The sequence below is a fragment of the Rhinopithecus roxellana genome, chromosome 13 (genome assembly GCF_007565055.1).
Source record: "Rhinopithecus roxellana isolate Shanxi Qingling chromosome 13, ASM756505v1, whole genome shotgun sequence".
NCBI classification, from domain to species: domain Eukaryota; kingdom Metazoa; phylum Chordata; class Mammalia; order Primates; family Cercopithecidae; genus Rhinopithecus; species Rhinopithecus roxellana.
The window spans coordinates 9,039,192-9,251,749 of NC_044561.1; the positions used below are offsets into that span (position 1 = coordinate 9,039,192).

General features: G+C 54.6%; 4 protein-coding genes and 1 long non-coding RNA gene across 29 annotated transcripts; 2 read left to right on the plus strand and 3 right to left on the minus strand.

Moving 5' to 3' along the window:
• Positions 1 to 3,037: 3,037 nt before the first annotated feature.
• TXNRD2 (thioredoxin reductase 2) lies at positions 3,038 to 70,914 on the minus strand. Of its 4 annotated transcripts, none has more exons than XM_030915532.1 (18): positions 70,638 to 70,914; positions 59,735 to 59,803; positions 47,264 to 47,320; positions 45,697 to 45,841; positions 44,991 to 45,065; positions 42,304 to 42,382; positions 41,754 to 41,816; positions 37,618 to 37,688; positions 27,116 to 27,135; positions 26,111 to 26,202; positions 23,154 to 23,328; positions 10,844 to 10,980; positions 8,112 to 8,207; positions 7,670 to 7,762; positions 5,883 to 5,954; positions 5,607 to 5,704; positions 4,620 to 4,745; positions 3,038 to 3,322 (listed from the first exon to the last, which is right to left on the minus strand). In XM_030915532.1, the coding sequence occupies exons 1-17, from the start codon at positions 70,738 to 70,740 to the stop codon at positions 4,622 to 4,624; spliced, it is 1,569 nt and encodes a 522-aa protein (XP_030771392.1). In that variant the 5' UTR covers positions 70,741 to 70,914; the 3' UTR covers positions 3,038 to 3,322; positions 4,620 to 4,621. The 4 variants fall into 4 exon arrangements, with proteins under 4 accessions (XP_030771392.1, XP_030771391.1, XP_030771393.1 ...); XM_030915531.1 differs by having other exon boundaries at positions 4,551 to 4,745; XM_030915533.1 differs by having other exon boundaries at positions 4,551 to 4,745; positions 59,735 to 59,800; positions 70,638 to 70,776.
• COMT (catechol-O-methyltransferase) lies at positions 70,709 to 97,001 on the plus strand. Of its 6 annotated transcripts, none has more exons than XM_030915535.1 (10): positions 70,721 to 70,834; positions 73,896 to 74,009; positions 79,187 to 79,279; positions 79,814 to 79,965; positions 86,554 to 86,655; positions 88,418 to 88,511; positions 89,757 to 90,042; positions 90,789 to 90,982; positions 91,432 to 91,563; positions 96,498 to 97,001. In XM_030915535.1, the coding sequence occupies exons 5-10, from the start codon at positions 86,648 to 86,650 to the stop codon at positions 96,696 to 96,698; spliced, it is 915 nt and encodes a 304-aa protein (XP_030771395.1). In that variant the 5' UTR covers positions 70,721 to 70,834; positions 73,896 to 74,009; positions 79,187 to 79,279; positions 79,814 to 79,965; positions 86,554 to 86,647; the 3' UTR covers positions 96,699 to 97,001. The 6 variants fall into 6 exon arrangements, with proteins under 6 accessions (XP_010386754.1, XP_030771395.1, XP_030771397.1 ...); XM_030915537.1 differs by having other exon boundaries at positions 88,443 to 88,511; XM_030915536.1 differs by lacking the exon at positions 86,554 to 86,655.
• On the minus strand, positions 87,388 to 90,914 carry LOC115892895. Its single transcript, XR_004052814.1, has 3 exons — positions 90,780 to 90,914; positions 89,773 to 89,998; positions 87,388 to 87,787 (listed from the first exon to the last, which is right to left on the minus strand). It is a non-coding gene; the product is annotated as an uncharacterized LOC115892895 (long non-coding RNA).
• An 852-nt stretch (positions 97,002 to 97,853) lies between the features above and the next one.
• Positions 97,854 to 154,109, minus strand: ARVCF (ARVCF delta catenin family member). 6 transcript variants are annotated; one of them, XM_010388446.2, is made up of 20 exons: positions 153,864 to 154,109; positions 147,767 to 147,820; positions 118,409 to 118,636; positions 109,793 to 109,951; positions 109,072 to 109,598; positions 107,615 to 108,114; positions 106,780 to 106,963; positions 105,843 to 105,960; positions 105,303 to 105,474; positions 104,582 to 104,599; positions 103,565 to 103,636; positions 102,040 to 102,167; positions 101,572 to 101,722; positions 101,066 to 101,264; positions 100,872 to 100,983; positions 100,684 to 100,774; positions 100,325 to 100,378; positions 99,814 to 99,899; positions 99,153 to 99,272; positions 97,854 to 98,683 (listed from the first exon to the last, which is right to left on the minus strand). In XM_010388446.2, exons 3-19 carry the CDS (start codon positions 118,616 to 118,618, stop codon positions 99,165 to 99,167), a joined length of 2,889 nt encoding a protein of 962 aa, XP_010386748.2. In that variant the 5' UTR covers positions 118,619 to 118,636; positions 147,767 to 147,820; positions 153,864 to 154,109; the 3' UTR covers positions 97,854 to 98,683; positions 99,153 to 99,164. The 6 variants fall into 6 exon arrangements, with proteins under 6 accessions (XP_010386748.2, XP_010386749.2, XP_010386750.2 ...); XM_010388447.2 differs by lacking the exon at positions 104,582 to 104,599; XM_010388448.2 differs by lacking the exon at positions 99,153 to 99,272.
• A 4,257-nt stretch (positions 154,110 to 158,366) lies between these two features.
• Positions 158,367 to 207,311, plus strand: TANGO2 (transport and golgi organization 2 homolog). Of its 12 annotated transcripts, none has more exons than XM_010388440.2 (9): positions 158,387 to 158,429; positions 174,737 to 174,831; positions 182,324 to 182,412; positions 191,865 to 191,984; positions 192,837 to 192,951; positions 195,357 to 195,427; positions 201,659 to 201,812; positions 203,464 to 203,568; positions 204,681 to 207,311. In XM_010388440.2, the coding sequence occupies exons 2-9, from the start codon at positions 174,776 to 174,778 to the stop codon at positions 204,799 to 204,801; spliced, it is 831 nt and encodes a 276-aa protein (XP_010386742.2). In that variant the 5' UTR covers positions 158,387 to 158,429; positions 174,737 to 174,775; the 3' UTR covers positions 204,802 to 207,311. The 12 variants fall into 12 exon arrangements, 10 of the variants coding, with proteins under 10 accessions (XP_010386746.2, XP_010386744.2, XP_010386742.2 ...); XM_010388439.2 differs by having other exon boundaries at positions 158,406 to 158,534; positions 204,681 to 206,039; XM_010388441.2 differs by lacking the exon at positions 158,387 to 158,429 and adding an exon at positions 158,455 to 158,586.
• Positions 207,312 to 212,558: the final 5,247 nt, after the last annotated feature.

Here is a 212,558-nt window from a genome sequence, read left to right on the forward strand (position 1 = left end):
GACACGGGGTGGGGCAGCAGCCTGGGACCGGGACCAGGAGGCTCAGGCAGCTCTGAGCTCTGGGAGGCAGGAGTAGCCCCCACCCACCAGCCCAACGCAAACACCAACACGCCTCTCACGCCACCCACTGGAGCCAGGTGCCAACCTGTGCTCTCCTGGGGAGAGACATGAGCATGGGGTGGTGACGCCACTAGGATAGAGCCTCAACCCGAGGTGGCCCAGGCACCTGGAGCCTCAATAGGGCCTGCAGGAGTTAGTGTGGCCTCATGGCCCTGCCCCGGTGGGCACACTGCCCAGCCACCTCAAGGCATCCCTCATCACAAGTCTTGGGTCACCTCCAGTTCTTGCCCAGTGTGTGAGGGGTAGGTGGGGGCCCCAGGCCTGCCCCTGGGGCCTGCTTCAACCTGGGGAGTTGCTTCAACCCAGGGCCCAGGTACTGGCGGCACCTCTGAGCCGCTGCACTGGGGCTAGAGTGGCCGTGGGCCAGGTAAGGCAAGCAGGTGTCAGCCGAGGTGAGCTCATGTGCCAAGACCCTGTGGGAGGAGCCCAAACCTGAGGCCAGGAAACAGGTGCTCTCAACTGCAGCCCTGCCTGACGCTGCTGCTCGCACAGGGGCAGCTCTGCCCGAGGGCCCAGCCAGCTCTAAGGTCACCTCACGGCCAGGAGAGCAGGGCCAAGGCGCCTGATGGCTGTCAAGTGAGGCTAGGGCCAAGCGAGGCTGCAGCATGCTCAGGGAGAGGGGGCTGCAGTCTGAGCATCTCAATCACCCCTCCCCTTGAGCTGATGACCCCTGCTGTACCCCCTGTCCACTCCTCAGAGCCCTGCCAGGCCCTGTCCTCCCCTGCTGCCCTGCTCTGGCCCTGGAAGCCCTCCATAACTGTGTGTCCCCTCCCCTGCATGTGGATCACCCAGGGGGCCTGGGAACTGCCCAATGTCACTCGGGGGTGCTGGGGGCAGGAGAGGGTGACACTGCCCCATGTCAGAGTGGAGGGTGCAACACAGGGGGGCCACTCAGCCTGGCTGGGCAGCACCCCCTGCCCACTCCTCCCCCTCCCACGTCTTTGCGAAATCCGGTGCCACAGCAGAAGTGTGCAGGATGTCGCCGCGGGTAATTGCAGGTTACACAGAACAATCTGAGGAATTAAAATCATATTTTCATTGCACCATAAAAACATGTGAAGGCGGGAAGGCGGCCCCGGGGCCAGGTGGAGAACACCCTGCTCTGGCTCCACCCTGTACTCCCTGGGCCGTCCCCAGGGAAACACAGGATCGAAACCACTATTGGCCCAGGACACTGGTCCCACACTGGGCAAGGGAGCCTGGGAGAGCGGCCTCTTTGCCCACATTGCCCTGCTGGGCCTTGGTTCCTGTCCTGACTGTGCAGCTGCCTAGGTGGGAGCTCTGGGCCAGTGTCCCACCAGAGTAGTGAGGTGTGGGGATGGCCAGTGCCTGTGAGGTCCCCTGGGCCTGGTCTGCAGCCAGGTGCCTGCCAGTTCAGCACCAGCCCTGACAGGGCAGCTCTTTGTGGCACCCATTGCTTGTAAACTGGGCTGGACCCCTGCCTGCCACTTACCAGGAGGGTAAGAGCCCCTGTGTAGCAGGAGCCCAAGGACCCACGGCTGCCTGGGATGTGTGTGGTGGACGTTTTGCTCCCTCCTAGGGGATGTGCAGGCCGGCTCAATGGGCCACACAGCGCGGGAGAACTGAGGTCACAGAGAGCAGGTAGGTGGTGCACGGTGTGTTCCAGGAAGAAGGGGCACGCAGGGAAAACCACCTGGAGTGGCCAGTGGGGACATGGACGTGTGGGTGGCTCTCAGGCCCCCAGCAACAGGCACTCCTGGTTGGCTGGGCGGGCAGGGAGGCCAGAGGCCCTCCTGGCAGAGTGCCGCCCAGCGTGTACTGCGGGCTTCACACAGCTGCATCCTCTCCATCACCACAAAAGCACCAAGGCCATTTCAAGTTTTCCCTGTGCTCCCTGGAAGGGACTGATCCCAGAGCCAAGGAATCCACAGGCCCTCTGCCCGCTTCCTGGCTGCAGCCCAGAGCCACCCCCTAGAGCCCAGGCAGCAGGTGTAGGCCGACCTCCCAGCCTTGCGGTGCCCCCAAGGCAAAAAACTTGCAGGCCTACAGGCAAGCCCCACCCACAGGATCCAGCCCAGGCATGCCACCAGCCGTGCGTTAAATGGGACATGGCTGATCAGGAGCTGCACTTGTGGGAGGGCCTGGCCCAGTACTTGGCATCTTAAGTGGGCGTCTGAGAGCTCACGCGCACGCTTCACACAGCAAGTCGGGCTTCTGCAGGCCCATTAAGGCGCAAAGGCATTCATTCCTCTGTGCGCTGACAAGCAGGGTCCCATCCAGGGCTCGGGGCCGGCAGACTAAGTGATGTTTTCTTAAGGAAGACACGCGATTAGCCACCGCTAAAGCCCCAGCACAATGCAGGGCCTGGCCGTGGCTGTCAGCGCTGTCTCTTGGCAGTGACGGACAGGCGCTCCCCAGCCCATCAAGCCTCAATACACAGGATTAGCCTGACGCAGTCGACAAGCTGACTTGGAGGGCCACAGTGGAAACCCGGCAAAGTGACTGACATCCAGGGACAGAGAGCCCCACGCAGCCCTGCTACCTCCCATCATGGGCCCGCCCGCTGGCGGGCTCTTCCAGAACAAAGCCAGTGTTGCTGCCCCTCCCGAGAGCCTGCCTGGTGCTAGGCTGCCGTTCTTGCTTCAAGGTGCAGAGACCAGGCAGGGGGTCCCAGGAAAAACCCTCAGTGGGCGTCTTCAGGCCAGAGGCCAGACAGCTGTGGGGCAGGTGGGGTGGCTCTGCCTCCTGCCTAGGTGGGGTCCCCAGTACTGCAAGGCTGCTCCCCTCTGCCCAGGGCTGCTCGGAATTGTGCTCAGCGGTTCAAGGGGCCCCAGCAGACCCTGGGCTGCACTTGATGGAAGCTACTCACGATTTAAGAGGGGCCCGGTGGCCTGGCCAGACCCCACCCACCGGGGCAATCCTGGGGGCCTGTCAGGGACACCACAGGCAGAGCACATTTCAGAAAAAGCACCCTCTTTATTTGCATTGCAGAAATGCCAGGGGGCTCGGACATGGGTGCCCACAGGGTGGGTTTCCACCCAGGTCGTCATCATCTGGCAGCAGGAGCCTAGAAGGAGTGCCAGGCAGCAGAGGCTGAGAGGTGCAGGTGTGAGGTGGACAGTCCCCTGAGCCATCCCTGCGGGGCACACGGGCCACCTGTCCAGCACTTGTGCTCCACGCTGACCGTCTCACAGGCGCTCCAGGAGAGGGGTGAGGCCCTCCAAACCTGCCTGCAGCCATCCTGCCAACAACGGGAAGGTCAAGGCAGTCACCCACCCCTCCCATCAGCCTGGTCATGTCTCCCACTGCCACACCCAGGGACCCCCATGGGAGAGATGGGTGAGAAACAAACCCTGCAGAGAGTGGCCCTACCCCAGGGTGATGCATCACAGGGAGCACAGTGCTACAAAAATATTTTGAAATGATAAAAATTTATAGCAGGCTCCTAACAAAACAGCTCTGGGAGGTGTAATGTTCTGATAAGAGTTTCCTCAGGATGCCCTTTGTTTATTCCTATCAAGCGCGGCCCCGCTGGGGGGAGGTGGCCACAGCGAAGCAGGGGGCCCTGAGTACCCCCAGACAGGCCTCCCCAGAGCCCCTCGGCACCATGCGGACCCCAGAGCCTGTCCACAGGCATCTTGTGGGGAGCCCACTGCTCTGCCTGGTCTCCACCTCAGCCCCAGGGGAGAGATGGAGCCCAAACACCCCCAACCCCGGGAGAGGCTGACAGCTGTGGGGGTGCCCCAGGTGGGCTGGATGGCACAGGCTGAGGGCCCACCCTGCCCCAGCCCCCGTCCTCAGCCCTGGCCGGAGGATGCACTGTCAGACCACGAGGCGAGAGGGCTCTGGCACAGGCATCCCTGGGGCAGAGGCCAGGAGCCCTCGCCAGTTTCTTCCTCCTGGGAAGAGGTCACGATGAACAACACGCCCCCACCCAGCCTGGCTCTGCATAGCTGAAACAGAACCAGATGTGTGGGGCAGGCTGGGCAGGGCCGGCCATGACAGGGCAGCGTCTCCACCTTCCGGGAGGCAGGGAAACAAGCGAGCGCTGAACTCTGCAGGAGCCAGGCCTCGGTGGGAGACCTCAGTGGGAGGCCAGCTTCCCGACTGCAGCCGCCTGTGGTGCAGCAACTTGAGATGCCCAACTTCAGCCCACCCGGACACCCTCTACGCCAGCATCCACCTGGGCCAGGCTCCTACGGATGAGCCCTGTTTCTCTAGACCTCCTGTGTGTGGGGAGCAACTGTGGTCAGGCCGGGGTCTGGGGTCCCTCGGGGAGGTTTGGGCCCTTGGGGACTTCTCCTCCTGCCTGTCACCAATGTGGCCTGGTTACAGGACGGAGCATCCCTGTTCTGGGTGGTGTGGCAGGTACAGCCTTGCTGTACACCTGGAGGGAGCCCATGGCCAGGGCTCCTGCACCCCTGCCACGTGCCCTGTCCTGAAACACAGAGCCGGCCCCACCTGCATACCTGGGTCTGGCCTCCGAGGAGCTGGCGGCGGGTGCACCATGTGCCCTGGCCTGCAGGGATGGCGCTTACCCTCAGCAGCCTGTCACCGTGGGGTCCAGGCCTGAGCGTTTGGAGATGCGCAGCTTGACTACCTCCTCGGAGCATGTGGGATGGATACCCACGGTCCGCATCACCTGCGCGTAGGAAGCCCCACACCTGCACATATGGGGGATGGGGGAGGCAGGTGGGGGTCAGCACAGGAAGGGGGGTCCACAGCATCCCATCCCTGGGAAGAGGAGGGCCTCGGAGACTGCTGGTCTCCTCACTGTCCCCTAACCCCCAGCCAGAAGCCAGGACCCCTGCCCACACCCGTGGGAGCCGTCCACCTCCCTCCCAGCAGATGCCAAGTGCTCATCTAGCCCACCTCCCATCCAGCCACGCCCTGGCTTGCCCTGGCCTGGCTTCCTGCTGTTCCATCCCCTGCCCCCAGGCACAGTCCTGCCTTAGGCCTCTGCTCTCTGCTTTACCCACAGACAGTGAATCCTGATCTCACCACACCACCGCCCCCCAGGCCCCACATCCAGCCAGCCACGTCTCTCAGGCCATGCACAATGTCCCAAACTCCAACTACTCCTGTCAACCCACCCAGAGCCTTTGCCATGTCTTCCTTTGACCCCAGGACGCTGAAAACACACAGCCTGAGCCCAAGACTCAGGCAACGGCCCCATCTCCAGAAGACATGCAGCAGCCCTGGGGTGGCTCTCCAGGCACTGGTACACCTGCTCATGGTGGCATGAGTGCTTGGCCGGGTGGGCGAGGGCCCCAGCAGCGACCCGCGGCCACAGTGGACACCTCACCTGGCTCTGGCTGGCTCAACAGCATCTGGCTGGGGCAGAGCTGCCCCTTGTCTCCCTGAACCCACCCTGTCTGAGGAGGGCCTGAGGAATCTCTGCTGCAAACCCGCGAAGGCCACATAAATGCAGCAAGAGAGGCAGCAGCTCTCCACTGCCGCACTGCTGGCACTCGAGGGACACCCGGCTGCGCATCGCATCACGGCCCGCATTCCTCGGGACTTACTTGATCCCCAGAGCAAATCCCTGAGTAACTTCGCCTGCGTTGGGGCCAAGGAAGTGCAGGCCCAGCACCAGCTGCGGGGGCTCCCTCAGGCACACCATCTGAAAGCCGCACATCTCAGCTACCAGCCCAGGAGGGGGCTGGGTCACGTCCACCCTGCATCCACCCTGCACCCTGCCTGGGGGGCATGGCTGGGGACAGCCCTCAGGTGTTCGCCCTGCCGGGCTCTTTCCCACCCTCCCTCTCACCCTCAGCACCCTGGACCACAGGGATGCTCACCTTTACATAACACTGGGATGCATCCCGTCCAGCCACCGTGAACTCCAGCGGTTTATAATGGGCATGATAGACCTGGGGACAGGATACCACCCCTGGATCAGTGCTGGGACAAACAAACCTTGTGGCACCTGCAGCTCCCACAGGCTGCATGGGCAAGGCAGTGTCATGACGGGCAGGAACCATCCATCTGGCATGAAGATCTGGTCTGGGATGGGGAGGAGGGCTTGGCTGGCCACAGGGTGTGTGCAGGCAGCCAGTGGCTGGAGCCATGCTCTACAGGACAGACCCTCTCCCACCCAAGCCTGGACAGACCATAGCAGCAGAGCAGGCATCAGGCAACCCAAGCACCCAGGCTGGGCACAGCAAACCTGCGTGGATATAGCTCCCCCACAACCAACGGCGGAGGCAAGAATGGGTGAGCAGGCAACCACTCGGCTCCCTCGGTCACCCTGGTGCTTCCTTGGCCCTCACTGGAGCAAGGCCACTGTGGCCACACCGGAGCCGGAGCTGTTGGACAAAGGCTTTCAGCACCCTTGAACGGCTCGACAGCGTGTCCGGGGCTGCGGCCAAGTAAAAAATGAGCGGGGCCCTCACATGTGCTGCACAGCCATTATTAATTAATGGAACTTCAGAGAATATTGTTCTAACTAAGACAGAATTGAAAAGAAAACAAACAAAGAGTATTTGGCTATTCAACATCGTGAAACATAAAACAACATTATAAAATGCCAGGAACATATGTCCCAGCGCACTTGTGATGAATCAAACAAAAATAGCAAATAAAGTGCCTCGGGGAAGGCTGGCCTGTCAGGCCTGTCCTGTTGATGGAGAGGACTGGGGTGGAGGGGGAAGGAGCCAGCCCTGGAGCCCAGTGACTCATCCCCAAAGGCCCCAGGCCCCACCACCCAGGCCACAGGCTCCGGTTTCTCTGGGTGCCTGCAAGCTGCCGCAGCAGCAAGATGAAACCGCACCGAAGGCTTCCAGCTACCATGGCCCGGCAGGCTTCAGAGCCCCTACATTCTTCCAGGCCACCCCAGAGCCACAGCCACCTGCCAGAGCAGACTCCCAAAGCAGCCTTGCTTAATGAAAACCGCTTTCCTCCAGGGTGAGTGCCTGAGCCTGGAAGAAGCTGGAAGAGGATAGGTGTCAGGACGTGGTGGGGGGCGAGGGGCGGGGGGCTCTTGCCTGGGAGACACCCTGGGCAGTCCAGGAAGACGAGGTGTAGGGTGGTCGGGGGGTGGGGGTGGAAGCAGAGGTCGGAGGCCCCTGGGAGAAACCTTTCTGGGTCGAGTGAGATTCAAGTCCCTGCAAGGTGGGGACAGCACAGAGGCACCTTCGGGGCCCTGGTGCTTTCAGGGATAAGCAGCTGTGTGCTGGAGTGGGGCCGGCACTCAGCTGACCTCAGCAGGGGAGCGGGTGGCACCATGGTGATGACCCGGTTGGTGCTGGGCACCCCTGCAGCATGGCTGGGGTGGGGCTGGGGGCTTCTGGGCCACAGGGCTTCTTGCCCTCAGAACAAGGCAGCCAAGGGCCTTCCCCTCACTGCTGTGACACGTGGTGGCAGAGACCAAAGGCACCTAAGCCCAGTCACCCCAAGGCTGCCAAAGCCCAGGCACTCCCGTTTCTGGGGCTGCCCCCAACGTGTCCCTTCCTGCTACACACAGCCACCGCTCAGGGCCCCTGGAAAGGAGAGACCCTGGCGCCCTGCTCACAAGGCCTCCGCCCAGAGCATGGAGTGAGGTCGCGGAGTCGCCACTGTCCTCAACTGCGCTGCCCCCAGGCCTCACCTCAACATGCTCCTGCCCGTGGCGAGCCACTGCCTCCTCCTCGGACAGCCCCACACAGCCATACTCCAGCGGGGTGAAGACGGTCGTGGGAACCTGAAAGCAGATCTGGAGTCAGGGAGGGCCCTTGGGCCCCCAAAATCGAAGGTCCCCATTGCATATGACACAAAGAGCAGTGATCACAGACCAGGCCCAGATGTGCCTGGAGCAGGCTGCAAGTACAGCAGGCGACCCACCTGCCTGCACCTGCGCCACACTCTCAGAACTGAGCCCCCCACACATGCTTGCACACACGTGTGCACAACACACCCGCCTAAGCGCACACACACGCATGCCCACACCTACATGCACACACACAGCGCACAAAAGCCCCTCACCCCAGAAGAGCTAGCCTTGAACTTGGCCTCCCCCGGGCTGCACATGGCATCCACTAGATAGAACTCACATTGTCATAGTCCATCAGGTCTGAGGACCCGCCGAAGAGCCGCTGCACCAGGAGCCTCCCAGCCATGATAGCCGTGGGTGTCAGCTCAGGCCGCCCCTTGGGGAAGGCACAGTGGGGCCACATCAGCACCATGTCCAGGGTTATATGCAGCCCCCATGCCACCACCCTTTGCCCCCCAAGTGGGCATCTCCCTTTAGAAAATCCCCAACACTGGCACTGAGTACGGTGACGTAAAGCCTCCCCCTGGAGCTCATCCCCCTGCAGGGCATCCCAGGGACCTAGGTAGGTCACTCATTCTCCTGTTTGCTGCCCTCCACCCTGCCCTGGGAAAGGAGTCCGCTGCCGATGAGGCTGGCCGTGTCACCCTCACATGCTCAAGCCATCTCTGCAAACCCCTTCTGCACGTTGCTGACCTCGGAGGGCTGCCCGATGACCAGGCTCAAAAGAGCCCCTGCTACCGTTTGCATTCACTGGAATCCCCGGCTGAAAAGGGACCCCAAAGCGTTCCACACACTCCTGACGTGCAGCTCGACTTGCACATCACAGTCCACAACAAATTCCAAATCAGAATGTTGCTGTGCTGGAGATCACTCTGTCCCAGGGTGTGCCCGGCCTTGGGGGTTCCAGCACTGTCCTCTGGGATGGGCTGCCAATCACCTTGGCAGCAGGAAATGCAGATGTTGTTTGGCATTCCAGAAATGCATAGAGATCCGTGGAGATAAACTCAGAGCGCAGCCTGCGCATTCCAGCAGGCCTGACTAACTGCGGAAACGTCCCAGCGGCGGCGCACAGTGCACAACATCTCATTAAACAATAGCCTCCGCCCCGCCCATAGGCTCTTCCCAGCCGCTCAGGGGACCACTGGTTGGGTGTTAACTCTTTGGACTGTTCAGAATGACCTTTCTGACTGAGTGGATTTAATGTTTAAATAAATAATGCCTTTGTGTGTGCCATGCATTTCTGGCAAAACAGTTTGAAATGTTACAGTTTCCAACACAGGAGCCTGGGAGCTACACACTTGCAGAGGGAAAACTCAGATTCCCAGACAGAAGGGAGGCTTCCCGCTGTGCACAGAGATGCACGTGGCACTGTCTCAGGGTGCAGTGCTCACAGGATGCAACAGACCATGCAATCAGAGACCACTGCACCTACATGGTCCAAGGCAGAGGCTGCACTTGCAGAAATCACACTGAGCAGCTGAACCATCCAGCTAAGCAAGCTGGGGCTGCAGGGTGGCCGAGGCACGTGGAGTCAAGTGCTCTGTCCACACAATCGGGACGGCTAGATGGACCCTACAGGACCCTGCAGGGTCTGCCTGGAGCCTCAGAGTGTGACCTTATTTGGAAATAAGTTCTTTGCAGATATAATTAAAGTAAGGATGGAGATGAAGTCATCCTGGATTAGGGTGGACCCTAAATCCAATGACAGAGAAACTGTAAGAGGCAAATCAGAGCCCAGAGACACACCCAGAAGACTGTCACATGATGATGAGGCAGAGAGAGGAGTGATACAGCCACAACCCGAGGGACGTCTGAGGTTCCTACCCCAGAGGCTTCTGAGGGAGCCTGGCCCAGCTGACACTTTTTGAGATGGAGTCTCGCTGTCACCGAGGCTGGAGTGCAATGGCACGATCTTGGCTCATGGTAGCCTCCACCTTCCTCCTCCCGAGTTCAAATGATTCTCCTGCCTCAGCCTCCCGGGTAGCTGGGATTACAGATACGTGCCACCATGCCTGGCTAATTTTTGTATTTTTTTAGTAGAGACGGTTTCACCATGTTGGCTAGGCTGGTCTTGAACTCCTGACCTCAAGTAATCCGCCTGCCTTGGCGTCCCAAAGTGCTGGGATTATAAGCATGAGACACCGCACCCAGTCCCAGCTGACACTTTGATTTCAGACTACTGCCCCCAAACGTGACAGCTGACACTTTGATTTCAGACTACTGCCCCCAAACGTGAGAGAACCCATGTCTGCTGTTCTGGGCCACCCATGTGTGGTGATTTAGTACCGCAGCCCCAGGACGCTGACACCAGTAGGTCTCGCTACAAAGAAGCTCCCAGGGACACTCCAGAGCCACCCTCAGCAGCAGGCACTGGACACATGCAGGACAGGCCGAGCACTCCTGAGGCTGCCGGGGTGCAGCATCCCAAGACTGACCACCCAGGTCCCTTACTGGGGCCATGGGTAGGGAGGGCTCCAGAGCCCCCACCCGGGAAAGACTGGCGCTGATCTTCACAGCAACAGCTGAGAGCAAAGGACCTGTCCCGGTGTGACACCCAGAGAGGCAAGCCAGAGGATACTAAGGTGGGGAGGGCAGGGCCAGGTGGGCCCAAACTGGACCTGTCTCAACCCTGTGGGGACAGGATGGCCCCAGGGCCATGTCCAGTGGTGGCATTTCTAAGCCTATGCCTCCAGCCTACCTGCCGGGGGTTGGGGCCTGCGTGCAGAACTGACCCATGCCCAGTTCCCAGCAGGCGTCTGCTGCTGGTGCTTGCAGCTGTCTTTAGGCCTTCCACACTCCCACCACAGAAAGGAAAGGAAAGGCAGAGAGCTGAGGCCCAAGTCCAGGTGGCCCCAGAACTCCAGACAGGCTGGCCCTGGGGTTTGGCCCAGAGCCTCTGTGATCAGAGAAAGTGTTGTTTCTCTCCCACAGGACAGAAGCAGCCGGAGCCCAGCGAGCAGGGGTGGTGGCGCAGGCAGGGTCAGGGGCCTGGTCCCAGGACGCATGCCGTACCTCCACCACATCACCAATGGCGTAGATGTGGGGCACAGAGGTGCCTTCCCGGGAGTCCACCAGGATCTTCTGAGTGTCGGGGCTAGTATCTACCCCAGCCTTCTCCAAATTCAGACTTCTGGTGTCTGGTACTCGACCTGAAAGAAATAGAGAGGGGGCTGAAAGGTTATCTTCAGTGGCTTCGACCTAGAGCTGTTGTATTTAAACTATTTCTCAGAATGACCACTTACAGACCGGGTGCGGTGGCTCATGCCTGTAATCCCAGCACTGTGGGAGGACGAGGTGGGCGGATCACCTGAGGTCAGGAGTTCGAGACCAGCCTGGCCAACATGATGAAACCCTGTCTCAGCCGGGCGCCATGGCTCACGTCTGTAATCCCAACACTTTGGGAGGCCGAGGCAAGTGGATCACCTGAGGTCTGGAGTTCAAAACCAGCCTGGCCAACATGGTGAAACCCTATCTCTACAAAAAATACAAAATTACCTAGGCATAGTGGTGCACACCTATAGTCCCAGCTACTCGGGAGACTGAATCGCTTGAACCCAAGAGGCGGAGGCTGCAGTGAGCTGAGATTGCACCATTAGGCTCCAGCCTGGGCAACAAGAGCAAAACTCTGTCTCAAAACAAACAAACAAAAATAAAAACAGAAAAGAAAAGAAAAGAAAAGAAACCCTGTCTGTACTAAAAATACAAAAATTAGCTGGGTGTGGTGGTGTGTACCTGTAGTCCCAGCTACTTGGGAGGGTGAGGCATGGGAATTACTTGAACCCGGGAGGTGGAGGTTGCAGTGAGCCAAGATCACACCACTGCACTCCAGCCTGGGTGACAGAGTGAGACTCTGTCTCAAGAAAAAAGAATGTCCACTTAGAACTGGCCAAACGTGAAGCACCAGCAGCGTAGAGGGGCTCCTGGCCTCTGCAGGAGGTGGCAGGCAGGTCTGAAACAGACGCTGGTCAGATGACAGCCGGCACAGGAGACAAGGCGGGGTGCCACCCGCAGAAACGAGTCAGCCTTAGACTGGTTCCTGGCACACGGGAAAGGAAGAGGCACTTGCCAATGCTGGGGCTCCCTGACATCAAAGAGTGCTAAGTGTGGGATTCCAGAACCTTCCACATGCCCAGGCCTCAGGCCCTGCTGCAGGGCCACCAGCACAGTGCCAATGGCTCTGGTACCGACTTCATCCGGAGAAACCAGCCCTTCGTGGGGAGCTGCTGGCACCTGGCCTGCCTGGCCTCCCTGCATCTGTCTGCAGCACTGCAGCCTGATACCATCAGGCAGTGAGACCGAGAGTCCAGAGGGGCCTCCTTCAAGGACACCTGCAGGCTCCCGATGGCCTCCTATCTGGACAGGCTGAAGAGGAGCTGGCCACACTTTGGACTGTACCCCAACAATGTTCAAGTCCTGGGGTCTGGCCCTCTGCCCAGGTAGGGCCTGAAGGTCTCTCCCCATTAGGGGAAAGCAAGCCCCCCCAACCCACTAGCAGAGGGCCAAGTGAGCAGAGCTAGCAGCCAGGTCTCCCGCCTGCTCTGTGCTGCAGCCCCCCGTGGCTGCCTGGCACACAGCCCCAGCCTAGAGACCTCAGGGCCGAGGGGAGCTGAGCTAAGGGGCAGCGTCCTAACTACACCATGCCCATTCTAGGGGCAGCTGGCTCAGCTGATCCTGCTCTTGGGTGCAAAGGTCAAGAGGGGCAGGGGATGGCCAGTCCAGGGGGTCAGCACAGCTGCCCCCTGCCAGTCTCCACATAGCCTGGGGCCCGGAGAGAGGGTACCACATAGGCCTCTTCACAGCCCAACGGCCAGCAGAGGTCCCTTTCTCCCCTAACTCAGATGGGTGTGGCTTTGCCAGGCCGGCGGGCGGCCACAGCAGCTTTTCCCTCCCAATCCCAGCTGCTCTCGGCTCCCAGGGGCTCAGGATGATCCACGGATGGCAAAGGCGGTTTGGCGTCAAAGGCATAGGTCCCCTGCTCATTGTGGCTGCGACAAACCAGCTGCTGGCCGGCATGCGGGTGGCGCCCACCTAAGCATCTGGAAGCTGAAGCTGCCGTGAAAGGGAACCCTTAAGTCTCCAGCTGCCGTCCTGGGGCTGGAGTCAAAACATACAAACTTGGCTAAGCCGGCTTGCGGGAGGCTGGCTCCAGCCTCTGTGCTCTGCTCAGCCGCAGGAATTGGGTGCCGGGAGGGCTGGCACCGGCTGGGGATCAGCCCAGACACAGGGCATGCCAGCCCACATCAGAGGAAGGAGCTGGGCCCCATGGGCAGGGCTGGGGCACGAAGGAGGGGCTGAGGTCCCTGCAGGCAGGGGGCTCACGCCCAGCCCTCTGGTCCCTCCCCAACCTGGTGTCCAGCCCACCAGGCCCAGTACTTCCTGGTGCCTGCAGGAATAGAATATCTGACGCTGCACCCACACTCTCCTCTGCACACTTGCCTGGCTGGTCCCAAGAAGCCAAGGCACTCATCACGTTCCTCATGGTAACTATGGCAACTATAGACCTTGCAGGTGCTGACCAAACCCTGTCCCCAGGTCTGAAGGAAATAAAGATAAATTTAAAAGTAGTCACAAGAGATAAAAGAGGCATGGAATTAGGTGGCCCATTCAAAGCCAGGACTCTTCTGCACATGCTGTGTGGATCCCTCTGGGAAGTTGGTGGGAATGTGATGGAGCCACTAATGTGAAAAGCATGGCAGCTTTCACATTAGGACAGGCTGGATGGCCAGGGGAGACAGGGCTGCGTGGCACAGACACACCTGGCCCTGCAGGGACTCCATAGCCCATCAGGAAAGAACAGCAAAGGAAGAATGAGTGGCCTGTGGCAGGCATCAGGGCAGCCGAGGGCACAGTGGGGTTAGAAGCTGGGCCGGTGGGACGTGGCTGGGAGTGGGTGCAGGGAAGAGGCCCGTTCCACTTGGGTGGGGCCACGTCCCCAGCTGTGGCCAGCCCTGATGGCCAGACACCAAGCCCTGAGCCCCACTATGGGTCTTGCAAGCAAAGGACTGGGCAGTGGCCAGAGAAGGGCCAGATCTCCCTGCTGGTGCTGGACAGTCAGGTGTCCTAGGCCCCACTGGCTCAGGCCTGGAGCCCTGCAGGAGGGTGAACGACTCGTGCCGAGGTGGGGACCCAGTGGGGCCCGAATGGTGTGAGCAGCAGGATGCAGGCAGCTGTGCCCAGTCAGCTCCCCACCATTCCCCTCCTATGCCAGGATAAAGGCACACCGCTCAGGCCATTTGGGGAAAGAAGGGCGCCTGCACCGGTGTCTTTCACCCCTGCATGTTGTGCTCTAAGCTTTCCCAGCTGTGCCTGCGGCCCATTGCAGGCCTCCCCATGGGGGGGCTCTGTGTTCCCTGCAGCTCTGTCCTCGCAGCCTTGGCTCTTGAGCACCCAGTGCAGTGTTTGCCAAGTGCTGCTGAATGTCCCCTCCTGGGGTAGGACATTGGGTGGCTCTCGAGTCTCTGCTTCCTAGATACCACCAGGATGGAGACCTGGGGCACCAGCTTGCCATGTGTCAGCTGAGTTCCTGGGGCAGATCCTCAGAAGAAGGGCAGCTGAGTGGGGGCTTCCGGGCGCAGGACAGTTCTTAGACTCTGTTCCTTCCTGGGGCAGGCGGCGCACAGCGCTCTCTGTCATGCTGTTTTAATTTGCACTTCTTTGATGACTAGTAAGATGAAGTAATTTTTGGCCACGTGTTTATGAACCATATTTCCTCTTTTGTAAATTGCCAGTTTCTGCCTTTTCTCATGCATTTATAGGCATCTTCACCATGTTCCTGCTTTGTAAGAGCTTATTACGTAATGGATACATACCACTCTGTCATATTTTCTGCAAACAACAAGGGCATTAAAATTCCAGGTACAGCTCTTCAGACTGCACTCATGAGCAGTCGTGGGCCACAGGATTCGTGGGCAGAGGAAGGCGCCAGCTCTGTATTCCTTGTGCATGTGAAGCATGTGGGCTCATGGGCCTGCACGCTGTGGACTTAGCCAGGCAGCACAGCTACATCAAGGGCACCTTGAAGGACATCCCCCTGCTGAGATGGTCTCCAGGATCCACACCAGTTTCAGCAGCAGACAGAGCTGTCCATCACCACCAAGGGCCTCCACACGGGCCACTTTGTGTACTGCAGCAAGAGGGCCCAGCTGGGCGTCGGCAGTGTCCTCCCTGCAGGCACCACACCTGTACCATCAAGCGCTGCCTGGAGGAGAGGCTGGGACCGGGACTTACTGACCTGGGCCTTTGAGAACTACACCGCAGTCACCTCCCCTAGCCTGGAAACCAGGAACACTCACATGAAGCTGCCCTCCAAGGGGATCATCTCAGCCAGCAGAGCTGTGGTCAGCATGGGAGCCAGAGGTGGCCGAACGGACCCGCCATCCTGAAGGCAGGCCATGCCCACTGCATATAAGGCAAAGAGGAGCTGCTGACCGTGGTGCAGAGTATGGCCACAAGCCCCAAGGAACATCCCTTCAGAGATGGCAACCACTGGCACGTTGGCAAACCTGCCACTGCAGAGATGCCTCTGCCGGTAGCAAAGTGGGTCTCGTTGCTGCCCACTGGGCTTGGTTCAGACTTGGGGCTGATGGGCCCAACAGAGTTTGTCCTTCTGCCAAAAAAACAGTAATTCCAGGTACAAATGGACGTTCTCACTTCCTATGTATATGTGTGGCTGGCCCACAACACTGACACTCAGGAAGCACTGGGCTGAGCATCTCTGCAGCCTGGAGTTGCCTCCAGCCCCAGGCCCAGCAGTGCAGCACCCCTGACGCAGGACAGCCCATCTCCACACATGGCCCTGGGAGTGCTAGGAGCAGCCGGGCAGGACAGCCTTCCTCTGATCACAATGAGAGCCTCACCAGCTGCTGTCAATGGCCCGGGAGATGGAGGGCAGCCACCATGCTTGTCCAGCCAGCCTGGCCCCAAGGAGGGACCAGAGAAGGCTGAAGCCCAAAAACCACCCAGACAGTCACCATGGATCACTCCCACCTATTCTGATGGACACAGGGACAAGGGGACAGCCAGTCGCCTGCAGTATTACGCGCCGCTCTCATCTGTGATGGGAAGAACAGGCATGCCCTCTGATTTCACGCCCGCCTGGGACACATGTTCCCAACAGAGAAGAGCAAGGAGGCGGTGCCCTGGGTGAGAGGTAAGTGCCAGCGGGAGTACAGCAGGGTGAGTCAGTGGCTGTGATCCAGACAGAGGCAGCCGGGGCCAAGCACTGCGCCTGAGGACAAGGGTGTGGGAGTGGGAAGCTCCAGGGCCGGTGGGCAATGCGAGGCAGGCAGGGCTTCACACATAGGCCCTGTGGGCCACCTGGCAACTGTCTCACGAGGCATGTGGTCCCCAGAGCCAGCCACTCTCACAGGGCCTGGCCTGCCACCTGCCCCAACGAGGCACCTTGGAACCAGGCACAGAGGAGAGTATATATGCCTTTGGAAATGGAGTTAGATCCTTGAAGCTTATTTTTCTAAAATACTTATCTTCTTCTTCTTTTTTTTTTTTCCAGAATCGCCCCTTCTCAATGAGCCCCAGGCCCCTACCCGCAGCTCTGAGCCCAGGAAGGGGATGCACCTGCCCTCCTGGCCTTGGGTCCCCTCGAGATGCCATGTTAGTTGAATAATCAGTGAGCCCTGGGGCTTCAATGGGACCTGACTGGCCACTCGCTGTGACTGCCAGCAGCCACCAGGGACCCCCAGACTGTCCCGAGGTGTCTTATACCCAGGGAGGCTCCTTGGGGGATGGGGGTGAGCTTCCCCACAGGCAGCATAAGGACCTTTCCTACTCGAGCTGCCTGCGTGCATTATGATGTGTAAGACCCCACAGTCAGCCTTGGAGTATGGCGCAGCCTCCAGCTCAGGCCCAGAGGACCCCCAGGAAGGAGCGTGCTCTATGGTGAGTGGTCATTATTGCTTTAACAGTTATTATTAGACTGGGCGCAGTGGCTCATGCTTGTAATCCCAGCACCTTAGGAGGCCGAGGTGGGTGGATCATGACATCAGGGCTTCGATACCAGCCTGGCTAACACAGTGAAACCCCATCTCTACTAAAAATACAAAAATTAGCTGGATGTGGTGGTGGTTGCCTGTAGTCCCAGCTACTTGGGAGGCTGAGGCAGGAGAATCGCTTGAACCCGGGAGGCAGAGGTTGCAGTGAGCCGAAATCACGCCCCAGGACTCCAGCCTGGGCAACAGAGCTAGACACTGTCTCAAAAACAAACAAATAAAAAACAATTATTATTATTATTATTATATTATTAATTATTTGAAAAGAGGTTTTACTCTGTTGCTCAGGCTGGTCTTGAACTCTTGGACTCAAATGATCCTTCCACCTTGGCATTCCAAAGTGTTGGGATTATAGGCATGAGCCACCTCACTCAGCCCTTTAACGATTGTTAACATAATTGCAATTGTAACAGGTTGGCTGCCCTGGGACACCTGCAGACATTAGAGGGTACATGGTAATATGTATAAATGGTGCTGACCTATCTCTAGAAGACTTTTCACCATGTTGTTCTTTTTTTTTCTTAATTGTTTTCCACTCAGTTCTAACCATAAGTACTGAATATGACATGGTAACAAGACCCAGTTCGACATCCATGTATGCAGGTGCCGGCTGGCCTGTCAGATGGCTGTGGGCTCTGGACACAGGTGTAAACTGGCCCTCAAGCCAAGCATGGGGCACCAGGCTGTTGGGTAAGCACAGGGTGCTGCCTCCTGCTACTCTGGCCTGGCCTCTGTGAGATGTTAGCACCACCATGAGCTACGCCTGAGCCAACAGTGCTGTCTCAGGAGCAGCAGTGCATGCACAGGGCCACATGGTGTGGAGGGGAAGGCCGTAGCCACTGCTCATAGGAAGAGCTCCATGAATGTTCATCTTGGCTCCACTTCAAAAAATACCAAACTCACATGCAGACAGATTTGGGTCTCTCTTGATGTAATTAATTACAAACTAAATTTACACTAAAATAAAAAGGTGTTAGACTATCAAAGAGGGGTATCTGATCCGTATCACCTGCCCAGGAATGGCCACTCCACCCTGAGAGCGTGGAGGCGTGGGTGCCAGGGTCATGGCTGGGCCCATCCCCACCGGGAAGAGCATAGCCACAAATTTGGTTTCACGCAGCTGCAGCAAGGCACATCCCTGAGAGCAGTCCTGATGGGCCCACCGCAGCTCCCCCGCCCGGGCAACATCCACACCCACTGCGGCCCCTAAGCCCCGGCTGCACCCACACCAGCACGGAGGGCATCCAGGAGGAGCCATCCCTTCCCTCTCACCAGGCTCGGGATGCTCCCACCCATCCCCAGCCTAGGGGGCTTGGTTCTTGCTTTCTGCCCTTTCTTGCTGCCTGGCACTCAACAGAGGGACATTCCGCAGGGACTTGTGTAGCTGAGTCTGCAGTGTACGGGAGCCATCAGCCAAGCACAGCTGAGCAAAGACGGTTACCTGCCACATACATGCCAGCAAGCAGTGCCTGGGTGGAGAGAGGAGCCCCGGGCTGCAGCCCACCCTGGCAACAACTCCCCTCCTGGGCACCGCCAGCCCCCATCATCATCTCCTGGGCACCCCAGTCTCTCCACTGTGGTCCAGGCACACATGCCACATGGGCAGACTATACACAGGCAGCTTGTGGGGGTGGCCTCTGTGCGGTACCAGGAGGAAGCCGGGAAGCCAAGCTCCCACGCTCCATGTATGTTGTGTTTCAGGCTTTGATGCTGATTTACACACAGGTGGACATCTCTGAGTTATCTAAGAGAAAGCCCAAAGAGGAAATGGCTTCAGTGGCCAGGGTAAGATCCAGACGGATTCTTTCCCTGGGTCTCATCTCACCTGCCATACCACAAGGCCCCCGGGCAGACCCAGGGCCACCTTCCCTGGCACTCAGGCACAACAGCTGCCTGGCTGTGGGATCCTCAGGCTCAGCGAGTCCCCTCCTGTGTCTGCTGGCTCTTCTGACCATGGGCAGGACTCCCGTGGTGCAGGGAGGGATATGCCAGAGCCTTCAGCATCTTACCCTCAAGAGAGGGACAGAGAACCGTCCAGAGGGGATGGGGATGCCAAAGGGGCACATGACGATCTCAACTTCCAGTTTCTCAGGGCTGTAGTCCAGAGGCAGTCTGTCCTTTCTTTAAAACCAAATCTAAGCTCAACGAGCACTTAGAAGCTTTTGCACTGGGAGGCATTTGCTCAGGACGCCCCAGCCCCACCCTGCTCCCCTAGACAGCCAGGGATTCAGGCCACAACTGGTTAACTGAGTGGGCGAATTCGAGCCCGCAGCGGTGCTGGCTGACTGTCTTCACTCAGCGCTGTAATCGGCACATCTGCAGACAGGAAATCCTCCTCCCTGAAGTTCCCAGTCTATTATCTGAGACACCTGGTGTGGGCGGGTGATTCAGAGACAAACAATGAGCGGGGCCCCCTGCACAGCAATTAACTGCTTTAACTGCTAATATGTTTAATCCACCACGTGGAGATCAAGGCTGCATCGAGGAAGGGGCTCCGGTCCTCCTCGGCTTCCAGACTGCAGGGCCCACTTCGCGATGCCAATGTCCATGGTCCTTGCCAGCTGCGGTCAGGCGCCAGGCACACAGGCAATGGGCAGGGCCAGCATTCAGCCCCACGTGGGAGCTCTGTGCAGCACCTGGGCTCCTTCTGTGTGTGTGTGCGCTGGGCATGGGGGCATCCCCGCTTCCTGTCAGAGCCCAGCTTGTGCAGACGTAGTGCACACCCGGGACAGGAAGCGGAGTCGGGGATGTTGGCATTGCCAGCTGTGCCGCCCCTAGGGCGCTTCATTTTAACCTCCCAGAGTGGATCATCCTTTATTGCAAGTAGAAATAAAGCTTGGTTAAAGGCTTATCGTACAAACCGGCAGAAAACGCTTGCAGTTGCTGACCTGGGAAGTGGCTCCTGAATGTTTACAAAACCTGGCTCTGAGCAGCAGCGAAGTCAGCACATGCCCAAGCGGCCCCCAGCAGGCGTGCAGAAGCTGCGCCGCCCTCGGGAAGCAGGGTCAGAGGCCAAGGACTGTGAAAAGCTTCCACCCCCAGCATCAATCACGCCAGGCAGACTGTCTGGGGGATGCTCATTTTGCAAATACAAAAAAATAAAACAGACTCCCAGCAAAGGAGGATGGGCGTGCAGGCCATGGCAGCTCTGCTGAGTAGGGAGGGGGCCTTGCTTGTTGCCTGCCAGGCTGACGCCCGGGCTTTCCAGGGACACAGCCCTGGCCCATTGGTCTGCTACATCCCTGTGGGCTCAGTCGAGGGCTGCCCCTCAGCTCAATGGCAAGAGCTCCCTTATGCCGTGGGTGAACGGAGATGTCAGCAGACAGAGGAGGAGGGCTAGGGCGCGGTGGGAGGGAGAAACTCACCACCTCTCCTTTAGAGTGGAGTTTATTTGGGAATGATAGTAGGAGGATAAATTTTGAAAGAAAAATAAAGTGGAGTTTATGATGAGAACCATCAGTACACTTCAGAGTCCAAAATGTTACCTAATCCTTCAAAGTGTTTATCATAATAAATTTACTTAAAATCTACTTTTACAATGTGACTGAGAGCATTGCTCTTGCTGACTGGCCACCTCTGGGCAGAGAGCCCTGCATGCACTTGGGCGTCTCAGGTCCTCCCCAGCTGTCACCTCTGGCTGTGCCCACTGCACAAAAGTGAAGGCTCAGCCGCTTCAGGCTGGTTTCCTTTCTCGTTTCCCATTCCGAGTGACTGCTTCAGAAGTGCATCACCCTGTGACACAGCTTGTGCCTGCGGGAGCCCTCCCCCAGGGGACACTGACACCTGGCCAGCCCCATGTGAGCCCAGTGAGCTGATGGAGGTGGAGCCAGGGGATCTGAGAGGCACCCTGGCTCTGATGTTGGGCTCTTGCAGGGGACAACATACCAGGCTTAGCATGCAAAGGCCTCGGAGAACTAACAACACTGAGTAGGTTGCTTCTGCCTTCAACATGCAAGTTGACCGGGCAACTGGGAAAACTAGGAGCCTAAACTAGATGGCCAGGCACCGAGGCGGATAGGACATCTGAGCAGGCCCGCTGTGTGTGCCGCCACCCACCCTGACCAGGACCCGCAGCCCTCCTTGGGGTGGCCCATCTGCAATGGCCTCCACGCCTAGCTTTGTAGCAGGCCTGGGACAGGGCAGTGTCTGGGTGATCCCTGTTGGCTCCAGCTGCCCCTTGCCACTACCCTCGGACAGCCCCGGCCCAGGTCTGGGCACAGGTATCCCCTGGCTGTGTCCACACTCCCCATACCTGCTCAGCCTCTGCCCCATGCAAAACCGGACCCACACCTGACAGAGAGCAAGACTGTGAGACCAGACTGTGCCCAGCAAGTGGCAGCCAGCCCACACCTGGCCGGGAAATGCCCAGGCCTCTGCCCAGCACTGGAAGGGTGATGTCTTTGGAATCCTTCGAAATATGACTTCTGGAAAGTCCTGCAAGATGCCACTCCTGGCATGTGATGACTTGCCAGGCCCAAAGGGACCCACTGGGAAATACTGAAAGCCACGAGAAGGCTGGGCAGAACTTTAAAATGCCTGCATCATTTTTATGTGCTGAAAACAGGCAGCTTGTGCACACCCATGTTCACAGCAGCATGATCCACAACAGCCAAAAGACGGAAGCAACCTAGGTATCCACTGACAGATGATGGACACACATACAACTCAGCCTTACAGGAAGGAAATGCTGGCACGCGCTACACAAATGCTAACTCTAACAGATGCTACAACATGGACTCGCCCTGGAAAACACTGTGCTAAGAGAAATGAGCCAGTCACAAAAGGACAAACACTGCATGATTCTACTTACGTGAAATCCCTTGAGGAGTCAGATTCATGGAGTCAGACAGCGAAGGGTGAGTGCCAGGGGCCGCAGGGAGTGAGTGTTTAAGGGGGACAGAGCTCAGTTTGGAGATAATGGAAAAGTTCCAGAGATGGATGGTCATGCTGGTTGTACAATATGAATGTACTTAGCACCACTGAACTATATACTTTAAAATGCTTAAGATGATGAATTTGATGTTATGTGTATGTCACCACAAGTTTTAAAACTTTCAAATCTATCTCATTTTTATGTTAAAAACAACAAACTAGCTTGGCTGGGCATAGTAGCTCAAACCTGTAATCCCAGCACTTAGAAGGCTGAGATGGGAAGATTGATTGAGCCTGGGAGGTGCAGGCTGCAGTGAGCTATGATCACACCACTGCACTCCTCCTAGGCAATAGAGACAGACCCTGTTTCACACACAAAAAAGAAAAAAACCTAGCTGGAAAGCCTGAAGCAGCAAAACATTTAATATGCTAAAGAAAAACTACATACTGGCCAGGTGCGGTGGCTCACACCTGTAATCTCAGTACTTTGGGAGGCCAAGGCAGGCAGATCATGAGCTCAGGAGACCGAGACCATCCTGGCCTACACAGTGAAACCCCGTCTCTACTAAAAATACAAAAATTAGCCGGGCGTAGTGGTGAGTGCCTGTAGCCCCAGCTACTCAGGAGGCTGAGGCAGGAGAATCGCTTGAACACGGGAGGCGGAGGTTGCCACTGCACTCCAGCCTGGGTGACAGAACGAGACTCCGCTCAAAAACAAAACAAAACAAACCAAGACTTAAACCTGGAAGGTGACATGTAGGATTTATGTGCTGAAACCTTAATAAGCAATCCATCAAGGGCCAGGGAAGGTGAGGACGACTGCCTACTCGCTCCTTTTTTTTTTTTTTTTTGAGACAGCGTCTCGCTCTGTCGCCCAGGCTGGAGTGCAGTGGCACAATCTCGGCTCACTGCAAGCTCCGCCTCCTGGGTTCACACCATTCTCCTGCCTCAGCCTCCCGAGTAGCTGGGACTACAGGCGCCTGCCACCACGCCTGGCTAATTTTTTGTATTTTTAAGTAGAGACAGGGTTTCACCGTGTTAGCCAGGATGGTCTCGATCTCCTGACCTTGTGATCCGCCCACCTCAGCCTCCCAAACTGCTGGGATTACAGGCTTGAGCCACCGTGCCCGGCCCTAGTCGCTCCTTGATGAGGACACCTGGCTGATGCCGTCTTGGTCTCTTCTCTGGTTTTTCTAGCATGTCCCACAGTGGTGGGGAGACATGCAGAGATGCGAGGTGCTGGGGATGGCAAGATGGGCACAGCCTAGTGTGGGTGCCGCCCCACAGGCCTTCATTGTTGCTCTCGAGGTGTACTGGGGAGCAGCCAACCCGCCTGGCAGCCAGCAGGCTGGGGGAGCCCTGAGAGGTGACAGGAAGTGGGGCAAAGATTCTCCATGCGCCTTGGGGAGACCAGAGACAGAGTGTGTGACTCGACGCACCCTTACCTATGGCCCACAGGACGGTGTCGAAGGTGCCTGTGTCCTCCTTGCCAGTGGTGCGGTCCTCCCAGGTGACCTGCAGGTGGCCATCAGGGAGCCTCCTGACTCGGGAGGGGGCACAGCCCCTCAGGAACTGGGTGCCATGAGATGCCATGTGCTCTATGACCATGGAGGACATTTGCTGCAAAACACAAGAAGACAGGCCATGAAGACCAGGTGGCCGTGGGAGAGAGGCCCTGGCCTGCCCTGCTCTCAAAGGCCTCAGTGAGGGGCTGAGAGGGGTCTGTGTGGAAGACGGAGTGGACACCCAGCCCCTGCTCTACGTTCTCTTGCTCTCTGTAGAGTGTCTGGCCCCTGTCCAGGCTCCAAGTCCTCAACCCTGGGCCCTATGGTCAGGACTCACTCAGTCTGTGGGCTCCTCTCTAGATGCTAATTAACTAAGTCTTCATCGGCCAGATACAGCCACACCTGTAATCCCAACCCTTTGGGAGGCTGAGGTGGGAGAATCCCTCAAGCTCAGGAGTTTGAGGCTGCAATGAACTGTGATCACGCCACTGCACCCCAGCCTGGGAGACAGAGTGAGACCCTATCTCTAAAAGAAAAAATAAACAAGGCTGGGTGCGATGGCTCACGCCTATAATCCCAGCACTTTGGGAGGCTGAGGCAGGTGGATCACAAGGTCAGGAGATCAAGACCATCCTGGCCAACCCAGTGAAACCCTGTCTTTACTAAAAAACACAAAAAATTAGCCGGGTGTGGTGGCAGGCACCTGTAGTCCCAGCTAACTGGGAGGCTGAGTTAGGAGAATGGCATGAACCTGGGAGGCGGAGATTGCAGTGAGCCGAGATTGCACCACTGCACTCCAGCCTGGGTGACAGAGTGAGACTCTGTCTCAAAAAAAAAAAAAAAGAAAAAAGAAAAAAAAGGAAAAATGAACAAACAAATCCTGGTACACCTACATATTTCTTTTCTTTTCTTTTTTTTTTTTTTTTTTGAGACAGAGTCTCACTCTGTTGCCCAAGCTGGAGTGCATTGGTGCAATCTCGGCTCACTGCAAGCTCCGCCTCCTGGGTTCATGCCATTCTCCTGCCTCAGCCTCCCGAGTAGCTGGGACTACAGGTGCCTACCACCATGCCTGGCTAAGTTTTTTGTTTGTTTGTTTGTTTTTAGTAGAGATGGGGTTTCACCGTCTTAGACAGGATGGTCTCGATCTCTTGACCTTATGATCTGCCTGCCTGGGCCTCCCAAAGTGCTGGGATTACAGGCATGAGCCACCGCGCCCGGCCCATCTACATATTTCGTAAAAAAACAAAAACAAAAAACTTAGTCTTCACTAAAATCAATGGCAGAGAAGCATCCCTTCTCCCAGGAGATGTGCCCTGGTCCAACCAGATGGCCCCTGCTCCCAGCCCCCGCCTCCACATGTGGCCAACCTGCCCCTCTGCCATCCAGGAGCCAGGAGGGTAGGCAGGAGACTCTGTTCCCACCTAGAAATGTAGGCACAGTAGGCTTAGGTCCAGATCGGGGACAGAGAGAGTCCTGCTTCTCCCTCCCGGCTCAGGAGGCCTGTGCGCCCCCAGTCCAGCTACAGATGGGGGCCCTGTTCTCAGGACAATGGGCCCTTGCATGGACCAGCAGTGAAGTTGGCCATGGCTTCTAGTTTCAAGAGGAGATAAACAGTCACTGCTAACATCCTCTGACACCTGTGCGGGTGCGCCAGCTGGCTCTAGATGGCGTGTGTAGGAGTCCGGCCCACCGGGCAGGGCAGGCTGTGCTGCAGGGGGGCTGCCACACAGGCTGTTCATCGCTCCTGCACCCTCCAGAGGCCTGGCGGGCACGGCCAGCCCAGGCTCTGAGGGGAACCATGGGGCCTGTCCAGGACACAGGGTCCATCACCCCTCAGCCTGGCTGCCTAGACTGTGCATCCTCCTTGCCTGGGCACGGCCCCCATTCTGCAGACCCCTTTCCTCCTCTGTCCACTGCCAGCTCACCCTCCCCACATCTCAAGGCTCCGAGGCCTTCCTAGACACTGTGTCCCAACCACAGGGCTCCGTGGGTTTGCACTGAGGGACATGACGGAAGTGTGCCACAGCTTTAGGATGGAGCAACACATGGCCACACAAGTGGAGGGACATGTCTCTGAGTCGGCCTGGGGGTGGCACTGGGAGTCTGGAGATGACAGGCCTGGCTCCTCCCACCTCAGGTGCCCTCCTCAGGCTCTGTGAGCTGAGGGTTGGCCGAGGACCCATAGCAGGGCCCGCAGATCTGCACAGCTCACCCTGCATGGGGCCTCCTTCGTGGCAGTCATGTAGTGTTTGATGTCTCCACAATGACAACTCCAGACTTCTATTTTAACAGGAGACTTTCCCTTGTAGTTTTTAGCTAAAAAAAGAAAATCTCTATTGCTCCACTCTAGGAGTTCATCCTGCTGGCCACATGAGTGTGTGCACCCCAGACACAGATGAAGGCCGCTGTACACAGCACACCTGTCCAGACGCCAAGACCCCACAGGCTGTCTTGGGGCCAGCACTGCCCTGTGTCCCTCAGCCCAGCTCACACATTACAGCTATTTCACCCTCACTCCCTCAGAGAGGACAGGCAAGGGGAGAGCTGGGAGTCAGGGATCTCTGAGGTGGGGCTAACACTTCTGCAGCACACACCAGCCTCTAACTGATGGAGGGTGACCCTATCTGCCGGCATAAGGCTGGACAGAGCCTCCCTTCACTGTGCCTGCGCTCGGCTGGAGGCCTCTGTGCAGCTGTGTGCCCCACTGCCACCCTCCTCCCTTGCTCTGGTTGCGTGTTTGCATATTTCCTGGACAATCTCCTCATCCCATTCAAGGGTTATCTCTAAAGATTCAGGCATCACTCATGGCCCATGACTGCACTGCACCTGCCTGGGAGGGGCTGTGGGAGGAAGGGCCGCAGAGCCACAGGGGTGGGAGCTGGGGCCTCCGGCACTACCTGGTCGAAGCCGCGGAGGGGGATGCTGCGTATCATGACAGTGGCGTCCAGCCCGATCCCGGTGAGGAAGCCAGCACACTCCAGGGCCACGTCTGTCAGGTGCTGGCTAAGGAGCACTGGAGATTCTAACTTTGGAAGCGTTGAGACAACACCCCGGGGCCCTGTGCCGCGGCCCACGCCCCACCCATCCACGGCTGGCCCCGCAGGAGGCTCCCAACTCAAGACCCCCACCTCCACATCTCAAGTGCGCAGGCTAGGGTTAGCAAGGAGCCCCCAAGCAGCACCCATGGACTAGGCTGGCCTCTGGCCTCTGCTCCCATGGGCTGTCGGTCCCAGCTCTGGGGCAAGGCCTGCATCCTGGTGGATCCCAGTTGGGATGGAGAGAAGTGGCCAGTTCAGGGAGGACCTCAGCCATGGAAGATACCAAGTGGCTGCTTTCTTCCACCTGTGCTCTTAGCCAGCGGCTTGGGGCTTTTCTTTTTTTTTTTTTTCCTGTTGCCTAGGCTGGAGTGCAGTGGCATGGTCTCGACTCACTGCAACCTCCACCTCCCAGGTTCAAGCAGTTCCCCTGCCTCAGCTTCCCAAGTAGCTGGGACTATAGGTGTGAGCCACCGTGCCAGGCCAGGGGCTTTCATTTCCCTCAGATGTCCCCTTGACCCCAGGCCCTCCTGCAGCTCCTCTCCTGACCCTCCCTGTCTAACTGTTCCTTCTGAAGGAATGGGTACAGGCTGGGCTGCTCTCGAGGGAGAACAGCCCACCTGCCTCATAGCCATGTCCAGCTGTCCCAGCTGTCTCAGTACCCAGCTCAGGAAGAGCCTCCAGGAATCCCTGGCCAGAGGTCAGCCTCAAACTGTCCCCAGGCACAGGTCCTCCATGCCGAGAGGCCCAGTAAGTGCCTGATCTGAGGCAGCAAAGAGCCTGCCGGAAGGGCGGATGGCAAGGAGGGACTCAGGGGAAGGAGTGTCCAGTTCCCAGGACAGCCACCTGCATGCTAGCAAAGGATACAGCTGGCCCCGACCACCAACCTGTTACAGAAACAGACACAGAGAGAGAGCACGTGTAAAGCTGAGGCCCTTATTGACCAAGTGCGGTCAGAGAAGAACCCTGCAGCCTTCGTCCAGGCCCTCGGTCAGCTCGTGAGCTCCAAGGCTACTGTTCAAACAGCTTGCCCAGGGTGCAAAGCCCACTTTCCAAGTCTACACTGTCAAGCATGTTGTGAATCAGCAAATCACCTGGTGGTGAAGGGCGTGCGTGTCAGTGACAAGTGGTACCTGTCCCCTGGAAGGTACCTGGAGGCATGGAGAAACTTCCACCAGAGCAGCGCACGGCTTTCCTTCTTTCCCCTGGGGCCTCCTGGGCTAGGGTGGAAGCCCGGAGATGCTGAGCAGGACAGGGAGGCTACCAGACCGCAAGGGAAGACATCATCTGAGCAGGACACTCTCAAGATCACGGAAGGCCAGGTCAGAGGCACATCCAGCCCTATCACAGCTAGGTGCAGGGCCAGGAGGGCCAGCTCCCCAGAGAGGGGACTGAAGGATCCCAGGGACAGGGGAGGCAGCACAGGATGCTGTGACCAGCAGTCATTGGAAATATTCGCTCTTGTAGTGAAAACACCCTATTGTTCAACTCCACACTCCACATGTGTTTTGCATACACACGTACTCACACACACTTGTATGTGCACACATGCCACACACCTGCATGCACACATGTGCATGCACATACTCTTACATGGGCACACACAAATGTACACACACACACTCACATGGGTACACACATTCATTCACATATACATATGCACACACTCATGTAGACACATGCATGCACACACATGCACACAGGCACAGAACCTAACATGGAAGAAGAACTCCCAGTGGGGCAGCTGCACACGGGTGGGCTCCCACATTACCCTTCAGTCTTTGAACAAGAGGAGGTGATGTAAGGACGGATAAGTCCAACGTCAGTGCTAATCCCAGCAGGTACTAATGATATAATCCCATTTCAAAACATGGTGTATCCCTTGGAATCGTTCTGCAGGTGCCCTGCGGGAAGCATCTGGCGTGCAGCCTCCTCACAGTGGCTGGGGACAGAACCGCGCCACTGTCAGGATTAGGGTGAGCAGACAGAGCTCTGAGCACAAGGTGGTTACATGCCACACTCGGCATGTGAGGACAGTGAAGGGGGACCCTGAGACCCCCAGCCAAGCGGACTGCAGATACGCATTCCCGGCCCCACTCAGGGCCAGCAACACTTGGGAAACAGGCACCATGGTATGCATGCACTTCCACACGCGCACACACACGTAGGCACCACATACACATCTCGACACAGAGGTGCACTTCCAAAATGACAAAACCAAACTATTTTTGGACTTGCTATACACAGTGAAAGGTACAAACTTTTGTTTAAGGTATGAAGTTATGGCCAGGCGCGGTGGCTCACGCCTGTAATCCCAGCACTTTGGGAGGCCAAGGCGGGCAGATCACAGGGTCAGGAGATCGAGACCATCCTGGCTAACACAGTGAAACCTTGTCTCTACTAAAAATACAAAAAATTAGCCGAGTGTGGTGGAGGGCACCTGTGGTCCCAGCTACTCAGGAGGCTGAGGCAGGAGAATGGCGTGAACCCGGGAGGTGGAGCTTGTAGTGAGCCGAGATTGCGCCACTGCACTTCAGCCTGGGCGACAGAGCAGAGCCTCCGTCTCAAAAAAAAGAAAGAAAAAAGATATGAAGTTATGAGTTACTGCAAATATAAACAGAACTCTGCTGCTTTGCATATCGTGCCCTAAACGCAAGGGTGTAACTGGGCGAGAGCCCATCATGCAGTGCCCCTTGCCCCCTGCTCCCAGAGGTGGCTGTGCATGGGCTAGACGCTTCCTGCTGGGCTGTGCACGCACCAGGGGAGTGAGGCCAATGCATCGCCTCTGTGGGCAAGTGGGCCCTGCGCATCAGGGCCTTGCTGGCCCTGAAGGCCAACCCTTTTCCAGCAATGGGCCCTGCAGCCGCAGGACAGGGGCCAAGCTGTTCTCCGGGCCTCCTACCTCATTGCTAAGGATACAGCAACACACCCTCCTGATTTCGCCACAAATGTTTGCTGTCTCTGCCACCAATGTGTACATCCCCACCTCCTAGATGATGCTGACCCACCAGGACTGGATTGGGGTGGGGGCAAGTGACTCTCTAGGCCCTCCCTCGGAGAACCCCCAATGCCCAGGCCTCCTGTCCTGGCACCCACAGGGCACAGAAGAAGCTCCTGCCTCAAGGGCCACCTTCAAAATCACAGGTGCCCCCATCCCTCAGTTGCCAGCTCTGAATCAGCAACCGAGGGCACAGCTAGGAGGAGGTGGGCACAGTGGGCACATTCCCGAGTGGGCATCCTCGACCCTATGTGTTCGGCTGAAATCTCTCAACAGAAGCTCACGTCTCACTCACGTGGAGGGTCATTTTGGGCCTCTTCTTCTTGTCATGAGCAAGAATTATTGACAGCACTGGTTTTCACTGTATCCCTCCCCATACTGATCAAATTATGTGAATGTTTACCCTTTGAAGAATGCAGGATATGAGAACTCAAACAGAGAACTCCGTTCAGACCAGCTAAAGTAAGAAAATGCCCGAGCAAAATGAGACAGACACCAAAGCCTCCAGATCACAGGGACAGAGACTACCCAAAGACAGGGACCTGCAGACACCTTCTTCAGGCCACTCATGGCCCAGCAGGGGTGGGGACAGACAGGAACATGGTGCAGTGACCAACTCACGCCATGGCTGGCCACAGGAAGTCAGAGGTGCTGGCCATAGAAGTCAGGGGACCAGCTCACAGGACCTGCGGGTAGGGGGTTGGAACCACTCAACTTACCACTACATTAAAAGACCCAGAGGTTGGGTGTGGTGGGTCATGTGTGCAATCGTAGCACTTTGGAGGCCAAGATGGACAGACTGCTTGAGCCCAGGAGTTCAAGACCAGCCTGGGCAATATAGCTTGTCCCCATCTATACAAACTAAAAAAATTACTGGGACATGGTTGTATGCACCTGTAGTCCTGGCTACTCGGGAGGCTGAGGAAGGAGGATTGCGTGAGCCTAGGAGTTTGAGGCTGCAGTAAGCTGCACTCCAGCCTGGGAAACAGAGTGAGACCCTGTCTCTAAAACAAACAAAACAAAACAAACAAAAAATCCATTTTCCACGTGATCCCAGCAGCTCCACTCTCTGTGCTTTTTGGTGTGCAAACATTTTCCAAAGAGGCATAGTAACTACTGCAGGATTAGCCTAATCACAGGGCAGCTTTCTTGTTCAAAACTGGAGTGGGGGGAGGAAGCAGAAACAAAAGCATTAATTCAGGCCCACGAAGCCCCGGCTTAAAGAGCAATCCATCTGCCTCTTGAGCTTGAAGGCCTGCTCTCCAGAGGGAAGGCTCACACAAAGTGAGAGTCTCATGGGAGGCACCTGGCCCCTTGGAGGTCCTGCCAGCCCAGGAAATACCAGATGGGCTGCCAAGCTGCGGACGCCCCAGGGAGGCAGCACAGGGCTGGGGGTACTACAAAGTCCTCCTTCCCTGGCTTGCCTGGGACCCCGCCAGCCCCACCCAACCCCTCAGGGGCAGATGCTGGGCCGGAGCCTCTGTGTGCTGGCCTTGTAACAAATGCCACCAAAAGCCCTACCTTGTCATGTCTTAGCCACAGGGATGCACACAGCAGAGGTGGCAGGGGCTTTGCAGTCTGGTAACAAGCCCCAGGAGGACAGCTGGTCTCCCTATTGCTGAACACAAGGACATCCCGTCACACCAGCGGAATGTGCCACTTAAATTAAATTTTCTCCCAAATGGCCGTGGTTCTTCCCAAGATAAAATTTATCTTCTTCCCTCTTGAGCTTAGGAAGAGAGAAAAATGATCGCAGTACCTGGCTGGCTTCCGGACTTCCTAAGGGTCAAATGAAAGCTCTTTCCATGACACACTGACAGGCAGCCTTAAACCAGCCCAAGTTATAAAAACACTCTGGCTCTCAGAGCCCCAGGAGTGCGAGGACAGACAGCAGCAGGCTGGTGGAGCAGCCTCAGAGGGTGGACAGGCCTAGCTGGCTGCAGCCCCTCCCCTGGGGGCCAGTGTGTGGGCTGGGAAGCCCCTGAGCCAGCCTGGCAGCTGCAGGAGAGGCTGGCCCCATGCTCCGTAAACCCCCATGGGGACCTGGGCAGGGGCTACAGAGTCAGAAGCAGGAATAGGCAGCCCCTGGTTGTTTCCGGGAAGCAGTACCTCCGTTATCGGACCTGAGAGGAGGCTGTGGTCTCATTCACGCCCTCTGCCCCATCCCAGTGTTGCCAGCTCGGAGCCCTGCTTCGCGGAAAGCGGACCTACAGACACAGCAAGAGGGAGGACTAGAATAGAGTGACCACAATCCCTATATTGGGGTTAGGGCACCTGAGCTCCAAAGCCTAGCACTGAGGGAGAAGACGAAGCCCAAGGCCATGGGCGTGCAAGAGACAGAGACAAAGCACACTGTCGGGGCCCAAGTCCCTGCTGGATGCAGAGGCTTCCAGGTGGAGGCAGCCCTCCAAGTCAGGGAGTGGCAGGAAGATTGTACGGCTATGGGACTGGAGCTGGAGCTCAGGTCCTTGGCCCTGCTAGGTTGCCAGGCCCCTCTGGGCCTTGGGCTCCTCTTGGCTGCACTTGGATCCCAACCCCCAGTGCCTGCTTCTGTAAAGTGGGCTCACCGTCCTTGCCTTCCACATTCCTCCACCTGCCGGGGGCTTGCTCTGTGGAATGCAAGGTTTGGTTTGCAAGGTTGCACGCCCCCTCTGAGCCTTGTCATTTGGGGTCACGTGCCCCTCCACACCCCTGCCTCCCTGCAGTGGCCACTGTTCCCAAAGGGGCTCCACTGCCTGCCCAGGGGTCGCTGTACCTCCCCAGAACCCTCCTCTCTTCTTCAACGTGTCTTGCAGTTCCAGAGAAGGAAACACACGAGACCAGCAGAAAAGGCAAACAGGCTAGGCACAAGGCAGGCGTCTGCATGGCACAGAAAGAGCATGAACCGACCTGGAGTCCTTCCCAGGGTCCCCACCAAGACTGAGAGGACAGCCCCTTGCGCTGGGGCATGGCTCTGGGAGTGGGGCAGCCAGAATGTCCCCCGACCCACCCCAGTGCACTCAAAGACCCTGCTCACCCACCCACAAGCTCACATTGCTTTTTCAGGAGTTTTCTGCATGTATTCCTCACCCTCCTGGATTACAAACCAGGTGCTCAGCCCACTCTGCCCAACAGGTATGGCCCCATTTTGCCAGCATATGGCTGTTTAGTGAAGGGCGCTGTTTAATTCTGTCTCCCCTTGACTGAGTTTGGACACGATCCCTCTACCTCTGCCATCTGTCCAGCCCTGGGCTCCCCAAGACCTGGATGCAAACAAAGGAGGAAGGGGGCTCCCAACTTGGGGCCCGAGGTACAATGTGATGCCTGGGTGGCCTCTCTGGGGCAAAAGTGGCATGGTACAACCTTGCAGGCTGGGTCCCAGACCCCACTGTGGGCACCACTCGCCAGATCTGGAGCTCCCAGCAGTGGGCCCCACGCAGACGTGCGCTGAAAGGAGTTCCTGGCGGCAGCCTGTGCCTGTAGTGGAGATGGACGAAGGAGGCCTTGTGCACACTGCAGAGCCCACCGAGGGCCTAGGGCCGGGGGCCAAGGCACCTCCTTGGTGGAGAAGCCAACCAGGGGACACAGTGCCCAATGCAGGAGGGGCACTGGGATGCCAGGCACTCTGAGTTGCCCACCTGGCCTCCTGGACAGGACCAGGTAGAAATGTCCCACCCGACTATGGGAGGCACTCAGGGGCCAGGGGAGCAGCCCTGGGGTCCATATTAATTTCAGCTCCATTTTAAAGGCGAGTTAAAATAAACATGGGGAATATTTATAAGGCAAATAAATCTGGCAGAAACAGCCCCTCCAAGTGTGAGTGGAGGCCTCCCCTCAGCCCCAGCCCAAGCTGATAAAATACAGAAATGCTACTGTAGACCCTCCGGGCTTATTTTGACTGCGGCAGAGGAATGTAACATGTAAACACTGACTCCCATATTACACTGTTACAACTTGCATTAACAGCGCCGGACAAAAGCCGCATTTTCACAGAAGCATCGTACAGGGATATATCTCCAGCTTAATTTTTAAAAAAACCATTTCCTCACATAAATCATGCTCAGAATGAAACGGGTGACTGATACATTGCAAACACTTTTTTCTTAAACAATAACATACCTAGATTCCTTCTAAACGAAAGAGCTTTAAAAAAAATCTTCTAAATGTTTTTTTTCTGAAGAAAATAAACACTGCAGTTTCTTTCCCAAACAAAATATCTGGGGCCGCGTCTTCCCGGCCGAGCTGGCTGCTCCCAGCACAGGGTTGCAGAGGAGCGCTCCCCAAGCCCCAGCCACCTTGCTAGGGAGGCTGCAGGGCCAGGGCACCCAGAGTACCGGGCCCCCTCCCCAGCCCCAAGGGGCAGCCTCTGAGGGGGCCAGGCGTGACCAGGGTGGCAAAAGTGCTGGGCTGCAGTGACCGGCCCCGAAGACTCCAGTACATAGAGGGGCCTGGCAGACACCTTGGGGCTGCCAGATGTCCAAGGCCATTTCCCTGCAGGTCCAGCAGGCAAAGCATCCTGCAGGGGCTGGAGGTGCATCCAGACTCCACCCAGAGAAGCCAACACGAAAGACAACCAGAGCCACGGGCAGGACTCAGGACGCCGAGTGAGAACAGTGCCTCGAGATGGGCACCGGGGCCCGGGCAGCCCGTCTCCACCACACAGGCAGGACTCAGGACGCCGAGTGAGAACAGCGCCTCGAGATGGGCACCGGGGCCCGGGCAGCCCGTCTCCACCACACTGCGGAAGAAGAGCAGCCAGCCCAAGGAAGTAAAGAAAATCCGACTTGTGGATGCCCATAAGGAAAATACAGGGCTTTAAAAAAAAAAAAAAATCTTGGGGATGGGGCAGGCCTTTCTGAACATGCAATAAATCAAAAAGCCATTAAGTGTAAAAGATTTAAGTTACATTTAAAAAAAGTTAAACCATTTGTACATCACACAAGTTAAAAGACACTAGAAGCTGAGAAAATCTGCACCACAAGCGACAGAGGATCACATCCCTAATACGCAAACCAGCTGGAGGGTAAGAAGAGATAAGAGAAGAGAAAAGCCAGACGGGAAAGTGGGCAAGGACCATGCTGGCAATTATGAGGCTGTGAAACAAGGCTTTTCATGTAAATATGTGAAAAGACCACCGATCACAGCAAATGCAAACAGAGGCAGATCATGTGTAACCCAGCAGATAGTCAAAGATCAAACAACAGTCTGGGCACGGTAGCTCACGCCTGTAATCCCAGCACTTTGAGAGGCCAGGGTGATCACTTGAGCCCAGGAGTTCAAGACTAGCCTGGGCCACATAGCAAGTCCTTGCTCTAAAAAAAAAATCATTAGCTGGGCGTGGTGGCAGGCACCTGCAATCCCAGTTACTCAGGAGGCTGAGGCAGGTGAATTGCTTGAATCCAGGAGTTCGAGGCTACAGCGAGCCATGATTTCACCACTGCACTCCAGCCTGGGCAACAGAGCAAGACCCTGTCTCAAAGATAAAAAAAAAAAAAAAAAAAAAAACAAAGCAGATAACCCAGAAATTATGGCATAACAGGAAAAAGTGATCAGTGTGACAACAGAAAAACTTAAAATTTCTGCAGGAAATAATATCACCAAGTCCAAAGACAAAACACGATCAGGGGTCCAATGGAAGGCAGCAGGCAGTCAATGGAAACCAGCGCAAGCTTGGCACAGTCTCAGGAGAGTGTGGGTGCACCGTGGGCAGCAGTGACCGCTGGCCAGGCCAGGGGTATGGGAGAAGAGGCTCCTTTCTGTTTTGTGTCTTATCAAAAAGCTGATGCCTGAGTTATCAAGGACGGGAAGCGGGAAATGCACACACGAAACCAGCCCGTCAGCACAAAGTGTTAAGATGGAAGGGCAGCTCCCCTTGTACTGAGCTTTTCTACTTCCAGGAAAGATGTAAAGTATATAAGACCACCTCACAGCCACTAGGATGGCCACTGTCAAAAAAACAGAAAACATCAAGTCCAACAGAGCTTAAAGGAAAAAATAAAAATTAAAGAAAGAAAGAAAAACAGAAAACAACATGCACTGGCGAGGATGTGGGGACCCGGGAGACCTCCCGTACTGCTGCTGAGAATGTAAGATGGTGTGGGCGCTGTGGGAAACAGGATGGAGGTTGCTCAAGACCATATGATCCAGTAATCCCACTTCTGGGTTTGCACCCAAAAGAACTGAAAGGTCTCCAGGAGGTATCTGCACGTCTGTGTTCACTACTCACAGCACTATTCACAACAGCCAAGAAGCAGAGGCAACTTGGGTGTCCACTGACAGATGAATGGATAGACAGAAGGTGGCATGCCTGTGCAATGGAATATTACTCAGCCTTAAAAAGAAGGAAATTCAGATACAATATGGATGAAAAGAGTTCCAGATATGGATAGTGGTGATGGTTTCACAACATTATTAACATATTTAATACCATTGAACTGTATACTTAAACATGGTTACAGTGGGGCGGGCGTGGTGGCTCACGCCTGTAATCCCAGCACTTTGGAAGGCCAAGGCAGGTGGATCACCTGAGATCAGGAGTTTGAGAGCAGCCTGGCCAACAAGGTGAAACCCTGTCTCTACTAAAAATACAAAAAAATTAGCCAGGTGTGGAGGCAGACGCCTGTAGACCCTGCTACTCAGAGGGCTGAGACAGGAGAATCGCTTGAACCCGGGAGGCGGAGGTTGCAGTGAGCCGAGATTACGCCACTGCACTCCAGTCTGGACAACAAAGTGATACTCTGTTTCAAAAAAAAAAAAAAAAAAAAAGTTGAAGTGGTAAATTTTATACTATGTCTGTTTTATCACAATGAATAATTGGGAAAATGTGTCAGAAGCACTTCTGATGGTAAACAGATGCACCTTGAAGGTTTTCACTGCAGCATTGATAATGATGAAGAAGAGAAACTACTGAGATGCTCATTAACACGAGAAAGGTCGAAGGAACTACACCACATCCATTCAAGGGAATCCAGTCCTGACCCCACACAACGATGCCCTGCGAAGTGTGAAACAATGACAAGCAGAGCATGTGACACACCACTCACACACACACACACCACACACATCTGCATGCACACCATGCACATTCGGGCACATACAGAGGTGGGAACCCTTTTCCACTGGTATTTTCTCCTGGGGAAGGCTGGAGACTGCCATTGACCAAGCCTCTGCCGCCCTCTGGTGGCCTCTCTGGTCTCTGCCAGCATGAAGTCTCCACACACAGGCAGGAGCTGCCTGGACCTGGGACCTCGGGATGGCCCCCTCTGTGGGCATCGGAATGCACTTAGTGACTCTGCACATGCTCCCATGGGGAGTGAGAGCCACTCTCACACTGCTAGCCTCCCTTCCACAACCAAGATGTTATTTCTGAGGCCTTTGGAGTCTTTGCTAGATTTCAGGGAAACCCAATGTACAAACCGGAAGACAGTACAGGTGTTAGTTGAGGGCTGGGATAGGGATTGCTGGCTCTCCCCTCCTTAATGCTCTCCCTGATGTCCTTGATGGAACCCACTGGAACCCCAGGGCTCCTGGGAACCCCATTTGACAACCACTGACCTAGATAACAAACAGCTGACACCCTTTATACCGCATTCCTGTTATTACCTCCAAGGCAGCCACAGGACAGAGTACATCAACAGCCCTGCAGAGGGGCACAAGTCACAGGCATACTGTTTCGTTTTGAGACAAGGTCTCACTCTCCCAAGCTGAGTGCGGTGGTGCAATCACAGCTCACTACAGCCTGAACTTCCTGGGTTCAAGCAATCCTCCCACCTAGCCTCCCAAGTAGCTGGGACTACAGGTGCACAGTACTATGCTTGGTTAATATTTTCAGATTTTTGTAGGTTGGGCATGGTGGCTCATGCCTGTAATCCCAGCACTGTGGGAGGACGAGGTGGGCGGATCACCTGAGGTCAGGAGTTCGAGACCAGCCTGGCCAACATGGTGAAACCCCATCTCTACTAAAAATACAAAAATTAGCTGGGTGTGGTGGTAGGCGCCTGTAATTTCAGCTACTCTGGAGGCTGAGGCAGGAGAATCACTTGAGCCCGGGACGCAAGGATTGCAGTGAGCCGAGACTGCACCACTGCACTCCAGTCTGGGCGACAGAGCGAGACTCCGTCTAAAAAAAGAGTCAAGGTCTCACTATATTGCACAGGTTGATGCTGATCTCGAACTCCTGGCCTCGAGCAATCCTCCTGCCTTAGTCTCCCAAAGTGATAGGCTAACAAGCATGAGCCACCGTGCCTGGCCACAAACAACAGGCCTTTTTTCCTTCTTTTGGGTAAACCAGAAAGAAAGTTCCAGGAGCCAAGGACCAGCACAGGCTCTCAGGGCCCAGTGCTCACTCTGGTGAACAAAAAGAGGACCCCACCATGCATGCGGCAGTCCTTACGTTTTTCCAGGGGATTCCTTCAGCCAGAAGATGTCATCACTTGTGATTCCATATTCCAAAGCACCTTCAATCTGTCAAGACAGAAATGACCCCTGGGACAAGAGCTCCATTTGGCCTGTCCTGGGGCTTCCTTAAAGAGGATGCCAGCTTTGCAGAATCAACTAGAGCTGTCCCAGGGCACACATGCACAGGGCTTCCCTGCTGCCAGTCCTTGTCCGCAGGTTGTGGCCTCTCTGGGGCTGCAGGTGGCCTGTCTGTATCTAAGCTGCTGTGCTCCAGGGCCCACTGCCCCTCTGTTCCCCAGGACCCTCCCCTTGACCCTGGTTCAGAGCAAGATACAGAGTCTGAGGTGGGTACAGCAACTGCAGGGGTCATACAGGCAGACAACTGGGCCCCCTCAAGTCTGCCTGGGTTCTGGACAGACACACTAAACAGACAGGGGCATGCAGCCCCAGGGAGCAACACCTGGGTTCTGCGGGGTCCAAACTCAGAGAGGGGAAGTGGGGAGAGAACAGGTCAGCAAACCAGGGCCAGCAGAGCTCAGGTGTGTCTGCGCGGCAGGGGTAGCCTGCAGGGCCAGCCAGAGGAGAGGAGGCACGGGGGTAAGTGCCACAGGCTGAGGTGGGCAGGGCCTGAGAGGCAGCTCTGAGGGCACCTGGCTGAAGCCAGGACAGACTTCGCACTCTCAAGGGCTGGCCCAGGTGGGCTCTGAGCCCAGAAATCATACAGGTCACCTGAAGAGGGGCGGCCAAGCAGGTGGGAGGCCCAGGGTGAACATCCCCTTAGCAGCCATGAGAACAAGATGTGCTGGTGGAGGAAACGGATCTCAAACACTTTATGCTTCCAATTGGCAAAAAAAATAAAGTCACGAATTTCTCAGGTTTGCTCAAGGAAAACCGAAAGGTCTGGCAATCAAGGGGACTAAAACGCAAGCAAGCCTTGGCAGACACCCTGGGAGGGCGTGGCGGGGAGGGCGGACAGGCTCTGAGCTGCCTGCCTCCTAAGGACCAGGAGCGCCTGCTGGATCCCCTATGAGCCTAAAGAGCCGTCAGCAGCTGCCTGTGAGGTGCAGAGCAGGGCTGGGCCAGGCCAGGGCTCCTGTGCAGGGCTCCCTGGTGCGGATGCACGTGCAGATCTGCCTGGGGCCTCAGAGAAGCCCAATGACCGCTGGGCTGCTGGAAGCTGGCTGTGGCCTTCTTTAAGCACAACCACCATGAGCCCAGCTGCCAGGAGAGGGGATCACTTGGACCCTGTCTGCGGCAGTTGCCTTGAACAATCTCACAGTGTCATCCTACAGAGCCACGCAGCCCTGAGCCCCACCTCTGTGCATAAGCAACCTGCCCCCACTAGAGGCTGCTGTGGCTGCTTGGCGGCCAGAGAAGTCCCGTGACCTCTAAGGACTGGGAGTACTTGTGCTCCTTGGGGCCCCTCCTTTCCCTGTTCCCACAGTAGGCACAGGACGAAGTGGAGGCTGGGGTCACGTCCAAGAAGCGCCAGAACCTCCCCTTGCTCCGCCTCCACTGGACTGCCCCTGGGTCTAAGTCAGAGGTGGTGTGGCCTCTAGGCTGAGAGACCTGTGGTCTTCAAAAGCTTGGCTGCAGCCTACTTAGAGGCTTGGAGCAGGCGGCACACAGTTCCCTGGGAGGCCCATGAGGGCTGGTCTCAGCCAAACCTCTCTGCCTACCCCCAGCCCATTTGCTTTCCCTGCCACAGCTGCCCCCCAACCCCTCACCCTGGGGCCCCTTCCTCAACTCTGCCCCCACAACCCACAAGACTGGGCCAGGAGTTATTTGCCTCTCTGTTAAAGACAGTGATAAAACTGGCAAGAACTGTGAGATTCAGAATTATGGGAATTAACCACAGGCTTGCAGCAACACAGGGAACATTTAAAGTCAGGAAAAACAGCTGAAGCTGAGTCAGAATGGGAGCTCCAGGGTGTTTTAACTCACTCTGGTCCCACTCCCACCTCAGCGGCAGCCTGAACAGTGACGTGTCAGAGAAAGCAGAACCCAGCTGGGGTCTTTCTTTTTTTTTTTTTTTTTTTTGAGACGGAGTCTCGCTCTGTCGCCCAGGCTGGAGTGCAGTGGCCGGATCTCAGCTCACTGCAAGCTCCGCCTCCCGGGTTCACGCCATTCTCCTGCCTCAGCCTCCTGAGTAGCTGGGACTATAGGCACCCGCCACCTTGCCCGGCTAGTTTTTTGTATTTTTTTAGTAGAGACGGGGTTTCACCGTGTTAGCCAGGATGGTCTCGATCTCCTGACCTCGTGATCTGCCCGTCTCGGCCTCCCAAAGTGCTGGGATTACAGGCTTGAGCCACCGTGCCCGGCCCAGCTGGGGTCTTTCAAAGCCCCTCCCAAAGAAGAGTCAGAGTCAGCATCTGACCCTGACAGGGGTTCCCGAGAAGACCTCTCAAAAGGGTCATCTTTATCTGACTTCACTGGAGCTCAGCCAGGGTTAAAAGCCTCTCTCTGGGGGACATTCGTCTGAGGTTTTCATCTCACAGCTGCCTGAGGGGATAGCTAACAGTTGGAGCCAACAACAGACTGCCCAAAAAAGCTTCAAAGGAAAAGCCAAGGAATGACATGTCCACTGGAGCTTTGAAAGGTTCTAGCATATTCCTGGGAACCTAGGCCAGGCACACACATGGCACTGGGCACACATCAGGAAGGACCAAGGAGGACCTAAGCCCTCACCTCCAGCTGACCTTGATCTCTACACAGGCAGGAAGTGAGGGCTAGGGCAGAGCTGCCTGCTGTCTGCTGCGTGCGGAAGGCATCCCCTCCGAACGCTCACGGAGCCCTCAGCAAAGACCAGGAGAGTGATTAGTTCAGGGAAATCTCTATGCAGTTCTTAGCTGACCACTAAGCTAACCAAGTAGAGACTTCAGTGGCCTCATACAACAAAGAATAAGAGTCGACAAAGTCAGTTCTGAAAAGTCACCAAATAAGCAGCTGTAACAACAGAATCCTGGGGCAGAGGGAGAATCTGGTTTCCAAAGTTACCACATTAAATTATTTGAAATGCTCGGCTTTCAATAAAAAAAATTACAAGATACGTGAAGAAACAAGAAACCATGACCCTTACACACTGCTGGAAGGAACGTAAAATGCAGTCATTGTGGAAAACAGTCTGAGGTTCCTTGAAAGGTTCAACATAAAGCTACCAAATGGCCCGACAGTTCTGCTCCTAAGTGTAACCCAAGAGAAGTGAAAACTGAAGTCCACCAAAAAACTTCTTTGCAGATGTTCACAGCAGCACTATTCATAATAGCTAAAAAGTGGAAATAACACGTGTTCATCAACAAGCAAGTGGATTAACAAAATGTGGTCTATCTATACAATGGAATAGTATCCAGCCATAAAAAGGAATGATACTGACACACTACAGTGTAGGTGAACCTAGAGGTCGTTATGCTCAGTGAAGTAAGCCAGTCACTAAGGGACACACACGTACGATTCCAGTTACATGAGAAGGACTAACGTGTACGATTCCACTTACACGAGGTGCCTAGTGTTGTCAAATTCATAGACAGAAAGTAGGTGGTGGCTGCTAGGGGCTGGGGGAGGAGGCACTGGGGAGTTAGGTTTAATGGGAATAGAGTTTCAGTTCAGGGATGATGGAAGGAGTTCTGGCAATGGATGGTGGTGACTGATGGCCACACAGCTCTGTGAATGTACTAAAAACCACTGAATTGTACCCTATAAAAGGCTAAATTTTATAGCGTGTGAATTTTATTTCAAACTCTTTTTAAACTGGGGGAGGAGAAGGAGGAAGATGAAGAATGAGGCTTATATCCTGAATGTGCCAACATTCTGAGACTGAAGGGAAAAGGGGGAATCAGCAATGGAGACTTAGGAAGCAGGATGCTGGGGTGGAAGGGGACAGATCCAGCGGCGCAGAGGGAGAGCAGAACGAGAGCTGTCCTGAGGATCTGGCAGCATGGAGGCCACTGGGGACCCCATATTTCAGCTGTGTGTATTCAAGACCATTGGAAAGCAGAAAGTGATGACAGTAAGTATAGGGCGAAAGGGTGTGCAAGCCGCTGCTGTGGAAGCACACATGTAAAAGCACATCCCTCAAAGAGACCGGGGACCCGAGCCAGTGCAGCAGGGATGCTGTGCTCCGGGGACACTCACGTGTGTGGGGTACCTCGGCCGCCCTCCAGTAGCAATGATGATGTGGTCAGCTGATAGCAGAATCTGAGAAGAAAAAGAGAAAGCCATGGGTCAGACAGGTGCATGGTGGTCACCTACCGGAGGGCCTGAGCACTGCAGACATTGGCCAGCAGTTCCCACGGCCCCTGCCCTGCAGTGTGGACCCTCAGCCAGCAGTTCAGAGGCCCTATGGAGCTGGAATCCTATCAACGGTCAGCCAGGCAGGAGGGGGACAGGCAGAGAGGACAGGGAGATGTTCTAACACCAAGCACTTCAAGGCACCCTCAAATCCCCAAAAAATCCTGCAAAGAGGGTGTGGTCACCAACCCTGTTGCCATATCACTTGGAGCAGCAGGGCAGCAAACTATTTGATCATGTTAAAGACAAGTGCCCAGGCTCAAAAGAAGCCACCTTGTCAATTCCAGCAGCACGTGTTACTGAGAACAGCACCCAGGCCAAACACAGCTGCAGTTGGTGCCCAAGGTCTGCAGAAGAGTCCATAAGGAGCCACACAAGTAAGTCGGATGCTCACCTCTTTCCCACCTTTGGCAACGCCGCAAACCGTGTGCTCGTCAACAAAGCTGGCTTTGATGTTAAAGTACTTGACTTTTCTGAAAGATAAAGATAAGATTTTCTTTTTTTTTTTTTTTTTGAGACGGAGTCTGGCTCTGTCGCTCAGGCTGGAGTGCAGTGGCCGGATCTCAGCTCACTGCAAGCTCCGCCTCCCGGGTTTACGCCATTCTCCTGCCTCAGCCTCCCGAGTAGCTGGGACTACAGGCGCCCGCCACCTCGCCCGGCTAGATTTTTGTATTTTTTTTAGTAGAGACGGGGTTTTACCGTGTTAGCCAGGATGGTCTCGATCTCCTGACCTCGTGATCCGCCCGTCTCGGCCTCCCAAAGTGCTGGGATTACAGGCTTGAGCCACCGCGCCCGGCCAAAGATAAGATTTTCAAACATTTCCTCTGCAAATTAAAGCTCACCAATTGTATCAAATAGGAAGCACTGGTAAAAGGGAGTTCCAGCCCCCAGCAGGGCCTGGTGCTGTGGCTCAGGTGGACCAAGAGGTAAGCAGCAACCACACGGAGAAGCATGGAGGGGTTGTGTGGGCACCTCGCCTGTCCCCCAGGGATCCCAGAGACATGTTAACCACATGTGTCAAAGCAGGGACAGAAGCCAGCTCAGCACAGTCCTGAGAGGCCACCCACGTACAGCCCTGGTGTGCATCCGGACATGTTCCAGCAGGGAGCTGTGGTGTCCACCAGATGGTGTCACCTTCTGCCTTCAGGGGTGTGGTAACACCAAGAGAACAGGCATGACAAGCCTGGCAAAATGGTGGCTGGGAGCATGGTGCACAGAAACAAAACAACCCATGCTTTCTTCTTTTTTTTTTTCTGAGACAAAGTCTCACTCCGTCACCTAGGCTGGAGTGCAGTGGCACGATCTTGGCTCACTGCAACCTCCACCTCCCGGGTTCAAGTCATTCTCTTGCCTCAACTCTTGCCTCAGCCTCCCGAGAAGCTGGGATTACAGGCTTGCGCCACCACGCCTGGCTAATTTTTGTATTTTTAGCAGAGATGGGGTTTCGCCATGTTGGCCAGGCTGGTCTTGAATTCCTGACCTCAAGTGATCCACCCACCTCAGTCTCCCAAAGTGCTAGGATTACAGGCATGAGCCACCAAGCCCCACCCTTTTTTTTTTTTTTTTAAGAGACAGACTCTCACTCTGTCACCCAGGCTGGAGTGCAGTGGTACAATCATAGCTCACAGCAGCCTCGTCTCAAGTAACTGAAACTATAGGCATGGGCAACCACACCTGGCTAGTTCATTTTATTTTTTGTAGGGACATGTAGCAACAAAACTATGTTGCTCAGGCTGGTCTCCAACTCCTGGGCTCAAGTGATCCTCCCACCTCAGCCTCCCAAAATGCTAGGATTACAGGCATGAGCCACCACACCTGACCGACACTTTCTAATGACAAAAGGACCATGCAGCAGAAAGGGTTCTAGGAAGGCTCCGCCTCCTGCTTGAGCCTGCCTTCTCCCCACCAGCAAGCCTGTGCCTCCATGGGCTGTCTGAAGTGCACGAAGTTCCCATAGCAAGAGCCCTTCAATTACCTCAACAGCCAGGAAGCAGCCATGGGACACAGCCACGCAATGCTCATGGCAGCACTTTTCAGAAGAGTGAAAAAGCAGAAACAGCCCAGGTGCACCCAGGCCTCCTTCTGCTGGTGGCTCCGGAGCAGGCAGTGGGCTGGGCCTGTTTGGTGCCCGCCCAGGAGCTGCCCAGGGCAGGGAGGAAGGAGGGCAGAGCCTGCTGCCCCCAGGAAATTGCACCAGGGGATACAGAGCCCCACAGAGCAAAGCAGAAACTCCATAGCACAATGTAGCTTAGCTCCCTGGATAGCAGGAGAGCTCGTGACGCCCAGGTGGAGGGCAAGCAGTTGGCTTCCTGGCTTCTCTTTCCTGGATTTAGTGGGCACAAAATTGCTGCCTGCTGTGAAGCCCCAGGAAGACCTCGGCTGGGGCCAAGCAAATGGTGCATGAGGAGAGCCACTAAACCTCTGCAGGACCACTGTCCCCTCCACAGCCCATGGGGCACAGGCAGTGCCACAACCCCAAGAGAAAGGCTGGGCCTGAGGTGGTACCAGTTTCAGGCATCTGCTGTGCTGGCAGCTGAGCTCCGGGAGAAGGTGCAGGCCCAGGGAGCATCAGCCTCTGTGCTGGAGACCCCCAGGAGCTGACAGGAACAGTGACCAAGTAGGGACATTTGCTCCAGCGGAAAGCACCAGGCCCCTGCACCCACACCCAAGGAGCTGGAGGTGTGCAGTAAGACGGGGGTTCATGGGGTGGGGGCTTGCCACTGGGATGGCCCTCACCACTTATCAGTCCCAGGCCCAGTCGTGTCCACGCTCTCTGGCCTGAGGCCTCCCAGCCCCAAGCACTTCCTCCCTGTGCAGCCCTGGGCTCTGGCCATTCTGCCAATGTGGCCTCACTCATTCCTTGGCAGCACCTCCAGGCTGTGCTCAGCAGCAAAGGGCAGTCTCCCCTTCCCCTGCAGTCACTCCCATCTGCTCCTTGTCCTCATCCCCACCCATGAGCAGGACCTGAATCCTCAGAGCCTGCTAGGGCGTGCTCTGCACAGTAAGTAAGTGTGTGTCCAGGCACGAAACGCTTGAGAGAAGGCCTAGAGGGCGGCCCACTCCCCAAGAGAGCTTCAGTACCTGTCCTGCAGCTGGACACGGTGGCCCCAGTTCAAGGACTTCACGTGATTTTGAACAGCTTCTGCCATCTTCCTCCTGTGAAGACACAAAACAAAATGTCAAAGTCACAACACAGGTGTTAGCTGCAGGGTCTCACAGTGGACTATTAGATTCAAATGGTACATTCATAGAAATATCAAAAAACAAGAGTGCTTTGAAAGGTGGCAAAATGTGACATCCATCCCTACGTGCCACTGCCTGTCCCAGGCTTGGGGCTATGGACCTTTGGACTCTCAGAAAACAGGGGCTCTGACCCACGGCTATCCAGATGCAGCTGCTCTGTGCCCCAAAGGCTACTCACAGCAGGCAGAGCCTATTTGAGCCACTGTGGGTGTGGCTGGGCCACGTGGTCCCCTTCCCAAAAGAACTCAGCTGAAGCGGCCTCCCACCCCGCATTCCAGGCCTTGGAGATGGGCTGTTCTGTGCATGGCTGCAGCATCCCTGGGCTCCCCACAGAAGGGGATCAAACGCTTCCCCAGTGACAACCAAAACTGTCTCCAGATATCCCCAAATGTCTGCAGCAGACAGCGCAGAGTCGCCCTGGCTGAGAAACCCATCCTACGGCGCACTCACTCCCCGTGAGGGTTCATGGAGGATAAGGCCCCTCTTCCTCTTCTACCCAAGAGTAGAAGCAAAGCACCGGAATACCACGGCACCAGGTCCTTACCAGTCATGCGGCACGGGCTGGGCCACCTCCCAGCCATAGTGGGGGGCATCTCGGATCAGGCCTCCCAGCAGTGCCGCCTGGTGCATCAGCTTCTTGGGGATGCAGCCCACGTTGACGCAGGTGCCGCCGAGGCCCCACCGGGTGCCTGGGGCGTGGGAAGAGCACATTTGAGTTTATGTTCAGGTGACTGCTGAAGGCTTCCCTGTTCTTCTAGAGTGTTTGGAATTCCTTTAAGTTGCTTTGTAACTCTAACAGGGCCCAGCTGACATGCCACATGAACTGCTCTCTATAACTGTACTCAAAAATAAAAAGTTTTCTTTTTTTTTTTATTATTTGTTTATTTGAGATGGAGTTTCACACTTGTTGCCCAGGCTGGAGTGCAACGGCGTGATCACCGTTCACCCCAACCTCCGCCTCCCAGGTTCAAGCTATTCTCCTGCCTCAGCCTCCTGAGTAGCTGGGATTACAGGCATGCGCCACGACGCCCGGCTAATTTTGTATTTTTAGTAGAGATGGTGTTTCTCCCTGTTGGTCAGGCTGGTCTCGAACTCCCGACCTCAGGTGATCCACCCACCTCGGCTTCCGAAAGTGCTGGGATTACACATGTGAGCCACCGTGCCTGGCCTATTTCTATTTTTAATTAAAAAAAAAAATTTAGGCTGGTGTAGTGGCTCATGCCTGTAATCCCAGCACTTTGAGAGGCCGAGGCGGGCAGATCACCTGAGGTCAGGAGTTCAAAAACAGCCTGGCCAACTAAATTGAAACCCTATCTCTACTAAAAATACAAAAATTAGCTGGGTATGGTGGCATGCACCTGTAGTCCCAGCTATTCAGGAGGCTGAGGCACGAGAATCACTTGAACCCAGGTAACAGAGGTTGGCAGTGAACCGAGATTGCAACACTGCACTCCAGCCTGGGCAACAGAGCGAGACTCTGTCTCAATTAAAAAAAAAAAAAAAAAAGTCTGTAATCCCAGCACTTTGAGAGGCCGAGGCGAGTGGATCACAAGGTTAGGAGGTTGAGACCATCCTGGCTAACATGGTGAAACCCCATCTCTACTAAAAACACAAAAAATTAGCCGGGCGTGGTGCAGGGCGCCTGTAGTCCCAACTACTCGGGAGGCTGAGGCAGGAGAATGGCGTAAACCCAGGAGGCGGAGCTTGCAGTGAGCCGAGATCGCGCCACTGCACCCCAGCCTAGGTGACAGAGCGAGACTGTCTCAAAAAAAAAAAAAATTAGAGACAAGTTCTCACTCTGTTGCCCAGGCTGGAGTGCAGTGGTGCAATCAGAGGTCACTGCAGCCTCAAACTCCTGGGCTCAAGTGATCAAGGTCTGCCTTGGCCTCCGAAAGTGCTGTGAGTACAGGCATGAGCCACTGCACCTGGCCAGAATCATTCTTGATAATGATGAAGAACTTTAAAGTAATGTTGAGTGAAAAAGGACACTGTCCAGAGACCATGGACAGCAAGGCTGAAGGACTTTGGTGTCAGTTGCCCTCTGTACAGCTACTGGGCCCACCTCCTGCCTCCTTTCCCAGGATACCCAGCTCCCATAGGGTGCTGCCTACCTCGGGGAGAAGGTTCCACGTAGTCCACCACGGCCACCTTCCTTCCTAGCTGAGCAGCTGGAAGGATAAGGAGAGCAGCAGGTGAGCATGGGGAGCTGGCTCAGGACTTAAGAACAGGCACTCCGTGGGGCCTGTGAGGTCTAGAAGAGCGTGGGCAGGGCCTGGGCCTGTGGCTGCCCACACGGTGGCTAAGCTGCACGATGCTAGGGACCCCTGATCTGCCTCTGCACTCTGGCCCGCTGAGCTGCGCTGCCTGCTGGGTCTGCACTGAGCCTCTTGAAGCCACTGCCCACCCAGCTGCGCTGCCCACACACAGGGGCCCTCAGACCTCTCAGGGCATGCAGCCTTTGTACCATCCACGCCTCACAGTGCTGGCATCAACCCCACCTGCCCCTGCATGTTCACCATAAGCCCAGCGCCCACCCAAGCATCCCTGGGTGGCATCCCCCAGGTAGCCACCCCACCGGGAATGGCTCCTGACTCAGAGGCTCTCCCTTGCCCCTTCCCAGCCCAGCCAGAGCCCCCTAGGTGGGTATTTGCTGCCTCACTCTCAGGACCAGGACACCAAAGCTCAGGAGAAGTGACGCAGCATCCCCAGGGTAGGCCAGCCCCAGAGCAGGAGCCGAGTCCTGACTCCAAACCACACTTCCTGCGGCAGAGCCACCCAGCTACCCTCCCAGCCATCGGCGGGGCCATCCAGGGCCACATGTTCTGAGGCCAACACAGAAACCATTAGCCAGGACCGGGCACGGTGGCTCACACCTGTTATCCCAGCACTTTGGGAGGCTGAGACAGGTGTATAACTTGAGGTCAGGAGTTCAAGACCAGCCTGGCCAACATGGTGAAACCTGTCTCCACTAAAAATAAAAATTAAAAAATTGGCCGGGTGTGGTGGTGCAAGCCTGTAGTCCCAGCTACCTAGGAGGCTGAGGCAGGAGGATCGTTCGAGCCCAGGAGGCAGCAGCTGCAGTGAGCCGAGATCATGCCACTGCACTCTAGCCTGGGCGACAAAGCAAGACTCTGTCTCAAAAAAGAAAGAAAGAAAAGAAAACATTAGCCAGGGCTAATTTCAAGCTTCCATTTGGCCGGGCTTGGGCACTGCATCAGCAAACTTCAGGCCTTGGACTTGACTGCCTCCCAGGGCACACATAAATCTCATGAACCCTACAATGCCACGGGATGTGTTTGATTCATGGTTATTAGAAAGCAAGATTAGAACAAAGTTTTTTAAGAGTTCATTTTAAAAATCCATTTTGCTTGGCCAGTTGCGGTGGCTCACGCCTGTAATCCCAGCACTTTGGGAGGCTGAGGCAGGCAGATCACGAGGTCAGGAGATTGAGACCATCCTGGCTAACACGGTGAAACCCTGTCTCTACTAAAAAACACAAAAACAAAATTAGTCGGGCATGATGGCAGGTGCCTGTAGTCCCAGCTATTTGGGAGGCTGAGGTAGGAGAATGGCGTGAACCCGGGAGGCGGAGCTTGCAGTGAGCTGAGATCGTACCAGCCTGGGAGACAGAGAGAGACTCTGTCTCAAAAAAAAAAAATCCATTTTGCTCACTGAATGAATAACGGGATTCCCATGCTCAATTTAAAAGCTCAGGCCAAGGGGATGCTTCAAAAAGCTAATGTCACCTGGGCATGGTGGCTCATGCCTGTAATCCCAACCCTTTGGGAGGCCGAGTGGGGCAGATCACCTGAGGTCAGGAGCTCGAGACCAGCCTGGCCAACACGGTGAAGCCCCGCCTCTACTGAAAATACAAAAATTATCCGGGCATGGTGGCAGGCTCCTGCAGTCCCACTTACTCAAGAGGCTGAGGCAGGAAAATTGCTTGAACCCAGGAAGTGGAGGTTGCAGTGAGCTGAGATTGTGCCACTGTACTCCAGACTGGGTGACACAGTGAGACTCTGTATCAAAAAAAAAAAAAAAAAAAAAAAAGGTAATGTCCACAAGGCGCAGTGGCTCACACCTGTAATCTCAACACTTTGGGAGGCCATGGCAGGCAGACTGCTTGAGCCCAGGAGTCTGAGACCAGCCTGGGCAATATAGCAAAACCCTGTCTCTACAAAAAATACAAAAATTAGCCGGGCGTGGTGACATGCACTTGTGGTCCCAGCTGCTCAGGAGGCTAAGGTGGGAGGATGGCTTGAGCTTGGGAGGTGGAGGCTGCAGTGAGCTAAGATTGTGCCACTGCTCTCCAGCCTGGGTGACATAGCAAGACTCCATCCCAGAAAAAAAAAAAAAAAAAAAAAACCCCATGTGCAACTCCCACATCTGACCATGATGGAGCAGGGCCCAGATTTACCCTCCCCCTGAAGCCACCCAAAACCCAGGTAAAATGCATGAAACAGCGGGCTTTCAGGTACTTGATGTCAGGCAACAAAGGAACTGAGGGAGAGGAAACAAACATGGTAAGCCCTGGGGAGTCTCCAGGACCCAGCACTGCAGGCCAGGGGAGACCCAGGAGAGTCCAGCACAGGAGAGGGCTGACAGCTGGGGGAGACTGAGGCAGCCAGAGGTCATGCATAGGAGACAGTGAGGAGGGGGCTGCCTAGAGAATCTGGGAGACCTGATCGACGCATGTGTCTTGTGAAACTACCTGAAACCAGACAGAACCACCTGGAAGGACTGGAGGGGAGAGTGCCTGTTCCCAGAAGCTGGACTGGGAAAAGCAAGTAATTCCTGTGGCACTGGGTAATGCCTCAGTAGTTGAGAATCATTAGCCCTAGATTGGGCCCTGCTCCATACCCACCTAACAAATCTTTTGCAGAAGACCCAAAAGGATCAAACTGATTCTTAATAACTGCATCAGCAGAGCTCAATAATAATATTTCTAGAAATACAAAAAATGCCCCGAACATAACAAGGTAAATTCAAGTGTCTGGCATTCAACCAAAAATTATCAGTCACACAAAGAAGCAGGAAAATACGCCTATAAAGGGGGGGAAAAATCAGTCAATGGAGACTCACTAGGAACTGACACAGATGCCAGAATTAGCAGAAAAGATCAATGAAACAGGTATTCTAACTATTCCATATTTTTTTCTTTTCATTTCCTTGGTCGGACGCCTCACTTCTGTGCCCCATCTCCACCTTATCACATATGATAAACTATCTGTTCATGTGTCTGTCTCGGTAACTAAACTGCAGAACTCCCTGAGTCAGGGGCTTTTGTCCTAGTTTGTCTTTGCTGTTCCAGGTCCTGGCCCAGAGCTTGGACCACATTAAGTATTCAAATGGTCTGTTGAAGAAATTAGCATGTCAAAAACAAACCTTTCTCACAGAACACTTCCTCCTTGAGTGTTCAAGATCCCAGACCTCTGGGTCCCTTTTTCCCTATTTACTCCCTACCAAAAGTTCTCTCTCCTTCAACTCCGGGGTGGTTTTATAAACCTCTTATGCAACCCAACTTGCACTATACAGTAGTTACTTCTCATAGTCACAGACTTTTGGTGTGGGAAGGATCTTTTTTTCTTTTTCTTGAGATGGAGTCTCACTCTGTCTCCCGGACTAAAGTGCAATGGTGCGATCTCAGCTCACTGCAACCTCTGCCTCCCGGGTTCAAGCGATTCTCCTGCCTCAGCCTCCTGGGTAGCTGAGATTACAGGTGCGCACCACCATGCCCGGCCGATTTTTCTGTATTTTTAGTAGAGATGGGGTTTCACCATGTTGGTCAGGCTGGTCTTAAACTCCTGACCTCGTGATCCGCCCACCTCGGCCTCCTAAAGTGCTGGGATTACAGGTGTGAGCCAGCATGCCCGGCCAGGAAGGATATTATATGCAATTTGTTCTACCTACTTACCCGAAGTCTGAGTCTCCTTTATAACATCCTCATCAAGTGCTCACCTATGCCTGGTACCTTTGTCTGGGAATGTACTGCCTTCCCAAGCAGTCACTGAATTTTGGGAACTCTCCCAGCATAAAATTCCTCCTCATATTAATTGGAAATGTTTTCCTGTAACTCTTAACTACCTCCCCCTACCCGCCACATGCCCACTCTTCAAAATTTAAAACAATTTATATTTTTTCTTTCCCCTTAAGTTTTCTCTTTTTGAATTCCTTCAATGATGAGTTTCAAGGATAGATTCCTTTAACTAGGATAGTTTAGGTGACTTCTCTCCAAATGACCCACCTTCTCCAAAGTTCAGAAGGGACTTCGATGCTCCCAGTAGGAAGTCTGAGGCCCTAGAAATGGGCATCTCTAGACCTGCCCTGGCTCCAGGCTGTGTCAGCCTTGAACTCGGTCGCAATCAAACATCTGACCTATAGAAGTTAACAGCAGGCTGGGCGCGGTAACTCATGCCTGTAATCCCAGCACTTTGGGAGGCTGAGGCGGAGAGATCACCTGAGGTAAGGAGTTTGAGACCAGCCTGACCAACACAGTGAAAGTCATCTCTACTAAACATACAAAATTAGCTGGGTGTGGTGGTGGGTGCCTGTAATCCCAGCTACTCGGGAGGCTGAGGCAGGAGAATTGCTTGAACCCGGGAGGCAGAAGTTGCAGTGAGCCGAGATGGCACCACTGCACACTAGCCTGGGCAACAAGAGTGAAACTATGTCTCAAAAAAAAAAGTTAACACAGAATTCACTGAAATCCCTGAGGCTTTTTTTTTTCTTTCTCAAATCTTGTGGATTTCTGAGAGGTACAACTGCAGCTGCCTTGCCTGGTAACTTGGGTACCTGGTTTGTGGGTCCAAGTGTAGGCCATTCGGGTAGATTTGATTTTTTTTTTTAATTTAAAAAAAGGCTTTTTTTTTTCTTTTAAAGAGACAGGGTCTCACTTTGTCGCCCAGGCACTGGTGTGCAGCGGTGCGATCGCAGCTTGCTGACGCTTTGACCTCCTGGGCTCAAGCGATCCCCCCAGCTCAGCCTCCCAAAGTGCTGGGACCACAGGCACACACCACGCCCGGCCCTCAGTGGTTTTCATGGATGAGTGTATCCCCAGACCCTCTGAAGGGGAGGATAGTGCCTTCTCTCTCTCTTTCCACCAAGAGGGCCACACCTGGCCTTTCAACCTTTATCCAAGCGAGGTTGAAAAGCAAACAGGGCGTTCATCTTCACCCTTTATAGCCACATAGCCACATCTCCTGCCTACAAGCAGCTTCCACTACCCCCCGCACCCCAAGGCCCGGTCTCATCAGTCGCAGCATCTTCACCTGGCCTTTCACACGGAAGCAGAAGGAGTGACGGTTTACTTTCAGCTGCACGGTCTCCATCATACCTGTAGACCCAACAGCCGAGCTTCCCCTCCAACCCTTCTCCTCAGCTCACTGCCTCACTAGCCATTCTGTATGTTCAAACAGTGCAGGCACAACATGGAAGATATAACCAAAGGCTCAAGCTGGATTGTAGAGATGAAAACTACAATACAGGAGATGAAAAATACACTGGACGGGATTAACGGCAGGTCAGATGTTGCAGAATCTTTTATTGATGGGTTTGAAAACATAGGAATAGAAACTATCCAAAATGAAATGCGGAGCGAAAATTGGTTCTAATGAAAAGAGCATCAGTAGGTTGTGGGGAAGCTTCATGCAGCCTAATATACATGGAATTAAAAGTCCCCACATGTGAGGGGAAGAGGGAGGGACAGAACAATTATTTGATAAAATAATGGTCAAAAAATTTCACAACTTCATGAAAACTAAAACTTCATAGAACCAAGAAGTTCAACAAACTCCAGCAAAAAAAATAAAAATAACAGAATGACATCAAGGCACACCATAAGTAAAAACCGTTGCTCAAGACCAATAAAAAGAGAAAATCCTAAAAGCAACCAAGACACACCACAGAGAAACTAAGATAAAAACAGTAGCAGATTTCTCACTGGAAACAATGCAAACCAGAAGTCAGAGGGGCAAAATTTTTAAAGTACTGAAAAAAAAAGGGGAGCTGGGCACAGTGGCTCACACCTGTAATCCCAGCACTTTGGGAGGCCAAGGCGGGCAGGTCACGAGGTCAGGAGATCAAGACCACCCTGGCTAACACGGTGAAACCCCGTCTCTACTAAAATCACAAAAAATCAGCTGGGTGTGGAGGCGGGCACCTGTAGTCCCAGCTACTCAGGAGAATGGCGTGAACCCAGGAGGTGGAGCTTGCAGTGAGCCGAGATTGCGCCACTGCCCTCCAGCCTGGGCAACAGAGCAAGACTCCGTCTCAAAAAAAAGAAAAAGAGAAACAAAAACAAAACAACAACAACAACAAAAAAGAAGGCAAAATAAAGATGTTACCAGACATACAAAAGCTGAAAGAATTCATTACCCCCAGAGCCATATTACAAGAAATGCTAAAGGATGCCCTTAAGGTAGAAGAAAAATGCCAGATGGAAATGTGGATCCTCACAAAGGAATGAAAAGCACAGAAATACATGGGTGAGTATGTGAGATTTTCTCACATGTATATTTTAAACAAAAATAATAATGATGTATTGTGGATTTATAACATATAACAGTAAAATGCATGATATAATAACACAGAATGAAGGTTAGGAGGGGTGGAATAGACGTATGCTTTTTTTTTTTTTTTTTTTTTGAGACGGAGTCTCGCTCTGTCGCCCAGGCTGGAGTGCAGTGGCCAGATCTCGGCTCACTGCAAGCTCTGCCTCCCGGGTTTACGCCATTCTCCTGCCTCAGCCTCCCGAGTAGCTGGGACTACAGGCACCCGCCACCTCGCCCGGCTAGTTTTTTGTATTTTTTTAGTAGAGACGGGGTTTCACCGTGTTCGCCAGGATGGTCTTGATCTCCTGACCTCGTGATCCACCCGTCTCGGCCTCCCAAAGTGCTGGGATTACAGGCTTGAGCCACCGCGCCCGGCCCAAGATGTATGTTTTTTTTTTTTTTTTTGGAGACGGAGTCTCGCTCTGTCACCCAGGCTGGAGTGCAGTGGCCGGATCTCAGCTCACTACAAGCTCCGCCTCCCGGGTTTACGCCATTCTCCTGCCTCAGCCTCCCAAGTAGCTGGGACTACAGGTGCCCGCCACATCGCCCGGCTAGTTTTTTGTATTTTTTTAGTAGAGACGGGGTTTCACCATGTTTGCCAGGATGGTCTCGATCTCCTGACCTCGTGATACACCCGTCTCGGCCTCCCAAAGTGCTGGGATTACAGGCTTGAGCCACCGCGCCCGGCCCAAGATGTATGCTTTTTTTTTTTTTTTTTTTTGAGACGGAGTCTCGCTCTGTCACCCAGGCTGGAGTGCAGTGGCCGGATCTCAGCTCACTGCAAGCTCCGTCCCCCGGGTTTACGCCATTCTCCGGCCTCAGCCTCCGGAGTAGCTGGGACTACAGGCGCCCGCCACCTCGCCCGGCTCGTTTTTTTTTTGTATTTTTTAGTAGAGACGGGGTTTCACCGTGTTAGCCAGGATGGTCTCGATCTCCTGACCTTGTGATCCGCCCGTCTCGGCCTCCCAAAGTGCTGGGATTACAGGCTTGAGCCACCGCGCCCGGCCGATGTATGCTTTTTTAAGAGTAGATTGACAAGTTAAGGTACATGCCATAATCCCTAAAGCAACTCAAAATAAATCAAAGACCTAACCGTAAGAGCTTGAACTATAAAACGCTTAGAAGAAAACACAGGTGTAAATCTTTGTGACCTTGGATTTCTTAGCTATGATACCAAAATCATAAGCAACAAAGGAAAAAAACAGATAAATTGGACTTCATCAAAATTTAAAACTTTTGTGGCACGAAGGATACCATCAAGAAAGTGAAAAGAGGCCAGGCACGGTGGCTCATGCCTCTGGGAGGCCAAGGTAGAAGCATCACCTGAGGTCAGGAGTTCAAGACCAGCCTGGCTAACATGGTGAAACCCCATCTCTACTAAAAGTACAAAAAATAGTCGGATATAGTGGTGTGTGCCTGTGGTCCCAGCTACTTGGGAGGCTGAGGCAGGAGAATCACTTGAGCCTGGGAGGCAGAGGTTGCAGTGAGCCGAGATCATGCCACTGCACTCCAGCCAGGGTGACAGATCGAGACTCCATCTCAAAAAACAAAACAACGGTGGCCCACGCCTGTTAATCCCAACACTTTGGGAGGCCAAGGTGGGTGGATCACTTGAGGTCAAGAGTTCGAGACCAGCCTGGCCAGTATGGTGAAACCCTGTCTCTACTAAAAATACAGGTGGTGGTGCACACCTGTAATCCCAGCTACTCGGGAGGCTGAGGTGGGAGAATTGCTTGAGCCCGAGAGGTAGAGAATTGCAGTGAGCCGAGATGGCGCCACTGAACTCCAGCCTGGGCAACACAGTAAGACCCTGTTTCAAACACACACACACACAAACAGCTGAAATGTCCAGAACAGACTCATCCATGGATATAGGAAGTAGATTAATGGTTGCCGGGGTAGGGAGGGGGGGAAGAGAGTGACTGCTAATGGGTATAGGGTATTTTGGGGAGAAACTAAAATGTTCTTGAATAACACAAGTTTGAACTGTGCAGGTCCATTCATACATGGATTTTTTTCAATAAATATAATCCTTGACCGGGCCCAGTGGCTCCCACCTATAATCCCAGCACTTTGGAAGGCCAAGGTGGGCGGATCACCTGAGGTCAGGAGTTCAAGACCAGCCTGGCCAACATGGTGAAACCCCATCTCTACTAAAAATATAAAAATTAGCTGGGTGTGGTGGCAGGCACCTGTAATCCCAGCTACTCGGGGGGCTGAGGCAAGAGAATTGCTTGAATCTGGGAGGTGGAGGTTGCAGTGAGCTGAGATTGTGCCATTGCATTCCAGCCTGGGTGACAAGAGCAAAACTCCATCTCAAAAAAACATATATATTGTCTCTCCATATCAGCAAGTTCCAAATCTATAACCAAACTTGGATTGAAAACACAGTATTCAGCTGGGCATGGTGGCTCATAACTGTAATCCAGCACTTTGGAAGTCTGAGGCAGATGGATCACTTGAGCTCAGGAATTCAAGACCAGCCTGGGCAACATAGCAAACCCCATCTCCACCAAGAAAATACAAAAAGTAGCTAGATATGGTGGCGCCTGTGGTTCCAGCCACTTGGGAAGCTGAGGTGGGAAAATTGCTTGAACCCAGGAGGTGGAGGTTGCAGTGAGCCAAGATTGCGCCACTGCACTCCAGCCTGGGCAACACAGTGATGTCTCAAAAAGAAAAAAAAAAGAAAAGAAAAGAAAAGAAAGAAAAAGGAAAAAACAGTATTCATAGGATGCAAAACTATATATACGGAGGGCTGACTTTGTATCTGTGGGTTCTGCAGGGCCAACTGCCTGACTCCAGTATGCATGAATTTCGGTGTCCATGGATTTTGGTAACAGTGAGGGGCCCTGAAACCAGTCGTCCTCAGGTACTGAGGGACAACTGCATACGTAATGTGAGGTATATCTCAATAAAACTATTCTAAAAATATGAAACACTTAGGGATGTGTCTGATAAAATATGTGAAAGACGTATACATTGAAAACTACAGGCCAGGCGCGGTGGCTCAAGCCTGTAATCCCAGCACTTTGGGAGGCCGAGACGGGCAGATCACGAGGTCAGGAGATCGAGACCATCCTGGCTAACATGGTGAAACCCCGTCTCTACTAAAAATACAAAAACTAGCTGGGCGAGGTGGCGGGCGCCTGTAGTCCCAGCTACTCGGGAGGCTGAGGCAGGAGAATGGCGTAAACCCGGGAGGCGGAGCTTGCAGTGAGCTGAGATCTGGCCACTGCACTCCAGTCCGGGCGACAGAGCGAGACTCCGCCTCAAAAAAAAAAAAAAAAGAAAGAAAACTACAGGCCAGGCACAGTGGCTCATGCCTGTAATCCCAACATTTTGGGAAGCCGAGGTGAGAGGATCATTTGAGCCCAGGATTTTGAGACCAGCCTGGGCAACACAGAGAGACTCCCATCTCTCTTTTTTTAAATAAAAAAAAAACTTGAAAAAGCAACTAAAAAATGCTACTAAAAGAAATGAAAAAACACCTAAATAAGAGATATAACACATGGCCCAGCTGGTCCAATTTTAGGCACTTACCCAAAATAATTTAAAACGTATATCCACACAAACACAAAGACAGATGTTCACAGTAGTACTGTTCACAATGGCCAAAAGGTAGAAACAATTCAAGTGTCCAGCTACAGGGGAACACGTACACGAGACGGCACAGCCATAAACAGAACACTACTCAGCAATGAAAAGCAAGACACCATCGACAGTTGTGCCAACGAAGACGAGTCTCAAGGTCATTACCTGAGTGAAAGAAGCCAGAAGAAGAAGAAGACATACAGCAGCATTCCATCTATACCCAATTATAGAAAATGTAAACTATAGCGACAGCACATGCCTGGTTGCCTGGGATACAGAGGCGGGGAAGCCGGAAGGGATTGCCAAGGTTTCAGAAAATGTTGGGGTGTTATGGGTTGAGCTGTATCCCCTCAAAATCCCTGTGTGGAAGCCTTAAACCCTAGCACTTCAGAATGTGACTGTATTTAGAGACAGAGTCTTTAAAAAGGTAATTAAGTTGGCTGGACGTGGTGACTCACGCCTGTAATCCCAGCACTTTGGGAGGCTGAGGCAGGCAGATCACTTGAGGTCAGGAGTTCGAGATCAGCTTGACAAACATGGTGAAACCCCGTCTCTACTAAAAGACAAAAATTAGCCAGGTGTGGTGGCAGGCGCCTGTAATCCTAGCTACTCGGGAGACTGTGGCAGGAGAATCGCTTGAACCCAGGAGGCACAGGTTGCAGGTTGCAGTGAGACAAGATCGTGCCACTGCACTCCAACCTGAGTGACAAAGCAAGACTCCCTCTCAAAAACAAACAAACAAAAAAAAGTAGTTAAGTTAAAATGAGGCCATATACAGGTACAGTGGCCACACGTGTAATAGCATTTTGGGAGGCTAAGGCAAGAGGATGGCTTGAACCCAGGAGTTTGAGGTTGCAGTGAGCTGCGATCACGCCACTGCACTCCAGCCTTGGAGGCAGAACAAGACTCTGTCTCCAATAAAAAGCCAACACAAAAAGACGCCATCCACTTGATCCAGTAGGACAGACATAGGTAGAGATTAGGACATAGACATGCACAGAGGGACAACGACTGCCATCTACAGCCCAAGGGAGAAGCCTCAGAAGAAACCAGCCCTGCCCGCACCTTGATCATTTCCAGCCTCCAGAACTGAGAGATAATAAGTGTGTGCTGTTTCAGCCACCCAGTCTGTTGCGGCAGTCTATTTATTACGGCAGCCCTGGCGGACTAACAGGGAGTGGAGGACACACTCGCAATCGTGACTGCGGTACTGGCTGCACGGACTCATGCACATGTCAAGAATGATCAGGCTGCCCATTTTAATAGCTACAGTTCATCTCAACAAAGCTGCAAAACCACGTCATCCTCTGCAGGGAAATGCCACTCTCATAAAAGGCGAAGACATACTCAGGAGCTGTCCACATTCTGGATTAAAGAGGACTCAGGTCTCTGCAGCTACAGCATGGGAGTGAACGCACAGCCCAGGTGCCTGGTCTGCTAAAAGGAACAGCACTAGGCCTCGTGGCTGCCTGCGCCATCCGTTTCTGGGAGTGGTTCTGACAGTACAGTGTGGCACTGACCCTGCGTGCCTCTGCTGAACCCCAATAGGCCAGGAGACTTCTCAGGTTCCTACCCACTCCCCGGCCCCCCGGGAGCAAGAGTAGTGGATTTCTTTTACACCATGTATGCTTCTAAAGCCCAATACTGGACATTAGAGAAGCACAGCTTCAGGGCCAAAGCCCCTGGTGAACTCCCTCTCATTTCAGCCCCACCTCCCTTTCACCCCTCCCCTCCCCATTCACCACACCTGCCCCCTTATCATTGTTTACACATGGCCAGAGCAGACCAGGAACTCCTACAGCAGAGCACAGAGTCTGGCAAAGTGCTGGTGGCCCATGCATCATGCAGGTTAGCAGAGAACTGCAAGGTGTCATCTCCAGATGCCTCTGGGTCCAGCCCATTTGCCCAACATCTTTACTCACTGGGTGCCAGGCCAAGTATAAGATTCAGCCAGCAGAATTGACCATGGGCCCTGGGGGAAGGTGCCAGCACTAAGAATAAGGACAGGGACACGAAAGGAGGGTGTAGCTCCAGCCTTGCAGCTAGCTGGGCAGGTGCAGAGAGCAGGCAGACAGGGGGACAGCCAGAGTAAGGCGAAGCAGAGGACTGGGCAGAAGCACGTGAAGGAAAGTGGGGAGCCCGCAGAGCGTGTGAGTGGTGGGAGCTGAGACTAGTCGGATTGGGGCTCTCACTGTGAGTAAAGTGGAAGAGCTGGAGGGCTGGAGCTGAGGAAGGCAGTTCAGCCATGAAGTGCCGCAGTGGCCGCTGGGTGCAGCAGACAGCTGGAGCATGGCAGGGAATAGGCCACAACACAGAGGCCACTGGGGTGACCCCAGCAGGGAGGTGGTGCATTTTGCTCATGGACGCTTTCTGGACAGCACCACCCTCTCTAGGGGCCCTAAAAGCTTTGAGGCCTTGCCACAAACGATACAGAATACATACCCTCCTTGGCACAAGCCAGGCCGCCAGATCCCCCGCCAATCACCAGGAGATCATAGTCCCGCTGACCTGCTGAGAGAAGGGATGAGAGGTGGGAAGGAATGTCTGTCTGGTTAAACGTGGTATAGGATCTATTTCATCAGGATTGGAGACTCCATTCTGTGATGGTCAGGGGTGACAAGGCACCACACATCACAGCAGAAAGAGTGACTCGATACACATAGTCTGTGCAAATCCAGAGACCAAGCCATATGGTGGTGAGGTGGGCCGTGGGTGTGTGCAATCATCTTTGCAAATCACATGCACACCATGCCAACCACTCTGAACTCAAACTTCACCCAGTGTTCTGAGTCAGAATTAAAATATTTTCTTTTTTATTCTATTTATTTTTGAGACAGGATCTCACTCTGGCTTGGGGGAGGGATGAAAAGCGAGAAGGAACACGGTCAGCACAGGGCTGGGACACAGACCCGGAAGGGCCCCCACGACAGGGGCACAGTGGCACAATCACAGCTCACTGCAGCCTCTACCTCCTGGGCTCAAGTGATCCTCTAGCCTCAGCCTCCAGTATAGCTAGGACTACAGGCACCGACCACCACGTCCAGCTGAATTTTTTTGTTTTGTAGAGATGCGGTCTGGCTATGTTGCCCAGGCTAGTCTCAAACACCTGGCCTCAAGCAATCCTCCCACCTTGGCCTCCCAAGGTACTAGGATTACAAGCATGAGCCACCAAGGTGGACTAAAACATTCTCCTCAAGTCCACGTGCCTTTCAGTTGTGAAGGCTGCCCTCCATCACAAGTGAGCAAGAATAAAAGCACAAGCAGCCCCTGTCCCTCACAACTGGCCAGTGCACACAGCCAGGGTCTCGGTGTGCCCAGCTGCAGTCACCTAGGAGGGAAGCCACCCTGGGCACAGGGTGAGCTGCCTGGGCTCAGGTTTCATCCCTGGAATTCCTCTTGGGCTGGCTGTGGTGTCGCCTTACCTCGGTCCTCCGTGGTGGCTGACTGCACATAGTGCCACTTTCAGCCTTTTTAGCCTGCAAAAGGTGTCATCTGTGTTCAAGCTACTGGTGAGGAAGGCAGGCAAGGGGCAGCCAAAAAAGGGAGGGATGGAGAAGAAGGAAGTGGAAGGAGGAAGTGGAGAGGGGAAGTACACTGAACTGGACCTGAGGTCCGGTACACCCAGCACCAGGCACCAGCCCACTCCCTGCTGAAGGAAGGAAGTAATAACAGAAAGTCATCAGTCTGCGGGGTGAGGGCAGGGTGGGGACTGATGACAAGACTCTGAGGTATAAAACAAGCAGTGCGCTCACCCCCTCTGCAGATATGAGCCTGCCCAGATAAGAAGCACCACCCTCCCAGAGCACCTGGAGCTGGTCGCTGCTTCAGACAAGGCCAAGAGTTTCCATGATCAGAGTGGGGTCTGTCATCCAAGGCTGGGCAACCTGCCCACCACCTGCATCAGAGCCTAGCGTCTGCCGTGAGAAGGCTGCACCTATCTTTGCAGCCACCTTCACCTTCCTAGGCAGGCAGGCTGCAGAGAATATACCTGGAGTGCCATGTCTCTCCGCACCCTGGCTCTGCAGATGCCCCACAGACTGGGGTCTAGAACATGCACTCCTAAATGAAACAAGAGCTGGAGCCTATAGGAGACCTGGCTCACAGCTGAAAAAGCTTGGGAAGCTGCATCTAGGCACTCAGGCCATGGCCTGCAGCCAGCCTGCCCCACAGCCAAACCCATCCGCCGTTTCACTTGGCAGCCAGCATCTGAGTGCATGTGAGATGTGTGCGCACCTGTGGGAACTGACAGAGCCACAACTCGGTTCCAGCAGCCAGTCCAAAGCACACTCAATTCCTAACTCAACTCAAAGGCTTGGAAAGGCCTAAACTGTTGTAAATTATTCTGATAGCTTTAATATAAGTCTAGAGAACCAAGAACTGCTGGTCAGGTAGAAGCTGCCACGAGGTCCCCCGGGGAGCATGAACCTGCTGATGGAGGAGAGTGTCTCTCCTCCGGCTGCCTGGTAGCCAGAGGTTTTGCCCAGAACGTCCCTACCTTCCATGGCAGGTGACTGTCCTTCTTGTTGCCATAGCAGGGTTCTCGTTATGTCACCCTGCCCTGCAGCCTCGCACTGTGCCCTCTGTCTGCTATAGGGCAGGGTGAGCAGCTGTCTGTATGGATGTGCTTATCTTGGGCGGCTTGCTCTCCCCCTGTGCACACCCAGGAGCCCACTCGGGCTGATAAACACTGGCACAGGGGAGTCATTTGCAATCACAGGAGATCTGCCTTTAAGCACCTGGAAGGGCTTGGGTAGCCTGCTGGGGAGGAAGGACCCCAAAGTACCTCAAAGGTGGGTAGGGCAGATGCTGCTCTGTGGGAGGAAGGGCTGGGTGGCAGGTGTTACCTGGGGACACACCACTTGTGCACTCCAGTGTCCTGGGGAGCCTCATAACCTTGCCTTTCACCCACTTTAGCCAGGCATACCCTCTCCACCTGCAGGGCTTGGCCCCAGCAAGTGTCTGCCTTGCCTCTGCCTTCTGACACGTTGTCCATTAATTTTCCGCTCCACTTTGAACCCACTGCCTGGTACAGGCCAGCAAAGAGCAGGCGCCCAGAGCTCATAGCAAGGCCCAAGAAAATGCAGCACTGCACCAGTGAAGGCAAGTGGAAGGGTCCTCCAAAATGTGCACCCACAGGCAGGCTGGCCACCTCAGGGGCCCTCCTGTATGGCTGCTCTATCTTGAGCTCTTTCCTGGCAGCAGGTATTGTCATTCTGGCTCCTGTTCAGGGGCTGCATCACCCACCCCCTCCAAGCCTGGGACGGGGCCAGTCTTCTTGCTCTAAAAGGAGAAACTGCAGGGCCTGCAGTCCCAGCTAGTGGGGAAAGCTGAGGCTGGAGGCTGAGTTAAGCCCAGGAGTTCAAGGCTGTAGTGAGCTATGATAGCACCACTGTACTCCAGCCTGGGTAACAGAGTGAGACTGTCTCAGAAAAAGAAAAGAAAAAAAACACACCCTGGGCCAGGCACAGTGGCTCACACCTGTGTTGCAGGAAGTCAGGGACCCCGAATGGAGGGATCAGCTGAAGCCATGGCAGAGGAACATAAATTGTGAAGATTTCATTTTAATATGGACATTTATCAATTCCCAAATAATACTTTTATAATTTCTTATGCCTGTCTTTAATCTCTTAATCCAGTTACCTTTGTAAACTGAGAATGTACGTCACCTCAGGACAACTGTGATAATTGTTAACTGTAGAAATTGATTGTAAAACCTGTGTGTTTGAACAATATGAAATCAGTGCACCTTGAAAAAGAACAGAATAACAGCAAGTTTTAGGGAACAAGGGAAGACAACCACAAGGTCTGACTGCCTGCAGGGTCAGGCAAAAAGAGCCATATTTTTCTTCTTGCAGAGAGCCTATAAACAGACGTGCAAGTAGAAGAGATATTGCTAAATTCTTTTTCTAGCAAGGAATATTAAGACCCTGGGAAAGGAATGCACTCCTGGGGGGAGGTCCATAAACGGCCACTCTGGGAGTGCCTGTCTTACATGGTTGAGATAAGGACTGAAATATGCCCTGGTCTCCTGCAGTACCCTAAGGATTATTAGGGTGGGGAAAAAACTCTGCCCTGGTCAATTTGTGGTCAGACCAGTTCTCTGCTCTTGAACCATGTTTTCTGTTGTTTAAGATGTTTATCAAGACAACATGTGCACAGCTGAACATAGACCCTTATCAATAGTTCTGATTTTGCCCTTGTCCTATTTCCTGAGGCATGTGATCTTTGTTCCGCCTTTTGCCCTTTGAAGCATGTGATCTTTGTGACTACTCCCTGTTCATACACCGCTTCCCCTTTTAAAATCCTTAATAAAAACTTGATGGTTTTGTAGCTCAGGTGGGCATCACAGTCCTACCGGTATGTGATGTCATCCCCGGCAGTCCAGCTGTAAAATTCATCTCTTTGTACTCGTTCTCTTTATTTCTCTATTGGCCGACACTTATGGAAAACAGAAAGAATCTACGTTGAAATATTGGGGTTGGGTTCCCCTATCTGCCGCCCAATGTGGTTTTCTTTTTCCTAAGTGCATGTGGGAACCTGATTCCCTTTGGTAGGTGCGGAGAAACATTCATCAGTCCGGTCCACGGAAACACTTGTTCTCCTCCCTGATGATTGGTGAGTTGTCTGTGTATTGTCCGGGGTAACTATGGGTCACGTGGAGTCTAAACATTATGCTTATCTCTGCTATATTAAACTCCGGTTAAAACGGGGGAGTTCAGGTTCCCATGGAAAATATGGTCACCCTATTCAGGGCGGTGGAAGAACACTGTCCTTGGTTTCCTGAAAAGGGAACATTAGATGTGGAACTATGGGATTGTGTTGGTGCAAAATTCCGGGAACTGGCCCCAACAGGAAATTATGTTCCCGTCACTATTTGAGGTGATTGGGCCTTCGCACGTGCCGTCGTAATGACATACCAATCCCATGACCCCCTGTAGTTACCACAGTTTTCTGAATCTGGTGACCCTCTACTCCTTCCTCAGCTTTCCTCTCTTGCTCGGCCTTCGTTATCTGCTCAGTCTCTCCCTTTGTCTACTCCTCCCCCACCTGACAATACTGAGGATTCAATATCTAAGTCCAGTGACTTTGGTTTAACGTCTTATTTTTTATTTCTTTTCAAGAAGATCTTATTTCTTTTCAAGAAGAGCCGATACTTGTAGCTCCCATGGCCCTGACTTGGACAGACCAGGACCATATCCATGCTAACTCTTCCCTCTCCAAACCTTTGCAGTCTTTGCCTCCGGAGCCATCCAAACTACAATTTACCTGTAATTCTGCAGGCCCTCCCCCATCCACCACAGCCCCTCACCCTCCTGTCATTTCGGTCCTTCAACCGGTCACTTTGCCATCCACTCAACCTGCTTCTCTGTACCCTTCTTCAAACATGGACGCCCCTGCCACTCTGATTGCACAGGACTGGGCCAGTAATCACCAATATGCTTCTGCCTCTTCTGCTCCCCCAGTGCCCTTTTCTCACACTCTCATAACAGTCCAACCTCCTCAACCTCAGTTTCCCTTATCTACACACACTTTTCCTGTCACTTCTATGCCAACTCCGTCTCATATGCCTGCTCTTGAAACTTCCATGCAACGCTTATTACGCCAAAATAAACAAACAAGTAGATGAGAGGCGTGAGCTTATCCGGTTGTGCTGGAACCTCCTAATGCTCAAGGGGTATAAGTGCGTCAATATGCGCTGCTCAATCTTACCTTTTTAAAAGAACTCAAGGATGCTTGTACTCAGTATGGTCCTACTTCTCCATATGTTAAAACGGTATTACAGACTCTTTGTACTGAGGTCATTTTGCTTCCTTTAGACTGGGACCTTTTGGCAAAAGCTATGCTAACTCCATCTCAGCATTTACAATTCCGTAGCTGGTGGTCAGAGGAGGACCGCCTGCAGGCTCAGCTAAATCGGGCTGATGGCATTCCAATTACTCAGGCTCAGCTCACAGGCTCTGATAACACTCTGATACTACCATTCAATTAGGCTTTGATGCTCTCACCACGGAACAAGTAACAAAGCTGTGTATGAGAGCTTGGGATAAATTACGTGCCCCAGGCCAAGCTCCTGTTTCTTTTACTATGTTAAACAGGGTCACAATGAATTATATCCTGATTTTTTGGCTAAATTACAAGATGCTGTTGAAAAATCTCTCTGATGAGCACGCTCAAGGTATTCTCCTTCGTATGTCAGCTTTTGAAAATGCGAACCATGAGTGTAGAATGGCCACGTGTTCTGGCCAACGACAAAATTTACCTGATCATGAGGTGTTGCCTGCATATATTAAGGCTTGTGAAGGCATTGGATCAGACACAGACAAAGCTATTCTGTGGGCACGGGCCATGAAGGATGGCAACCAAACTGGCTCAACTGATTATTTTCTTGGAGCCTGCTATAATTGTGGTCAACTTGGTCACACTAAAAAAAAAACTGCACTGTTAAAAACTTAAAAGCAGCCAAGTCGGCTCAACAAACATGGTCAAATGCTCCTGCTACCATTTGCCTGTGTTGTCATAAAGGTAAACATTGGGCAAGTACTTGCCACTCTAAGTCTGATATAGATGAAAATCCCTTGCCACAGAACCAGGGAAATGGGAAGCGGGGCAAGTCCCAGGCTCCAATATCAAATGGGACACCTCAGACTCAGACCAACATTGCATTTCCCCTTCAAGCAGTCACAACACAGACCCCAGCACAAACAAATTTACCTACAGCCAACCCAGATGGGTCTCAGTCTCTTCTTCCCTCTCAGTACAATGTTTGTCTACCTCCACAGTAGGGGGCGGAGAGGTCGATCTCTGGAGTACCATTCCTCTAAATTTACCACCTAATTTTTTGCCTTTAATTGTCCCCATGGGGGTCACTGGCCCTTTACCTCAAGGTTCGGTGGGCCTGGTGTTAGGGAGGGCATCCACCTCTGCTAAAGGTATCATAGTTCATACCTGTCTCATTAATTCTGATTCCTCTGATGAGATTAAACTCATCGTGTCTGCCAAAGTTCTTGTTTCCATTCTGGCTGGTAAGTCCACTGCTCAATTACTTTTACTACCTAATATTGTTTTAAACAAAGGAGATAAGACACGGGGTCCTGGGATGGGCTCCGGTGGTGAAAAAGCCACTTATTGCATTAATGTAATTGCTAAACAACGACCCACCTACACCATACACATTCAAGGAAAAAAGTTTGAGGGCCTAGTAGATACTGGGGCTGCGGTTTCTATTGTTTCCTCTAATTTATGGCCTTCCTCCTGGCCTAAACATCCCGCTAACATGAGATTAGTAGGTGTTGGAAAAGCTGATGAAGTTCACCAGAGTATGTTTATCTTGCCTTGCACTGGCCCTGATGGTCAAAAGGGAACAATTCACCTTATATCACACCAATCCCCATTAATCTTTGGGGCACAGTGGGGGTCTGAAATTAATATTCCACATAACTCTTATAGTGCTCCCAGTCAACATATAATGGAAAACATGGGGTTTGTTCCCAGAGTCGGTCTCGGTCCAAAACCTGAAAAAATTACTAAACCTCTTCAAGTTACTGTAAAAGAAGACAAGGCTGTTTTAAAAGCATAATTTAACCACTCCCCGCTCCCAATTACATTTAGCATTGTTTACTTTAAACTTTCTAAATGTTCCTAAAGAAAATACTCTGACTGCAGCTAAATACCATTATACAGGCAAATAATTCTCCCTAAATGAAGGCAAGCCAGTGTCACGGAAAAACTCCTAAACCAATACCTGGGAACCTGGAACAATTATAACGTGGGAAGAGGGTATGCTTGCATTTCACCAGGATATCATCAATCCCCTGGTCTGGGTGCCCACTAGGAGACTTAAACTTTGTGTGAATACTGACAATAAAAACCACAGGGGGCCGGGCGCAGTGGCTCAAGCCTGTAATCCCAGCACTTTGGGAGGCCGAGACGGGCAGATCACGAGGTCAGGAGATCGAGACCATCCTGGCTAACACAGTGAAACCCCGTCTCTACTAAAAAATACAAAAAACTAGCTGGGCGAGGTGGCAGGCGCCTGTAGTCCCAGCTACTGGGGAGGCTGAGGCAGGAGAATGGCGTGAACCCGGGAGGCGGAGCTTGCAGTGAGCCGAGATCTGGCCACTGCACTCCAGCCTGGGCGACACAGCAAGACTCCGTCTCAAAATAAATAAATAAATAAATAATAAAAACCACAGGGAAGAGACATCTGCATCAGAGACCGCCCTCATACCTGGTGAGATCTGTGCCGACTCCTCAGAAACTGGCACGCCAAATCAAAATGGGTCTGGTTCAATCCTCCCTAATGGCAACGGAGACCCCTCTAACTAATCCCACTTCTCCTAATTCCCTCTTTTTCTCCTTATGAACCTAAAAATCTCACCATTTCTATTAGCCTGAAAATAACATCCCTCTGTTCTTCTGTTCTTCTTTTCCTCTTTCAGCACTGGATCTTGCTTACAATAGGTTTTATTTAATAACTATCTTCCTTATACTTTCTGTCTCACCAGTTTCCCCTCAAACTGATTTACCTGCTACACAAAACCATTCTTATTGGGCTTATGTGCCTTTTCCTCCACTTATTCAACCTCTCACCTGGATGGATGCTCCTGCGGAAATCGATACTAATGATAGCGTGTGGATGTCTGGTGCTACAGATGACCGTTGCCCTGCTCAACCAGGAGAAGAAGGCACTGCATTTAATGTTACTATGGGTCACAAATACCCTCCTCTGTGCCTCGGACATGCACCTGGTTGTATCCATCTAGAAACTCAAGTCTGGGCTGCTTGTCTTCCAGAGAGATTAGCTACAGGGAAATGGGGACATTTGGTCTCCGGCCTCCCCCTTTCTCCTTTAAGACAAATAAAAAGGGGAGTAGTAGGAGATACCCTATACTTTCAATATAAACCTGTAGAAAAACCATGTCCTAAAAATTTTGAGGGCCCATCTAAAACTTTAATTTGGGAAGTTTGTATTAACTCACATGCACTAGTATTAAAGAATGACTCGGCCGGGTGCGGTGGCTCATGCCTGTAATCCCAGGCATGAGATTTGGGAGGCCGAGGCAGGTGGATCACGAGGTCAGGAGATAGAGACCATCCTGGCTAACACAGTGAAACCCTATCTTTACTAAAAATACAAAAAATTGGCCGGGCATGGTGGTGGGCGCCTGTAGTCCCAGCTACTCGGGAGGCTGAGGCAGGAGAATGGCATGAATCCGGGAGGCAGAGCTTGCAGTGAGCCGAGATCACACCACTGCAGTCCAGCCTGGGCGATAGAGCGAGACTCCGTCTCAAAAAAAAAAAAAAGACTCACATGGTTTAGTAATAGACTGGGCACCAAAGGGCTATTTAAAAAACAATTGCTCCTCTGGCAGAAGGGAATGCCTGGCGGCTACTTATTTTATTTCTCACTGGGAGGAACAGGATCATCATCCTATTTTTTTTTTTTTTGAGACGGAGTCTGGCTGTGTCGCCCAGGCTGGAGTGCGGTGGCCGGATCTCAGCTCACTGCAAGCTCCGCCTCCCGGGTTTACGCCATTCTCCTGCCTCCGCCTCCCAAGTAGCTGGGACTACAGGCGCCCGCCTCGTCGCCCGGCTAGTTTTTGTATTCTTTTTTTTTTTTTTTTTTTTTTGAGACGGAGTCTCGCTCTGTCACCCAGGCTGGAGTGCAGTGGCCGGATCTCAGCTCACTGCAAGCTCTGCCTCCCGGGTTCACACCATTCTCCTGCCTCAGCCTCCCGAGCAGCTGGGACTACAGGCGCCCGCCACCTCGCCCAGCAATTTTTTTGTATTTTTAGTAGAGACGGGGTTTCACCGTGTTAGCCAGGATGGTCTCGATCTCCTGACCTCGTGATCCGCCCGTCTCGGCCTCCCAAAGTGCTGGGATTACAGGCTTGAGCCACCGCGCCCGGCCAGTTTTTGTATTCTTTAGTAGAGACGGGGTTTCACCGTATTAGCCAGGGTGGTCTCGATCTCCTGACCTTGTGATCCGCCTGTCTCGGCCTCCCAAAGTGCTGGGATTACAGGCTTGAGCCACCGGGCCCGGCCTATCATCCTATTTTGCATAGAAGGTTCAGCTCACTCTTTCCCTTCAGATGGGAAGATAAGGGCATTATCCCCCTGAGGCCTTGTATGATATTCCCCATTCTGAGCCCAGAACGCCCAGAACTTTAGAAATTGACTATTGCCATGTCTGGACTGCGAGTGTGGGAAGGGGAAATTTTTCTGTCTGTTGTTCCCACTACCGTCCCTCACATCCGTGATTCTGAACCCCATGATCCCATAATAAATCCCCTTTGAACCTTTTTCCTCTTTTTGATGCCGATTCCCCCTTTATTGGACTCCACTAGCACGGGTGCATTTAACCTTCCTGAGCTTGCCCACCGGACACATGCAGGCAAGAAGCTTTGAAAGATAGAGTGCCCTGGCCGAGGGTTCCAGGTCTCAGCAAGGCCACGAGGTGGTGACTGCCTCCCAGAACTCTGTTGGGCCACCCTTCGTCCTGGAGATCCCCAAAACCTCCATAGCAACAGCTCTGCCCATTCACACATGCAGTCAGCCCTCCCTCCCGCGTCCACCGCCGGCTGAGGGCCAGCCACCCTGCCTCCCATAGCCACCACCCCTGGGAAGGAGCCCTGACCCCGTCCTTACACCCCTCTACAATCACTGCCTGTGGGGAGAGCTACTCGCTGTCACAGGCATCCAGGGGGCAGGGTCAAGGGGCCCCCTGAATGGTGGGGGACCATATTGTCGTGCATGGAATGAAACTGGCCACACATAACAGATATGGTGGCGCTTTGGCGAGCTGTGGGGGAGTCTGTCCTACAGGGTGAGGTTTGAACCCTCCTGAGTGACCAGACACCCAGCGTCCGCTTCAAGTGCTCAGTTATAATTATTGTCCGGATTTGGTCAACTGTTCCTCAGGGGGTCCAGGAGGATATGTGTGTCCTCCCCTTGCTCTGTGCAGCCTCTAACCTCTACAGTCTACTAGGGGTCTGGGAAGAAGGTGGGAAGTCTGGCCAGTGGGGCCGGTGGCTGGTGACCTCAGGAAGTGGGATATCATCATCTTCAGAACTGTAGTTGTTACTGGGACACCAGCTCCGGGAGACCACAGGCGCAGCCAGCACAGCAGGACCTTAGACAAGGCTGGGCTCACTTTCCCCATCTGGGAAGGGGGCTGCCTGTGGCTAGAAGCGGCCCGAACTCCTGAGCAAGACTAGACCAAGAGGCCGATGTATGGACACCCTCGTGTGGGTACCCCCACGGGGCCACCGCCGCGCGGCCACCCTCACGAGGACACTCCGGCCGCGCGGACACCTACCACGGGGACGCCCCGACCCCATCCTACCTGCCGCGCCCCGCGCCGCGACCCGCACCCCGCCCGCCACGGCCTGCGTCCGCCACCGGAAGCGCCCTCCTAATCCCCGCAGCGCCACCGCCATCGCCGCCATTCTCGCGGGGCTTCTCGGGCGGCTGGGGCTGCCCGCCGCGCTGCCTGCGCCGGACCGGGGCGGGTCAAGTCCCGGGCGCGCCGCCGCGGTAGAGGTGAGAGCGCCGGCCAGAACCCGGCCGAACGGGGCAGCATTCGGGGCGGGGGCCTTCAGACCTAGGGTGGAACATTGGGATAGGGTGTGGGGAATTCGGACCGCTGTGAAGGGATCTGACTTTGGGTGGGGGTCTCCGGACTTGGGGTGGGGGATGTGGATGGGGACTGGGGCATTCGAAGCGCTGTAAAGGGATCTGACTTTCGGTGACGGTCTCCGGACCTGGGGTGAGGGATCTGACTTGGGGTGGGGAGCCCTGGATGGGGAGTGAAGAATTCGGACCTCGGTGAAGGGATCCGACCTATGGTGGGGGGTCTCCGAACCTGTGTTGAGGAGCTCCGGATGGGGGTGGGGAATTCGGACCTTGGGTGGGGATCTTTGGACCGGGGTGGGATCCCCAGACTCCTTGTGGAAGGCTGAGGTTGAAGATCTGTGCTGGGATGAGGGGCTCCAGATAGCCCTGGGAAATCCTGCTTCAAGACTGGGTTGGGGGTCCAGACCAGGAGGATAAGCCTATCCCTGGAGTAGGGCTTGACCTGGTGAGGGTGTGGCAGAGTCACAGGGGAGGGTCCCACTTGGTCCTTGGGCTGGGATCAGACTCTCAGAGCTGGAGAGTTGCAGGGGGCCTGGGGGAGGGTCTGAGGAGCCCCAGACTCAGAGGGCCTAACCTGTTGGAGGCCTTGGGGTACCCCAGGGCCTTTCCCTGCAAGAGAATGGCTGCCCCACCAGGAAGGGGCCCAGGACTCCCCAGGGTAGGGGGCTGTGTGGTGCGCAGGACCACGTGGGAATGGTAGAGAAAGGGGAAGTCATTCTGGGCCTGCCTTGCTAACGAACCTGCTTTTTGGATTTTTCCACCCTGGGATTTTTTGTGTCCTGTTGCTGTTTATTGTTTAAAGTGACCCCCCAAGCCTGAGGGACCATAGGAGCTGCCCTGCGGAGCCCAGTGAGACACTAGTTAATGGAGAAAAAACAGCTTTTACTTGATAACTACTGACAACATGAGAAAAAGCTGGCTCCATGCTGATTTGACTAGAGGTGCCTGGAGTTTAAAGGGAGAGTGAGGGAGTGGGAAGGGGTGGGGACTCAGTAGAGTTAGGGAAACAGAAAATCACCAAAACTGGGAAGGGAGGGTCAGCCCCTGTGGAACCAACTGATCTGGGTTTGCCACTGGGGCTTACCGAAGTCAGGCCCCCAACCTCCCACAGAGACTGGGAGACAGGGGCCCCATACTCAGGTGTTGGCTGGAACACACAGGAAATTCTTGTGGCAGCCTTGAGCTTCTCAGGCAGGCACTTTTAAAGGGGGCTAGGGCCGGGCGCGGTGGCTCAAGCCTGTAATCCCAGCACTTTGGGAGGCCGAGAAGGGCGGATCACAAGGTCAGGAGATCGAGACCATCCTGGCTAATACGGTGAAACCCCGTCTCTACTAAAGAATACAAAAAACTAGCCGGGCGACGAGGCGGGCGCCTGTAGTCCCAGCTACCTGGGAGGCGGAGGCAGGAGAATGGCGCGAACCTGGGAGGCGGAGCTTGCAGTGAGCTGAGATCCGGCCACCGCACTCCAGCCTGGGCGGCAGAGCCAGACTCCGTCTCAAAAAAAAAAAAATAAATAAATAAATAAAGGGGGCTAGGATCGTTCTGGGAATGTGGCCTTGAGCTGTTAGGAGCTGTTAGTGTTCATTCCAGTCTAGATAGGCCAGGGCGAGGCCCAGTGGAGAAGGGGACCCCAAAGAGCCTGGCTGGAGTGTGGGGAGGGAGGGTCTTGTCAGTACCCCTCCTGTGCAAGAAGAGCAGAGACATACTTCTTTCCTCTCAACAGTACCCCTCTGTTTCACATGTCCGTGTGAAGAGATCACCAAACAGGCTTTGTGTGAGCAACATGGCTGTTTATTTCACCTGGGTGCAGGCGGGCTGAGTCCGAAAAAGGAGTCAGCAAAGGGTGGTGGGATTATCATTGGTTCTTATAGGTTTTGGGATAGGCGGTGAAGTTAAGAGCAGTGCTTCGGGGCAGGGGTAGATCTCACAAAGTACATTCTCAAGGGTGCGGAGAATTATAAAGAAACTTCTTAAGGGTGGAGGAGATTATAAAGAACCTTTTTTAGGATGGGGGAGATTACAAACTACATCGATCTGTTAGGGTGTGGCAGAAACAAATCACAATGGTGGAATGTCGTCAGTTAAGCTATTTTCACTTATTTTGTGGATCTTCAGTTGCTTCAGGCCACCTGGATGTACATGTGCAAGTCACTGGGGATATGATGGCTTAGCTTGGGCTCAGAAGCCTGACACCCTCCATTTTCTGTTCTGTGTTGTATTCATAAAGTACCAGCGGGACCATCTATTGAGACTTGGTAGCAAAGAATTTTTGCTGGATGCAAGCAGTCAGGCATTTAATGAGGAAACAAAAATAGTAGCGGGCTGGGCACGGTGGCTCATGTCTGTAATCCCAGCACTTTTGGAGGCCAAGGAGGATCATTTGAGGCCAGGAGTTTGAAACCAGCCTGGGCAACATAAAGACCCTATCTCTATAAAAAATCAAAAAATTAGCCCAGTGTGGTGGGATGGGCCTTTAGTTCCAGCTACTTGGGAGGCTGAGGTGAGAAGATCGTTTGAGTCTGGGAGGTGGAGGCTGCCGTGAACCGTGATCTTGCCTGTGTACTCCAGCCTGAGCAACAGAGAGAGGCCCTATCTTAAGAAAAAAAAAAAAAGAAAGAAAAACAAAGATGAATGGTTGAAGCTGTCGATAAACCCAGTTTTTGAGCCTGCAGGGCAGCAGTTGAGGTTTCCCGCCCTTGGGCCCTAACAAGGCCAGCAGGGGCACTCAGGGATTTCCTGGGCTGTGGTGTGAAGTTTGTGATGATGGCATAGGTATCGGTATCCCAGTTGTGGTTACTTTCTGGAGAGAACATGGGGCATGCAGGAGCTGGAGGGGGGTCTTCCTGGGCGGTCTGTGTGGCAGCGGCTCCAGACCAAAAGCTGCCTGTGGATAATCTGTTGTGGTGCTGAGTTCTTTCAAGTTTATATCAAGTATTCTGGCTTCAATCTGCAGGGCTTTTTTTTTCAGATCCTGGGGGCAAAGGGCAGCTACAAGACCACCTGAGTCCCAGTGGGGATTTGAGTTCTTGGTGACACCAAGTCAGCGAGGAGACAAATTGGAAATGTCAGTCTGAGGAGAGTGGTAGGTAGCCAGATACTGAAGGGAAGTAGATGGGAGGATTTGGTAAGGGCTGGCGTGTAGGAAGGCAGTGACAGTCCAAGAGACAGGCAGATCATAAAACCTCAAGGATAGGCTCTGTGGCTCATGCCTGTAATCCCAAGCACTTTGGGAGGCCGAGGTGGGCAAATCAGCTGAGTCCAGGAGTTCAAGACCAGCCTGGCCAACATGGCAAAACCCTGTCTCTACTAAAATTACAAAACATTAGCCGGGCATGGTGGTGCATACCTGTAATCCCAGCTACTCAGGAGGCTGAAGCAGGAGAATTGCTTGAACCTGGGAGGTGGGGGGGCTGCAGTAAGCCAAGATCGTACCACTGCACTCTAGCCTGGGCAACAAAAGTTAAAGTCCGTCTCTAAAAAAATTAGGCAGAGTGTGGTGGCTCACACCTGTAATCCCAGCACTTGGGAGGCCAAGGCGGGTGCATCACAAGGTCAGGAGATGGAGACCATCCTGCCTAACACGGTGAAACCCCGTCTCTAGTAAAAATACAAACAATTAGCTGGGTGTGGTGGCAGGCACCTGTAGTCCCAGCTACTCAGGAGGCTGAGGCAGTAGAATGGTGTGAACCCAGGAGGCAGAGCTTGCAAGGAGCCGAGATCACACCACTGCACTCCAGCCTGGGCAACAGAGTGAGACACTGTCTCAAAAAAAAAAAAAACAAAAAAAAAACAAAAAAAAAACAAAACAAAACAAAAAAACACCTCAAAGAGTGAACTAGACTAGGATCTGATAACTCCCAAGAGGGTGTTATATTTCTCCACTGAAGCATAGCATTTCTCTTTACTTCCCTTTTTGATTGAAGATAATCAAAGTAAGATTACTGTTATTTACCAAGTAATTCTGCTCTCATTAAATTTGGCCTGTTTATTTACATAAATGCAGCACGAATGGTAATTGACCACACAGGCCTTTTTAAGTTTGCTGAAACTTTTAATAGGGAATCTTAGATTGAGCTTTTAAAAGCCTTTTGAGGTTAGGAAGCCAAGCCAAGAACTTCCAACCAGACTTCACCTGCAGTGCCTATAGATTTGGGTGAATTCCTCTCTTCTCAAGGTCCCTGAAATATCCCAAGGTTCCTGGGCCTCAGAACCTTGGGATATTTGGAAGAGACTTTCCTTACTCACATGTAAGACCAAGAACCCCTTAAGCCAGATACCAGGCTAGATTTTTCAAGAGCTTTTTGCAAGCAATGGCTCCACAAAGTCAACCTGAAAGCCATCTGGTCATACTTGATTCTATGTACATCATTCTCAAACAGGACATTCCAGTCCAAGCCTTGGTAATATAGCCGGTGTTTCCAATTGTGTCCTGTTACAAGGAGAATAGATTCTTACTGAAGTTATGCGATAACTATATTGCCATGAAAATAGGAATACTCAATAATAGTTTCTGATTTTTGGAGGGATCAGGCCAGAAGACAAAGATAATTGCTTCAATTTTGTTTAGAGAAGTATCATTTACTATAATATTATAGGTTAAGAGAAAAAGGAAAGGTTTCTTTTTTTTTTTGAGGCGGAGTCTCGCTCTGTCGCCCGGGCTGGAGTGCAGTGGCAGGATCTCGGCTCACTGCAAGCTCCGCCTCCCGGGTTCACACCATTCTCCTGCCTCAGCCTCCCGAGTAGCTGGGACTACAGGCGCCCACCACCACGCCCGGCTAATTTTTTGTATTTTTAGTAGAGATGGGGTTTCACTGTGTTAGCCAGGATGGTCTCGATCTCCTGACCTCGTGATCCACCCGCCTCGGCCTCCCAAAGTGCTGGGATTACATGCATGAGCCACCATACCGGCCTGCTGTGTTAACTTCTAACAAGGCCTAAATAGCATTTTTATTATTATTTTTTTTTTTGACAGAGTTTTGCTCTTGTCACCCAGACTGGAGTACACGATCTCAGCTCACTGCAACCTCTGCCTCCCTGGTTCAAGCAATTATCCTGCCTCAGCCTCCCGAGTAACTGGGATTACAGGTGCCCACCACCACACCAGGCTAATTTTTGTATTTTTAGTAGAGACAGGGTTTCACCATGTTGGGCAGGCTGGTTTTGAACTCCTCACCTCAGATGATCTACCCACCTCTGCCTCCCAAAGTGTTGAGATTACAGGCGTGAGCCACCGCGCCTGGCCCTAAATAGCATTTTTTATTTGACAGGACGTTGCATGAAATTATGTAGGGACCAGCCCTACAGGGTCTGTGGGTTTTTCTCCCTGTATGCAGAGATGAGAGATCCTAGAAATAAAGACACAAGACAAAGAGAAGAAAAGACAGCTGGGCCCAGGGACCACTAACACCAAGGTGCAGAGACCAGTAGTGGCCCCAAATGCCAGGCTGCGCTGTTATTTATTGGATACAAGGCAAGGGGGTAGGGTAAGGAGTGTGAGCCATCTGCAATGATAGGTAAGGTCACGTGGGTCATGTGTCCACTGGACAGGGGGCCTTTCCCTGTTTGGCAGCCGAGGCAGAGAGAGAGAGGAGACAGCTTACGCCATTATTTCTGTATTTCAGAGACTTTTAGTACTTTCGCTAATTTTGTTACTGCTATTTAGAAGGCGTAGCCAAGTGTAAAGGATGGAAAATGAAGGCGGACCGGGAGCGTGACCGCTGAAGCACAGCATCACAGGAAGACGGTTAGGCCTCCGGATAACTGCGGGCGGGCCTGACTGATGTCAGACCCTCCACAAGAGATGGTGGAGTAGAGTCTTCTCTATCTCCCCTGGGGAAAGGGAGACTCCCTTTCCCGGTCTGCTAAGTAAGGGGTGCTTTTTCTAGGCACTGACGCTACCGCTAGACCAAGGTCTGGTTACTAGACCAAGATCTGCTAACCAGCATCTTCCCAGGCGCTGACGTTACTACTAGACCAAGGAGCCGTCTAGTGGCCCTGTCGGGCATAGCAGAAGGCTCACACTCTTGTCTTCTGGTCACTTCTCACTGTGTCCCTTCAGCTCCTATCACTGTATGACTTGGTTTCTCCTAGGTTATGATTGTAGAGCGAGGATTATTATAATATTGGAATAAAGAGTAATTGCTAAAAACTAATGATTAATGATATTGATATATAATCATATCTATAATCTGTATCTAGTGTAACTATTCTTATTTGATATATTTTCTTTATTATACTGGAAGAGTTTGTCCCCTTGGTCTCTTGCCTCGGCACCTGGGTGGCTTGCTGCCCACAAAATTTGCCATTGAAGTAAACCTAGTTAGTTTAACATCTCTCTTACAAGGTCACAGGACAGATCCTCTGAGGTCTTTCAGGGGCCCTCCAGGAAATCTCAAGTCAGTTTGCGATCAAGACAATGTCATAGGCCACATACAGTGGCTCACGCCTATAATCCCAACACTTTGGGAGTCCGAAGAGGGAGGATTGCCTGAGCCCAGGAGTTTGAGACCAGCCTGAGAAACATGCTGAGGCCCTGTCTCTACAAAAAAAAAAAATGAAAAATTAGCTGGGCATGGTGGTACATGTCTGTAGTCTCATGTACCCTGAAGACTGAGGCAGGAGGATCACTGGAGCCCAGGAGTTGAAGGCTGCAGTGAGCTGTAATTGTACCACTGCACTCCAGCCTCGGTAACAGAGTGAGACTCTGTCACTGAAAAAAATTTAGGCCAGGTGCAGTGGCTCATGCCTATAATCCTAGCATTTTGGGAGGGCAGATCACCTGAGATCAGGAGTTTAAGACCAGGCTGGCCAACATGGCAAAACCCCATCTCTACTAAAAATACAAAAATTAGCTGGGTGTGGTAACATGTGCTTGTGGTCCCAGCTACTTGGGAGGCTGAGACAGAAGAATTGCTTAAGCCTGGGAGGCAGAGGTTGCAGTGAGCCCAGATCACACCATTGCACTCCAGCCTGGGTAACAGAGCAAGACTCTGTCTCAAAAAAAAAAAAAAAAAAAAAAAAAAAAAAAAAAAAAATTTAAAGAAACTTTATACATAAATACATTCAATGATTATGAGATCAATTCTAGCCAGCTTTGACCTCATAAACATAACAATTCTTTTCTGCAGACTTTCTTGAGGCCAGGAGTTCAAGACCAGCCTGGGAAACATAGGGATAACTTTCTGTATCCATTCACGTTTGGTTTGGTTTTGAGACAGGATCTCAGTCTGTCACCCAGGATGGAGTGCAGTGGCGAGATCTCAGTTCACTGTAGCCTCGACCTCCTGGGCTCCAGCGATCCTGCTGCCTCAGCCTCCCAAGTAGCTGGGACTATAGGCATGTACCACCACACCAGGCTAATAATTTTTGTGTGTTTTTTTTTTAACAGAAACAGGGTTTTACCAGTTACCCAGGCTTGTCTCGAATTCCTGGGCCATTCACGCTTTGTCCTATATTTTTCCTCTTTTTGTAATTTTACTTCAGGACAAAATTACATCGCTTTCTTTAACAAAAACACTCTACATTCTTTGCATACTTTTCATATAAAAACACATCCTATTTTCCTCCCATACTTTGTATACAAAATTGTTTCCCTCATTCTTACTGTTTCTAGGAGTTTTGTTTTCATACATTGATTATAATTTTTAACCATTAGTAAACGGTATTTTTTTTTTTTTTTTTTTAAAGAGACAGTCTTGCTGTGTTGCCCAGGACTCACTGCACCCTTGAACTCCCGGGCTCAAGTAATTCTCTGACCTCAGCCTCCCAAAGCACTGAGATTACAGGCATGAGTCACCACGCCTGGCCATAACTTATATTTTACAGAGAAAAGCAGGAAGAAGACAATTGGAAATTGTCTGTCATTTAGCAGTTTATTAGCAAATTTTATGGAATATACCGTCTTATAATCTCCTTTTTATAGTGCAAAAGTGCCAAGAACATGTTAACAGGCCAGAATACCTTTAGCCAGTCTGTACCATATAAAGAAGCCAAAAAGTACAAAAAGTTATGCTTAATAATGAATGTTTCAGCACTTTCTCCTGTTCAGGTATTATTTAGATATTCAATGAATGTCTATTATCTAACTTCACTTAGTATGACTCTGAGGTTGAAAGTTACTGAAAAGATCTTGGGAGCCTTTTTAGGCCAATATATTATCAAATGCAGTTAACAAAACACAACTCACTAGTTTATATAAAAGCTAGTTCTCACTTTTTTTTTACTGTATTTTATGTTTTCTTTTTTCTTTTTTTTTTGTAGAGACAGGGTCTTGCTGTGCTGCCCAGACTGGTCTTGAACTCCTAGCCTCAAGTGATCTACCTACCTTGGCCTTCCAAAGTGCTGGGATTACAGGTGTGAGCCACCACCCAGCCCTGTTTTATATGTTTATCCGCTATGTTTCTGGCAAATTGGGCAAATTAAGGGACACTTGCTCAGTGTGAGGGGAAGACTTTCTACCTGTATTTGTGGATATGACCTTTATGACTTGTTTTGCCCTGCTGGATGACTGATTGCATGTTTCCAGTGAGCTCAGCTGGTTGCTTTTGTGGGTCCCTGAGGCCCTGCGAGCCCCTGATGGAGCAGGAAGCCTAAAGTTCCAGGGACCGTGGGGAGTTGAGGGGCGGGAGGGGAAGAGAGAGGCCTGCAGCGGGGCCGAGGGGTGGAGGCCAGACTTGAAGGGGGTGTCTCCTTCAAGAGAAAGTAGGGGGGTGTGGAGGTGATCGGAAGGGAGAGGCCTGAGAGGAGCTAGTTTGGGGAGATCTCAGGTATCCCAAAGGAGCCACTGACTTCCAAATTATCCTTGGTAAAGTCACATCAACAAGGAAGGAAGCAGACAGAGGCGTGCTTGTTCTTAGCAGTTTTGTTTTCATATGCTGATTAAAGTAGTGCAGAGGGCGTGATCAGCAAGGCTCCAGTAAGAAGGTCCCACGGAAGGAGCAGGAACACAGAACAGAGCGGGCAAGACAGCTCCACCAGGAGTCAGGAGTGATTCCCCTCTAGGAACGAGGCGCCAGGAAGAAGAACTTCCAGCCCAGGAGGTAGGTACCGTTCAGAAGAAGCCTGGGACTCTCGGGACCTCAGAGCCTTACTCAGAATCATAAGAAGCAATGTCTGTCCTCACTGCTGCATCCAATGTTCTTCTGGAGCATTGGGTTACAAGTCAATCCATGTGACTCCCGCATGAGCAGGCAGAGTGGAGATAACACGGATAGATGCGGGCTCCAGTTGTTGCATCCGAGGGTCCGCTGGATGGTGGTTCCCATCCAGATCCAAGTCCTGACCCCTGATCACAGAGAAACACAGCCAGACATTAAAGTGGTAAGGACAGAAATTATAATATTTGGTGACCAGTGACAGGAGGGGAGAGAGCCAAGCTCCCCTCTGATTTGTGCAAAGAAGTGGAGAGTGGGGAGGAAGAACAGCAGGGACTCAGGAGTGAGGAAAGAGGAAAATTACCAAAAGCAGGAAGGGAGGGTTAGCCTTGGGAAACCGATCTGGGTTTGCCACGGGGGCTTACTGAAGTCAGGCCCCCAATCCCACAGAGACTGGGAGACAGGAGCCCCATCTTCAGGTGTTGGCTGGAACACACAGAAAATTCTCTTGGTAGCCGTGAGTTTCTCAGGCAAGCGCTTTGAAGGGGGCTGGGATCATTTTAGGAATGTGGCCTTGAGCTGTTAGAAGCCATGTGCAGTATGGCTCACACCTGTAATCCCAGCACTTTGGGAGACTGAGGCTGGAGAATCACTTGAGGCCAGGAGTTTAAGACCAGCCTGGGCAATGTAGCAAGACGCTGTCTCTACAAAAATAATTTTTTTAAATTAGCCAGGCACTGTGGCATGCCCCGGTGTAGTCCCAGTTACTCAGGAGGCTGAAGTGGGAGAACTGCTGGAGCCCAAGAGTTCAAGGTTGCAGCAAGCTGACTGCACCACTGCACTCCAGCCTGGGCGGCAGAGGTGATCATGCCACTGCACTCCAGTTTGGACGACAGAGCGAGACTCTGTCTTTTTTGAAAAAAAAAAAAAAAAAAAGGCCAGGCGCGGTGGCTTAAGCCTGTAATCCCAGCACTTTGGGAGGCCGAGGCGGGCGGATCATGAAGTCATGAGATCGAGACCATCCTGGCTAACACGGTGAAACCCCGTCTCTACTAAAAAATACAAAAAACTAGCCGGGTGAGGTGGCGGACGCCTGTAGTCCCAGCTACTCAGGAGGCTGAGGCAGGAGAATGGCGTAAACCCGGGAGGCGGAGCTTGCAGTGAGCTGAGATCCGGCCACTGCACTCCAGCCCGGGTGACAGAGCGAGACTCTGTCTCAAAACAAAACAAAACAAAAAGGCCAGGTGCAGTGGCTTACGCCTGTAATCCCAGAACTTTGGGAGGCCGAGGTGGGTGGATCACAAGGTCAGGAGTTCAAGAGCAGTCTGACCAACATGGTGAAACCTTGTCTCTACTAAAAATACAAAAATTAGCTGGGCATAGTGGTGTAAGCCTGTAATCCCAGCTACTCAGGAGGCTGAGGCAGGAGAATCGCTTGAACGTAGGAGGCAGAGGTTGCAGTGAGCTGCGATCGCGCCACTGCACTCCAGTCTGGGTGACAGAGTCCATCTCAAATAAATAAATTAATTAATTAATTTAAAAACGAAGCAGCAGCAGCTTTGTTAGTGTTTGTTCAAGGACTGATAGGCCTAGGTGAGGCTCAGCTAAGAAACGTGCTCAGAGGAGCCTGGCCGGAGTGTGATGGAGGAGTCTTTGTCCAGGCTGCTGCCATGGTGGGCCTCAGACCTCATGGCCTGGGTGCTGGGGGTGGGGCTGCCACCCAGCCTTGAGGAGAGCAATGAGGAGGTCAGATTCCACTCACATCCAGTGCGGTCTGGACGCAGGCCTGGCCTACAGCCTGGTCCTGATGCCTGGGCTTTGTTTTTTTGTTGCTGTTTTTTCGAGACGGTGTCTCTCTCTGTCGCCCAGGCTGGAGTGCAGTGGCATGACCTCAGCTCACTGCATACTCCGCCTCCCGGATTCACACCATTCTCCTGCCTCAGCCTCCTGAGTAGCTGGGACTACAGGCGCCCGCCACCACGCCTGGTTCATTTTTTTTATTTTTAGTAGAGGCGGGGTTTTACCATGTTGGCCAGGCTGGCATGTCACCTCACTAGGCATGCCCAGGTCCTTTCTGTCTCTCCCTAAAGGCATCCCTGTCCTTTCTGTCCCCTCCACACTGAGCCGAGCCAGCCTACACTCTTGCCCCAGGCCTTCCCTCTGCTGGGAGCCGGGACGCTGAGCACCTGCCACATGAGCAGGTTGACCTGCAGAGGGCCTCCAAGCAGGTGCCAAGGCAGAATCCGATGTGACTGGGAGAACGCCCTTGAAGGATAAAGCGAATGTGCGACAACCATGCAGGTCTGGCCCGTGGAAGGGAGGGGAGGGGGCCCCAGTGGGGCCACAGTAAAGGAGTAGAGGGGCCCCACAGGCAGGGACGGCCTAGCTGGCCCCCTGGGGCTGTGGATCTGCAGGTGCAGTGCAGCCTCTTGCCTCTCTCAGCCCAGCCCTTGCATCTGCCTCTTGGTGTGTCTGTAAAGACAAAGTCACTGTGGTCCCTGCAGCACCTGGCTTGAAGCAGGTGTGCAGCCCGTGTGAAAGCCTTCCCTTTAGCTCTTAGGTATTGAGTCAAAAAAAAAAAAAAAAAAGCTTTCCCCTGAGCCTGGGGGCCTGGCCCCACTGAGAATACCAGCAGGCAGGGGAGGCTTACGGGAGTCTGTCCTCTGCCTGGCCCTCTGACCTTCCATTCTGACCCCTTCCCTTCCACACCAGCCCGTTTCCCCATGTAGGGTGCAGTCTTTGTTGCAACTGCTCACCTCTGCTATGGTCTGGTGAGAGCAGCCACGGACAATGTGTGTGCAATTGTGCGTTTTTTGTTTTGTTTTGTTTTGAGATGCAGTCCCACTCTTATCGCCCAGGCTGGAGTGTAGTGGCGCGATCTCAGCTCACTGCAACCTCCACCTCCCGAGTTCAAGCGATTCTCCTGCCTCAGCCTCCCAACTAGCTGGGATTACAGGCATGCACCACCATGCCCAGCTAATTTGGTAGTTTTAGTAGAGACTGGGGTTTCACCATGTTGGTCAGGCTATTCTTGAACTCCTGACCTCAGGTGATCCACCCGCCTCAGCCTCCCAAAGTGCTGGGATTACAGACGTGAGCCACCGCGCCTGGTTGATTGTGCATTCTGATAAAACTTCATTTACAGAAATAGCAGGTAGGCCCCTCACAGGGTGCCCAGCGCAGGTGCACTGTCTCACCTCTTCTCAGGTGTCATGGGGCGAGAGGTTAGTCCTCTGCCTCCTTCCTCTCTGCAGGTTGGAGAAATGACAGATTCTTGTAGTGCGGGGTATGAGACAGTAGCAGGAGGGGGACACTCCCAGAGTGCTGCCAGAGAGAGGCGAGGCCCCATCTGGATTTGATGGCATTTGTATTGTGGTGTTGGTAGATGGTGGTAGTGTTGTTTTAGAGACAGTGTCTCTGTTGCCCAGGCTGGAGTGCCGTGGTGCAATTACAGCTCACTGCAGCCTCCAACTCCTGGGCCCAAACAATCCTCCCACTTCAGCCTCCTGAGTAGCTGCAGCTACAGGCACGCCACCATGCCTGCCTCGATGGGTAGTTTGTGGCCATTAAACTTCTGGTCATTCCTTTAGATTCCCAGAGGCTGGATGGAGATGAGTGGCCAGCCCCTGGGTCCACAGATGAGCGTGGGGCCAGGCTGCAGCCTGTGGGATCTCCCAGGCCGGCCTCCAGGTGTCCTCTCAGCCTGTCCACAGGCCCTGCCCAAGCGTGTGGCCTACTTGGTGCTGCCCGGCTTGTCTCTAAGCACCTGTACTGGCTCTCCCTGGATTACTGGATCGCAGTCAAATCCCCTGCCAGAATCCTGGTCCCCCTTTATCACACCGGATCAGCCCTGAAGGGCAGGGCTGCTTGCAGCAGTTCCGGCCTTTGCTGGGAGGTTTCCAGCCCTGTTGAGCAAGTCTCAGGCAGGGTCCTCTGCAGCCTCCATGGGGGACCTGTGTGCAGAGCAGGGCTGCCCCTGTGTGTAAATGCTAAGAACTGGCCTTCTTCCTGCCATCTGTGTCCTGTTTGTCATCACACCTGTGGCTCTATGCTTGTCTCCCCAACTGGGCCACCAGCCCTGTGAGGGCAGAATGAGGCATGTCCAAGCCACAGTGACTCTCAGTGTGCAGGGGGTTGTTAGCATTGGTTCTGTGTTCTGGAATAGCGAGGACAGTGTGCCCCAAATGGCCAGTGGTCTTTCCCGGGATCGCTGCAGCCGCGTGTTGGCCCCTGTGGAGAACGGAGGATGCACAGCCGTTTCAGGGCACAACCCAAGGTCTCCTGAGCTTGCTGTGCAGCCCAGTCTTTCTCTCTGTGGCCCTGGTAGCTGCCTTTCTCTTCCCCGGAGGAGAGGAAAGACACCTTCCTGAGCAGGAAGATGTGGGTGAATAGAGACCAAAGTGTCAGTCACTCTTCAGACAGAGGTGATAGCAGAATGAGCAAAACTGACGGACCCCAGATCTTTGCAAAGGGAGCAAAGTCAGTTTCTAGCTATCTTTTTTTTTTTTTTTGAGATGGAGTCTCACTCTGCCGCCCAGGCTGGAGTACAGTGGTGCAATCTCAGCTCTCTGCAACTGCCTCCCGGGTTCAAGTGATTCTCCTGCCTCAGCCTCCCAAGTAACTGGGACTACAGGCACACGCCACCACGCCCAGATGATTTTTGTATTTTTAGTAGAGAGAGGGTTTCACCATGTTGGCCAAGATGGTCTTGTTCTCTCTTTTTTTTTGATCTTGCTCTGTCACCCAGGCTGGAGTGCAGTGGCGCAATCTCGGCTCCCTGCAACCTCTACCTCCTGGGTTCAAGCTATTCTCCTGCCTCAGCCTCCTGAGTAGCTGGGACTAACAGGAGCTCACCACCACGCCCGGCTAATTTTTGTATTTTTAGTAGAGATGGGGTTTCACCGTATTGGCCGGGCTGATCTCGAAATCCTGACCTTGTGATCTGCCCGCCTCAGCCTCCTAAAGTGCTGGGATTACAGGTGTGAGCCACCACACCAGTATTGCTGGGTCATATGGTAGTTCTGTGTTTAACTTTTTTTATTTTTATTTTTTGTGGGTTTTTAAGATTTTTTTTTTTTTTTTTTTTTTTTTTTTTTTTTTTTTTTTTTTTTTTTTGTGAGGTGGAGTCTCGCTCTGTCGCCCTGACTGGAGTGCAGTGGCCCGATCTCAGCTCACTGCAAGCTCCGCCTCCCGGGTTTGCGCCATTCTCCCGCCTCAGCCTCCTGAGTAGCTGGGACTACAGGCGCCCGCCACCTCGCCCAGCTAGTTTTTGTATTTTTAGTAGAGACGGGGTTTCACTGCGTTAGCCAGGATGGTCTCGATCTCCTGACCTCGTGATCCGCCCGTCTCGGCCTCCCAAAGTGCTGGGATTACAGGCTTGAGCCACCGCGCCCGGCCAAGAATTTTTTAATATTTGTGGGTACATAGCATGTTTAAATTTTTTTTTTTTTTGAGATGGGGTCTTGCTCTGTTGCCCAGGCTGAAGTGCAGTGGTAGGATCACAGCTCACTGCAGCCTCAACCTCCTGGGCTCAGGTGATCCTCCCGCCTCAGCCTCCCAAGTATCTGGGACTACAGGTGCGGACCACCATGCCTGGCTAATTTTTAAGTTTTCTGTAGATATGGGGTCTTGCCATGTTGCCCAGACTGGTATTGAACTCCTGGGCTCAAGCAATCCCCCATCCCAATCTCCCAAAGTGCTGGAATTACAGTCGTGAGCCACCAGGTCTGACCACATGTTTAACTTTTTGAAGAACTACCAAACTGTTTTCCATAGCAGTCATACCAGCAATGCCAGAGGGTTCCAATTTCATTATATCCTTGCTAACATTTGTTATTTTCCTTAAAAAAAAAAAAAGCCAGCTGGGCATGGTGGCTCATGCCTGTAATCCCAGCAGTTTGGGAGGCAGAGGGGGTGGAGCGCTTGAGCTCAGGAGACCAGCCTGGGCAAAATATCGAGAACCCCCTCCACCCCATCTCTACCAAAAAAAAAAAAAAAAAAGCTGGTTGTAGGGGGTGGTGCACATCTGTCGTCCCAGCTACTTGGGGGGTGCTGAGGCAGGAGGATCCCTTGAGCCCAGGAGGTCAAGGCTGTAGTGAACTGTGATTGCGCCACTGCACTCCAGGCTGGGGAACAGAGTGAGACCCTGTCTCAAAAAAACAAAACACAAAAAAGCACATTTCAAACCTACACAAAAGTAGAGAGGATTCCCCTCGGTCCTCCAGCCTGCACCCCCGCCCCACCACAGGGGCTTTCAAAACTGTTTCTTGTTGCCTCTCTGTAAGGCAAGGGGGACTCTTGACGCTCCCCAGACCACACAGCCAAAGTAGGGTGATAGGATCACAGGGGTCCCAAGTCGGACACTGAGCTGGCGTGCCCACTCCCGAGTCCTGGGACCCCAAACTAAAGGAGCTGTTCCTTTTCCCCATGGAGGGCTGACCGGGCAAAATCCCAGCGCTGGGAACATCCGAGCAGCTCTGAGTGGCGTGGGTTGGTTTCTACCCGACTTTCTTTAAAGGGAGGCCTGATTCTCAGCTTTTCAGGACCCGCCCTCTGTTTCCTCACTTGTCTGCTCTTTCGTCCTGTGAAACTGGGCAGCGGCCGGTGACAGCGCAGGGTCAGCCCTTGGATGGCCAGGTGGGCGTGATCCCACCCTCTTCCGTGGCTGGGTGGGCGTGGTCCCAAAGTCACTTGGATGTGGTCCTGCCTCCCTCCCGGCCCAGTGGGCGGGGCCTCCCCTTCTGCACCAGCTGGGCTAAGCAGAGAGGAGGGTGGGCTGGGAGGCCCCACAAGGCTGGGTCGGAGCGGAGGTGGTTAGCCTGGGAAAGGCTGTTGGGAGGTGGGGTGGCCTGGGGCAGCCAGTCCTCCTGCTCTGGGCTTCAGTACCTCACACAAGGGAATCCCAGCACTGGAGGGCCTTGTGAGGTGGCCGTGGGCACTGTGGCCCCCAGGCACTGCATGGGGGTCTGGGGTGTTGGCCTTAGAGCCTTTGGTCTTCAGCTTCCCCAGCCCCCATGGCTCTTGGCCATTGGGGCCCAGTTGGCCGCAGAGCCTTTGGCCTTGAGCTTCCCCAGCCCCCATGGCTCTTGGCCATTGGGGCCTAGTTGGCCGCAGAGCCGCTGGCAGGTGGGACAGGTGGGCACTTGGTGCCTCCTCGCACCAGCTGGGCCCATCCTGCAGAGTGGAGTGGGCGGGTCCCTCCTGCCGGGCAAAGGAAGAGGGCTTCAGGGCCCCTCCCTGCTGTGGCCTCCTCCCCTCTGTTGCCTCCCACTCGGCCCTAGGGGACACTGCTTGCAAATTTATGAACAGATGGACCTAGAGATTAGAGATTCAAAAACCAAATTCTTACACAATTCAAGTATTATGCAGATTTGGATTTATAATTTGGGACTCCAAGGTCTACCAAGTAATTTGCTGTTTCAGCAGAATAACCCTTTTAATTTGGGGTGTTTATTTCTAACACTTACTGTTTTTTAAATATGGAGAGTAAACAAAATGGCCCATTATCTGACCACACAAATATCAGTAGTAGTCATTATAGATAACTAAACAATAGCAGATAAATAGTAGTAAACAAAGCAACAAGGTATGTCATAGGAAATCCCCACCGTGAAGAAAGGAGCAAGGTGGAAAGTTCTGGCGGCTTCAGGTCTGCATGGTCTCTCTCCACCGTGGTTCCTTGTCATCTTCCTGCCAGAATAAGGACACTGTCCTTAGGGAAGCGCCATCTCCTGTTTTTTCCCCACGAGCCCTGTGGGCACGTCCTGCCCTGCAGGGAAACATAGTGGGCCATGGGTTTCCCTGCAGGCCTGGGACCCTTTCCCAGGGTAGCAGCAGAAGGCGGCACGATTCACACTCCTGCAGCTGTGGACAGGGGCACCCCCGCTGGCACTGAGCCCTGCACTGGGTTCCATCACCCGCTTGGGGCTCTGGCCTTTGGCCTTTTCCTGTGAGCCGCATATTGGCCACTGTGACCCATCTGTTTCATCATCTTTTTCTTACTGATTTGTGTATGTTCTTGGTAAACTAGCCCTTGGTCTTACACAACATTTCCAAGGTACTAAAGATTCTTCAGGGGAAATACAACTTGAGCAAAGTGGTTCCCTCCTTCTGTGGTTCACAAGGTGCGGGTGCCCACAGGGCATTGCGGACAGGGACCGGGAGACTGCCCCTGGGGTCTCTGGCTGGGTGACACTAGTAGGGATGTCGCTTGGCCTCTCTGAGGCCTTCTGCTGTCTCTTCTGAGGCCAGTAAAGCAAAGCACTGCCTTCGCCCTGCTAGGGAAGGCTCAGGCCAGGCTAGGCTTGTCCGGAGAAGGGGCTCAGATATCTGGACCTTGGTCATCGCCAGGTTAGGGTTTCTGTTGATGATTATCCAAAGGCAAAACTGATTTCCATAGAAATAACATCTGCTTTGCTGCTGAGCTCAGAGAAAGAGACCGCAGACCCCTCCCGCAGTCAGAGGGCTGGAAACTGCTCAGAGGTGCTTTGAAGGTGAGTTGGCCAATGGAAGCCGGGGCAGTGCCAGGGTGGGTACAGATTCCAGCCTGGTGCATTTGCACAGGTCTGCTGAGCACATGTCCACTCTGCCTGTGTAAACAGGCCACGTGCTGTGAAATCCCCTAGAAGCCTGGTGTCCACATGGCCTCCCCCTAGGGCGGAGCCTCTGCTTCCCTGTTCTCTTCTGCTCTGTCCTCTGGTGCCCTGAGGCTGACCTCCAGGGGTGTCCCCTCTGCAGCCCTGGGCCTGCCTCCTCACCTGGGTGTGCCTTTCTAAAACGGAGTGTCCAGTGGAGAGTGGGACCTCCTGTGCCACTGGGAGTCCAGGGCCCCATCCCAGAAAGACCTGTGAGTGACCACAGGGGCCCTAGAGGAAGTTTCCTTGTGTCCTTCCCATTTCAGGGTCTGTGACCTGAACTCCTGGGCTTCTGCCTCAGGCCTCCTGTGCTCTGCTCTCTGCCTGCTGGGTTCCCTCACCAGGCTTCTGTCTGTCTGGTTCCCAGGCTACCTGCCTGGAGGGTCACACCAGGAGGATTTCAAACAGGTTTCAAGTGGGGTCACTTGCCATTTCACTGTGTCCCACGAGGTACACTGTGGTGGGCAGCAGGGCTGGCCTTTCTCATCTGGGACATGCCACATGTTGCCGTCCCCAAGGGCAGTGGTGAGTGGGTCTGTCCTGGTGTTCCTGGCTTGGGGACTGCCAGTGTCCTTACTTGGACACTCAATGAAAGGGACACACGAATCCCTGGGGCGTCCAGAGCATGGGTGACCAGCATGGGTTCACCACATGAGGCTGAGGGGCTGCACCATACAGCCTCTCTTTAGGCCACCCCTCACTACCCCCCACTCCAGGCCATGGGTCTTCCCTGCCCCTGGGTGTCCTCTAAGCCAGCTGGGAGACAGCAGCCTGGGTCCACATCTGCTTCTGTATTCTGTGTGGTTTTAGAGGATCCCTGGGCTGCCTGGGGAAGCGCCCAGGGCCAGGGAGTGTGACCCTGCAGGCTCCACACAGGACTGCGAGAGGCACACACCTGCTCTGTCCACCTGAGGGCACCAGAGAGCACGAGAAGGCTGGCTCCCTGGCGCTCACACGTCAGGCAACTAAGGCACATGGCTGGCTTCTCTGAACCTTGCCCCTCTGCGAACACAAGGGGGCGATGGTGGCACTTCAAGCTGAGGGGCATGTGGGTGCAGCAGGAAGAGCATAGAGCACTGGCGCCCCTCCCCTCCCGCCCTGCAGATGCTGGAGGCCCCACCTCTGCTGCTGGCCGCTGTGTTCCTAGGCCTGGTGCTGGTGGTGCTGCTGTTGCTCCTGAGGCGCTGGGGCTGGGGCCTGTGCCTTATCTGCTGGAACGAGTTCGTCCTGCAGCCCATCCGCAACCTGCTCATGGGTGACACCAAGGAGCAGCGCATCCTGCACCACGTGCTGCAGCATGCGGAGCCTGGGAACGCACAGAGCGTGCTGGAGGCCATCGACACCTACTGCCAGCAGAAAGAGTGGGCCATGAACGTGGGTGACAAGAAAGGTGGGGTCCCGGCCGGCAGGTGCTGAGCTCTGGGACAGGGACCCAGGACCAGGCATCAAAGCCCTTACCGGAGAAGCTGTTATCACCCCGTTTCCAGGGGGCTGGGAACCCTGGGATATGCCCAGATAGGGCTGGGGGGTTCCTCTGGAGTCCCAGGGTGCCAGGGGCCAGGGTCCCTGATGATTCCTCCAGGCCCTGCTGCCTGCGCCCCAGGACAACAGGCCCCCACACAGGGTCTGACGGTGGTGTAGTTCCCCTTGAACTCTGCTCTGGCCACCATGGGACCTGTCTGGGAACCAGTCAGACAGGTTCTCCTGGGCCCGCCCCCGCTTGCACTCCAGCCTGGGGCACAGGGTGTGCTGCCAGACTCAGGGAGTTACTCATGCAACTAGTGCTGCCGCGGGGCCCCAAGGGGGGCAGTTCGGGGATTCAGAGAGGGCAGCTCTGTTAGGACACACTGGGGCCAGCCAGGAATAGTGGAACAGATAGGGACCAGCGTGGGCATAGAGGCTAAGGGACCATGGGAGCTCCAAGGTGCTCACAGTGGGGACCAGGTCCATGGGGCTGGGGACACCAGGGAGGTAAAAGACCCCTCCAGCAGGTAGGGAGGGTGGGCAGAGGAGGGCCAGAGGCCAGGCATTTGGGAGAGACTGTTGCTTTTTGGGAGAGGTAGCGGGCCGTGCCTGGGGATCCAAATTCCCCTCCCTCCGCCTGTGCTCACCTCTCCCATCCCCTACCTTGCACAGGCAAGATCGTGGACGCTGTGATTCAGGAGCACCAGCCCTCCATGCTGCTGGAGCTGGGGGCCTACTGTGGCTACTCAGCTGTGCGCATGGCCCGCCTGCTGTCACCGGGTGCGAGGCTGCTCACCATCGAGATCAACCCCGACTGGGCCGCCATCACCCAGCGGATGGTGGATTTCGCTGGCGTGCAGGACAAGGTGCGCATGCTCCACCCGCTGTCAGACCCGGAAGAAGGGCCAGGGCTGTGGGCGGGGAGGGCCTGGTTCACACCACGTTCACTGAAAACCCACTATCACCAGGTCCCTCAGTGCCTCCCACCCTGGGGCTGAGGAAGGACCCACCCAGCAGCTCGGTGAGGGTGGTCTCACAGCTCTGGGGAAACGGCCAAGGTGGCACGAGGAGGGGCAGGGACACAGCGGGGCCATGTCACCCCAGAACCCTAAAGAAAACTGATGAATGCTCGTATGGGTGTGTATGCACGGCCTCCTGTCTGTGTGGGCGTGGGCACTGACAGGCGCTGTTGTATGGGTGTGTAGGGGCGGCCTCCTGTCTGTGTGGGCGTGGGCACTGACAGGCGCTGTTGTATGGGTGTGTAGGGACGGCCTCCTGTCTGTGTGGGCATGGGCACTGACAGGCACTGTTCCAGGTCACCGTTGTGGTTGGGGCATCCCAGGATGTCATCCCCCAGCTGAAGAAGAAGTATGATGTGGACACGCTGGACATGGTCTTCCTCGACCACTGGAAGGACCGGTACCTGCCGGACACGCTTCTCCTGGAGGTGAGTCCCAACCAGGATGGCCTCTGTGCCAGCTGCTGCCCAGGGCCCATTCGGTCAGCCTCAGCCTCTCCAAAGAGCCAGGCACCCCAGCAGAGCCCTGTGCAGACAGAGCTTGCTCTGGAGGCACCACCTGAGGTCCAGGAGTGTGGGGGACTGAGGAGGCCCTGAGGTGGGTGGAGATGGGTGGGGAGCCGGGCCAGGGGCCTGGCTGCTTGGCCTGTTGGACTGGGGAGCCAGCCTCCCGTGCAGGTACAAAATGGGTGGCAGAAGTGGGGTGCACACCCCAGACCAGATACCAGGGCATAAAGGGCACAGGACCAAGGAGATGGGGTGGGGAAGGGCCGCTCCGGGCTGGCCTGCTCTCCCCAAAGCCAGCCGGTGCTCGTGCAAAGAAAGCACGTGTCTCCTGCAGAGCTTCTTCCCGAGGCCCCATCTTGTACATTCCCCCAACCCAGCCCCACTGACAAGGACCCTGAATTTTCTTAGTGAGGCCTGGTAGCAGGTGGGGCTGTCCTCGCTTCCCTGGGGGACATGGGGCACTCATGGCCCTTCACAGACTGATGCTTAAGGAGCCTCACATCAATGACACACTGCCCCATCCCTCTCTGGTGGTCAGTGACACTGAGTGGCTCTGTGATCCTCCACTGGGCTTGGGACGCCCACCCTCACGGCCTCCCCACCTGCTCACCTGCAGGTCTCCCAGAAACCGGACACTGCCGTGAGCAGCAGGACTAGGAGCATGAGGGGCACAGCCCCCACGCCTGGCTAGGTAGGGCCGCTGGGCCGCTGGATTGGAAGGAACCAGCACTAGCAGAAGCCTGAGGTGTGAAAGGGCAGAAAATGTTCCAAAACAATGGGGGTCAGGGCACACAGGACTTTGGGTAGGTGAGGGTTAGACCTGTCTTCTGGAGCTGCGCTCAGGGGCTCATGCCAGTAATCCCTGCACTTTGGGAGGCTATGGCAGGAGGAGCGCTTGAGGCCAGGAGTTCGAGACCAGCCTGGACAACATGGCAAAAAAGAAAAATATATGTTTATGTATATATGTATATGAGAGATGAAGTATTGCTCTGTCACCAGGCTGGAGTGCAGTGGCACAATCTCCGCTTACTGCAACCTCTGCCTCTTGGGTTCAAGCGATTACCCTGCCTCAGCATCCTGAGTAGCTGGGACTATAGGCACGCGCCGCACACCTGGCTAATTTTTTGTATTTTAGTAGAGACGGGGTTTCACTATGTTGGCCAGGATGGTCTCAATATCCTGACTTCGTGATCTGCCCGCCTCAGCCTCCCAAAGTGCGGGGATTACAGGCATGAGCCACCGCACCTGGCTACAAAACATACTTTTAAAAATTAGCTGGGTGTGGTGGTGGTGTGCCCCTGTAGTCTTGAGCTACTCAGAAGGCTGAGGATGAAAGATTGCTTGAGCCAAGGAGTTGGAGGTTACAGTGACTGCCACAGGTTATGGGGACGGTAACTGGGTCCAGCTTTTTTTTTTTTGAGACAGAGTTTCGCTCTTGCCCAGGCTGGAGTGCAATGGCACAATCTCAGCTCACCGCAACCTAACCCTCCTGCGTTCAAGTGATTCTCCTGCCTCAGCCTCCTGAGTAGCTACGCCCGGCTCATTTTTTTGTATTTTTAGTAGAGACAGAGTTTCTGCACGTTGGTCAGGCTCGTCTCGAACTCCCAACTTCAGGTGATCCGCCTGCCTCGGCCCCCCAAAGTGCTGGGATTACAGACGTGAGCCACCGCGCCCGGCCTTATTCCAGCTCTTAAAACAGCAAAAACAACAAAAAAAACAAAAAAAATTGTCTGGAAAGATCCCTGTCAGCCTTGTGGAGTGTGGAAAGAGAGGGCTGTGGGGAGGGCATTTCAAGTGCCCTGAACTCACGAGGAGGCACTGAACCCTGGCCGTGGGGAGGGAGCACCTGTGTTGACCAAGGGGGCGGGCAGTGGGAGGGTGGGAGGGAGACCTGCCGGCCAGGACAGTGTAGCTGGCGGGGCTCACCCCTGACAAAGGAGCATGATGCTGGCAATTCGGTATTGATGGGAGAGCAGACGCTCAGCCAGACGGGCTTCACTTGGACAGGAAAGACACCCACAGCTGGGCCTGCGTTACCGGGGCCGAGTTTCAGCAGCTGTGGTGTGTGTGATAATTACAGGGGCCTGCCTTCATAGAAAAGTAGCAAATATTGCAGTTTAGTAACTAGGAAACTAATAGTTTTCTCAGTGCTGCTTGTGCAAAGCTGGTAATTATCTCAAAAGAAGCAAAGTTTATGAAGTGGGAAGTCATGAATTGGGAATGGGTGTCCTTGTTAAATGCATATCTGCACACTCATTGCTGGGGCCCTGTGCCCCCTTGTAGAGGGTTGGGGGACAGCCTGGCTCTTGTGAGGACCTAGCCATCCCCTCAGTGGGTTTTGTGAGCATTGGAGGCATAGGGGGTGAGGGGCTCAGGAGCAGGTTGCAATTCAAAATCAAGGGCTGCTTTGAGGAGGCCTCTCCACTGGGCTGCCATAGTCACCAAGTCCAGCCCACACCCAAAGGAACAAGAATGAGTTCTCCCTTAAAAAAAAAAAAAAAAAAAAAAAGGCCGGGCACCGTGGCTCAAGCCTGTAATCCCAGCACTTTGGGAGGCCGAGACGGGCGGATCATAAGGTCAGGAGATCGAGACCATCCTGGCTAACCCAGTGAAACCCCGTCTCTACTAAAAAGTACAAAAACCTGGCCGGGCGAGGTGGCGGGCATCTGTAGTCCCAGCTACTCGGGAGGCTGAGGCAGGAGAATGGCGTAAACCCGGGAGGTGGAGCTTGCAGTGAGCTGAGATCCGGCCAGTGCACTCCAGCCTGGGCGACAGAGCGAGACTCCGTCTCAAAAAAAAAAAAGAAAAAGGCAGGGCCTTGCTCTGTGCCCAGGCTGGAGTGCAGTGATGCCATCATAGCTCACTGTAGCCTCGAACTCCTGAGCTCAAGTGATCCTCCCACCTCAGCCTCCTGAGTAGCTGGGACTATAGACATGCACCACTACACTGGCTAATTTAAAATTTTTTTTGTAGAAATAGGGTCTCCCTATGTTGCCCAGACTGGTCTCAAACTTCTGGCCTCAAGGGATCTTCTTGCCTCAGCCTCCCAAAGTGCTAGGAGTACAGGTGTCGCTCCAACTTTGTTGTCGTCGTCGTTGTTTTCCAAGACAGAGTTTCATTCTGTCACCCAGGCTGGAGTGCAGTGGCACGATCTTGGCTCCCTGCAACCTCTGTGAGGCTCCAACTCTTGAAGGGAGGAGAGTCTAAGGAGGTGAAAACCACCTCAGCATAGTGTCACCTGCTCCTCTGACACTGTCACTTCTCCATGGCATTAGATTTTCAGTGCTGCTCAGATGCTGCTGCATGTTTAGCCAGTTCTCCAGGTGGTCTGAGTAGCTGGTAGGAGGCTTGCAGTGTCGGGGGACAGGCAGGACAGGTGCTGCTTTCTTCCCCTCTTGACCAGTTTTGTAAAGGAGTGGGCCCCTGGCAGCCTCCAAAGGTGACCCATGCTCCTTTCTGCCCTTCCCTCCTTCATTCCTGTTTAACTTGTGCAGTTGCAGTGGTCTGGTGTCTTTCAGTCTGCTGATGTCATCTGTATCCCTGATGACCAGATTGGGCTCCTGAGTCCCCTGGCACAACCTGAGAAGTCCAGGAGCCCAGGCCCCTCACTCATCTTGGGCATTCCCTGGTCCGGGCCGGAAGGCAGCCGCCCTGCTCAGGGCCTAGGCCATTGTCCTCCTCCTGGGTGGCGCTTTGTTCTAGGTCTTTTCAGCTGACGTTGCTAGGACATTCTTTTTTTTTTTCTAAATGAAAACACATCATGATTCATGGTGGTACTTCCTGTTCAAGTCCGGACCTTGGGGCTGTCCTCTGACCTCACTGACCTTGCAGCCGTGTGGTATCCATACTGTCACGTGAAAGCCCCTCTGCTTTCTCTGCAGCACACGGGCTGGAAACGACCGCCACCCACCACCGGGACAGCTGCAAGCCCTGTGGGACTCTCTAGGCGTATCCCAGAGGGATGTGGGGTCAGATGCCAGTGTTTCAAGGCACCTGCCTGCGAATTGATTTTACTGTACGTTAGATGTTTGAGATTGCTTGTTAACTTTTATTTGGTGACTAAGTCAAATCTCCACGACAAGGTGACTGGGGTGTCCCTTGCCCTGGTGGGTCCTTCCTCCCCATAGAAAAACACTTCCTCTCAAGGTTTCTTTATTGTTTATGTGACATAAGCAAACCCTCCTTGCAGCTTTGATAGGCAAGCATTCTATGAAGTTTCTCCTGATAGTGGACCCCACGGGCCATGCCGTGGCTGCGTGTCAACAACTCCTTCCTTCTGCACAGAACCCAGGCAGATGAACCCTGTGTCCTCCCAGGGCCCAGGCACCGGTGGAGGTGGGGGGTCTACAAATGCAGGAGCTTGGGGATGTTCAGAACTGACTCCAAGGGGCAGACTTGGTGGTGGGAGGTCTGCCCCACCCCAGCCCTGCAGGGTCACCCTGATCAGGCCAATATTGTCTCCAGGGACCATACCAGCAACCCCTCTCCCTGCGTGCCTCTCCCTCATAGGCCTGAGTTCCTGGCATTAGGTGTTGAGGGCCCCACTGTTTCCACTCATCCAGCTAGCATTTATTGAGAACCTACTGTGTACCACATGCTATTCTAAGGGATGGATACTCCTGAGATGGATACAGGAGTTGATGAGGTCTTCACGGGGCCGGTGTTCTAGAGGTGGCACTCAAGTCTTGTACAGTCCTTTCCTGCAGGAGTCATGCTGGGCAGAAAGTGGAAGCCTGGCCCCAGAGGCTAGGCACAGGCATGGTGCAGTGGCCTGGTGAGGAGCACCCGTCCTGGTTTGGGCCAGGTTTTCTGAGCACCTATGACCCTCATCTCCCCCACCCCCGGTCTGTTTGCAGGAATGTGGCCTGCTGCGGAAAGGGACAGTGCTACTGGCTGACAACGTGATCTGCCCAGGTGCACCAGACTTCCTGGCACACGTGCGCAGGAGCAGCCGCTTTGAGTGCACACACTACCAGTCATTCCTGGAATACAGGAAGGTGATGGACGGCCTGGAGAAAGCCATCTATAAGGGCCCAGGCAGTGAAGCACGGCCCTGACTGCCCCCCCCCCCGGCCCCCCACTCAGGCTCCCTCACCCAGCCTGGTTCTGAGGGTGCCACAGATGTGCTCCAGCTGACCTTCTGCGGCTCTGGGTTGTATCCTAAATGCAAAGCACACCTCGGCTGAGGCCTGTGCCCTGCCATGCTGACCTCTCTGAACTGCAGCACTGGATTGCTCTCCTTTTCTAAGACTCAGTCGTGACCTCTTTACTAACACCCGCTAGCTATATTATCTTACATACTAATATCATGTTTTTAAAATGTAAAATAGAAATTAAGACTGTAAACATCTAGATATAAATCAACTTAGTACATCCTTCTCGACTGCCATTCTCCTGCTGCCCTCGACTTGGGCACCAGACATTCAAAGCTCCCCTTGATGGATGCTAACGCTAAGGGTGGGGCCCCTGGCTGGCTGGGTTCTGGGTGGCATGCCTGGCCCACGGGCCTCCCAGCCACAGTGGTGCAGAGGTCAGCCCTCCTGCAGCTAGGCCAGGGGCACCTGTTAGCCCCAGCCTGGGAAACGAACAGAGGAGTCAGCCAGCATTCACACCCATCTGACCAAGCAGGCGCTGGGGAGAGGTGGACCCCACAGCAGCACCAGCTCCTCTGGGCCCCATGTGGCATGGAGTGGAAGCGTCTCCTTCCCCACTCCCACTGGGCCTTGCCTACAAAAGAGGCAATGGCTGAGATCAGCCCCCACATCCCTGCAGTTGCCCCCCCCCGGCCCATGAATGAGGATGCAGTGCTGGTCTGTGTCCACCTACACCCAGAGCTGCCCTCAGCTCCTCCAAGGGGTCAGACTGCTGGCCACCTCAGAGGCTCCAAGGGCCCATTTCCCAGGCCCAGGACAGGGCTCAACCCTGTGCTAGCTGAGTCCACCTGCACCCAGACCAGCCCCTAGCCAAGACTCCACTCCTGGGCTCAAGGCCTGGCTAGCCCCCAGCCAGCCCACTCCTATGGATAGAGAGACCAGTGAGCCCAAATGGACAAGCCTGGGGCCACCCAAGGGCCAGAAACAGCCTCTGCAGGACACAGGAGATGGACACCTGGGACCACCTCCACCCAGGGCCCTGCCCCAGACGCACGGAGGCCCTGACACAAGGGAGGAGCCAGCCACTTGTGCCAGACCTGAGTAGCAGAAAGCAAAAAGTTCCTTTGTTGCTTTAATGTTTAAATTTTCTTACAAAAATTTAGATGTTTACCAATACAACAGTCTTATTTTGGCTTATTTTTAATGCTTTTTCTCAGTGTTTTTCTTCTGAGTCACAAACAGCAGGCACTGAAAGCAGTCCCCAAGCCACTGCCGAAGGTCAGTCCTGGAGGTGCTGCCCAGGCTCCAGGCAGATGCGGCGGCCCCGGCCCTGGCCAGCATCAGCTAGACAAGAGCTCTCTACTGCACAGGGGCCTCACATGACTGCAGTGCTCTGGGGAGGTGGGGCACCTGTAGCCTGACCCCCATCTTGCTGCTTCCAAAGCTTCCTTGCCCAGGGCTGGGCCTTGTGAGGCACCCCTGACACTGTGGTCTGCCTGCCTGCAGGGTGCCCAGGGAGCCCCTCCACCTTTAAGGAGTCCAAGTTCTTTCCCAACCCCCTCCCTGCCTAGCCAACTGCCCCTGGCACCAAGCCTTCCCGCACCTCTGGGGCACTGTTCCCAGGGGCACCTTCCTATCCCACCGGCCCCAAAGCCCAGCCAGGCACTCTTCCCTGCCACCTCCCTGGGCCCTGCCCTAGCAGCCCAGTTGGCCTCCTCAGGCCTTCTGTCACTCGCTCACACACAGCACCATGTCAGTAAACAGCTAACTCAGGCCTAGGGAGTTAGGTAGGGTGGGGGGCAGGAAGGTGTCCCCAAAGTCAGGCTTGGCTGGGGCGAGACGCTGCCAACCCCTGCCGCCAGGGGGCTCCAAGCTCCACGGCAGGATCTGCTCAGGGTGGCCCTTCTTCCACGATCCAAGCCCTAAGAACAAGAGGCTGGGCCTGGGCCCTGCAGAGGGAGAGAGGATGGTGGACGCTGCAGCCAGAGTGGCACAGGACCACATACAACCTCAAGGCAGGGCGGCCAACTCCACAGGCTACATGGATGGAGATATGGACAGAAGCATCTGCCCTGGATGGTGTGAGCTGACCCCAAGGGTCAGCTCCAGGACTGATCCTGAATTGCTGGTCCTCAAAGGGCGTTGGAGGGTATGGTGCCCATCCCTACTCTGGTCCTATCTCCTCAGGCCCCTGATCTCACAGTGCCTGGGACAGGGCTGTGGGCCCAGGGAGCACCCTCCCTCTCTGACCTCTGCCTGGCCTTCCCTGGGAATGGGCCACTGGGCTGCTGGACTGGAAGCCAAAGTCCTGCGGGGAACATGCAGGAAAAGCAGAGCATGCAGGCAGCAGAGACCAACAAGAAGCCCAGGCCCAGAGGGCAGAAACGTTTGGACAAACAACCAGATGAGAGAACGTACCAGGCATGCAAGCTAGACCCAGGAGTCAACGGGCTGAGGCTTAGCGTCCCCCACGGCGTCCACCAGCCTGACCGCGGGCCTGCTGGGCCCTGGGGGAGGGGCCTTCCTGCTGGGATCGAGCTGCAGTGCACGGGTGGGCATTAGAGGCACAACAGAGCAGGTTAGTCAGAGCTCCTGGGGGGACAGGGCAGGGGCAGGGCCGAGGCTGGCGATGTAAGGGTGGGCCTGCCAGGACAGCAGAGGGAGCACCAAGGGCACAGGGAGCCAGACAGGTGTGGCTCACATGGGCCGGGGGGGGGGCACGTGCACACACAGAGGCCTGCACAGGAAGCTGGGGGATTGGCACACAGCAGGCGGCAGGTCCTGCCCTCGCCGGTGGGCCCTCGCACACACATGCGCAGAAGGGTGCACACACACTAGCTCAAAGGCTCCGGCCCATGCAGGGTGTGGCCGGGCAGTGCTGTCCCCAGGGGGTGGGAGCTGCAAACTCATCAGTACCCACAGACTGACTGGCACGAAAGGGCTGCTTCCTGGGCTTGGCCCCACAACCCAGCTATACCCCCGGGCCCAGACCAGACCCAGCATGGCCTAGGCTGTTCTCCAGCAACCCCCAGACACAGAGCCCCACGGGGTACCTGCCCACAGTCACAGGACCACGTACTTTCAATGGTTCCTTCTCAGAGGCCTCTCCAGCAGAGCCAATGCCCCGCGGCCTTCGCTCCCTCCGGTCCACTGTGGAGTATCCATCTGTAGATGGAATAAAGTGGAGCATGAAAGATGCTCTGAGGGGAACCCTGTAGGAGCAGATCTTCCTCTCAGCCCAGACACAGGGGACTCGTGGGACAGGGGCTTTGGGAGATGGCCCACACCCACCCTGTCCTGGAGATCCGGGCTGCTGCCAGCTTTCACCAACACCTTGCCTCGCACTGGTGCAACCCTTGCCTGCCCCATGGCAGCTCCAACTATCCAGACTCCCCTCCACTTGTGGGCCAGAGCTCCTAGCTGGGCACTAACCCCTCTCCAGCTGCCCTGTACCTCATTCTCTGAGCACCCCTTAACCAAATCTCTCTTCTCCACCCAGCACCAACTACACCCCATAAAACCAGCAGGCCTACCTCAGGCCCTGGTCCCCTCCTCGCACAGAAAACAAACCACACTGCATCTGCACTCACCGGGACCAAGCGCGTCCATGGGGATCACATCCCGGCTGCCAGTTTTCTCGCCCTCTGCAAAGGAGGAGGAGGCGGGCTGCACATAGCGGCCAGGGGGGATCGGGGCACAGAAGCCCCAGGTAGCCCTAGAGGCTCTCTGTCACTAAGGTGCCCAACCTCTGCCAGTTGGCAGCCCCACCCTGAGCTTGACAGCAGCGCGGATGCCGTGGGGAGTAGCCAAGAGGCAGAGGGCAGGGAAAGTGGCCTATGGAAGCCGTCTCCGTGGGAGGTGTGGCTCCTCCTTCACCCTCACCCAAGGGTCGGGCAGTTGGGACAGCTGCGGTCCCCACCCTCTAGGCCCCCTAACCTCCACCACTCACCAAGACTCTTGTCCACCAGCGGCAGCGTGCTGTCATCGAAGCCCCCAGGACTCGGTGCTCCCTTAGGCCCCTTGGCAGTAGCCGCAGCTGACTGAGACATAAAACACAGACACATGGTGGGTGAAGCACATGGACTGGGAATGAGGCGAAGTGAGCAAGGAAGGCAGGGAAGGCCAGGGAAGCCGCACCTGGAAGCGTGCCTTGGTCCAGCCATCTTTCTGCAGGCTACCACGCAGCTCTTTGTAGCTCCACACTGTCTGCAACACGTGCGACGCCGCCTTCGCCTCGCGTACAGATTGGCTGTGGGGCCGGGGGCGGGGTCAGTGGCGGCCCCTCCCCCACATCCCCTGCTCCCCAAGCCACCCACCCCTCCCCTCCACACCTGGAGGCGACAAGAGCCACCAACGCTGGCACCCCGCGTGCCTGCAGGAGCGAACGCGCGTTATCCAGGCTGTCGGACACGATTTCGTGGATGGTGTTGAGCACCGCCACCACGGTGTCTTCCTCCAGGCGGGCCCCAGGTCGCGGCGGAGCCTGTGCATTGCGCACATTCCGCACAAGCTCGGCCATGGCGTAGCTCCCTGAGGGGCAGGGCTAGGTGTCAGGACACGCCTCTGCCCCACCCCTCCAGGAAGGAGCAGGGATCCCGCGAGGGCTGGGGCGCTGTCAGGAAACCCCCGGGAGACCACCACAAGGAACCATGCGAGGAGGGCGCTGAGCTTCAGAGACAGGGCCAGGAGGACTGGAGCTGCCTACGGTGGGACAGCGCCGAAACGACAGGGGCGGGGCCTGGACTCCCAAACCACTCATCCTCCAACCCCCTCCGATGAGATCCTAGAGCTGCAGGCATAGTTCGGTGTCCAGGCGTGGCTTTGCAGGCGTCCTCACCGATAAGGTCTTTGTTGCGCCGGTCCAGCGAGAGGTTGCGCAAGGCGATGGCGACGGCGCGCACCACCTTGTCTGTCTCAGACTGCAGCAGTTCCACAAGCACCGGCAGCCCACGCTCTTTACGCACTGTGGCGCGGATGTACGTGGCCCACTGAGGAAGCGGGGAGAGGGTTCCTCAGCTATACACCCCAGGCACTCTCCCACCTCCAGATCCTGACCGCTCCCTCCAGCTGGACCTTCCTGCTCCCGTGGCCGACAAAGCCCTACCCCAAAAGCTCAACGGCACCTCCACCGAGGCTTTCCCACCGTCCAGGGTGCACGCAGTGCCCGTAGCCCATGCACTTCTTGGATCTTGGGGTGGTGAAGTGGGCCCTCCTTTCCCCGCCAGCCGAGGCAGGAGCTGCACCAGTGAGGTGCCTGGGATTCCCTCTCTCAGGACTTGCCCACCCTGCCACACCTGCCCCTCACCATCCAGTTGCCGGCACTGAGGTTCTGCAGAGCGCCGGCGGCAGCCTCCAGGGTGTTGAAGTTCCGGCTCTCCGTGAGGAGGGAGAGGTAGAGACGTACCACCTCGGGTTGGTACAGCAGCTCAAAGCCTGGGTGCAGGGCAACCGCCACCCACGGTCACCCAGAATCTGCTCTCATCCGTCATACCCCTCCCGCTTCCCGCTTTAGAGCTCCCGGAGGGTGGGTGAGCTGGGGCCAGGGACGGGTGTGGATGAGTCACGTAATGTTTACTATCAACATAGTCACCCAAGGGGAAAAGCATTCCCATTTCACAGAGGAGCAAACTGAGGCTCAATCAGTTGGACCTGCCTGGCAGCAGGAGCATCCAGGAGGCCTGGGGTGGGGAGGGAGGCGTCAACCAGGAAGGCTTTCCTAGCAACAAGACCGCATTTCCCGGTACGTCCCTGAAGCTATGTTCCTGGCCACGCCCCTAGCAATAGGGCCCACCTTCCCTGGCAACAAGACCAGCATTGGCCACACCCCTAGCAAGAGGACCTGCTTTCACCAGTAACTGAAGCTGTGCAGAGCCGGCGGCGCCCCCTAGCAACAGGCCCCCCCCCACCCCCCCCCGTAAGTCAATTGATGCAGTGCAACCAGGGCAGCTGCCCTAGCAACAGGAGGCACTCTCCCTGGCAACCACTCCAGGTTCCCCGGCAACTGAGACGCCATCCTGCTGCTCTGCCCAGTGCTCCAGAAATGGGGGGTCAAGACAGCCTTCCAAGCTTGCCTGTCCCCAAACAGGGGCTTCAGGCTGGCTTGGGATACTACCTCAATCTCCCCTGTACTCACCCAGCAACATTTCATCACCCCCTCCCCAGTCCCCATGCCCCATGCTCCCTCTACTCCTGCCCTGCTGGGCTTTCTGCTCCCACATACTCCAAGAACATTCCCTGCTGGGGTATCTGCACCAGCCCTGCTTTAACTGTAATGCTTCCCCATAGCCCTCCTGCAGCTGGGGCCCTCCACTCTGGTGACATGCAGGCTCCTCCAACTGGTTAGGCCCCACCAGGGCACACCTCTCTCTCAGGCCAGATCCCAGCACACAACCCAATAGGCACTGCCCTGCCCCTGCAGGTGTTCGTCTGGCCCAGCCTCTGAACCTGGATGTGAGCATGCCCGCCTAGCTCCCAGCCCCGAGGTGAACTCAGCTTTGTGGCTAACACAGGAGGCCCTACCTCCACTGGTGGCGTCCCTCCAAACCTTCCCACCTCTTACACACCATGAGGCTGAGCAAGCCCCTGGCCTCTCTGTGCCTGTTTCCCCCAACCTTGCCTGACATGACCCATGGCACTGCCTCCCATTCTAAACCCTCAGCAGGTGTCCCAGTGCTGAATAATCCTCCAGGAAATCCTGCACCTATGGGCCTGTTTCCCCATCTGTTCCCTAAGGCTCTCCAGGCCTGCTTGATGGCCCAAAGCTTCACTACCAGGGCAATCCTGAGCCCAGACATCCCCCAGCGAAGCTGGCTTCGTCTCAGCCCACTCACCTTTAGCAGCCTCAGTTCGCTTGGGCAGGTCTAGCGTGTCAAAGTTCCGGTCCATCTCACCATCCTTCTTTCCTGGAAGGGAAAAGTGGTGTGGGAGGTGAGGCAGACCCCATATGAGGCATGGGTGTGTCAGAAGGGTTGGGCACAGTTCTCTCCTATCCAGGCCCCAAAAGGCACCCCCATGTCCAGGCCTGGGCACCTGTGGGAGTGGAGCACCATTGTCAGAGTTTGGGCAGTTTAGTCTAGGGGTAGGAGTTGGTGGCAGTGGGGCCTGGGGACATCCCAGCCCTGCCCCTAGGACTCATCTCCCACCAGGTGCTGGGAGCTGTACCACAGACCCTCCCGGTGGCTTCCTTGCAACTACCAGGTATGTAGACCGAGGAAGCCAGGAGCCCTGGCTGGATGGCAGGTGGATACAAGCCGAGAAACTGAAGGCAGACCGGGACAAGACTCGCTTGGGTCACACAGTAAGGCAGAACTAGGGGGAAACTCCCCTACTCTGGGGTCAGGACATTGTCCCAGGATCTACTAGCCAGGAGAAACCCCACAGCAGCCCACCTAACATTTGTGCAGCCCTGGCTTGCACACCTTCGTGACAGTGAGCCCACTGTCAGCCACACTCCCATCTCAGATGACACTTCTACCCCCTCAGAAGGCAGCAGAGCGGAGCCAGATGACCTGGGGTCCCTGCCCTGCTTACCCTCATGGGACCCTTGTATCCCTCTGAGCCACATTCTGCCCCATTCTATCAGAGAAACAGACTGCTCCCTGGTGCCCTTAGAGACAAGTATCCCCAGGCCCTGCCCACTCTTGGCTCTGTCCGGCTCTGCCCAGGTAGGCAAGTCTGAGGTTATAAAATGAGCCCCTTGGCCTTTCCACCTGCCACTGTCATAAAGATGGCAGCCCGAGTGATGAAGCCAAGGGTGGGGCAGGGCCCTGGGGCTGGAATGTGCTTGCCTCTTCCCAAGTGCCCACTGCACATGCCAGGCCTAGAGAGCAGGATAAAAAGGGACTCACCTTGGTGGAACCACTCCTCTGGGCGGCCGGAGGAAGCAGAGGAGAGAGGAGAGGAGCCTGAGCAGGCAGCACTCATCACCCCCCCATGCCCTCCCAGAGGCCTCAGGTTTCCACTGCACACCCTGGATCAAGCAGGCAGCATGTGGAACCTCATCCCGTCACTTCTGGGTGCTGAGCACCCACCAGTGGGACAAGAAGGAGGACTGGGGTCAGTGGGGCAGGGGGAGGTGGCGCACAGTTTCCCCACAACTGCTGGGGAGGTCCCGGGAACCTATACCCTGCTAGTGCGGTAGAGAAGGTGTGCAGGGCATCTTGCCCAGGCAGATGGGGGACTGCCCCACAGGTTGGTGGTAGTCTACTGCTATTCTGTAAACAGTCAGCAGGCAGCAACAGCCATGGCTCTTTCTCAACTCATGGGTGAGTGGAACTCTCCCTGGAGTAGAGACTTGATCTGGGCATCAGTGGGACCACCAGGCTTCCCTTGTGTACTCCCTGGGGGTCCCATAGTGTAGATGTGGAAGGTTGGACCTGGGCCCCCAACCCTGGGCCCCGTCAACCATGTGACCCAGGGCAGTCCAGCCTCCTTGGCTCCCGGCTTCCCTGCCTGCCTGTTGGGGGCTGAGCAGATGTCCTCTGGCCTCCATGATGGGCTGTTGTGGGTGTACAGAGAGCCTTCAGCTGGGGCAGGAGTTGAGATGGTACCCCAGTCCGCCCCACCCACCTTTGGCCTTCTTGCCACCAAAGCAGCTGGCATCATCCCGCCTCCGGCGCTGGGAGACTACAGCACTGCCCTGGGGCCCGGGCTCGGCCTCCTGGTACCTATCGGCCCCGGGCACCTCCTTGTGCACGTGGTAGGACAGGTTCCGCATGATGCACACGCAGTTCTCCACCGACTGCAGGGAGAGGTGAGTGGCTGGGGCAGGGCACCCTAGGCACAGGGCCAGCCCTCAAGAAAGACTGGCCACAGGTGGTGTGCATGAAGGCACCAGGAGCAAAGGGACAGGGAAGCCTCAGTCGGGGGGGCAAAAGGGTGGTAACCACCAGGGAGGGTCCATGGGAAGAAGCCCCTGCCTCATGAGCACCTTCTGCCTGCAGGACAGTGCCTACTTCAGTGTGGTCACTGTGAGGCAGGCCATGCCCAGAACGCCGCCCCAGAACAATAAGCCCATTCCCCTGTGCTGTTCCCACAGTTCCAGCCTCCCGGGACCTGCATGATCGTCTCTCCAGCCCTTGGTATGAGGCTGTGACCATCCCTGCCCACCTTGTTGTCCGTGTCCTTCCGGCCCACTGCCGACTGCAGGGCATGCAGGAGCGCGTCCACCAGCCCTTCACACTCCCGGAGTCGCCGCCGGGCCTCAGCACCATCAGAGCTCACATTCCTGTGTGGCCAAGAGCAGGCCAGGTGACCCCTGGCTACCACAAACTTCCCAGCCCCACTATGGCCTCATGGGCTTGTCTTCATCTGCAAAACAGGCCCTTGCTGCTGCCCTCCTAGCACTATTGGGAAAGGACCCCACAGCCTGGAGCTCAGTGAAGTGGGAGAAGCGAACTGTCCCCGGCCTCAGGAGGGGAGCCCTGGCAGACAGCTATCTTGGCTGGGGATAGCTGGGCAGGGGAAGACAGGGCTTTCCTGCCTCCCAGCTGACCTAGAAAGGGACAGGTAGACTCAGAGAGACCTGAACCTGTGTATAGGCAATTCTGGGTCCCTCGCCACCCCAATGGCAGCTCTGGGCCCCACCTTACCCCAAGGTCAAGAGCCTCCAGGGCTGCGGGAGAACACCCTGATGGACAAGCAAGACTGTGGGGACCCAGGACTCTGGGGGGTCGGCAGGGCCTCCCAGGGGTAGGAGGGGAAGGGCAGAGGTCACACAGGTGGCTGGGATGGGCCTCCCAGGCAGATGTACAGGGAGGTCCCAGCTCCCCACTGGCTGTCAAGTGATGGGAAGGTAGGTGAGAGCTAGGCAGGGATATGGTACCACAGAGACCCCTCCAGAGGGTGCCCCTGGGAAGACTGGGGCACCACTTGGGGGTGGGTACAGCCCCATCCGGCCCCACTTCTCATCCACAGGACTCGTGCCACAGCTCTGAAGCTCCCAAACTCTGGTGTTCCTAAGCTTGCCGCCATCTTCCACACTATCTGGGACCACGAGGACGGGGCCTGGTGTGCATGTGGCTTTAGCACCAGGCCTGGTCCACACCTCAGGCAGCCCGACGTGTTCTTGAAGACAGTTGTCCACTCAGCATCCCGTGGCTTGGAGTCCTCGTTGGGCTCACGCTCCCATCCTGAGTGGGGCACGATCACCTCATGGGTCAGCGTCTGCAGGCCATGGTCAATGATGACCATCTTCAGGGGCTCATATGACGACAGGTTCCACAGTGTGCCTGTGGGGTGCGATTGGCCAACCTGTGCTGACCATATGCACCGCCTGCCTACCTCCCCAGGTGGCCACGCTCAGGACCTGTCCCACTCTCCTCATGTCCCAGCTCACACAGAATAGTAGGAAGTAACAAAAGCCGCGAGTGGTTCTGGGGGACACCAGTACTGGTTTCCAGCTAGGAAGGAACCCCAAAGGGGAGGAGGTGCAGAGACGGGTGTGGCAGTACTGTCCCGTCCCACCCATTCTCTGTCACACGGCAGGTGGCACTAACAATCCTGAGGCCACAGGGCCTCACAGAGACACGGTCAGGTGACCCGACCTGTCTCTCAGGTCCCATAAGGCACAAGCCCCACCACTGCACTGTTGGGGTGGGAACCAAGGAGGCGGGTCCCAGGGGAGTTTCTGTTGGGGCAGGAGGTGAGGGGACATGCCTGAGGGGCTCACTGTCAGCCTCCCACCTATGGTAGAGACTGGGGAACCTGTCACAGAGTCTGGGCCCGATGCCTGGCTCCTGGGACGAGCATCTCAGCAGCTGCACTCCTGCCCACCGGGCGCTTTCCCAGGCAGTCGCAGGCCGAGGGGCCTCGTTCCTCCCTGGCTGAGCCTCGCACTCTTCTCTTCCCAGGGGATGTGGGCATGGCCAGGTCCCACTCACCAGTGACAAGCTCGCGGACCTCGTTGTCCCGGGCGGCCCGCAGCAGGCGTACCAGGGCAGGCACACCACCACAGTCCCGGATGGCGGCCTTGTTGTCAGTGTCACGGCCATAGGAGAGGTTGCGCAGTGCCCCACAGGCCCGGCGCCGCACCTCAGCCCGCGGGTGGTCCAGCAGTGCCACAAGCAGCGGCAGCCCACGCAGCTGCCGTACACGCCGCTTGACACCCTCGTTCTCAAAGCACAGATGCTGCAGGTAGGCGGCCGCATTGGCCTTCACGGGGTCCACGGGGTGCCGCAGCATGGCCAGCACCTCAGGTAGCTCAGGGTCCCGCCAACGCGGCTCCTTGCGGGCGCTATCCACTGAGGGCGAGCGCCGCACCAGCCGGTCCAGGCTGCCCAGGCTGCCCCGTTCAGGCTGGGCCAGGGGCGCCGTCACCGCTGGGAACGCAGGCCGTTGGTCCGTCAGCTCGCCGCCATCATCTGCTGCGTCCTCGTAGGCCCTGCACAGGCAAGTGGGGCGCGTGGACATCGTCACAGCAGCCGCCAGCCCCGCCTCTGAGCTGCCCCATGACACCTTCTTCAGGACTGCAAACTCACCCAGCAGGGCTGGGCTGAGAGCACCTGCATCTCCGCCCGAAGCATGGTGGGGACACAGAGAGTCATGCACCAGCCCAGTGAGAACCAATTCACAGCCAAATGCCAAACCCCAGCCAGAGGCTATCAGGACCCAGGCAACCCTCCCAGGACAGCAAGCTCACTCACTGCTGTCACCGGGCAGTGTTCCTCGATCCCAAGCAAAACATGTTTCTGTGCGATATCTGCTAGGGCTGCTGGAGAGACCCACCTCCCTTCCACGAAACCACCCTATCTTCCATGAGGCCCATCTCTGGCTGTGCCAGGATGGAGAGTGGGTAGATGGCTCTCTCTGCATGAAGCCATCACAGTAGGACCACCCGAGGGGTGTTCAGGCCACCAGCCCTTTGGGGCACAAGATCTCCTTAACTCTCAGTAGCCCTGTGGGTTGCTGTCATCAAACCCACTGCCCCGAGGCTAGGAGTGGTCAGGTGACTTGGCCAGGGTCACACAACAGAATCCAGACCCGGGCTATGGTCACGTCCCCACTCCAGAGATGCAGAAACTGAGGGCAATGGGGACAGAATCAGGTGACAACGGCCAGGGCTCTGGGTTCTGGTTACCCAGAGTGTGGATGGAGCAAGGCCGGTGGTTGGCACTCTTCCCAGCTTTTCCTAGGCCCTGGGCCTGCAGGATGGTGCCCAGTCGAACTCCTACCACCCCAGGGTCCACCTTTCTTCTCTCCCTGACAAGAGCCAAGGCCAATTCAAACTAACGTGCATGACTAACTCAACTGCAGCCGCTTGACAAGTGGGGTACTCTGTAGTTGGGTGGGGGGTGGACTTCCCAGAGGAGGTAGCCATAGGGGACGGGGTGCAGCTCACCTGGTGTGAAGGCCCCGCCCACACTCAGGCCTCCTCCTCGTGGCCGTGCCATAGTCAGGCTCCAGCTCAGGGCCACCCTCGTCATCAGCGGCCAGGCTGCGCGTGTCATCCTCCAAGCCATACGGCTCTGCCTGGAAGCGCTCGGGCAGGGAGCGGCCACCTGGTGGCCCAGGCTCAGGACCCACTGAGAAGGCCTCCCGGTGGCTAGGCAGTGTGAAGCAGCCATCACCAGGGCCTGGGCCAAGGGGGCCAGCACGTGGGGGCCGCACACCCAGCCCTCGGGACAGGCTGCCATAGCTGGAACTGTCCCGGGGCTCGGGGCCTTCGGGAAAGCCAGCCCCGCTGCTGAGGTAGGCTCGAGAGAGTGTGGCCGCTGGGCCACCACCACGCAGCAGGAAATGCCGGTCCAGGGCACCATCGGCAAAAGGGCCTAGTGGGGGGCCGCCATCCAGCAGGGGGAGTCCGTCCGGGCCCAGGGGCACCTGGCGTACTGTCCGAGTGGTCACTGTCTTGACAGTCTTGGTGACCTGGTAGATGATAGGCAGGTAGGTGGGGTAGCCCGAGAGGCCTAGAAACTGCTTTGTTGGGGCCTGACTGGCCTTAATTTCCCACTCGAGCAATGAGAGGGCCCAGGTGGCAAGTTTCCATGTCCACTCTGCAGGTGAGACAGCTGCAGCAGCCTGGCCCTGCTCACCTACCCACTGCCTGGGCCTGTCCATACCTTGGTCTCGGTGCGCCGGGTCGTGCCATCTTCAGATGTGACAATAGACACATGGGAAGTGGGTGTGCCGGGGTCCTCCTCCACCGTCACGGTCTCCTCCAGCACATCAGGCGCCTCCGGCATCGTGGCCAGTGAGGCCTGGCTGCCTGGGCTCTGCTCCTGGGGCAAGGAGGGGCACTGATGGGCAGGCCTGCTGCTCAATCAGAGTACAGGTCCCCACGCATAGCAGCTCTGCCTCAGCTCTTGCTGGCCAGCACACCAGGGTGCCTTCCTCCTGGTCCTGAACCTACCCACCCCAGAGCCTGTCTCGGCCCAAGCTGGTAAGGACAGCAATAAGTTCTTGCCCTCTGAACATCAAGGTGCTAACCCTTCCCTGGCACCCCATCCTGGGGGGACCCTGGGGCTGGACCCCCATCCCAAGCCTCCTCAAGCTGAGTTGGCAGATAAGGCCACAGACTCTGGGGGTGAAGTCTAGAGGGCCCTCCCCAAGCTGCATGGCCTGGCTGCCACAGGCTCCTCCAGGCCCCAGGAGGCACCAGTGAGACCTGCAGGATGCCTTCCTGATGTCACCCACCACCCCTAGCTGGGACATTATGGTGTCCTGGGGCCTCCTCCCTCACCTACCCCAGAAACCTTGAGTATAGAAGCCTTGTGGGGGCTGTTTCAGCACTGCCTACTGACTCCTGTGGCCACACTAAGGTTCCCGCCACCAACGCCAGCCAGACGCCCTCAAGGGACAGAAATAAGCAGTTCCCAGAACACTCCATGCACCTGTAGCACCAATATATCCTTACTCTTTCCAGTCCAGACATTCTTTAGTGTTGTGTAGGCACAGTCTGGCCCTACCTCAGGCCAGTGGATGGCGCCCCCAGTGACTGAGACTCTGGGCATCGTATCAGAGACCAGACACAGTGGGTTTGAGCCTATGGGTGCTCTTGCCACCATTCTGCATGGGGTGACAACACTGGAATTCTAGGCAAGACAGCTCTAGACTGAGACTTTTCTATCCACATGCCTACTGACTAGACTTACCAGTGGGGAAACTGAGGCTCAAAGAGGCTAGGCTGGCCCACATCAGAGCCAGGCCCAACCCCTGCTGCGCTGAGTGGCTTCAGGACCTGAGACCCACAGCCTGCTCTGGGCCTCTGACTGCACAGGTGCCTGGCCCCAGGGCCACATGGCGCCAACATCCGGGGATTGGCATCTAGCCAAGACGGGCAGGAGCTGAAACCCAAGCCCTGGTGGGTGGGTGAGGGGGAGCACATTCCCAGGCAGCCAGGGCAGGGTCAGCAGGAGGACAGGCCATGCTCTGTGGCCCAGGCCCCTGGTCCCTGCACAATGGGTCCCTTGCCTGGGCCCCCTGGGGCCTGCACAGACACCAAGCTCTGCCAGGCTCCAGAGGGAGACTCTGCCCATTCTTGGGCCTGGGAGGTGAGCCAGGCTAGATACTCAGTGCTGCCCTCAGGACCTGCCTACCAACGCCTGTGGGCTGGGAAGCCTCCCCAGGTCAGGGTCCTATCCTGGTGGAATACTTGACCCTCAAATGCACGCAGTGCAGGTGTCCAGGAAGGGGCCTGCACCAACATGTTAGGACAGGTGTCCAAGCTCACTGACAGAGGAAAAAGGTGGCCACAGAAGGTACCTCCCCCTCTCCCAGGGGCAGGGTCTTGGAGGATGACAGGTAACTTTATAGATGGGGAAACTGAGGCCTGGCAGGGGGAGAGGATTTACCTAGAACTTCACAGTGCAAGTGGGATTTCAAGCACCCCCAGAGAAGGCAATCTGGCAAGGAAGCCTTTGGGCCTCATCTCGCCGTCAGTCTTGAGATGTACGTGGAATGCCTGGCTAGGAAAAGGGGACCTGTTCCCTGGGAAAAAGAAATAGACTGAGGCCTAGAGTGGGGACAACTGGTATGCTGCCATGCAGGGCAGGCTGGGCTCTTCTCCAAAGGCACTGGGGAGCTGGGACTGCTCTGAAGCAGGAGAAGGCTTGTGTGGCCCATCATTGCTGGGGCTGGGCTACCCCATCTGTATCTGGCATATGTGTATCAGGCCCTGAGCTCTCTCTGCTGGGCCCTGGGGGAGCTCATCAGAGTTTAAGCAGGGGCCCAGGCACTGAGGGGCTACAGTTCCGGCAACGGGGTGAGGAGGGTATGCAGCAAGACTGAGGGGATGTTACCCAGGACACTCTGCCAGTGGGATGTGGCCCCTCATATATGCATATATTTACATCTATTAAAGACTCAGAGAAGAGCCCCCTCCTCCCTAGCTAGACAGTGGGGGTAAGGGGGAGACAAAAAGGGGAGGACATCTCAGGACCCAGATGCCACTCTGTGGCCCAGCTTATCCCTCCCACCAAGGCTGTGGTGCAGGTCTGACAAGCAGAGCTGGGGTGGTCCAGGAGAGCCAGGTCCCCCCCAGCAAGACCTGGCAACCCTGCGGCATCACCCATCAGCCCCGGCCTAGCAGCTCGGCAGTAGGATCCCAAGGCCCCAAGAGTCCCTGCTGGCAAATGACCTCAGGGAGCTAAAAATTAGCGATGACTTCACCCGGGTGGCAGGAGCATGAGTCAGCCAGTGATCACAGGAAAGCCCGGCCCCCGCTACACATGCCCAGGCACACACACATGCATATACATGACCCCTCAGACAGGGACACAGGCATGTACACGTACCTGTGTGAGTACCCAGCCTGGCACAGGCCAAGCACATCAACCTGTGTGCTCTAACAGCACCCCAAAGGCACGGCACCCACTGTTCCCTGAGGCACACTCCTGAGCACACATCCTCCCATCCTCCATCGTGTGTCGAGACCCTTATCCAGGCAGGGCCTCAGAGACTCTCAACACACAGGGACAGGGGCCACCAACTCTGCCAATCACCTCCCCAACATCCACTCTGGGAATCTCAGAGATGACTGGCAGAGAGAGAAACTGAGGTGTAGAGTAGTGACAGGCCCTAGCCATCTGGTGGCTCAGGTCTCTGCAACATCTTTAGGGTGGGGCTGTGGAATGGTGGGCTGACTCTCAACAGCCCACCTTGCAGTCCCTGGATCCCTGTCTGGCCCCAGTGTCCATGTCCGATATGCACCTGCCCAGACTGGCCCACTCTCAGGGACCCTGGCCCTGCAGCCCCACACAGCCTCTGCCTCAGACCCGACTCTGGGCTGTTCCCCTCTGCACTCTAGACATGGGGTCTACCCTGAACACCCTACCTCCAGTCCAACCCCACATGCTGCATCCTGTCAGTCGTCTCTCATCACCCCCTCCCCAGCCGGGGCTCCATCCTTGCTCCTCTTGCATCCTGCCCAGGCTCCCAGCACTCATCCCTCCCTTGGCTCTTCAAACTCTGGTGCACCAGGTCCGGGGCCCCCAGGACTGGCCTGGAAACAGGCTGCTGCCCAGGCCTGAGATTTCCCATGAGCTCCCTTGGGCTTATGGGAAGGGCCAGAGTGGCCAGGGAGGTAGACCACCTACCCCTGCTCACAAGAGGGTCCCAGGAACACAGGGCTGAGCCCAGCATAGGGGCTCTGGGCCCCATCACGCACCTGGGGCTCAGCTTCTTCACAAGGAGGTGGGAATGACAGAGGAGGCTGGGGTCATGGGACATGCCGGGTAGCACCAGTCCCACCTTTGTGGCAAAATGCAAGGAACACAGGGAGCAGAAAAGCAAGACTGGACCAACACAGAGAGGGACTGCTGGTAGACAGGTGGCTGGGCCCTGGTCCCATAGCATTTATCTACCCGAACAGCTGGACTTCACACATGTATAACCACGGTCTGTGTCCTGAAGAACAGACTGCAGGGGCAGGCTCCTCCCCTGACCAAGGCCCGGCTAGCACACACAGGGAATGAGTTAAAGTGAGATTGCACACCTGGATCCCACACCTGCAGGCCAGGCTCCCAGAGGGCAGGAGGTGGCTGCCATCAGATGGATGAATGAATGAATCTCCTCCATCCCCAGCATGGCCCTCCCAGGTAGAGTCCAGGACAAGCCAGGCTGGCATCTTCCACCAGGCAGCAAGCCCTTGGCCACCACAAAATGCCCTTTCCCTTAGTGCTACAGCTTCTGACCAGCCTCCAGGACCTGGAGCTCACTCCTCCACACAGCAGTGCACCTGCCAGGGCGTGGCCCCAGGCAGAGAAGACAAAAAGCCAAGCTGGGGAAGCAAGCTTGGGGTGGGAGAGCAGGGCTGACTGTCATCCACCTCAGCTTCCCCAAACTCAGCTCAGGGTCATCGGACACACTGTGACCATGGATTTCCCAAAAACTGGTCCCTCCATCTCTGAGGGCCAGACCCTGGGGGCCACACCAGGGCCGTACAACAGGCAGGGACCTGGCTGCCCGGGTGGGCAGGTGTGTGGGAGACCTGTCTCCCACCACAGAGGGTCTTGGCTGCTCTCTCCTCTGCTCAGTTTCCCTGCCTATTACTGAATCCAGCACTGCTCCAAGCAGAGAGCAGACTGCCTATGCCTCCGCCCCCCCCCCGCCCCGCCTCAATGCTGAGAGGGGGAGGACCCCGTTTTCCTTAGAGATCCCCTCCAGCATCCATTAGTGGGCAGGGCCTGTCTCTACCCCTCCCATCACGTGTGCCTCAGAGGCAGAGAAGACTTCCATTAAAGCTCCGGAAGCTCCTTTGCAGGTCCTGGGAGTCAGAGCCGGCGCAGGGGGTGTGGAGGGAAGAGGAGGAAGCCTCTCAGGGAGCAGAAGGCCTACCCGGGCTTCCCTCTTCAGACTCCAGCCTCCTTCCTGCACAGACAGGAGCTGCTCAGGAAGGCCCTGGCTCTCCACCCGTGTCCTCAGGCACCTGTCCTGGGCGCTGGCCAGGAAGCGCCCACCCGGTCCCGGCCGGTTCCAAGAGGAAGGTCAAACTGCCAGGGGTTCTCGCCCCCGAGGAGCCGGGGATGGGCTCCACAGTCCCCACGGCCCCTCCTGCACACCCGGGGGCACCGCGCTCACACCGCCACCCGCCTGGCCCTGGCCCTGGCCCTAGCCTGACGCAGCCCAGCCAGGGGCGCAAGACAATAGCCGCCTCGGGCCAGCGGCTCCGCGGAACAAAAGCTGGTCCTCCCGGGCAGGCCAGCGCCCCGCCCTCCGCCTCCGACCCCTGGGCCAGGGTCCCCCCAAGCCAACTTCCCTCCAACCTGTCTGAGTTCGGCCGGCATCAGGCCGGGGCTCGGGGGCGCTGGCCAGCGGCGGGGGTGGCTGTGGCTGGACCAGGCTCGGCTCCGGCGCCTCGGCCGCTCGGGCTCAGGCTCGGCGGACTCGCTCCCCGCGGGGGCGGATCTGGCGGCGGTCACGGCGAGCAGCCAATCGGGCGGGGCCGCGCCCAGGTGGGGCGTGGCGGGGGCCGGGGCGGGCGTGGCGGGTGGGCGGTGTGAGGTCCCGCCCCCCAGAGACAGGGGGTGGGGCCCTGCAGCCCCGGGGTCGTACCCTGTCCACCCACCGCCCCCAACCCACTGCTGGCCTGGGCTTCTGTTCTCTCCCCTCCCCGCGGCAAGGGTGTCATTTTCCCGCCGAAAGACTGGCCAGTCCTTCCCAGGCCTCGGTTTATGACTACACTTCACTCCGCCTGCTAAGGGGGAAATAGTTCCGACAGGGCAGGTGCCCGTGCTGCGATGGACAGAGCGCAAGGCCTCCCTCACTGGCACAAACCTGGCTGCGACTCAGTTTCACCTGCCGTGAAATGGGGGCCGGTGAGACAGCAGTCACGGTCTGCGAGATCCCTCCAGTCTCCCAGATCCCCCCCTCACCCTCCTGCCTAGCCGCCACTCCGAATGGACCTGCAAGGAACTGTCCCCACAGAGTTCAATGGGGACCTGGAAAAGGGCCCAGCAGGGGACCCCCACTTTGTATCTTGGGTTCTCCCCATTGAGGCACAGAAGCCCGGAGTGCACCCCCACCGCTCCCCCAGGCCAGCCTCAATGTGGGCCACACCCTAGGGAGTCTGGTTCTGCTATGGTGAAAAACGGGATGGGAAGGGCTGGGCCGGAGCCACCTTCTTATGTCAAACCCCACAAAGGCCAAGCCAATGGCTCCAGCATCACGAACAGGGAAACAGGTTCTGAAATGAAATGAGCTGGGACCAACCCAGGGAGGCTCAGTGGGTCTGGCAAGAGAAAGGGCTCGGGCCCAGGCCTCCCACTGGCTTCTCCGCAGACCCCTCAGAAAACAGCCTCTGCAGGGACCACTCCCTGCTGCCCTGAATACCATATACAGAGGCCACTCAGCTATCATGCTCAAGTTTCTAGGTGCCCACCGTGTGCCCCTCTGAGTCTCAGTTCCCCTACCTGCAGAGGGGTGAGCTACCCTAGTACTGGCCAAACTCCTGTATCTTGCATCTAGGGCAGACCTGCCTGGAACCCCTGGAGCAGAGCACAGAGGACGAGACACTGCGCCAGAAACACAACCGCATCTTATCTTTAAGCTGGCTCCATCTTCTCAACTGCACCAGTTGCTAGTGCCCCAGCCACCTACCCACCTCAGACGAGCCCAAGGCAAGTTCCCTGATGGCACCCCTCCCCACCGGGTGGGCGTCAGTCCTGCTTCAGCTGGCTGTCTAGAGGAGGGGCCCCTTCCTGCTGGAAGATGAAGAGCAGGTAGCCAGGATCCTGGAGCAGCCCCGCGAGTGCAGCAGCACTCCCCCTGACCTGGTTCCCCAGCCTCAGCCCCCAGCTACCTGCCTTGCCTGCCATTGTCCAGGCTCTTACCTTGTGGCTCAGCAGGTAGATTGCTAGGCACTTCCTACTGAGACCAATCTGGGAAGCCTGGCCAGCCCAATGTGGCCCTGCCTCCCCTAGTATCCTCATCAGCCCAGCCAGTTGAGCTGCAGCCCTGGCAACACATGCTCTCTTCAATCCCAGCCTGAGAAAATCAAGGGCAGGGGTGGAGTGGGGCCGGGGTGGGGAGTTCAGGGGCAGGGGTGGTAAGTGGAGGGGCAGTAGCCCGAGGTCTTGAAGTCTTTTGCTTGAGGAGGTCAGGGTAGCTCCAGGCTGTGGGAACATCTTCCCGCCAGGGCATCAACCCTCTGGGGTGCCTCGGGTCCTCCCACACTGCCTGTCTGAGGACTGTTCCGGTCTGGGAGGGTTGGACTGAGCACACTGGCGCCTAAGAGGCAGCCTTGGGGTCACTGGCTTCCACTGTCCCCATGTGGCCCAGCTGGGCCCAGCATTCTGCTTCCCCCGCTCAAGTTTGAGGGTACAGGCCTCACATTTTGGAGTATCTCAAGTCTGAGGCTGTGAGGGTGGCCCTAGCACTGAGACCCACCAGAGGCCTCTGAGCACCAGGGGCCACGAAAAAGGGCCCCCCAGTGAGTCTCAGACCCTCTGGGGACATTAATTTGGCACTGACCATGCACTGGTGCTGGGCTGGGCCTTTTATGAGGATCTCGTGAGCAGACATAGGAAGCATGACTTGCCTGCTGGCCAACAGGACACCAAGACTCAGGGAGTAGTCACCAACCCCAGGTCCCTCGGCCTGACACAGGCTGCCAGTTCTGAGCCCCACAGGCCCCAGTCAGGTGAGGAGAGCCCATGGGGCCGCCTTAGCAGAGACCAGCATTTGCTCCCTTTCTCTCTAGATGAGAAGGGCCAGGCTGCCCCAAACTCCTGGCACGTGTGTGCCAGGTGCAGGTTCCTAGAGTCAGAGCCAGCAGGACCAAAGAAGGGTGGGTGCGGGTGCAGGTGCTGGGAGTGTGCTGGGGGGGAAGTCTGGTTACTGGGTTTAGAGGGGCAGGGAGCTGAGCCAGGGAGACAAGATTCTGCTGGGTGAGCCCTCTTAGGGTCACTCTGTGAAGAACCCAGAGGCCACAGCAGGAGGCAACGCCCCAGCCTCTAAGCTGGGTGGTAAGGAGGGCCCCCCTTATCAGCGGCTGCTGGGACAGCTCCACCCTGACTCCTCACTGCGCTAGGCCTCAGTCAGTAACAGGAACCATGATAATCACAACCCAGGTCTCCCTGCATGTACTTGTTTCAGCCTCCCAACCCCAAGTCAGGGGCCCTTGCTGTTTCATCTACAGGTTAGAGCACTGGGGTGCTGGGAGTGGGGTGTCCCAGTGGTCTAACTGCTCACTGCATACCCAACTTTAGAGTTCTTAGGGCCTGGCCAAGGAACACAGAGGGCTCTGTACCTCCTGAGGCTGAGTAGGGGCCTGAGCCCATTCTGAGGATAATGACCAGCAGAGAAAATGAGGCTCCCAGGTCAGCCTCTAAGCTGCAGGCAGAGCTCTGAGCCTTGCTCCAGCCTCCTCCTGGGGCTGACCCACCAGTGCATGCAATGAACACGGTAGCAGGGTTAGGCATGGGGCAGGCAAACCCCTAAAGTGTCTCTAGGCAGACCAAAGAGCTGCCCAGAACGGACCCCATCCAGCTGCCTGGGCCCTGAGGGCTCAGGGGAGGGTGCTGTTCTGAGTGTTGGGCTGTGTCCTGCCCACTCTTCACATGGTACCTAGCATACCCAAGTGGGTCCAGCCCAACCTGGGATCCCATTTTCCTTTCCTCCCCAGGAGCCCCATCAAATCTTGCAATAAGCAACTGCATGCTGGCGTGTGGTCCACCAGGACCCACTGATTGTTTTCCCACGTGGCAATTTTCACCCTTCTCAAGTCACTAGGCTGTTACCTGGAGGACCAGCTGTTGCCAGGCCATTGGCAGGGGCTGCCCACCGCCCATGCCACCACTGACCATGCCAGGCTGCTGGGCACGCTCCAGCTGCAGGGCAACATGGCGCCGCTCCTGCTCCAGTGCCCGTGTCAGCCTCTCGAAGCGGGCCTCCTGCTCCTTCACTGAGGCCAGGATGCTGGCGGCCGAGTGCACATTGCAGTCCTCCATGACCAGGGCGCCCGCCAGCTGCAGGCAAAGCAGAGCAAGCTCAGTGGGGTGGGGCACCAGCCTGGCAAGGCCATCATGGGCCCCTGCCCACCCCACTCACAGACCATACAACTCACTCCCAGACCAGAGCATCCAGCCCTCTAGAGGGAAGCACACTGATTAAATTCTAAATTAAAAGTCATTAATCCGAGGCTGTCTGGAAGCAGCCGGCTCACTCCCCATGGGTCACGGGACTCTGACATGGCTCCTCCACTTCCTGCTAAGGCCTAGCAGAAACATGGGCCATGGGCGGCTTGGAAGCCGCTGGGAAGGGCAGGAAGAGCTGGTATGATGAGAGCTTCCTACCTCCCAGGCCCTCTGCTGCCCATAGCACATGCCAGCTCACCCTCCATTTCACAGGGCCATCCCACTCCCATCTCACAGAGGCAGATGCCAGGGCCCAGAAAGGGTGGGGGACCATTTGTAGCCACACAGCAGGTGTGGCATGGCCAGTGTGGCCAGCAAGCAGGGAGTGAGAAGCTGCTTCACTGATGGGTGCCCAAGACCCTGAGGCAGGTGCAGGTGACCATAGCCTGAGAGCTCCCGGCAACACTGGTCTGCAGACCAGCAGTCCAGCCTCCACTCACATCCACATTGGCCAGGAACAAGGGTGGTGCCTGCTACACGTGACAGAGTAAAAACTGAGGACAAGCCTGGTTGAGGTTCTGGCTGGGGGTGCATGAAGTTAGAGATCCTAAGCCTGGAAGTGGGTGTTGTGTGTGATGCCTTATCCAGAAAAGGGCAGGGGCCAGGCATCGGAGGCCAGGCACAGGGTGGGATTGGGTGTGCCAGGCCCAGCCCAGTGTTGCCCTTCAGGACCCCAGGGCCCCAGGGGAGCAGGCGGGGGCCGTGAGGGCTTGGCAGCTACAGTGACAAACCAGCACTTTCCCTCCCGGCTTGCTCCCTGGCTGCCCAGCATGTTTGTTTTTCATGGGTAAAAAGAAGCAGGACAAGTATATGGAGCTCAGATCCAGGCTCACCGCAGTGGGCAGGGCATAGCCACGAGGCCACACTGCCTGGAGCACAGTGAGCATGGCCCAGTGCCCAGGGCTGCTCAGGCATCCTCCTGGCCGTTCCCGCCAGCCTGCTGAGGCTGACTGCTGGATCCTTTGCCCTTGCACCAATATAGGGCCCTCCATGGGGAGGACACACATTGCAGGTGACATCCCCAGAGGATCAGCACTGCTGCTCACTGGTCTGGATGGAGCCAGCTGCAAGGACAGAGCCCCCAAGATAAAAAGCAGTGCTGGGCTCAGTTGTGCCAGTGCTGGCTGGGCCAGCAACATGGTGCGAGGACATGGGTACACCTCATAGGTGAAGAGACACTGTGGAGCCCAGCACCACCGACAGCTGGGAAAACAGGCCCAGCAAGGGCGAGAGACCAGTGCAGGCCCCAAAAGCTGCTCTCCATTTCCGCAGCACCTGTCCCCCAAATGAAACTGTCAACACGACCTTTCGGGGAAGCCAGTATGAGTGGAGGAGCTGTTTTCAGCCAGCCACAGAATGGAAGAATGCAGGCAGAGCTGGGGGCCACCACCCGAGACTGAGGTGCAGACTGGGTGCTCCAGCAAAGGGAAAAACAGCACTGCACACCCAGAGCATGGTCACACAGCTCTTCTCTACACACCTGATGCTGTCCACCCACACACAGGCCCCAGACCCACCAACACAGGGGAGCCTTGTGTATGAATGGACTGAATCCAGTTCTGGGCCTGAGGTGGGAATGGTAGGGTATTCCCCCTGGGAGGGCCAGGACAGATGGCAGGGGCCATGTCACTGGAGCCCCCAGCCCAGTCCTGGCTGCAGCACCAGCCCATCATCTAAGCCGAACCTCGGAATCAAGGGGCAGAAGGGAATGGGATGCAGCCCTGGATGGCAACAATCGGGACCACAGGGTAGCCACTGGCCTCGTGGACCTGGGCTGGCTTACTTCCCTCCCTGTGCAGAGACGTGGACCCTCACCTACACCACACACCCCATCCCCTATCTAGCAGGACCAGGCTTGGGTCACAGACCCTGAGGACAGCTTCCCTGACCTAAGCCTCTCCAGCACACCCTGGCTCTGGGGTCTAAAGATGCCCACCCTAAAAGGGCCCACTGGCTCTGGCTGAGGGCTCAGAACTCCAAGGCCACAGTGGGAAGGTGACCAAACCCCACACTGACCTTCTCATTGCCCAACTTGGCTCGATTGGTGCAAAATGACCATGTGTCTCCCTGGAGACATCCAGAAACACTGGCCAGTGTTTGGGGGGAGAGTCCGGCAGCCACGCTCAGGACAGCAGAGACCTCGGTGCTGGGCCTGTGCCATCTGTCCCAGCTACAAGGTGTGCCCTGCATTTGCCCTGGGGGGAAGTGCTCTGGGCCCGCAGGTCATGGCCTTGGCACCTCAGGTGTCTCAAGAGCAACCCGGGACACGCTCCAGGCAGAGCACGGAAGGCCCAGGTCCACTCCTCTGACATGGTAGCCTCTGGCCTATGACAGGAGCCCATGTGGATACAAGGGATCCCGGCCCAGAACCAGAGGGCTGCTTTTCAGATGATAACTCAAAATGCTGTTTTTATATTCAAGTAATATATCACGTCAAGGAAAGCAAAATATGCATGGATTCTTAAGATCGATGGGGCCTGAATGGATGCTGGGCAGAGTGGGCACCGGATTTGCTTTTGAGACCCTTGGGGGCAGGCTGGGAAGGGGGACGCTGCAGGGGCCCTGGCTGTCCTCTCCAGCCAATGCCACCTTGGCCTCCCCTAACCTAGGAAGGGCCCATCATTGCCTTGTCGGGTGGACCCCTCACGACCCCCCACCCAAAACACAGCAGCCAGCTTCATGCCCAACTCTGAGGAGGCCACTTCTTGCCAAACATGTTGGCCCCAGGAGTTTACTTAGCAGCAATGCAGGAATGACACTGCACAGTCCACGAGTGACCAGACTTCAGGACCATGTGGACAACACCATGTTCCAGCCAGAAAACATCAGGAACTGAAGAGGGGTTGGAAAAGTTGGGGCTAAATTGAAACTCTGAAAAATAAATTGCAAAACAAAAGTGATGACCCAGCCCCAGCAACAGTGGACACTGGCCTGGACCCAATGGGGTCCAGGACCAGGAAGAGAGCCTCCAGGTGCTCTCACAGGACGAACTGCTGGGCAAGCAGGTGGCCCAAGGAGAGAAGCATGGCAGAAGAGGGTGCCTCAGGCACACAGCCCATGGGAGACTAGAGGGAGGGCAAGCAAAGGAGAGATGGGGGAGGATGGACAGACAGATGGATACAGGGATGGATGGGGGATGGATGAATGAATGAAGGGTGGCTGAGGCAGTGGTGGAAGATGGACAGAGGGATGGACAGATGGATGGATGGGTGGGGGGATGGTGGGGGATGGACAGAGATGAATGGATGAATGGGGGATGGACAGATGAATGAATGAATGGGTTGGGGGGATGGTGAAGGATGAACATATAGATGAATGAATGGATGGGTGGGTGGGGGGATGGTGGGAGATGGACATATAGATGAATGGATGGATGGATGAATTGGGGGATGGTGGAGTATGGACATATAGATGGATGGGTGGGTAGGAGGATGGTAGGGGATGGACAGAGAGATAAACAGATGGATAGATGGGGGGATGGTGGGGGATGAACGGATAAATGGATGGATGGGTGGGTGGGGGGATGGTGGAGGATGGACCGGTGGATGGACAGATGGGGGAATGAGGAGTAAGAGGACAGATGGGTGAATGGATAGGTGAGTGGGTGAAGTGATAGAAGGGTGGACAGCTAGATGGATGATTGGATGGGTTTATAGATGAAATGAATGGATGAGTAGTAGGTTTGTAGGTGGGTGGCTGGAGGGATGGGAGAAGAGGAGGCCAGATAGAAGGGGGTGTAACTGAGTGAGTGAACAAATGTGTGGACAGGAGGCTAGTAGGTGGTTATATAAGAAAATGAGGGGAGATGGGAGGATGGGTAAACGGTGTCTAGTTGGATGGGAAGGTGGCTGGATGGATACGGGTGGTGTTGGAGGGATAAAATGATGATGGGCCGGGCGCGGTGGCTCAAGCCTGTAATCCCAGCACTTTGGGAGGCCGAGGCGGGTGGATCACGAGGTCAGGAGATCGAGACCCTCCTGGCTAACATGGTGAAACCCCGTCTCTACTAAAAATACAAAAAACTAGCCGGGCGCGGTGGTGGGCGCCTGTAGTCCCAGCTACTCGGAGGCTGAGGCGGGAGAATGGCGGGAACCCGGGAGGCGGAGCTTGCAGTGAGCCGAGATCGCGCCACTGCACTCCAGCCTGGGCGACACAGCGAGACTCCGTCTCAAAAAAAAAAAAATAAATAAATAAATAAATAAAATGATGATGGAAGAATGTGTAGGAGGGTGGGCAGATGGGATGCTGAAGGCTGGGCGGATGGAGGAGTGGATGATGGAGAAAACAGAGTGGGATGCATGAATGGAAGGGTGGGTGGGCTGTGTGGGGGCTGGTGGGCAGGAAGGAAGTACTGGAACCTCATTAAGTAGAGAATGTCCTGGCCCCCAAACCCTCTGGGGCAAACCACAGTCAACACACACTGTCAGGAACATGAAGGCATGGTGAGGAACCTGAGGGTAGAAGCTAAATCCTTTCCCTGAAACCAAAGCTGACATTTGACGTCTTCTTGCCAACCCAGACATTCCTTCTCGGGAGTGCAGCCAGAGCCTTGTCCGGAAAATGAAATTATGGGGCCCGAGTCCAATGTGGGTTGAGGAATTAGAGGAATTTCCGAAGGGTCAGGCCAGTGAGGGGTGGCAGGCAGGGCCTAGCTCCCATCCTGACCCCTTGCCAGCTGTCTACCAGGACACAGCCAGGGCTGTGCTGGCCCCCGTGAGGGGAGAGAGGGGACGGATGACCATCGAGCGTCCTCCCACACCCTCTTCCCCCTCCACCCATCCCTACAAGGAGGAAATGATGCCAGAAGTGCCCTGGCAGGAGTTGGACCCAGCCCCAGCACCCACCTTCTGCCTGGGAGGACATCCTGGGAGCTGCCAGCACAGAGACTTGCTCCCCACCCTAGCTGGCGAGGCCTTGTGGGGGCCCCATGTTTACCCTGTTGCCCCTACTGTGGTCAGATGGTGCCCAAAGCCTTGCGGGGAGCTTCTGGCCAAGCCCACTGGCCAGGCACTGCACCCAAGCTGGGACAGGGCCAGAGCCAGGGGCCTGGGGTGTGGGGTTCACAGGGCAGAGTCTACGCCTATCTGTGCCAAGGCCAGGACCACAGTCCCTTGCAGACTGTGTTGGGCCTGGGGTGCCTGAGCTGGGGATGACAGTTCTCAGCCTCTAAGCAGCAGAAGGAACCCCTAAGGAAAGACGGACAAGCGTGACTTTGTGAGAATGAAACTTTCTGTATATCAAAAAAAAAAAAAACCCAGGTCACACAGTGCAGTCATGTTTTTTAAAGAACTGACACCATTTAGAGCCACACATGCAGTAAGTGTTTTGACGAAATGATGGGTGCCAGCGCTACTCGCAGACCATGACTCCAGCACGGTGAGGCTCGTGTGGGGTGTGCGGGACCCACCACACTAGGCTCTCCACTTCTGTGCATTTGTAATTTTCCATAATGGAAGAAGCAGACACAAAGAAAACGAACAGACAATCGGCATGTTGGGATCAAGTATTTGTAACATACAACAACAAAGTGGCATCCTCAACCCATTAGGTGCTCTCATAGGCTGCTCCAGAGCCCCACAGTCCTGCCCCTGCTGGTGTACCACTCCTCAAAGCACAGGCTGCTGGCATCATCAGAACCTCAACAGGAAATGGACAAACCAGATACCTCCCCACCCAGCAGGCGAGTGCAAGCAGAGGCCAGGGACTAATCTCCCCAGGAGCCAGGGTGGTGCCCACTGTCAGACAGCCATAATCAGATTCAGCCTGGAAATTTGATTTCCCCAGCAGAGGCGGCGAGCCAGGCTGGATGAGACGCCATCAGGGGGTTGGGTAGAGGGACAGAGATAGTTCCCCAGGCTGTCCACATGCTCACTCAGTGGCACCCGCTGATCATGTGAGCGACCACTCCCACGTCCAGGGAGACTACTCAGAAAGGGCCTCTTCCCACGGTGCTCCTGCCCTGCACTAATGCAGTGCCCAAAGCCAAAGGTGGCCAGGACCAAAGCTATACTGGTCAGCCCCAGGGGGCCTGCTAGATGGGAGGTCCGGGGCACCAGGGGCTGTGTGGGGCTGATACGGAAGTTGGCGGTCTGGTCAAGGCAGGGACACTGCTGGGGGCCAGGGAGCTGGGCAGCCTAAGGTTAGGGTAAGGGCTGGCTCTAGGGAATGTCAGTGGCCGAATGAGCCCAGTGACTGCAGGCAGGATGTGACAGGTGAGCAGGCGGGGCAGGCGAGTATCCCAGCAACTGTCCCTCCTCTGGGAGGCATGAGCCACAGGGAGCCACTGCTAGAGGTCCCTAAAGGGTCTGGGCTTAAGATTCCCAATCTAGCAGGTCACAGACACCTGCTCCCTGAGCCAACAGCAGCATCCTTTAAGTCTCCTTGGTCTCCGGAGACCTGCCTCTCCATGAGGAGACATGGGATGGGGTGGAAAGGAGGTCCTCCAGGCCCCAATTCAAAACAGCCCCCAATGCCCTTCCTGTGCCTGACCCAGACTCTAGCTGCAGCTGCAGCAGTGGGTGATCCTGCAGACTCCAAGTCGTGGAGTAGTGCCAGTGAGGGGCCACATTCTCTGGGCTCCCTGCTGCAGCCTGCCCAGGACACCACCAAGGTCTCAAAGGCTGGGGAGCTCCAGGGAGAGGGCTGCAGGGGCTGCCAGTGCAGTGTCTTCTCCCCCTGCACACTCAGCCCACCTAGTCAACCCCCAATGATGAACATGAAGCCTGTAGGGGTGTGGAGAGGTGTAGTGCCCCACTAAATGGGCCGGACATTGGTGGTGGTGGTGGTGGCTGGCCCATTGCCTCCACGGCTTCCCGGGACGGGCACCCACCCTGCAAGGTGCCGTGTGGCTCATGCCCCTGCCTCAGGGAGGGCAGGCGCAGTGGAGGCGGCGGGGGGGGGCGGGGCGCGGTGGTTACAAGGCCTAGACATGGAGCTGAGCCCCATCCTCTGTACTCTGGGGTGGGCACAGGGACCAAAGCATCCCTGAGGAGGGAACTGACAGGGCTCACAGCTAGGCTGGGATCAGAGGCAGACAGCCATAGGGCCTGGGAGCCCTGCCCTACCATGCCCTATGGCCCCACTGAGGCACTGTAGGGGACAGCTGTCCGCCAGGCTGAGGGGGCTCAGTGCGCAGGTGCAGCAGTTGCCATGCTGGCCACCAGCCTGAGCACACAGGGCCCTCCGCCTGCAACGCCCTTTCCCCCCTCCGAAGATAGTGGGTAGACCCCTTCTTCCCAGCCCCTCTATCGCCATGGCAACACCCAGGCTTCTCCTGAGGGACAGAGCCTCTTTGTGGTGACACAAAGCTCCTTTGAGGGGAGGTGGGAGTGCAGCCCCTGGGAGCCTGTGGCCAAAGGGCCCCTGGGGGGTAAAGCAGGGCCCCCCAGCCCAGGCCCCTTCCCAGGTTGCGGAGCCAAGGAAGTTGAGGTAGGAGAGCCTTGAGGTTAGCCCAGCCTGCCCCAGCTGCCCACCCAGAAGGGTCTCCGGATGGATGAGCCGGACAGCCCGGGAGGCCAGGCCGAGGCTGGGCAGAGACAGCACCGAGGAGCCTCTCTGCAGGAGCTAGGGGGTTCCCGCTTTCCCCCTTGTTCTTCTGACAAAGAACACACTCTGCTTAGATAAGTGGAAAACAGCACTGGCAGCAGAGCTCCCGACTGTCAGGAAATGCCCAGGACGGCCGCAGGAACAGTGCCTGTGGGAGATGGGGGCAGGAAGTCCTCCGTGGGAGGGCAGGCAGGGGCCATGAGATGGAACGTCAGACGTGGGAGGTCTGGCACCAGGTGTGCTGAGAGGACTGGCCCCAGCATCATGGCCCCACCCAATTCACTGTCCCTCACTTCTCTGGCCTTGGCCTCCGTCTTCACCTGTCCACCCGGGGGAAAATGTTGCCGGCCTTGCTGCAGCTAAAACCCTGGGACAGGCCAGAGTTGGGTAACAGGGAACCTCACCATGGCTTGGCTTATTCCAGGGCTGGGGAAATGGAACCCTGAGGATCATGTGGCTCTCTGGCACAGTGACAACATGGCTGCCCCATCCATGCTTCAGCCCCACAGCCAGGGAGGCAGAGGAGGCCAGGCCACATTTCCCCGGACTCCCAGCCCTGGAGTTCCTCCTGTACTGGCCTGAGGGTCCCTGCCCCCATCCCCACCTCCCCACCCACTGACTGCTGCTGACTAGGCACCTGGCAGCTCCCTGCATGCAGGCACCCTGCCCAGAGGCCCTCCCCAGGTGACCTCACTCTGACCCACAGCAGCTTTGCTAACTAAGCCTGTGGAGTGGGGTCGGGGGGTGGTCACTGGCCCCCTGCGGCAATACGAGGAGGTGCTAGCCCAGGGAGAGATCCATTCTTTTGTAGGCAAATCTACCCGACTATCAGGGAGTGGGGCCAAGGGCTGCCCCCACATGGCAGTGCCTGGGTCAGCAAACACTCACTGCATCCCCCACGGAGGCCCTCACCACACCCCTCCCAGCCTGCCTTCCCCACTGGCATTCCGCTGTCTGCTGATACCTGCGGGCACAGGAGTGGGGGTTGGGACCCTCCAGCTGCCGTGGCAGGGAGTGGCCATAGGGAGGTTGCTGCGGTGGATGGAGGCCATGGGGTTCAGAATGGATCAGAGGAAGGTGTGGGTGAGAGAATACGTCCGGGCTGACCGCAAGGGATCAGGCCTGGGTGGCTGGAGGGAAGGGCCGAGACCCTGAGCGGGAGGGTGCAAAGGGGGTCTGTGAGGCTGGAGAAGCTGAGGGACTGCTAGATGCATGAGGTTCTGGAAGAGAGGGGTTCAGGCTGGAGACAGAACCACCAGCAGCTTCAGCCTGTGAAGCCGAGAGACAAGACAGGTGCAAGCCCCAGTGCCTCCTCCAAAGTACCCTCCCCTGACCTTCTAGAACAAGGAGACAAAATCACTTTCCCAGCCATCATCTTCCCTGCACTGGAAGGGGCAGAACCAGGACCCAGCACTGAGAGGTGAGCCTCAGGAAGGAGGCAGTGCTGCCATCCCTTGGGGATAACAGCCTGTCCCCTAAAAGTCCCAAAACCCTTGGGAAAGGTGTTCCTCATTGTACCCTTCTCCCACCCAGCACATCAGAGGAGCCAGTGGTGTGAGCCCTTGACCCAGCATGAAGTAGAGCCCACCCTGTGATATGCAGGGAGGTTCCACGTCTCATTTGGTCTGCCCTTGCCCCAGGGTCCTGTGTGGCCTCTGGCCAGCGCTGGCTGCTCCCAAGGCGCCTGGAGCACAGCCCATCCCTCCCAGAGCCTGAGCTGGACACTGGCCTTGCCGCTGCCAACCCCCTCCCTTGCTGGGAGCCAGCTCCACTCTGGAGTGCCCATGGCAACAGGCCTAGACACCAACCTCCAGCAAGTGCGCAAAGTCCTGCCTTTCATATGCAAGCAACGCAGAGGGCCAGGCAGGGAGCTGCACTACCCAATCCAGGGCAGATGCCAGGCCCTGTAGCCTCCCATCTGGCTCCCACCCCCACATACCAGGAGAGCCTCAGGACTCGACTGTATGTCCAGTACCCGCCACAAAGAGGTGGGAACCTTGCAGAGGGAAGTGCTGACAGTCTGGGGCCCTCCTCAGAGCCACCTACTGGCATGTGTGCAGCCGCCCACACTGCTACGGTGTGAATGCCAGTGTCCCCCAAATTCACGTTAAAACCTAATCTCCAATGTGACACTATGAAGAGGTAGGGCCTTCAGGAGGTGATTAGTGCCCTTATATGATCAGTGTCCTTATCAAAGCGGCCCTTGGGGGCTGCTTTACCCCTTCTGCCATGTGAGGACACACAGAAGGCACCATCTATGAACAGCCTTCACCACACACGAAATCTGCTGGCGCCTCGATCTTGGACTTCCCAGCCTCCAGCACTGGGAACAGTAAGTTTCTGTTGTTTATAAATGACTCCGTCTAAAGGTATTTGGTGGCAGAGCGTGAATGAACTAAGACACACACAGACACACACACAAGCACACCCATGCAAAGGGACTCACAGATGCCCCATGGGCACAGGCACCAGCAGGCACACTCATCCACACCCAAGTGGCTGTAGCTTATCCCACCTAGAAGTCCTGACAGGCCCTTTCGGGGGTGGGGGACATCTTGGCTCCTGGTGAGGATCAGCATGCTAGGTAGACCCCATTCCTGTCCTGGACATGGGGCAAGGCAGACCCCCTCCGAGACCCCTGAGGCAAGGTCAAGCCTACCCCTAACACCACAATCTGCAGGACCCCCTGCCTCTGATCCCATATGAGGTTCCTCTGAGACAGGTGGGAGTGGCTGGGCCTGCAGACCCCGAGCTTGCACAGACCCACCTGCAGGGACAAGCACACCTTACAGCACCCTAGTGCCCAGGAAAGACCCTTCCACCATGGGAGGATTCAAGAAGCCGCTTTCTGCTGAGTCACATTTAGTGCATTACTTAGGAAACAGCTGGTATGTGCCCTAGAAGGTTAAAGATGGTGTTCAACTCCACTGGCCACAGACCACAGTGAAAAGAAGCTGCCAGCCGGGCGTGATGGCTCATGCCTGTAATCCCAGCACTTTGGGAGGCCAAGGTGGGCAGATCACCTGAGGTCGGGAGTTCAAGACCTGCCTGACCAAAATGGAGAAACCCCGTCTCTACTAAAAACAAAATTAGCTGGGCGTGGTGGTGCATGCCTGTAATCCCAGCTACTGAGGAGGCTGAGGCAGGAGGCAGAGGTTGTGTTGAGCTAGGATCGTGCCACTGCACTCCAGCCTGGGCAACAAAAGCAAAACTCTGGAAAGAAAGAGAAGAGAAGAAGAGAAGAAGAGAAGAAGAGAAGAAGAGAAGAAGAGAAGAGAAGAGAAGAGAAGAGAAGAGAAGAGAAAGGAAGGAAGGAAAGAAAAAAAAGAAAGAAAAAGAGAGAGAGAAAGAGGAAAGGAAAGCAAAGGAAAGGAAGAAGGAAGGAAGGAAGGAAGGAAGGAAGGAAGGAAGGAAGGAAGGAAGGAAGGAAGGAAGGAAGGAAGGAAGGAAAGAAAGAGAAAAGGAGCTGCTATGAACAATGAGGATCCCATGGAGATTTAAAGAAAAACCCAGCAGAGGCAGTAAACAGCAGACTGCAGAAAACACACAGTGTGAGGCTGGAGAAAGTACACTAAGACAGTTCCCCTAACCCCAATAGCAAATGGGAGAGATGACAAGAGTATGGTTGGAGCCACCGAAGACAGAGTCCAGGGCCAAACTTCCACATGATAGGAGTTCCCAGAGGGAGAACGACAAACAGTGCTCTTTCAACCACAGAAAAATGACCAGAAACCACCTCAACTGGAGTGCGTCCAATGGGGCTGTCAGCGTCAGGGCTGGAATCTGAGTTAGGGTATGAGCTTTCTATCCAGAAAAGAAGCCCAGGAAGTCATGGATGTGTCTATCTCTGGTTTTTATAATTCAGTCTCATTTCCTCTGGCTCTTAAATGTGCTGTGTCCACTTTGAGGTGTAGGGAGGAGGTCTGCCCAGCCCTGACCTGTGGGCTGTGCTGAAGCCTGGGCCACTGTCTGCACCAGGCTGTCTGCAGACCTGCAGGGGCTGCATGCTGTCCCTCTGTAAATGTCAGCCTCAACACGCTGCTGCCTGCTGCCTGGCTCCCGTCTCTCACAGCTCAGTCACTGTTTTATGATAAGAAAGAGCTGACAGCTTTGTTAAAACAAACAAACGCCTCTCCTCTTTACTTGAGATCTTTTACAAAGTTAACATTGCTCTGAAACCCCATAAGGAAAAATTACGGTGAGGTTTCTGGATTTTCAGAGGCAGCAAACTCATCTTACCTAGAGCCCTGGACTACCCAGAGAAGTAGTTTTAAGAACCAAAAGAAGAGAATAATTTGGGAGTCCATGAGGCCTGGATAACACATGGGATCCTGTGCTTGCACTGCTGGGATTCAAATTTGGGGGCTGCCACCACCACGAGTTTGTGAGAAGCCCACAGTTTGCACATGAAGATTGTGTCAAGGGAATAGCAGCTGCTGATGTGTGGAATTGATTTTTTCAGCAAGGCCCTGCGATTCTGAATGCATTAAGGCAGCTCCAGTTGTCTGTAGCAATCCTGTCAGCTGCCCATTGGGAGCATTTTTACTGGCTCAGGAAATTCATGGATCTGTGGACTGATGACTCCAACACATTAGGTATGAATCCAAGAACCACAAAACAAAATCTAACCAAGCCAAACAACAACCAAAAAATAAAACAGAACAACAACAACAACAAAAAACTCAATTTGTTTTCCTTTTCTTTGCATGACATTAAAATAAAAAGATGGTAACAGACTACCATAAACATTTATGCACCAACAAATTAGATAACCTAGATGAAATGGAAAAATTTCCTACCACAACCTACCACAACTGAATCATGAAGAAATAGAAAACATTGATTAGATTTACAACTAGCAACAAAACTGAATCAGTAATCAAAAACCTCCAGCAAAGCAATGCCCAGGACCAGATGGCTTCACTGGTGTATTCTACCAAACATTCAAGTAATTTTAACACCAATCTTCCTCAAACTTTTCCCAAAAATACAGAGGAAGGAACACTTCCCAATTCATTTTATGAGGTCAGCCTTACCCTAATACCAAAGCCAGGAAAAGACACTACAAGAAAAGAAAATCACAGGCCAATAACTTATGAATACTGAAACAAAAATTCTCAAAAAAAAAAAAATACACTAGCAAACCAAATTCAGCTGCATTTTACAAGAATTATAAACCCTAACCAAGTGAGATTTTACTCCTGGAATGCAAGGATGGTTCAATGCACAAAAATCAATCAGTGTAATACACCACAGTAATAGAATAAAGGACAAAAGTCACAATCATGTCAAATGATGCAGAAAAAAAATTTAACAAAATTTGATAGTCTGTCATGATAAGAAACAATTAAACTAGGAAAAGAAGGAAACTTTCTCAACATGATAACATCATACTCCATGGTGAAAGACTGAAAGCTTTTCTCCTAAGATCATAAACAAGACAAAGATGGCTGTTTTGACCACTTCCATTCAACATAGTACTAGAAGTTTTAGGCAGAGTAATTAGGGGAAAAAAAAAGAAAGAAAGAAAAGACATCCAAATTAGAAAGGAAGAAGAAAAACCATCTCTGTTCATAGATGACATAACCTTATATGTATAAAACACTAAAGATTCCACATGCATTTTTTTTTTTTTTTTTTTTTTTGAGACGGAGTCTCGCTCTGTCACCCAGGCTGGAGTGCAGTGGCCAGATCTCAGCTCACTGCAAGCTCCGCCTCCCGGGCTCACGCCATTCTCCTGCCTCAGCCTCCCAAGTAGCTGGGACTACAGGCGCCGTCACCTCGCCCGGCTAGTTTTTTGTATTTTTAGTAGAGACGGGGTTTCACTGTGTTAGCCAGGATGGTCTCGATCTCCTGACCTCGTGATCCGCCCGTCTCGGCCTCCCAAAGTGCTGGGATTACAGGCTTGAGCCACCGCGCCCGGCCTCCACATGCATTTTTTAAAAACTCTATTAGATGTAAAAAATGAAATCAGCAAAGGTACAGGATAGAAAATGAATACCCAGAAATGAGTTGCATTTCTATATATGAACAATGAACAATCCAAAAGGGAAATTTAAAAAACTATTCCATTTATAATACCATTAAAAAGAATAGAATACATAGTACTAAACTTAAGAAACTTCAGATCTGTACACTGAAAACTATAAAATACTACAAATAAAAATTAAAGACCTAAATCAGTGGAAAGATATCCCATGTTCATGGCTGGGAAGATTTACTACTGTTACAATGATGATACTACTGAAAGGGATCTACAGATTCAGTGCAATTCCTATTCAAATCCCAATGACAGCCAGGCATAGTAGCATGTACCTGTAGTCCTAGCTACTCAGAGGTTGAGGCCAAAGAACTGCTTGAACCCAGGGTTCAAGGCTGAAGTAAGTTAGATCACACCATTGCATTCCAGCCTAGATGACAGAACAAGACCTGTTCCAAAAAAAAAAAAAAAGGCCGGGCGCGGTGGCTCAAGCCTATAATCCCAGCACTTTGGGAGGCCAAGACGGGCAGATCACGAGGTCAGGAGATCGAGACCATCCTGGCTAACATGCTGAAACCCCGTCTCTACTAAAAATACAAAAAACTAGCCGGGCGAGGTAGCGGGCGCCTGTGGTCCCAGCTACTCGGGAGGCTGAGGCAGGAGAATGGCGTGAACCCGGGAGGCGGAGCTTGCAGTGAGCCGAGATTGCGCCACTGCACTCCAGTCTGGGCGACAGAGTGAGACTCCGCCTCAAAAAAAAAACAAAATAAATAAATAAAATAAATAAATAAAAAATAATAAAATAAATAAAATAATAATAATAATAATAATAAATCCCAATGACATTGTTTTCAGAAACAGAAATCTATTGTAAGATTCATATTGATCTTTAAGGATCCCAAAGAGCCAAAACAATCTGGAAAAAGAACAAAGTTTAAGGACTCACACTTCCTGATTTCAAAACTTACTACAGAGCTTTAGTAATCAAAACAGTGTGATGTTAGCATAAAGACAGACACATAGACCAATGAAATAGAATACAGAGCCCAGAAACAAACTCTCACGAATATGGTCAAATGACCTTCAACAAAGGTGCCGAGACCATTCATTAGGGAAATGATGGTCTTTTCAACATAGATACATTTACAGGTGGATACACACATGTAAAATGAATGAACTTACACCCTTGCCTTATTACATACACAAAAATTAACTCAAAATAGATGAAAGAGCTAAACATAAGACCTCAAACTATAAAACTCTTAGAAGAAAATATAGGGGAAAGTCTTCATGACATTGGATTTGGCAATGATGTCTTGGATAAGACACCAAAAACACAGGGAACAAAAGTAAAAATAAATTGCACTACATCTACATTTAAAATGTCTGTTCATCAACGGACACAATCAATATAGTGAAAAAGCAACACACAGAATGGGAGAAAAGATTTGTAAATCACGTATCTGATAAGGAATTCATATCCGGAATATGTAAAGAACTCCCAAAACTTAACAGCAGCAAAAAAACAAATAACCCAATTTAAAAATGGGTGGAGTTGAACTGACATTTCTCCAAAGAAGATACATAAATGGCTAACAAGCATGTTAAAAAATTTGCTCAACATTTCTAATCATTAAGGCAGCGCAAATCAAGGCTGCAATGAAATATCACTTTACACCCATTAGGATGGCTATTTTATTAAAAAAAAAAATAAGCGCTGGCAGGGATATGGACAAATTGAGACCCTTGTGCATTGCTGGTGGGAATGTAAGACCAGTACAGCAGTTCCTCAAAAAATTAAAAATAGAATTACCATATGGTCTAGCAAGCAGAAAATTCTGCATTATGTATCTAAAATAATTGAAGCTGAGCGCGGTGGCTCACGCCTGTAATCCCAGCACTTCGGGAGGCCGAGGTGGGCGGATCACGAGGTCAGGAGATCGAGACCATCCTGGCGAACATGGTGAAACACCATCTCTACTAAAAATACAAAAAATTAGCTGGGCGTGGTAGCAGGCACCTGTAGTTCCAGCTACTCAGGAGGCTGAGGGAGGAGAATGGCGTGAACCTGGGAGTTGGAGCTCACAGTGAGCTGAGATCGCGCCACTGCACTCCAGCCTGGGCGACAGAGCGAGACTCCGTCTCAAAAAAAAAAAAAAAAAAAAAAAATTGAAAGCAGGGTCTCAAAGAGACATGTGCACAACCATATTCATAGCAGCATTACTCACAATAGCCAAAAAGGGGAAGCAACCCAAGTGTCTACCAGTGGATAAATGGGTGGCGACATACAAGGGAATACCACGCAGCCTAAAAAGTAAGAAAATTCTGACATATACTATTCTCACGATGCTAAGTGAAATAAGCCAGTCACAAAAAGACAGATACTGGCCGGGCGCGGTGGCTCAAGCCTGTAATCCCAGCACTTTGGGAGGCCGAGACGGGCGGATCACGAGGTCAGGAGATCGAGACCATCCTGGCGAACACTGTGAAACCCCGTCTCTACTAAAAAATACAAAAAACTAGCCGGGCGAGGTGGCGGGCGCCTGTAGTCCCAGCTACTTGGAGGCTGAGGCAGGAGAATAGCGTGAACCCGGGAGGCGGAGTTTGCAGTGAGCTGAGATCTGGCCACTGCATTCCAGCCTGGGCGACAGAGCAAGACTCCGTCTCAAAAAAAAAAAAAAAAAAAAAAAAGACAGATACTGTGGGATTCTATTTTTCTATTTATATAACGCATCTAAAGTAGTCAAATAATAGGCAAAGTAGAAGCAGCTCAAGAAAGGGGCAAACAGGGAGTTTTCTAATGGGTACAGAATTTCTGTTTTGTAAGAATAAAAAAAAGTTCTGAAATTGGTTGCACAGTAATGTGAACAACATATACAACACTACTGAATTGTACACTTGAAAATGGTTAAGATAGTGAATTTTGTGTTATGTGTATTCTACCATAATTAAAAATTAAATTCAAAAAAGAGGCCCCCTCACATAAGAAGAAATTGCCTAACACCCTTTTATTTGCTTATTTTTGAGATGGAGTCTTGCCCTGTCATCAGGCTGGAGTGCTGTGGCGTGATCTGGGCTCACTGTGAGCTCTGCCTCCCGGGTTCACGCCATTCTCCTGTCTCAGCCTCCCGTGTAGCTGGGACTACACAGGTGCCTGTCACCACACCCAGGTAATTTTTTTTTTTTTTTTTTTTTGAGACAGAGTCTTGCTCTGTCGCCCGGGCTGGAGTGCAGTGGCCGGATCTCAGCTCACTGCAAGCTCTGCCTCCCGGGTTTACGCCATTCTCCTGCCTCAGCCTCCCGAGTAGCTGGGACTACAGGCGCCCGCCACCTCGCCCGGCTAGTTTTTTGTATTTTTAGTAGAGATGGGGTTTCACCGGGTTAGCCAGGATGGTCTCGATCTCCTGACCTCGTGATCCGCCCGTCTCAGCCTCCCAAAGTGCTGGGATTACAGGCTTGAGCCACCGCACCCGGCCCACCCAGGTAATTTTTTTAATTTTTTTTTTATTTTTAGTAGAGACGGGGTTTCACCGTGTTGACCAGGATGGTCTTGATCTATTGACCTCGTGATCTGCCTGCCTCAGCCTCCCAAAGTGCTGGTATTACAAGCATGAGCCACCGCGCCTGGCCTACCCTTTTTAAATAAATAGTTATCAAAGGTAAAAATTTAAGGCTGGGTGCAGTGGCTCACACCTGTAATCCCAGCACTTTGGGAGGCCAAGGCAAGTGGATTTCTGGGGCCCAGAAGTTGGAGACCAACCTGGGCAACATGGCACAAACCTGTCTGTACAAAAAATGCAAAAATTAACCAGGCATGGCCAGATGCTCACGCCTGTAATCCCAGCACTTTGGGAGGCCGAGGCAGGTAGATCACCTGAGCTCAGGAGTTCAAGACCAGCCTCGCCAACACGGTGAAACCCCGTCTCTACTAAAAATACAAAAAAATTAGCCGGGCATGGTGGCATGCACCTACAGTCCCAGCTACTAGGGGGGCTGAGGCAGGAAGATCACTTGAACCCAGGAGGTGGAGATTGCAGTGAGCCAAGATTGTGCCACCGCCCTCCAGCCTAGGTGACAGAGTGAGATTCCATCTCCAAAAAAAAAAAAAAAATTAGCCAGGCATGCTGGCATGCACCTGTAGTCCCAGCTACTTGAGAGGCTGAGGTAGGAGGATCACTGGGGCCTGGGAGGTCGAGGCTGCAGTGAGCTCTAATCATGCTACTGAACTCCAGCTTGGGTGACAGAGTGAGATCCTGTCTCAAAAAATAAAAATAAAAATGTAAGAATACAGAATTGTATACATATGTAACAAACCTGCACATTGTACACATGTACCCTAGAACTTAAAGTGTAATAATAATAATAATAATAAAGGCTAAAAAAAAGAAAAAGAATACAGAATTGTCTGTTTAGAAACTGAAAAAATATACTCCCGTATCATACCTTAAAATGTATGGGTTACAGCCAGAATTGTCCTCAGAGGTAAATTCAAAGCCTTAAACCGTTTAATTATCAAACTATAAAGGATGAATATGAGTAAATTAGGCCCCAAACAAAAATTCTCATTGAAATGACCAAGAAAATATGGAAGTTAAGGGAATAAAAATTGTACCTATCACTGACTACCTTTCACAAGCCAGAAAGAGAGAAATTTTCAACAGATATTGTTCAGAGAGGACAGGACTAGAGAAGATACAGAAAATTAACCTGTGAGCCCAGGATCACACTGTCAAATTCCCTGTTGTGCTCCCAGGCCTCTGCCTGTGCAGAGATTTACAAAAATCTAAACCTTCCCCTGCCTCTACAGCTGAAACTGAAAGTCAGAGACAGAAACTACCTGGGCTTCTGCTGGGTGACAGGTCAGGGCAAGTGCAGCAGCCAGCACAGCACCTGACACATAGCAGGTGCTTGAGGTGTTTCTGCTGCACAAAGAAAGCAAGGATGAGCAGCCAGGAACAGTGCACTGGCCAGCAAAGCATCATAGCTCCCGTGCGCAGACCAGCCTGAAGAATCAGAGCTGGGCCCTACACTGAAGGCAATTTGTACAGGAAATTGAAGAAGTGTCATGAGAAGGACTGCCCTGGGGCTCCAGAGGCTCAGGAGGCGCTACCTTGGTGAGGCCATCTCTGCATCTAGAACGATCAGGGAGTGGGCCACCCAAGCACTCTGCAGAGTCCAACGTGGGGGTGGGCAAGCAGTAAGGATGGTGGTGTCCCAGGGACTTCAGGTTTTTATCCTGAAGGGGATGGGAAGACTCCCAGGAGGAAATCATAAACATTTGCTGAAGCAGTGGGCAAGAAAACCAGGCTCAGCACAGGAGCTTCCAAGGCCCTGGAAGAAAGAGCCCCTACCAGTTGCAGGGGAAGGGACAGGGGACACTACCCCACTCCTACCCAGTCCCCTTCTCGCTGCCCAAGCCTGCTGTCCTCAGATTTGGGGGACACTCCTCCTGCCCTACCAAAGTGGCAGTGGCTCTGGGAGGTAATCACTATCGGCAGGTGATATAGTTTGAATATTTGTCCCTGCCCAAATCTCATATTGAAATGTAATCCCCAATGCTGAAGGTGGGGCCTGGTGGGAGATGAATGGATCATGGGGGCAGATTTCTCATGAATGTTTTCACGCCATCCCCTTGGTGCTGTCCTTGCAACAGTGAGTGAATTCTCATGAGATCTGGCTGCATAAAAGTGTGTGGTACCTCCTCCTCCTCTCTCTCTTGATCCTGTTTTCGCCATGTAAAATGCCTGCTCTCGCTTCCCCTTCTGCCAGGACTGGAAGCTTCCTGAGGTTTTGCCAGAAGCTGATGTTGGAGCTATGTTCCCTGTACAGCCTGCAGAACTGTGAGCCAATTAAACCTCTTTTCTTTATAAATTTCCCAGTCTCAGGTATTTCTTTATAGCAGTGAAAGAAGCGCCTAATACAGTGGGGGTTGAGAGACTCCAAGTAAACAGGGCAGGACAGGTGGGTTTAGGGTTGGGGGCGAGCACCAGGAGTAAGGGGACCATGCTAGCTTACGGAATGGACCTCGAGACCCAGGGCTCCCCAGGACACAAGGCTGTCAGCGTGGGTCACTGGGTCACAGGCAGCCTCCTTCCTTGCACCACACTCTGGGGCCTGCCTACACCCACCCCCAGCAACACTGAACCTCTGGAAGACCCTGGCTCTGCAAAAACAAGTCTGTGAACATGAAGCCTTAGTTTAAAATTAACCAATGCCTCTTTCACAGGTTTGGTAAATAAACGTTTGGAATTCTTTCTTCAAACACAAATAACTGAATTAGTCTCATTACAAACAATAGCTCCCTGCAGATGGGCAAATGCCACAGAAATGTCACCAAAAAGGCTGGAACGGAGGGTGCGCTTGCCTGCGGCTGGGCTGGCTCACTGAACCTCGGTTTCCCCAGTATAAGACACTCCTCTCCCACAGGTTCTAAGGTCCTGGAGGAAGATGGGTCTCATCCAAGTCCCTGGCCCCAGTTGAGTCTGGGCCTCAGCGGGTACAGCAGTTGGGTTGGGGGAGCTCCAGCTGAGAGGAGGTGGAACTAGGTGGGGTCCTGACCATGCCCTGACCATGCCCTGTCCTCTCCAGGGCCCTAGCCAGGCTGCTGGCCCTCCCAGGAGGCAGTAAGACCCCATTCTCCCCAGGCAGGGGGACACAGGTGAGGCTTACAGTCTCTGCTCACTGACTGGAGGACCCGGTGCCACAGCCAACCTGCCCTAGTGTATTCAGAAGGCCCCTCTCCAGCAACCTCGGTTCCCAAAAGGTGCCAGGTGCAGCCAGGGTGCTTAGAACATAGGACCGACACAGTGGCTCACGCCTATAATCCCAGCACTTTGGGAGGCCAAGGCGAGCGGATCACTTGAGGTCAGGAGTTTGAGACCAGCCTGGCCAACATGGTGAAACCCCGTCCCTACTAAAAATACCAAAAATTAGGCTGTGCGGTGGATCACACCTGTAATTCCAGCACTTTGGGAGGCCGAGGCGGGCGGATCACCTGAGGTCGGGAGTTCGAGACCAGCCTGACCAACGTGGTGAAACCCCATCTCTACTAAAAATACAAAAAAAAAAAAAAAAAAAAAAAATTAGCCAGGCATGGAGGCTTATGCCTATAATCCCAGCTACTTGGGAGGCTGAGGCAGGAGAATTGCTTGAACCCGGGAGGTGGAGGTTGCGGTGAGCTGAGATCACACCATTGCACTCCAGCCTGGGCAACAAGAGTGAAACTCCTTCTCAAAAAAGAAAAAAGAAAAGAAATCAAAAGTTAGCCCACTGTGGTGGCACATGCCTGTAGTCTCAGCTACTCAGGAGGCTGAGAGAGAAGAATCACTTGAACCTGGGAGGTGGAGGCTGCAGTGAGCTGAGATCACACCACTGCACTCTAGCACAGGCAAGAGTGAGACTGTCTCAAGAAAAGAAAAACAACATGAGGGGTGTCATCCTTCTCCCCTCCATCCCCAGGCCATGGCTCCAGGCCCCTAACCACCTCTTGCTGACCTCACTTCTCCTGTACCCCAACTCCTCCTGAACCCAAACCGGAATCCCATCCCAAATCTCCCTGTCCCCCACCTCCTCCCGAATCCCTCCTCTCCCTCCTCCTACTCCCCTCAGGGCTGTCAGGGCTTCTCAACAGGGTCCCCACAGCCTCATCCTTCTCCGTGCTGGGAGACCTGGTAGCCCATGGCATGTTGCAAGGGGCACAGCTGATCCCCTCCACAGAGCCCTGGCGCCCGCACCTGCACATGGGCTTGTAACCGGAGGCTGGGGGAAGCTGAGGTGCACTAGCTGTGTGCACAGGAGGCTCAGCCCGGTGAACCATCTTCACAACCAGGATCCAGCAATACCCTTGCTGCGGGTCCCAGAGGCCTGCCTGGCCGGCGATCATCTGCAGGAGTGCTGGCATCACCCGGCACCAACACCCACAGGGACCAGGCTGGGGTGAGAAAAGGCACAGGACTGGCAGGAAACAGAAGCTAAGCAAGAAGCTCCTGCATCTACTGTGCAAGGTGCTAGAGGCAAGCTAGGTGGGCCAGCTCCGGGCCCAGGATGGCCTGGATCCCATAGCAAACCAGGAACTGTGTCACCTCACACACCCCCGCTGGGGGATCTGGGCTCCTAATTCACAGATACGGAGCCATGCATAGGGTAGCGGCACTTCATGGAAGGGGCAGATTCCTGCACTGTCTGTCTTCCCATTGTGGGGGTCTGTCCTCAGTGCAGGGCCCCAGGTGGGCGCTGTCTGCAGAAGGTGGGAGTGGCTGTCTCTCTGGAGAGGGGCTGCTGGGGCCCCTTCCCTCAGCTGCTACCTGAGGCCTTGGTATCCCTGGTGTCTGATCATCCCACCAAGTCTCTGCCCCCAGCACACACACATTTTCTGCCCCACCGGGACCTCAAGGTCAAGCCCAAGTTGTTCAAATACAGAAAAGCTACTCATGGCATGAAATGTTTGTTGCTGCAGCCCTGATAGTGGAGAAAAGTTGGAAACAGCCTGAACATCCAAGATGGAAGCTGTCTCCTGAACACGCCTGGGAAAAGAGCAAGGCTGGAGGGGAAGGAGCTGGGGTGCCAGAGGAGAGGCAAGCCCACCGCAGTGGAACACCAAGGGTATGACAACAGGGGGCGCTGATGGGCAGTGCCGGGGCACAGGACCGTGGCACACATCACACTTAGAAAGCACACATCGGGGAGGGTGGGGGAGGTCAGGTGTGCTGGGCTGTGCGCCTGCAACAAGCATAAGTTTTTGTTCCTCCTTTGCTGTGTTTTCTATATTTTCTATAAACAAGCACATACTGCTTCATTATTTAAAGGGCCAGGCACGATGGCTTACACCTGTAATCCCAGCATTTTGGGAAGCCGAGGCGGGCAGGTCACTTGGGGCTAGAAGTTTGAGACCAGCCTGGCCAACGTGACAAAACCCCATCTCTACTAAAAATACAAAAATTAGCCAGGTGTGGTGGCAGGTGCCTGTAGTCCCAGCTACTTAGATGGCTGAGGCACGAAAATCACTTGAACCCAGGAGGCAGAGGTTGCAGTGAGCCAAGACTGCACCATTGCACTCCAGCCTGAGTGACAGAGTGAGACTCTGTCTCAAAAAAAAAAAAAGTGGGGGTGCTGGCACCATAGTCACCTGGCCTCTGCCTTGGCTCTCAGCCTCTCAGGCACACCCAGGGGAGCCTGGCCCAGCAGATGCAGGAAACACGTCTGTGGCACTGTAAGGGCCTCAACTCCAGGCCTAGGGTGGGTGGTGGAGCCTCTGAGGAGGGAGACGTTGCCTAGTGAAGGGTGGACCTTGTCCAGGGTGAGACCTCTCCACTTACGCGGTCTCTGACTGCTCAGTGGCCTGGCCTCACTTTTTCCACCTGTATACTCACTGGCCCTCCAGGGACTATGGATCCCCTGGATGGGCCCTGGGGGCACCCAGCACCTCCCCTCAGGGCACACAGCAAAGGCCCTGGGGAGGACTGGGAGGATGGGGTTGGTAGCCATCTCTGCAGCATCATTATCTTGCAAAATGCAGCAAGTAAATTCAGACATGTAAATGGCCTAATTAAAATTTCAGGAAGAGTAAAAATATTTTAAAAAGAGAAAGTTTAACTAAAGGCATATTTTAAATACTGAAGTTATCAACTGCAAAACGGTCAACCTGGCAAGATGGGCCACAGGGGAGGGGGTGTGGGGCGCCCAGCGCCCATCTTCCCCAGCCTCACTCCGTATAGCTGTCCCCACGTCCTCTACCAGGCAGGTGAGAGAAGCCTCAGGCTCCCCAAATCTGAGCTTTAGGGGGGCACTCCCACAGGAACACTCCTACTGCATTGGACCTGACTCAAAGGATGCCCTCTGCTGTGGGTCAGGCACCCAGCCTGAGCCCAGGGAGGCTTCAATAACAGCCAGAGCCAACTGCAGCCAGTGGGACACAGGAGGCCCAAGGAGGGACCAGAGAGGCAAGCCCAGGGGCCTGGGATGCTCCAGGGAGGACAGAGACGAGGCGAGAGCTGGGGTAGACACAGGGGATGAAATGCACCAAACAGCCACTGCACTGTAGCCTGTGTACAGCTCAGGAGAGTCCCTGTACATGGCATGACCAGGGCCCTTGCTGGTGTCCTGAGCACTGCTGGCCTCCCCAGGTTGACCCCATAGCACAACCTCACCACCAGCCACGAGTCATCCTGAACAAGGGGCGGCACAGCGGGGGTGGCTGGCCAGCCTACACCAGGCTCTCCAGCCACAAAGAGAAGGTCTTCATGCAGCAGCCAGATCGCCGACCACCACCTGCCCACCAGCCCAAGGCTGGGACACAAAGAGGACACACATGAGCCCCTGGTCTGGCAGTGCCTCTGTCGGAGGCATGTGAACCAGAACAACTCCATCTTGAATAGGAGCTGGGTAAAATGAGGCTGACACCTACTGGGATGACTTCCCAGACTATTAAGGCATTCTAAGTCACAGAATGAGATAGGAAGTCGGCACAAAATACAGGTCATAAAGACCTTGCTGATAAAACAGTTTGCGGTAAATGAGCTGGCGAAAACCCACCAAAACCAAAATGGTCACAAGAGTGACCTCTGGTTGTCCTCACTGCTACACTCCCACCAGCGCCATGACAGTTTACACATGCCATGGCAATGTCAGGAAGTTACTCTGTATAGTCTAAAAAGGGGAGACATGAATAATCCACTTCTTGTTTAGCATTATCATCAAAAAATCATCATAAAAATGGGCAACCAGCAGCCCTCAGAGCTGCTGTCTGTGGAGTAGCCATTCTTTTATTCCTTTACTTTCTTAATAAACTTGCTTTCACTTTGCACTGTGGACTCGCCCTGAATTCTTTCTTGTGCAAGGTCTAAGAACCCTCTCTTGGGGTTTGGATCAGGACCCCTTTCCTGTAACAACTCTGCCTCAGGTCACAAGGATATTGGAGCCCATGACCCTCGAGGATGAGGCCAGTCCTCCCAGCAGCCTGGGCAAGGGACACCCTCCTGCTTCCCCATGAAAGGCCATGTGAGTTGGCCGGGCGCGGTGGCTCAAGCCTGTAATCCCAGCACTTTGGGAGGCCGAGACGGGTGGATTACGAGGTCAGGAGATAGAGACCATCCTGGCTAACATGGTGAAACCCCATCTCTACTAAAAAATACAAAAAACTAGCTGGGCGAGGTGGCTGGCGCCTGTAGTCCCAGCTACTCGGGAGGCTGAGGCGGGAGAACGGCGTAAAACCGGGAGGCGGAGTTTGCAGTGAGCTGAGATCCGGCCACTGCACTCCAGCCTGGGCGACAGAGCGAGACTCCGTCTCAAAAAAAAAAAAAAAAAAAAAAAGAAAGGCCATGTGAGCTGACGTCAGGAGAGTCACACCCCTCACCACAGGCTGGCTCAGGGGCTGTGGGCCCCGAGGTCCCAGCAGTGTCCGCAACCTTAGCATACAGCATCGAAAGGCCAGGCACCCACAGAGAGGGCCAGGTGGCTGTGGGGGCCCAGGCCTTACTCTCAGGAAATGGGTCCCAGGCACACCACAACCCTCGCAGGGGAGCCAGCCTGCTCCAGCAGTGCCAGCTCACAGGGAGTCCCACACAGGTCCCAGGGAGAAGAAACCACACCCCCCCCCCCCAGAGAACGACCACACACAACCCCTAGAGGCACACACAGGATACTTGGGACACCTGCCAGCAGACCGACAGCCAGGAGGCCCCCCACCCCGATCTTTACAACACCGGCAACCACAAACTGTAAGACACGAAGGCGTTGGGGCGTTTCCATTTTCTAATCACAGAAGACACTAGTCAAGAAACAGTTCAGGCTGGGCGCGGTGGCTCATGCCTATAATCCCAGCACTTTGGGAGGCTGAGGTGGGAGGATCACCTGAGGTCAGGAGTTCAACACCAGCCTGGCCAACATGGCGAAACCCCATCTCTATTTAAAAAAAAAAAAAAAAAATTACAAAAATTAAACCGGGGATGGTGGCAGGCGCCTGTAATCCCAGCTACTCGGGAGGCTGAGGCAGGAGAATTGCTTGAACCTGGGAGGTGAAGATTGCAGTGAGCTGATGATGCACCACTGCACCCCAGCCTGGGTGACAGAGGGAGACTGTCACAAAACAAACAAACAAAAAGGAAATAGTTCAGATGCAGCTGTAAAAACAAAGTTAAATCACTGCTGCCCGTTCACATCAGAATAAATACTAGTTGGTGCTATGGGCTGAATGTGTGCCCAAAGTCCATGTGCTGGAAACTTAATTCCCAACACAACAGTGTTGAAAGTGGGACCTCTAAGAGATGTTTAGGTCACAAGGGCTCTGCACATGAATGGATTAATTCCGTTACTGTGGAAGTGGATTTGTTATCTCGGGCGCAGGTTCCTGATAAAAGGACGGGTTCTGCCTCCTTCAGCGCTCTCTCACCTGTGCTCCTGCCCTTCTGCCACCTCCTGGTCCTGGGGTATGCAGTGACAAGAAGGCCCTCGCCAGATGTGGCCCCTCAATCCTGGACTTCCCCGTCTCCAGAATTGTTAGAAATAAGTCTTTGTTTTTCAGGAATTAGCCAGTCTCAGGTATTCTGATACAGCAGCACCAAATGGACTAAGACAGACAGATTAAATCCTGTGTACAAAACTAAAGGAAAAATACCTTCTAGAAGAAAAGACAGGTGCATGTTTATCTGGCTATATGCTAGGGAGGGTGACTACACAGAGTGACGGAATATCTAAAAATGGAGAAAGGCCGGGTGTGGTGGCTCACGCCTGTAATCCCAGCACTTTGGGAGGCCGAGGCGGGCAGATCACGAGGTCAGGAGATCGAGACCATCCTGGCTAACAGGGTGAAACCCTGTCTCCACTAAAAATACAAAAAATTAGCCGGGCGTGGTGGCGGGCGCCTGTAATCCCAGCTACACGGGAGGCTGAGGCAGGAGAATGATGTGAACCCGGGAGGCGGAGCTTGCAGTGAGCCGAGATCACACCACTACACTCCAGCCTGGGGGACAGAGCGAGACTCTGTCTCAAAAAATAATAATAAAAAATAAAACTTAAAAAATAAAATAAAAATGGGGAAAAATCCAACAGACTTCACCACAAAATGTGAAACATTCTTGACATCAAAAATGATAATAAACGAAAATTAAAAGGGTGAGAAAAATGTACAGCAGACAGAAAAATGAGTGAAGAATGAATATCTTTTATATATAAGGACTCACATAACGGCTGAGAAACCCATCAAAACCCAAGAGAAAGCCCGGCACGGGGGCCAGGCAGCCACAGGAGACGAAGCCGCAACACCCCGCAGGCACATGGCGGCTGATGGAGGAGGCCAGGCTGGTGCTGATCTCTGACAGGACACCACTGCTGGTCAGCTATGGGAAAGGGCAGGGCATCTGTGTCCCCGCCAGCTCTTCTCACCCAGGCCTGGTCTCAGCGTGCACTACCCCATCACACCCTCCCAGCTCCCCCTCCTAAGGGAGCCCTGCTACTCATCACCATCTTGTAACTCCACAGTTGGCCACTGGTTTCTCCGTCTGTTGTGTTGTTTCTCTGCATGTCTCCTCAACCCGGCTGGGAGCTCCTCAGGGGAAGGGCTGGGCCTGATGTGTCTGTGATGCCCAGGACTCAGCATGAGGCTGGGTGAGTGGGTGCTGAGTATGGCAACACATGGGTGTTTATATCAGCCCCTGTCCCAGTTGAGCCCTGAGGCTCCCTCCTGCTGTGGGCAGGACCACACCTCAGGGCCCAGCAGAGCAGGCAGCCACAAGCCAGGGCCCAGGTTGCCCAGGCCAGCACCACACCAGCACCCAGAGCAGACATGACAAATCAATCACCACAGCAGACCAGAATAAACAATCACCACATTCCAGGTGGGCAGGACAGGAGATGGGGAAAGGCAGAGAAAGAGGCACAGAGAGGGCCACAGAGAAACACAGAGAAGACCAAGAACTGGAAGGGAGAGGGAAAAGGAGGGACAAGAAAGGAGCAAGCAACAGGAGGGAGAGTGAGCAAGTGTGCCTGCGCAGCCTTGGACCTGCCCAGCCAACCACCCTCCTGCGGGCCTTGTTACCAGGGCTGTTGTTTGGCATCTGGCTGACCTGGCCTCCCTGAAGTGTGGTGGCCTATGAGGAGTTAAGGCCAGTGGGACAGCTCCTCTTGCCACCCTAAGATGCCCCATCCCCATGCCACAAGCAACCCAAGTACCTTGCCTGAGCCTCTTTGTCCCAACCCAGAAGACCCTGCATAGCCAAATGTCCTGAGCAGTGACATTCTCGGGCAGACGCTGATCCTCCCACACAGCCAGGAGGCAGCAGACCCAGCTCCCACTAGGCTGATCTAGCTGGCAACTTTCCACGCCCAAGGACTTGGGAACAGGCAAGGAGTCAGTCATCCTGTCCCTCCCCTCTGTCCTAGAGCCCTCAGCCCAGGTCACTCAGGCATCCGGAGGCCATGGCCTTCTCCCTACCACTTAAGCACAGCACTGGTTGGGCCACGCCTCCACACTGGGCACTAAGTGTCACTGAGAAACCACAGGGCTGTCAGCCATGCCTCCCACAGAGACTGCTTTCTGGGGGGACAGGCAAATGGCCAGGGTGGGACTGAAGGAACAAGAACGGCCAGGAGCCATTCTTTTAAGTCATCACCCACTCTGCAGAATAGCATAGCACCCATCACGACAAAACCCTGTTAGCGTGGCTATGAGCAGGGTATGCCTTACCACCCTTCAGAGGGTCCTGGGGGACATGGACCACTCAGCCTCCAACCCTGCCACGCTCCAACCTGGGCACTATGCCTCAGTCCCACTGGAGCTAGCAGCCATGATAAGCAGAGGAATCCCCAACACAGATAATACCCGAGGCCACGGGCCAGTACACGTGGTCTATGGCTGTGATCAGAGCCCGTTCAGACTATTCAGTTACGGGCTGTCTGCAGCCATTTTCATCCTACAATGGCAGAGCACTGCAACTGTGACAGAGACCATAAGGCTTGCAAAATTGAATTACTCTCTGACCCTTTCAGACAAAGTTTTGTGTGCCTGGCCTCCAGGACTATCCTCTGTCCCTGTGGCTCCAGTCTCCCAGGGGCAAGTGAATGGCTGTGCCAATACTGGATGCCACTGCGGCTGGCATACTAGCTAAGGCAGGTGAAGAGCAGACCCAGTGAATGTCCAAACCAACACCAACCAGCAACCTAGTCAGCCAGCCCCAAACAGGCTTGTCCCTAAAGCCAGACATCAAAACAGTGGCTGCTGTCCATATTCAGGCCAGTAACAAACTGGCCTGAAGCTGGGAGGCAGGAGGCCCTCACATCCACCCTGTCCAGCCCAGGAGCTGTGCCCACCCAGGGTGAGAAGGACCAGGAGCACACCATGTCCACGGCCACAGTCCATCCCTGTCACCCCCACCCTCCAGGCCCACAAAAACACTCTGCTGTCCATGTGGGAGAGGATGTCCCCAAGCTAAACCCAGGCCACTCACCTGTCTTGAGGGGAGATCAGCATGTCCTGATGCCCACCCTGTGGGCTCTGGCTCCTGCAGGGAAACCAGAAGACACAAGTGAGGTCAATCCAGCTGGTAAGTCCCTGCTGGATAAAGGTACACCAGCCCAGACCGTCCTCTAAGAAGGACTTTGTCAAGCCTGACCTGAAGGTCATCCCATGGTGCTCCTGACTCATAACCACACACTCATGTGTACCTTCTTGTCCCCACGTGTCCAGGACTGCAGTTGACACTGGGCTGCCAGGGTTCCTTGTCAGCATTTCTAATGCTGTTGACCATCCTTCAGGAACGTGATCCTTCAGAAATGTGGACGGATAATGATGTCTTCCCCATCACACACAGCACAGCAGGAGGACTCCCACCCCAGGGTAGCCAGGCTCAGGTCCTGCTGGCCCACGCCCTGCTGGCCCACGTAGGTGCTCATAGCTCCACAAGGCACCTGCTCTACCTCCCTGGAGTCTGCTCCTGCCTTGTAGGCCAGGCCATGTGCCTCTCCTGAGGTTCCCTGAGGCCAACACAGATCCTGGGCCCTCCCAGGCAGGCAGCTGCCCCCAACAGTCTCCAGGACAGGGAAGGCAGGGAAGCAGGCAGGTTCCTGGCCCTGGAGCGGAGGCCAGGTATGAATGACCATTTGTCTGGGACGGGGGACCTGGCACTCAAGCCTGGGGTGCTCAGGCTTATGGGCTGGAGCAGGAGACAAAGGGGTGCCTGTGCTCACACAGCCTTCAGCCTTCCTCAGGGAAGGACCCTGCGGTTTCCTGTCTCAGCCAATGGCCCCGGGGACACATTCCCTCTCGTTATATCTAGGCCTGGGGATGTTGCCAGAATGTTCATGTCGTAAAAATGAAAAACAGGACACCGCAGACAGACAGGGAAGGGCTGGGCCTCGGACGGGAGGCCGTCTCTGGGGGACATGGGTAATGAGAGCTCTCTCCCTCAGCTCTACGGTGTTTTCTAGATGGTTCTGGGGCTCTGCCCAATAGTCCTTTGTGGTCATGGTCCATTCTGGCGCCCCCATGGTGTGTCTCCCTGTCTCCCAACAGCCTCTTCATCATGGGAAGGGGTCCAAGTGAGGGTGGGCGACAGGCTACGCCTCAGGGTGGGATCATGGGGGATGGGACACGGGGCCTGAGGCAGGGAAGAACCAGGGACCAAGCCAGGCACATGTGCATATGCATGTGTGTGCATGTGAATATGAGTGTGTGTATGTGCCTGAGAGGGGCGGGCCCGGCTGGGAGCCCACCCACCAGCACTGCGTCCCCAAGAAGAGATGCTGCTCCTACTCCAAGGTCTGAGGCTTAGGAACCAGCTTTTGCTCTGAGTGTGACATTTCTAGGAAACCTCTGCTTTTAGCTTAAGTGTTCACATAGGTTTTGAACCACAGAGAACCATGTGACGTTTTTAAATCAGCCCTGATAAGCACCAGCCCCTCCCGAGGAGTCACCATGTGCCACAGACTCACGACACACTGGCTGTGAGCCATCATCTCACTGACACTACCAGGTGCCTCAGGTTGGCTATATACCCCATTTTACACATGGAGAAACTGGGTCCAGGCCAGACAGTGGCTGGGCCAGGATTTAACTCAGGTCTTCCTGCCCCCAGGGCCTCCCAAAGTCCCCCACCCAGATGGGGAAGTGTGGCCAAAGAAGAACACGGCTCTTTACTCATGGGCCTCCCACCTCATGGGGTCCAGCCAGGCCAAGAACCTGCAACCATATGGGAGAACCAATAGGAGACCCCGGGAAGGGGTTCAAGTGAGGCACTGGAGAGGGCTTCCCCCAGAAGATGGGTGGGAGCAGAGAACAGCAGCACCACAGGAGGCTGGATGGTAGGAGCAGCCAGAGCTGCAGGTCTCCTTCCTAAGGGTACGTTAGCCACAGCAGTATCGTACAGGCAGGGGCAGAGCAGAGCATCTGTGGCCAACCTAAGGGAGCTCTGGGCAGTGGACGGACAGAGGGATGACAGGCAGGACAGTGATGTGAAGGCAGAACTAGTGATGGGATCATATGGAAAGGTAGGGGGTGCACACCTTGGGGAGCCCCCCGAGTACCACTTCAAGGCTGCTCTGCAGGCCCTGAGGTCACCTGCCTGGCCAAGGACCCAGTACCAGCTGCCTCAAGGCCGGGGGACGACCACACCCTTTATTGGGCCCTTTCCCCCAGTGAGGATGGCCTGGCATGGGCCCCCCAACTAAACTCTCCAGACCCAGTGGCTGGCCACGGGGCTCTGCCAGCCCCTGGCTACACCCCACTGATGCCCTAGGAAGGCCTGTGGTTCTGGCACGGTATCCATGGTCCAATCAAAGGGTTGAGAGGTCTCATACTGGGGCATGAGCCTGGCCCAGGCCACAAAGCCAGATTAGCAAGCTACAGCCCCTTGGATGGCTGACAGCACGGGGCAGCTCCCATGGGTACACACTGGGCCCAGAACTGGGATAGAGGATGCAGCCCGGGCTGGGTAGGCAGTGAGGAGCCCAGGTGAGCTCATTCTGCACTCCCTGAAATGTGGTCTCAGCAGGCCACCACCTCCCCAAGTCTCCTCACTTCCTGCTCTGTGAGCGGGAAGTGACACTGACTGCAGGTAGCTGAGAACATGCCCTGGTAACAGCCAATGCAGGCAGGTGCGTGGAGTGCCCCGTGGCCACTGGACAGGGAAGGTCCTTGCTGCTCAATGACAATGGTGTCCACTACAGCAAAACCCAGTGTTCTCCTAGGCCTGCTGCCACTCTGGGCACATAGTGAGAACACGCCCACTTCTACTGTGGACACTGAGACACAGCCCACACCTGGGAAGGCCTGGGAGGCCCCTGGAAACACACTTGAAGGACACTGCACTTTTGGGGCTACATAGGCACAGGGCTAGTCTTTCACTATCCCCACTGAGCCTGTGTGTGGTCACCCACCATTTGGCCTTCAGGCCTCCTTCCGTCTGCACTAAGTGTGTGAGGGGCACCAAGGGGACTTGCTTGGCTCCTCTCTAACTCCAGGCCCTCCACAGGCAGCTCAGAGGCTGAGCTCCGGTCATCCAAGCCAGTAGTCTGGGGAAGGGTCCTGGTCTGCTGCAGGAAGCTGGGTGGAGCCAGTCTTGCCTGCCATGGCGGTCCCAGCTGCCCTCTGGTGGCCACGCTCGGCTCCCCATTGCTTTGCAAGAGATGGCAGTCCCTCAGTCAGCAGGGGCAGTGGGAAGGACCTGTGCCTAACTGGTTATGGGGTGGGGTGAACTCTGTGGCCCCAGGCATCCACCAGCTCTGGGTCATCTTCCTGACCTGAAATAGGCCGAGATGTGAAGCCCCTGAGCCAGGAAAGCCTACTAAGGGATCCTTGATACCGTGTCTCCTCAGAGTAACCCAAGACTTCATCTTGGGTTTTTCTGGGTTTTTTTTTTTTTGAGACGAAGTCTCGCCCTGTCACCCAGGCTGGAGTGTGATGGCACGATCTTGGCTCACTGCAACTTCTGCCTCCCGGGTTCAGGCAACCCTCCTGCCTCAGTCTCCCCAGCAGCGGGGATTATAGGCATGTGCCACCAGGCCCAGCTAATTTTTTTGTATTTTTAGTAGAAACAGGGTTTCACCATATTGGCCAGGCTGGTCTCAAACTCCTGACCTCATGTGATCTGCCTGCCTGCCTCGGCCTCCCAAAGTGTTGGGATTACAGGCAAGAGCCACCGTGACCAGTCCATCCTGGTTTTTTTTGTTTGTTTGTTTTTTGAGACAGAGTCTCACTCTATCACCCAGGCTGGAGAAGAGTGGTGTGATCTCGGCTCACTGTAACCCTCACCTCACCTCCCTGGTTCAAACAATTCTGCATCAGCCTCCCAAGTAGCTGGGACTACAGGCACATGCCACCATGACTGGCTAATTTTTGTATTTTTAGTAGAGACGGGGTTTCGCCATGTTGGCCAGGCTCGTGCCTAACTCTTGACCTCAGGTGATCCGCCTGCCTTGGCCTCCCAAAGTGTTGGGATTACAGGCGTGAGCCACCACGACTGGCCTCATCCTGGTCTTAACTGAAGCTGGTGGCAAAAGAACAGACACCTCCCCACGACTAAGCCACCATCAGGGAAGTCCCCAGGACCCCCAAGGCCCACCTGGTGCTCTGCAGTGCTGTCCCTGGACTCCCACCCTCCATTCCTGGCCCCATCTACAGAGTGGGCCCTGACTCCCTATCCCAACTCTACCCTGTCACTCCCTCTGCCAGGGCCAGGTGGGGAACACGACAGATGGGCTAGACAGAGGGTGATGCCTGGCATCCATGCGCAGAGCTCGCTGCTCCTCCCAGAGACTGGGGATCCTGCTGCTCCTGCTCCTCCTGTCCTCACTCCAGACAGCCTCATGCTCCCCCAGGCCAGACTCCTGGGGTGACGGAGCACAGTGAACTCACCCTGAATCCCTAGTAGCACAAACAGAAGGAGGGGTGCTACCCTACCCTCACAGAGCCACAGAGATGCAGAGGGAGGGAGCACACTGCAGGGCCACCTCTGGAAGGGGTGCCAGAGCAAACATGGGAGCCCAGCAGCCCAGATGTGGTGGGTGGGGAGGCTCAAATTTAGCAGGACTGAAGGTCAGACCTTGTTCTCCCAGGAAGCACCTTGGTCAGGAGGTTCTTGTGTTTATGCAGAAAAATGTGACAGGGCAGCTCAGCCAAGAGCTGGGCAGGGGCTGGCTTGGCTGTGCTCAACTACCCTCTCAGCTGGGACTTGAGTCCCTTAGCGAATGTTCTGTGCCCAGTCCTCTGCTGGGCCCTGGTGGACCGCAAAATGGGGGTAGGGTGGGGTCAGGTGACAATTGGGAGCAGACATTGTAGACAGGATGCGGCAAGACTGGGGGAAATGCCTTCCCAGACACGCTGTGGTTCACACTGTGGCCTGACCTAAGGCCTGGATCACCTGCTCAGGAACTGACTGGCCACTGGCATGGCACACTGGGCAAGAGAGCGCTGACTGCCCCCTGCATTCAGCACCATCTCAGCTCCAATACAGTGAGTACAAGACAGGTAACACCCGCCCTGTTTGGACCAGACCTCTAACCACAGCCTGGATCCCAGACCAAAGGCAGATAAGGCAGTAGTAACGAAGTAGGAAGAAGTAAAGGCAGCTAACCCAGAGAAGCTAAGGTCAGGAGAGGTGGAGGCTCCCACTGCACCCCGCTGGCCCATACCATAGAGAAGGCTTCCCCCACAGCGGTGTGGGTACCCACCTGAGGTTATTAGCAGCATGAAGAGCCTACTTTAAAAAACACCCACAGGGCACCTTTATTTTCCTTATTTCTAAATATGCCTGGGTGTAGGGAAAGGGAGCTGAAGTCCTTTGGTTCCATTTTAAGTATGTTACGTTACACATAGCTAAGAAACGGTGAAATTTTATAAGCAGCCAATATTTAATTATTTAAAAATTAAAATAGGCTGGAGATCCCAGGCCATCTGCCCAGGGCGACTCCCCAGCAAACCGAGCAGAGGCTCCCAGAGTGCAGAAGACATGCTCTGCACGGGCCCCGAGGGGGCGCAGGCCGACGTGGGGAGGGAGACCCAGGCCGGGAATCCAGGTGGCGTGCCCTCGCTCACCACCGAGGCGGCAGGAGCAGCGCGGCGCGAGGACATCCCTCCGGGCCGTCGGTGCCCCTGCGTTTCCCGACGGCGCGCTGCCCCAGGAAAGTTCCCGGCCTGCCGCCCCTCGGGCCGCTGGAAAGTTTCCGTGGCCGCAGGGCCCTGGCAGCTAGGCGACAAGCGTCGAGCGGGGCTGACACGGCTGCGGGGTCGGGCCACGCTCAGCTGGAGAGCTCGACGCAAGGCGCCCGGCCGGGTCGAGTAGGGCTCCGAGACCGCGCACAAAGAGACCCGCCCCCTCCCCCGGCCCGAGGTCTCCAGCGCCGCAGAGCGCACGGACAAGATGCGGGTGGGGCGGAGATTGACTCCGAAGCCCGGCCCAGACCCTTGCCCTGATCTCGACTCCGGGCACAGGACCCAGGCCGGACCGCCGCCCGGAACGCGTCCCAGATCTGCAGCCCCGCCCCCAGTCCCGGCTTCGACCCGCGGCCCCAGCCCCGGGTCCCGCACCCCGCCCACTGGCTCAAGCTTACCTGGAGCGCAGCGTGGGCGGCTGCGCAGCGTGGAAGGCTCCGCAGCGCGGCCCCGGACCCAGAAGGGCGTCCCCGGGTCCCTCGGCGCGCAGGGAGCGGCGTTCTCAGGGCGGGGCGCGGCGAGGGTCGCCGTCCACTGGGCCGCAACTCAGGCCGGTGCGGGGACCGCCCCCTCCCTCTGGACCCAGCACGCAACCCGAGACCCTGTGCCAGCCCTCCCGCCCTCACGCGGCCCGTGTGCAAAGCGGGACGGGCCGGCAACGCGGGACTCCGCCCCGCCCCATCTGACCGCAAATTTTCCCATTGGCCGAGAGACCCGGCGCGGCACGGCAACCGGCGCCGATTGGACGGGTGCGCGGAGATGACGGCTCTCCATTGGGCCTTCGGGATGTCAGTCCCGGCGGCTGACCGGCCCCCTCGCGGAGGGGCCGAGGCCCCGGCACCTGTCCGAACCTTTGCGGTGGTGGTGGCCGGGTAAGCGGGGCCGCTTCCTCCCAGCCGAGTTACGAGAACATCCCCCGACCATCCAGCCCCGAGCAGGGACTGGTAGGGCCGGCGCCCCTTCCCCGGATTCCGGCCGCGTAGCCTCCATTACCACCCCCAGTTCACAGGTATCCTTCTTCAGCCCCTGCTACTCGCTGTGCGCTGCGCGGTGCGCGCCGCGCCTTCCTGTCGACATCGAATTGTATTTCTCACGCTAACCGCGAGGGAGAGTTCTGCCACTATCCCCATTTTATAGTTGGGAAACAGCCTCAGAGAGGTTCTGACTTGCTTGAACACAGTCGTCTGACCCTGGGGACTCTCTCACCCTCACCGCCCCTGGGCCCCCGGAGCGGGGCGGCCGTGGAGGTAGGCTGCCTTATTTCCGAGGGCAGGAAGGGACCCCTTCGGTAAACCAGGGGCTCACCTCCCCCACCAGGCCTGGATGTGGAGACCTCTTAGGCTTGTTCCATCTTTCAGGTCCCCCATGGGGCCGCCTTTCCTTATTACCTCCTCCTGGCATCCTCACAGCCCCACAGCTCTCCATCTGGGGAAGCGGAGTTGTGCGTTTATGGCCCCCGTACTGCTGTCCCATTTTCTCCACCTTACCTAGAGTCAGAAAGAAACGCGGCTTCACTGCCTGTTGAGATTAGCATGGTTGCGTTTCCTATCCAGATTGAGAGTACCTGACATGAGTGGGACCATGACCCTCCGCCCGCCAGCTCCGCGTAACCTTGTGGTGTGGGGGGAACCAGCAGGGATGCTGCCCAGTGGGCTTTTCTAGGGGGAGGTCCTAAGATGACTTCTTGGCCAGTGACCCTGGCTCATGCATGCTGTCAGCCTTTCCTGCCCTGGATGCACCTGGAGATGACCAGTTCCTCAGCTCATTGCATTCCCCAAGGCCACCTGGGGAACCAAACTGCCCACAACCGTGCTCATGGGTGGTGGAGGGGTGTGACCAGACACTCTTGTCTTTTCCACCCATATTGGGAGTCCAGTGTGTTCACCCAATCATTCCTTGGCCAGGACAAAGAAAATGAAATGGCCCAAGGCAAGGACTCACTGCTGGGGCCACCGCTGGGTCCATCTGTGTGCTGGCAGCATGGTGAATCGATCCCAGCTACCTTTCAGAGCCAGGCAGCTACTATCAATCGATTGGAGCTGGCACTTCATGTGCCAGTTGGCCTCCTGGCATAGGGTTGTTGCTTGCTGCTCTGGGAGGGCAGAATAAAGTATCTGTCCCTAGAATAGGGGCCCTCACAAGCCAGGTAGCTGTCATCCTCTGGAGCAGCACCATGGTGACATTCTGGCCCAGGTACTGTGTAGCTGAGGGGTCGTTTCCTCCATTTAGGAGTAGACATAATGAGTCCAGCTGTCCCCAGCCATCTCTCCAAGGCCACTGGACCCTGGTTCTGCTGGAGCCCCTCTTCTCACAGTGACCTCATAGTCCTGTACCACCCCCTCCCCAGACTTGCAAGGACTGGACAGACCTCTGTTGAAAGAGCACAAAAGAGAGAACCATACACCAACATCTGTGCAAGTGAGACTACCTCTCCCCTCTTCACCACCCCTACCACCCATAGGGTTACAGAGACTTGTCTGCCCTTGGCAGGCAGGATCACTGGCTGAGGTCAGAGGATGTGGGGGCAGCACCAATTCAAATAGGACTAAGGACTGCTGTCCAGCAGTTGGCCCATTAGGCTGCAGCCAGGGGTCAGAAACACAGCCAGGGAGGCTGGGCGCAGTGGCTCATGCCTGTAATCCCAGCACTTTGGGAGGCCAAGGCAGGCGAATCACCAGAGGTCAGGAGTTTGAGACCAGCCTGGCCAACATAGCAAAACCCCATCTCTACTAAAAGAATACCAAAAAAAGGTAGCTGGGCATGGTGGTAGACACCCATAGTCCCAGCTACTTGGGAGGCTGAGGCAGGAGATCCCTTGAACCTGGGAGGCGGAGGTTGCAGTGAGCTGAGACTGAACCACTGCACTGCAGCCTAGAAGACAGAGCAAGACTCCATCTCAAAAAAAAGAAAAAAAGAAAAGAAAGAAAAATACAGCAAGGGAGACCACAGGGACCAGTAGCCCAGTGTCCTCCCTCTCTCATATTGTCACCTAGCTCCATAGGGACAGCTGTGGGGCCCACAGGGAAAGTCACAGAGAGAAAATGCTTTCAGCTGGATATCAAGAAGAACTTTTCAACAGTTGGAGCTGTTGAAACCAAAAGAGTGGCCACAGGAGGTAGTGAGCTTCCTATCTAAGTTTATGTGCAATTAGAGGTTGGATGCCAGTGAGCCTGTTGCAGCCCCAAGCTCCCAGGGCTTAGGTGCCCACCCTAGACCCATCTCATCTGCTGTCACCTGTTTCCTGGCATCACATGTCATCCAGACTGGAGTGTCAGTGGTAACAAAGAACATCAGAGTGTCTTCTCTGGCTCTGTCTAGCTGGGAAAAGTGTGGCTGGGGGTGGGGTTGGCCCAAGGCCACAAGCTATGACAGAACAGGAAGCAAACCACCATCTGACATGTTACTGCATCCCTCTTTGTGGGCAAAGGGAAACCTTAGTCAACTCATGTCCAGCTTTGAGGTGCATGGTCTGGTGCTTTGGGGCAGCCCACTCTGCAGCTGCTGCCATGAACCCCAGGGCAGAGCCCATCACCCCCAAGCCCCAGATCCCACTTGTCCACCATCACCACCTCTTGGCCCTATAGATTGCATAGGTTTGGCTGCTCAGAGGGAAATCACTGGTACCAGCCCTACACGATCCCACTGCTGGATGGTGGAAGAGACAACCATGTCTGGCTGGGTCTGCAGCCCACTAGCCATGAGTCCCTGGACATCTGGAGTCCTTGGTTTACTCATGTTGTGAAAGGTTCTGTTGGATTCCAGGAGAAACACGGATAAGACAGCAAAAGTGTGGAGCACAACGGGTCTGCATGTAGGTCCAGGTTAGACTCTTGCCTTTGCTAATTACCAGCCAGGTTCTTCCCATCCCTGAGCCCCAGTTTTCTGCAGGGCATCAGGGCACCTACGTCTTCAACGCAGGTTGAAGCTAATCTGGCCTCTCATGCTTGCCACCTTTTTTGACTTCAACTGAATGACATAACTCCTCCAAGTCTCAGTGTTTACATCTATCAAGTGGGGTGAAACAACTGCTGACCCAGACATTGGGTTTAGAGTGCTTTACACATTATCATTATCCCTAACGTCCTTGTCATCCATGTCATAGTTTTTTGAGTGCTCACTCTTTGAGGCAGGGCATGGGCCTCTGGGCTTTGACTCTCCACCTTTCTGCCACATAGGCCCAGGCACAGCCCGGAGGCCACTGGAGCAGGAGTCCCAGCTCATGCCTCTGTCCTGTTGGGAGGGCCCCAGTCAGTGTCCACCTGCTCGCCCTGCACAAGTCAAGCTGGGCCAGCCCCTCGTCACTGGGGCCTGGACCTGGATGTGAGCTCAGAGGCTACAGTGGGGGGGTGAAAGTAGGGGAGGGGATGGGTGTGCAGGGTATAGTGCTCAAATGCCTAGTCCAGGGTCTGGGGTCCATACTGGGAATGGCAGGGACATCAAGGAGGAAAGAGCCGACCTGGAGGCCATAAAGTGAAGGAAGGGATGGCCAGGGGGAGGATGGCCAGGTCCAGAGGCGGGGTTGAGTGGACAGGATGGGAAGACCAGGTCGCAGTCTGAGGGGGCCCTTCCAGAAGTGAGCATTCCTGTAGCTCTTTCGAGAGAGGCCGCAGGGTAGGCAGGTGATAGATGGTGTCCATGAGGGCATGAGCTGAGGGGCGGCTGCAACCTCCCAGGGCGTCCCCGCAGGCAGGGAGTCGCGGAGCACCCGAAGGCCGCGGGATCGGGAAGCGCTCAGACGCCCGCGCAGCTCCAAGCCATGGCGCAGCCCCGGGGGCGGGGCGCCAGGAGTCTGCAGCCTCCGAGCGACAGCGCTCGCAGCCAACGGGACTCCGGCATGCGGCGCGCCGCCCCGCCCCTCGCTGCGCGGCCCAATGGTGAGCGCGCCGGCTTCGGGCCGGGCGGGGACTGGGCTGGCTGCGGTGGCGCGCGGGCGCGGCACCCGGAAGTCGGCGGCGGCGGAGGCGGTGAGTGCGCGGCTCCGGGGCTGGCCGACTCCTCTCGTGGCCTGGCCGGCCTGGGCTCGGGGGCACCGGGCTCTGGGTGCGCGGACCGGGCTAGGCTGCTTGAAGGTGGGTGGGCTGGCCGCACCGCCTCGCCCTGCCTCAGTTTCCCCTTTCTGAGGTATGGTATAGAATCAGGCGGCTGGGTCAGGGGCTACCACGTCGATCCCGGCTGACGAAATGCCCCGCGCCTTATTGGAGGGCGTTTTTGATACTCCCCGCTGACACGGGATGCGAGGGACACTGGCAGGTGGGAACCAGACTAGCTGCCGGGAGGCTGAGACTGACAGGGCCGGGTGCTGCGTGGTCCCTGCAGGATGGGTGGGCTGCGCGGCCTTGGCCAGCATTAGTGACAGCTCTGGAGCCCAGTCACTCTGTCCCCTACCCGCGGCCTGCTGCGGGCCGGCAGGGTGACAGCTATTGTGGGTGTGAGTAGATAGTAAGTGCTGGGTCATCCCTGCGCCCGAATGCGGCCTTCCTGGGGAGGTTTGGGTAGTTAGATCCCCCACCCCCACCTCCAGACATCAGAGGTAGGGGCTGGCAGGGCTGCACTCAGGGCAGTCCTTGCCCCACCGCAGCCTGGGCTTTGCCCATTTTCCTCTAGGGAAGTGGGCACAGAGAGGGCTGTTTGCTGAGACCCCCCACCTTCCCTGCCCCCAGCACCTCTTCTGTGCTCCCTGGGCTTCCTGCTGGGCCACAAGCTTTAGAGTGAACCTTCTGCCCTTGGACAAGTCCCTGGGCCTCAGGCCCCCTTCCTCTTCAGGAATGTCACATGCCCTGTCCTGGCCAGGGCTGTCTGCACTGACCAGGCCTGTCGTGTGGCTCCAGACCTGCTAACCACTGTTTTGCTGCCACTCTGGGGGCAGAGACCTCTTCCATGAGGCAGATGTGACAGCAGCTGTAAGGGGTAGCTGAGTAGCTCTTTGGAAGGCTAGCTCATTTGCCTTTGGGCAGCCTTTTGGGGCAAGCATTCATTGATCCAGTCCTGCTCACACAAGGAAAACTCAGGCTAAGGGGACAGATGGTATTCCCAAGGTCATTCAGATCCAGGGCCCGCTCCCAGTGCCTCTACTACTCCTGGGCCACTCTCCTAGGAGTTTTCCTGCATCTGTGTCCTGTTGGGTGGGTTGGGGGCAGCTGGAGAGGGTGACCATGTTGTTAGATGGACACAGCAGAGCCTCTGTTCCCACAGGATCCTAGTGCTCTGGTGGTCCGGGGGGGGGTGCTTTGGTGCCCCCACCCTCTTGGGCCCCTACACAGCTTTGTGTTACTTGCATGTCCGCAGACTGCAGGCCCCTCAGACCAAGCCCCTGCCTGCTGTGGTGTGTGGTGGCCATAGCCCTTCCCCGAGCTGAGGTGACCAGCTCTCAGCTCTGCCTGGGCTGCCAGCCCCTTGTGCTTCCTTGGTCTTCACATGTGGGCTGTCATTCTGATTACATTTTGCAGTGTGTGTAATCACATGCAGTGTCCTGGGAACTTGATCCTGTGCCTGGCTTCTGCACCGGATGGCGAACTTGGAGGGCACCCTGGTGCCCACCTAAGCGTGCTGCTTCTGAAAACACCCACAGAGATATGAGGGACTTCTCAGGGACCCCAGAAGGGGTCTGGAGAGAAATGGCCCAGGACAGGGAGGCTGGGAAGACTTCTCGAAGTAGGGCCATGCTTGTCATTGGCACGCCAGATGCATGAGAAACAGGGCCCATCATTTGGTGATGTGTCAGTCAGCACATGGTAGCAGCATGGCAGAGCCTGGCCTTTGTTGGCTCCTACCATAGGGTTTGGGCTATCTTGAAAACAAGCCTATTCCTACTATAAGGATGGGCTCTGTGAAAACAAGGTCACCCCAGAAGGACTGAGCTGCCTTTTGAGGTTATCACTGCAGCTTTTTCCCCTTTTTCTCTCAACTTCCTTTTTAGATTGCAAGAATAGTTTATGCATTCTTAAAAATAAAAAAGGCCAGCGTCCTTCTCCCAACGGCTGCTCCCCTGGTGCACTTGCTGACATTTGAGGGTGCATCCATCAAGATCTTCAGTGCCACGCTAACTTGAAGTGCTTGCCTTCACCCTCTTTGCGGGTGTGGTAGGAGTGCCCCCTTTTTGTTTTCACTAACCACTCAGGCCGCAGGGGCCGCTGTGAAGCTGACCTGTTCCTGGCTTGTGAGGAAGCTGAGTGTTCCTCCCAGGAGGGCCTGAGGATGGGGCCACCCTGTGTCCAGAGCCTTCTGTCTGCTCACGATGCCTCTTGTTTGTGTTGCTCCTTGGAACTGGGAAGAGACAGTGATCCTCTGGTGTGAGGCTGAAGTAATGCCCCGGAAGCAGTGTGAAGATCTGAGGAGAGAGTACCACTGTAGAAAATGTGTTGTGATAGGCTGGGCGCGGTGGCTCACGCCTGTAATCCCAGTACTTTGGGAGGCCAAGGCGGGCAGACTACGAGGCCAGGAGATCAAGACCATCCTGGCTAACACAGTGAAACCCCGTCTCTACTAAAAATACAAAAAAATTAGCCGGGTGTGGTGGCTGGTGCCTATTGTCCCAGCTACTCGGGAGGCTGAGGCAGGAGAATGGCGCAAACCCAGGAGGTGGAGCTTGCAGTGAGCTGAGATCGTGCCACTGCACTCCAGCCTGGGCAACATAGCAAGACTCCATCTCAAAAAAAAAAGAAAAAGAAAATTTGTCATGATAAAATGCCATTTAGGCCTGGCGCAGTAGCTCCCTTTTGTAATCCCAGCACTTTGGGAGGCCAAGGCGGGTGGATCACCTGAGGTCAGGAATTTGAGACCAGACTGGACAACATGGTGAAACCCTGTCTCTACTAAAAAAACTACAAAAGTTTGCTGGGCGTGGTGGCATGCACCTGTAATCCCAACGACTCAGCAGGCTGAGGCAGGAGAATCGCTTGAACCCGGGAGGTGGAGGTTGCAGTGAGCCGAGATCACACCATTGCACTCCAGCCTGGGCGACAAGAGCAAAACTCCATCTCAAAAAAATAAAAAATAAAAAATGCCATTTAATAGCCAGAGAGTGTAGATTGGTGAGGTGTTGCTGCGGAGATAGGAGGGCAGCAGGGCATTGCAGTGGATTTGCAATCCAGAGGGTTTCCCGACGTTAGGGCTTTCTCTGCCCAGGCCCCAGGAACAGCGACACTGTGTTCCCATGTGTGTTTACCTCCTCTGCTGGCAGCCACCGGGAGCCCATGTCACATGTCTGTGTCTGCCTTGCCCTTTGAAAAGAGCAGCTCAAGCTTTCAAGCTCCGCCCCTGGGGGCTGCCACAGCTGATGGGGTGGGGATTACAAGGGGTGGGGATTGGGCGCCTGGCTGCTCAGCCCTGCTGCACCAGCCTTTGTGGCCATTGAGGCCATTAAACGGGGGCAGCAGACTGTAGGACTCAGTTGCCCTCTGTTCAGGGACTCACCACGTATAGCCCTAATAGGAGCCCGACTTGACGGCTACCCTCCCAAGTGTCTAGGTCCCCTTGTTGCTGTGGTTCTGATACCTTTCCATTCCCTCCTGTGCACCCCTGCCTCTGTCACCACTACTTTCTGCTTGGCACACCTCCCCTCTGCCCACGTGCTATGTTTGCCTTTTTGGTTGCTAAAGGGAAGTGGTTCCACCAAGAGCGTGTGTCCCATACCCTGTGGCCCCCAGGGTCTCCAGGTGTGGTGTTGCCGTGACAGCCCAGCTGCACCCCATCCTGTGCAGAGCTGTCTTGCACTGGGGCTGATTGGGACTTCTCTTGCTTTCCGTGAACAAGTGACACTTGGGTTCTTGCCTCTTCTTCCCTCACTTCCCTGCCCATAGAAATGTCCCAGTCCCAGCAGGGAAGGAGGGCAGGATCTGTGCACTTTCATTTTTTTTTTCTTTTTGAGATGGGGTCTTGCTTTGTCACCTCAAAAGGCTGAGGCAGGAGAATCGCTTGAACCCCGGAGGCAGAGGTTGCAGTGAACTGAGATCATGCCACTGCAACCTCTGCCTCCCAGGTTCAAGCGATTCTCCTGCCTCAGCCTCTCGAGTAGCTGGGATTACAGGTGTGTATCACCATGCCCACCTAATTTTTGTATTTTTAGTAGAGATGGGGTTTCACCATGTTGGCCAGGCTGGTCTTGAACTCCTGACCTCAGGTGACCCACCCGCCTCGGCCTCCCAAAGTGTTGGAATTACAAGCATGAGCCACCGCGTCTGGCCAGTGCACTTTCTTTTGAGAGTGGGCATTACTGTTCCCCGCTGGGAAGCATGCCTACTGGGTGTGCACGCTTTCAGTGCCTGGTGTGATGGATTGTACAAAGTGAACCCAGCCACACAGCTACCATCCATATCACACGTGAAACCGCCGCCAGCACCTGGACATCTCCGTCGTGTCCCCCAGTGGCTGCCTAGACCAAGTGGCCCTGCCCTGCCTTCTGTCTCCATGGGCAGATGTTGCTTATCTCTGGCCTCTGCATGGAAGACCAAGCAGAGTGTTATCCAGGTGGCCCTGCCCTGCCTTCTGTCTCCATGGGCAGATGTTGCTTATCTCTGGCCTCTGCATGGAAGACCAAGCAGAGTGTTATCTTCTGGCTGGGACCTCCCTGCTGCCTGGGGAACGGGGGCTTGTTCCTGTTCATCGCCGTGGAAGGGCACAGGCTGGCTTCCTTTCCAGGTTATGGGCTTTCTTACTGTGTCACTTTGTGGACTTGGGCACCTGCAGAGTGCCTGGCATGGTGAGCAGGGGTTGGAGCATGGTGTGATCTAGGCAGGGTTTGGAAGGTTCTTTGAATAGCCAAGAGGGACAGTCTGAAGGGTGCCCTCCAGACACCCAGGAATACATTGAAACTAGGGTGACTACTGTAGCCTCAGAGGCCTGGTGACACATGCAGGGCCTCAAGGGGCCCATGTGACTAGGAGTTCAGGGTGTGGCTGAGGTGAGCCAGACTGGATGGCTGGCGGCCACCTGAGGACGATTGGCTGTGCGTTTGGGAAGCATGGGTCATCCCCACCTCACAGCATTCACACAGGCAGACAGCGGGCAGATCCAAGAGCTTCACCAAGGCCGGGCGCAGTGGCTCACACCTGTAATCCCAGCATTTTGGGAGGCCGAGGCGGGGAGATCACGAGGTCAGGAGTTCAAGACTAGCCTGACCAACGTGATGAAAACCTGTCTTTACTAAAAATACAAAAATTAGCTGGGCCTGGTGGCATGCGCCTGTAATCCCAGCTACACTCAGGAGGCTGAGGCAGGAGAATCACTTGAACCTGGGAGGCGGAAGTTGTAGTGAGTTGAGATCGCGCCATTGCACTCCAACCTGGGCGACAGAGCGAGACTTCGTCTCAAAAAAGAAAAAAAAAGAGCTTCCCCACTGTGCAGCCATACGAGGTAGTTAAGAAAAAGGAGTTCTCATTTTGGGACAGGGAGAGCCTTCTTTAGCAAGATGGAGGACATGACCACTGTACGGTAATGATGGGAAAATCCCATGTAATATAAGACTATTTCTATGAGGCAACATCACAGGCAGAGCTGAAAGGCAGGGGACAGCTAGGGAGAAAACAGTTGCAGGCCTGGGACAGGCACATGGTGGCCCACATCACACCAGGGTCAGTGAGACAAAGGCCCAGTCCAGTGGTCAGTAACCATGTTGGTGAATTGTAGGCAAGAACATACAGGAGGTCACAAGTTGCCCAGCCAGTGGGGGATGCCCATAAAACCCTGGCGGGAGCATTTCCCACACCACATACACCCTGGAGGTGGGTGAGTGGCAGCAGGTTCTGGCGCTAGACGTTAGTGGAGACTTGGCCGAGTCTGCTTATCTGAAAGCGTCACCCATAGATGGAGCAATTCCACCTTCTGGGTCTATCCTAGGAATGTCCTCAGCTGCTCTCCCACTGCTGTAAAGAAATACCTGGGACTGGGTCATTTATTTAAAAAAGAGGTTTAATTGGCTCACGGTTCTGCAAGGTGTATAGGAAGCATGATGCTGGCCTTTGCTCAGCTTCTGGGGAGGCTTCAGGATACTTAACAATCATGGTGGAAGGCGAAGCGTGAGCCAGCACTTCACACAGCTGGAGCAGGAAGAAGAGAGAGATGGGAGAGGTGCCACACACTTAAAACCAGATCTCGTGAGAACTCTATCACTGTGCAGTACCGGAGGGAGGATGGTGCTAAACCTTCGTGAGAATTCTGCCCCCATGATCCAATCACCTCCCACCTCCAACACTGGTAATTACAATTCAGCGTGAGATTTGGTGGGGACACAGATCCAAACCAAATCAGCCCATGTGCAGAGCATGTGCTAGGGATGGTCACTTGATGGGACTAAGACACCAGCCAGAGCTGAGAGGTAGAGAAGCGGGAAAGCTGGGCAGTGGTGAACCGGTGGGGACATGGCTCTGCTGGAGACAGACTTCATGGCCAGTCAGGGAGAATGGAGCAATGGGACCCTAGTGTGTTAACCTCACAGCATACATGTGTCTGCTCACATGTATGTGCAGGCAGGCTAAGAACACTCTGGCGCCACAGGCAGCCCTTGGCTGAGGCTGTTTTTTCTTTTTTTCTTTTTTTTTTGAGACTCAGAGTCTTGCTTTGTCACCCAGGCTAGAGTGCAGTGGTGCTGTCATAGCTCACTGCAGCCTCAAACTCCTGGGCTCGAGCAATCCTCTTGCCTCAGCCTCCTGAGTAGCAGGGACTACAGATGCATGTCACCATGCTCGGCTAATTTTATTTTATTTTTATTTATTTTATTTTACTTTACTTTTTTGAAACGGAGTCTTGCACTGTCACCCAGGCTGGAGTGCAGTGGCACAATCTTAGTTCACTGCACCCTCCGGCTCCTGGGTTCAAGTGATCCTCCTGCCTCAGCCTCCTGAGTAGCTGGGATTATAAGCCTGTGCTACCATGCCTGGCTAATTTTTGTATTTTTAGTAGAGACAGGGTTTCACTGTGTGGCCAGGCTGGTCTTGGAATTCCTGACCTCAAATGATCTGCCCGCCTCAGCCTCCCAAAGTGCGGGGAGCCACTGCACCCAGCCTTATTTTATTGTATTATTAATATTCTGTTGAGACAGAGTCTCCCTTTGTTGCTGGAGTGCAGTGACATGATCATAATTCACTGCAGCCTTGATCTTCCAGGCTCAAGCCATCCTCCTACCTCAGCCTCCCAAGTAGTTGGGACCACAGGCATATGCCACTGTGCCTGGCTAATTGTTTTTATTTGCTTATTTATTTATTTATTTATTTATTTTTTGAGACGGAGTCTCGCTCTGTCGCCCAACCTGGAGTGCAGTGGCCAGATCTCAGCTCACTGCAAGCTCCGCCTCCTGGGTTCACGCCATTCTCCTGCCTCAGCCTCCCGAGTAGCTGGGACTACAGGCGCCCGCCACCTCGCCCGGCTAGTTTTTTGTATTTTTTTAGTAGAGATGGGGTTTCACCGTGTTAGCCAGGATGGTCTCGATCTCCTGACCTCGTGATCCGCCCGTCTCGGCCTCCCAAAGTGCTGGGATTACAGGCTTGAGCCACCGCGCCCGGCCTATTTATTTATTTTTTTGAGACGGAGTCTCACTCTGTTGCCAGGCTGGAGTGCAGTGGCGCAATCTCGGCTCACTGCAAGCTCCGCCTCCCGGGTTCACGCCATTCTCCTGCCTCAGCCTCCCGAGTAGCTGGGACTACAGGTGCCCGCCACCACGCCCGGCTAATTTTTTGTATTTTTTAGTAGAGATGGGGTTTCACCGTGTTAAGCCAGGATGGTCTCGATCTCCTGACCTCGTGATTCACCCACCTCGGCCTCCCAAAGTGCTGGGATTACAGGCGTGAACCACCACACCCGGCCTTTATTTGCTTTTTGTAGACAGGGACTTGCTGTGTTTCCCAGGCTGGCCTTAAACTCCCGACCTCAAACAGTCCTCCTGCCTCAGCCTCCCAAAGTGCTGGGATGACAGACATGAGCCCTGCTGGGATGGGGCTTTGGCCCGTTAAATGTAATTGGAAATGTTTCTCACCAAAATGTGCTCCTGGGTGACCTGAGCAATGGGATTAACAACTATGGACCCCACCAGCCTCCAGAGCTGCCAGTCGTGGCAGCAGGAGACTCAGCCTTGGGCTGGGGCACAGAGAGGCTGAATAGAGGGTAAATGAGCAGGCAGCGTGTGAGAGGGACTAGCATTTCTTGGCATTATACAAAAGCTAGTAGATATGGTGCTGGTTGGTGTGGGGTGGGTGACTGGCATGGTCAGGTGCCTGATGCCTGTTGGCCTCCTCGGAAGGGGAGGCTGGCAGTAGTGGGTTCTGGAACATGCAGGAAGGAGGGTGGCCTGATTTGTCCTGCAGCACCAAGGTCTGCCTGTTCCCCACTGGGTCTTCCATTTGAGGTGCTGTCAGCATGACCCTTGTCCCCCTTGCTTCTTTTCCCCATGGGCCTCTGCAAGGTCACTGCCCACGCTCCACCCCACCTACCTGCCTGTGTGGTGGGCACTGAGAGCCAGGGAAGCAGATCCTTACTGCTGGGCAGCAGGCCGTGTGCATATCCATCAGGGTGCCAGACCTTGTCCCCACGCAGCCCTGGCTGGGGTCATTGCCGCTGCTGCTGTCTGCTTGTGGCTCTGGCCCATCTTTGCCCAAGCCTTCTGTCTGAGCGGTTTTCTTGTCGTGCCTTTTTTAGACACCACATGGAGTAAGGTTTGGGGCTTGCCTCAGCTGGAGTCTCATTCTTCTTAGAGAGGGAGTTTAGCCCATTTCCATTTGGCTCTTAGGACAGAAGGCCCTGTTGGTTCCTCTGAGAAGCCAGGGGAGGAGCCCTAGGCTGGAGAGGGGATTCCAGAGCAGGGTGGATCTCAGAAGCAGAAGGTGGGCAGAGAGGACGATGCATGCCGGGAAAGTTCTCGAAAGCATCAGCAGATGGGCCCAGAGTGCCTGGAAAGTTTCCGCCCTTCACAGACGGCGCCGTGCACTAAGAATAACCCGTGCCAAGTCCAGGCTTTCTTCCTATTTTGCAGAATTACCAGGTTGTTAGGCCAGGGGAACGTATGCTGGGATTCTGGGAAGACTTCCACCCGCACTGTTATTCTTAGAGGACGGGAAGCCCTTGGCTGTGGTGTGAAGAGGGCTCTTTCTTTCCATTCATACCTCATAGATCCTCTGGCCAGGCTCAGGGCGCTGAAGGACTCCAGGAGTGTGTGGGGGATTTCCTCCCTGGAAGAGGCCTGTGCTCTGTCCCTGCTGAGGCTGGTGGCATTTGCAGTCACATGGTGAGCTCGCAGTGACTATCCCCCTCTTACCTCCCTGGCACGGTTGGCGAAGGCCACACCAAGGTCCCAAGTGATTTGTTCCCAGGCCTCCCTGCACAGAGGCTGTGCGTGTCCCCTGGGCATTCACTCTAGCTGTCTGGGCTGCAGGGAGGCAGGGTGCCTGGCCTGAGTGAAGGTGGCACTCTACTGGGGGTGGTAAGTGTTGACCATCACAAAGGCGACCTCTTTCATCACATCTGTGTGAGAGGAGCTGGACTCTCCTCAGATATGGACGAGCCTCACAACCCATATCCTTTCATCGCTTGCATGTCCACCAAGTCCCTATGTGCTCCAGGAGGCAGTGGTACAGGCCAGCCGCTCCGCATGACCCAAGCACCAGTGCCTCACACTCCAGTGCATTTCCTTCCCAGGGTGCGCCAGGACTCTTATAAAGAGGGCATTCCCATGTAAGCAGTTGCTTTTTTTTTATTATTATTATTTTTTTATTTTTTTGAGATGGAGTTTTCCTCTTGTCTCTTAGGCTGCAGTGCAATGGCACGATCTCAGTTCACTGCAACCTCCACCTCCTGGGTTCAAGCAATTCTCCTGCCTCAGCCTCCTCAGTAGCTAGGATTACAGGCACTCACCACGATGCCCGGCTAATTTGTTTTTGTTTTATTTTTTTTTAGATGGAGTTTTGCTCTGTTGCCCAGGCTGGAGTGCAGTGGCACGATCTTGGCTCACTACAACCTCCACCTCCTGGGTTCAAGCAATTCTTCTGTCTCAGCCTCCTGAGTAGCTGGGACTACAGGTGCCTGCCACCATGCCCGGCTAATTTTTGTATTTTTAGTAGAGACAGGGTTTTCACCATATTGGCCAGGCTGTTCTCAAACTCCTGACCTCGTGATTCGCCCACCTTGGCTTCCCAAAGTGCTGGGATTACAGGTGTGATAATTTTTGTATTTTTAGTAGAGATGGGTTTTCACCGTATTGGCCAGGCTGGCCTCAAACTCCTGACCTCAGGTGATCCGCCCCCCTCAGCTTCACAAAGTGTTGGGATTACAGGCCTGAGCCACCTCGCCCAGCCAGCAGTTGCTATAAAATTTTTTTAGAAGATGTCGTTAAGACCCAGTCATTAAGACTTCCTGAGGCGGGAGGATCACTTCAGCCCATGAGTTTGAGAACAGCCTGGGCAACATAGTGAGACCTGATCTCTCCAAAAAAATTTAAAAATTAGGTCCAGATGCAGTGGCTCACATCTGTAATCCCAGCACTTTGGGAGGCCAAGGTGGGTGGATCACGAGGTCAGGAGATCGAGACCATCCTGGCCAACGTGGTGAAACCCTGTCTCTACTAAAAATACAAAAATTAGCTGGGTGTGGTGGTGCACACCTGTAGTCCCAGCTACTTGAGAGGCTGAGGCAGGAGAGTCACTTGAACCCGGGAGGCGGGGCTGCAGTGAGCTGAGATCGTGCCACTGCACTCCAGCCTGGGTGACAGATCGAGACTCTGTCTCAAAAAAAAAAAAAAATTAGCCGGGTGTGGTGGTATGCACCTGTAATCTTAGCTACTTGGGAGGCTTGAGGTGGGAGGATGGGGATGGCTTGAGCCCAGGAGTTCGACGGTGCAGTGAGCTATGATCACATGACTGCACTGGGGCGACAGAGTGGAGGTAATGTGCTTCCTCAAGTAGCCATGAGAACGACGCTTCTTTTCTTGTCCTGGCTCAGGAACCTCACCACCATGCCACGTTGCCCTGCTGCCCTGTGCTGGTGTTGTGGGTTGGTGGCAGGACGTTTGCCCACCTCACAGGCCCTGCTTTCAGTCTTGGAGTATGGCTCCTCTCGCCTGCTGCCCACATAGCCTGCTGTCCTCAGCCTAGACTACATATCTGGGCTGTTCCAACCCTGTGGGCCTGTGAGGCCTGGCCATGTGCCTGTGTCATGCCAGTGGCTTTCAAGATGATGTTTCTAGTAGGACCACATGTGAGCACAGTAACCGCCATGGCCAGGAGGAAGCTGGCTCCCCATCACCACCTTGCCCAGGGACCTCTTGCCCCCTGGCGGGGATCAGCAGCTCCTGCTGTGGGAGAACAGAAGGCAGCATGCTGACTTCCACGAGTGTCCGCAACATGGCTGGGCAGATTAGAGCTACAAATGAACAGATCTAGTGAGTGCTGAGGCCATCCTGGGTCTCTGGGGAGCTGCCAGGCTGTGGGTGCAGGGTCCAGGAGGCCCACTTGATCCCAGCATCCCACATGTGCCTGCTCGGGGTGGCCAGCTCACTGCTTCTTCACCCCTAGCCCAACCAGCAAGTGCCCCACCATGAGCCCCTCCAGGCTCACCTTGCCCATCCCCGCCATGTGACCTGGGAGTCGTGGTGGGATGGGATCACAGCTACAGAGCACACAGCACAGGGAGGAGCTCATCAGCATCTTCCCACCTGTGGAGCCCTGGCCCAGCCTCCTTTTGGACCCGCCCTGGCAGCCGGGTTTTGCGGCGCCTGCCCCACCCGCCCAGTAACCTACTTGCCCAACTGCTATCCCAGTGGCCGTGAGGCCAGGTGACGAGATGGGGGCGTGTAAAGCATTTTCTGCCTGGAGAGGATGGGCGTGTGGCCATCTGACTGCTTCTGCAAGCTTGGTGGTTGTGTGCAGGCTGCCCTGGTGGTCTCAGCCCCCTGGGGCAGGCGGGTCCCCTGCAGGATGCAGAGACTGGGTGTGGCTTCCTACAGATGTTCAGATGCTTCTGGGCTGGGCTGAGACCCAGGGCAAGGCTGCTGGCTGGACCGCAGGCCCTCCTGCCTGCCTCTTCCTTCAGCTGCTCTTTGTGGTCTGGCTCTGGCCGCCTGGGCCTCAGGGCCAGCCCTGAATGGCTTTGACCACTCTGTGGCCTTCTGACTGCTGAGGACTTGCGGAGAGTTCACTGGGCTTGGCTCAAGTGCTGAGCCCAGGGCAGGGTTGGGGACAGGCAGAGTGGGGCCTTACCTGGAAAGCCAGGCACGATTGTCCCTGGGACACCAACCCTCCTGTAAGGTTGGCCAACTCGGGCACCCTTGAGTGCAAGCTCTGTGTGGCACAAGAGATGCCCTGAGGAGCTCAGCCTCACCTGGTGTGATGGGACCTGTGGAAGTTGTGGGAAGTGGTCCTGGCCGCCCGTGTGCCCACCTGCCCTGTGCCCAGATCAAGTTGTGGTGACCAAAAGGACAAGGACTATATCCATGGCTCCCTCCCAGAGCCTGGCAAGTCAGCAGGCATGAGAGGGTGTTGGAATGCTGTGGTGGGCCTGCGTGGGGGCCGTGCAGGACCTAGGGAACCTGCAGGGCTTGGCTTAGGGAGCACACAGGGGCCCAGGCAAAGGCAAGGTCACAGGTCGGGGGAGGTGAAGCTGGCAGGGGGAGGGGGAGACCTGCTGGCTAGAGCTGGGTTGGAGGCCGGTGGGCAGTGGGCCTGGCTCGAGCAGGGGGTGAGGGATTGGAGAGAAAGGCAGTTCCTGATGGTCCCCTCCTCAGGGGCTGGCTTTCCTCTGGTCCTTCCCTCCCAATGACCGCGTCTTCGTCGAGGCCACAGCTCTTGGCTCTGCGCCCACACCTCCAGTGCCAGGCTGCCCGGAGATCCGTTGATGGCCTTCCCTTGGACCACGGAGCCCTCCCTGCCACTGGTGCCTGGAGGGCTGGTCTGCTGCCCCTGCATCCTGACCGGCTAGGATGGTGGGGTCGTGCAGCTGAATTAGGGGTGCCTTTCTTTCTGTCCTATGTGTATCAGTGGCCAGAACTGCCCTCATCCGTGGCCTTGCCAGCAGCTGGGCGTGCAGCCCAGGGAGGGCTGAGGTCGGCTGAAGTTGAGACCAACGGCCTTCTCTAACACCCCAGAGGAGCATGTCCCTGGTGAGCAGGCCTTGGGTAGCCCTGGGCTCCAGGCCAGTGGGATTCCAGTAGGGACCGGCTGGCAGGGCTTCTCTAGTGACTGCAGCCAGGGGTTCTCATGTGCAGGAAAGACCAGCTCCTCCAGAGTGAAGGGACTTGTGTCTTCTGGCCACATGGTGAGTGCTGGGCCCACCCCATCAGTGGCACCTAGCAGGTGGACACCTGGGTGCACCCCCAAAGCCCAGCGTGTTCCCCATCTTCCTGCACTGCATTCAGGAGGGTTCTGCCTCATCAGCTGCACCTGATCTGCTCTTAAACACACAGCTGAGCTTTAATGTGCAGTCACGGAAGCTTTCATTTCTAAAAGAACTTCCTAAGAGTTCTTTTGGCCAGGCGCGGTGGCTCACACCTGGAATCACAACACTTTGGGAGGCCGAGGCGGGTGGATCACCTGAGGTTAGGAGTTCTAGACCACCCTAACCAACATGGAGAAACCCCGTCTCTACTAAAAATACAAAATTAGCTGGGCATGGTGGCGCATGCCTGTAATCCCAGCTACTTCGGAGACTGAGGCAGGAGAATCGCTTGAACTCGGGAGGTGGAGGTTGTGGTGAGCCGAGATTATGCCAGCCAGCCTGGGCAACAAGAGCAAAGAAACAAAAACAAAAAACTGAGTTCCTTTTGCTGCTTTGTAAATGCAGTTTGCTCTTCATCACTTCCTTTTCCCTGCAGATACTTCTGAGCTGTCTGTTTTTTTTCTGCCATCAGAGCATGGTTGGTTGATGATGCATGTACGGTTATCTTTCTGCTGGTTCTTGCCCATGGTGCTTCTTTCGTTATGTGGTTCTTTCTGACTATGTACTGCTTCTGGTCTTTAAAAAATGATTTTGAGACTTCTTTGAAGTATAGGGTGAAGGTATCTTTCTCCAGAGAGAACTTCAGGCACAGGGGCACTGCCAGTGCTGGAGCCCCTTAGAACTGTGCTTGGCTTGCGGGTCCTTGTACCCCCAGTGTGGACCTGGGCAACCGGCTGTGCCACCGCTTCTCAGGAACATCCCCCCCACTTTTGTGCAATGTCCCCATGAGCCCTGGGGGTGACTGAGGCTATAGTTCATCTCTCCCTGAGCATTGCTCTTTGGAGTCCCAGCCTAACTTAGGGGAGAGTCTTCTGTTAGGTTCTCCATCCTGCGGGGGTGTCTGGACCTTGTCTTCTGTCTCCTTTGCCCCCGGGGGCCACCAGAGCATGAGCCCCAGTGTGTTCAGTGGGCAAATGCTCTGAGGCAGGATTGGCCACTGTATTCTGCTGTCCTCTGTGGACCACACTCTCCCAAGTATTGGTCAAATACTGCATGAGCTCATCAACTCCTGGCAATTTTTAAGATGTTTTCATATTTTATTGAGCATCTTGAGTTGTTTTCACCAAAAGGATTGTCCCTAGTAGCCTGCCCACCCTCGGATGATGGCCCCCTATGGGCACTTCCAGGGCACCCAGCGAGGGGATCCAACCCACTTCCAGCCCCTAGTCTGCTTCTCACAGGGACCCCTTGTGACGACACACCCTTTAGCTTCCCATCCTATGCAGAGAGAAGACCATCTCAAATGGCTGCCCATCCCCCACCACCCAGTGCATCTGCAGGTGGTGCTCATTGCTGTCCCAACACCTCAACTGCACAGCCGCCAGCTCCTCACTGGAGCAGACGGTGCCCAGTGGCCATCCCTGACGCCCGTGCCTGTGGAGGCACATACACTGAACCCTCTTCACCACCCTCCCCACTCATTAGACTTTTCTTGGAGGAATCTTTTTGGCTGTCTTCAGTATTTGAACAGCTTCTTGGCTGTCCTATGTCCCAGCTATGAGCCCTGGCTCTGCCCTCGAGCCATGTCACTAAATCGTTGCACACGTGCACATTTCAGGAAACTTGAGTGTCACCCTTGGCTGTCCTCGGGATCTAATCTCCGTTCTCCACTCATTTGCACTGTGGAAAACTGCCTGCTCTGGGCCCCAGAGGTCCTTGGGTGGGGAAGAGGTGTGTGCTAAGTGTGCAGTCACCCAGCGTGTCCACGGCACGTGTCCATGCCAGCTGCTATGGGTGTGTGGGGCCCTCGGGTCCTGTGGGATGGCGAGTGTGTGTGCTGAGTGGGGCCTGTAGGCCCTGCATCCCAGGTGAGTGGGCCATGCTGTCCTGCCTGGCAGGATGGGGGCGGAGGCAGGGCTGCCTCCATTGGTAGCATGTGGGGTGGGGTTGGTGCTGTTGTAGGGGAGGAGATGTGCATGTGGAGGACGGTCTTAAAGGAAAAATGTATACAGTGGTCTGTTTCCAAGACAAAGTGCCTTGAATTGGCTTAGGTCAGCAAACTATAGAAGAAACAGGATATACTAGGCCCTTGCTTGGATAGCTGATGTGTGCTTGTCAGCCTCCTCTTTCCCCCCACTTAGTTGCCTTCACCCGAACCAAAGAAGTTTAGTCTAAGATGAAAGTTTACTGGCCTGCAAAATAGCTCGTTTTGTCTGTTCTTATCAGCCTGCCTGCTATTTAGGTCGTAAGTTAAATACTTAAAAAGTCTCTGAGCTGACTAGGACTGCAATGCATTGTGGCCTGCAGCAAAATATAGCAAGAAAACCCCCAAAGAACACCTGAAGCCCCGATCCAACAATTAATAGGCGATGTCCAGGAAAAATTGTGACCCCATAGTACTCAGCCTATAGGATCTAGGGGAGGGACCTGCGCACTAGGGGATAAATTGCTTGTTGAAACTGTGCTGGGTGTGCCTGCCTGTCTGACACCTGATTTTGCAAGACTGTCGTTAAAAGTCTTACTTTTTCTGTTCTCTGGGTCTCTGAGTTCATTCTTTAAGTTTGGATGGGTAAGTTTGTTTTTCACAGTGTGGCTCCTGCCCTCACTGCTGCTGCCCCCTTTGGGCCCGCCAGTCCCCCAGCTCGGCGTGTCCAAGCCTTCAGAGTACCGTGGTGCTGATGAGATGCTTCTGTTCAGGGCTGGTGTTGCAGGTGGTGGAGAGACAGTCTGGCCAGTGCTGATGAGTGTATGGGTTTGGGAGGTGTTTGCGTGGCGCTGGCCAGAAATGTGGTGTCCAGTTCCCCCCCACCCAGCAAGCGGTACAGGTACCACAGAGGTGGTTCTGTTCTGGCCTGTTGCAGGTTTGGAGGGCAGCTCTGAGTATCTGGCATCCACTCAACTCGGTGTTTTCCTTTGCCCGCAGACCTCTCGACCTGTGTGAGCAGAGCCGTCCTGCGCCACCATGTGCATCATCTTCTTTAAGTTTGATCCTCGCCCTGTTTCCAAAAATGCATACAGGTAACCCCCTCGCTCTGCATCTGCTGCACCCTGCAGGGTCCTGGGTGCCCAGCCAGTTCTCATGCCACCCGAGCTGCTGTGTGCAGGAAGGTGTGTGGGCCAGGCCAGGGCTGCACAGGCCTGGCACTGCCCTTCAGGACAGGGTCACTCAGTGTGGGATGCTGTCAGAATGCCTCTTGGGGCGGGGACTCCAGTCGATGTACAAAGACGTGAAGACTCAGCCACAGAAGGCAGTCGTAGGTAGGACAGAGGAGTGACATGGGTCCAGGCGGGATGTAGTTCTATGGGCTTTGAGGAGGGTCGGGCGGCAGAATCGGGGTAATGGTGTCAGTGAGTGAGAGCCAGCTTGGGTTGTCTGGTCACAGCTGCTGGTGAGAAGTCAAAGTGGTGGCCAGGCTAGGGGTCTGTGTGTGGGTTCTGAGCTGAGGAAGAAGGACCTGGGGTAGAGAGGATGCTGAGGAACAGCCAGAGGAGTCAGGAAACCAAGGCCAGAAGCCACCCCTGACCCTGGACTCAGGACGGCCACACCTCCATTCCCTACGACACCCTAGCATTTATCCCCACGGAGAGTGAGGCAGAGATGTAACCCATGCCCAAAATGAAACTTGTAACCATTCTCTAATGCAACTGCTTGGGAAGTTTTCATCATTTTAAAATCTATACCAGAAATGATTTGAACCATTTCAAGAGGGTCTCAGATTTGAGTCATCACAAAGTTGCATAGACACCATGCTGCTTGACTTCAAGGCTGAGTGAAGTCATTTCAGGCCAAGGAATCGGGAAGGAAGAGTGTCTGGTGTTTTCCCGTTTTGCAGTTGGGTGAGTGGCAGGGCCAGGCTAGGGTCCAAGAAGCAGACAGCATGCTGCAGGGAAGGTGGAAGAAATGTTAAGAAAGAACTGTTGGCCGGGCGCGGTGGCTCAAGCCTGTAATCCCAGCACTTTGGGAGGCCAAGACGGGCGGATCACGAGGTCAGGAGATCGAGACCATCCTGGCGAACACGGTGAAACCCCGTCTCTACTAAAAAATACAAAAAACTAGCCGGGCGAGGTGGCGGGCACCTGTAGTCCCAGCTACTCGGGAGGCTGAGGCAGGAGAATGGTGTAAACCCGGGAGGCGGAGCTGGCAGTGAGCTGAGATCTGGCCACTGCACTCCAAGCACTCCAGCCTGGGTGACAGAGCGAGACTCCGTCTCAAAAAAAAAAAAAAAAAAAAAAAAAAAAAAAAAAAAAAGAAAGAAAGAACTGTTGTCTGCCACAGGGACTGGAGTAGCGTTGGGCTGGCTAATGAGTGAACAGAATTCTAAAGAATGTAGGGGCCGGACGCGGTGGCTTACACCTGTAATCCTGGTGCTTTGGGAGGCCGAGTTGGGTGGATCACAAGGTCAGGAGATTGCGACCATCCTGGCTAGCACGGTGAAACCCCGTCTCTACTAAAAAGACAAAAAATTAGCCGGGCGTGGTGGCGGGTGCCTATAGTCCCAGCTACTCAGGAGGCTGAGGCAGGATAATCACTTAAACCCAAGAGGGAGAGGTTGCAGTGAGCTGAGATTGCACCACTGCACCCCAGCCTAGGTGACAGAGCGAGACTCCGTCTCAAAAAAATAAAAAGAATGTAAGGGCCAGGTGTGATGGCTCACGCCTGTAATCCCAGCACTTTGGGAGGCCGAGGTGGGCAGATCATGAGATCAGGAGATTGAGACCATCCAGGCTAACATGGTGAAACCCGTCTCTACTAAAAATACAAAAAATTAGCTGGGCGTGGTGGCACGCACCTGTAGTCCCAGCTACTCGGGAGGCTGAGGCAGGAGAACTCAGAAGGGTTGAACCCAGACAGCAGAGGTTGCAGTGAGCCGAGATCACGCCACTGCACTCCAGCCTGGGCGACAGAGCGAGACTCCATCTTAAAAAAAAAAAAAAAAAAAAGATTAAGGGCTGGGTGCAGTGGTCAGCACTTTGGGAGGCCGAGGTGGGCGAATCACAAGGTCAGGAGATCCAGACCATCCTGGCTAACAGGGTGAAGCTGCATCTCTACTAAAAACGCACAGAAAAATTAGCTGGGTGTGGTGGTGGGTGCCTGTAGTCCCTGCTACTCGGGAGGCCGAGGCGGGAGAATGGCGTGAACCTGGGAGGCGGAGCTTACAGTGAGCCGAGATTGCGCCACGGCACTCCAGCCTGGGCAACAGAGTAGGTCTCCATCTCAAACAAAAAAGAAAAAGATTAAGGTAAAATTAGGTCATGTGGGTACAATACGATGGGTGACTCAGATACACATAGGGGAAGCTGGTGTGTATACAGAGATAGAAGCAGTTGTCTGTATACCAAGAAGACCCTCAAAAGGAGCCAGCCCTGCTGATGCCTTGATCTTGGATCTCCAGCATCCAATGCTGCGAGACAATAGTATCTGTTGTTGCAGCCGCCTAGTCTGTGGTGCTTAGTTACGGCAGCCCCAGGAAACTAGCACGCTGAGGAGAGCCGGCCAGCTCTGTATGTGTTTCAGGGCTGCCTCCTGCAGGCTGCCGAAGAGACTCAACCCACCCCGAGTGCTCCCACCTCTGGGAAGAAAGCTTGATGGCCAGTCTGCAGGTGTGGTCGGTGCCACCCGGCCCCCTGGGTAGAGAGGAGGAGGGTTGACATGGGCCCCTCTTGCTTTCACTTAGAACCCGTGTGTTGCTGCCAGGACCTGTCCTGTGGTTTCTGCCATACCAGTTGGCCTTGGGATTTCTCTGGACTATTTTCCAAAGCCCTAAGCCAAAGGCGAAATGTGCCACCTCTGGGTGACTGAGCAAATGTGCGCTGTGTTTTCCTGACTTGATGGGAGGGTGTGAGACACTTCTGGTGGCTGCTGCTGCTCTGGCTGTGGGATATCCAGCCAGGAGAAGGGCATGCTGCAGACTGGGAGCACAGGTGCTTCTACCGAGCCCCTGACAGCACCTCTGCAGCACTTTGGGAGGCTTTGTACAGGTACCTAGCTAGGCTGGGCTGGACTCCTCACCTGTGGACTGGGGTAAAAAGTGGGGTGCTTTAGGCCACTATGTTTTTATTATTATTGTTATTGTTTTAGAGACAGGATCTTGCTCTGTTGCCCAGGCTGGAGTACAGTGGTGTGATCATAGCTTACTGCAGCCTCAAACTCCCCGGCTCAAGTGATCCTCCCACTTCAGCATGCCTAAGTAACTGGGACTACACCATGCCCGGCTAATTTTTTCTTTTTTGCTAGAGAGAAGGTCTCGCTATGTTGTCCTGGGTGGTCTGGAACTCCTCCTGCCTCAGCCTCCCAAAATGCTGGGATTACAGGCGTGAGCCACCATGCCCAGCCTAGGCCACTGTGTTTGGTAATTTGATACCCATCACAGAAAACCAACACCCCGCAGCAAGATAACAGTCACTTCATCATGTCACCCTTCCTCTTTCGAAACTGCCTGTTTACGGCCAGGCGCGGTGGCTCATGTCTGTAATTCCAGCACTTTGGAAGGCCAAGGTAGGTGGATCACTTGAGGTCAGGAGTTTGAGACAGGCCTGGCCAACATGGTGAAACCCCGTCTCTACTAAAAATACAAAAATTAGCCTGGCATGGTGGCACACACCTGTAATCCCAGCTATTAGGGAGGCTAAGGCAGGAGAATCACTTGAGCCTGGGAGGCAGAGGTGGCAGTAAACTGAGATAGCACCACTGCACTCCAGCCTGGGTGACAGAGCGAGACTCCATCTCAAAAACAAACAAACAAACAAAAAAAAAAACTGCCTGTTTATAGCCCCATGCGATGCCCCTTGCTGACTTCAGCCTGGAGTGGCTGCAGGACAAGCCGTTACTTCATGGGGCAGCTTCCATGGGGTCACCACTCAGGGTTTGATCACTGGATCTCAGGCCAGAGTACTTCCTATCTATCTGTCACCAAACTGCCTCCCAGACAGTGCACACACTCACCCCCCAGCAGAACACACTCGCCCCCTGAGATGACGCATATACCCCCCGAGACGGTGCACACACTCACCCTGCCTAGCAGCGTGGGTGTCAAGTGGTGATGGATAATTAGTGGTTTCAGTTATTGGAACAAAATAAAGCCGGGGTGACTTGCCATCCTCAGGGACCTCACCGTGGTGGGTGCATCCCTGTCTCTCTGGACGTGGGGCGCAGATAGGCTTCTATCCATGTGCAGCCCTACCAGTGATGACGGAGAGAGCTACTTCCTCCCCTCTTTGGGGCTTGATCTGGGTACTCAGCATGCTGGCTCATCCCTGAATTATGTATTCAATGAAATCCCTGGCAAACCACCAGCAATTCAGCTAAACAGTGACTGCTGGTACAAAAATAACCTGGCAATTAATGTTCCTGAGTTAATAGGCAAACATATATAATTGCTCCTTGTTTAAAAACAGACAGCTGAACATCTTAGGACAGAAGTCCATGCTCATTCAGCTTTTCTTCTTACTTTTCCCCCCTTTATTTTCTCTTTGCAAGAGCATTATGTCAGAATCAGCACCCGAAGCCAACAGCCCCAGCCTGGTTTGGGGTTGGACTGGGATGAGATGTCCCTGGCTCCCCCAAGCCCTGTTCACCTGCAGGGCTCTGGGACGTGGAAGCAGAGGAGGAAGGTATTTAAGAGAGAATGCTGAGCAGAACCAAATGGAACTTGACCCCACCCATGGGGTGGAGGAGCTCTCATCCCAGACCCTGGCGCATCCCCACCATAGCAGTCAGGGACTACGGTGTTCTCCCTTCTTTTTTTTTTTTTTTTTTTTTTTTTTGAGACGGAGTCTTGCTCTGCCGCCCAGGCTGGAGTGCTGTGGCCGGATCTCAGCTCTCTGCAAGCTCCGCCTCCCGGGTTCACGCCATTCTCCTGCCTCAGCCTCCCGAGTAGCTGGGACTACAGGCGCCCGCCACCTCGCCCGGCTAGTTTTTTGTATTTTTTAGTAGAGACGGGGTTTCACCGTGTTAGCCAGGATGGTCTCGATCTCCTGACCTCGTGATCCGCCCGTCTCGGCCTCCCAAAGTGCTGGGATTACAGGCTTGAGCCACCGCGCCCGGCCTGTTCTCCCTTCTTCTGCCTGCTGGCCGGGTCACAGCCAGTGGGCACCTTCTACAAGACTGGCCCATCCAGGTCTGGGGCAGGTGCACTGCCTTCTACTGCACTGTCCAGCCCACGGAAGGTGGGCTCTACTGCCATCCCCGCTGCAGAGGTTGGGGGGCACTTCTGCCCAGAAGGGACATGGAGACTTGGTCCAGGTCTGGGTTGAAACATGGCAGTTAGAGGTACAAAGGCTGAGGCTCATATCAGGGACAGAGACCACCTCACCCCATCCCAGGAAGCACATTCCCAAGACCTGGTACAGCCCTGGGGCCAGCGGGGCATCAGAGCAGGCTGAGTGAGGCACCCTGGAGGTGCTGAGGCTTCCATAGCAGACCCCAAGGGCTCTAGGCATGGCACAGTCCCTGGCAACAACCAAAAGCATTTCCCCAGTTCTGCAGGCAGGAAGCTTCAGGGACAGATGCTGAGTTGGGGGGCACACATGTGCATACAGGTCTCTAAGGGCATGAGTGGTGGGTGCAAGCACCACTTTCTTTTTTATTTGAAATGGAGTCTTGCTCTGTCACCCAGGCTGGAGTGTAATGGCGCGATCTCAGCCTACTGCAACTTCTGCCTACCGAGTTCAAGCAATTCTCTGCCTCAGTCTCCCAAGCAGTTGGAATTACAGGTGCCCACGACCGCGTCCAGCTGATTTTTGTATTTTTAGTAGAGACAGGGTTTCACTATCTTGGCCAGGCTGGTCTTGAACTCCTGACCTCATGATCAACCCTCATTGGCCTCCCAAAATGCTGGCATTACAGGCATAAGCCACTGCACCCAGCCATGAGCACCACTTTCACTCTCAATTTTATGAATGTCTGTTATTTCACATTTCATCAGGAACAAATGTTTTATAACTTAATGTGCAATGATCAATATGGAAAGTATTTTTAAACACTTGTCAGGATCTCACCACTGCAGCTTGGTTTCATACTCACAGTGTGATGGTAGGACAGCCGAGCCCTGCTCCTTGGAGCTGCCTCTCCATGGCACAAGTGTTCAGGGGGTCTTCAGCCATCATTTTTTTTTTTTTTTTTTTTTTTTTTTTTTTTTTTTTTAGAGACAGGGCTTCTCTGTTCCCCAGGTTGGAGTACATTGGTGCGGTCACAGCTCACTGCAGCCTCAAACTCCTGGGCTCAAATGATCCTGCTGCCTTGGCCTCCCAAGTAGTTGGGAATACAGGCATGCACCACCACGCCTGACTAATTTTTGTATTTTTTTTTTTTTTTTTGTAGATATGGGATCTTACTTTCTTGCCCAAGCTGGTCTCAAAACTCCTAGGCTCAAGTGATCTGCCCACTTTGGCCTCCCAAACTGCTGGGATTATGGGTGTCATGCACTGTGCCTGGCCCAGCCATTGCTTCTTAGATCCTCAGGTCTAACAGATATTGCAGGAACTGACCCCTTCCACTCAGTCACTACTATGTCCTTATTTGTTTTCTTCTAGTGTCCAAGCTGGGACTTGAAACTCAGTTTTCTTTCCTCAAGACCAGGGCTATTAAAGTTTAGATGTCTCTCCTAATTGCAAAAGAAATATTTATTTGATTAGGCTGGGTGTGGTAGCTCACATCTGTAGTCCCAGCACTTGGGGAGGCCAAGGCAGGTGGATCATTTGAGGTCAAGAGTTCAAGACCAGCTTGGCCAACATGGTGAAACTCCATCTCTACTAAAAGTACAAAAAATTATCTGGGTGTGGTGGTGGCTGCCTGTAATCCCAGCTACTCAGGAGGCTGAGGTGGGAGAATAGCTTGAACCCAGGAGGCGGGAGTTGCAGTGAGCCGAGATCGCGTCACTGCACTCCAACCTGGGTGAGAGAGCGAGACTCCATCTCAAAGAATAAAAATAAATAAAAATAGAAATATTTTGTTTGAGTCATAATGCAAAAAAACTAGTAAAACAGAGAAGTTCCCATCCACTCCCCACCAACCCCAGAAATTAACTCCAAAAGCCACAGAATGGAGCAGCCCTCAGATGCCCACATGCTATGCCGTTCAATCTGTATCCTTGAGCTCACGCTTCCAGGAGCCCATGGATTTGTTGTGGGTGTTCCCAGGGCTGGGGACAGATGGACAGAAGGAGGGACAGGCCCCAACCCTCCAGCCTGGGCTCCAGGCATGCTTGGTACCAGCCCCTAAGGGCCTGGCAGACCCGTCTCCTGCCGTTGAGTTTTGTGGATGTGTGTCCCTGCCCAGCATCCTCCTGTTTACGGGCAAGGCTCTGAGTGCAGCCCCAGCTGCAGGCTCCCGAGAGCTCACCTGTAGCCACTGTGCTCCTTCCTCCCATGCAGGTGCGGCAGGACTGCTGGCTTCCTGCCCCTCTGAGACTGGCCCTTATTGCCACTGAGGCCAGTTTTGTGTGTGAAGAGAGAAAAAGACTTGGCTCGTTCGTTTCCATCTGAAGCCGTCAGTGGTGCTTTCCTCTTGCAGGCTCATCTTGGCAGCCAACAGGGACGAATTCTACAGCCGACCCTCCAAGTTAGCTGACTTCTGGGGGAACAACAACGAGATCCTCAGTGGTGAGTCTTCCTGCGTGCTCGGCAGTGGCCGCGCCTTGTTGCTTCGCTAGCCCCTGCGTAGCTGAGTGACCTTAACTGAGTGGTGCTGCTTCCGAGTGTGATGGCGGGGTGTAGAGGTGGAACCAATGGGGCTCGTGGTCGGGGCCAGCCCCAGCACTGGGCATTGCCAGAGCTGCCTACCCAGCACTGTCTGCGCTGCTTCTCGTGCCATGTGTCTGCACGGGAGCCCCATTACATGAAAGGATCAGTTGGTTTTATTTGGATCCTCCTTTTTGCTGAGGGCATGTGGGTGGATTTGTGTGATGTACAGATGCACACTCGGTCACATGAAGCGACCCAGTCATGTGAGTGTGTGCATGCATGTGTATGCGTGCGTGTGCGTGCCTGTGTTTGTGTTTGTGCATGAGCACACTTGTTTCAGGGATGGTGGGGCTGAGTTTGGGGAGCCGCTGGTGCTGAAGCCCTGTCACCTGCACCATGCCAGTGTTGCATGAGGTGTATTCATAGGGCAGAAGTAGGGGTGAGAACCAGGTCCTCCCCTCCAAAGATACCAGCCTCGTTGAAGTCCTGTTGGACAGGAAGCAGTTCCTGCCCATGGGGTGGTGGGAGTCTACATGGAAGATGTGCAGAGATGGCTGGTGAAGCCACAGATTACTCTGCCTGTGTACCAGGCGCCAGGTGGGCCCGAGTCATCCTGGCATGCTCCAGGGTGCCCACTCAGGCCAGATGTGTGACTTCGTGGGCCCATGGAGGCTGTGTGTACCCTGTGCTGCCTCCCAGGCTGGGAGGGCAGGTGTTGTGATTACAGGTGTGAGCCCAACACTTTGGGAGGCAGGGAGGCTGAGGCAGGAGGATTACTTGAGCCCAGGAGTGCAAGACCAGTCTGGGCAACATGGCAAAACCCTGTCTCTGCAAAAAAAAATAGAAAAATTAGCCAGGCATGGTGGCATGTGCCTGTGGCCCCAGCTACTCAGGAGGCTGAGTCTAGAGAATTGCTTGAGCCCAGAAAGCAGAGGTTTCAGTGAGCTGAGATTGTGCCACTGTACTCCAGCATGGGTGACAGAGCAAGACCCTGTCTCATTCAATCAGTCAATCAAATAAGAGCTCAGCTGTGGGGTTTTGTGAGGACTCCTGTATAGGCCTGTGGCCTGGCAGTAGTATGAGAATGCTGCTGAGGCTGAGTGGTCCTGGCACCGTGTGGGAGGAGGACGGGTGCACGGAGACTGAGGCAGGGTGGTCCTAGGCCTGCTGGTATAGGAGGATGCAGTGGGTGCAGGGCTGGTCAGGACGGGTGGGTAAAGGCACGGAACTGATGTCCTTGGAAAGTGGAAGGTTTTTGTAGATGAAGACGTGGTGGCTCAGAGGGTTTCCCTCCTCTGGCTCTTTGACTATTGTGCCCTCCTGGGCTCCATCCCACCCTGGCACCCAGGTCCGTCAGCTGCCTCTGAACTAGTGCCAACCCCAGGAGCTCCAGTCTTATGGAATTGTTCACCCCTGTGGTGTTTTGATGGTGGCAGCTGGTGCACGGATGTACACAGGCTCCTGCCAAGTGTTGGGGTGACCATATCACTAAGGCCCATATCCTCTCACTCTCTGGCATCACCAGATTGTGTGCAAAAGTTTAGGACAGTGGTTCTCCAGGTGTGGTCCTTGGGCCTGTAGCACCAGCTTTACTTGAGAACTTGTTGGAAATGAAATCACCCTGGTGCAGTGGCTCACGCCTGTAATCTCAGCACTTTGGGAGTCCAAGGCAGGAGGATCCCTTGAGGCCAGGAGCTTGAGACCAGCCTGGGCAACATAGTGAGTCCCTGTCTCTACAACAACAACAAAAAATTAGCCAGATGTGGTGACACATGTCTGTTGTCCCAGTTACTCGGGAGGCTGAGGTGGGAGGATCACCTGAGCCTGGGAGGTAGAAGGTGCAGTGAACCGAGATTGAGCCACCACAGTCCAGCCTAGGCAAGAGAGTAAGACCCTGTCTCAAAAAAAAAAAAAAAAAGAAAGAAAAGAAAAAGAAAAAAAGAAATGCAAATCAAAATCATTAAATTCATAAAAATTTGGCCATTACTTCTTTCTTTTTTTTTTTTTTTTTTTTTTTTTGAGATGGAGTCTCACTGTGTCGCCAGGGCTGGAGTGCAATGGTGCCATCTCAGCTCACCACAACCTCCGCCTCCTGGGTTCAAGCTATTCTCCTGCCTCAGCCTCCCGAGTAGCTGGGATTGCAGGCATGCGCCACCACGCCAGGCTAATTTTGTACTTTTAGTAGAGATGGGGTTTCTCCATGTTGGTCAGGTTGGACTCAAACTCCCAACCTCAGGTGATCCGCCTGCGTCGGCCTCCCAAAGTGCTGGGATTAGAGGCATGAGCCACTGTGCCCGGCGGCCATAACTTCTTCAAGTAGTTTTTCTGTCCTCTCTCTCGCTCTCTCCTTCCCTCCAGTTACATACATATATTAGTTCACTTGCCTTTGTCCCACACCTCTGTGATGCCCTCTGTATACTTTTCTCGGTGCTCCTGGATCTTGCGGTTTTCCAGCCTGGTGTCTGGGAGCCAGCCCTACTCCCCGGCCTGTGTGAGCACTGGTGGTTCTTGCCCCAGTGTCATACAGTCTCCTCCCTGAGATGCTGACCAGACATTCTCTGTGCAGCTCCTTCCTCTCTGTACTTTTGTGCCACTGTCTTAGTTCGTTTGTGTTGCTCTAAAGGAAAAAGTTGAGTCTGTGTAATTTTTTTTTTTTTTTTTTTTTTTGAGATAGAGTCTTACTCTGTGGCCCAGGCTGGAGTGCAGTGGCACAATCCTGTCTCACTGCAGCCTCTAACTCCTGGCCTCAAGTGATCCTCCGATCTCCGCCTCCCGAGTAGCTGGGACTACAAGTGCACACCACCATGCTCAGCTCATTTTTAAAAATAATTTGTAGCGACAAAGCCTTGCTGTGTTGCACAGGCTAGTCTCAAACTCCTGGCCCAAAGTGATCTTCCTTTTTTGGCCTCCCAAAGTGCTGGGATTACAGGTATAAGCCATGGTGCCCAGCCAAGGCTGGGTAATTTTTCTTTTTTTTTTTTTTGAAATGGAGTCTTGCTCATTTGCTTAGGCTGGAGTGCAATGGTGTGATCTTGGCTCACTGCAACCTTTACCTCCCAGATTCAAGTGATTCTCCTGCCTCAGCCTCCCGAGTAGCTGGGATTATAGGCACCCGCCACCACGCCCAGCTAATGTTTGTATTTTTGTATTTTTTTTATTATTATACTTTTAAGTTCTACGGTACATGTGTACAGCGTGCAGGTTTGATACATAGGTATACATGTGCCATGTTGGTTTGCTGCACCCATCAACTCGTCATTTACATTGGGTATTTCTCCTAACACTATCCCTCCCCCAGCCCAATTTTTGTATTTTTAGTAGGGATGGGGTTTCACCAGGTTGGCTGGGCCGGTCTCAAACTCCTGACCTCAAGTGATCCACAAGACTGGGTAATTTATAAGGAAAAGAGGTTTATTTGGCTTAGAGTTCTGCAGGGGACCTGAAGCATGGTGTCAGCATCTGCTTCTGATGCAGGCCTCAGGAAGTTTCCAATGATGATGGAAGGGGAAGGGGAGGTGGTATGTGCATATCACATGCGGAGAGAGGAAGCCAGAGAGAGTGGGGAGGTGCCACGCTGTTTTAAACAATCAGTTCTCAGAGGAACTAATAGAGCTAGAACTCATCACTGTGAGAACAGCACCATTCATGAAGGATCTGCCATTAGGTAGATCTATCTCCCATTAGGCCCCACCTCCAGCATTGGGGATCAGTTTTTTGGGTTTTTTTTTTTTTTGAGACAGAGTTTCACTATTGTTGCCCAGGCTGGAGTTCTATGGTGCTATCTCGGCTCACCGTAACCTCCTCCCGCGTTCAAGTGATTCTCCTGCCTCAGCCTCCCGAGTAGCTGGGATTACAGGCGCCTGCCACCACGCCCAGCTAATTTTTTGTTTTTAGTAGAGACAGGGTTTCACCATGTTGGCCTGGCTGGTCTGGAACTCCTGACATCAGGCAGTCCACCTGCCTCAGCCTCCCCAAGTGCTGAGATTAGAGGTGTGAGCCACCTCACCCAGCCCGGGGATCAGATTTTTTTTTTTTTTTTTTTTTTTTTTTTTTTTTTTTTTTTTTTTTTTTTTTTTGAGGCGGAGTCTCGCTCTGTCGCCCGGACTGGAGTGCAGTGGCCGGATCTCAGCTCACTGCAAGCTCCGCCTCCCGGGTTTACGCCATTCTCCTGCCTCAGCCTCCCGAGTAGCTGGGACTACAGGCGCCCGCCACCTCGCCCGGCTAGTTTTTGTATTTTTAGTAGAGAGGGGGTTTCACTGTGTTAGCCAGGATGGTCTCGATCTCCTGACCTTGTGATCCGCCCGTCTCGGCCTCCCAAAGTGCTGGGATTACAGGCTTGAGCCACCGCGCCCGGCCTAGATTTTAACATGAGATCTGGGGGACAAACATCCAAACTATGGCAGCCATGAACTCTGGGTGTCTCAGTTTCCCTAAACACTAAAGCCCCTCTTCTCAGCTCAGGGAGTCTGCTGAATTCAGCCTGGTCCCGCCACTCCCTGGTCCGGGTCCTGGAGCCTCTCTAATCATGGGCTCACTTTGTTTCCTGTCTCTCATATCCTTTTTTGTAAAACACATTTGATATGGTTTGGCTGTGTCCCCACCCAAATCTCATATTGAATTGTAGTTCCCAAAATCCCCACGTGTCCTGGGAGAGACCCAGTGGGAGCTAATTGAATCTTGGGGCAGTTACCCCTATGCCGTTGTTCTCATGGTAGTGAGTGAGTTCTCACGCAATCTGATGGGGTTTTTTGTTTTGTTTTGTTTTGTTTTTGGGTTTTTTGAGACAGAGTTTTGCTCTTATTACCCAGGCTGGAGTGCAATGTTACGATCTTGGCTCACTGCAACCTCCACCTCCTAGGTTCGAGCAATTCTCCTGACTCAGCCTCCTGAGTAGCTGGAATTACAGCCGCTTGCCACCACGCCCGGCTAATTTTTGTGTTTTTAGTAGAGATGGGGTTTCACCATGTTGGCCAGGCTGGTCTCGAACTCCTGACCTCAGGGGATCTTCCTGCCTCGGCCTTCCAAAGTGCTGGGATTACAGGCATGAGCCACTGCTCCCAGGCAAGATCTGATGGTTTTATAAGGGGCTTTTCATGCTTTGCTTGGAACTTCTTCCTGCTACCATGTGAAGAAGGACATGTTTGCTTCCCCTTCCGCCACGATTGTAAGTTTCCTGAGTCCTCCCCAGCCATGCTGAACTATGAGTCACATCTCTTTCCTTTATAAATTACCCAGTCTTGGGTATGTCCTTGTAGCAGCATGAGAATGGACTAATAAATACACCATTGTTTCATGTGTTTTATTTATATTTTTTGGTTGTTTTATGCAGGAGGGTAAATCTGGTCCTTGTTGCTTGGGCAAATTTGGAAGTTTTGTTCTTGTTTTAATTATTGATTTGTAAGAGTTGTTTATCCATTCTAGATATGAGTCCTTTGTGCCTACTCATTTCGTTAATGATAACTTTTGGTGAGCAGAATTTTTTTTTTTTTTTTTTTAAGGTAGAGTCTCAGTCTCATTCTGTCGCCAGGCTGGAGTGCAGTGGTGCAATCTCAGCTCACTGCAGCCTCCGCCTCCCAGGTTCAAGCGATTCTCCTGCCTCAACCTCCGGAGTAGCTGGGACCACAGGCGTGCACCACCACGCCCAGCTAATTTTTGTATTTTTAGTAGAGATGGGATATCACCATGTTGGCCAGGATGGGCTGTATCTCTTGACCTCATGATCTACCTGCCTCAGCCTCCCAAAGTGCTGGGATTGCAGGTGTGAGCCACCGCGTCCAACCAGAATATTTTATTTTAACAAAGTACAGTTTATCTTCTCTTTTATGAGTTGTTCTTTTTGTGTCTTATCCAAAAAGTCTCTGCCTACCCAGAGGAAAATATATAACAATATTTTCTTCCGTTTGCTTCTAGAAGCCTAATTTTGGTTTTTATGTTTGGTCTATGATTTATCTCAAGGTTTTGTACATAATGTGAGGTAGGGGTTGAGATTTACTGCCTCCCACCCCCAAATCTCTCTAGTTGTTCCAGCATCATTTATTAAATGGATTTTCTTTTGCCTAGTTCATTACTGTGGCAACTTGGTTGTACATCAGTTGAACATATATGTGTGGGTCTATTCCTGACTCTGTTGTGTCCCTTTGATCTACGTATCTGTCTTGATGTCAACACCACACAGTCTTTGAGTGCTGTTGCTTTTTAGTAAGTCTTGAAATCAGGCCGGGCATGGTGGCTCACACCTGTAATCTCAGCACTTTGGGAGGCCGAGGCGGGCAGATCACCTGAGGTTGGGAGTTCAAGACCAGTCTGACCAACATGGAGAAACCCCGTCTCTACTAAAAATACAAAATTAGCCAGGTGTGGTGGTGCATGCCTGTAACCCCAGCTACTCGGGAGGCTGAGGCAGGAGAATCACTTGAACCTGGGAGGCGGAGGTTGCAGTGAGGGGAGATCATGCCATTGCACTCCAGCCTGGGCCACAAGAGTGAAACTCCATCTCAAAAAAAAAAATAGAAATCAGAAAGTGTGGGTCTACTTTCTTTTTCGGGACTATTTTGGCCATCCCAGTTCCTTTGCATATGCATAGATATTTTAGTCAGTCTGTTAATTGCTATAAAACAAAAAGCCCCCTGGGATTTTGACTGGGCAGGTGTTGAATCTATGGGTCATTTGGGGAGAAGTGTCACCTTAACAATACTGAGTTGTCTAAGAAGTACCCAATGAAACAAATAACAACAAGAAACACTATTGGCCGGGCGCGATGGCTCAAGCCTGTAATCCCAGCACTTTGGGAGGCCGAGACGGGCGGATCACAAGGTCAGGAGATCGAGACCATCCTGGCTAACACGGTGAAACCCCGTCTCTACTAAAAAAAATACAAAAAAACTAACCGGGGGAGGTGGCGGGCACCTGTAGTCCCAGCTACTCGGGAGGCTGAGGCAGGAGAATAGCGTGAACCCGGGAGGTGGAGCTTGCAGTGAGCTGAGATCTGGCCACTGCACTCCAGCCTGGGCCACAGAGCAAGACTCCATCTCAGAAAAAAAAAAAAAAAAAGAAACACTATTGACGTTGGGTGCCGTGGCTCACGCCTGTAATCCCAGCACTTTGGGAGGCCGAGGTGGGCAAATCACGAGGTCAGGAGATCGAGACCATCCTGGCTAACACGGTGAAATCCCGTCTCTACTAAAAAAATGCAAACAAATTAGCCAGGTGTGGTGGTGGGCACCTGTAGTCCCAGCTTCTCGGGAGGCTGAGGCAGGAGAATGGCCTGAACCTGAGAGGTGGAGCTTGCAGTGAGCCGAGATCTCGCCACTGCACTCCAGCCTGGATGACACAGCGAGACTCCATCTCAAAAAACAAAAACAAAAAACAAACAAACAAACAAAAACCCACTATTGAATCTTTCAGTCAGTGAATATGCACCTCTCCTTAAATCAGGTCAGCTCAACTTGAGACCCTCAACAGTGCCCTGGAGTTTTCAGTCTTTGCCACCCATTTTTCATTAAATATTTTCGTGGTTTTTTTTTTTTTTTTTTTTAAATCACACCAAGGGTTTTAAAATGCTGTTATAAATGGTATATTTAAATTTTCACTTTCCAGTTCTTGCTAGCATTTACTTATTAGTTCTAATACATTGGTCTTGGTATTCCTTTTGGATTTTCTTTATATATGATCCTGCTGGTTGCAAATACAGTTTTGTTTTGTTTGTTTGTTTTTGAGACAGAGTTTTGCTCTTGCTGCCCAGGCTGGACTGCAATGGCATGATCTTGGCTCACCGCAACCTCCATCTGCCGGGTTCAAGTGATTCCCCTGCCTCAGCCTCCCGAGTAGCTGGGATTACAGGCATATACCACCACGCCTGGCTAATTTTGTATTTTTAATAGAAATGGAGTTTCTCCATGTTGGTCAGGCTGATCTCGAACTCCCAACCTCAGGTGATCCGCCCACCTCGGCCTCCCAAAGTGCCGGGATTACAGGTGTGAGTCACTGCACAGGGCCACAGATACAGTTTTATTTCTTTATTTTTGATGTTTATATCTTTTCTTTTTCTGTTATAATTGATTATTGTTATAAAAATAACATCTTAGGGCTGGGCACAGTGGCTCATGCCTGTAATCCCAGCACTTTGGGAGGCCAAGGTGGCTGGATCACCTGAGGTTGGGAATTTGAGACCAGCCTGGCCAACATGGAGAAATTCCGTTTCTACTAAAAATACAAAATTAGCCGGGCGTGATGGCATGTGCCTGTAATTCCAGCTACTCAGGAGGCTGAGGCAGGAGAATTGCTTGAACCCGGGAGGCGGAGGTTGCAATGAGCCAAGATCTCACCATTGCACTCCAGCCTGGGCAACAAGAGCGAAGCTCTGTCTCAAAAAAAAAAAATAATAATAATAATAAATAAAATAACATCCTAGCCAGTGCAGTGGCTCACTCCTGTAATCCCAGCACTTTGGGAGGCTGAGACAGGAGGATCGCTTGAGTCCAGGAGTTCGAGACAAGCCTGGGCAACACAGCGAAACCTTGTCTGTACAAAAAAGTGCAAAAATTAGCTGGGTGTGATGGTGCACGCCTGTGGTGCCAGCTACTTGGGCTGAGGTGGGAGGATCGCTTGAGCCTGGGAGGTGGAGGTTGCAGTGAACTGTGTGATCGCCACTGAACTCCAACTTGGGTGACAGAGTGAGACCCTGTGTCAAAAAAATAAAAAACAAAATAAAATAATAAAAATAACATCTTAATGGCAGCCTTTTTTGCCCCAATCTTTGGGTAAAATGACCCCCTGGTCTAAGAAGGAGCCCTCCTGTGGCTTTCAGGGCCTCTCCAACCTTGTGGCACTAGCAGTGGCCTGCACCCTGCAGAAGATTTGGCGGGGGTGAAGGTCCTGGTTGTGTGCTGGGCTCCAAGTGAAGGGCCTGCCCTTTGGGCCTGGTGCGTCCTGCTGGGTGAGGACAGCCAGCGTCCCTGCACCCCATTCATGCTATTGGAGCCTAGTGCTGCCCCTCAGCCTTGGAGCTTGGGCTCCTCAGAGCCTGTGCAACTCTCCCGGCTCCAAAGGTTGCAGAGTGAGGGCCAGCCTCCTGGCCCAAGTGAGAGGATGTGTTCTACAGGGCGTCTGTTGGGATAGGTGTGGTTTGTGTCATAGTCGTCCCGCAGGGCAGGGATCTCGCTTACATGACCCATGAGCCCCAGGGGCCACCTGGCCTTGAAGAGTTCCAGCCACTATTCCATAGCTGGGGCTGCTGGGCCAAGCTGCATGTTGAATGTCCTCGAGGAGCTTGAGGCAGGAGCTGGGCCGAGTATGCGTCTCCCAGGGCTGGGGACCAGCTGGGGGACTGGAATGGGTGGCATCAGTGGTGGTAACACTGTCATCTGCCACAGGGCTGGACATGGAGGAAGGCAAGGAAGGAGGCACATGGCTGGGCATCAGCACATGTGGCAAGCTGGCAGCGCTCACCAACTACCTGCAGCCGCAGCTGGACCGGCAGGCCCGAGGGCGAGGTAAGGCGAGTGGGGTGCGACCAAGGTGAGACAGGGTGGGGTGGGGCGGGCCTAGGTGAGACAAGGTGGGGCCAAGGGACTACAGGACTGGCCAACGTATGGTGGAGCATGGCAGGCCAAGGTAGGAAGTGCCAAGGTGCTTGTGCTCAGGTGTGGGATGGGGCAGGGCTGAGGTACCGTGGGGCAAGGCCAGGTTCCAGAGTGGGCGGTGCCATAACGTTGCAGGGCAGAGCCCAGGTAAGGGTGGGGACACGAAGGGGGCAAGCTGGGCCCTGGAGCAGGTGGGGGGCTTCTGCGGGCATATCACCACCACCACTGAGGTGTGCTGCAGGGGTATGTGGCAGAGACAGGAAGAGTGAGGAGGGGCATCCCCATTTCCCACACCCTGGCCCTCTGGTGTCACAGCTGGGAGCCCACTCCCACCTGACCCACGCAGCACTGTTTACTCCTCTTAGGGAGCACTCTCCACTTGTCCTCATTGCATGTCACTCCTGACTGCTGTGTCACTGTCCCCTGCCTGGAATGTGTGTAGAGTAGATGCCTTCCCCAAGATGACAGCTCTGTGGACACACATTGTCCCCACTGAAAGGTGTTGTTACTTCATGCTGGATTTCCATAGGAAGACATAGTGGGGGAAAATTTTTTTTAATAAAATGAGCAGTTTTCAGTGCTGACCCGAGTGGCAGCCAGGCTAATGAGATGTGGCTGACTCTTGTGGCAGTCATGACAGGCCAGGGCTCCAGTGGGTCCCCTCATCTTCCTGCATCCTCCCCAGGGGGCCCCACATCAGTGTTCCTGGGGGAAGAGCACATCCCTGCAGCTGTGGACACGGCATCTGTCCCCTGCCTACAGGTGAACTTGTCACTCACTTTCTGACCACTGACGTGGACAGCTTGTCCTACCTGAAGAAGGTCTCTATGGAGGGCCATCTGTACAATGGCTTCAACCTCATAGCAGCCGACCTGAGGTGGGTCTGCCAGAGGGGGATGGCGGCTCTGCCCAGCACTGCCTTGGGGGCAGGCCTCAGGCTCACCAGGAAGCCTGGTTCCTCTGGAGGCCGTGGCAGCCTCTCCAGGGACGTTGCTCCTCATGACTTGGCAAACATTCTGAGGAATGAGACTGTCACAGATGTACCAACTCAGGTATTTGGGAGTGAAGCCCAAGGCTTCCTGTGATGGCATCAGGGCTGCTGGCTCCCTGGAGAAAGCTGAGGCTGTGAAGAACAGTCACATAGAGTGGCCCTGGCTGGGTGTCCTCCCTCCCACGGGCAGGCTGTGCAGAGCAGCCCTCGGCAGCCCTGGCCTGGAGTGGCTGGGATGCTGTGCTCCCAGGGAAGCTCCTGTTGGAGATGAGTCCACGGGAACTGCAGAGGTTTTGTGTGTTTTGCCCTTCCGTGAAGTGAGCATTCCTCCCTCCTGCCCTCCTCCCCCTCCAACGCCCCAGAACTTGGCGAATGCTGGTAGTCTGGGCCTTCCGCCAGGACAGGCAAACGGGAAGTGGTCGGCACACTGTGGCGGGCCCTGAAGCTGCCTCCTTCCACAAGGGCAGGTCCACAGGCCGCTGTCCTGGCTCCTGAGCCCCAGGCCTGCTGTTCGTTGAGCATCCCTTGTGTGTGGCATGCCCAGCCCTGCCCCGCACAGGCCTGTGCACTTGCTATGGAGGCTCAGAGAGTTGCAGTGTCCCCTAGGTGGAGAGCCTAGGGCTGGCGCGGGGCACTTGCTGCCCAGAGCCCTTCCTCCTGCCCATGCCTTTGTGACTCCAGGTGGCAGAGCCCGTGTGCTCCCTGCATGCCCCCATGCTCAGGAACCACTTTCCCCGGTCAGTAGTTCCATGTGGGTCTGACTTAGCCTCAGGAGAATGGATCCGTGGCCGTGATGCCAGCAGAACTCAGCACTCAGCAGCTGTGTGGAGGTGGGGTGCCAGGGGTGCCATGCCCTGAGCAGATGCATGGGCTCCTGTGGTTGGGGGATGGGGTCTTGGGCTCCTCAGAGCCTGTGCAACTCTCCTGGCTCCAAAGGCTGCAGAGTGAGCGTCAGCCTCCTGGACCTAGCCTGAAGATATAGGCAGTGGCAAGGAGAGCGTACCACAGGTCAGGTAAAAGCTGGTGCCAGGGCAGAGGCTGGAGGGTGGGGGACATCAGAGGTCAGCGAGCAGCCCTGCTGGTAGGTACAGATGAGGAAGCCAAGCCTGGAAAGGAGAGAGGCTTGTCACGGCCACAGTTATCCCTGGGTGAGGCCTGCCCTCCGCCTGGCCTGTGGTAGTGCTGGCAGTGGCCCCAGCATGGGTGTCCAGTTCTGTAGGTCCTTACACAGAAAGCCCAGAGGAGCTTTTTGCCTCCAAACAGTCTCTGAAGTTATGAACCAAGTGTCTTAGGAAAGTTGCCAAAGACCATGGTGAGGAAGAATGGGAATGGAATGTGAACGTGGATGGGGGGCCCTTGAAGCCTACTAGGGGTGGGGAAGGTGGGTCCCACCTGGTGGGCAGCACTTGGGGAGGAAGACACCACACCTGGCTCTTTCTCTGCATCTGTTCATCTCGAAGGCCCAGGGCTCCATGCCCAGCATCTGGCCTGGGAGGGCATCTCACAGGCCACAAATAGATCCTCTTCACTTTGCAAAAAAGGCACTTCAAGTTCTAGAAGACTTGCTGTGGTATTAAAGATTGGAATATTTTCAGCTGGGGAGCATTTTTAACTATTTTCTTTTTTAAAATTAATTTATTTATTTTGTAGAGATGGGGTCTTGCTATGTTGCCCAGTCTGGTTTCAAACTTCTGGCCTCAAGCAGTCCTCCCTCCTCAGCCTCCAGAGTAGCTGGGACTGTAGGCATGAGCCACTATGCCCAGCTCAACTGTCCCTTAACTATTTTAATTGTACACTTAACACATGAGAGTAGGAAAATGTGGTCTTTAGTGCTTTTTTTGGAAGCCTCTATCACGATCACCCTGGGGCTGCACTGGGTCCACCTGTCCAGAAACGCTCAGAGATGAGCTGTAGTGGGGGGCCTGATGGAGAGGCTGGTGATGTGGGGATGGGGCTCAGCCCTGCAGTTGTCCCCATGGGCAGCCGCTTGTGTGCCCATGCCATGGGGCATTCAGCAAGACAGGAAGGCCATTTAGATGCTGTGCCTCCCAGGCTGGTGGACCCCGAGGTGAGCTGGGAACATACCCATGATGCTGGACAAGAGCTGGGGCCTCCATGACCCTGCCTGCCAGGTGCCCAAGGGGCTGGGTCCCGCAAGCCCTTGACCTGGCCGCAGTGGGCTACTGTGCACATCGCTAGCCTCCAGAAACAGGGCTGTGAGATCCCCAGGCAGTGTCACGGGGAGGACACCCTATGGCTGTAGTCTGACATTCTCTCCCCTTGGTCTGCAGCACAGCAAAGGGAGACGTCATTTGCTACTATGGGAACCGAGGGGAGCCTGAGCCCATCATTTTGACGCCAGGTGAGCCTGCCCTGGCAGCCTGATGGGTGGGGGGCTGTTCCTATGCAGAGGTTACCCCCTGTGCTTTTTAGAGACCAGGCCCTTGTCATATTACTCTCCTGGGATGACTTTGTGGCCATTTAAGTGCCTTATGGTCTGTAGGGACCTTGCCCTGCACCTGGACACTTCAGAGAGCCCTGGCTCCCTGCTCGCCCCCTCCCCATGGGCCTTTCCTGCTGAGCGAGATGTGCCCCTGTTCTGGGCTTCCTACCACAGCCCTGTAGCCCAGCCGGCCACCCCCAGCCTCGCTTCCTGTGCCGTCCCAGTGTGCCCTGTGCCTGTCCCTTCTCAGACCCTCTGGGGCCGTCACCACCTGGGTTCTTGCCTGGTCTGCTCCCTGATGCACATGTACACACTCCACTCCAGCCACACACAGACACACGCCTCCTGTACCCAGTCCCCAGTCTGATCCCTGGTCCCCATCCTCAGGGTCTCAAGCCCCCCTGCACCAGGTCACACTCCACAGCTGGGTCCTTCCTGCCCTGGCTCTGCACCACTGCCCAGCCTGTGCCTCCTGCTGCATGTCCTTCCTTTCCCCCCTCCTTGGGTGCTGCGATTTCCTGGAAGCTTCCTCTGCCAGTGCCCCAACCTGGACAGAATGTGTCACATTGACCCCCTTTGCAGCCATGTTCTGGGAGGGAGGTCTGCATCTTGTCCCAGGTCTGGTGCCAGGACAAAGCAACACTCCTGGGAAATGGCATTTGCCCTGGGTGCACAAAACTTCAGGGACCGGAGCCCAGGTTCTGGGGCCAGCTGCCTTGCTCACTTCCATGCTCGCTGCTCGCAGACACTCCTTGCTGGTGGCATCATGGAACTGTGTGCCTCAGATGCCCGCTTTGGTCCCTCTATTCAAGCTGCTGGCTCACACAGGGTGTTCCGGCACCTGGGGAGTGTGTCAGTGCCCTTGGTGCCACCCACACCCCTCTGTGAGGGGGCTCCCTCACACCCCTGGCTCCTCTGAAGCTCTGTGCCCACGTCACACAGACTTCCTTTGGCATTTGGCATAAATCACCAAGTGAGACTGCAGGTCACAGGTGCACACCTTCCCACTGGGTACACATGGTGGAACTGAAGCCCCAAGCATTCCTGGAGGGGCCCAAGGTAGATGGTAAGCAGTCCCCGGGACAGCTGAGTGGCCCCACCCCTCCTGCATCTTAGGGCGCTGGTGGTGCTGACAGCCTCCTCATGAGTCCTGTGGTCCTTGCCTGGCCCACACTGGAGCTAGCTTCCATCCACAGATGGGCCCAGCACCCCATTTGCTAAGGTAGTGCCCAGGCCTGAACCCCTGGGCTAATTGGGATCTCCAGAGGAGGCATCTGCCTGGAAGGTGGCTTCCAGTGTCTCCCACCCATTGGCCCCACGCATACCAGCTGGTGCCCTCTCTTCCACCTGGGGCTCGTCCTTCCGGCCACCCTCTGTGACCCTGGTCTTCCCCTCCCTACCTTGAATACAACTGTGGGCGGTCCACCTGAGCTCCCAAGAGCTGGGCAGTGGCACAGACACAGACACTACCAGCGAGGCAGGGATGTGGCCCCAGAAGGTCCTGAGCTTGCAAAGGATTGTTCTGGCTGTCTCAGCCAGCTCTTGCTGTTCCACCTGCCCCAGGACCTCCCTGTCAGTTCAGGGTCCAGGGGGGTTGGAATGTGTGGCAAGGTGGGTCTGTGGCGGTGGAGTTGGGCCACGCTGAGCCTGTGACTGCCCAGGAAAGAACTGGAAACTAAAAGGTGCAAAAGCAGTCAGAGACCCCCTACCACCCCCTCATTCTGAGCATTGGCCCAGAGGCCTCTGGGGCAGTCGCTGTAACCATCCACATGACACCCACGGTTCTCAGAGGCTGAGACCTCCATGGCCGGAGATGCTTCTTTTCTGCTCAGTTGTTATTTTGGGGAACTTATTTCTGTCTACATTCTGCCTCATCCCTGAGCCTGCCCCACCTGGTCCACGTTGCCTTTATTTTTTTGATAACAGTTTTATTGAGATATGACTGACTAGCAGCACAGTTACGCATTTAAAGTGTATCATTCAGTAGGTTTCGGTTCATTCACAGAGTTGAGTAACCGTCATCACTACCTAATTCCAGGACCTTTTCTTGATCCCCAAAGAAAGCCATACCCATCAGCAGCCACTCCTCAGTCCCTGCCTCTTCAGCCCCTGCAACCTTTAATCCGTGTTCTATCTGTGGATTTGCCTATTCTGGGCACTTTGTATAAAGGGAATCCTATAATACGTAGTTTAGGGGACTGACTTTTTTCACTTAGTGTTGTCTAAAAACCCACCAGCGGCTGGGCGCTGTGGCTCACACCTGTAATCCCAGCACTTTGGGAGGCTGAGGCAGGTGGATCACGAGGGCAGGAGATCAAGACCATCCTGGCTAACACGGTGAAACCCCGTCTCTACTAAAAATACAAAAAATTAGCTGGGCGTGGTGGCGGGCGCCTGCAACCCCAGCTACTCGGGAGGCTGAGGCAGGAGAATGGCATGAACCCAGGAGGCGGAGCTTGCAAATGAGCCAAGATTGTACCACTGCACTCCAGCCTGGGAGACACAGTGAGACTCCGTCTCAAAAAAAAAAAAAAAACACACACACACACACAAAAACCTCACCAGCATGGCTAAATAGTAGAAAGGAGAGTTTTATTCACTGTATCAGTTTGCAGACTTGGAAGAGAGAGTCTCTAGCATGGACTGAGGTGCTCTCTTTATTTATTTATTTATTTATTTATTTATTTATTTATTTATTTATTTTATTTATTTATTTTTTTTTTGAGACGGAGTCTTGCTCTGTCGCTCAGGCTGGAGTGCACTGGCACGATCTCCACTCACTGCAAGCTCCGCTTCCCGGGTTTACACCATTCTCCTGCCTCAGCCTCCCATGTAGCTGGGACTACAGGCGCCCGCCACTGCGCCCGGCTAATTTTTTTAAATGTATTTTTAGTAGAGACGGGGTTTCACCATGTTAGCCAGGATGGTCTCGATCTCCTGACCTCGTGATCCACCCGTCTCAGCCTACCAAAGTGCTGGGATTACAGGCGTGAGCCACCGCGCCCGGCCGAGGTGCTCTCTTTAAAGAGGAGAAGGGCAGTTTGAGTTTTATGCCTCCTGAGGTCCATATCACACAATAGGGTCATACATATTCAATAGGTTTGGGGAAAAGCCATACATATTTATGAGGGGACCCGAGAACATATGCAATAGATAAACATATATGTAACATACATCCCATGTTCACTTTGGGGCGGGGTTTTAGCATTAAAATGAGGTAAAATCTGGCTCTTTCCATCAGAAGGTGAGCTCTAGGACACAGTTGGAGCGCAGCCTATATGAACTGCTGAAACTGGCTTACGGTCTGTAGTTGCTTATCAGAAAAGAGTGTTTGAAGGCTGGTTCTCTGTCCAGTCGGGGTTGTAGTAGTCTGGGCTGTAAGTCAGAGTTAAGAGGGTCTGATAATGTATGTGATCACTGCTATTGTGAGGAAGTTTATCAAGAGTGTGTTTTTTCTTGTAGCCATAGGAATTTAAGGAGTTGCCGAGCCAGCTGCCCTGAACCCTCAAGCCAGTTGGTACTTTTTGTCTCTTCCCTTCATCCATTAATGGACACTTGCATTGTTTCCACCTTTCACCTGTTATAAACAGTGCTGCTCACAGTGTGACCTCACAGCGTTTGTGTGGGCGTGTGTTTTTATGGCTCTTGTGTGAATACCTAGGAATGGAGTTGTTAAGTTGTATGGTAACCCTGTTAAACCTTTTGAGGAACATCCAAACTGTTTCTCAAAGCTGCTGCAGCCTTATGCATTCCCACCAGCAATGTATGCGGGTTGCAGCTTCTCTGAATCCTCGCCAACACTTGGCTATTTTCTGTGTTTTTGGTGATAGCCATGATAGTGGGTGTGAAGTGGAGTGGCCTCGTGGTTTGGTTTGCATTTCTCTGATGGCTATGATGTTGAACAGCTATTCTCATGCTCGTTGGCCGTTTGTATGTCTTCTTTGGAGAAATGGTTATTCAAATTGGATTATCTTTTTGAGTTATAGGAGTGCTTTATACATTCATTCTAGCTACAAGTCTCTTATTTAAAGCACAAAGCTTTAAATTTTTAAGTCCCATGTCTCTTTTTTTTTTTCTGTTGCTCATGATTTTGGATTCTTTTCTAAGAAACCATTACCTAATCTAAGGTCATGAAGCTTTCCCCTGATACTTTCTTCTCAGAGTTTTATCGTTTTTGCTGTTTCACTTGGGTCTTTGGTTGGATTTAAGTTAACTTTTTTTTTTTTTTTTTTTTTTTTGAGACAGGGTCTGGCTCTGTCACCCAGGCTGGAGTGCAGTGGTGCAGTCATGACTCACTGCACCCTCAACCTCCTGGCCTTAAGAGATCCTCCTTCCCTGGTCGGGTGCAGTGGCTCACGCTTGTAATCCCAGCACTTTGGGAGACCAAGGCGGGCAGATCACAAGGTCAGGAGATCAAGACCATCCTGGCTAACACGGTGAAACCCCGTCTCTACTAAAAAATAGAAAAAGCTAGCCGGGCATGGTGGTGGGCGCCTGCAGTCCCAGCTACTCCGGAGGCTGAGGCAGGAGAATGGCGTGAACCCAGGAGGCGGAGCTTGCAGTGAGCCGAGATCGTGCCACTGCACTCCAGCCTGGGCAACAGAGCGAGACTCCATCTCAAAAAAAAAAAAAAAGAAAAAAAAAAGAGATCCTCCCTCCCAAGTAGCTGAGACTGCAGATGTATGCCACCATGTCCAGCTAACTTTTAACGTTTTGTAGAGATAAGGTCTCACTATTTTGCCCAGGCTGGTCTTGAACTCCTGGGCTCCAGTGATCCTCCTGCCCCAGCCTCCCGATGTGCTGGGATTATAGGAGTGAGCCACCTCTCTCGACCTGAGTTATCTTTTGTGTATGATGTGAGGTAGAGTCCAGAGTCCAGCTCCATTCTTTGCCCATGACTGTGCAGTTGAATGGTCTTCCATGTCGTTCATGATGGAAAAAGCACTGTGACACCTGGGGCTGGAGGCTTGGCTCTGGGGGCCCTGGCAGAGCCAGAGCTGTCTCCCTGGGAAATGCCTTGGCCAAGATATTCTCCTGGAAGTCTGACAGGGAAAGGGGTGGTGTCTTGGTCTCTCTGGTGCATCATTTGGGGTGCATGGCTGCCATCAAGCCCACCCCTGCTGCTCTGGCTTCTAGAGAAGAGCCTCTGAGGTGAGGTGCTTCTCCACCTCAAGTCCCTCCCCTTCGCTTTTTGTGTCGTGAGAAACCCTTTTCCTGTTGGCCTTGCCTTCTGCCAACACTCTGGGAGCTTGTTCTGAGAAGCCACAGTTCAGAGAAGCCACAGTTCAGAGTCTGTGCACTGAGCCCCCTGGCTCTCCTAGCCAGGGGCCTGGCTGGTATGCAGAGGTGGGCCATGCTCTGCTGAGGCCCAGCCTGCACCTGTGCCCACTGTGTGGCACTGTTGGGGGTTCCCCAGATAGGGACGTGATTGTGGTGGGTGCCTCCTGGCCTCTGGTAGCTAATTCTCCTGCTCTTGAACTTCTCAGGTGGCCCCCCAACCTGACGTGAGGTGGAGAGGTTCCCTCTTGGCTGCCCCCTTTGCCTGTGAGATTTCAGGTTGCTCATTTCTTTTTTTTTTTTTTTGAGACGGAGTCTCACTCTGTCGCCCAGGCTGGAGTGCAGTGGCCGGATCTCAGCTCACTGCAAGCTCCGCCTCCCGGGTTTACGCCATTCTCCTGCCTCAGCCTCCCGAGCAGCTGGGACTACAGGCGCCCACCACCACGCCCGGCTAGTTTTTTGTATTTTTTAGTAGAGACGGGGTTTCACCGTGTTAGCCAGGATGGTCTCGATCTCCTGACCTCGTGATCCACCCGTCTCGGCCGCCCAAAGTGGTGGGATTACAGGCTTGAGCCACCGCGCCCGGCCTGGGTTGCTCATTTCTTATTCATCCATCCATGCTGCTGGGCATCTGTGCCTTGTGGTCTCCTGTGGGTGCCCCTTTCCGCCTACTGCTGAGTTCTCCACTCTTTGCCAAGCCGTCAGGTCAGGAATGAGCATAGGGAAGGTGCTGGAGCATGGAGTGGCTTGGCCTTAGTCTGGCCTGATTTCATTGTCTCCAGCTGTACCCCATGTTAGGTGGGTGGCAGGTGGCAATTTGCCCTGACATGGCACAGCAAGGCCTCTGCATGGCCAGCTGATTGCTCCCCACAGGCACCTACGGGCTGAGCAACGCGCTGCTGGAGACGCCCTGGAGGAAACTGTGCTTTGGGAAGCAGCTCTTCCTGGAGGCTGTGGAACGGAGCCAGGCACTGCCCAAGGATGTGCTCATTGCCAACCTCCTGGATGTGCTCAACAATGAAGAGGCGTGAGTGGGCGGGTCCTGCTGGGGTGAGCCCTGGTGTCTCTCAACCAGGGCAGAGGGAAAGGCAGGCTCTGTTGCCCTGGGAGGCCCGTGGAGGTGGCCAGGCTGGGTCCCCAGCTGCAAGGAAGCTGACGGACATGCTGTCCTCCCTGCCTGTCCCCTCGAGCCAGCTGAGGTTTCCAACACCAGGGACTTTTGATGACAGGAGATGGGCCCAGGCCCAGGCCCAGGGGAGGCTCAGTGTGCCCAGGGGCTTGATGCAGCCACCTGGGGCCCAGAGCAGATGGATGCTCCGCTCTGCATGCCGAGGGCTAGCGGGAAGTTCCAGAAGATTCTAGACACTCAGCAAACCCAGGCGGAAGAGACAAATCATGGAAATGAGTGGCCAGGGTCAGCACTCTCAGGGTTGATGGGGCTTCCTGCATGCGGTCTGTCTCCAGCGACCCTGGGCTGAGTGCTGGGCAGGGACTTGCAGTTCCGGGAACTGCCTGGGTGTAGGTGCCCCCACCCACTTCCTTGCCCATAGGCCTCAAGGCCCCTCAGGTGCCAGGCACCGGAGTCTTGGTTGCCCCAGCCAGGGGTCCTGGTGCTTGCCGTGCCAGCCTTTCTCCCACTGGGCAAGATGCCCCACCCATCCCTCGTTCCCCACCCAGGTCAGACCACTGCCCTGCCCAGGTGACCCAGCGTCCACTCCCACCCTGTCCAGCTCGCCCCCTTCAGGGAAGCCCCCATGGACTGTCTCCCACTCCTCCCCCTGGGGCCCCTTTCTGCGCCCTGTCTACCCTCCCTCTCCTCTGGGCCACTGATCTGCGGCCTCGTCCTTCAGCCTCAGCATCACTGCCTCATTGGAAGAACCCCACCTGGGCGTGCCCAGCAGCCCCTCCCAGCTGTAAGTCCACACAGGCCCCATCAGTGTGCCATCTGGGGCAGGCTGAGGACCGGCCCTGGCTGCCCTCACTGATGGCTGGAGCCCCAATGCTAGCTACAATGGCTGGCTTGAGTGGACTTCTGTCACAGGGGCAGATGCCCACAGTGCACCTCTTGGGGCACGCAGGGAGCTTGTGTGTGCTGTCTGGGGCCAAAGCTCTACGATTGAGTCATAAGTTAAGGGTAGATGGAGATTTTCCGCCTTGAGCAGAAACGTGTAGGAAACAGGCCTGTTGTGGTGGTGCATGCCTGTGATCTCAGCACTTTGGGAAGCCAAGGTGGGTGGATCACCTGAGGTCAGGAGGTCAAGACCAACCTGGCCAACATGGTGAAACTCTGTCTCTACTAAAAATACAAAATTAGATGGGCTTGGTGGTGCATGCCTGTAATCCCAGCTGACAACTGGAGCCCTGATGCTAGCTACAATGGCTGGCTTGAGTGGACTTCTGTCAGAAGAATAGCTTGAACTTGGAAGGTGGAAGTTGCAGTGAGCCAAGATCGAGCCATTGCACTCTAGTCTGGGTGACAAGAGTGAAACTCTGCCTCAAAAAAAGAAAAGAAGAGAAAAGAGAAGAGAAGAGAAAAAAGAAAAGAAGAAAAGAAACAACCCTTGCAGTTCCCCGGCCACTCCCCAGAGCCAGTTAGGCCACCAGGTGGGATGGGGCTAGACCAAGCTGTGGGCAGGCCACAGAGGGACTAATGGCCACCGCTTCCCTCCATCCTGCAGGCAGCTGCCAGACCCAGCCATCGAGGACCAGGGCAGGGAGTACGTGCAGCCCGTGCTGAGCAAGTATGCAGCTGTGTGCGTGCGCTGCCCTGGCTACGGCACCAGGTATTGCAGCCCGGTGGGTGTGCCGCCTCCTATCCCATGTCTCACCTCCCACGCTAGAGGGTCGGCAAAGAAGCCAAGTGTCCCCATGTTCCATAGCGAGGGCCAGGCTCCTTCCTCACCCGAGTGGATTCCAGAGCTTCTGCCCTGTCCAGATGCAGCTACAGGGTGAGCAGATACCACAGGCTCCCGGGGCCCCACAGGCTGGGCTTAAGAAGCCAGTACATAGCCACATGGGGCCAGGATGGCCTCAGGGCTGCCTGCACATTGGTGGATCCCTGTGGGCAAACGCCCCAGCACCATGGTGGCACTAGGCCTGCAGGCTGTACCCTTGGGTGGCAGCTGCTGGCCAGCCTTTCCCGCCTGGGGCTGGCCAGCCCATTGGCAGGTGCACAGTGTCATTTCTTTCAGCCCCTCCTCTATCATAGACTCATATTCCTGTGTGTGAGGGAAAGGCAGGTGCCAAGTCCTCTCCTTGACAGGCCGCATGGCCACTGGGTCCCACCCGACGGGGAACACTGAGTGTGTGTCTGCCCTGGGAACCAGCGTGTGCCGGGGCTGCTGGGGAATCCGGTGCCACCCTCTGTCTGCAAAGCCCACAGCAGAGAGGGTTGGAGGAGAGGAGAGTGTGCTGAATGTTTGCTTCAGGTGGGCTGGCATGGCCTGGGCATTGGGAGAGAGGGCACAGGAGGGGAGTCTTCCAGATAGAGGAAGCCTGGGCCCCAAGTGGTCAACAGCTTGACCTCTTGGAAGAACCAAGCGTGGCTGTGTCTGGGAACCTGGGCCTCCGAGGGGGAAGTGTGTGGTCAGCCCGCAGGCTTCTGTGTACCATGGCTCATGCTACACAGGGAGAGCAGGGCAGGGTGGGGTGGTTCCTAGTGAAGGTAGCAGGACTCACTTAGCGTGGGCCTGCGGAGCCAACCAGAAGCTCACATGCCACTGACGGCCCCTCATCATCCCCAAGACGGAGGCTGCTGTTCTTCTGTGACTTGGCACAGCCTCCAGGCATGGGGGTCCTGCCTCTACCTGCCTGCATTCTTGCCCTAGCTGTGGCTGTGACAGGCAGGGCAGGGCTGAGGGACACCAGGTGAACGAGGGACCCTGCTCTCTTTCAGAACCAACACCATCATCCTGGTAGATCCGGACGGCCACGTGACCTTCACTGAGCGTAGCATGATGGACAAGGACCTCTCCCGCTGGGAGACCAGAACCTACGAGTTCACACTACAGAACTAACACCACCTCTGGGCGTGGCCAGTGGGCTCCTGGGGGGCCCTGCCTTGAGGGAAACCTTCCTTGGCCATACTGCATTGCACTGCCCGTGGCTTGGCCAGCATCCCCTGGATCAGGACCCTATGGTTTGCGTGTTACCTGTCTGTGTCCCCATGCCCAGCTCAGGGTCTGCCTTTATGCCAGTGGGGAGCAGCAGAGTCTGACACCAGGTCTAGGACTGGCGCAGGTACACCATGAACATGTGGACACACCTGAGCCCACTCTTGCACATGTACACAGGCACACACACGGCACACCCATACACTCCTGCACGTGCACAAGCACACACACGCAAGGCATATATACACGGACACCAACATAGGCACATGCACATGTACATGCATAGGTTTACTACACATGTGCACACATGCACAGTTGCACAGACATGCACACACACGATGCCAGACAAGGCAGAAAGGCAACTCTCACTTCTCATGTGCTTCTGGCCAGTGGGCCTTTGTTCTAGTCCGATGACAGGAGTAGGCTTGTATTTAAAAGCGGCCCCTCCTCTCCTGTGACCACAAAGCACAAGGTGTGCTTGAATTCTTGACAAGCAGGCCTGCTTCTGCAGAGGAGACAGCCACATTTGGAATTGGGCACAAAGAAGACCTGAGAAAAACCCACTCTCTTTTTTTTGAGATGGAGTCTTGCTCTATTGCCCAGGCTGGAGTGCAGTGGCATGATCTCAGCTCACTGCAACCTCCACCTCCCAGGTTCAAGCGATTCTCCTGCCTCAGCCTCCTGAGTAGCTGGGATTACAGGCATGTGCCACCACGCCCAGCTAATTTTTGTATTTTTAGTAGAGACAGGGTTTCACCAGGTTGGTCAGGCTGGTCTTGAACTCCTGATATGGTGATCCACCTGCCTCGGCCTCCCTAAGTGCTGGGATTACAGGCGTGAGCCACCACGCCTGGCCGAAAAACCCACTCTTATAACAGCAGTGCAGACTCATTGCCAGATTCAGTGCCCCTGAGTGTGCCAGGGTCCTTTGTGTTTGGGACAATCCTGTGTGTGCCAGGAGGCTCCGTGTGCACCAGGGGCTCTCAGATTCCCGCTTACCCAGCTGGAGGCCATGGCCCTGGCAGCCCCATCTCAGCCAGCCCTGCTCTCTCCCTCCTCCCACCAGGTGGGGCAATCTTCATAGGAACCTGTACCCGAATGTGAGCTGCTGATAATAAAACTCTGAGGCTTTGGTGAGCGCATTTCGAGGCCTTTCCCTTGTGTGCAGGGTGCCAGTGGGAGCTGTTGCGTCTCCCATGCAGCCAGACACTCTGGACAAGGCCCTTCCCACCTCCCCCTTTCCTCACGGCTTCTTCAGTGCCACTTGTGGATGCCTGCGGGTCAGCCCATCTGTCCTTGGGCACAGGCTGCCGTGAGAGACCCCATGTGCGTGGGATGTGGTAGATGCCGGTTATGGGGCCAGTCACCCATACAGGTCCATCGGGTCGCTGTGGAGGCCCCACTGGAGGGGGAGGCAGGCTGGCCTGGACTTCTGTTGGATGGTGGGGGCCAGGGGATGGTAGGAAGGGCAGGAGAGCAGGTCTGCATCTGTCTCAGCCCCAGGAGCTCCTGGTTTGGGGCCAGCTCTAAGGAGCTTGCATACCTGGGCCTGGCCGACTGTAAGGGGGTCCTGAATATCCAATGCTGAGACGCAGACTTTTTAAAGCCTCTGGGCTTCCTGGCCTGATTGTGACATGATGCAAGTCCACCTAGGGAGGAGCAGGGACCTCCCCGTCCCTTCCCTTTCCTGCCAGGACTACTCTGCTGGGCTTGGAGCCCTCCATGGCTCATTTTGAACTCAGAAGAGTTTCCCAGCTGCGATCCAGGCTACACCCTCAGGCCTGAGGAGAAACTGAGGCCTCAAGTCCCATACGTGTCCTCTGAGTCAGGACAACTGGCTCCCGGCTGGGGGCACTGCCCTTGCTGCTAACACATTCACCTGCCCCAGTGGCCACCGTGTCCTGTGCTGGCGACCAGCACCAGCACCCAACCTGGATGGCATCCTGCCCTCATGAAGAGCCCCCCGGATGTTTACCTCTGCCCAGAGACCTGGCCTGCCCAGGAAGAGCAGTCTCTGCTCTTGCATGGGTCCCTCTGCCCCCACCCTGCCCAGGGCTCCCCAGTAGCCTGAGCCCCTAAGGAAGCACAGCCCTCAATGGTGATTCTATTGGTGTTATGAGTGGTGTCCCCCAAAAAGATATATCAGTGTCCTGACCCACAGTACCTCAGAATGTGACTGCATTTGGAGATAGAGTTTTTCTGGGGATAACCAAGGTGGAATGAGGTCATTAGTGTGGGCCCTAATCCAACACGACGGCTATCCTTATAAAAAGGGGAAGACTTAGGCTGGGTACAGTGGCTCATGCCTATAATCCCAGCACTTTGGGAGGCTGAGGCAGGAGGATCGCTTGAGCTCAAGAGTTTGAGACCAGCCTGGGGCAACATGTCGAAACGCTGTTTCTACCAAAAAAAAATACAAAAATTAGCTGGCCATGGTGACTCACACCTGTAGTGCGAGGCTGAGGTGGGAGAATCGCTTGAACCCAGGAGGCAGAGGTTGCAGTGAACCAAGATTGCACTACTGCACTCTGCCTGGGCACAGAGAGAGACTGTCTCAAAAAAACAAAAAAGGAAGATTTGGGCTGGGTGCAGTGGCTCACATTGTAATCCCAGCCCTTTGGGAGGCCAAAGCTGGAGGACTGCTTGAGCCCAGATTAGCCTGGGCAACATAGCAAGACCCCATCTCTACAGAAAAATTAAAATAAAAAAATTAGCGTGGCATGGTGGTGCACACCTGTAGTCCTAGCTACTTGGGAGGCTCAGGTAGGAGGATCACTTGAGCTCAGGAGGTGGAGGCTGCAGTGAGCTGTGATTACACCACTGCACTTCAGCCTGGATGATGGAGAAAAACCCTGTCTCTTAAAAAAAGGAAAAATAAAGATTTGGACATGGACAGATACGCACACAGGGAGAACACCGTGTAAAGACTGGAATTCTGCTCCACAAGCCAACGCATCACCAGAAGCTGGGAGAGGGGCCTGCTTCAGAGCCTTTCCTGGAGCCTTCAGAAGGAGCAGGCCTGCCGTCACTCTGATCATGGACTTCCAGCCTCCGGAGCTGTGTGACTATAATAAATGTCTGTTATTTTAAGCAGCTCCATTTGTGATGCCTTTTTTTTTTTTTTTTTTGAGACGGTCTCACTCCATTGCCCAGACTGGAGTGCAGTGGCAAGATCACAGCTCACTGCAGCCTCCACCTCCTAGGCTCAGGCAATCTTCCCACCTAGTCTCCTGAGTAGATAGGACTACAGGTGAATACGACCACATCCAGCTAATTTTTTGTATTTTTTGTAGAGACGGGGTTTTACCATGTTGCCCAAACTGGTCCCAAAATCCTGGGCTCACATGATCCTCCCACCTTGGCCTCCCATAGTGCTGGGATTACAGGTGTGAGCTACTGAGCCCAGACTGTAGTGGGTTTTTTTTTTTTTTTTTTTTTTTTTTTTGAGACAGAGCCTCACTCTGTCACCCAGTCTGGAGTATGGTGGCGCAATCTCGGCTCACTGCAACCTCTGCCACCCAGGTTCAAGCAATTCTCCTGCCACAGCCTCCGAGTAGCTGGGACTACAGGTGCGCCCGCCACCACGTCCAGCTAATTTTTTGTATTTTTAGTAGAAACAGGGTTTCACCATGTTAGCCAGGATGGTCTCGATCTCCTGACCTTGTGATCTGCCCGCCTCAGCCTCCCAAAGTGCTGGAATTAACAGGCATGAGCCACTGCACCCAGCGACTGTGTTGCTTTTTTAAGGCAGCCCTAACAGACTAACACAGTTGTGATCTTCACTTTACAGATGAAGAAACTGTGGCTTGGGGAGACACCATAATGGCCCCCCAGTTCCCAGCCAGGTGGAGAGGCAGACCCATGGGCCCGGACAGAATAGGATGAGCACAAGGTGGCACCTCTGAGGGTGCCTGCCCCACAGATCCATGGTCCTCCCATGCTAGTGTCCCCCAATGTCTGGCACTGTTCCCCACTCACCTTACTTGCCCAGGCCTACCCCACAACCTCAACTCACAGCTACACACTCTGCACAGCTCCTGCCCCAGGGTCTTTGTGCTCACAATTCCCCTGCAGATATCCAAACCACACTGCTCCCTCAATTCCTACAGGTCTTTACTGAAGTCTCCGGCAGGCAACTCATTTAAAGTTTCAGTCTAGCCCAGCACGGTGGCACAGGCCTGTAATCCCAGCTACGTGGGAGGCTGAGGTGGGAGAATCGCTTGAGCCCAGGAGTTTGAGGCTGTAGTAAGCCATGATTGCACGACTGCACTCCAGCCTGGGCAACACAGTGAGCCCCATCTTGAAAGAAAGAAAAAAGAAATAAAAAAGGAGGCTGGGCGCAGTGGCTCACACCTGTAATCCCAGCACTTTGAGAGGCTAAGGCGGGTGGATCACTTGAGTTCGAAACCAGGCTGACCAACATGGTGAAACCCCATCTCTACTAAATATACAAAAATTAGCTGGACATGGTGGCGGGTGCCTATAATCCCAACTATTCGGGAGGCTAAGGCAGGAGAATCGCTTGAACATGGGAGGGGGAGGTTGCAGTGAGCTGAGATTGCACCACTGCACTCCAGCCTGGGTGACACAGGTAAACTGCATCTCAAAAAAAAAAAAAAAAAAAAGAAGGAGGAGAAAGGAAAGAAGAAGGAGGGAGGAGGAAGGAAAGAAGGAACTCCTTTTTCTCTATGGCAATGAGCACATACCATCTGGCGTGCTGTGTGCTAGGATTGTTTCTTGCCTGTCTCTCCATCAGAATGGGAGCTTCAGGAAGGCAGGGACCTTTCTTCTCTTGCCCCACCACTGTACTCTGATGCCCAGGCCAGGTAGACATTTGAGCCAAGAATGACAGTGCTGGTGCTTCCCAAGCCCCCATCTATTTGGGCCAACCCCTTGATGCAAGGCCCTTGTGCTAGTAGAGGGTATAGGGGCCCAAAGCCAGTGCCTTCTAGAAGAGCTTTGGACGTGACACTAGGAATGGCTGGGCCTGGAAAATGGCCTTCCTGGCACTGCCCAGCCAGTCCTCTGTGCTTGTTGCCAGATGCACCTGATCCCTGAGTCCCCAGCATGGATCCCTTTCTCCCAGGCAGATGGGGAACTCAACTCCTTCTCAGATGCCGCTTCCCAACATAAGCTGCTTCTGCCCTCTGGCCCCAAGATGGCCAAGTTGAGCTGTGTAGACATAGAGTCTGGAGACATGGGGCTGGCCAACATGGAGGCAGTTCTATGAACAGACATGGCCAGGCCAGGAATGTGGCATGGCTTCAGGTCTCATCCTGGAAGACCTGGGTTCCTGATCTGCCTGCAGACTTCCTGAGACCATGTCTTGTTCTCATGAGCCAGCAGATGCCTGGCTCATGGGTGAGCTGGGCTTAGGTGGAAACAGGAGCCCAGAGGGGAAAGGATCCTCCTCCAGCTTGGGCTGGAGTCCCAGCTTCCAGTCATCAATCTTTGCAACCCTGGGGCTGGACCTGGATAAGGTTCCATGGTAAGGATCCTTCTCCATCACCTAGTCAGTCCCAGGCTGTGTGGGAAACTGGCTGGGGTGGACAGGTCTGAGGTCTCCAGTCTGACGGGCCAGTGGAGCCTCCAACTCACCAACCAAGTGTGAGAGGTTGCTGGGGTTGAATGGCCATGTGCTGAACTCTGACTGGCCCAGCCACAGGAAGGCCGGCATCCCCTAGCTGAGTCCTGGACCCAGACCCTCCAGGGCATGGAGCCCATTGTGAGGGATCTGGTGCTGAGGTGACCGGGGAGGCCTGTGCAGGCCTACAGCTTTGTCATCTGGAACATTCCTCTCCCCACTTCCTTTAAACTTTTTCATTTAGAAATGATTTCAATGGCTGGGCACGGTGGCTCACGCCTGTAATCCCAGCACTTTGGGAGGCTGAGGCGGGTGGATAACCTGAGGTCGGGAGTTCGCGACCAGCCTAACCAAAATAGAGAAACCTTGTCTCTACTAAAAATACCAAATTAGCCAGGCGTGGTGGCACATGCCTGTAATCCCAGCTATTAGGGAGGCTGAGGCAGGAGAATCGCTTGAACCTTGGAGGCAGAGGTTAAAGTGAGCCGAGATCGTGCCATTGCACTCCAGCCTGGGCAACAAGAGCGAAACTCTGTCTCAAAAACAACAACAAAAGAAGCCTCATCTCTACAAAATATACAAAAATTAGCTGGGCATGGTGGCAGGTGCCTGTAATCCCAGCTACTCGGGAGGCTAAGGCAGGAGACTTGCTTGAACCCGAGAGACAGAGGTTGCGGTGAGCCGAGATGGCACCACTGCACTCCAGCCTGGCAACAGAGCAAGACTCCATCTCAAAAAAGAAAAAAAATTTAAAAGTAGAGCAAAAATTCCAATATCTGTCACCCAGTTACCCCAAATGTTAACACCACACCCAATCACAGAAAAATGATTACAACCAGGAAATTAACATTGATAATGTTAAAGAAGGAATTATTGAATGACACTTGCCAAAGCACTGTAGGGAAGACTTTATTCAGGACCGTCTTGCTAGGTATAGGGACCATGGGAATGAGATTCTGCAGGGAGATTAGGCTCAACTCCTAATAGGCAAGCGGGAATTGATAGCCAAAGAGCAGGGGGGTGGGAGCTGGGTCAGCACATGGAAAATGACTAAGAAGAAACATCCTGGTAAGGGAGATTCTGGTTATACCAACTAACAGGATTTTTGCTGAAGACAGGCCATGGTGACCAGACATCTTCAGATGTCGAGGGTCAGGGGTGCTTCTTGCTAAAGTGACTCTGCAGGGTTCTTGCTCTTAAGTGAAATTTACAAGGAAGTGCACAGATGGGCCTAGAAGAAGGTTCAGAAGCCTGGTTTGGCCAAGCAAAGAATCTATGTCGGTCCCTCCTCTTGTTCAAGGAAAGAAGAGATTATCTTTCCTCGAATAGTACAAGTCCATTTCCTTGCTGGGCTGCCTTTTGTTCATCAAGGGCCAGCTGAATCATCTGCTAGGACCCGCAGTAGAGGAGATCTCCTACATGGTGTGAGCCATCAGGCCTTGCATGTTGAAGATAAAAGAAAAACAAAGATATTAGTTGGAACCAACTATAAACTCAGTTTCTGAGTTCAGAGGGCAGCTACTCAAGAAGATTTCCAGGTGCTGTGCTTGAAGCATCTTCAGATGGAGTAGGGGCTAACAGATTTTCCTGGATGGCAGTTTGCATGTCACGAAGGCTGCCCACAAATTATCTTCTGTTATGGTGCCATCTCTAAAGTTTCTTTTTTTTTTTTCAGACGGAGTCTCGCTGTTGTTGCCCGGGCTTCAGTGCAGTGGCGCAATCTCAGCTCACTGCAACCTCTGCCTCATAGGTTCAAGTGATTCTCTTGCCTCAGCCTCCTGTGTAGCTGGGACTACAGGCGCACGCCAGCACACCCAGCTAATTTTTGTGTTTTCAGTAGAGACGGGGTTTCACCATGTTGGCCAGGATGGTCTCAATCTCTTGACCTCGTGATCGGCCCATGTTGGCCTCCCAAAGTGCTGGGATTACAGGTGTAAGCCACTGTGCCCGGCCTAAAGTTTCAATCAAGTTATCCAGCTTCAGCTTACAGGGCTTTAGGAAATGGGAAGTTTTATTTTTTAGTGGTTCCAGGCCAGAAGGGTGGGAAAAAAACTGGAAACATCAGTTTAGAGAAAAT

Coding starts and splice junctions, on each gene's coding strand:
- TANGO2 (XM_010388438.2), top strand. CDS start 174,893: ATGCCACCCGAGCTGCTGTGTGCAGGAAGGTGTGTGGGCCAGGCCAGG. Junction 182,413..191,864: donor CAACAACGAGATCCTCAGTG/GTGAGTCTTCCT, acceptor CATCTGCCACAG/GGCTGGACATGGAGGAAGGC. Junction 191,985..192,836: donor CCGGCAGGCCCGAGGGCGAG/GTAAGGCGAGTG, acceptor CCCTGCCTACAG/GTGAACTTGTCACTCACTTT.
- ARVCF (XM_010388446.2), bottom strand. CDS start 118,618: ATGGAGGACTGCAATGTGCACTCGGCCGCCAGCATCCTGGCCTCAGTG. Junction 106,964..107,614: donor GGTCCGCGAGCTTGTCACTG/GTGAGTGGGACC, acceptor CGCACCCCACAG/GCACACTGTGGAACCTGTCG. Junction 100,775..100,871: donor GGACCAAGGCACGCTTCCAG/GTGCGGCTTCCC, acceptor TTTATGTCTCAG/TCAGCTGCGGCTACTGCCAA.
- COMT (XM_030915535.1), top strand. Junction 88,512..89,756: donor TGCTCAGAGGTGCTTTGAAG/GTGAGTTGGCCA, acceptor CCCGCCCTGCAG/ATGCTGGAGGCCCCACCTCT. Junction 90,983..91,431: donor TCGCTGGCGTGCAGGACAAG/GTGCGCATGCTC, acceptor GCACTGTTCCAG/GTCACCGTTGTGGTTGGGGC.
- TXNRD2 (XM_030915532.1), bottom strand. CDS start 70,740: ATGGCGGCGATGGCGGTGGCGCTGCGGGGATTAGGAGGGCGCTTCCGG. Junction 26,203..27,115: donor GTTGGTGGTCGGGGCCAGCT/GTATCCTTTGCT, acceptor AGCACCTGACAG/ACGTGGCCCTGGAGTGTGCT. Junction 4,746..5,606: donor GGATTTGCTCTGGGGATCAA/GTAAGTCCCGAG, acceptor CCATATGTGCAG/GTGTGGGGCTTCCTACGCGC.